Raw genomic sequence first — 236,051 nt, forward strand, 5'->3', positions numbered from 1 at the left:
TCTGTGTGGAGTTTGCATGTTCTCCCTGCGTTCGCGTGGGTTTCCTCCGGGTGCTCTGGTTTCCCCCACAGACCAAAGACATGCAGTACAGGTGAATTAGGTAGGCTAAAATGTCCGTAGAGTATGAGTGTGTGTGTGTGGATGCTTCCCAGAGATGAGTTGCGGCTAAAAACTTGCTGGATAAATTGGCGGTTCATTCCGCTGTGGTGACCCCGGATGAATGAATATAAGATTACTAAAATAATAATCATCATAATAACTAATATTAGAGTGATTTCTGAAGGATCATGGGACTCATCTTTAAAATCACTAGAATAAATTATTACATGAAATTCTAAACTAATTTTGAACAGTTCTTTTATTGTGCAATAACATTTCACAATTTTACAATTTGTACTGTATTTTTGATTAAGTAAATGCAGCTTTGCTAAGCAGGAAAAGCTTAAAACATTTTAAAATCATACTCACCCCAAACTTTTGACCGATAGTGTACATTTAATTACCAGCATAGTCTGATAATTTAAGTAATAATTAAATTGTTTTGGGTAAAGCATGTCCCATTGTGGGACACTGATTAAAATGTCAACTACCTTTCACAAACAGGATGTTCAGGAGAGATAATGGGGAGTCAGGACATAAAGAGGGTTTACTAACTAAGAGGTGGATCAATATTGATCACAGTGTGTTCAACTAAGGGCAACATTTTCCAATCCAACAGTGTTCAAAGTTCCTAGAAAAACAGCTGTGTCTAAAACACAAGCATACTCTAAAAAAATGCTAGGTCATTGTAACACAATGTTAGATCAAACATGGAGACACCCAACATCAGGTAAATTTTTCCAAACATTTAAATTAAATTGGGTATGTCCATTTTTACAACAAATACAGCATATAACCCATACACACCCATCGGGTATCTAAGGACAAACAAAATTGGGTAAAATATGGACAACACACAGACACTGGGTTAAATTTGGTCATTACAGTCAAAATTATGAGCCCTCCTTGAAGTTTTTTCTTTATCATATATTTCCCAAATGATGTTTAACAGAACAAGGAAATTTTCACAGTAGGTCTGATAATATTTTTTTTCTTCTGGAGAAAGTTATTTGTTTTACTTTGGCTATTTTCATTTTTTTTAAACCATTTTAAGGTGAAAATTATTAGCCCCTTTAAGCATTTTTTCCCGATAATCTAAAGAACAAACTATAGTTAAAAAATAACTTAAAAAATAACTTGCCTAATTACTTTAACCTGCCTAGTTACCCAATTAACCTAGTTAAGCCTTTAAAATATCACTAAGCTGTATAGAACTGTCTTGAAAAATATTTAGTAAAATATTATTCACTGTCATCATGGCAAAGATAAAAGAAATCAGTTATTAGAAATGAGTTATTAAAACTATTATTTTTAAAAATGTATTTAAAAGATCTTCTCTCCGTTAAACAGAAACTGGAGAAAAAAATAAACAGGGGGGCTAAAAAATTCAGGGGGCTAATAATTCTGACTTCAACCGTACATAATACATTCAATTAAAAAAAATACCTAAGTGGTTGTTTTTGTCCATATTTTCAACAGGACTGGGTCGATACAACCCAGTATTTTAGGAGTTTACACTCTAATAACTGATGGGACGTTTTAAACCAATTTTGCTTTAAATATTGACACAATCTTTGGATGAAGTTTTTAAACACCTGTTTGGTTTTTCCGTATTTGACCCAAAGTGGGTTAAAACAACTCAGCAATATTTACAGCGTATCTGAACAAGAAAAAGTCTGAATTCTTTAATTAAATCACAGGGCGCTGTGCTTTACAAAGTCACTGGGAGAAAAAAGCCAAAATGTCATTCCACATCATGTCAAAATAACTCGATCTTCATCTCAACCTCCTACAAAACCAACCTACCGTGCGAAGAACAGACCAGAGAAAAATCAATACAAACACTTTAAAGAGATCACGCATAAAGAAAAGCACCTCTAACCTCACTACTCTCATTAAAGAAATCTACGAACACAGACAAACACATTAACCATGTTTTCTGCATCTCAGAGCGGTAAGATCCCAGGACGGCAGCTGTCATCCCTGTTGCTTACCCATATGAATCAAAGTCTACAGCATACTCAAGCACAACAGGCTCTTTCCCAGGACTCCCTAGCCCCTCATCTCCTTCAGTCCCCTCCGCCCGAGGGTCTGGATCCAGATTGGTGACCTCCATCTATCAGCGCTCTCCAGCTCGGAGTCCACGGCAGACTGTCCCACACTATGTTCCACCGCTGCTCCTCTGCCCGAGCAGCACAAAGCCCTGGTTAATATTTCAGCAGGTAGTCAGTCATTCATCCCGTCTCCCTCATGTCAGACTCTGGTGAGGGACGCGGTGTGTCATCGGTGGGATCATAATAGTGGCTCGGTGACTTAGTCCTGCCTCTGCAGCTCCGCAAAGAGCACACACACATACACACATACACTCTGTCTCTGACCAGCCCCCTGGACTGAACCACACTCACAGCGCTCCTCCAGGTCCTCTAGTCATTAGCATGTCCATCACTTTAGTCTCTGATGGGGGTGGAGGTGGAGGTGTTGGTGGTTGGGGGTGTTAGCTGGCACCACCTGACTTGTCAAATGAGAGTAAGGTGGATAATTTGCCCACAGTGCCAGCAGTAAATTATACATAATGGTGTTTGTGCTTTGCACAGCTTTAGGGAATGCAGAGCAAAATGATACAAAAAAAGAGATATTAATGAAAATAAATTGGTAAACAGATATAGCAAATAAAAATACAAAAATTATATAAATAATAGTTTATTATTATTGTTATTATTATTATTATTATTATTATTAAGGGATATAACAATGATAGGAAGGTTATTGTTTTAACCTCATATTATTTACTTAAGATTATTATAAATATGCTTAGTTATTATAAGTTTAAGACTTAAAATGTATATATTTTTGTTATTAACGGTAAAATTTATATTTTCCTACTTTTTTATAAAAGTCTTTCATCATCATCATCATCATCATCATATTATTATTATTATTTTTATTATCATAATTATTATTATTTATTAATATTATCATTATTTATTATTATTTCTTTTTTAGTATTATTATTTATTATTATTAATTTGGACTGTAATTCTATTCTTTAAAATCTACAATAGGGGCATCACGGTGGCGCAGTGAGTAGCACAGTCCTAGCTGGGTCAGTTGGCATTTCTGTGTATAGTTAGCATGTTCTTCCCATGTTCGCGTAAGTTTCCTCCGGGTGTTTCGGTTACCCCGACAAATCCAAAGACATAGGCTGTGGGTGGATTGGGTGAGCTAAATTGACTGTAGTGTATGTGTGTGAATGAGTGTGTATAGATTTTTCCTAGTGATGAGTTGCAGCGGGAAGGGCATCCGCTGCATAAAACATATGCTGGATAAGTTGGTGGTTCATTCAACTGTGGCAACCCCAGATTTATAGAGGGACAAAGGCGAAAAAGAAATTGAATATATAATATTGAATATAATAAATATGTAATATATTATTTCTTTAAAAATATTAATCTTCTTACTATTGCTTAAAAATTATGCTTGAACTCACTGAAATAAAAAGCAATAAATAAATAGAATCAATTATATATATATATATATATATATATATATATATATATATATATATATATATATATATATATATATATAGGTTACATATGTGTGTGTGTTCCTTAAAATAGCCATAAAATATTATTATTATCATTATTATTATTATTATTTGGATAAATAACTATTCACTATATGTAATGTAAACGGCTATGGTATTTATGTATAAAGTCAAAAATAATATTGTATAATATCAATATTATTAAAATTAAACCGTATTAAAATTCATATTTTAAGACATCAAAAAGATTGACTACATAATGCAAGTCATAATCCCGTGTGCAGTTTTATACGACTGTAAATAAATCGTCCGGCTAATCGATCATGAGAGAGAAAAGCCATTAAAACAACAGGTTGCCTAAGTGTAGAAATGCGGGCTACAGTTAATGCAATGACGCTGCCCATCAAAGCCTCCATGCCACACAAACCTACTCCAGACATTTAATGTATAAACTCTCTTTCTCTCTTACCTTTAGTGCTTGATGATGGGCGATCTGTGAAACCGATATCTCAGATCCGAAGGGTTGATGATCCGAGCCACTGCAGGATCCAGATTATCCCGCTGCTAAAATCTGGATCACAGATTGTCGCAGAATTGAGAAGAAATTCTCCAGCTCTCATTCGCGATTAAACACACTATTATTTTTAGCCATCGTGTGCGAATGAACGTGGACACTGGTCCCTTTCCCCGATTGTTATCCGAAAAAAACACGCTTCCGACTTCCAGCCAAAAACAATAAAAACAGTTGGACTTTTCCTCCAACTCCAATCAGCACTAATGATCCCCCGGATTCTTCATTACTTCCATGATCTCAAGCGAATTCCAGCTCACACCTCCAGACCTTAATTGCTTCACATCGCAAAAAGCTTCTCATAGATTTTCAACTGCCATCCACAAACACGAGCCTCATAAAACAATCAATAAACATCGCTGTCAAATCAACAGTCCGGCTGGATTATTATCGTCCACGAGCTGTTGGTGGGCATTAACAGTCACAAAACCAGCAACTAGCAGCTTCTGTGAGAGACAGAAGCAGAGAGATTCCTCACAGATGATGAATTAACCCATTGAACACTCTGACTGACTGACTGACTGAGCGCTCCGGTCATTATTCAGCGGCTGCAGCCTCCAGCTCTCCTGTCACTCAGCCGCAGGTGAACCAGGTGTGATTATTAGACAATCATCTTTTCAGCAGTCTCACCTGTCTGCTATTTTAAGATGACGAGTGCACTTACACAACGACTATCAATCTGCTACAACTCTCTGCCTGTCTGTCCAGCCATCAGCATCCATCCATCATTTAGCCTTTCCAGTTAGCCTTTCTATCTATCTATCTATCTATCTATCTATCTATCTATCTATCTATCTATCTATCTATCTATCTATCTATCTATCTATCTATCTATCTATCTATCTATCTAACACAATTGTTCATCCATCCATACATCCAACAATCCTTCTTTTCACCTATCTGCCAGTCCACTTTTTTATCATCCATCCACAAATCCAACCATCCATCCATCCATCCATCCATTCATCCATCCATCCATCCATCCATCAATCTATCCAATTACTCGTCTTTTCACCTGCCAGTCCATTTTTTATTATCCATCCATTCATTTATCCAACTATCTATTCATTTATCCAACCATCCATCCATTTTTAAACAATTTATCTGCCAGTCCACTTGTTTGACCATCCATCCATCCATCCATCTATCCATCCATCTATGTATTCACTTATCTATTTGCTAGTCCTTTTGTCCATCCGTCCGTCCGTCCATTCGTCTGTCTGTCTGTCTATCTGTCTGTCTGTCACAATTGTTCATCCATCCATCCATCTCTACATCCTATTACCCATCTTTTCACCTAGGCTATCTGCCAGTCCACTTTTTCACCATCCATCCATCCATCTATCCACCTATTCACTTATCTATTTGCTAGTCTTCTTGTCTATCTATCTATCTATCTATCTATCTATCTATCTATCTATCTATCTATCTATCTATCTGTCTATCTGTCTGTCTGTCTGTCTGTCTGTCTGTCTGTCTGTCTGTCTGTCTGTCTATCTATCTATCTATCTATCACAATTGTTCATCCATCCATACATCCAATAATCCTTCTATTCACCTATCTGCCAGTCCACTTTTTTATCATCCATCCATAAATCCAACCATCCATCCATCCATCCATCCATTAATCCAACCATCCATCCATCTATTAATCCAACCATCCATTCATCCAATTTTTCAAACATCCATCCATCCATCCATCAGTTTTTTAGTTATCTGGTTTCCAGTTCTCTTGTCCATCCATCATCTGATCCACCCATCCATCTATATGGCACCTCACATTTGTTCATCCTTCCATGATTATCCATCCTTTCACCTATTTGCCAGTCTACTTCGTCATCATCCATCCATACATCTTTTAACTATCTGCCAGTCTGCTTGTTTGTACATCCATCCATCTTTTTACTAATCTGCTAGTCCTCCTGTTCATCCATTCACCCATCTGATTATCCATCTTTTCACCTGTCTGCCAGTCCACTTCGTCTTCCATCCATCTATCCATCCATACATCCATCCATCCATTCATTTAAAAAAAAAAAAACTATCTGCCAGTCTGCTTGTTTGTCCATCAATATTTTCACTTGTTTATCTGCTTGTCCTCTTTTCCATTCATCTTCTCATAGATCCATCCATCTATATGACAGTTTAAGTTTGTTAATTCATCCACCCATCTGTCAGTTCACTTCTTCATCATTCATACATACGTTTTAAATCTATGCCAGTCCGCTTGTTTGTCCCTCCATCCATCTATCTTTTCACGTATCCATCTGCTAGTCCTCATCTTCTTCATCCATCCATCCATCCATTCATTTTTGAACTATATTTATAAACTATAATCTATATGCAAGTCTGCTTGTTTGTCCATCCACACACCTATCCATCTTTTTACTTTTCTATCTGCTAGTCCTCTTGTCCATCCATCTTTGATCTATCCCTCCATCCATCCATTTATATATTTTTTCACCTGCTAGTCCTCTTGTCCATCCATCTAATCATCCATCCATCCATCCATCCTTACAGTAATCCATCTTCTTAAGTTTCTATTTGTCAATCTGCTTTTAAATCTATCCATTCCTCTCTTCCAATAAGCCTTTCTATCCATCCATCCATCCATCCATCCATCCATCCATCCATCTCGTTATCCCTCCTTTCCACTATATCTGCAATCTAAGTGCCCATTCATCTATTAATTAATTAATTAATCTATCCATCCTTTCACCTACCTATCTGCCAGCCTGCTTCTTTGTCTATGGTTATTCATTTGTCCATGGTCATCCAATTTTCACTGATCTTTTATCCATCTATCTGTTAGTCCAGTTGTCCATCAATCTACATCCACAATGAACCATATAATTCAAATTCTGCATGAGTTTGGTGAGGAGGAACCAAATGTAAGCGTTTTTAGACCTGATCATTGTGACCCCTAACAACTGAGCCAATGCTGTCTATAATACTTTTAATATCTCGATGGGAATTTTGAGCCAATCTTCTGTTTACCAATGCATCACGTGACAGCCACTCTGAAAAGAAAAGAATGTCATGACAATGCTGATGATTGGTCAATGACAGCACAAGGTGAAAGATTGAGCTGTGATGCAGATGGAGGAAAATATAGACTGAATGTCCTTCACAGAGTATTTAAATGCAGAGTCCCAGCAGAGTACTGAAATATCTCTCAATGACAGGTGGAAAGTTACATTTTAACAGTTACATTTTAACATTTTAAGGCAGAAATCATGTTACCTTTGGAGGAAATGCTGACAGTCTTTAGTTGAAGATTGAGCTTATTCTCAATTAAATATTTAATTTAATCCAATTCATCTTTATTTCTATAGCACTTTTACAATGTTGATTGTGTCAAAGCAGCTTAACATAGAAGTTCTAATAAATTGAAACTGTCAGTCCAGTTTTCAGAATTTAGGTTCAGTTTAGTTCAGTTCAGTTTCAAGAGTTCACACTTAGCTGATAATCAATAAAGCGTATTTGGCATGCTGTCCCGGAAGAGAGTCCTGACCTCGTAATATCCTCAAGCCTGGGGCTCCCTCTCGTTAGAAGGGTAAGAGGGGAGTTCGAGCTCAGGTAGGTCTCGAGAACACCCCTGCTTGTCGCCGTGTAAGAAGTGTAAACTAAGGTTGTCTTCGGTGATAATTTGGTTTAGTTGATTGGGTATGGTTTATGTTTTTGGACAGTTGGAGGAAACCGGGGAACCCGGGGGAAACCCACGCGAACACAGTGAGAACATGTAAACTCGCACAGAAACACCAACCAGCCCTATAGGAGGTTGGACCAGCGGTGTTTTTGCTGTGAGGCAACAGTTCTAGCCACTGGGCCACCGGGTCGCCCTATCGAAAAAGGGGGAGGAAGTAGGGGGGGAGGTTCAAGGCGAAGATAACTGGAGTAAAAAACTCTGGTTATTTATAATGCTTCCATAATCATCTAATAGGGCAGATTACGCAGCTAATGAGGAGCCAGCCGTGTTGATCATAAGCTTGGATCCTCTCGAAATTAGTTTATAAACCACACTAATCTTCACTGCTGAAAGTCAAAACACTAAAGAGCAATTCCATCGATGCGCAGCTCTACAAGTCCTAACCAAGCAAGCCAGTGGCAACAGTGATGAGTAAAATACCTTCAGCATTTGATGAAAGTGAAGGACAAAAACACCGCAAGAGAAACCAAGCTCAGTTGTGCACAACCACTACTCTTCTGGCCAAACTTTTTGTGCAGAGCTGCAGTCTAGACGCTGGAGGCTGGAGAACGCTGAACGCCATTGTGGAGAAGCTGCAGGTGTGAAAAGGTCACCGGCGGGTGTTCAGGCTGCCCCACAGGAACAATGCGGAGACTTGAGGTCTTTTAGGAATCAGTCTCATGCTCTCCACTCCTCCATGACTGCCACAGCATCTGCTCAGAATACGGCTTTGTCCAGGATACATGATATACAGTATGAGCTGCTTTGTCAGTTAGAGGTTCAAATGACAAACAAAAAGGCGGGACACAAAGAACTAGGGAGGACAATTCAGAATCGGTTCAGTAATAGATTCAAACCGTTACGTACTTACGTCATTTATCTCAAATGCGCTATATTTAGTTCGCTCAGGGTGGCATCTTGCAAGGGGTGGCATAGAGACCATCACCCTTCATTATTGTCCTAGGAGACTAATTCCCTGTACAATGTACATGACGTAAAATATAAAATTGTATTTGGAAAGCATCATCAATTCATCATGATGCACTGTGATAGTGGATTGAACCAAATCGATGGCATGATAATCGCAAGCAAATCGAACCAGTGACCATTGTAGGTTCACACCTCTGCAAAGAACAATAAACTCCAGCAAAGAAACATTTCAGCAATAAAGGGTTCTTCAAGAGTTCACACTTAGCTGATGATTGATTAAAAAGTTTGTTTGGCATGCTATCCCAGGAGATAAGTTCTCTCATAAGATCCTCGAGTCCAGGGCTCCCTCCCATTTGCAAGGCGAGAGGGGAGTTTGAGCTCAGGTAGATCTCGAGAACTTCCCTGCTGTAGTAGCTAATGAACAGATTCCTCTAGAGAGATAATTACTTACTAAGTGCATGTCTATGGTGCTGATTTGGATTATTCAATTAGCTTAAGTTGCATGTTTTTGGATGGTGGGATGAAACCCAGGAACCCAGTGGAAACCCATGTGAGGACAGGGAGAACGTGTAAACTCTGCACAGAAACGTCGAATAGCTTGGTAAGGACTAGAACCAGTGACGTTCTTGGTGTGTGGCAACAGTGCTAATCACTGGGCCATCGTGCCACCCATCTAGAAAAGGAGGAGAAGTAGGGTTGGAAGGGGGATTCTTCAAATGGCTGTTATATGGAACTTGGGGTATTTATAGTGGCTTAGAAATCGTCTGATTAATGAATAATGAATTGGATAAAGCGGGATCAGTCGCAAACAATCATAAGCATGTGGTCCTCTCGAAATTAGTTTAGAAATAAACTTCACTTCTGGACAACATGATTCTACATAGAACCAACTTAGGAGTGCACCTGCAGAGCGAACGCATCAAAAATCCAGCCATATTCCAGGCCCTTCATAGAGCACTAATTATAATCAACTTGATCATCTATAGTTGTCTATATCCTAAACATGTTAATTAGTTAAAGACTGCTGTAGTAAAATATTACGAGCTATAAGTGAAATACTAGAAGCAAACAAACATATAAAATCACCAGGCTTATTACTCATTTTATAATGGTCCATGAGTAATGAAAAGCCTTCATGTCGGCATATAGAGGCTTCAAGGTAAGAGATGCTTTATAAATAAAAGGGATTATTACTTTTATTATTTAACCAGAAATGATGTCAATTTCTGTGGCTAAAGCAATCTCTCTTTTTAAAGCACAGAGCAGTGCCAGAACAGAACTATGAAGGTGTGTGAGTGGTTGGTGTGTGTGTGTGTGTGTGTGTGTGTACTTGTTTGTGGGGTTTACGAGGACACAATTGTACAATAACATGGGGATGACCTAGTTGTAATCTATTAAGGTTGTTTATGAGGACATTTCTTGTGTCCTTATAATTCAAATGCTTAAAAGTCATACTCAACAGGGTCTTTTGACATTCAAAATTCCTGTGAGGGTTAGGTATAGGATAGGGGTGGGGTAAGGCCATAAAATAAGCTGTTGGTACAGTATTATGTTTGTGGAGAGTTTTCGTAAAGCATATATACAAATTTGTGTTTGTGTGTGTGTGTGTGTGTGTGTGAGAGGGAGGGATGGAGGAAAGCCAGCACACATACCTCAACCCTGAAAACTTAATGAGCGCTGATAAGAAAAAGGAAGAGGAATCGGGCAGAAAACAGCTGCATCACAAACAAACAAGCAAACATTTTAGTAGCAGAAAAGAAATCAGCTGAACATGAACTCCATCGCAGCGCTGGGAAAACTGACAGGAAAGCGAGTCTACTAATTCATCAGAGCACACGGAGATCAGGGACACGACTTGAATTGAAGATTCTGAGTCAGAGACATGGTCAAATGAACGGTCAGAGAATGATGCTTTAAAATAGTCACGCTTGAAAAAAAAACACTTTTGCTTCAGATTTTTACATTTAAACTAAGCAGTTTTCTTTTTCTTGGATAGTCATATAGAGCATCTATTTTACATACTAAGAAAAATTTCTTCAAAGTTGCTTTGGATTGAAAAAAGGATTACAGAAATATAAATGAATGGGTATAGCTTTATATCACACATTTGAAGTGAAAATGCAAGCAAAGTATAGACAGATCTTTTCTTGCATATTGTGATGTACAGCACATCATATTATTGATAATACAATATAAACATGAAGTGCTGTGTTAATTATAGTCTAAATAACTGCAAAAATCTGCCATAAATCATGACACAGAATCATAGGATTTCACTTGCAGACTGTGGTAATTAAGAGTAAAACTAAATTAAACAGTTAGATAATCTATGAATGAATTGTGCGTTAGAAAAAGATTATTTTGTGCAAACAAAAAACATACAGTACATCTGGAAAGTATTCATAGCGCTTCACTTTTTCCACATTTTTTAATGTTACAGCCTTAAGAAATTGATTAAATTAATTTACTTCCTCAAAATTCTACACACAACACCCCATAATGACAATGTGAGAAAAAAGTTTCTGAAATTATTGAAAATATATTCAAAATAAAAAATCTGAAAAATCACATGTACAGAAGTATTCATAGTCTTTGCTCAGCACTTTGTTGATGCACCTTTGGCAGCAACTACAGCCTCAAGTCTTTTTGAATATTATGCCACAAGCTTGGCACACCTGACTAAGGCCCTTCTCCCCGATCACTCAGCTTAAATGGCCAGCCAGCTTTAGGAAGAGTCCTGGTTCAAAACATCTTTAACTTACGAATGATGGAGGCCACTGTGCTCCATCGGAACTTTCAGATCAGTAGAAATTTTTCTGTAACCTTGCTCAGCCTTGTGCCTCGAGACACTCCTGTCTCAGAGGTCTACAGACCTTATATAGACAGGTGTATGCCTTTTCAAATCACTTCCAATCAACTGAATTTACCACAGGTGAACTCTAATTGAGCTGCTGAAACATCTCAAGAATGATCAGTGGAAACGTTCGAGGTTACTTAAGTAACCCTTCGTTCCCCGAGGAGGGGAACGGAAGCACTATAAGTGGATTTGATTGTAAAATCCACGCATTGGGAGGATTCGGATCAGAAGCCGCTTGTCTGGAGAGTATTGAACGGGCCAATGAATGAAATTAATTGGCAGCGTAAGCTTGCGCAGGTGTGCGACATCTGCAATTATCTCAGCATATAAGCACACCTGAAGCCAGCAGACGCCATCCTTTTAAGCTGAAGAGACTTTCAAACAGCTAAGGGACAGTCATTATGGCGACGGAGTATAGTGCTTCCGTTCCCCTCCTCGGGGAACGAAGGGTTACTTTAGTAACCTCGAACGTTCCCCTTCGGGGGGAACTTCAGCACTATAAGTGGATTTGATTGTAAAATCCACGCATTGGGAGCCCATTGAAAGCGCCATAATGACTGCACCTTACCAACACCCCCGATGAGGAGATAGTCAAGCAAGCGTGACGCACCCACATCATGGAGGGCGCGGTCCTCCAACGTGTCCCTGGCCCTAATTTATCCTACTTCAACAGAAGTTTTACGAATTTAGATATATTTTTTGGGAAGTCGTGAGCATCTAGATAATTCTAGGAAATACGACAGTACGTTGGGAAGCGTGCAATCCCGATAGGGAGGACGCTGCGGAGGCCACCCGTTACCCAAGGGGGGGATAGATGGCAGAATTTACATATGGACTAGCCCTAAAAAGGGGGAGTACGCATAGCAAAAGAGTGGTTAGCGGAGAGGGAAGACACGGGTCCGCCCAGGGGGGGGACTTAACCGTGGCGGAATAAGCATATGGGATCGCCTAGTGGGGATCACGCATAGCAGGCACCTATACCCAAAACGCGGGCTGACCAGCGGGCAGACCTACAACGTAGTGGGCCAGCAAGTGACTCCTCCGCTGAGTCAGTGCTGGGGGCCACGGAGGAATCTGCAGGGCTCACCTGACGGGGAACTTTACTGACAGATAAAAAAGGCGCACGTACCTCCGTGTTAGGGAGAATGGCGCAGCAAGCGTGTTTCAACACCCTACCGAGTTGTCTCCTCAATCACCAAAGGGTTACCTAATACCCTTGAGGAAACCGGCTCCACTCGCAGATTGTAAAACCTTGCAAATGTGTTGGGTGTCGCCCAGCCCGCAGCTCTACAGATGTCTGTTAGAGAGGCGCCGCGTGCACGCGCCCAAGAGGATGCAACACTCCGAGTGGAGTGTGCACGAACTCCCGGGGGACACGGCTGACCTCGACTCGAATAAGCGAGTGAAATGGCATCCACAATCCAGTGGGATAATCTTTGTTTCGATACGGCACTTCCCTGCTGCCGACCGCCATAACAGACAAAGAGCTGCTCAGATGATCTAAAATTCTGAGTACGGTCCACATAAATGCGCAGAGCGCGAACTGGACAAAGTAAAGAAAGGGCTGGGTCTGCCTCCTCCGGGGGCAGCGCTTGCAGGTTCACTACCTGATCTCTAAAGGGGGTGGTAGGAACCTTGGGCACATAACCGGGGCGGGGTCTCAGGATGACGTGAGAGTAATCCGGCCCGAATTCCAGGCACGAGTCACTGACCGAAAATGCCTCCAGGTCCCCGACCCTCTTGATGGAGGCCAACGCAACCAGCAGAGCTGTCTTCAGGGACAGAAATCTTAGAGATACTGATTCGAGTGGCTCAAAGGGATCGGATCGCAGACTCGTGAGAACGAGGGCGAGATCCCAAGAGGGCATGAGAGGGGGGCGAGATGGATTAATTCGCCTAGCACCCCTAAGGAACTGGATGACCAGGTTATGCTTTCCCACGGTGCCGCCAGCTACCGCGCTATGATAAGCGGAGATGGCGGCCACGTAAACCTTGAGAGTGGAGGGCGACAGCCTGCTGTCCAACTTCTCTTGAAGGAAAGAGAGCACAACACTAATCTGGCAATTTCGGGGGTCTTCTCTGCGAGAGACGCACCATTCAGTGAATAGACTCCACTTCAGGGCGTAGGCGCGCCTCGTGGAGGGGGCTCTAGCCTGAGTGATGGTATTAACCACCGCAGTCGGTAGGTTACCTAAGTCTTCCTCGCGTCTAGGGACCACACGTGGAGGTTCCAAAGATCGGGGCGAGGGTGCCAGATGGTGCCCTGTCCCTGAGAGAGTAGGTCCTCTCTCAAAGGGATCCGCCAGGGGAGGGCCGTCGCGAGGAGTGAGAGCTCTGATATCCAGGTCCGGTTGGGCCAAAGGGGCGCAACTAGCAGAACCTGTTCCTCGTCCTCCCTGACCTTGCACAGAAACTGCGCGAGCAGGCTCACTGGGGGAAACGCATACTTGCGCATGCCCCGAGGCCAGCTGTGGGCCAGTGCATCCGTGCCGAGAGAGCCCTCGGTCAGGGAAAAAAAACAACTGGCAGTGAGCGTTCTCGGGGGAAGCAAACAGATCGATCTGGGCCTCCCCGAATCGCGCCCATATCAGCTGAACAGACTCGGGGTGGAGTCTCCATTCTCCAGGGCGTAACAGCTGTCGTGAGAGCGCATCGGCTGCACGATTGAGCGTGCCTGGGACGTGAATGGCGCGCAGCGATTTCAGCCGCGGGTGACTCTAGAGGAGCAGACGGCGGGCGAGCTGAGACATGCGGCGAGAGCGCATACCCCCCATGCGGTTGATATACGCCGCCGCCGCCATACTGTCCGTCCTGACCAGCACGTGTTGCCGCTCCAGCACCGGTAAAAAGCGGTGGAGAGCGAGGAACACTGCCAACAGCTCTAGGCGATTGATATGCCAATGCAGCTGGGCACCCTTCCAGAGGCCCGCAGCCGCATGCCCGCGACACACGGCCCCCCAACCCGTGTTGGAAGCGTCTGTTGAAACAACAACATGGCTGGACGCCTGTCCTAGAGGCACACCGGCCTGTAGGAACGAGGGGTCGTTCCAAGGGCTGAGGGCGCGGCGACACAGCGCAGTAACCGAGACCCGGTGTGTGCCCGCGTGCCATGCGCGTCTGGGGACCCGATCGTGAAGCCAGTGCTGAAGTGGTCTCATATGGAGCAACCCGAGCGGCGTGACGGCGGCTGCGGATGCCATATGCCCCAGGAGCCTCTGAAAGAACTTCAGTGGGACCACTAGTTTGCTGTCGAGCTCCCTCAGACAGTTCAGCAACAGGAGAGCGCGTTCCTCGGAGAGGTGCGCTACCATGGTGATCGAGTCCAGCTCCATCCCGAGAAAAGAAATCCTCTGCACGGGGGCGAGTTTGCTCTTTTCTCGGTTGACCTGAAGCCCCAGTAGGCGGAGATGCCGAAGCACCTTGTCCCTGTGCATAATCAACTGCTCCCGCGAGTGGGCTAAAATCAGCCAGTCGTCGAGATAATTGAGTATTGAGCGAGCCGAAGGGGCGCTAGGGCACCCTCCGCGAGTTTGGTGAAGACCCGCGGAGACAGAGAGAGCCCGAAGGGGAGGACCTTGTACTGCCACGCTCGACCCTCGAACGCAAACCGCAGAAATTGGCGGTGGCGTGGAAGAATGGAGACATGGAAATACGCGTCCTTCAGGTCTATGGCTGCAAACCAATCCCGAGGACGAACGCATTGGAGAATGCGCCTCTGCGTGAGCATTCTGAACGGCAGCCTGTGCAGACAGCGGTTCAAAACGCGCAGATCTAGGATTGGCCGTGACCCACCGCTCTTTTTGGGTACGATGAAGTATGGGCTGTAAAACCCACTCTCCATCTCGGCTGGAGGAACCGGCTCGATTGCACCCTTCGCCAGGAGGGCAGCAATCTCCTCTCGCAAGACAGGGGTGGATAGGGGGTTGACCCTGGAGAAATACACGCCCGTAAACTTGGGGGGCCGTTTCGCGAACTGAATCGCGTAACCGAGTCTGATTGTGCGTATGAGCCACCGCGAGGGGCTGGCCCGCGCTAACCAGGCAGGCAGAGCCCTCGCTAATGGAGTCATCGCTACAATCGCTGACGTACCAGCGGTGGGGCAGCGCGGAGTGGGTGTGCTGATCCGGGAAGCACGAGGGTCCCGCGGAAGAGCTGGAGGAGAGCGATTCGCTCTGGCTCCGCACCCTGACTCCGGAGAGGGGGCTGGAGGGCTGAGGGAAGGGAGACCGTCCCCCCAGCGCTCGTGAGCCACTGGCGAAGCACGTAGAGTCTGCGAGCCGGAAGGCAGCGCGTCCCGGACTGGCAGAACTCGTGCAGTCACATCCGGGGAAGGGAAAAAGTGCTCTTTTACTGATGTTTTGGTGGCACTGAAAAGTACCGTTGTTATCGGGGCCCCGCCCTCCGGCGGGGAAAGAGCAAGTTTCCTCTTCTCCGGATGGCCTGTCTCAGGGACGCTTCGCAGTCCGTTTACCGGACTTAACGGCGCCCTGGGCAGGAGGGGCTGCCTGCTTTCGAGGTGTACGCCGCGCCCGCTTGGCCGGAGGCGCAGGCGGGGGCGGGGCAGCACTCGTTGGCGGGCGCCCTCGGCGAGGAACAGCGGAGGTGGATGGCTCGGCGGGCGGAGCGGGCTTACGGCCACGCCGATAGATGACATTGCCCATCGCATCCGACTGCTCTTTCACCGCCTTGAATTCCTGGGTGAATTCACCGACGGTGTCGCCGAACAGGCCAGCCTGGGATATGGGCGAGTCAAGAAAGCGAACTTTGTCAACATCGCGCATATCGGCCAGGTTTAGCCAGAGGTGGCGTTCCTGAACCACAAGTGTGGACATCGTCCTCCCCAGCGCACACGCGGCGGACTTAGTAGTCCGAAGAGCATAGTCGGTCGCGGTGCGCAGCTCATGTAATAAGCTTGGGTTGGACCCGCCCTCGTGCAGCTCGGCCAGCGCCTGCGCTTGGTAGCGCTGGTAGGTGGCCATCGCGTGCAAAGCAGTAGCAGCCTGGCCCGCAGCCTTATAAGCTCTGGCTCCGAGGGAGGCAGACAACCTACAGGCTTTGGACGGGAGGCGGGGCAAACCCCGCCACGTAGAGGCGCCGCGCGGACAAAGATTGACCGCGATAGCGCGCTCCACTGACGGGATCGCCTCATACCCCCTGGCAGCTCCGCCGTCAAGGGCGGTGAGGGCGGAGGCACACGCAGCACGGGCAGAGAAAGGTGCCCTCCAAGACTGCGTGAGCCTACTGTGCACTTCCGGGAAGAAGGGGACGAGAAGCTTCGAAGTCTTCGCCTTCTGGTCCTCTACGTAGCACCCATCTAGTCGGTCCGGCCGCGGAGCTGGGGGATAAACCATCTCCAACCCCACGGCCGAAGCAGCCCGGGAAAGCACGGCTAACATGTCCGCTTCAGGATCCGATTTGACAGCGCTCACCTGCCCGGAGGGGGAGAGCGGGTCCGGATCTTCGTCGGACAGTGAAAGCCCACCCTCCGATGCCGCGGAGGACATCTGATCTCCGGTGTCAGCGAGTGTGAGAGCTACCATCTGGTTAGACGGATCACTCTCACTACCCGAAGCTTGGATGGAGCGCCGTGAGGAGCGAGAGGTCCGCGAGCCCGTGGGCGGCGGATTATCTCCCGCTGAAACCCTCAGATCTGCCCGAGCGCCCGCTGCTTTTTTAGAACAGGAGGCAACTGGGGTGGCTCACTCTCTTGCGAAAGTTAGCCGCGATCTTAGCTGTGCAACGGTCATGGCATCGCAATGACGACATGAACCGCCCGCGAACACCGCATTAACATGCTGGACCCCCAAACATGCAATGCAGTGATCGTGTCCATCATCCGGAGCCAGGAAACCCCCGCATCCAGAAACGCACAGTCGGAGCGCCATCCTGAAAAGAACGTGCTGCACGACTGTGTTGCTCTTTTAGGAAAGTTTGCAACTATACGCACCGCTCTGGAGGACCGGACCCAAAGAATCGCAGGCAAGGGAGTAACCCAGCTCGACCGTCTGCCACCGCGAAGACCCACTCTGGACCGGGAGACACACTCGTTCGCTCTGAAGTGCTGATCAGCAAGAGGAACCCTCATCGACTCACTCAGAAAGGATCTGAAGCGAAAAGGATGGCGTCTGCTGGCTTCAGGTGTGCTTATATGCTGAGATAATTGCAGATGTCGCACACCTGCGCAAGCTTACGCTGCCAATTAATTTCATTCATTGGCCCGTTCAATACTCTCCAGACAAGCGGCTTCTGATCCGAATCCTCCCAATGTGTGGATTTTACAATCAAATCCACTTATAGTGCTGAAGTTCCCCCCGAAGGGGAACAGAATTTACCTGAGCTTAATTTAGATATATAAGTCAGACTACATAGTTACATTTATTTACATCAACACAGACAGAGCAGAAATCAAGGTCCCATAATGCAATTCATAATCATAAATGAACAGAAGACAACTGTGGATCACAACATACAGAAACCAATCAAAAAAGATATTTTTACAGATATTTTTAAAAAATATTTTCTTAAATGCCATGGTACATTTCTCAAGTCATTCTTAATATTTGCACACAAAGTACATTTCTCCAAATGTTGTGAGTGAAGACCTGCTTTTCCTGCAAACACTGGAATCATTACACAGCCATGACTGACATAATGACTGATATTATTTCATCAGAAACATCCCTGACCTCTAGTTATTGTACAGCCTTATGCCTCTCCAGCATGCATTCATCCTCCATCTCCTCCTCTTTTTTTTTCTTCCTGACCTTGTCTATAATATGTTAGACATGAAATTATCTCCAAGCTGTTGAAAAAAAGGTCAAAGAGCTTAAAATATACATATTTAATACAAACATGTGACTTTAAACCAAAATGGGACCTGGTGAACATCAAACATAACAGATTGTATCTTGAGTTATAATTACTACAGTAATTTTTCATCAATAAAAAGCATATTATACCGACGACACGCTGACTCAGTGGTTAGCACTGTCACCTCACAGCAAGAAGGTCGCTGGTTCGAGACCCAGCTGGGCCAGTTGGCATTTCTGTGTGGAGTTTGCAGGTTCTCCCTGTGTTCACGTGGGTTTCCTCCGGGTGCTCCGGTTTCCCCCACAGTCCAAAGACATGCGCTATAGGTGAATAATATATATATATATTCCTTTACTCTGTTAACTATCACTTGAAAAAAAGAGTTTAAAATTTCACAGAATAGCTATTAATGCTATCCTCATCTGTTTATCTAAATACACATTGTAAAATATGACTTAGATTTTACACAATAAAAAGTCAAAATAATTGAATGCCTTTAAAAAATTAAATGTAAAATAAACAAACAATTATTCATTCATTCATTTTTTTTTTTCAGCTTGGTCCCTTTATTAGTGACCACAGCGAAAAACCACCAACTTATCCAGCATATATTTTACGCAGCCGATACCCTTCTAGCTGCAATCCATCACTGGGAAACAACCATTTACTCATTCACACACATACTCTATGGACAATTTAGCTTACCCAATTCACCTATACCACATGTTTTTGGACGTTTTGGGGGAATCCAGAGCACCTGGAGGAAACCCACATGAAGACAGGGAGAACATGCAAACTTCGCACAGAAATGCCATCTGACCCATCCGAGACTTCAACCAGCGACCCTCTTGCTGTGAAGTGATCAAGCTACCCACTGCACCACCATGAGGCCAACAAGTAATTAAATTAATAAATACTTCATAGGTAGCACCACAATTTTTGCTTGTTTCTACCCAACTTAATGAGCTCAAAGGTGTGTCACATCTCTTCTTCCACATACTAGCTGGAAGTGGTGTGAGGCCAGCAGGGGGCGCTCAACCTGCAGTCTGTGTGAGGCCTAATCCCCCAGTAAAGTGAAGGGGACACTATACTGTAAGTGAGCGCCGCCTTTCGGATGAGAAGTTAAATCAAGGTCCTGACTTAAAAATTCCATGGCACTTCTCGTAAAGAGTAGGGGTGTAAAATTAAACCTGGGGCCTCATGTATCAACGCTGCGTACGCACAAAAACTTTGCGTACGCCAGGTTTCACGCTCAGAATCGCTCACGTTTGGATTTACTAACAATGAACTGAACGTGGGAATGTGCGCAGGTTCACGGCAGCTTTATGGCTGGCGTACGCACTTTTTTTGTGCGTGTCTGTTTTATTTCCATTGGCGACATTGGCAGTTGTGTTAAATTCCTCTCTACAAAGTGTCTGAGCCTTGCAATGGCAGCTGTATGAGACGGGTTCAGCAGGTATATAAGGTTTCCATAACATACAGTTGACCAGCCAAACATTAAAGCACAATTTGCAGCGGTCGCCTGTTTTCCCAATGTAATCTGAGCTATCTACTGCGCACACAATGCTATAAAGACACTATCTGAAGATGAATTTGCGTGCGTGAATCAGAAACATTTCCATTCAATAAATTTGCAAATAAAATATGATGCACAAACTTATTAATGATTCCTACTTGTCTTTCTCATGATAAATAGTTGGCAAAATCTGATATGTAGCGAGGAAAAAAGAAGAAAGAGTTCATCAGACGTTGGATTCGAAACGAGTTCATGCTCGAACGTGTCAAAACATGTTGACATACGTCTTACTACGCCACTGAGACTGTTAAGGGCGCTGCAACATTTTACAGCTATAAACCACACTATTTCTTGTTTAATTCACTCAGTGCGATGTTCAGACCCAACTGTGTTAACCGCATCAGCTAAACTCTCACACACTATTTTTTTCTTTTGTTGTTAATTTCGGAGAACAAACTTGCAAATAACACCGCTTTTCTCCGGTCTACCTCCGAAAGCAGCATCTCCAATTCACATTCTGTTTAAAGTTTCTCTTTTTGCTTGCTTTTGCCATTGCTTTTTCGTTGGGTTTTGCCAAAGTAGAGTCATAAGCATATTCATACGGGGGAGGAGGCAGGGAGGGGTTTTGTGCTCGTGCATGTTGCGCTCAGTTTCACGTTCATTCGGATGTACAAAAGAATATGCGTGAGATTCGGCGTACGCAGTGTTTCATACATCTGAATTTTTTTCTGCGTATGCACATTTACAGCTTTGTGCGTACGCAATGTTTTAGTATGATTTCCACGCAAGTCTTCGTACATGAGGCCCCTGGTGTTTTGGCCAAATTCTCTCCATCAGTCCTTACTCATCATGGCCTCCCAATCATCCCCATCCACCAATTTGTCTCTATCCCGGTCTCTCCACTCCACCTATAGCTGGTGTGTGGTGTCCTGTGGCTGCCATCGCATCATCCAAGTGAATGCTGCACACCGGTGGTGGTGTGCAGAGACCCCCTCATGATTATGACTTTGGGTGTATGTCCATCACAATAAAATGCGCTATATAAAGACACATTACATTACATTCATGTTGAATCTCCTTCATATTATTGGTCACAAATTACTATGGAGATTTCCCTGCGCGCTGATTGTTCAAAAGACTGCTCTCTCTTCACAGTGAACATCTTGAGCATGTTATGACCCATCACATCTAAGCACAACTAACACAACACAAACCAGTTCAGTCCATCACACAAACACACACACACACACAGTGACATAATGATGTGATAATTAAAATCCCCCTCATTTCTCGGCCCTAGTGTCCTCTAAATTCTTCCAGCTGACTCACACACACACACACACAGGGCTGAATCCGTGACTCACACACGCTTTGTGGAGCATGCTGGGATTTTTCTCCAGACATCAGAATAAGCTGACCTCAAAGTTGAGCGCGAAATGAACCTGACAAGCGGCTGATATTGATGACATGTTCAAAAAGCACTTCCTCCACAGCAAAGCTTAAACTTTAGCGATATCATAATCATAAACGGAGAGAGCATTTTTAATACTGGATTACCTGTCATATTACGCTGCCGAATTGGAAAAAGGGCGACGGAAGGTAAAGTTTATTGGAGCTGAAAAATGATTCCAGTTATATGAAATAAGGAAATCACAATGTTAGCCCTGTCAGAGAGGCAGGGAAGATTTACCGAAGCATTAGCCTCCCAAACACACTTGCTTTTTACCTGTCTGTGGAAATCTAGTAACAGCAGACTGATGAGGGGCTTTTTATCGGCTTTAACGCTCTTCTCAATTTGTTTCATAAAGTCAGTCGGTGTCAGCGTGTGTGAATACGCTTTGAGATTCATTCATTCTCATTAGCTAAGTAGGGCAACCTGCTACGCTCCAGCTAGTTCATGAAAAGTAGTGTGGTTATTAAATGGAGCTTTTTAACACAGCAGTGACCAGACAGTTTTGGTTTTCAAAATCTTTATTAAGAGCACTGCTTTCTTTCATTAAACCTCATATTTATTAGACTATAGCCTACCGTTTTTCACACTTCAATGTTTCAAAGCAGATTAGATGTTAAAAAAGTCAATTTAGAGAGAAATTATTTATTTTATTTAGCATACTAATATTCATACAGGTTTGAAATGACATGAAGATGAATAAATGATGACAGATTTTCATTTTGGATAAACTATCCCTTTAAAATTTGCATGGAATAACTTTTTATTATAGATTTAAAATTATAAATAATAAATTGTAGACATATAGGCTACTCCAAAGAAACGAAACTGCTCAGAATTTTTGCAAGAGTGGTGGTGTTTTCAGCTGTGCAAATTTATTTTGAACAATTTCATGCTCCCAGCTTAAATAAAATAACAATAAACTGTTCCCACAAAGTTGGGAGCATGAAAGTGTCCCAATGTTTTATTTTATTTTTGCCAAATATATTTATTAACATGTTGTGCAGATACAATATGTCAATATCATATACATACAAAAAAAAATAACACACGGTTCTGCTTTTTCACAAGCGTGAAATAATGACCATAAACACAATGCAGTTATTAAATAACACAGTATATGTAATAATAATAATAATAATAATTAGGAACTAGTAATAATTTTTAAAAGGCTTTATTCCTCTTCTGCTTCAAGATGAATAGTGTCAATATTATTCAGCAAAGTTTTCCATGTTTTGTAAAAAGATTTTAAAGATTTTAATTTCGTCCAGCTTTAAAAGTTTTTTTTTAATCCATCTTTCCATATGAAGGTGGAGATGTTTGTTTCCAGTTCAGGAGAATAAGCCTCATACCCAATAATGTGGTGAAAGCAACAACGTCATGTGTTGTTGAATGCAAATTTGGAATTCTTAACAGTGCTGTTAGAGAGTTTGGAGTGACAGTGTAACATAGGAGTCGGGTGATAGTGGAAATAAAGGTCCAAACCAAGCGGCAACCTCCCACTCCCCCCTTAAGAAGCCAATATGGAAGTAACTAATGGCTCGTTTCCACTGACTGGTACAGTACGGTATGGTTCGGGTCAGTACGGGTTACCTTTATCAGGCTTGCGTTTCCACTATAAAGGGTTCCTTTTTTGGTGGGAGTGGTGTAAGACAGAAAGTTTCAGTCGCATCATTCTCGCTCAAGGAAATGTCTACAGTAGAGCTGCACAGGTCATTCACAAATCATATTAAAAGCACTTCTCACAAAACAGATGCTTTACACATAAATACTTCTGTAGAAATGTTTATTACTAACTTTTATATAAACAGGAGTTGATTATAACATGCAGATCAATGACAGTGCAAAATAGCCTACTGTAACGTCTGTTATTATATAAAATAAATAAATAAATGAACATATATGAACACATACAGCCCCTTACAGTCTCTGATATGTTACCAACTACAGAAAAAACTACACACATCATACATTTTGTTCTTAATTAGGTTCATAACAACACAAAGTATAGCCTACAGTCAGTGAAAACCTCACATCTGTGACTGCAATCTTCAGCAGCACATGTCATGTAACCACTGTTAGAGAGTAATTCATGATTTGTTTCCAGCTGTTTGTCTGTAATCAGAAAGAGAACTGGAACTGGTGTGTGTGTGTGAGGTGCATGATGGGATTTGAAGTCCAGTTCCGTAACAGATCTGTAATTCTCCAGTGTTCTGCAACTGCTAGATCACTGATGATTGTGACAGCTGATATGTTACAGGTTTTTTCAAAAGTATCATATATTTTAGATTCTTTTAGTATATTTTTAAATTATTTTAAATTTAGATTTTATATATTTTATATTTAATGAATTTATAGACCGATAAACAGTAATATAAAATTAATTTAGCTATTTATGGAAATTTTCCAGCCCAATCTCACAAGTAAACAAAACTTTGATTCATTTTTTTTTCTATTTTGCTTAGCCCTTTTTTTTAATCTGGGGTCACCACAGAGGAATGAACCACCAACTTATCCAGCATATGTTTTACGCAGCGGATGCCCTTCCAGCTGCAATTCATCACTGGAAAATATCCAAACACACTCATTTACACGCATACACTACAGACAACTTTAGTCTACCCAATTTGCCTATACTACGTGTTTTTGGACTGTGAGGGAAACCGGAGCACCCAGAGGAAACCCAAGCGAACACGGGGAGAACATGCAAACTCCACACAGAAATGCCAACAGACCTAGCCGAGGCTCAAACCAGTGATTGTGCTACCCACTGCACCACTGTGCTGCCCTAAACAAGACATACATTACAAATTCGAAGAAAAAATATTTAATTCATATGAATGTGTATGATTTTCGAAAGGAGGCATCAACCCAAACCTTACTCCATACCCCTTATTCAGAGTTAAGCAAATCATAATAAAATGTATGAATGAAATTGTACAAATTAATACAATTTCATTTTCAGACAAATCAGTCTTTAGACAATCATCTCTGCTTTTTTTCCACCAAGGTGTGTCTAAATAGCTGACCCAGATACTCATTCTGTCCGTCCACTGCTACGCAAAACTCAATTACAGCACAGCTGAGGTTAACACTGGAACTCAGGCAAAGCTAATAACTTGCAAAATTAAAGGCAACCAGGTGGATCGCGCTGGGTTTTCACAAGGAAATGGTAATATTAAGAAGGATTTGAGGGATAAAAATATTTGCAAGGGAAGAAGTCTAGAGCGTGGACAGTGTGTGTTGGGCTGAAGAGAAGATAAATGACACACAGGTGTCTCTGTGAGCTCTCCATTACACACTTGTTAATAGCTGGAGCTCTGCGCACCAAGGCTGTGCTGGGCTCTCACTGTGTGTCAACACCTGTTAAAGACATGCTAGATCTTTGTTAAAACAAGGCCATCTTAACAGCATGAGGCCATGAACGGAGTTAGGGATGGGGATACTAACTTTTTAAATCCTAAAGTTCTGTATTGCCTTTGACGGTTGCATGGTTTCATCCTACAAAAGTTCATTAATTTTTTTTTTTTTTTAGAATGAAAAACAGATGTTCTCTTTTTAAAAAAATGTTTGATTAAAAATTTTTTGTTTGTGGATTTAAAATTGCTTCCTCTAATGTGTCACAGCATACCCTCTCTTATGAAACCTTTATTTCTGTTAGAGACATTTAAACCACTATCACTATTCCTTCATTCATTCCTATTCATTTTCTTGTCGGCTTAGTCCCTTTATTATTCCAGGGTCGCCACAGCGGAATGAACCGTCAACTTATCACAACAAGTTTTTACGCAGCGGAAGCCCTTCCAGCCGCAACGCATCTCTGGGAAACATCCACACACACATTTACACACACACTCATACACCATGGACAATTTAGCCTACCCAATTCACCTGTACCGCATGTGTTTGGACTGTGGGGGAAACCAGAGCACCCGGAGGAAACCCACGCGAAGGCAGGGAGAACATGCAAACTCCACACAGAAATGCCAACAGAGTAGACAGACATCTAATAGACATTTAAGTGTAAACAGCTAAACTGAGCAATCTAATAGACGTCTAAGAATAGCCCAAAAACTAGACTAGTCATCATATCGACAGATTAGACAGACTTTATTTGTGTAGTCATTCATTTTGGTCTATTTGATGACTAGTCTAGTTTTGGTTTATTCTTAGACATATATTAGATGTTCATTGTCAGCCCAAATTTGGCCTTGTTTTAGTCAAGACGACTATGTTTAGACGGCTATTAGACATCTGTTAGACATCTTTTTAAAACAAAAAATGCTTGCTGGGTATCACGATAAGATCTATGTAAAATTATTTGAATTTAATAAATAAGATTGTGATTCATGGGTGTTTTCTGCTTATTTACACATTCCAATTGCAATTGGAGATCTTAATTTCTGGTTCAACTAACTTTTGAATTAGAGAAGTGTAACAAAGTGGCATTTATTACAACATGTTCAGCAGTTTGAAACAAGTTACTGTCTGTTATAGTTATGCAAATTTTAAACAACCGAAAATGTAAATGCATATAACTTGCATAAAATTTAGACTCCAATGTTAGATATCAATTTGATGTCAGTTTAAAATCAAGGTATAATCAATTGACATCAAATCGATTTGTATTTTTGACAAGTTTTTTGATGTTGGTTTGACATCAGTGTGCCCACTGGAATCAATCCTGAGCTGATCATTTACTAAAAAACACTATTGAAGATACTTGTATCCAGCGGTGTAAAGTAACAAATTACACATACTCAAATTACTGTAATTGAGTAGTTTTTCTCAGGAATTGTAAATTACTTCGTAGTTCTAAAAAAATTTACTTTTACTTTCCCTTGAGTGCTGTATCAGTACTTTTACTCCACTAGTGTCCTTCAACCTGCAGTCACTACTTTATTTTTTCTTGTCTATGGGGATTAGAAAATTCAGTCCTGCGATTCCTGTCAAATCGAATTGCACATAAAAGTAAAGAGGTAAATTACATCATAATGAATTACCTCAAGACATGGGTGATTTATAATTACAGCTAACTGGTTGGAAGCGTCAGTAGTGTCCAAGAAGATGTCTAAAAGTTTTACACGCATTGACCCAGAGACAGTTTAGATGCATGTCACTGATGTAAAAATTATGTATGTTTACTGTATGATTACTGAATGGCCTTAAACATCCAGCAGGCACAAGATGTCAACATGATGTCAAATTAAACATTGTGGGGATGAAGCATTTTGTTTGGAAATGAAAATTGTGTTGACATTAGAACTCAACGCCAGGTCGATGTCAATGTCCAACCTAAAATCAATCAAAAATCAACATCTGATGATGTTACAGTTTGACGTTCTGTGGATGTTACCACTATAACTTCTACAGTATAAGATGTTGGATATTAGTTGACGAATAAATGATGTTGGTCAACATGATGTTGGTTTAAGATGTTGGCTCGACGTTGGGTTTTGGTAACTTCCTAACACAACCTAAAATCAACCAAACATCAATGTAATTTGACATCAAAATAACAATGTCCTTAGACACTGGCTAGACATTGAATTTTGGTCACCTGACATAGCACAAAATCCAACCTAATATTGTTCTGACGTTGTGTGCCTGCTGCTGGGCAATAAATAGATGCGGTACAGAATGTTACGTTTACACACATCCACAAATTAGATGTAAATGCATTAGCTTTTTACAGTGTAATCCTCACTACTCACTACTCTTGAGCACTTTTGAAAGGGCTACTTTTTACTCATACTTTGAGTAATATTTACAACAGATACTTTTACTTGAATATTTCACATTGAGCTAATTTGCTACTCTAGTTCAGATAAACATTGAAGCTAGATCAATGACAGATTGACTGGTGCAGTAGTGTAGATTTCGGTGAGCACAGGCTGTGTGTGAGTCAGCTACAGGACCCTGTGGTGCATGAGGACACATTTAGGTGTGACACTGTGTCAGCTGGCACCAAGCTGTCCCACGCTGCCCGACCAGCAAAAACTGGCCAATTCAGACAGTCTGAAAGACAACAGTACATCAAACAATGTAAACAATTGACAACAAAGCGAAAAAAGTGCCTATTGCTGGAACTTATAAATATTCTAAATCTTGAGAGTTTTAGTTGAATGACCCTTCAATGCACAGTAGGCCATGAGTGTTCTCAGTCGTAAGTGCCCTTTGGAGGTGCATTTATTCTGTTTTTACTGCAGCTAAAACAGCTTTCCTATGAGTAATAGACATACAGATAATTTGCCAATTGCTTGTGATCATTTTCAGGTGAACTGCACAATAATCTCAACAGACAACAATCTTTGTATCAGCCACATCTTGAGAAAAACAATGAAACCATATGTAAAAAGAGTGAGACATTGTCAAACAAAATAACACACAAAAATGTTCTTCAGCAGTTGTTTGTGGTTGTTGAGATTCTATTTAGCAATGCTTAGTGGTTCTTCGGCTCAAAATCATAGGGGAACCAATTTAAGTTCTACATAGCACCAGTAATAGTTCTGTTGGGGGTTTTGGGGGGTGGCTAAGATGCTACTGTACATATGATCTTTAAATATATAGGTACTATGTAACACTAAAAATAGTTCCCCTATGATTTCAAGCTGTAACGGATGATGCTGGACAACACACACGAGGATCCACATGCAGTTTAATAACAACCAAGAGTAGTCAAGTAGGCATCAAGGTGGCGCAGTGAGTAGCACAAAAGCCTCACAGCAAGAAGGTCACTGATTCGAACTGAGCCTCGGCTGGGTCAGTTGATATTTCTGTGTGGAGTTCATGTTCTTATGCATGTTCACGTGGGTTTCCTACTGGTGCTCCGGTTTCCCCCACAGTCCAAAGACATGCGCTATAGGTGAATTGGGTAAGTTAAATTGTCCGTAATGTATGTGTGTGAGTGTGTATGAATGTTTCCCAATGATGGGTTGCACTGGTGGTGTAGTGGTTAGTACGTCGACACATACACTCCGGTGCTCGCGGCGACCCGGGTTCGATTCCGCCTCGTGGTCCTATGCCAATCCTTTCCCTCTCTCTGCTCCCCATGCTTTCCTGTCAATTCTCTACTGTCCTGTCAAAAATAAAGGTGAAAACCCCGAAAAAATAATTCTAAAAAAAAAAAAAAAGTTGGCTGTTCCTTCCGCTGTGATGACCCTTGATTAATAAAGCTGAAAAGAAAATGAATGATTGAATGAATGAGTAGTCAAGTAGGCAATGGTCAACAGGTGCATAAGGGTAATGCAAACAACGAGGTCAAATCAGGCAAAAGTTTAGGACAGGCAGCAAAGAGTCAACAAGAACAATAGGTAATCCAATGGGTCAAAAACACAGCAGGACAAATGGGATAAACTCTTTGTAGTGCTTAAAAAAACAACACTCAGCAACATATGTGTGCAAGAGGTGCCCAGGTAATTAGTCCATGATGAGTAACCAACTGTGTGTGTGTGTAATCAGGGGAATTAGGTGTGTAAGGTGCATGATGGTATTGTAGTCCAGTTTAGTGTCAGAGGTGTAGTTCCCCAGCGATCTGCAAGGATTAGATCAATGATGATCATGACAAGCCAAAGAACCACTATTAACACCATGTTTTAGACTGTACTGCATAGACCAGAAACAAACAAAGTAAAGAACAAAAGAAAAACAAAAAAGAAAAACTAAACATGTCACCACAAAACAAAAACAGAACAGAGCATACTACAAAAAACTGAATAAAAAATAGAACAAACTAAAAATTTTAACAAACAGAAATCTATGTAGTGAACAAAAAATAAATAAAAGAACAACACAAAACAAAACAAAAAGGAATAGAACACTACACTACAGAACTAACCAAAACAAAAAAAAAACAAACATAAAAACTGAAGAGCACAGAACAAAACAAAACAAAAAATAAGCACAACACTTCAGATCCAAATCAAGCAAAAGACCAGAACAAATCAAACCAGATTACAACAGAACAAAGCGAATAAAAAAACATCACAGAACACACTGCAACAAAACAAATAACAGGAAAAAATTAAACAAATAAATAAATATAAACAACAACAGAAGAACATAAAAACAAACACAGAATAGTGTCAGATAAATGCAAAACCGAAACAACAACAAAACAAAACACTGTGCCATAATAGTTGTTTGTTGTTGTTTTCCTTTCATGACTAAGTGCTGTGCGCTGGCCTTGTGCCTGCAGGCCATTCTGACAGCGTACACAAGCAGTGATGTTGTGAATATCCTTCTTAGTCATGCACATATATTATTAGCCCCGTTTCACCGGTCAGGACCTCTATGATGGCAGGAAGATCAAAGATCGCCACATAATTACCCCACAGCCAATAACGAACGCCAGACACTCATTCATGTATTCGCTTGCCATTTTGTTTAGGCATTAAGACGGATTATGTGTAATATGTGGGATACATTGTGATTCAAATTGTGTGATAAATATATTGAGTTGCTTTTAATTAAAATGCAAATCATCCAGCAACAAAACAACACAAAACTGCATATTTCTTGCAGCCGTTCGCTTATTGACTCACATTAGTTAATAAGGAAATCAGCAGACATGATTCTCCAATCACAAAAAGCAAACAATGAAGATTAAAATAAAAAATAACGAATTTAAAAAAAGGGTCTCCACTTGCATTTGAGAGTAAATCTGTAGTAGGTGAGAACTTTGAGAGCTGTTTCTATCATTTTAAGCAACTTCCTTTTTGGCAGAGGACAGTTCACTTTGGCTCCGACTCCAGTGAAATCTGTCTGCTTGACAAGAAGCCCAGAGCTTTGTGCCTCTCGGCCGCAAAACAAAGCTGCCGTTGGCTCCTGAATGCCACAGTTGTTCAGGCAGAGGAAGGTATAAAAAAAAAAGCAGCGGTGATGGCTGTGATTCTGCCAAGTAGGACATGTTCCTGGATCAACATCTTTTGTTGGGCCTGGGTCAACAAACCTGCCAAACACAGCCTGTAAACATAAACTTAGCCACTAGCACTCACTACAAGACACAAGCTCATGTACTCAACAAAGTAACCAATAAAAATGGCTGCAAATGGAGCCATATTCAAAATTCTCAGGTGTCCACATGGAACGGTTTGGGTCAAAATACGTATACAGAACATTCATTATAACAATGTAAATGCCTATATTTTCTGAAGGAAGCAATCATATGCTTTATTGCTAGTCTCTTTAAATGCTAATAATAACTGCTGCTCCTGCCCACTTTCCAGAAAAGGGGTGTGGCTTTTACAGCTTGAACCTCAGTTGGCTCAAGTGGTAAACAAAATAGAGCTTCTGTATGCATTTTAATTCTTTTAAAGTTTAACTCCTGATATGCAGCTTTCTGAACACATAGCAGTTGTCATCAGGGGCAGATTTAGTGATTTTTGGTCCCTAAGCAATTACAGCCATAGGGCCCAAGTCCTAAAATGCACACTCTCTACTTTTCCTTAATTTTTATTTATATTGCGTTTTTTAAATTTGTTTATTTATTTATTTATTTATTTTTTATTACTTCGGCTATGTTCACACTGCAGCCAAATGTGGCGCCAATCTGATTTTTCTCTCCGATAGAAAAAATAGGAGCCCCTTCTGCACATGCCAGCTGTTTATAAAGAAGTAAAATGAATCATCTCTGCTGCTCATTAACACTTGATGAGTTTACTACAACAGTGGTCAGAAAGACGCACACCACAGTTGTCATAAATCACGAATGATCAGTGTTTTTAAATCACAAGTGACTTATTTTAGGTTTCAAACGCTCAAATACACATTAGTAGTAGCAGAACAACCCTTTACAGTTCATGAAATACACTATGGTTGTTTGTGAGAAGGGCAATATTCATATAAGCATGATCTGACAATGTGCTTATTTCATACAGTGTGTGCATAATTAGACATTTTGTGCTGTCTGAACTATAATTTTGCTCTTGTGGGCCAGTTTAGGACCATGATCTGTTCACACTGCAAATCTGATGTTGCCCCCATTTATAAGAGCCATGTGAGCAGCCATGCAAAAAAAAAATCAGACCTGAGAAAAAAATCTGATTTGAGCAATAAGCCTGAACGCAGCCTCAGTCTTCTTTTCGACATTTTAAATGATTAGTTTTATAATTTTATGAAATTATTTACAACTAAAAAATAATAAATATAAATTTAAAAATAATAAATGTATTTTTGTAATATTATTATTATTACATAACATTACGTTATCATAATTATATTATATTCAATTGCATATTAAATAATAAATATTACGTTAAATTTGTATTTGTAACGCTCACCAAACAAAATATGGTCAAAAACAGTGTTACATATTTATACTTAGATATTTAGTGGGGGCCCTCAGATTTCTTGGGGCCCAAAGCGGCCGTTTACCTCACTTATTGGGTAAATCCGCCCCTGGCTGTCATGTAAGATTTATCAATGGAACTACCAGATTTTTGTAACTACTAGAATGGCCAAAGCGTTCATTCTGATCGTTCATTTAGGATTTTAGCATGCTGATTTTTTTTGTTATGTCACATTTATATTTAAAGCTTCTAATTTGATTTAAGAATGTGTCATCATATTTTACGATATTAATACCCTAAAAATATTATCATTTTGTAAAATAGGCTATAATTGTGTACAAGTTACTAGACTGTCCACAAAGGTGTGTAATTCAAGGCAAGTGGGAGAGCAAAATCATCTCAGCGGAGTACAAATGCTGTTTTGAAAGACATCTGAAGTGATGTTTTGGCTGTAGGAAAGCTGTTTTTGTACACAAATATTTAAAAGCCCAGGAAAGTAGTGGAGTGTGAAATGCATCATTTTGATTAAGGCCATTCAGGAAAGAAATACTCAGCCACACTTTATTTCGATGGTCTGTTTGTGGAATGAAGTTACATTGCATCTACATACCAACTAATTCCCATTAGATTATAAGTAGACTGCTAGGTTTGGGTGAGGTTTAGTGTAAGTTGACATGTACTTGCAAAGTTTCCTATAGTAAGTAAATGTCTGTTGAAGAAGCATATCAACAGATATTAAGCAGATAGTCTACTGATACTTAAATGGACCATCAAAATAAAGTGCTACCAAGTACTTTTGTGTTTTGAAATTTTAATAAAATAATTATGTAAATAATTTAAACAATGTTAAAATGAATTATAAACACAATAAAGTTAGGTTATTATAGTTATTTTATAGGTTATATAGTCAAAATGACCAATAACTGATGCTGCGTCCCAATTCGCATACTATCAATCCTAAATAGTATTGGAAAATAGTATGTCCCAAACCATAGTATGTTGAAAAGAGAATGCAAAAGGTTCCCGTATGGTTTACTAATTAACAAGTAACAGAAGTTAACAAGTATTATTTAAATTATTTATTAAAATGACCAATTATTGTATTTTATCAACGTCTACCCCCACCCCAACCCTAAACCCAATCATCACAGTATTGTAAAAACAGTAGCTGTACCGAGTATTATTTATGCTATCTATTAAATTACCCAATAAATAGGGTATATGCAGAGCTACTGTTAACATGGCTAACATTAAATTGTCTTGCTGTGTTCACGCATCTAACGCTGGATTGCAGTAAACCAGTAAATTCAACTGAAAAGCAAAAGCACAAGACAAAATGACATTTCATTTTTATGGCTTTTCATTTAAATATTTATTTTCTTAGCTTTCTATAATCAAATATGCACAGGGGACTAAAATATTGCATGACATGACATTTTGTGTACACAAGCTTTGAGATTCAATCAAAGTTGTGGCAGATGAAACATTTTAAACTTGAGAAATCCTAAAGCCTAGCTGAAATGTTGAAATATGATGCAATAAACCAGCATCTTTGGAAGCCGCAGAGTCCTTGAATTCAGGTTTCAGATCTTCCACGTGCCTTTGATTTGTCAGTTCATCTGCTTGTTAAAACAACATATCAAAAACAATGCTTAGGGCCATTTCCTTTACTCTTCCCAGTCAGACAAAAATACAATGTTCCCCCTTCATTAAGCACAGGGTCTTGGATTTTGGTGCCTTTAAAATGTTCAGAGGACTGTTGGATTTAAGGCTTCAGAAACAGAGGTAATGAGACTAGAGGCTCATGCTGTTCCAGTACAGCTCGTCTCTTATTACTCTTTCTGTCAAAGCCATTCAAAAAAAAGCCAAACCCAATTCAAAACAGGGAAATCCATTAGTAACAGAGGTTGAGTTAGTCACAAGCAGCCGCAGCAGCCTGAACGCTGATATCAGGGCAGGATGAATCCATGCTTTCATGTTGTTTATTCCAAAACTTTGACCCGACCACTTAAATGTTGCAGCAGAAATCGAGACTGATCAGACCAGGCACCTTTATATCTTCTGAGGTCCAGTTTTGTTGAGTCTGTGTGAATTGTGACCTCAGTTTTCTGTTGTTATCTGGCATTGGTGTGCTCTTCTTGCTCTTTATCTTCTTCAGTTGCTCATCTGCACCAAGGTTTGACATCAGAGAGGCTCTTCTGCAAACTTTTATTGTAACAAGTGCTTATTTTGAGTTATTGTTGTCTTAATATCTCCCCAGTCTGACATTCTTCTCTAACCTCTAGAATCAACAACACATCTTCACCCACAGAACTGCTGCTCACTCGGTATTGTAATTTAGACCATTTAAGATATGTTGTGTTTCTGCTTGAACTTCAGCTGACCATCTTGACCACGAAGGTATTCCAGAAAGCGGTTAACCCTATCTTTCAATTCTTAAAACAAAAACTTTCAGGGTATGCAAGTAGCCATAGCAACGTATGCTCTGAATAGGACTCTTTTTCAGGGTAAGTTATATAGTATATGTGTGTGTTTCCTAAAATATTTTGTGTATTCTCTATAAATGGCTATTGAAAAAAAAATGATTAGTATTGATCTATTTAAATTGGTGGGATCTACTTTGGGGTTGGGTCGACAGATGATGGCCAATAGACATCACAATGCTGAGCCTGCATCGTGGTCCTCTGCCCCACCCGTCCCAGCAGCAACCCGCTCACGAAAAACCTGTTTACACTAACATGTCTCAGTTTTAAATAAAAATGATCCACGTCCACACTGGCGTTTCAACTAAGATTTCTGAAAAGCCCTCCTTCCACATTATACCGCTGAAAACACACATCACATGACCCTTCCCCCCCACACACACACACTCTGTCATGCGTTCAAGTATATTTGTACGTCTGAGCTTCAGGCAGTCAGCGGGTGAGAGAGCAGTGCATGTTGGACAGTTTATCAATGATATACCACTGGATGGCGTCTAACTTTAGTTGTTAAACATGATATTTAATTAATCTAGTCCCTATCTAATGACTCTTTGGTCTATTGAATCTTATCAGGTAACGTGTTACAGCATCAGTACCACTGCCTTAATCTTTCACGCTTGTACTTAGTAACTTTAGCGAAAACATCAGATACTGTTGGCTGGTTCCTGTCGACGCCATTATAACTACAAAGATCACTCTGCCTATTTATGCCAGAGTCTCGCGGAAAAATTGTTTTACAGGTGCCAATTTGTGTGTAACTTATCTTTATTTATTTATGATTTGGTTATGGGTAAAACAAAGACCATGCAGGTCAGGTAGCTAAAGCAGTAGGCTACAAATAATTAATTTGCTATGAATTAATTCATTATTTATAAATTATTAATTCACCACCGCCTACGATGACGATGCCATCGTCACGTTTTACAGTAGTCACTGCATCATACATTGGTCATAAATTGGTCAACATCGCCCAACCCTAAACTGCATTCACTTTTGTCCTTCATTTATTTCATTATGTATTTAAAAAGTGTGTTTTATTACATTAGACATACATCTCACTTTAAAACAATGTGCAAGCAACAGTTTAATTACCCTTCTACAGGGTATATTCTTCCCATACTGATAAACTTCCGGTAAACGGTTAATGTGACTTTTTTTCATTTTATACAGTTCCTTTTACAGCATCGATGTTGTAATGTAATGAAAAATATAATCAGTTAAATAGACTTTGGCATTCATTTAGTTGCTCAAGCGTAAAACGAGACAAAAAGCTTTTTACTCACACACGCCATCAGGATCGGCAGGCTAGCGCAGAAGCTCCATTGAATATATGGATGAATATATTAATGCAGTGCTTCTTGTACAATCTGAGACCCACTTTATATCGGATATCACTCAGCCACTGGAGATTGTTGATTTTTACAGAAAACAGACCTTTAATGCGTAATTTTGCAATGGCAAACAATTTACTGCAAGTGCCTAACCCAGGTTACTGACAAATTTAAAGTCCTTCCGTATACACCCTATTCAATGTATAATTAACTTCAAACAAACAGTATAATTCTTTATAACAATGAAAAAAAAATCAAAGATTTAAGATACTGATTTTGAAATAATGTACTAATTGGGGAGCGATAAGAACTGTGAATGTAACCATTCTTAAACATAAAAAGAAGAAAAAAACATTCCATGCTGCTTTTTGGTGTCATATTCCACGGTGACTCAGTTTTGGCGTTCTGCTGAGATTGTCTTTTGTTTATGGTTCAATTGATTAAACATTGATTGAGCAATTTTGTAACTGACATAAATTGATTAATGCTGCGGTCACACTAGTTTGTGCATACGAAATTCTGTCATACGACACTGGAAAAATTAGCGGGATTAAACAAGATGATTAGACATTTAAAAAAGATCCAAAAATTGGTCCACATTTAAAATTTCTGTCCAGAGAGATTATGTATTGATCTTTGATTGATCTCACGCAGTCACGTGATGCAATTTCGCAGGTCAGAGTTCACCAAGCTTAAACTTTCCAACGCATCAAACTGCGAAACTCGTTGCATGAGTTTCCGGTCTGCCGAATTCGCTTGCGGATAAATGGAAGTCTATGGGGCAAAAAGTTCAGTGTGACCAAGGGTTTAGCCGGTTAAGGGTTAATCAACCAAGAGTTCAGAGGTTGGCAGATGGTAAGTTAATTTTCTTTTGTGGAATACACCCCATGTCTATAATCCCTGAGCCTATGTAATGGGCTGATTAGATATTTGCATCAACAAAAATTTAATAAAGAGACTAATGATTGGAAAAAATTTAATTTAAAAATTCCCCAAAAAAACTATTGTTGTCACAACATTGTGAACTAAAAATGCAGTAAAATAAAATATATATATATGTGAAATATATAAACAGTGGCATTACACTCTCAGAAACCGAGATGCAAAAACTGCAACCCAGGCTCATTCTGATTATGTACCCCTATGTACATTTCTAGAAGAGCACAAAATGCGTCCCAGGAGCTACGTTTTTTTTTTTTTGTGCAGTTTTTGTAAATTCACTAGAAGCCACTGTGAATGCTTTTCCAGATCTCAAATTTCTCTCGCAAGTGCCATTCATTCCTGATGTTCTCACGTGTCTTACCTGCTTACTGGAACCGTTCGTCACCAGACACAAACCCCGTTGTCATGGTCTATGCTGTAGCCATACGTACCCTCTGGCTACATAATTCGTGATTTCCAGAAATGGCTACGCTTTCAGAATGAGCCTATGTTGAAAAACTGGCACCCTGGTAAATTTTTGCACCTAAAAGGGCCCATAATTACACCAAAAAAGTACTATTACCTAAAATGTAAACAGAGTAAACTACTTCCCTTTTTCGCTACTAAAGTGTGCTTTTAGGTTATCATTATGGACCATTTATTGAAACAAAAAATTACTGTTTGAAAAGGTCACACCCCAGTGACAGCTTGTGTACATTTATTACTGACAAATATATGTAGCATTCCATATGCTGTTGCAGTAAAGTAAAAAGACAACAAATAAAATGTCTACGCTAGGAGGGGGGGAAATGTGTAATCAGGTTTTCTGTAGGTTTTACAAAGTAAAATTTAAGATATTTTTAAGACTATTATTAAATGAAATTTCAGATCCATACAGAACTAAACACAAGATTAATGTGGACTAGACTAATGTTTTAATGGCCCGATTGGAAAAGATTTTTACTTTTACTTTTAAATCCCTTTTTAAAATTTCTTAGCCACACATTTTAAAAACGTGTTAAGACAAAGAAATCCTACAACCTAAGAATAATAATAATAAAAAACTCTTTAAAAACTATAAGCTAATTGTATACACGCCAGTCTGCCCAGATCAGTGTCCCCACCATACTGTATCTGGTCAATAAATACACAGAGAGCATTAAACCAATGTTATTGTAAGGAAGATAATTAAACCATATCTGTAAGTAGAGTCATAACAAAGTTTTGTTCAATGTTTTTTTGAGATGGATTGTTGGTAATTCTATGGTTATGGGCCGGATTGGGTACCTTTACATGGAACTAAGAAAAATAACACACCTACAAGACAATATTTAAGTGAATTTTTAACTTTTTAAGACCTAAGGTTCAGGTTTTTTTATTTTATTTAAGACTTTAACACTTTTTAAGACCCTAAAAGCACCTTGGTATTTGTGTGGTGAATTCCCTGAAGAGCTAAAACTGACTGAAATGCATGAGGAAGACAGTGTGTCACATTAGCCCAGATCAACATGGCACCTTTTCACAGCAGTGTGAAATAGCTTTTCTGTCACTTGTCACAGACCATTACACATCTCTCTGTTTCTGTTATGTTTAAACAACTTGGAGACAAGGCACTCTAAAAGGGTGGGATCAAAGGTCTACTTTAAACATTCCTATACATCTGGTGAACTTTCAGCTGTAAGTGCTCTCAGAGGACACAGACTTGAGCTAATTTGTCAGAATCCAGAGATGAGAAATCATTGTGGACTTAAAGAATAAGATTGTAACTACAGTACATTTCAGCAAAGTGTCATTAAAATGTAAAACACTACGTAATTTCTACAGTCATGATGGGTATGTATAAATCTGTCAAGTGGCTGGGCAGTCCAGTTAAAATGAAAACTGTTCATTTAAATGAAGTGGGGGGTTTTCTACAGTCCTGAACAGTGGACCACATTTACATTTGAACATTATAGATATAAAGTAAGAATACTCCAACCTGACTTCAGATGAACGCAGCACTAACTGTTGACTCTATTTTGAGCAGAAGGACAGAAGCAGGGACGTATGTGTCTGTCTGATCTGGATATTATTCTCGCCACGCTTTACAGAAAGCCACAGATTTCAGCTTCTTTCAGTCACAGAGCTTAGAAAAAGCTGTGACCTAGTTCACTCAGCAACAAGCTTATTCCTTTCTCCTACAATAACATTCAAACTCCTGTAGAACAGCAGAAAAATAGCTTCAATAATAAGGCAACAAGCAACAAAAACATTTTTGAATAGCGACACACCTGTACGTACGTATATAACATGATAACAATTAGCTTTGTAGACACATTATGGATACAATACTGTAACCCAAAAACGGAGAATAGACAAATTCTCCATAACATTTCTCAAGAAAAATAGGGCAAAAAATATTGTAGGGATATTTGACGTATCAAGATCTGGACAATTACCCTAGATTAGTGGTTCTCAACCATGTTCCTAAAGGACCACAAGCACTGCATGTTTTGGAAGTCTACTTTGTCTGTCACATCCATATTAGGTCTTTCAGTCTTTGCTAATGAGTGATGATTTTAGGTGTGTTTAAGGAGACATGGAAAATGTGCAGAGCTGGTGGTCCTGTAAGGTGGTTGAGAAACACTGCCCTAGATTAATAGGAATGCAAAATACTAAACAGAGAGATGTAAACTGCAATTTTATATTTGAATTTCCTGAGTGGTTGTTACTGTGATATTTATGATGCAGTTCTGATTGCTAACTGCTTTTAGCTATTTCACGGGCTGACCTGTATGAACCGCTCCATTCAAAGTCCCAGCTGACTCATCTGCCCTCTAAATGTCTACAAGAATGTACAAATCACAGTTTGAGGTGACATGTTATTAATGGAGGTAACTACAGTGATATTTTTCTTTTGTGGTTCTTTCCTCTTGTGCTCTCTAAATTTAGGCCCTAAGGTTATATGAGTAAATGAGGTCCTAAATTCAAGTTCCTCGGTTCTGTCATCCTGTTACCAGAGCTATTAGATTAAGAGCTCAAAGTGAACAAGACTTGGAAATTAAATTGTTTATTAGCATGGTTACAACCAAAAACAAAAGTTAACATCCATTAAAACGACATGAAAAAGAGAGTCTGCAAGAGATTACTTTTACATTTGCATGAAATGCATCCCTAAGGCCAGTCTCAGAGCACAAAAGCGAACGTTGGATAAAGTAATAAAAACATAAATCTTAATTGTGGACACTGTCGATCAGCTGATCTATCCCGAACATTAAAAATACACATTCCTATACAGACATAAACTAGGAAGGCAACGGTATTGTCAACACCCTGATATATCTTTGGTCTTGTTCTTTCTCTGGAAGCGTGTGTCTGTGGGGTCAAAACCCCTCTCTCCGGCCCCAAAAACGGCCCAGCTTGGGGTCTTAGCCATATAGTCCATTGCTGAGAAGTTCTTGGTGCCTCCGCTCTCTTCATATTGCTGAATGAGCTCCTGAAAGCGCTCATAGTCAATCCATGTCCACCACTCTCCATCAACTTTGAACTGCAGAAAAACAGGAAAGAAAAGTGATAAGAATAAAAAACATAATTAACACAGCCATGAAAATTGACTGACAAGGTGTTCACATTGACTAATTAGGTTTTTTTCAAACATATTAGCTTCCAGCCAGGTAAATCTCAGGTTAATAGGGACTTTCTTTTGGGCAATGGGTAGTTATAGGAACTAAGTCATAGGAACTAGCCACCAGCTAACAAAGGTTAAAATTCTGTGATGTATTCTCCGAAAAATGATTTCCTTCCCATTCTCCGGTGTACGGAAGAACATGTTATTCACAACTTCACTATGTACTTTAAAGGACTGGTTGACAGCAACATCAAGCTCTGCAGTCAATGAAATCTCCAACTGGAGAATGGAGGACACCATGACTGATGTGGAGTTTACACTGTGTGGTGTGTGCTTTTGTGATCGGTATGTACCTCTATGTATTGTAGAGGTATGCAATTGCAAACCAAAATAAATGACTGGCTTGAAGTGCTACACATTATGAAGGTTGAGAAAAGAACACAACCCTGTAGATAAAGGCAACAGGTAAAGGCCTGAACATTAGCTTTCTGTATTTTTGTGATTTGTAGCACATCAAAATACAGTAGAGTGCCCGTTTCTTATGCCATGCATTTGCACAATCAGTGTACGTTTATGCGTATAGTTTACTATTTTAGAGCTAATTTAGTTCCCCCAAATGGAATTTCTAAAAATAAAATCCTTCCCAGTTCCTATGGTGTTAACGTGTCAAAAAGTGGATGCCTTCACCATTTTTTCTTGAAACTACTGCAGGACTAGAAACTATGTGAAAATCTCTCGTTAGTGACACAGACACAACAAAGAGCTGTCAACTTCTAGTGATTAGAGGACACTGACTCTTAGTGACCGGATGTAAACCTGGCAATCAACATGCAGCAAAAGTTCAGAAATGCTCTACTTTATGCAAATGTAAATCAACTTTTTACAAGCTATTCCCAATGAACATGGTACATGTTCCATAAAGAAAATCAGATTTCATATGGGATATGATGTGAGAAATCTTACAATGGCTTTAAAAAATCTGCAAAGTTGTATTATCTTCTTCCAGCTTGGCACTTGGGCTGTAGTCTGTGATTGAGTATCAATTTCATTTAGTAAGAGTTGTGTTCTTTGACCAGTTCAATCAGTCCGGCTGAACCTCGACTCTCAAGCTTTGTTTCTTTATGAAGGTGTAGACACAGTTTAGCTCTGCTTGTTTTCCCACCCTGTACATTTAATCAATTTCCATCAGTGCCTCTAAACCAATCTTCAACAAAGGCGTAAAGAGTCCTAGTGGGGAGCTGCACTGATTACATTTCACACTGCACTGATGAGATGCTTTACTGTGAACCATGCTCAGCATGGTGATCCAATCAGCTATAGGCATCAGACTCCTGTTTCTTCATCTCTTGACATACCCTTTCTTTCAAGACCTACTCATTGCCACAAAATCAATTTAGGTGTATTGTATTTTTGCTCTGAAAAGGCCGCTTGGGTATCTGATTGGGTTGCTAGAAGCTTGGGTCAAGGGAAGTGAAAGACATGTCTCAAAAGTAACTATAACCTGCTTTCTAGTAAAGACCTGTGGAACTACATCCGTAGAACAGGCATGTTTTTTAGACAGCGGAAGTGGAGGGCTATTTCCAGCAGCTAACAAAGCTGTCAGTAAATAAAGATGAGTATACAAGCTTGTGCACTACAACTGAGGGCGTGCTCACACCATGTACAGTTGCCTTAAACTGTGCCGAAGGATGCTTGTCCCCTATTCCGTCTGCCCCGACGGCCTGCACTCTAAATGCATCTGAGCCGGAGCACACTTACGTCATCGATGATGCACTGGTCAGTTAACAGAAGAGAAGAGCTTTCGCTCAGCACAGTGAAGATTGCTTTAGTTATATCACTTTAGTTGTTTGATATGCAATGACACGCAGTCAATTAATTCACCGAACAGATCAGTTACTTTTGGCTCTCATAAATAATCATAAAAGTCCTCATGCTGCAGGTATTAGGAGATTTGCTGAACGTGCAGCTGTTGTGCAGTGAAGTGTTTGCGTCTTCAATAAACTATGACAGTTTGCGTTCAATGAACAGTAAGAATAATTGATAAATCCATATGAAGCAGTCCTTTAAATGTCACGTCTCGTATTCAGTTTCGGGCTCAGGCGTGCTTTGCACTCACACTACAAGCGTACAGCACCAAAGTCCAAGTGAACCTCGCTCTGGCACACCTCTACTGGCGCCCAACTGAACTGCGCCTGAGCCCAATTCAGAGCACTCACACTTCTCAAACGAACCAGTAAAACGCACCTGGGCATGGTCCGGATAGCATAGTGTGAGTAAGCCCTGAGAAGCAAACCTTCTTCCTTCTACTAAAAAATTACAAGGTTACAGCCTCCTTTTAGTGCATATGATCCTTTCCCTTGTGCCATTTGACCTCAGTTTAGCTGCTTACCTGAAGCTTCCTGAAGGCAGCCTCTAATGCTCTCTGCAGTCAGTCTGTAAAGCCTAAAGCAGTTTGCTTCCTCTGGGAAACGTTCTTCCTCAGCTGCATGCTTTTATTACAGAGTAATTTGCTGAGTTGAATCACTCTGCACCCTTCTTACAGATACTAAGCAGTCAGAAGATGAAGTGTCCCATGAGGCCCAACTCATCTGCCCAGGAAGGCCACTGATACATCCCCTACCACTTTTAAGATTTGTCCCCTGCTTGTCATTACACACAACTGTAGGTTCAGCCCAGCATTCTCCGATCTTACTCGCATAAGGAAACTACTGTTGGGGATTGACTAAAAATATAATTGCTGCTAGCTTGTTTACGCTTGTTACAGCTGAACAAGCTGATTGAGCAATAATCAAAACCACTTATGCCTTCTTAATAGAGATGGGAAGTCAAGTTCATTTTCACCATGAACGATTTGCTTTAAAAGAGCAAAACAAGCTAGGTCTTTTTTTAATCCATTCATTCTAAAATACTCAAGTACCAGAACATTTTAGCATGTATACAATAAAATGCAAAGTTTGAAAAAAGAATATTAAGTTTAAGATGTGATAAAAAGCAAATTAAATACAACACTGGCCAATACCATTTAAAAAGTTTAATTATAATTGCACCAAGCAGCAACATCCCGCTCTTCCTTGTGAAGCCAATACGGATGTAACTAAAACTGCAATTCATCAACTCGCCTTTGGGAGCTGGCTCCAGGAAGTCCTGATGTTCACTGACAGCAATGCTAAATTGACCAATTTTACAGCTGATAAAAACATGTGTGTAGCCTGGTACAAAAGAAGATTTTGGTGTATATAGCTCATATTACCCTTCTTGACAACTGTGAGGGGAGTGATTTTTTTAAGTAATTCATCCATTTAGCTTTATAAAGTTATAATAAGTCTGCATAATTAAGAGCGTGACCACTTGAGTGACAGTTAGGTCTTGCTAGTCACCGTCACATTAGCCCCTGAACTCAGCATATATCTCAAATTTTGTTTTGTTTTATGTGGCTTTACACATTTGATTGTCTTTTGGAATTATTTCTTACAATTATCAGATGATATGGCATGCTGTGCACTTAATTGTGCTCACAAACCGTTCAAGTTGCCTCCATTTCCCAGCTGGTTTCTCTTCTACAATCATTAGTTAGCCAATCAGATAAATCCAAACTCACTATAAGTAGCTTAGCTAAAATTACTCCCTTATCTTCGTTTTCCAAAGAAACCCCCCATCGACCCCTTCTCCCCTTTTCTTTCTTTACCACTGCTTGATGCTCAATCAAGGTTATCAATTATCTCCAAGCTCAGGGTTCTCTCCCGGGACAGCATGCCAAACCTGCTAACATTTGTCAAACAATATCTAAGTGTGAACTCTTGAATATACCATCTCTATAAGTGTATTTGTTTTACTTCAGATAATTTATCATTAATAATTTTCTTTAAAGCTGTAATGCACTGCAAAATCTGACAGATTGATTTGCTGTAGGCTCTAGAACAGTCATCTGTAACGTTGTCATACAGTGTTCTGCTTGGATTTCATCAATAGCCTTGCATTTACTAACACAGACTATATTTGAAGTATTTGGAAGAAATTAGCATTTTCCGCCTGTAGAAAAACATAATAAGAATAATGCTTAATGGCTCAATATATAATAAGTGTTTTTAAAGTCTAAACACTTTATTGATATAGTACACAACCAAGAACATGTGGTCAGAACACAAACGAGTCGCATATAATGAAGTATAAAGTCTGTAGCTCCACCTCATTGCCCTTATTTGGTATCCCTTGGTCGGTGAGATGATGCATGAACAAAATGGCAACAGTTAGCCACACCTACTTGTAGCTTCATTTGTGCTCTTCGGAAACCTATCGGTGACATCACGGATACTACGTCTATAATTTTTAATATCTATGGTTTGCACCAGATAAATAGCCCCAAAAGTTGAACTTTAAATTATAAACTTCTTGCTTGGCAAGCAAATTTCAAATTAAATTCACAACACAGCCCAAGATGGAGAAGACGGATAGCGATAGTGAACTTTAGATGCAGTATTTGTGAGTGGGAAACTGGCAGCATTTGTATTTTTGCAGTGCAAAATTATCCACATTTGCCTCGCCAACAGATGGCCATGCCATTGAGAGAGTGCACTTTAAGGTCCCATTCGTTTGTAAAATTGCTTCTGCACAGCTAACTGGGAGCACTAAGCATATGAAGTCACTATGCCAGTGAGATTTTGGGATGCCACATCACCCAACACAGATTGCAGCCTCTCTTTCATTCCCTAAACGCTATAAACATCCCCCCAAATTAATGATGCTCTGTTCTGTATGGTGCGCTTTGGGGCTTCTACAGTCTGGTGCAGTTACTGTGAGACTGCTGAGACTTAAAAGTTTAAATGGGTAATCTTGTTTACGAATTAATGAATGTTCATAAGGCCAGCTAAGGCTTTTGAAAAATGCAATATGCTTCAAGGCTACATCTCTTATTAGTGGTGTGTGCTAAGGCAAGCATCTCTATTGCCATTGCTCTTTCTCAGGGCTGAAGTAATAAACTTTAGTGCATAATTTGTCCCACACAGCTTGGGTTAAAGCCGGGACATGCTCAAAGAACAAACAAATAGACAGTGTTATCTACTCGTGTCAGATGCGTCTGGGTCTAAAAGCTCCTCTTGAACAAACCAAAAGGATTATAGGCAACTGCAAGCTACCATGCATGTTCTGCACTTTCATGTAAGGCTTTAAATGTCTACATCAGCAGGTATCAACAGCAAACATTTGGCTTTCAAAAAGGGAAATAAGCCAAGCTGGAGTTAATCTGTGTAAGAACTAGCCCAACAGACTTGAGTCATCGGTCATTGTTGAGACCAATAGCAACACTGTTCTGTTGCGGAGATCATTTGTTTCTAACAATCAGGATGTTAAAAGAAAGTTCCAAACACATTTTGAATGAGTGATCCAGACCATATTGACAGAATATCACAGGACTCTATGTAGTTTCTTAAAGGCCCATCTCATTCTCAAAATTACCAAGTGGCAAGCCTGCATCCTCACATTTTAGAAAACTGAGCTTCTTCTTCATATAGAACTCTTGCTAAATTTAAACCCTTGTTTAACCCTGCTTTACATGCTTTATATACTGAAAGTTGAGCTAAAGGGAATTAGAAAATAGTGCATAAAGGAAGACTTTGAGGATGAAGCAGACAAAACTTTGAGAATATAAGCTGCCACCTTTCACACAGAGAAGAGCTGTAAATTCCTTCAGAAGATTTAACCTCTTCACGATCATTGTGAATAAATGGTGAATGTTTGTAACCCTGAAAAAAAAAAAAACGATTGCGACAGCTAAACAAAGTCAATGCAATGAAATGCTGTCAGTGGCCTTCCAAGGTCCAATGTGAAAAATGGTTTCTTATCACAGGAACAATGGGTCTTTTTAGCTCCCTCGTGAGTCATGGTCAAGCTGAAACAAGGGTTAGAGAAAGTCCCTGTGCGGTCAGGGGCAATGTGTTGATGAATGAATTTTCACATCAAATTCAATGTCTTTTCTTATAGATGTCAGTCAGAGGCAATGCAAAGAGAAACCTTTAGCATGCATTAGGCAGGGACAAAAAGCCTTGCAGCAGAAGGCACAGCAGTTCAGAGCAGGAGTGACAAAGAACGGCTTTATCATCATTTGAATTTTGGGAAAATGACAGTGTGATGCCCAATTTGATGCCCAAAATTGAAAAAAACGTATTTTTAAAATTGTTCTGACACGCGGCTGTGCTGATGAAGTAAAGCTGAAGTAAATCGCTGTACTTCATTGAACACGTGCACTGTTTTAAAACATTTTAAACATGTGAAACTTACTCTTATTCACGTTTGATGATGATTGATGATCCACGATGTATAATCATCCACGACATGATTATACACAATTGATTACCGGGACATGTTAATGCGCGCAGCTGTCAATCAATTTGGTGGGTGGAAGGACCGCACTCCTACGTCAAGTTGCTTTCGGTCTGAAAACCGCTCCAAGTGGTCCACCGTTTATTATGTTGTTAAATGGAACAATGGACTGGGTGTGTTTATATTACCCCAATATGATGGTCTATACTCTATATCTACACATATGTCTGTCCAAACAGCTTAAAAAGTAGATTTTTCACTATAGGTGCCCTTTAATAAGAAGTTTATCTTAGTTGTGCAAGCATTTATGTGAATTTTCTAAATGTCTGCATATCTTGATGTTTACAAAAAGCATTTATGTTGCATTATTCTAAAAATGTGCATTAAAACTTGTTTTCATCTAACAAGTTTTATTGCAAATTTTTGGAATATTGCAACATAAATGCTGAATGAGTTTCAATCTTGACTTTCATTCTATGTAACTACACGCCTAATAGGAGCATCACAACGTACTGATAAATCTTCAACAGCCAATCAAGGCATGTAGAGGAATTATGCACAATCTATGAATAATACAATTGGCTCGAAACATCATGAGAGGGCAGAAGGGCTGAAGTGCCCGTATGGCACTAATCTTCATCCAACAAACCACACACCTCAAAGAAGAGAGTTCTTCATTAGTCTTTTGTTGGCATTATCATCGTATTGGCACTCTACTCTCACAGGGCTCACATCCAGCCTCATTGGCTTCCCACCAACAAAACTCTTCACCCTGTTTCCAAACAGCTTAAGATGAGGTGGTGGCGGACTGAGCACCCTCTCACGTAAGTGTGAGCTTGAGTGGAGGTTGCTTAGATGGCTCACATCGACTATGACTTTCCACAACTGCAGCTCATTTATAGCTGTCATGATGTAGATCTTCACCATGAGACAGGAAATGAATGGAACTGCTTTTAAGGTTGTAAAGAGGTGGACATGTGCAATTACAGCCCCTTTTGAATATAACAAAAGCGAAGCTGAATAAATGAACAGGATATTTAGAATATCAAGATGATAAATGAGGAACGTGCTGTTTTTCACGGTAAATTAAGTAAAGTAAGATCCTAAGCCTTCACAATCAGAAACAGTATGAAATTATTCGACAGATGTTAAATGTTTTCATGCACACATGATGCAACATAACAGTCAAGTCACTTAATGGCAAGAAACAATGTGATGTTTGGTGTCAAGTTTAACGATTATTCTATTACTGCCTTATTATTGCGCAATATTTTTAAGAAGAAAAAAAAAGTTAAAGAGTATAAAGGGTTTTTAAGAGTTAAGATTCTTTAAAGTCTGCATGAAATCAAAATTCACAATGTTAATTTTGCGAACGCGCATTCTTTGTCTTAAGGTGAACAATAATCCGTATGTTTTGGGAATCTTTAATCTAAATCTAACCATTTGCTTCAGCAGTTCTTCTCTGATGTCAGATTGAGCAAAATACGCTTAGCCACGCCCATCCAACCATAAGTTTAAAACTCCACCCCCTAATCAATATTACGTTTCAGTAGGAAACACGTCATCATACTAAGGTTGTTAGATTAACTGAAATTAATTGCAATTTGAACAAGCGCAATTTCTAAATCGCCATACAGCACAATTTTCTGTATGCTGTACAGAATTTTCAAGTATGCTGTTTGAATCAATCATAATGCAGTGTGCCTAAACAAAGCGCAAGAAGTAGAGATTGAGCTTAATGACAAATAGCTTGCATAAACAGGGGCGATGAGTTTAGCACAGGAGGACTTGGTGCCAAAAAAAGTTAACATCTGTGGTGTGGGATTACTTTGGATGCAGGAAGGCTGACATATCGCAGAACCAGATAATTTGTAAGACCTTACAGTCACATATTGCAGCTAAAAATATTGCGCGAATAAAGATGCGCGAATAAAGCAGCGTTTTCATCCAACAAGTCAAAGAGAACAAAATCATCACTTCCTGGTGCCAAATATCAACAGTAAAAACTGAATTTACTGCGGTAGGAGAAGCTGCGTCAATCTTTATTTAATAAATGACTTGCACCTCAAAAGCAGTAACGCGTGGTGGTGTTTAAAGCTGTGAGAAGCAGAACGCAGATGCTCTTGACAGTCTTGGGGTAATTAATAATATAATAACACTAATAATCAAAGGGTTAAGGCGTTTTAGAATGACCAAAACAACATTTCAGATGTTTTACAGTGCACTTAGCATGCTGGTTTGTCCATTTACACACATTTCTATCATCACATGATTTCTTATAACAAAATCACATGACCTTTTTATGCACATACTGGAATTTGTTCGGTAAAAGTGTTTCCATCATAGTTTATGCGCATATTTTCTTATCAAATAAAAAGTTCATCCGACTCATTTTATGCACATAAGTTTTTATGCGCATTTTTAAAAGTTATGTGCATCTTGGCTGTAGCAGCATTTTGCTCCAAGCCGGTATTTTTGTAAGGGTAAACAATGATGGGCGAGTTCGTTGCGAAACTTTTTCTCATTGTTTATTTTTATCACATCTTGTGCCGTCAAATCAGTAGCACCCGTCACAACATACAAACTCACGGATACAGGCTCTTCCCTTACACCCCGGCCTACTACCTTAGATGCCTTAAATGCTGATTTGCATCGACAGAATAAGTCTTCATTCACAAAATTAAAAACAATAAAGCCAATACTCAAACATAAATAATATACAAAAAGCAAATACTCAAACATGAATGCAATAATTATTGAAAGTAAACTTAATAATATTCAAATCATCCAATCAACCTATGCATTTCAAACATAAGAATAGAATGGCTCCAACATTGGTGTTTCCATCAACTGTTTTTATGCGCATATCAAAATTGCGCATAAAAATTTGTGTATGGAAACGTAGCTATTGTTAGTCAACCATCAATCATTGTCTCAGAGGATGACAAACTAACAAAACATTGCTGCAGTTCTGATACATTTTATTTATGTAAAAAAAATAAAAAGGACTTGGCATTTGAGTGTTCTGTTTGTCTGTGGTAATTAGTCTACCGAAAAGTGTGTATTCAAAGTATGAAGCTAATCGGTCAGTTCTTGTTACTTTACTCATGGTGCGGCATTCTGAAAAGTTTACGTTTTCAACTTAGGCTGGAATACATGCAAGCATCACCCCCAATATACGCGCACAAGCCGCATGCCTCTATTGGAAATAACAAACTTGTGTGCCCAAAAGATACAATATGTGAACAACCTACTTCACGGCAGCAACACAAAGAGGTTTATAATATATTAATGACAAAAGAAAATCTGTGGACATGTAGAAAAGAACACACAACTAGATACTGTACATGGTCAGGCAGAATATCAAAGCCTTACTTAAGTTTGACGGGGAACACAGGTAGCAGTCTGTTTATTTATTTTGCCATAGGTCTTTTCTAGAGACAATCTGTTACACCTTTACTATGTGATTGTTTTTGCCTTATGTCTGTTTTAGAAACATGTTACATGTCTTTGATAAGGATCTAATTCTTTTCCTTTGGAAATATGTTTCAGATTCACACGTAAAAAGTCTGTATGTGTCAAAATCGTGACTAAAATCGAAATCACAATATTGTTCGAAAAAATCGTGATAAGTTTCTTTTGCCCATATCACACAGCCTAACATCATACTGGAAAAAACTGCCAGCAACTGCAGCTCACATGAACTCATTAACTTTAATGTAATTACGCATTTTAAAATAATTATAAAAATAATAAGTGACAATTGTGGTACTTTAAAACAAGCCAAGTTGTATTCATTTAAGATTGTCTCATAAGCTAAAGCATTGTGGACCCCATTGACTTTCATAAGTATAAAAGCAGTTGAAACATTTTTTAAAATATCTTACTTTGTTCAACAGATGACAGAAGTTTCATTTTTGGACGAGTTCCAGTATTTCCCCCAACCAAAAGACATAATTTTTTAAGCAGAAGAAAAACAGATGGCTTTATGTCTTTAGTAAGGAAAACTAAACCTTGTGAAAGACTCAACATAAAATCCCATGCAGGAATATATGGTTCTTGATTTCCGAATACAAACAGCAAATCATAAAAGGATATTGAAGCGCCATATAACACTTGCACATAAATATGTTTTTTGTTTTGAGAGAAGAGCGCTGGTAAGGGCTCGCTGCCCACGCAAACCATTAGAGAGGCTGTCACAAGAAAACCAATGTAAAACAAGAAAGGCTGTGAGAATGACTAGCGCTGTGTCAGGAGACGGCATAAAAACACAGGAAGCAAGGTTTAACCCTTCTTCACCTGGATGGCAGTTTAATGTAGGAACCCATATCGACACCTGCTTTCAATGACATTAACAGAAATGACAGTGGCATCTTTTATGTAACTGTTTTATAGGGATGTCTGTTAATATACATTGACAAATAAATCTAATAATGTTGATACATTAACTCTTAACCCTCCTCCATTTCACCCATGGTATGCTACACCTATTAGTTAAAGGAATATATAAAAATATATATAAATGCTTATGTATATATTATCAATTAAAAAAACTGGTATATGAATGATAAACAACAAGTTTTGCTGTATAATTAATGAATATTCATTTTAGCATGACAGAACTATCTAACTACAGAACTAACTGAAATAGTACAGCCTTCTTCTTGGCCAGTGTTTTCAATCATGTTGGTCTACAGATCTGTTTCTATGCTCCTGTTTTAAATGCTTGACACAGCATTTTGATAGATGATATCTTGAAGATGACTGCGTTTGTAGAGATGTAACGACTCACCTGACTCACGATTCGATATACGATTCACGATATTAATCTCACGATTAAATCACGATTTAAGGTGAACAAGAGCCCTTTAGTTTTTTCTCAAATGCTGCACTTTTTTTTTTTACTAAAAAACATCTTTTCTGCAATAACTAAATTGACATTTTAAAATAAAATCCCTATAAAAAAATGAATATTACAACTAAATAAGCCTCATGATAATAAACACACTAAAACTCTGAATGCAGCTCCAATACAGTAGTAATGTACATTACTGTACAGCTTTCTCTTTCAGTCTGAAAACATCTTCACACTTTCATACAAAAACACTGAAGCACCGTGTGATCTCCATAATGTTAGCACTCGTCAAAGCAAGCGGAGCTGCCAATCCTCCGGTCAGTGTGGTTTGGCCTTTTAATAGCGTTTTGCATTTAAACGTCTGTGACAGTAGTTTTTCACTGTGCTGCATCATATTAGCTGTTCTTTTAGTGTAAGTAAGTGTCTTTTTGCAGTATTTGCACAGTCTGTGTTTGTCTGACGCACCTCACCGCTGTCAGTTTAGTCTGCCACGCCACACCCCTGCTGATGTGCAGGTAAAGCTAGTTTGTGCCTGTAAACACCCCTGCTGTTCAATATATGTATTGCAATTCATTCAACATTTCTACCAGATTGAATCATCACATATATAAATCAATTTTCAACCGACTCACGGTGAATCACTACATCCCTATGCATTTGTCTTATGTATAAACAAATGCAGGCCCTTAAACAAACTTTTTTTTGCTCTTTTTTGGCTTTATGTTGTGTAATGCAGTGTTGCCAGATATTTCTACAAAAAACGAAATATATAAAAAAGAAATGAATCTTTTTTTTTTTTTACAAATTGGATACAGAATTGGTAAGCAAACATTCATCTTCCCACTTTATGATAATAAGTATCTTATTTCTGAATTAAGTCACATTAAGTATTAAAAACATATACAACAATTTGTATTATTAGGGTATTTGCAGGAACCCTAAAGGTAATTTCAATACCTTTTTAAGACTTTTTAAAGGCCTTCTAAGAATATTGTAAGACATTGTCACCACTTCAACTTCTAATCAGTATCAAATCTTTAACTTCATACAGTGGTTAATAAACAGTTGTAGTTAAATGAATCAATGGAGCACAACCATGCAATGGAACTCAGATAAGCTCAGAAGCAACAAAGCTTAAAAAGAATAAATTAGGCAGTTGATTTCTGCGAAAGGCTACAGCCACAGTTTAAACTTGTCTTTCTCCAACCAGGAGTATGCAAGCTTACATTTTGCCGTCTGTTTCACTCTATGGTTTTGCTACATGTGGAAAACATCAAATTACATTCCCGCGTTTTTCGCAAATTTTGTGGCATCACCCGGATGGAGGAGTTTGGCCGGACGTGCCCTAGCCCGTGGTTAATCACGTGGTCACACAGTTGTTACTATTAGAAGAAAAATAAACATATTTATGCTTTTTTGGAGTCAAACACTTTGGACAACGCTTAAACAAAATGTAAACCTAATAAAAAAACGTGATTAAGACGCTTTAATACCTTTTAAGGGGCTTAATTTTCTCATAATCGATTTATCTACTTTAAATACTTAAGACCCCACGAACACCCTGAATATAACACTTACAATAACTATATCTAGCAACATGGCAGAACAGAAGCTTCTTCCAAGCTTATTCATTCAGCAACATGATTTTTTTATAGATATTTTTTTTTAAAGTAAATGTAGTAAATTATAAAAAATTTAGTGAATTTACAATTTTTTTTTTCTATTAATAATAATACACTTTAATAATAATTTAATTTAAATAATAACAAATTGTAATATTTTTAATAAATGGAACTTAAAGGGATACGGTAGTTCACCCAAAAACAATTGACAAAAATATGACAATTTACTCACTATTTAATATTTATTGTTTTATGGCTTTCTATTGAACACTAATAAAGATACTTTGAGAATGCTGAAAACCTTTAACCACTGACTTCCATAGTAGGAAAAGCAAACACTATGAAAGTCAATGGTTACAGGTTTCCAACATGTTTCACAATATCTTCTTTTGCTATCAACAGAAGAAAGAAACTCTTATAGGATTGAAGTAATAAGTGAGTACATGATGACAGAATTTTCATTTTTGGATGAAATGAATTCTATTTTTGAACATGAAAAATGTTCCTCATAACAGGTTAGGTGCCTGATAACAACTGAAGCATCATTTCTATGAAGAGAAGTAATGGTGTGTGTCAAGTGTGTGTGTTCAGGGTTACCTTGTGGTTTGCGAGTAACAGACAGTTGGAATGCTCGTGTTCGCAGGCAATTTCATAGTCTGGCAGCAGGTTGGCTAGTTGCTGCACGAAGTAGATGACCTCCTCATGCCAGGGTACATTGGCCATGGTCAGGCTACTGGCTGAGCTCTCGCCACAATACGTCACTCCCTAGAGGAAGGGCAAAAAGACAAAAGGGACAAAGACATTAAATGGGATTAAGATGCTCTAGCAAGGAACACCGAATGATAAAATGTCCTTATAAACATTTCATTTAAAGTACAGTCAGTACTTATCAGATTATTCCAAGAAAAACACTTTGTTTTGTTATAAAATATAAACTTGTGACTTATGCAGATTTGTTCTTGCATCTAATTATAGAGGCGCATGAGGTATTGGTTATCTGATATTGAATATTAAAATGGATTAATTAAAAAAAAAAACATAATAATACCAGTCAATAACTAGTATAACAACAGTTAAATTTAAATTATTTCAATATTTTATTGCATGCATATTGGTTAATAACTGATAACAATCATAATGTTATGCATGCCTAAATTTTATAATTACGATAAAACAAATCAACATAAAGCAAAATACACTAATTAGAAACAATTGTTTAATACTGCCAATAACCAGTATACACTCACTGGCCACTTTATTAGGTACACCTGTCCAACTGCTCGTTAACGCAAATTTCTAATCAGCCAATGAGGCAGCAGCTTACAGCATTTAGGCATTTAACGAGATCAAGATGAACTGCTGCAGCTCAAACTGAGCATCAGAACGAGGAAGAAAGCTGATTTAAGTGACTTTGAACATGGCAAATTTGTTGGTGCCAGACAGGCCAGACAGTATTTCAGAAACTGCAGATCTACTGGGTTTTTCACATACAACCATCTTTAGGATTTACAGAGAATGGACTGAAAAAGAGAAATTATGCAGTTAGCGGCAGTTCTGTGGGCTCAAATGCCTTGTTGATGTCAGAAGTCAGAGGAGAATGGCCAGACTCCAGCTGAGAATGGTTTCAGCTCATAGAAAGGCAACAGTAACTCAAATAACCACTTGTTACAACAGAGGTATGCAGAAGAGCATCTCTGAACGCACAAAATGTTCAGCCTTGAGGCGGAGTGGCTACAGCAGCAGAAGACCACATTCGGTGCCACTCCTGTCAGCTAAGGACAGGAAACTGAGGCTACAATTCGCATAGGCTAACCTAAATTGGATTATGGAAGATTAGAAAATCGTTGCCTGGTCTGATAAGTTTCGATTTATGCTACAAAATTCGGATGGTAGCCTTGTATCAATGGTTTAGGCTAATGCTGGTGGTGTAATGGTGTGAGGGATAATTTTTAGGCACACTTTGGGCCCATTAGTACCAGAGCATTGTGTCAACGCCACAGCCTACCGAAGTATTGTCGCTGACCATTTTCATCCCTTTATGACTACAGTGTTCCCATCTTCTGATGGCTACTTTTGGCAGGATAACATGCCATGTCAAAAAGCGCAAATCATCCCAGACTGGTTTCTTGAACATGACAATGAGTTCACTGTCCTCAAATGACCTTCACAGTCACCAGACCTCAATCCAATTCAGCACCTTTGAGATGTGGTGGAACGAGAGATTCACATCATGGATGTGCAGTCGACAATTTTGAAGCAACTGCGTGATGCTATCATGTCAATATGGACCTAAACCTCTTGAGGAATATTCCAGTACCTTGTTAAATCTGTCACAAAGGTTTAAGGCAGTTCTGAAGGTAAAAGGAGATCCAGCTAGTAAGGTGTACCTAATTAAGTGGCCAGTGAGTGCATATCTCATGCAACATTATATTCAAAACTGTAAAAACACACACATATATACATACATATATACACATATATACACAGAGATATAAATATACATACATATACATAAATATACATATATATATATATATATATATATATATATATATATATATATATATATACATATACATATACATATATATATATATATATATATATATATATATATATATATATATATATATATACATACATACATACATACATACATACATAYATATATATATATATATATATATATATATATATAYACACACACACACACACACACACACACACACACAYATATATATATATATATATATATATATATATACATACATACATACATACATACATACATACATACATACATACATACATACATACATATATATATATATATATATATATATATATATATATATATATATATATATAAATATAAAGGCACGAATAGCGTGTTTTTACGAATACTTGATTCGAACAAATACTTGAAAAATTATTTGTATTCTGGAGCAAGAAAAACACTATATCAAAAAGCAGCGTTTCCTCATGAGACCACAGTGCATGCCCGCGTGAGTGAGTGAGTGAGAGAGAGAGAAAGAGAGAGAGAGAGAAAGAGAGAGAGAAAGAGAGAGAGAGAGAGAGAGAGAGAGAGAGAGAGAGAGAGAGAGAGAGAGAGAGAGAGAGAGAGTCGGAGGGCGGGGCGGAGATAAAAGGTGTCTGGCACAAGCTTCTCCACAGCAACAGACAGAAGGCTCGGCTGAGCAAAAAAAAAATACTTCACTGCATCACTATTTTTGTTAAATAGATTTTTGTACCTTAATTGGGTTCCAAAGTACCACTTGTAAACTTGTAGCGGAGCTGAAGCGGAGTTTGATCGGGATTTTCCATTACGCTGCATTATTGAAGTCTGCAACCGGGTGCTCTGTTTACCCAACGTTAGCTCTGTTAGCGCGGTAATTTAGACAATAGACTGTTGACAGAGTAACGTTAACGTTCTTTTATAAAGGTTAAAATGATGCTTGTGCAGTTGTGTCAAATAGTATGCACTTATAGGAGTTATATGGTACGTCTAAATTACTGTCTTTTGCAGACAGCAAGATATATGCTATAGGCTAGTTAACCTTAGCATAGCTTCCCGTCACTTTTTATTAACTTGAAACTCCAAATACATTTGGGCACCCGAATAGAAAAAGAGTGAGACTGCTGCTGAGCCATTTTTTGGTCCTCCACCAGTCAAAAGAAAAAAAAACCCTTCAGGTTCTGTGTGGAAGCATTTTACAGTCAGTGCTGCTGCAGATAAAACAAACTGATACTGTATAATGTTTACAAAAGTGAAATCAGCAGAGGCAGAGATATTAAACATCTGTCAACATCTTCTATGCATAATCATTCATTTATTTCTTTTCGGCTAAATCCCTTTATCAATCTGGGGTTGCCACAGTGGAATGAACCACCAATTTATCCAGCATATGTTTTACGCAGTGGCTGCCCTTCCAGCTGCTACCCAGCACTGGGAAACATCTATACTCTCTCACACACATACAATAGGGACAATTTAGCTTACCCAATTCACCTGTATTGCATGTGTTTGAACTGTGAGGGAAACCGGAGCACCCAGAGGAAACCCACGCCAACATGGGGAGAACCCAGTCGGGGCTCGAACCAGCAACCTTCTTGCTGTCAGGCGACAGTGCTACTCACTGTGCCACCGCGCAACCTTCTATGTAATGTATTATCACATGCACTAAAATCATCCTCTCCTGATACTGTCTGTGAACCCCCACAAGCATCAATCCCCTCAATCAGCACAGCTATGTTCTGCTAAATCCTCCACAAGCACCAAACCATGAACACAGCCACATTCTGCCCCAGCAAGTCAGTTTCAAACATTAAAAAAAAAAAAAAAAAAAAAAAAAACTTTGTGTCTGTTTTGTGGCAGGCAGATGACAATAGCAGGGCTGTATCTTTTAGTATTATATAGAATACTTTTGTTCTGCCAGATCTCCCAGGCAGGGTTTTATTTAGATTTATTTAGCTAATTTTAGTTTTTGGAATTCTGTCCATTGGAAAGAAGTTCTTTCAGAAGAAGAACAGTTTTTTGAAGTATTATTTGTTTTTATTCTGTCTATTCAGTGTCCTTCAACAAGAACGGTTGTGGTGGGGTTCATAATATTCACAATGGTATTTTATTAGTTGTTGGTTTAATCATGGATGAGATAATGCCTTCTATGTTATTTTCTTTTTAAATGACATTTCTTGTCACATGTTCAAAAACAACAGCCAATATTGCATTTCTATAATTTATATAATGGGTATAATTAAACAATACTTTCACTATAACGTAAATTAGAAGTGTAATAGAAAAAAATATATATTTTTGCGCCATTTTGAATTTTACTCGAATACAAATACAAATACTTTTCCCCCCTCAACAAATACAAATATCGGCTGCTCCGCACATCCCATATATATATATATATATATATATATATATATATATATATATATATATATATATATATATATATATATATATATATATATATATAATTACATATATACATACATACATACATACATATATACATACATACATACATACATACATACATACATAGATATACATACATATATATACATACATAGATATACATACATATATATATATATATACACACACACACACACACACACACACACACACACACACACACACACACACACACACACACACACACACACACACACACACACACACACACGCTCAAAAAAGTGTTTAAAAACATCCCATTAATACTAGCAGATAGCAATACTCATTTATCAAGCATACCCTAAATATTGTACCAAAGTACTTGTTTAAAGAATATGACACCAATAAATCATGCACCCTTATTTTAAACATACTGTAAAAATGAACATATATAAATAACAAGGGTGTGTTTATTATTTAGCTAAGGTTAAAAAAAAACACACGGTATCTTCCATCTTCCTTTAAAATATTCACAGGCATGCTATATCCAACACAGCTGATATCGGACTGACTCTTTAGAAGTCTCTTTTAGGTTTAACTGTGCCTCACTGTACAAAAAAGGGCACACAAACACACTGTGAATCATATCAGCACACACAGCCCAAGGACTCAGTGGCGCGTGGAGGCTGATTTGGTTTTTCTAAGGATGATGGAGACTGAGACGTCCAGATCATCTCTTTCAACACCTACACACACACACACAAACATACACACACACACACATGAATGGCAGGACAGCATTCACATCACACCTTATAGATGTAGCTGTGATCAGGACTAGAGCGGCATGTATCTTATACTGGGAGTGCAAATTCAGCTTAGATTAAAGTGGACATATTACGCCCCTTCAAATCATAAAATGCAACACCAGATCATAATAGCGTGTCAAGTATCTTATTTGAGCAAAAACCAAGTTTCAATGTGTGCCCCTTTAAATGCAAATGAGCTGCTGTTTCCAGATGAGGGCGGAGCTTTTACATGCTATTCTGACACTTCAGAAACAACAAAACAAGCAAATTTCATGCAGACGAAATGTCAGAAATTATTGATAGTGATTAAAATGTTGCCTGTTCAGTGTTAGACAATGATTAAGAGAAAATATTTACAACTTCTAGACTGAACCAGGACATTTCTTAAAGGTAGATACATTTATGCAGTTGTTGAGGAGTAAATTTTAATAAATTTACCTACTAACAAAAATTACTGCTCTGTTCTGATTAACGTATTAACGGATTAAGTCAATTTCGGGGTCTATTTCTCCACTTAACCCATACATAGGCGCACTGTATTATGAGATGCATGCTAAAGCACACAGTCTACAAAAAGGGTAACGTCCAGAGAATAAACAATGTTTTAATGTGTGTCCCTTTAAATGCAAATGAGCTGCTGCTTCCAGTTGAGGGCGGAGCCTTTAAATGCTATTCTAACACTGCAAAAACAACAAAACAGGCAAATTTCATGCAGACGAATGTCAGAATTGATCAATAGCGGATAAAAATGTTGCCTGTTCAGTGTTAGACAATGATTAAGAGGAAGATTTTACAACTTTTAGACTGAACTAGGACATTACTGAAAGGGTAGATACATTTATGCAGTTGTTGAGGAGTACATTTATTAAATTTGCCAACTAGCATGAATTACTACTCTGTTCTGATTACCGTATTTTCTGCACCATAAGGCGCACCAGATTATAAGTCTTAATTACGGGTCTATTTCTGTACTTAACCCATAAATAAGGCGCACCATATTATAAGATGCATGCTAAAGCACAGAGTCTACAAAAAAGAGTAACGTTCAGAGAATAACTAAAGTTTTAATGTGTGTCCCTTTAAATGCAAATAAGCTGCTTCCAGATGAGGGCGGAGCCTTTACATGCTATTCTGATGCTATGTTTACACCAGATGTGGCATGCATGGATGAATCGAGCTATTCTCGTGTAAATGGATGTGTAAACATTTTGAGTTTACTTACTTCGTTTGCGTGTCAAATCAGTTTAATTCACGTGTCAAATTTAGTCATGGGAGGGGCTTCTGTCTGCCAGGTGACTCTAACTTTGCTGCTAAATGGCTAACATGGATTTTATTGAGAGAATAGCTGTGTTTATGTGCTTTAGGAAGACTGAAGAACAGCGATGATTCTTTTAGAGCCATGTCTGAGTTCACTAGAGCAGGGCCGGAGTGGGACTCTTTTTCAACCCTGGAGTTTCAAGCCTCAGACCGGCCCACCTCAGTTAACCACTGACTATATTAAAATAAGGTTATTTCCAATTCAGTTTCTAATTACACTATCACGTCTTTTTTTGAGAAAACAGCACTTTTAGAACTTCAAATGTTCAACAAACCTTACAGTATTATGTCTTAACAATAAAAATGAAAAAAAATAAATAAATAAATTGTTACTCAGACGAGGACCGAACCCAGGATGGCCGCGTCATAATCTAACGTACTAACCACTGTACAACAACAGCTGCATGTTGATTGGCGACTTATCTAGTTATATCATCATTATCTTGCATCCTGCTCACGAGGCTACGTGAAAATAGATAAAAAGAGCAGAGCTGCGGTAAAATAATGAATAAGAAGGCTGTGGTCAAGTAAATAAATAAATAATTTTTAAAAAGTGTGACTGCTGAGAGCAACCGATTCTGGAACTAGGGACACCGGCCCTCGCGGCCAAAAAACGGACCGGCCCACCGGGAATTCTCCCGGTCCTCCCGATTAGCCAATCCGGGCCTGCACTAGAGCCATTCTGCGGTGCCCCCAGCTCTGTGAGGTCATAAACTCCACCAGAAACTACACCTGGATTACGGAAGCTTTCAGCGGTGCTTCTGGCTATGCCGAGATCAGTTTGATGAACTGTTGTCAATGTAGGCAGGAGGATTTTCCCACCTGGGCACCAACAACAGACGCTATGTCATAATCACACCCCCACAGGAGCAAGCTACTGATTGGTTATCGCGGCGCAAACGTCTGCTGAAGTTACACTGTTAGTACAAATCTTTGCAAAAAAAATTAAATAAAAACCTCTGCCGTAAGACTATATGGTGCATAATAAATGCATGCTAACGAGATAATAGGATATTGAGGATAAAATAATGACAGCTCTTATCACTGTGAATACAATCAGATGTTATTTTTTTTAGCCACATTAGCCATTCAGCAAGCACATTCAGAAAGGATAATCAGAAGCAATCTTAAAATATGAACTGATAAACTGGTTTTGGATATCAAGTTAAAGTACAAAGCATTGGTATTTATTTACCCCCATCCATCAGAAACAGTGTTGAACCAAAGCAGTTTGGTGTAATATATATTTTGCGCAAATATATAACACTTTACTGATATTCTCAAATATCATTCTCTATATTTATATTTATATGATTTTCTAAACTAATACCATATCCTCAGTGGCTCATGTCAAGAGTCTATTAAGATGCTTAAACAACACCACACCAGAACATTGGTAATGTTTTTTTTTTTTTTTTTTTTTTTTTTGCAACAGACGTTTAAAATTTCCAGCTATTATACATTACCTGACAAAAGTCTTGTCTCCTATACAAGTTTTAGAAACAACAAATAATAACTCAACTTCTACTTGATCATTTAGTATCAGAAGTACCGTATATGAAAGGCAAAGACCCCTAGATTACTCTTATCTTACCTAAATAAAATATGATCATGCCTTGATTTTTTAAATATTTAATTAGGACAGCAAGGTCTTACTTTGCTTAGACAAAACTCTTGTGACTTATCAGAAATAATGTACAGTATCGAATATAAAGTCAGTGGAAAAAGAATTATTATTGTGTATGACTCCCATGAGCTTGGAGGACTGCATTTATACATCTCTGCAATGACGCAAATAACTTCATAAAGTCATCTGGAATGGCAAAGAAAGCGTTCTTGCAGGACTCCTAGAGTTGATCAAGATTCTTTGGATTCATCCTCAATGCCTCCTCCTTCAGCTTACCCCAGACATACTCAATAATGTTCATGTCTGGTGACTGGGCTTGCCTATCCTGAATCACCTTGACCTTCTTTGCTTTCAAGAACTTTGATGTGGAGGCTGAAGTATGAGAAGGAGCGCTATCCTGCTGAAAAATTTGCCCTCTCCTGTGGCTTGTAATGTAATGGGCAGCACAAATGTCTTTATACTCAGGCTGTTGATGTTGCCATCCACTCTGCAGATATCTCGCACACCCCCATACTGAATGTAACCCCAAACCATGATTTTTCCTTCACCAAACTTGACTAATTTCTGTAAGAGTTCCAATAGGTCTTCTGCAGTACTTGTGATGATTGGGATGCAGTTCAATGATTAATTGGAAAAATCTACCTTCTGCCACTTTTTTTTTTTTAAATAATCAACTAGAAGTCGAGGTATTATTTGTTGCTCTTACAACTAGGATCAACGATAAGACTTTTGTCAGGTGAGTAAACTGAAATGTCAGCTGCTGCAATGGTGCTGTGGGTGGAAATGTGTAGATTGAGGTAATAAGATCCACTTCCCAAGTGACTTCCGACAGTTTTTCAAATGCTTACAGATAAACCCTAATCAAAATAAAGTTACTGGGTTGTCCTTTTTCATGTTTTCTGGGTTGGTAGATGCACAAGATAAATAATTATAGCACTTCAAAATCTGATTTCATACTACGCTCTATTTAAATAACACAATCAGTTTTCACTAATAATACGATCATGTCTTAGTGGACAGTGAGACAAAATGGTGTCAAGTCAGGTCGTGTACTCTGTTTCACACATCATGTTAAGTAGTTATTAATAATCCTTGGCAAGCAAACAGGTGACACATCAGCGCTGGATGGAAAGCGGACTCATTTGTGGTGCGGCCACATGGGTTCATGGGTCTGCTGTGTGTAGGAGTAGCTGTGCTGCTGAAAAGACATTACTCATCCTGTGATAGAGCGAAAACCCATTCTGTCAGGCTTTATCTCGTTTCAGTCTTCATCTCGATGAGATGTTAGCACTCTATTACACTGGACAATCAATAGATGAACATCTCTGAGGCGTCAAGAGAATTGAAACAAAGACGCATCATATCAGTTACGTCTATACTGTAAATAAATGGCTGGGAAAAAAAAGAGCAAGTATGAAATGATAGAGAATAAAAGCCAATTAATTCTAAATAATGTGAATGCTGAGTGTGGTGATTCATGAGACACAACAAATGGCATTATGCAAGTGAATGATTCATACAGAATTTCCTACAGCTGTCATGTTTTCTTGTACCTGAAGCCAATGATTTATGAATATGTATTAGTAAGCACAATTATAAAGATAATCTTAACTTAAGACTATGTAAGCTACAATTTTTTGTTTTGTTTTGAAATACACTTAAAACTTAAACTTAAACTCTTGAAATTGAATTCTGATTAAGTTATCTTTGTACATATAATATATATATATATATATATATACACACAAAAAAAATAGATTATTATGTTTGCGGCAGATTTGTCAGCTGCGCATCCATGATGTGACTCTCCCGTTCCACCACATCCCAAAGGTCCTCTTTTGGATTAAGATCTAGGCTTGCCAGGTTTCACACTCACGTTTGGATTTATTAACGTTGGTCCGCGCCAACTTCATGTCTGACGTACGTGTATTTCTAATGTGTTTTATTTCCATTAGTGACTCCTAGAGGATAAGGCTAATGTTAAATTGTACACTACAAAGTATCACACCAACACACGTGAAAAACATTGCTATTAACTTATAATTGATGAAATGGGTTAACACAATATTTTTGTTTTACCAAATATGTGATTTAAAACATATAAAAGCATTTGCAAATGTATACAACACTACATTCAAATTACAACACAATTTAATTTAGTTGAGTTTGTTTATATTTTACCCAAAATTGGGTTGAAATGATAGCCCAACATCTTTTACAGTATAATCATAAATAAAAAATAAATAAATAAATAAATAAATAAAGAGTATGAAGCAATAAAGCAAATGTAATCGCTTGTTTTTCACTAGGAGCAGTATATGATGCATTATAAATATCCTAGTGCATGTTACTGTTCAGTGAGGACAGTGGGAATAAAAGGACAGGATTCTTGGTTTCCTCATCTCAGTCTTTTGGGCTGTGGCTGATGTCCAAAGCTGATATGCCCAGTCTGGCAGTAAAGTAATGAGCCCAGCTCTTATCTGGCTGCTCTGTAGCCACACAGAATAATGATTACCTACAGAAATGACCTGATAAATCAACGAGGCCATGAAAACACAAGCCTGTCTGCACCAACTAACAAAGACACACATTTACTGTCATGGCTTTAATAAGCCACACAAATGCAGATAAGATTAACTTGATAAAGGCGATATGGAAAAGCATTTAATAGCATGTGATATTAATCAAAAGAAATGAGCGGTATATGACCAATGCTCTAATACTGTCGTACTAATTGTGGAATAATGATGATTCAATCAATAACTAAATCAATGACAATCCTCTTCTTGCACTGGAGAGAACAGGACAGACTTTGTGTGCACTGTTCATGAGTCTTAACACAACAAATTAAAACTGTATTGCATTTAATTAGTTATGAACAATAAACTGGCAACATTTATTTTTATTTACACACTAGGTTCCTTTTCTGTCTTATTTTACCAGTGTTGGGGGTAGTGTACTACAAGTAATGCGAGTTAGTTAATAATATTACTTTTCTAAGTAATGCATTACTTTAAAAAAATTATATTTGAGTTACTTTTTAAGTAGCGAGTTACTTCTGAGTTTAATCAAATCGCTTTAAAAATCATTGCTGAATTAAAATAAATGTAGTCACATTGAATAACACACTCAATGAGAGAATTTGCATCACGGTGGAACAGACAGAAACCAAGATGGCAGGCCACAGTCTTTACACGATGGAAATGTATTTTTAAGTGCATTATAATTATCTTGAATTCATCGAAGAAAAAAAATGGGGAATGTCTCAAGGAATAGTGATTTCAATAACTGATAAGACAAAGCTAAAAAATGTAACAAAAAAAGGACAAAACATTGCTTTAAACTTTTAATAATCACATATACAGCATGTGTAGCTCTGGAGGCAAAAAAGTTCAGCCAGGTAAGAAAAAAAAAGTGAAAAAGTAACGTAATGCATGTTTTCTATAAAGTAAGTGATGCAAAAGTAAGCAATGCAACTACTTACTTTTTGGGAGATTACCTCAATATTGTAATTTAAATCTTTCAAAAGTAAGTTTCCCCAACACTGCATTTTACTGCACAAATGTCTATTCTTGAATCAAAACATATTTATCTGAGAAGCTTCTGATATGCCATTTTCCTATTTTAAAAAATATATATAATTTTTAATAAATGTATATAATTTTTAAATGTATCATTTTGTCCATGTCAGTGGGGTGCATAAAATAATTTATAAGTGAAAATCATTTTTCTTTGGCATTTTTATCTTGTTTTGATGAAAAACTAGTTAATGATTTATTTTTTTTTCAGCAAAGCAAAAGTTACTGCTTTTAACCACTGACTGTATGAACCAATGACCCTTTTCCCATTGAACGCCTTGAGGGCAAAACGCCTGCTTGACGGGCACAAACTGTCGCAAAAGACTGCTGAAATTGGAGCCTTGACATGCGCAGAAGGATTGTCTGATGGAGCCAGAGGAGGAGCCGTGAAAATGAGCGGAGTCGAGCTTCCAACCAAAAGCTTTATGTAAAATCAACCATGCCCCCCGAACTTCTCAGCATGCGTTTGCTGTCATATCAACACAAATCGATGTAATAACGTTAACAAATATGAGGGTTTTTTATATTCAATCGCGCCAGCTCCGGGCCGCAGCGCATAACCTACTCGCGGCGTCGCGGGCTGATTCCGGCTCGCATGCGGCAGCGCCGGCTCGCTCGGCCGCTGCATCTGGCTCAATTGACTCGGCTGGAATCGGGCAGTGAGTCCAGGCATCTGGAGTAGGTCCAGCAGAGGTAGTCAAGTCTGAGCTCTGAGGGGTAAGTCTCCAGCAGGCGAGAATCTAGCCGGAACTGGCCCAAGTGTGTTTTGCTATCTGGGTGGTTAGGCGTGTATCAGCAAACTAATAAAGCCCGAAAAAAGCCCTGACCTAAGCGAATAAACAGTGTTCCACCAGGATCATGTATGTCAGAAACTATAGTTTACTGCTGAACTCATTTTATCATGGTAAAATAACACAGAAATCGAATAATAACACTTCAGTCTCCTGCCGAAGCTCAGACGCGCTGCTTTGAGAAACTGTCAATCACAGCTGTCAATCACGATGACACGCCCAGCATTAAATTACTGCTAAAAACAAACTGTTTACAAAAATGAAGATCTGCACCTAATTCAGCACAATAACCAGTGCCTTAATCGACCAGAACCATCTTTCGCGACATTTTATTGCAAGTGTAATAATTTTTTTTATTTGGGCTCAAATCTCCTTCATTAACACGGAGGAGGCGGGCTTTATGATTTGTACTGCAGCCAGCCCCCAGGGGGCGATCTAACGGCCAAGACCTTCACTCAAACGCAGGCTTGTGGCACACTTGGTATGAACAGAGAAGACGTGGTTTTCTGATGTGTATGACATCCAGCCACCAGGGGGCAATCAAAGAGACCTAAGCTTTATTTTTCATGACACATGAGGTGCACATGGATTTAATGAACAATCATTTTAATACATAATATAATTTCATAATGAATTCCTTTTTAGCATTTGATGTTTTACATTTTTCGACTTTTATTTAGATATAATGTTAAGTACACTTTGAATTAACTTTACCAAATTAAGAGCCCTATCATACACCCAGCGCAATAAGGCGCAAGACGTGTTTGGCCCAATGGGTTGCAATTTTCAAACCAGTGCAACTCTAATTTTTCTATATTCCACCACATTGTTTAAATAGCAAATCCATTTGCGTTACTTTGTGGACTCATGGGTGTTCCAATCTAGAAAAGAGGTGTGTTAGGGGGCATTGTTGGCGCGTTGCTATTTTGAAAAACTAAAAAGATACTGTGCAATAGGCCAGCTGAAAGCAGGTCTAAAGTACAGCGCAAAGCTTGCTTTTGTATCAAATTTTTAGTAGTAGTATTATTTAATATATTCATACTTATTTTTGTTTTATTAAAAAAAAAAGCTTAGATTTGTCCACATGTCTGGTTTTGGACCATATGGGGCATAGCATGCGTGTTTGGATATAACTCTTAAGTGTGTTTTTTTTTTACCACACTACGTTATTATTGTTCATTTGCTGGAAATTAGAACTGAATTTAGAAATAGTTTAAAACAAATATTTGCACCTTACAAACAAAATTTAATATGTAGGCTAATAGATGTCTCCAATGGAGTGCGTACGACACCGTTTCCTTATCTCTGAAAGAGAAAGAGAAAGTAAAAGCTGATTGGAGGAGGCTCATTCTTTATTCTCGCACTGCAGATGCTCTGTTTAACTGTTTTCTCGATAATGAGGCGTTCAGTTTTTCCACTTACAAAGTCCTCCACTCTTAAAGGGAATGTGAGATAAAACTCTCATTGGTTTAATGCACGGTTTGCTCAAAACAAACTCGTTACTCATTTAGAGAATAAGCACAACCCTGTTCGACCATGCGTCGCGGCGCAGAGCGTGTTTTTCTGTCCCTAAAATATAGCAAAAGAGGATTCAGACACGCCCTTAATGGTTTTGCGCCCTGCACGTAAACTTTGCGCCTAGATCATTAAAATAGAGCCCTAAAGAGTTAAATTAACACTTAAATTGTTAACTTAACCAAAAGTTCACATGAACTAACAAAGAAATGTTTCAAAAGAATCAATCAGAGCAGTCTATGTTAATGCAAAATTTTCTATCTATAAATATTATTTAATAAATCGAAGAAGTTAAAATGAATGTTTTTTTTATGAACTAGCATTATTTTAGATGATATTAGATGATAATATCTATTACTTTAACATTAACTAGCCATCTCATTGTTAAATATTTCTAAATACTGTAATAATATTAGACTCACAATAAGTAAGTCACAATGCATATTTCTGACTGTAGACCATGGGTTTATTTGTGAAAATAGTCAAAACGATAATGTTTGAAGTCTGTATTTAAAGATCATATTCCATAAAGAAATTTTAATTAATAATATGCATCACTAAACATCTAGACAAATTTGAAGATAATTTTCTCAACATTTAGATTTGTCAATCCACAGATTTTCAAATAACTGTATTTCAAACAAACCATACATCAATGGAAAGCTTAGTTATTCATCTTTCAGGAGACGTACAAATCACTTATAGCTGGTTTCATGGTCCAGGGTCACATTTGTGGTTTTATTGTGCCCATCTCAATCTGCATTATTCCAAACAATAAAATTCACTTTTTCCCCACATCAAACTAAGCAAGTTAAAACAGGCAACAACAACAAAAAAAGCATTTGTTGACTGCCAGTTTGAGTAAACATTTCTCCAGCATTGTGTAGCAGCTCCTGCATGTAGAAAATCAAGAAGAAGGATGCACAAAGGTGCTGTGAAAAGTGAGGTGTTTTGAGCAGCTGTTGGCCGCTGTAATTACTGCAGGGGCGAGAGCTGCACTCGGGTCGAACAGCTGGAGGGGCTGAACGCCTCCATAACTCACGCAAACACATATCAAACTCCACCAAACTTAATTACCCTCCGCATTCATCACCGCTCTGCTCCACATCTATAAAAGTGGCCAAACATACAGAAAACAATGCGGCCGTTGCCAGCAGTTTGATGAGTGGGTCACCGGTGTCCTATAGAAGTAAATGAGATGTCAAGAAATGTGATGTCTGGCTACATATAAACCATGTTTAATCACCAGAGACACTTGTTTTCCTGGCCTTGGCGTGGATTAAGCCTCATTTGTCTAAATAAAGGGCACACTAAATGAAATGGATGAGTTACAAAGGAGCAGCTAGTAACAAGTCAGTGTTGGAGAAGGTGATTTTGGGTTGAGTTACTAATAGTTTAGGTTTATTTTAGTCAAATAAATGCATGGATCAAGAGCCATGTTAACACTTCAGTTTAAGGATGAATTCTCACAATTATCAAGTGGCTTTTTACCTGCCAATGATTAAGATATTAGCTGTTTATTAGCAATTATAAAGTACTCTTATTCTACATCCCTAACCCTACCTAAACCCAACTACTACTTTAATAACTATCATTATGAGGCAAATTATGAGTTTGAGATAAAATATAGCTAATCATAGCTAATTTTTAGGGTTTTATGGGTCTGTTTGTTAATTACTGAGAACTGCGGCACAAAAGGTTTAACGATCAAATAAGACAAGCTAATATTAAAAACATCTATGGAAAAAAAATTAAAAGACCACTTGAAAATCTTCAGTTTATAGCAGGGGTAGGGAACCTATGGCTCGGGAGCCACATGTGGCTCTTTGACCAAAAAATGTGGCTCTACAGCTTTCTCTCAGTTCAATAATATTTTAAAGTTTAAAAAATTAGAAACTGTCACTAGAAATCAGTTTCCTATTAAAAATACAATTACAATTCCATGTTTGATGTATTTTTTACAGCCAAATTAATAAGAACTCAGTTTACAATAAAAGGACGTTTCCACCAAAGCGCGTGTGTGGCACTGTGGATTAACTTGAATCGCAACAATCTCGGCACGCAAATTCAAACAACATTCGTGGCAAAAAGAAAGAAAGAAAGAAAGAAAAAAAAAGTTTTTAAATACACGCACGCACGCACGCACACACACACACACACACACACACACACACACACACACACACACACACACACACACACACACACACACAATTTATAGTAGTTATAATATACCCAATGGCTCTTTAAATAATGTCCTTCAAAAATGGCTATTTGCTGAAAAAAGGTTCCCGACCCTTGGTTCATAGATTAACTGTATTTCTAGGTGTTTGAGTAAAATGCTAATATTTGTTATATTCCTTATAATGTATATTGTGTAAAATGCATAATTTTTATATGCACTATGTCATGCATAAAACAAATGGTCAAATATTTAACTCTTTGGTTAAGTTTTTAGAAAGTCTAATAAGTTCATCGAGGCTGTATTAATTTAAGCAAATATACAGGTAAAAAATATTAAACAAAAACAAAAAACTACAATGTTTTTATTTGAGCAAACTTATTTTCAGAAGGGCCACAATTCAAGTGGTATGCGGGTTTCCTTCTAGTGGTACGGGGAGGAATCAAATATGTTTTATGTAAATGCTACATATATTTAAAAATTATTTATATATTAATATGATGACATATAGCCTATATTTACAGGTGTTAATAAATAGGATACCATATGTTAAAACTTTACATTTAAATACAGTTTTGTTTTGTTTTTTTACTTTTTAAAAATCGGTTTTAACTTTTAAAAGCACAATTTTAATTTAAATATTGACCTTTTTATTTTTTAGCAACTTATTTTTTTTTTTACATACAAGTACAGTACAGTGTTAATGTTCCAATTATTTATAATGTTTAAAGTGGCTGAAAATAATATTCTTAATAACAGGAATGAAACTGCATCGTTTTTTAAACTATACAGAGCAGTAGCTGCTTTACTGTATTTCAATACTGCTCATTATGGTGGTACTTGGAGAGACAATTTGGTCACACTTTATTTTGATGGTCCGTTTGTTTAATTAAGTTACATTGCATTTAGATGCCAACTAATTTTTATTAAATTATAGGTAGAGGATGGGATTAGAGTTAGTGTAAGTTGACATGTACTTGCAAAGTTTCTTATAGTCAGTTAAATGCTGAAGGACTGGTAAATGTCAGTATCAACAGACAGTCTACTAATAGTCTACTAATACTCAAATGGGCCATCAAAATAAAGTTTTAGCGACTTTTTTTTTTTTTCCTCTGAGGTGGTACTTGATGAAAAAAGTTTGATAACCACTGCTCTATACTATACATACTATAGCCTGTTAAGGTGATTTTGCAGTTGCTCTGAAACACAATGACTAAAATAATATAAAGGCCAATAGTGTCGTTTTCTATAACTACAGGGTGTAATATTCTAAAATACACCACAGTTTACTGTACTGAAAACGAAAGTATATCACAGTATTATTACAGTTTATTTGTATTCACTATAGTAAACAAAACAGTATGCAAATACTATAATACATTACTTGACAAAAGTCTTGTCGCCTATCCAAGTTTAGGAACAACAAATTATAACTTCTAGTTGATCATTTGGTATCAGAAGTGGTTTATATGAAAGGCAAAGGCCTCTAGATTACGTTTATTTTACCAAATTAAAATATGATCATGCCTTAATTCTTAATTATTTAATTAGGACAGTAAGGTCTGACTTTACTTAAAAGTCTTGTCACAGAAATAATGTACAGTATAGAATATAAAGTAATGGTGCAGTGGAAAAAGAATTAATATTGTGTATGACTCCCATAAGCTTGGACGACTGCATCCATACATCTCTGCAATGACTCAAATAACTGCATAAAGTCAGCTGGAATGGCAAAGAAAGCGTTTTTGCAGGACTCCCAGAGTTAATCAAGATTCTTTGGATTCATCTTCAATGCCTCTTGCTTTATCTTACCCCAGACATGCTTAATAATGTTCATGCCTGGTGACTGGGCTGGCCAATCCTGGAGCACCTTAACCTTCTTTGCTTTCAAGAACTTTGATGTGGAGGCTGAAGTATGAGAAGGAGCGCTATCCTGCTGAAAAATTCGCCCTCTCCTGTGGTTTGTAATGTTATGGGCAGCACAAATGTCTTAATACCTCAGGCAGTTGATGTTGCCATCCACTCTGCAGATATCTCGCACACCCCCGTACTGAATGTAACCTCAAACCATGATTTTTCCTTCACCAAACTTGACTGATTTCTATGAGAATTTTGGGGCCGTGTGGGTTCCAAAAGGTCTTCTGCAGTATTTGTGATGATTGGGATGCAGTTCACCAGATGATTTATCAGATTCATCAGCCACTTTTTTTTTTCTAAATGACAAACTAGAAGCCAAGTAATTACTTGTTGCTTTTACAACTGGCATAGATGACAAGACTTTTGTCAGATAGTGTATATACAGCATAATACGATTTAATATACAGCATAAAACAATATGGTTTAATACAGTATAATATTGACTATAAATTACACTAGAATTTTTGATGTGATAATTATAGCAGTGTAACCAATTTTGTGAATCAGCAAAAAATATGTTTGCATTGGAATGCTGAAATTAAACGACATATTAGAAACAAATAATCTCTTTAAACAAGTAAGATGAGCATTTATATATCATTTAAATCTTTACATCAGAGCTATATGTGAACAACCAGTTTAAGTTTGCGAAATCAAACACCACCGAATGTCTCAAATAATCAAATAAAAGAAAACATTTTACATTAGCATTTTCTGACAAGTGATTAAAAGATGAATGCAGGCTCAGAGATTCTCACAGGGTAAACTCAGCAATATTTTCCTCTCACTTCTTCATGGCCTTTATTTTATCCGAGTGAAGAAGGCGTAAATCCAGCCTTCTGCGCTCTAGCAAAGTGGGCGATTATTGTTGCTAGGTAACAGCATGTCATAGTTGAAGCTGGCTTTATTTTGAAGTGGCTCTGCTTTGAATGTGAATGCGCTGATGTGGACTTCCTATGGGGCAGGAGCACATGGGTCATATTACTGGATGTTGACTCCTAATGAGATTATGGGCAATTCTCAGGATCTCTTTATAACAGCCCTCCATTCACCACAATAAAAAAAAGAGCTGCTAATGTGAAGATAAGAGTGCAGGAGGGGAAAAAATACCTGGAAGATTTCATGCAAACTGCAGCTGAACACAGGAGAAATGAGAGTGAATAGAACGATAGTTAGCTGATGTGATGTGGACTGGATGGAAAAACAGCAAAGAGTGCTTAGAGACTGTACAAAACATTATGTGATGTTGTGCTGCGTCAGGTCACGAGTGAATCGGTTAGACATTCGGACAATTAAAGTAGTCCGGTGTAATTAAACAGGTCAACAGATTCCAGCTGCATTAAGGCAAATAAAAACAGGCAGCGATTTAATCAGTTCAATTGCATTAATCTTGAGGACACATTGATTAAGTAGGATGAGAGTCTGAATTAAAAACTAGCATTTCATTAAAAGGCCATTTAAGTCACTAGATGACTATTTAAATGCAACAATCCTGGCATTTCACAGGCGGCTGACTCGGGTCTTCATGGTTCATTAGAAAGATGGAATAAATGTAAAGTGCATTCTGAAAATAATGACTGAAGGCTTTTCGTTATTAAAATGAAAGAGACCTGAAATTCTAACTCCATAATTATTTGTTTACACTTAAACTTTTGTGCTGTAGATCCATGACTAATTTTTTTTATAAAAGGGACTGAGCTGAAAAGAAGGAATGAATGGCTAGGAGAGATTTAAAAAACGTACAAGCCAATCTTCCCAAAGTAATAATGAAGTGATGGCGCGGATTTTCTGATGGATTTCCGCTTCAGGAGTAACACATATAATTTCTTATATCTTTATGATGGATCTTTTTCACATTTCCGGGTTTCTCAGTAGTGAAAGGCGTCATAGTTGGGTAAACTTAGAGCGCAGTAAATTGAAGAGGGTAAAACAATTTTTTTTTTTCAACTCCATTTGCTGAACTAATAAAAGAAAAACTCATCGATGGTGTTATCAAGACTTTCAGGAAAAGGAAATAAATTGTGCGAGACTGATGACAGCAGCCAGAGGAGAGAATAATGTCAAATTTACTCTCAGCTCCAAAGACGCTGCATTAGAAACACCTTACATAAGCGGCAATTGGTTTTTTGTAATTTGACGCAAAGATGATATAATACATTCATAAATGCATATACAGTTGAAGTCAGAATTATTAGCACCCCTTTCAATTTTTTTCTATTTTAAATATTTCCCAAATGATGTTTAACAAAGCAAAGAAATTTTCACAGTATGTCTGATATTTTTTTCTTCTGGAGAAAGTCTTATTTGCTTTATTTCGGCTAAAAGTAAAATAAAAGCAGTATTTAATTTTTTATTTAACATTTTAAGGACAGAATTATTAGCCCCTTTATATTCATCTTCGATTGATTACAAAACAATACATTATTATACAATAACTTACCTAATTATTCTTACTTGCCTAAATAACAATGTTAAGCCTTTAAATGTCACTTTAAGCTGTATAGAAGTGTCTTGAAAAATATCTAGTAAAATATTATTTAATGCCATCATGGCAAAGATAAAATAAATCAGTTATTAGAGAGGAGTTATTAAACAACAAGGGGGCTAATAATTCTGACTTCAACTGTAAATGTCCATAGGTTTTAAAAAAAACAGATGTCACACTGCATGACTATCTGAGCTAACATTTTACGTGTAACGCAGTGGAGTCTTGTTGGACACCTCGTTGGAATGAGCTAATTGAGCGATAGTCGAGCGAACATCACCAGCACGAGTGGCATAGCTCAGAGCGCATGGCAACAAGTTTTGACACTATCATTCCTGAACCGGTTTCCTTATTTTTCTTTTTTTTTCCATTAGATATCAGATTTTGCCTACTCTTCATCACGAGTAAGACAAGTAGGAATCATTAATAAGTGTGTGTATTATGTTAAGCACATTTGAGCATCACATACAGTATTACTTGCACATTTATTGAATGGAAAGTTTCCGATTCACGTATGCAAATTCATCTTCAGATGGTACCTGATGCGGCAATTGTTGTGCTTGCCTCTAGGAGTCGTCAATGGAAATAAAACAAACTGCACATACGCCATGAAGTTGGCGTGGACCAACGCACATTCTCATGTTCATTTCATCGTAAATATGAGCTTAAAACCTGACGTACGCAATTTTTTTGTGCGTACGCAGCGTTGATACATGAGGCCCCTGACCTTTTGAAGATTTGAAAACAACTGTTTCCTGATTTATTTGACATTTTATGTGTTAAATATTTTGAAGTTCATTTCTTTGCCAGTTTGGGTGTAGATTGGACCAGTTTTTAACCAGTTTTAATAAAGACGGCTGAGGGTACATTCAGTCTTGAGTAAGAAACAGATTGTACTTTGTGTGTGTTTTTATTCACTTTTGGATCATTTTACAGGTCTGGGGTCAGCTCTGAAGTGGCTGTCTGACATTTGTATACTTAAGATATTTCTGTGAAGTCTATCTGTGTTTTAACCAATCAGGTTAGAACACCTATATGTATAATGCAGCTAATGATGTTATGTGAGAATTTAATTGTTGTTTTGAGATTGTAGACAGAGCGCCCTACAAACTGATGTACGAGTGTGGAAGCTGGTGTTCTGCTGATAAGACTGCAAACTATCTTCAGTAATATATCTTTTACTCCGGCTCTTCTTCATGTGACAGACTGGTCATTTTTGGCTAAAAACTGTGAATATCCCTACAGAAGGAAGAATTAACAACCTTAGGGTGCTCTTATATTTTCGATTGCCGGGTCCAACTTCATGACTAGTTTGTGTTTACACTGTCTTTTCTTCTGAACCCTGGTACGCTTGGGTCTTCAAGCTCCTGTTGGGTGTACAACTGTTACTAGGTGAAAGCACGAAAGCAAAGCACCAAAATGGAAAGACGTACACATTTCAAAGTTGTTCTGCTTTCACTGAATCTTTTGGTTTTGTTATCAAAACCAAAATAGAGAGAGCCACTTGTGTCTATCTGCTGCAAAAATATTAAAAATGTTCAGAACATCAAGTGATGTATGCAGAAATAGGAGGAGACAAGAAAACATTATCATTGTGTTTGCACTGGATCAGTCCCGCATGTTGCTAAGTTATTTTTCAACTCAAAACTACAAGCAAAAGCTGCACAATGTGGCATCAGATCAATATTTTTGCGTTCCCAGTTGTTCTGCATTACAGGAACAGATAGAGCGCCAGAGCCGAAGCAACCAGATGACATAATCTAAAATAATAGTCCATTTAATTAGTCCAAAATATTAAATTGTTTTTACAAATTTCACAAAAAGGCATCATTTACATTATATTAGGGCATACAAGTCTTGATAAAATGGTGTAGCCTTTACAAGGGACACATTTTGTTTGGTGTTTTAGTTCATCTTGGCAACAATTTACACTCTTTCTACAATAAATACTATTGTAGTACAATAATTTCTTTACCAATCAAGCTTTCAAACCAAAACCAGGGCATTTGTGGCATTTCATTGAGTAGCTTGTGCAGCAAACACTACAAATTCATCTTATCTGAGGTCAAAATCAATCCTACCTTGATTCACCAACTCTCGGCACATGCATTAGGAGAATAAATTTAATGAGCTCGTTCATTACCTGCAAAAAGGCTTAGGAGGAAATGCTAGGGATTCCAGCAATGGCTTAATAAAGTTTTACCTATTAAACCCAAAAAGGGTTTGCAGACCCTCATTAAAAGCTGATGGCTGAATTAGGTGGGTGAGAGGCATACCTTGACCTCGATGAAATCTGGCTGGCCAAGGGCGATGAGATCCGCGTAGGCCTTCAGCTCATCCACATTCCAGGCCTTCACCAGGGTCAGTCTGTAGACCGTACGCTGTTGCTGGAGGACCAAACACAAGCAGGAACGATCAAATTAGATTAAAGCACCATACAAAATCTTGGGCAGAAGAGTTGCTCATAACCCATTTTAGCAGTCTGATGCATTTCTTATTGGAATTAGATAATTCAACAGGAAGGGTGAGTTTATTGGTTGAAAAAATAGGATGGCTACACTACTTTAGGTTACAATTTAGAGTATTAACAAACCGTTAACGAACACTGCTAGCTTATTAATCTGCTAATTAGGTGTTTATTATTAGTTAGTAAGGTAGAAGTTGGGTTTAAGTTTTGGTTAGTGATAGATTGCATGCAGGGCTTGACATTAACTTTTTTGATCACCAGCCACAGTGGCTAGTAGATTTCCAACATTACTAGCCACTCGCCATTTTCACTAGCCTCACTTTTTTTGTTGGGAAATATATTTTTTTATGCGTAAATTTGACTTTGACATGCTAAGATGACTTGATTTAGATGTTGTGTTATGTCCACATGCCTCCTCATTGATTTAACTTCTTGTGTGTGTTGTGTATTAGCTTGCTCAGTGTGCATGAGCAAATGGGTTGTTGCAATGCAATCAGTTTTTATTTTACATGACTTTTTACGGCTCAAAATTAAGGATTCACCAAATTTATCTCTGACCACACCAAATAAGTATTTCTTAGCCACAATGTTTTAATGTGTCAAAACAAGGAAAATATAGCTGTATAGGTGCACTTTTTAATTCAACAAAACTTTTATTTAAAAAAATAAATAAATAAATAAATAAAAAGAAGTATGTATCTAAAATATACACAGTAATCTGTCCTGGCTAAAAGTCCCAGATCACCAGTTAACTACACATAAACAGAGAGTAATCTCCCATTAAAGCAATGTTATTGTATAAAAATATAATTAAAACATATTAACAAAAATAACTAAGCAAAAGAAAGCAGGTAAAACATGCCGTGTTTAATAATGAAAGGATAATCATATGCACACAGTTAATATAGGCCTGTTAATCTAACAGTAGGATTAGGGATGTAGAACAAGATCATAATTTATAACTACTAATAAACAGTGAATATCTAAATAATACTCAGGTAATAAGCCAGTAGTTTAATTGTGCATTATTTGTGACCTAAACTAAAGTGTTACCAATAAGATTACAAATAAAGCTTTTTGCTCTTTGGAATAACAATTACTAATTGAATACTAATAATTTAATAAACAATGCTTTAAGATGCTAAATTATTTGCAAAAGATTGAGATAAGATTTGCTGGTGAAATAATATTAGGAGAATAACTGGTTAACCAAAACAAACAGACAAAATAAAAAGATGAATGCGATAAAAAAAAGATGAATTAAAGGGAAATGTGATTTAGTTACAGTAACAGAGACTATTACACAATACATAGTAAATTATTCAGTTGTTTTCATTTAAATACATAAGTTGCAATAACATATACTAGGGCTGAACAATATATCGTTTGAGCATTGATATCGCAATGTGTGTATGCAAGAGTCGCATCGCAGGATTAGATTATTTATTAAAAAATTAAAAGACAAGCATATTACTAATTATACTTTTAAAAAATAATTTATACAATGATGACCATGTTATTTTACGTTTGACTGTTCAATTTCTGTACTTAAATACTGTTACATTTCCAAGAAAATCAGAAAGCACTGTTTATTTCACTTTAATTTGATGCAATGCTATGTCATTTATATAAGTTTGGCCATAGGAGATATGGTCGTGACCAACTGAGCCAGGTTTCTCTCAATGTTTTTTTTTCCTTCACTTTCGTCAATTGGTGGAGTTTGCTTGGTTGGGACTTGTGGAGCCGCTCATCAATGTATTTGTTCTTCAGTGTTTGGACTTTCAGAGGTGAATTTTTACCACGCTTAACTGAACTTCAACTCTAAAAACTGGACTGACACTGTTTCAATTTACTAGAACATCTATGTAAAGCTGCTTTGACACAATCTACATTGTCAAAGTGCTATCGAAATAAACATGGATTGAATATATGCTTGAAATTTATTATATTTTATAGAGATGCACTGCATAGTAAAAGACTTGATCCCCCCACAGGTGATCTAAATTAAAGAAATCTTTCGAATAGAGCTTTTTAAATCACCTGGTAAATTATGTTCCTATCGCAGCAAAACAAAATATCACAAGGGCAGATTTTTCCAATATCGTGCAGCCCTACATCATATAAATGTATTTATGATTATAATTTAACCATAACTAAAAAGATCATGATTATTGGCAAATATCTAAAAAGGACACAAAGTGAATAATTATTTAAAATTGATTTGAAATTACTTTATTATTATAAAATAATGTAACATTAAAGGGGTGGCCCACCACGATATCATATTTTAAACTTTAGCGGATGTGTAATGCATCTGTGTAAACATAAGCAACATCTCTGAATGTAAGATGCTCAAAGTTCAATGCAAAGGGAGACATTGTATTTTACAGAGTTAGCTTCGCAAAGCCTACAGCGAACGAATTTGGGGATTACAAAAAACAACATCCAGGCTAGTGATATCAAAAGCGCTTCAGGCTAAGCACATTCACCACATGCATACATCGCGGGGCATGGCCAAAAGTGCTGTAATGTTATAGCAGAGGAAGCTAAAATGCAGTCCAAACACTGCTTTTTTCACAGACCTTGTTGTTTCTCTATTTGGGCTTCCAAAAAACACGACGAAAAGAAAGAAGTTCTTACAATTTAATTTTAATTATGTTTCACAGGATTATCCAAAATATATAGATAGTATATGACAAAGGAGAGCTTCCAGAATCTCTCCCAGTTCAGTGCTAGATTCTGCTAAAAACTTCTCCAACCATAATAGACGAAGCTGTTGATTGTTAGTTACAACATGTCAGTATTTTTATTTATTGAAATTGATCAACTACAGGCACAGTTTCTAGCATTAATGGTGTGCTGTAGGGAGGACGTAAAACAAGGATGTAAACAACGGGAAATGCTGTTTATCACCACTAACAATTTAGCTTCAAATTCAGATTTATTAGTCAAACCACAGTAAACAGTAACAATCTTCAGCAGCGCTCCAGTGTGTCTCTAGGCGGATGCTTTTCCTGCGTTCTACATCTCAAATAACGAACTCGCAAAAGATATGTGAACGATTCATATTACTTACACATGCGTATTATAATATATATGAAAGACACTTGGCAGATTTTATTTTAGAGAGCAGGCGTGAGGCTCAACTGTGTGCTCTTTGTGTCATTTGCTGTGTCATATCTAAACAGATATGGCTAAAAGCTACACTGACTGTTTACACAGAGCAAAAGTGTGTGCTTGAAGACGTGTCAAGCGTTTCCTGGTGATGTGGAGCTGATTCGCGATTCACAGTACAATATATTTGCTGACCAATCACAGCCTCTTAAGGGTGGGCCTTTCAGAGGAACTAGGAAATTTGACAGTCGTTTTCATGTTAGCTGAGTATCTGTATATAATGAAAGTAAGATGTATGAAAAAAAAAAACTGATTTTCTACAAATGAAGCATGAGTACACATTGCTTGGATTCTTATAAACACAACCAAACCTTAAAAATATGCTCTGGACCACCCCTTTAAAAACTACACTATGTCAGAAGAGATAGGAAAACAAAATAAACTGTACGTTTTGCTATTTTCGAAATACCGGACTTGGTAGGCAAGCTTTAAGTGTTTTTCACACAATGATGGGTTGTAAAACACACGCACACACGCAAACACACACACTGATATTTCTGACTCAGTGTTCAAGGACATTTAATATAATGTGAAGGTGTAGAAATGTCAAATTTTATTGTAATTATTTATCTGAAAATGAGTAATACATATTTGCCAAACTTTTGTATTGTGACAACCCACCTTAAAGACAATTAAAACACACCTAATTCTGAAGTTATGCTGTACTCATGGCAAATTAATTCAGACATACAGTACAGCACATCCGACAACCGACAAAAAAATTTAGAGCTTAAAATGGAACGTTCCATTTCTAGCTATTGCATCAACATAAACTTGCTGACACTGCTTAATACTATTATTGAGAGAGTCAGGTGAACATGGAGAAAACCGGCATCTCTTTTTATTAAGAGGGCTTCTCCAAACTATAGTGTCTGCCCTGGGGTCCTGGAGACCAAGCTCTCCAGCCCAATCATTACTCACAAACTCTCAAGGGGAGAAAAACCTCACAAAACACAGGCAGTGATAATGGACACTTCATGCCTCCCGTTACTTTTATTACACCTTGTCAATCAACCCGTCCGAATGTCACAATCTGACAGCGCTCAGAATAACTGCATCCATCTCTATAGGCTGAATGTCTTGATTGGTTGGTTGGGTCCTGTCGTAGTTGGTTGGTTGGGTCCTGTCGGAGTACAGATATCAGCGCAGTCAGCACTGTTCCTGATCCATGCTAACTAGCGCATCTGCAAGGCAGGGAAATACGTCGAAAGCGAAAGATAGGGAGGATCTGGTCTTCTTGGGCGTGCTCATGTATGTGTGCATGTTCTAGACAGAGGAGGAAGATTGGAGATAATTGGAGTGATGTGGCAGCAGGTGAGTATTTAAAGCAGCAGCCTGTTTTAAAGCTGTCAGGGAGATCTTCACGAGTTCCACACCTGAGGTTGAATGAGGCATCGAGTCAGAGGAAACAGACAGACACATGCCAGACGCTCAACAGCAGCATGCCAACATAGAGTCTGCTAAATGTAGAGTGAAAAAATGCTGACACTGAGCTTTGTCTCGAGTTTACTCTGGCTTTTAGTAAACCTATGATTTAAAGTTCAACAGTGCTGGAAATGCTGATGGAATCTCAGAACCCAGTCATAAAAATCCTACTATAATGAGCAATGGTCATGGAATGTCACATTTTTAAAGGAATAAATGAAACTAAGGGTGTTATAATTGATTTAATAGAGACAAAGACTTGTGTACGTGAATATTAAACCTCTAAAAGGCTGGTGTTTAAATACAAAGCCTAAAAGAACAGTGCTTCATCTGATGTCTATGCATTAAAATAATGGCCATTTCCACTGAGTGGTATGGTATGGCTCAGTTCAGTTTTTGTACCTCAATATAATTTTTTTTATACTTTTCTTTCTTTATAAATATACATCTGGCATTGTTTTTTATGCATCATTCTTGCATTAATAAAAATAAATTAAAAAAAAAGAATTGCCATGTTTAAAAACACAGCCGAGACATTACACCGTAATAATATTTACATATAATAACAAGCCATGGTCGACCTGAGCTTAAACAAACCCTGTCGTCGTCTTGATGAACAGCCACAAAGCCAAAAAGAACAAAATCTGTCGTGTGCTGTTGTTGTCGTCTTATGAGCCCGTCTGAAAGTGTGAGCAGTTTCACTGTCTATATTTGAAATAACGAACTTCTTGAGCTCATATTATTAAACTGCACATGATCACTTAAGCGCTCTGATATCCAATCCTTTCAGAAGGGACAAACGCAAGAGAGAAGCATGAAAAAACAAAGAAGAAGCCGTAAAACAGCAGCAAATGATGCTTCTGCAACCTAAAACATGAATAAACTGCCATGTTTAACTATTATCAACACCGTTTGGACTTTTTTAACTCGGAATGACGGAATTACTCTCTAACAGAGGTAACATATAAGAGCTTTGCTTTGACTGTGGGCTGTATTTGATGTTATTTTTTAATGATTTTTTTTATTTATGATGTGTGTAGTTTTTCTGTAGTTGGTAACATATCGCAGACTGTAAGGGTTTGTATGTGTTCATATATGTTGCATTTATTTATTTATTTATTTATTTATTTCATATAATTGCAGACATTACAGTAGGCTATTTCGCACTGTCAGAGACCTGCAGTTATTATAAAATCTTGTTCATAGAAAGGATAGTAATAAACATTTATTCACAAGAATTTATGTGTATAAAGCATCTGTTTTGTCAGAAGTCCTTCTCATATGATATGTGAGTGACCTGTTAGGCTTTACTGTAGACATTTGTTGAAACGTAAGTTTGATAAAGGTGACTCGTACCGACCCGTACTGTACCGTTCTTTACCTCACATTACCTCACAGTGGAAACGGGCCATAACAAAACAGACAGGAATTATTGTCACATCCATCAGTGACCACCTGAGGGCGCTGTAGTGCACTAGGACTTTGTAGGCACTACAGCGTCCCAGGAAAAGAACTACATTTTCATACATGCCCCGCGCACACACCGGAACACCTACACTGACCTGTCATCACATCTGTTTTGTGTTGCTGTTGATTATCTGGACTATTTATACAACCATTTCACCACAGTTTGTTATCGCGTCGTTTGTCTACCTTGTCTGTCTTGTTCCCAGTGCTGCAGTAAGTTTGATATTCTGAGTTGTTGTTCCTGATCGTGTTTTTTTTTTTTTGTATTATTGCTTAGTCTAGTTTTTCGAGTCTTGTTTCCTGAGCCTTTCTGATTTTGTGGTTTATTTGTACTTTGAACAGCTTGTTTTATGTTTTTGCACTAAATAAATCTGCACTTGAATCCGCAATCTTTTGTTCCCGTTTTGATATTGTTTTGATCACGCAAACGTGACAATATTTCTACTCAGGCATCCAACTAACCATTTGATGAAATCTCCAAAATGTCAGTAAAATATATTGATAAGCCTTTAATTATCAATTAGTTCGAAATTTATAATCTTTTCATTAGGGTTAGGGCTACTAGCAATTTTGCAAAATCTTATTGTACACCAATTTTTTTCAGTATATACCAAAAGTATTTTTTGGAAAAAAAAAATATTTATATATATTTAAATATATATAATTTAATGAGGAATATCCTGTGACTTGCATTGCAATAAAAACTTTAATGCCTTAATACTGTTCATTTTTGCTTGTATGCACAACAGAATTAACTTACTATATGAATATTACTAAGGCATTTCTGATAACCCTATTGCTCTTGTTGATGAAACATGATTTTACCTGTAAAGTTGTTAAAAATAATGTATCTGTCACAATCACCAGTGATCGTAACTCCCTAGATCATTGGATTGCACGCGCAATCACTTATGGACTACAAATCCGCCATTGTTGGACTATATTTTAATCAATGCACTCGGCTCACACACACATGCTTCCTCATTACACATGCACCACCGGAGGATTGTCAAGGACTGATTACACACACTACTAAAGCAGCACACACACTCACTCCAGTTGCCGAGTCTTGTTTGTGTAAGTGACATTACAGTGAGTGTCCTTTGTCTTGTTTTTCCGTGTGTTTACCCTAGCCTTGTTAATCTTGTTATCCCCGCCTGCTGCCTGCCTTTTGACCTCTCGCCTGATACTTTGACTAGGATCCTGGACTTCCTTCACATATCTATTTGCACCCGTGTTGACCATTGCTTGCTTGACATCCTCAATAAACCTGCGTGTGGATTCGAACCCAGTTGTCTGTGTCACTCCCCGTGTTACAGTATCATGATAATAATAAACATGATACAAAGTTTACAACGAATTAAAATGAAATGAGAACTAACTAACAGCAGTGTTGGGAAAGTTGAGCTTTATTGTCATTCTGCTACATGTGTGGACATAAAAAGGAACGAAATGTCGTGTCTCACAGGACAACAGTGCTACATAAATTAATCATAAATACAAACACAACACTGGACATAAGAGCTATTTAAAAAAATGCATAACTAAAGTTTCTTTAAGACAAGTCATTTCCCTTGGCGGCCATCTTTGGAACGCCTCTCGGACAGTAAGCTCAGGAATTCTGTCTGAAGGGGAAACATCAAATTCTCCAAAACTACTTGCCAAGCTTATGATTGAATTTCATTTTAGGAGTCACCAATAAAATTAAACAACTGTCCCATAAGTTTTGAAGAATTCAGATTTCTGCTCTCCAATCCATCTCATCATGGACCAACGTTTATCCTTTACATCATCCTATTTCTCAGTATTTAACTGAATTGATTTTAATTAATGAATAAGTTAACATTGCTTAATATAAGAATGTTCAGTGCATTTGCCTGTCTCTAACTATTTTTTTTGAAGCCATCAAACTAGGTCAGAGGTCACGGAAACCTTGAGTGGAACTGAGGGCTGAGGACTGGAAACAACTGTTTCTATTGTTATTTCGACGAGTTAATACTGTCTAAAATGTCTAAAGTGATTTTGCTATTTTTACGGTTAATTATTTTAAAGTGATTCTACTTTTTATTCAAGATAGACTTGGTGTAGTAAGGATAAAACTGCCTGTATGTAGATTCTACCGCTTTTTAACCAGTTTTGATAAAGACGGCTGAGAGTACACTCAGCCTTGGATAAGAAACAGATTATACTTCATGTGTGTGTGTTCTATTTGATTGTTGATCTGTTTAACAAGTCTGGAGTCAGCTCTAATCAGTCTAAGAGATGTCTGACGTTTATGCTTAAGATAATGTTCAGAATTGTACGCACAAACCCCACGTGGAAATGTTCCTAGTCTATCTGTGTTTTAACCAATCAGGTTAGAACACCTATATGTATGACGCAGTTAATGACGTTATGTGAGAGTGTAATTGTTATTAATTGGTGATAGTGAGCAGAGCGGCCTAGGAACTCATTGCGAGTGTTAAAGCTGGCTTCTGCGAATGAAACTGCAAACTATCTTCAGTAAACTTGATTTATTTATTTAAATCTCTGACTCCGGCTCTTCTTCATCTACCAGACTGGTCATTCTTTGGGTCAAACAGTAAACTATCCCGACAGTTTTTGTTTCTAAATGTTCAATTCACACAAAATCTGCAGAAACTTACGGCTGGTCCAAGCCCATCCCCAGAGTATTGTCAGTCTTACATCTAATGCATTACCCCGAACACTGCTAACTAACTAATTATGTAAATGATTGAATAGTTATGCTACTATTAGTTTAATCTAACATGTAAAAGAAATTAAGTTCTTGCGACTTGAAAAAAAAGAACAGATCGCATTTTGAACTCTAAGAAGTCAGCAGAAGCAGGGTGGAAATAATAAGAAATGGCAGTACAGAGTTATGAAACACATATTGCAACTTTTGTGTCTGACCTCCGCTAACCACTGTGCTTGGTATTTTCAGCTTTGCAAAAGGTCTAACAAGAGCAGGAGCAACTACAAACTCACTCACTCCTGGAAAGAGAAAAAAAAACCTGTCAAACAAACAAACCAAGATTGTCAAATAATTCCAAATAGATCACAAGCAACAGGAAACGAGTTACTTGGTAATTCCAGCACAAACCCTTTCATCTGTCATGTGTTGTATTTGTAAGGTTTCCTTGAGTGCTGAAAAGTGCACTTATAAAACCGAAGTGCTAGAGATCCCAAGGACACACTTAGTATGGAGGGACGGGTTTCTGTCTATGTGCACTTAACTGAACCCTACACTGCTCAACCATGCAAAGGCACACAGATTCTCCTATTTGTTAGAGACACAGAAATCTTGAGACGAATTCCAATAGACTTTCATCAGCCTTACACGCTTCAATATTTAATGAAGAACTTGTTTGCATTTCAATGTTTATGCAACCCCAACTGAACACTTTTGAAGTCTCAAAACTTATCCAAAAATACAATTTTTATTTATAAAATGTGTTTCATAATTTTTTTTTAATTTCCAGGCAGCCACTGGCAAACATTAAATTAATTTAGGATTAAGCCCATTTGATTTTTAACGGTTTTTAATGTGCTTTGGTCATCCCTTTTCATGACATTGGCATTTTGGGGTCATAAAAAAAGTTTTGTTTTTGTAAGATAGTAGGTCTCAATCGCAAACGCTTTCTGGAAAGCCTTTTGAAGGAGCTAGTGCGGGTGTGTATTATGCAAATTAATAATATCATGCATTAAGTCGCTGACTGAAAACAATTAATATACACTAAGAGAAGAATGAGTTCAAGAACGAACTGATGCAACTATGTGCTTGTGAATTAGGCTGAAAGTTTTCGTGAAAAGCTCAAAGGTGTGTATAAATATGAAAAATGCACGTAAATATTACAGAACGAAACTCATTGACTCTAAAATATGTTTACATGTTCAGTATAAAATTATGTATATGTACTAGACAACCAAAACAAGAGTAGTGGACCACAGAGTCAAGGAAAAACCCTTGTGATTTTAGTTTTTAGTACACTGTTGTCATGTAAGGGTACCTGTAGCTTGTTAAAAAAAAGCTGAAGGTTTTATTTTAAACAATTAATTTATGTTAATCCAAATGAAACAAAAACATTTATAAACTAATTGAATTTTGAAAAAATAAAACGGACTTCCATTTTGTTCAAAATTTTGTTCATTGTTGAATATAGTAAAGTTAATTTTGACAGGTATTTCATGATTTGAATATCAAGCAAAAAAGCTTCAATTTAACATATGTAAATGTAAAGCTATATGCAGGGTTTCTGCAGGTTTCTTTAAGTCAAATTTAAGACCCTTTTAAGACCATTATGAATGAAATTTTAGACTTATACAGGATTTTTCTTATGGTCTAGTTATTTCAGTAAATAGTTTTTGTGTTAATGGAAGAACATGTAAAGGGATTTGTTGCTTTAGTTTTCCTTGCCTGCTTAAGGGATATAATTAGGAGAATTTGCTGTAACCATCTCGAACAGCAGGTGTTACTTGTATCTCTTTGTAATAAAAACAAACACACATACATATATACAATATTGGTGATGGAGTATATTTTATTGGTGATAGGGTAGCTTTACTTAAAAATAAGAAATTTAAGACCTGTTTAACATGACTTAAGACCTACAACAATATATTTAAGTGAGTTTAAGACAGTTTAAGGCCCAAAATTTTGTTTTATTTGAAGACCTCGCGGAGACACTGTATATAAAGTCAAATGACCCTATAGTTTTTCATTCGTTGCTTCCTAATCAAACCCACAGCAAATATTGGCACATCTGAATCCCAAGCAAACACTGCTGCTTCAAATTTATCTATATGCCTTTGTGAGAGCAGACAACTTAATAGTGGGATCACCTCTTAGCTTCAATGTATATCATTTTTAAAAGGGCACTTCAACACAAGAGTATTAAATCAATGGCTTACTCTCTCAACTTGGAGTGGCATACTGTAAGGCCCTCAGACCTGAATAATAGGGAATGAAGATGTCATCTGCTATATATGATGTGGAGACAATGTTATCTGTGATGTAAATACTTTGTCCAAAGGTTAATCATTCAAAAAACAAAAAAACAAAAAAAGGCTCTCATAATACAAAGAAAAAAAAACATATCCTTGTTCTTGTTTAAATACAGCATTATTTTTTGGTGCAAAGAAATATATTGAGATGTGTGAACTGCTCAGAAAAGTAAAAACAAGAAAGCGTCTAAGCCAGAATGCAAAGAAGTTTCAGCATCTCCCAAAGGATTCCTTTAGTATCTTAATTACCAAGAGTCAGAGACAATCAAGTGAAGAAAACAAACAGCATTTTTTTTTCTCAATTTTTTTTTCAAATTATTGTTAAACCATATTGGCAGTAAAAGGGATAAACTGGAATGATATACAATAAATGTATAATTTAATCAACTGAATCCATTATTAACATAAAATAAAAAAAATGCTTAAACGTGATACAAACCAGATACCACATGGCATGCTTAAAACAGATTTTGATGTATTTCAATCATATAATCGATAAAATAAATGAATGATAAATGTATTGAAACATCACAATGACAGAGTTGATGTTTAATCTACTATTGGTGTATCTTAAACATTTTTGCAGAAATTAATGAGACACGAACAATGCCATGCCTCAATGTCTTTCAGAGTTTCTTATAAATGGAGGTAAAATCACTTGGAGCAGGTCGCATGCTTTTTCTATCAGTGCTTAAAAAGATTGTTAAGCATTTTTATATTGTAACTGAAGCAACAGTTGACCAGAAAGCAGGGACCGACACAAAGTTCATTTTTCTATAATTAGAAAAATGTAGATTATAATTCTATAATCTGAAATTACAAACAATACAACATATTTCATGTAAATGCAACTTAGTAAAAAAAAAAACCCAGTGAATTAGGCTTAATTATTGTATGACAATTGAAGCTGAATGTATGATTTAGGAGGCAGAGAAGGATAAAAATAAGTTGGAGTCTTAAAATGAATGTTTTCGAATGAAATATATATTTTTTTTAGAAATAACTTATGCAAAACTGTTTCATTAAAGCTGGAAAAAACGCTTTGGGAAAAAAAGACAAAGGTAACCTAGATGCAAAATATAACCACAATTTTAATGTCACGCATGAAATGTTTTGGAAATCAATACTCATTCAGCACTTCAATAGACAAACAGATCAAAATCACAATTCGTTCACATTTTGTATGGTTGTAATATCTGCTACTGCAACAACTTGTTAACACAGATGTTTCTCACAGCAGCTTCACATTAAAACTGCATGTGAAAGGTGATACTCATGAAAAACATGTGTTTTTGGAATAAGAACGTGATCACATGAAGATTTTTCTTACATTAAAATTTTCCAAAGCCATGTTTCATATGCTTTTTACTTGCGATTATAACCTGCAAAGCTTACATGGCACTCGTCAATTTTCTATTAGGGTTTCATTTCATTAAGCAGTATAAATTAACAAAATAACAATAAAGAATTTGACAGATGATATTACTCAACTGTTTTGAGATTTCTATAAATATTAAGATAAACTGCTATAGTAAATGGTGTTGGCTATAAAAATCATGTAATGATGTAATAACTTTACATATGATAGTGCTTAACATATATATGTACACCCCTCACAAATCTATCATTTCAATTCATATTTTTAATAGGAAACTATACAATATTATATAAATGTGGAGCTAATCTAACAAGTTAACTTACGATAACAACCAAAAACTAGTACAAACAAATTTGTTACAGAAGAAATTAAATACAAATTTAAAAAAAGAGGAAAAATCTAAGAGAACCAAAAATATATTTAAAAAATGTAGTTGAAAATTTGTAGGATGTATTTTTGTGCAATATTTAGCTTGAATTGAATTGTATTATCTTTCTATTTCTAAATATGTTTGGTGACTAAAATACTATTTTAATAAAAATATCTCCTTAATAAATCTGTTTTGTTTAAATGCACTAAAATACATTGCCTATATTCACTGAGAAATTGATAAAATATTCATTTTCAAAATGGGTGTACTTAATTATGCTGAGCACTGTATATCAAGGCTGTCTCAATATCAGAGAAGAATTAGGTTTGTGTTTTATACAGACGCTGTGCACTAATTAAGGGGAAACAAATAAATATGAACAAGATTATAATATATAGAGATTGTTGGACAATATCCGAGAATCAATTACCAGAATGCACAATAGCAACAAAATTAATGAGGATGTAATGTTGTAGTTACAGCGAGAAAGGCAGAACATGGAACAGAACTGCTATGGTGATGAATGTTGAGAATTAAACAGCCATTAACAGTTGCGCTCTTAAACATGTGTCTTGTTTATCTCTGACAAATAGAACCAAGAAATGAATGCCTAAGAGAAGCAATGCCTCATTCATTTCTCAATACGCATTACTTAATTAAATCTTTCAGACGTGAGAGAGATGAATAAGTCATGACAAAAAAGTACACAAATATAGCAGGAAACTGCCTAAGAAAACCAAAAGGTTGAGAATTACTGAGTGCTCACAATACGATACTATCGTGATATATTATTTGAATTTTAATTGTATGTTGTGTTGTTCTGTGTTTTATTGAATTTTACTACCCCTTTATGATTAAAAACATTGTCCAAACTTTCCAGCTTAAAGCCGAGCTTTATTGTCATTCCTCTACATGTGTGGACACACAGAGGAACAAAATGTTGTCTCACAGGACAAAGTTCCTACATAAATTAATCATGAATACATTATGATGATGATATTTTTCTGAACAATTCAGAATCTTTACTGTCTATAGAGGATGAGGGAGCTCTTGGATTTCATCTAAAATAACTTAATTTGTGTTCTGAAGACACACTACGTTCTTCTGGGTTTGGAATGGCATAAGGGTTACTTTTATAATTAATTGTTATTAACAAATTATATTTTTAGGTGAACTATCCCTTCAACTAAATGGAAACATGTATCAGTTTGTTGATGGCAGTTCAACTTTATTGCTGCAGTGCAAAATGGCATTGTCAAGTGGACAAAAATATGTTGTATGCACCTTTCTGCATCGCAGCTTTATTTATTTGCTTGTGTATTTGCTTAATTTGCTGCTCACCAGAAAAAAATTCAAGATCACCATCTACTGCACTGTAAAGAAATTGATTTTAATATTAAACCAAATATAAAAATACCATATAATAATAAAATTGACAATATATTGATTTGGCCGTACATATATCTATACATTACCTGACAAAACTCTTTTCACATTAGTCTTATGAACAACAAATAATAACTTGACTTCTAGTTGATCATTTGTTATCAGAAGGGGCTTATATGAAAGGCAAAGGCCTCTAAAATGCCTTATCCTTCATCTTACCTCAGACATGCTCAATAATGTTCATGCCTGGTGACTGGGCTGGCCAATCCTAACGCACCTTGACCTTCTTTGCTGTTATGAACGTTGATGTGGAGGCTGAAGTATGAGAAAGAGCGCTATCCTGCTGAAGAATTAGCCCTCTCCTGGTGTTTGAAATATAATGGGCAGCACAAATGTTGTGATCTCTCGTATGCCCCTATACTCGGTGTAACCCCAAATCATGATTATTTCTTCACTAAACTTGACAGATTTCTGTGAGTATCTTGGGTCAATGCGGGTTCCAACAAGTCTTCTGCAGTATTTGTGATGACTGGGATGCAGTTTGGGAACAGATGATTCATCAGAAAAATCCACCTTCTGCCACTTTTCCAAATGATCAACGAGAAGTCAAAAAATGACTTGTTGCTCTTACAACTGGGATCAACGATAAGACTTTTGTCATGTACTGTATAATACTGCAGCAGAACATATTTCAATATTGTGGTGTATTAATATTTTCCCCAAAAATGTTCCCTTAAAAGAAACAGTGTCAGTCTAGACAGGCGAAGTTCATGTGAAGGAGAAACAGCAGGCATCAGCCACATAAAATTCCCTATCGCCTTAAAAACCCAGACTTTCACACAATCAGCATAAAGTCTGGTAAATCGCCCACTGAATCAACCCAGTTTGAATGACGTGAAACTTGTTTATCTTTTAAAGGTGCTTTGGATAAAAGCACAATCCTGAACGGCTCGCAGTCCTGCTGTCTACCACGGCATCAGTGTCGAGCTGCTCTCTTCAGTCCCGAAGCGACACTGCAGGTGATCTCAACTCATTAGAAAACAGAAGAGCACTTTCCATTCTTGTGTCTTTCCTTTTATGACTCACATATTATGCACATATGCACAGACACACACACATAGACTGAGCGGTCTGTTCAATGGCAAATGCAAGGAAGTCATTACAGAAGTTTAGCACACAGACGCGGTGAATCATCTCTGAATGATAGCACTTAAAATCATTAAGCAGTAATGCCAAGGCCTCCGTGTAACAAACTGCTTTTGTCATCTCAGCATGCCGAACTCGGAGTAAGAGCGGCTGATGGACGGCACCTACGCATCCACTTCATCAAGCTAGCATTTTTAACAGAACTTCACCTTAATAATGAACCCTGAGGCTTTCATGTAATACCTTTTTGCCAAAGTAAAAAAATAGCTTTGTTATAGAGGCCAACGCAGGTTATAAATCAGAGGATTTGGGTTAAGATGAAATCAATCTAGAGCGTTGCGGTCATGATGTGTGGAATTAACAAAATCGACAGGAGAGATTTTCAGAGGGTTTTGCCTGATGAGAATTAAATGAAGAGAAGCAATAGGAAAAATGGCTATTAAACAATCATTTTTAACACTAGTGACAATTGAATTCTACATGCACAACAGAACTATGAACCTTGCAAAACACTTAATATATGGTGAACGTAGAGAGTTGAATAACAGTTGCCTTCCATCTTTATTATAAGGCCTGAGCAAACACACAATAGCCATGTTTCCATTCAAAGATGCCAATTAGACATAAATAAAACTGGAAATACATAAAGCATTTGCGAATAAAGCATTGTTTCTTTCCAATGAGTCAAAGAGAATAAAATTGTCACTTTCTGAGAAACTAGTGCCAAATATCAAAGGCAAATGGAATTAGTTGCGTTAGGAGAAGCGACCGTGGTCCTTTTTTCTTATATAATATTTACTTGCACCAAAGAAGACAAAATCCAATGCACGGTGGCTTTTAGAGGCATAAGACTGTTCTTTAGGAGAGCTGATGCTCAAGACAGTTCTGGAGGTGATAATAATGAACCAATTTGATGATGGACTTTGGCTGAGGGATTTTAGAATGACCAATTTCAAATGTTTTTTTTTTATGTGGTTGGCCTGCTGGATTGTCTTTTACTACTGTCCCAGCAACCTTTTTTGTTATAACGTGATCTGTTAAAAGTTATGCTGGAAGTTATTCGATAAATGTGATTCCAGCATAGTTTATGCACATTTCTTTCTATTGGATAAAAAGTTTATCCTACTGATTTGGGTGAATAAGTTTTTTTATGAGCATTTTTCACATTTATGTACACCGTAGTGCTTACATTAAGCATTTTGTAAGTAATTTTCCAAAACGTGCATAGTTGGATGAAACCATAGCTATTTTTAGTGGTCTTACAATTAGTACATCTACAATTAATTGTGTAATTACAATCACACTTTTTAAAGATTACAAGGACCGCAAAGTCTTGGCCTGCATCTTGTGCTTTTGATAATTGCAGTTCAACTTGGATGTTTTTCAAAACAAAGGCCAACATGGATGATCTACAGAAAACAGTTGGCCCTAAAAAATAATTCTGCTTCTTTAAGGCTAAGGATGCAACAAATGTCTTACTTTTCTGTCTGTAACAGAAGTCTCATCGCTAATATTTGCATTGCAGATTGCATGAGTATAAAGTCAGTTATTACAGTCTCATTGTAATGCAAAATTAATTTCTATTTTGACAAATAGATGGCCAACTCATACGAGTAAATTGTCATACAGAAATGAACAGGGATTTAAGATTAACATTTTGTGAAGTAGTGTAGCAACCTGATGATGTGTAGTTTCACACTGATGAAACTTCTTACCTGATTTTTCCATTATTACCCGTTTGTCTTTGCAAAGCAGTTTTGGCACTTTGTGCATTGTATTAAGTGATATATAAATAAAGGTCACTTTGTGGTAGAGGCTAGGGGGTGACAATAAATGCATTCAGATATTCTAACAAAATCTTAGTGTTTCAGTTCTGAGCTCATACAAAACTGTCAAGTCATAAAAATGTATTTCTGAATAATAAGTTTTACCAGATATTAAGCTGCACCTCCTCAAAACTGAATTGTCGAGAGATCCCAAAAATAATGTAGCTGAGGAGAATCAACATACAACTGCAACATTATATGGTTTGTGTATTCAATATGGTATATATGGTAACTGTATTCTCAACGTCATGCATATGTATAAAGATAGTGTATATTCGTAATGTAATGAGAATCCACATAGACTTTATTACTGTATCGAATACTATATTTAATTTGTATATTAAATATACATTATAAACATGCATTTAACTCAAATATTTATAAATAAAAGTATATCAAACAAACAGCTAGTATACAAAAACAATATTAAATTGCTCTTTTATTAACCACAAACCTAAATGTGCAAGCTTTGCATACAGTATAGTTGTCGTAACTTTAAACTTTTAGCTACACTAAAAGATGATGTGTAATGTAGGAGGAATAAGGGAAAAAATATGATTTATATTCCAGATTATACATTGAAAAAATTTGTAGTTAAGTGTAGTTAGGAAGTAATCATTTAAAAAAAAAATTTTTTGCAAATATTCTTTTAAAATATGCACACATTTATCCTTTTTGTATGCCTATTACTTAAAAAGTCCAACAATTTTTTTCCCCAATTTGTAATGTATAATTGTGGGAGAGGACATTTGTTTGATCTGAACTACAGCACAAAGGATGTACCTTTTCACCGAGAGCTCTGAGACTGTCCAAGAAGCGCTGCCAGAAGTCTTTGAAGAGGGGACGGTCGATTTTCTTCAGACTGTCCTTGGTGCTGGCATCAACGCTGACATAAAGTTGAGTAACAGGCACGAGACTCCTATAAAAAAGAAAAAAAGTTGAAAAAACAGTAAAATTAACAATATGTAAAGAAGGTTTTAAACATATTTCTGTGCATAGGCGTAAAGATCTAGATCATTTTAGCCAGATAGAGCAGCATTCTTTATTTGCTGTGCGTATACTGTATAAAACAAAGCAAACCAAAACAACTGAGTGATTGAATTGGTGAGGTGAAAACTGAAGTCAAGCTAGGAGCAAGAAATGTTAAGATAATGTACCAACAACTGTCGGCTCTGGACTGTCCACCTATACATCACCCTATCACCCTTTTAATAAAAACAGTAGTAATGGTGAAATGAATCTTTCTGAACCAGCTCGACTCGAATTGTATCAGAAAAATGTTTGTTACTCGAAGCTTTACACATCAGATCTCAAAGAGAATTTATGCTGGTTAAATTGTAGGAAAGCACTGTGTTGCAAAAATGTCAAACAATCACAACTCAACAACTCACTGATGTAGTAATACAACAATAGTAATATAAACAAATTACTCAATTACTGTAGTTTTTGTACACATAAGGTATGTTACATTACACCACTGATGACTGTAGTAAAATCCAAGGTATTCAAAAGTATTTACATTTATCGCATTCCAACTGGTTCTTCACCCACCCACTCGTTCCAAGCATGAATCGAACCGGTGATTCCTGCATGGGAGGCGAATGCTTTAAGGAGGAGGCTGTGGGAGTGAGGCTTTCAGGCTGTACTCGCCAGCTGGCCTCAGTTACACAATATGCAGTGGTCTTCTTCGAAAATAGTTGTAAATAATACACTAATACACTTATAATATAATCGACGCCTAATGTCTCGCTATCAACACTACTAACCCACAAGAGTGTTAAAACCAAAGACTGTAAAAGATATGGAGATTGTATCCGTGATGTCACCAATAGGTTTCTGTAGAACACAAAAGAAGCTACACGTAGGTGTGGCCAACCATGGCCATTTTGTTTGAGCGTCATCACACCGACTGGGGGATACCAAATAAGGGCAAAGAGGCTTAGCTACAGACGCCAGCTGGCATTTTGCTTACACAGGCTTTTCCTTGGGAGAAATGCTTAAACATTCATTACCGGTTGTGTTCTGACCACATGTTGGTTGTGTACTATATCAATAAAGTGTTTAGTCTAATTTATTGGCCAATTTACCATTGCAGTCAGAAAACATCTGGATTTCCTGGAGCCAGCCCCCAAAGGTGAGTCAATGAATTGCTGTTTTAGTTACTTCCGTATTGGCTTCCCGAGGTAGTGTGGGAGGTTGCCGCTTGGTCTAAACCTTTGAATCAAAACTCGAAGCAGTCACGTGGGTATACAGGCAAAAATGAAGCTTCGGATGTCACTGATCATGTGATGATGGCAAAACGGATCACGCTCTGGTACACTGCTTTACTTTGAGATGTATAATTTTTTTTATACGTACATACTTCAAAGCCTTGGTGCACAATGACACACCCCTAGAAAACACTGTATTTCTAACAGTTCACTGTTAAGCCTGATTTATACTTCTGCGTCAAGTGACCGGCGCAACTCACGGCGCAGGCAACGCGCGCAGCTGTGCATTTATACTTCTGCGCGCTGTCTCTGTTGGTCTTCATTAACACTTCCGAAACGCTAGTGGGCAGTGAAGTGTAAATGTTCCTCTGTGTCGAGTTTCTTCGCTTCTGTTTTGCTATTCTGAACACTTCCTGGATGTACAAGTGACTCAAACTCGCTCATTTTGAGGCAGGAACCGGCGGACGTGCAACAACTTCAACTATGAGGTAAACACAAAAGAAAACTTTCCATCCGGAGCTCCTTCACGGGACTCCACACTTGTAAACAATCGCTCGCGCCATTCGCGCGGCTCTCGGTCCCGCCCAAACTCGTCAGTGCTACCAAGCCAACCAATCACAGAGCTTACGCTACGCGTCGTTGCGACGTGTAGTTACATTTTTTGAGAGGTGCACGTCAGTGACGGCGATGGCCACGGCGAAGGGCTATGCGTCAGCGTCGTAGCATACGCCGACGTTTGACGCAGAAGTATAAATCAGGCTTTAGAGTCACAAGTAACAGGAAGAAACCTCTACAAGATTTTCCTATGGAAAGAGGACAAGTCAGTCACCTTCACCCACCAATTTTTACATTTGAGAAGCTGACTCGTATCCTTCAAACACAACAGTCTTCTTGAACAGATTCACAAACATACTGGAAAAACCTTAGTAGGTCAACAATAACTTTCATTGATTGTGCTATGAGGCTTTGTAGATTTTAGATTTTAGATTTTGGCTCCATGACACTGCCATCCACTGGTCAATATCCTACATTAATGAAAGAAATCAGTTTCTACAGATAGGCAAATTAAGTCCTGTCCATATTGCTCATGGCATCCCCAGGGCTCAGTTTGTGGCCCTTTCTCTTTTGTAATTAACAAGCTTTCCTTTGAAAATTAAATATATATTTGTTCCTATGGCTGGTCAGGACTTCCTTCTCCTTTACACTTGTGACTTAAATCTGACAAACCCAATGTGTGATGTTTCTTTACACTATAATCATAGACGTTTTATTAAAAAGGTGTGATTTCTATCTTGATTCTCAGTTTTAAGTTACACTTTGTTAACTACTTCACCAAACATATTTCCTCCACCCCCATAAACCTTGCACCACAATATTTAGATGATATGACTCAGCTCCATTTCCTGCTCCACAAATACATCAACAAAATTCAGACTGCCCTCCTTGGGTTCTTAAAAAAATCTTAATTTAAACTGAAGGATATTGAAACGTTTATAAGTTTTCACACTGTATTAACAGCATTTTAAAACAGGCAAGATTTACAAACACACAAACCAACCAGGATGATGAGCAAGAGCAATAAAATTGGTCTCAGCTTCCGTGGTTACTTTGAGTTAGAGGTTTGTACCAGTGCACCACTTCATCCTTTCCCCCTGAAACGAACGCAATAAAACATTAGCATATTGATACGAGTAAAGCAGCAGGTGTAGGATCTCATTATAATTCCATACGAGAAAGCTTTGAGAGGGAACGCTCGGTTCTGGGACCCTCTGTGAATATCATTTTTTGCTTCTTTTGGTTTGTTTATCACACAGTAAAGACCTGCCTCAGCAGAGCAGTGTGACCAAGCTTGCAGCTACGTGATAAACAACGATTGACAAGTGTTTCTCACTTCCTCAGCGCACTGCCAACATGATATTTCAGCAGCTGAGGTAATGTTCCCTCACCCTGAGATAACCTGGCTGATCTGTGAGCAGCTTCTGCGTGCAGGAGTCAGGAGAACGAGGAGAGGATGTATTTTGCATTAAGCAAGGGAGGGAGAGAGAGAGAGAGAGAGAGAGAGAGAGAGAGAGAGAGAGAGAGAGAGAGAGAGAGAGCGCTAAAAGCTTTTGGCTTCTCCTGAAAACTCATAAATTTCAGCACAATCTGCTGGAATTGGAGGAGCTTGGAGCCGAAGACGCTGTGATTTGCAATTCAGTGCCTGATTATGGCTTATCAGTCCAGTTACAGCCCGAATGGGACTTCAAAGACTATGGAAAGACTTCAAACTGGAGGATGTTCAGTAGTTACTAATGCAGATATGCAGAGAACAAACACATTTAAAAAGGGGCTTGTCTGTGGGCACCAAATCAGATTTACTAAATGATGCATGACAAGATGTCCATTTTAATAACCACAACCAGGGCTATAACTATTTAAGATACTGAAGAGACTTTTTTTTCAGCATTTAATACACCAATGCACCAGAAGTTTTAAAATCTCACCTGATCTCTTCAGGAAATTGGGCGTTGGTGACCAAAAAGCTGGATATGTTCTGCTGGTGGAGTAGTTTAAGGAAGGAGTTGATCTCAGGATACATAATCGGTTCACCCACCAGAGACAGAGCACAGTGCTTCACGGTGAGGCCCTCTTCAAAACGCTCAGGACGAACACCTGGAACACCTGTTACATGATCAAATATACTGTTTGGTTAAAATTTAAAATGGTCACAACCTGAGAGCAGTTGTTAAAGCTAAGCTGGGCAATGTTTCGGTTACTCTGCCACTAGCCACAGAGATCAGTGTCAGACTGATATGCATTTCCCATGCAATTCTGTGATGAATTGTTGGAGGGAAAATGTAAAAAAAAAAAAAAAAAAAAAAAAAACAGTTATTGCATTAGGATTATTCGTATAATCAGAGACAAACATTTTTACTTGTCAAGCGCCAAATGAGTGTAATGTGGCAAAAATGTTACTTACCATTTTGACTAAAACTTTCTATTTTAATTCTAACAATGCTATACGCATGTGCTTTTGCATGATTCTTAGATAGAAAAGACTGGATTGTAATTATTTAAAGTGTTGGACTCTCATGCTGTCATGGGTCAAGTTTCTTCAAAATATTACTTCCGGGATGGTAATAACTTTGAGAGGGTGCTCGCTGCAGAGCCATTTGAGGAGAGCTGAGCTCCAGCGAGGGGGAGCATGAGCTGTCGCTCCTCCTCCTGTAAGCTGTTTTAATGCGTACACCAACCCCACCCCTAACCCTACCCCCAGTGACATCACTCGTAGAAGAAGTGCAAAAAAGGTGGAGCTCAAGCTCCCCCTCGCTGGAGCTCAGCTCGCCCAAATGGCTCTGCAGCGAGCACCACTTGATAACTTTTACAAATTAGTTTTTTAAAATCTGGCTCTTGGTTACGTGGCAAGGGCCAAAAATCCTTTTAGGAGCACTTCTACTAGAATAGTATGTGCATCACTGGCGCGAGAGCACTCCTATCACCTCATACCAGTAAATACCCTTGGCTGAGAATTAGTCCTATGAGTGTAAGTGCAAGTTAAAACTGATCTTGTTCAGCCAAAGTTATTTGAACCCTTTCACATGTCATGTTTAAACACTTCATGTGGTGAGTGGTGGCCATTTGGTGCAGTTTTACAACTTCTATGACAATCAAGAAAGTCCATTCCAGATTGCTTTTATATCGTAAACTCTCATGTGGTCGTGTTCAAATAATATGATGTGCTGTGAGAAAGCTAATTTTTTAAATGCTATTGAGTAACAATGTTTATCCTTTAGAGTAAATTGGTAAAATACCTAATAATTTGGTTAAACTGGTTTAATCAATCAATTTTAATTCTAGAACTAGAGAGCAAACATTTTTAAACCAAATAATGAGGAAAAAAAAAACAAATCTCATACCACAGCTATGACACTTACTACTTAGCCATATTGCCTAATGAATACAGCCCCGTTGACACCCTCTGCATTGATTAAATTAACAGTTCCTCTGCCCCTTTTAGGCTATTTTTTTTCTATAGTCTACAGAACAAACCATCATTACACAATAACTTGCTTAATTACCCTATCCTGCCTAGTTAACCTAACTAAGCATTTAAATTTCACTTTAAGCTGTATAGAAGTGTCTTGAAAAATATCTAATCAAATATTATTTACTGTCAACATGGCAAAGATAAAATAAATTAGTTATTAGAAATGAGCTACTAAAACTATTATGTTTAGAAATGTGTTGAAAAAATCTTCTCTCCATTAAACAGAAATTGGAGAAAAAATAAACGGGGCTAATAATTCAGGGGGGCGAATAATACTGATTTAAACTGTATATGGTTTGGGTTAGAATGTTGGTTTAGTTTAAGGTTAGTTGCATGTAATTATGCATTATTCATTGTAATTACTGTAAAAAAAAAAAGTGTATGAAACATGAGTAACAACGATACCCTAAAATAAAGCCTTACCAAAAAGCATTTAATTTATCAAAGAAATATCAAGAGTGCAAGTTCTAGTAAGCACACTACATTTCTCTCCCTATTTCTCGCTATCCAAGGAGTCTGGCTCAGTTTTTTAAGGTCTGTCTGTACCCTCGGCACAGCATGCTTTCTGGCCTTTCATCCGCTCTCTATGTTCACTTGTTGTGCGTTTGTTTACTCAGCCCAGGGTCATCATGGCTTACTTCTTGCTACACACAGCAGTGATGTAATAGCTAAATGTCAACTGCGCCACCAAGCCAGAGACGACGCTGAGACCAAGACGGTGTCACGGAGGTGGTGCAGCACTCACACACACATACACATCTGGCAACAACTCAGACACTGGAACATAACCTACTGGAGACTCCATCAGCAGCCTCGATTTCTCAGACCTGCAACAAAAGCCCAATTTGTGGACCAAAATGTTTAAATCGAAACCCTCCCTGTTCACTTCTCGAAACATGAAGGAACAAAAGCTACTATATGGGAAAGTTGATTTCTAAAAAAAAAATAACTCAACTAGAGCATCGTTCTCTTTACAAAATACAAAAATAGCGTTTGCCATCTGTACTATCAATGGGCGACATCTCAAATTTCGAACAGCAGAAGTCTTAATTTAAGGATGATAAAATCGAATCAAACCGACTTTGTTTGGGACTGTTCCACCCCACCTAATGACATTCCCAGCAGATATCATCAGAAAACTCCCTCTCGTAGCTGCAGATCTGTTTTGTAGCCATCTACGCTAGACATCGCTGATGAATTTTTCAGACTACTGCAGATGAAGGGAAAAAAACATCAAACAGTCTGCAAATCACCCTATATTCTGGAGCAGCGCAGTAAAACAAAACCAAGCGATGTTGCTTCAAATGCTAAGTTAAGGCATTAAGGGATTCAGAGCCCATCTTAATGTCCTTGAAAACCCATCTGGTGCCTCCTCAACCCTAAAAAGTCTGATCCAGATGTCTAGCACAGTACTGAGATGGAGTTTGAACTCTGAATCTGGCACTGAAATCAGAGCTCATTAGGAGTTGACGTCAGCTGATTGTGGAGATGAGGAATGAGGGACAGGAATGTGTTGCGTCCCAACAGGCACATTTTAGAAGGAAAAGAAATTTGCTGGCATTAGACAGTTTTATGACACTGTATTGGTATGCCATTGCAAAAGCATAGGCCTAAAAATGGAGGGTATAACTTTCCGCTGTTATACTAAATTAATATATGAACATTATATGGATGGCGAGGCAGTGGCGCAGTAGGTAGTGCTGTGGCCTCACAGCAAGAAGGTCGCTGGGTCGAACCTCGGCTCAGTTGGCGTTTCTGTGTGGAGTTTGCATGTTCTCCCTGCCTTCGCGTGGGTTTCCTCCGGGTGCTCCGGTTTCCCCCACAGTCCAAAGACATGCGGTACAGGTGAATTGGGTAGGCTAAATTGTCCGCAGTGTATGAGTGTGTGTGAGAGATGGGTTGTGGCTGGAAGGGCATCCGCTGTGTAAAAATTTGCTGGATAAGTTGGCGGTTCATTCTGCTGTGGTGACCCCGGATTAATAAAGGGACTAAGCCGACAAGAAAATGAATGAATGAATGAACACTATAGGCACACATGATTTATTAAATTAAGTAAATTACTGATCTGTCATTTAGTTGATACTTTCATCAAAAGTGACCTAGAGTCGGTCTGCATTAGGGAATGTGCTCACAGTTAATAAGCTTGTAATCATAAATGCACAAGAGTTTTGGTATTAGTATAATTTTTACATTTGAATATACATTTAAATTTTTTAAATCGGTTTGATTGAAATAATCTTGTTTGCTACTTCAATTTAAGATCTAGAAATTGTTAAGGACGCACATGATAACAGGATTCATTTAAAGTGTGAATTGCTGAATTATCAGATTTTATGATATCTTCATACAAGCAATCAAACAGCTTTTACAGTTAAAGAAAAAAAATATTAGCCCTTCTGTGAATTTTTTTTTTTTCTAAATATTTCCAAAGTGATGTTCAAAAGAGAACGTGTATTTTGTAGTTTATTTTGCTATAATATTTTTTTCTTTGTAAGAAAGTTTTATTTCTTTCAGGTTAGCTGGAATAAAAGCACTTTTATTTCTTTTAATTATTTTTAAGGTTAATATTTTTAGCCCCATTAAAAACAAACCATTGCTGTCCAGTGACTTGCCTACTCAAACTAACTTGCCAAGTAAAATGAATTAACCTAGTTAAGCCTTTAAATTGCATTTTAAGCTGAATACTAGTATCAAGTAAAAATAACGTACTGTTACTAAAGCGACAACAAATGAATTTACAGTAGTTATTAGAAATTAAATATTTAAAAGTATTCTGAAAAGGGCGGCGGTCCCACAGTGGGTAGTGATGTCACCTCACAGCAAGAAGGTTGCTGGTTTGAGCCTTGGCTGGGTCAGGTAGCATTTCTGTGTGGAGTTTGTATGTAGTTTCCGTGTTGGCTTGGGTTTCCTCTGGGTGGTCCGGTTTCCCCCACAAGTCCCAAGACATGCGCTATAGGTAAATTTTGTAAGCTAAATTGCCTATACAGTATGTGCGTGAATGAGAGTGTATGGGTGTTTCTTAGTGATTAATTTGTATTTTATTTTAATTTTACTAATATATTTTTATAAAACCTAAATGTATATGTGTGCGACGAGTTTTCTTTGTTTGTTGTCTAAAGAAAGATAAAGTGAAAAGCTCTTTGTACTGCATGTTTCATAACATGTTCAATAAAAAAACTTTTAAAAAAATAATGAAACTATGTGCTCAGAGAGAGACAAATATTCTGCTCTGGCTTTATTTCAAACAGTTTCAGTTTCGTTTTTTTTTTTACAGAAAGTGAATGGCATACTTTTGAAACTGTCAGCTTGACCACTATTAGAACAATTACGCTATTACCATAGACACAATCCACAGACAGAAAATACCTACAAACAAGTATTAACATCCAATTATTAACATTCAAACCACTGCTAATCCAAAGTGATGAAACATGAACCAAATGTTCTTCATGGCTTGTGAACAGTGTATGCATCTGCATGATCTGCATAACTACAGAATCTAAACTAAATAAAATCACAACAGTGGTTTTGCAAATTAAAGTCTCATTTGAGCCTTCCTTTCAATCTAATCTCAGCCCGTCAAACCGATAAAGTCCCCCCACAAAAAATGCTGCCGAAAGCTGATGGATCCAGCACTGATCTGATGCAGCAGATGCTGAAGAAAGTGACAGGGTGCAAATGAATAAATTAGACCCAGTCGAACTGCACTTAGAGCCTGTCCTGTAACTGCCTTCCACAAACCATAGTGACAGCTAAATATACCCCGGTGTCTGGTAGACAATCTCTGAAAGCGGAGGGGTGTTCGCAGACTAGAGACGTCAACACACTGTTATGTCACACCATGTCTGAACAGCTTCCAACTGGATTTGTTCCTTTGAGGAAAAGGGATTTAAATATATTTGGCTATATTTATACCACACGAGACAAACAAAGCAAAAAGTTATTCCTGTACAATTGCAGTGTGAAGGTGTATTAACAGCATGTGTGATTGTTCTGCTGTGTTTTTTTGTTTTTGGCACAACAAGATTTCCACAGTGGACTCCTGTTTTATTTGAACGAGGTAGAAAAAACTTTCCTCATTCATCTGCATCAAACTACAATAGTTGTACATAACAAACTATTTAATAGTTACCAGTTTATTAATTCATAACAAAATACAAAATAAATAAAAAAAAATGCAAAGCAATGATAATAATGAATGATTTAATAAATAAACGAATTGCAAAAATTATTTCAAACAACAATTAATTAGAGATAAAAAGCCGGTCATCCCTTCCCCTCACACACTACTTTAATTATCAATATTAATCATGTGGCCATTGCTTATTTATATTCCCTTTTTTTTCTTAGATTTTTTTTTTTGTTTCTTTTGTAATGTTTTTATTGCTTTCTATTTCTTCTTTCTCTTGTATGTGTGTATATGTGATTGTTACTGATAGCAGTTAATTTGCTAATCTATGCATTTTACTTAAAGAGCCCCTATTATCCACTAAATAAGGTCATATTTTTTGGTTTTGGGGTCTCAAACAACAGACTGATAAGCAAGCAAAGAACAAAAACACTTATATTGTCTTATAATAAGCAGTTATTTTTACCTAATTATCCCATTGACTCCTGTATGATTCGTTCAGGGATTCATTTGTTCCCAAACCCCTTGTTAGCAAGATGCTAATCTGCGCTGATCGGTCGATGTCCCAGTCTGTTGTGATTGGTAGACTGGGTTCAGCGTGAGACAGAAAGAATTGCCCACCACAGCATACCAACATTGTTGAAGTAGTCAGAGTGCAGTGTGCAAGTGTGAGCCCAATGTAGGAGTGCATTAAAGCAATGCAGTTTAACACCAGCATATTGCTTTATTCTTAACCATGACACACATCCAGTATTAATCCACACAGTGGCAAAAGCTGAACTATTTTGAACCTTGACCGCCCACGTGTGTAGGACGAGCTGATGGTGGCCATAGCAATGACAATCAGCAGTGGTACGCAAGCACACAAACACATTTAAATCCGTAAACAAAGAGGCACACTTCCCGTTTTCAACGTGGTTTTAGAGGCAATATGAGAATATAAAGAGTTAACCAGATACACTACAAGCGATTACATGTAACAAAACACAATTAAATACATAATTTGCAAGCTAGAGTAAACAAGGATGCAACCATTTTAATAGCACTTACTTACACTTGTGAAACGGAGGAATAAACTGTACTGTAAAGTTCCTGTCAAGCTCTGAAAAAGTCCTATACATTAATAGTCTTTTCTGATCCTTCCTTTAACAAATGGGCAATGAATCCCACGCTGTAAGCATGTAGATTGCCGAAGCACTCATCAAAAAAATGCTGGGGCTATAATGCTCAGATATTTTTGCAAAACTAAACTTCAACCAAGGCGACGCAGTGGCGCAGTGGGTAGCACGTTCGCCTCACAGCAAGAAGGTCGCTGGGTCGCTGTTTCGAGCCTCGGCTCAGTTGGCGTTTCTGTGTGGAGTTTGCATGTTCTCCCTGCGTTCGCACAAGTTTCCTCCAGGTGCTCCAGTTTCCCCCACATTCCAAAGACATGCGGTACAGGTGAATTGGGTAGGCTAAATTGTCCATAGTGAATGAGTGTGTGTGGATGTTCCCAGAGATGGGTTGCAGCTGGAAGGGCATCTGCTGCGTAAAAACGTGCTGGATAAGTTGGTGGTTCATTCCGCTGTGGCGACCCCGGATTAATAAAGGGACTAAGTCGACAAGAAAATGAATGAATGAATTAACTTCAACCACTGACGCCTCACAGCCTTATCTTTGGGTAGGGAAAGTAACACTAACTTCCCCTCACACTTCAGAGCACAGCGTCTATGCGACTTGCTTCAACCAGGATCTGCTACAGTGTTTGTCTTCCTTTTTTTCCTTGTACAGTGTTTGTGGGCGGGGCCGGGCCGGGGGTTTCAATTTTATTGGTCTGTGTACGCACCAAATGGGAAGGGCTTGAGTTCCGTATCGATGTCACGCCAACACAGCTAAAGACTCTTTACCAAGGTGATTAATTTAAACCACTGTAAGTCGACTTTTTCATAGATGTATCAATACACTGTAAACTATTTCTGTTGTTTTCACGGTATTATACTGCATTTCTCAACAGTTGTTTACTGTATAAGCTGTGCACAGTGTGTTACTGTATATATTGCTGTTTTCACAGCATGATAATGTATTCTCAACATTTCCATACTGTGAACATGATTAACAGTATGCTACTGCAGATTTTACAATGAATTTGGGGGAAAAATCAGTTACTGTGCATCTAAATACAGTACTGCAAATGACCATGAAAAACTCTACACACACTTTATATTATTATTATTATGTTTATTTTATTTTTTTTTAAGTATTTTGTGAAGAAAAATAAACTAACCAGTTTCTTCAGACTGTTCAGTGCATAAAACTGTCCCCTGGTTTTCCATTTTTGGGTGTACTGCACCTTAATTTTATAAGGTTAACATGAAAATATTAAATCATTTTTAATCAACATAACTTTGTGCTTAACCAAAACGTAAACTGGAACAAAAGTAATTGATTCATGAAACCAAAGTCAGCTTAAATGTCAGAATGACCAGCCTGCTTTAGACGGATTCATGAGGATTGGGCACCCGTCACCATGGAGGTCACATCTCCGCATTTTCAAAACAATATTTTAAAATACGCACCATCTCTATAAATAAACCACAGACTTGAGTTTAAAACAACTACATTCCCGCATGAAAAACGGTTAAAACTAAATTTCATAACACATTCATTATAGAGCCATCTAAGACCGGGGCAAGTCTCACATGTCTAGCCGATTATAACCTCGTTTCGCCGGATACATGAGTGATGATGGACACCCTGGAGGTCAGAATCTCCGCTATCGGCAAAGCACGCTTAAAATTTACACATGATATCTATAAATAAACCACAGATTTGAGTTTGTAAGAACTACATTCTCGCATGAAACACTGTTAAAATTTCATTTTGTGACATATTAAACGCAATATTTATAATATTAGCTGGGCTTTCTCATCTGCCATTACCATTTGCTTGTTGATGTGAAATGAATTCTGGGAGAAAAAAAATATTAATTCTCAAAACACTTCAAACGAACTTTATTCTTATTGTCAAGGTCAGATATATGTAATAATTTCGCTGGTAAAGTGAATAAAAAACAATGTTACTATATTGTAATCAATATCACGTTTGCACTGGTTCGGTTCAGCACTCGAGCGACTCTGAATCGTATTGAACCGTTTGCTCGGGAATTATTTGATCACACGTGTTTACAAGCACATTCAGCAATATGCAATTAGTGTATAATTAGTGTATAAATGCGTGTGGCCAAGCAGTATTACGAAATAGTAATGAATCATATACAAAATGGAATCGGTTTTAGGCGGATTCAAATCTTTACTGTTCACTAAGGAGCCGATTCATAGAACCGAACGGACACAACTCGACCTGCAGGCAACGGCTCTTCTAATTAGAAATTCACCTGTCGTCTTTCATCCAGCGAATTCATCCTCGGTAAGTGTTTTAAAGTCAGATTCTGTCCGTTGAAGGATTGTTTTGTATATATTTCTGTGTATTGAGTGTGTAATTTAAAATAATTAACCAAGTGACATTAGTTGTAACGTTAGGTTCTTATGTTATGTCACGCTGTCCGTTAACAAATGGTATTTTAAACAAGAAATAACTGACGCCAGGCGGTAATTGTAGTGTTTGCGAGGTATTAGATACAGTGAGTTTATCTTGAGTGAGTTTTTGACCATACGCTAAGTTACCTGAAAAAACATAACTTTAACTTATTGTAACTGCATTAATAAATTCTCTATTTCAGCACAACACTGAGATGAAGGCGAAGTCACCATGAAAAGTTAAACGTTTACCGTTAAGGTAAGCTCTGGTCTTCACATAGTCATTATGACTAAGCTATCATTATGGTAAAATTTTTCAACTGTAAGTTAGTTATTTAAACTAAACTCATAATGAAATTAGTCTTAACTGTTTTATTAAATGGAGCTGAAAATTAAATGCAGTTGAATTATTTTAAGCTAAAGTTAATATTAACAAAATACATATTAATTGTCTATTTCTCAATAATGTTAACGAGCTTGATGTATAGTGTTTGTACATTTAATTTTTGGTGTTTAGGTGTACCTGAGGTGAGTGTACGTTCTGAGTACACAGATATAAGCCATATATATATATATATATATATATATATATATATATATATATATATATATATATATATATATATATATATATATATATATATCCATCCTATTCTAAGAGAAATTGATGGGGTCAGGGAATGATTTGTGTACAAATGTATTTTAACCCCGTACAGATTGGTATGGTTGTACCATAGATTTAGATTAATTAATGTTAAGTCTTATTTTACTCTAATTATATTTATCTGTTTTTCAGCTACAGTAATTGATGTTGAAAAACTGATGCTACCAATCACTCCTCACTTGATTATTCAAGGTAATGTTGATGTCTTCCTCATTTTGATTAGATTTTTAAATGTCAAGTTGTTCACAGATTTGTTTTGAGAAGTTTCATGTACAACCTCTTTTTCTTCTTCCAGCAGTTCCTAAGATAAAAAAATCTGGTGTTAAAACTATGGCTGTTTGTTGTATTTGCCTACCAAGTGCTGAGTAAATATTAGACAAACATTTTTTTCTATAACTGTTGTCTTTGTGTTTATTAGCAATTTTACTGGGCATATGTGTTTGTTTGTTTTTTCAAACAGCCTGGAAACTGTAAGTTTAGTTCAATATGTTATTTTATGCTATTCATTTTTGTCTTAACATGGATTGCATGTTGAAGCTATCGTTTCATAGTGGGAAAATGTAAAAGAGAATCACTGAATACAATGGCATAATGATTCTGCTTGTTCACAGAAGGTACTTGATTTAGTTTTCCTCAAGCGACACATCAGTTTTTATGACTATTGCTTGACACTTGAATTGAAGGGACAGTTCACCCAAAAATGAAAATAATAGCATATTTGGCATCCTCCACTTGTTTCAAAATAGTTATATATTTATTTTGTTCCGTTGAACACAAACTCGTATTTTTTAAAGATATTTGGTTCAAATATGGATGTCAATAATTACTGGTTACTAACACTCTTAAAAATATCTGCTTTAGTGTTTAACAGAAATTCAAACTAGTTTAAAACACGTGGAGTAAATAGTGGCAAAATAGTAAACTATTCCTTTAAATATTTTATTCTGAGACTTTTATTTATATGTGTCTTGTCTTTTGTCATATTGTCCTTCTAGCCCAGATTGTGATGGACCTGGAATGCGACACCAGTTACTCTTAAAACAAGAACCGAATAAAGCACAGATGTGGAGGGATTTGAAGAAAAAATAACTGGAGGGAAGGAACCTTTAGGTAAAAACACCTGCTTTATTTAGATCTGAAGTATTTTATTTGACATAGAGATTTATTGTTTTAATTCTAATTTAAAGCAAACAAGGTTGAGCACCCCTGGTCTAAAAGCTCAAAAATGCTGTTTCCGTGATAAGGTTAAATGTAGTTGAGAAATAGATTCATTAGGATCAATGCTTAAAGTAAACATTTTCTTCTCTCTGTAGACCAAACATGTTTACTATCCCTCACATTTTAATAAATTGTTTCTGTTTTTGTTTCTTACAGTGTGGGTGAACATACTACCTTAATGTCCAACAAAGGCTGCACCAGAGCTCATTTGATAGCACATATTCTGTCCTGTCTACATCTCTGATGACCTGGAAGTGCTTCGACATCAGTGAGTAATACATCTTTATATTGTCATGCATACAGGATTTCTGTAAGCTTAGCTTTAATGTTAGTTTGTAATCAGCAGTGACTGTTTTAAAAAATTAAGTATTTAAATTATTCTAAACGTTTTACTGATGCTGTGCACAGTAACGTTATGATGATTTAGTTTGAGGAAATGTCACCGGAGAGGTGTTCGTATAAAAAATAAATAAATAAATAAGTTGTATGAAATGACTCGATAAAATGTTTATTAGTCTCGCTGACATGCCATCACTGCTGCATATTGAAATACAGTAATATGAATTGACAGCAGAATATTACCACAAACATTTCATGAAGTAGGCTAGACTGCTCTTTAGTTCTCTGCTCAACTTTAACACATTTCCTCGTGTCGCTGAGCCTCTCTGCAGATTTTGCCAAAAATGAATGCTTAGTAATTACTTTGTTTTATGCAAACCAAATATCAGTAACTTATCATAAGCATTATTTTTTTTAAAAATCACCGACAGCTTTCATGTTCTCTAACGCAATCTTGTCTGTAAGTTAGAAGTGGATTTATACGTGTTAAAAGCCTTAAAGTATTTAATTAACATTAGTCACGGTAAATTAGATTATTTTATTTATTTAATTTTAAATATGTAGCCTTTTAAAGTCAGAATGAACTGTGTTCACCCCTCTTAAATCCGTGGAAGCACTAGTAGTGTGATCATGGAATCAGATATTCAAGCTATACAGAGTCGGACATTAAGTTAAGATGAGACTTTATTTTTTACACACCTGTGTGGACACCTGACTAGCGATCTTCAAGAACAATGCCCACTGATCTTTTCCCCATTAACGTTAGTGTAATTGTGAATTGACAACAAACTGTATTTCACCAACAAAAACAAATAAAAAACTGTTTTATATAACTGATGATATATATATATATATATATATATATATATATATATATATATATATATATATATATATATATTGATATATATATATATATATATATATATATATATATATATATATATATATATATATATATATATTGATATATATATATATATATATATATATATATATATATATATATATATATATATATATATATATATATATATATATATATCAATCAATATATATATATATATATATATATATATATATATATATATATATATATATATATATATATATATATATATATATCAATATATATATATATTAATATATATATATATATATATATATATATATATATATATATATATATATATATATATATATATCAATATTCAATATACAAATATATATTTAAACAGCAGTGCAGTGTTTCGTTTCTGAATGAATTAAATGGTTTAAGGGATGATTAGTTTTACATCAGTGATTGATTTTGCTTGTCATTTTTGCAGGATCATCATCATGTTGCTGCCCTTTTTCACTGTCCCTTTCCACATCATTTGGCCTTCATCATCATTTCCTGTCTTGTAGCAGTATTCTCACCTTTTTAAAAATTGTAATAATTTTTGATGCATTCATTGTTGACTGTGTGGAAATATAAATTTCTATCAACTAATTCCAAATGAACAATAATCTACGTATAACTGAAAAGTTATATTCTCTGGTTTTTAATTATATAATTTCATTAACATCCCAGCTAGGAGGGACATTAACCTTTTGTCTGTCTGATCACAGGCTAAGCCAAAGTAATGCAAATTGTCAGTTTCACAGCATGGGGTGTCTATTGTTTTCTCTTTTCGATCAAATGGTCAGGCGGTTTCTGTCTCCAGAACATGATGAGATTAGACCTGAGAAGCAGTTTACCCTGCCGACCACAACCCTTAATTTGCATACTTTGTTTAGCTATATCCCCTCCTCCTAAGAACACAATATAGCCATGAAATCTTTGTCTTAATTCAGACTAATTCAGACTTTTTGCAGACTTGTGAGAGACTTGTGAAAGAACTTGCAGACTGCGGACCGCTAGTAGGCTCTTGCAGACACATCTTAAAGACGCTGTATGACTGCAGATTAACCAACACGTCTCAATAAAGGAATTCTGCTTGTTTCGAGTCTCCTGGACTGGGTTCTTCCCTCTTTTTCACTCTTTATTTTTTTTTTTTACAACAACTTGGTGCCGTGACCCGGATAGAGACTGAAATCCTCAAATTCTCAACAATTTGCCACAAAAGACTGAAATCCACCTGGAATTCAACTTGAACCTTCAAGATCAAGGAAACTTCTTCAGACGGAATCTTCAGCTCAACGGCAATTTGAAGTCACTCAGCGGACGTCACAAATTCTCAACTATTTGCTGACTGCAACCCTGATGAACATTAAAGCTACCTGAATACAAAGATCAGATCACTCCAGACTGAATCTTTTCAGCTCAACCTCGATTTGGTGAGTTTCACTCTATCAAAAGAACCATACAGACCAGTCTATACACATGGTTATTCTCTGCTTCATCAGAGAAAAGTTAACAAACAGCTGCAGGGTTTGTTTAACAAAAAGTTATTCTCTATTTCAATAGAGAAGTAACAGTTTATCCTCTGTTCAGACAGAGAAGTAAAGCCTTACGTGCTATTTTCTTTTAAAAAGTTATCCTCTCTTCAGAGAAGTTAAGCCTTATGCGCTATTTTCTTTTCTTTTATTTCGTTTTCCCTCTGTTCAACCAGAGAAGTTTAAGTTTAGCTATACAAGCTAACTGATGTTATCTCTTGTTCAGGCAGGAAGTTTTAGCAACATGTGCTAATATTGTTACCCTCTGTTTCGCCAGAGAAGAAATTACTACACTTTCATCTGAAAAGTTTTAGTATTTTTACTTTGTGATAATAAGCTCACAAAATGTTCAGACAGAATACAAGACTGATCACTACAACTGAAAAAGGTAGTTTAAAAACTCCTTTATTGTCAGATCAGGATTTCAAATCGCTGCTACGACAGCACATGGACTCAATAACAGAGTCAGTCAGACTAAATTTGACAAAGAAATTTAGCATTGACCCAGATGATGTTTGGACATTAGATGAATGCAAGAAAGTGCTCGATGCATGCATTCGCAAAAACAATGTAAAAGGCATTATCTGCTGCTACAGAGAATTCAGTTTATCTCGAGCTAAACAACAAGCTCAAGCTAAATCAGAATTAGAAAAACAGATCCAAGAGCTTCATGCTAAGATAACTTCATTAACAAAACAACTGAACCTCAAGAAATCAAAAACTGACATTGAGGAGATTAGTCATCCTGATAACAAACATCCTGCCTTACAAACTGTCTCTGAAACAGACATTTCCATCCAATCAGATAGTGATTTGCTCATAGGTTCAGTGGAGGTTTGTGGTGCCAGAAGATCAAAGAGAACTGAGAGTTCACACAACAACACTTCTGTTGTTCAAATTCAAACAGTTTCCAGAACACTAGGACCTAGAGAAATAGACAGATTATCTCAAAGCTTACCATCAGCACGCACAAATTTTGCAGAGTTTAGCAGAGCACTAATCAGCAAAATGCGTCTTTATGACATGTCATTAACAGAAGTCACCCAGCTAATGTCTCAAATTCTCACTGAATCTGAATTCAACAGTTTTGAGCATACTGTGACCTCTAAATTACAACATGCCAGTAAGGATGATTTGAGAGAGGGTGTTTTGAAAGCTCTAAAGAACATTGTTGGCCCAAAGATTGACTGGTCAAAAGTGACTTGTTGTGTGCAAAGGAAAGATGAATCTGTGAATGAATTCACTGAGAGATTTTGTCAATCCGCCATAACTTACAGTGGATTAGCTGATAATTCGGACAGTGTGCTAGATGATAAGGGACCCCTAGTCCGCATCTGGTCAGATGGCCTTGCAACTGAATACAGACAAGCTTTGCCATTTCTTAATATCACCTGGTCTTCCACCACTCTCAGAAATAATCTGAACAGTTTAGCTTTGTGGGAAAGAGACTCTTACATCAAAGACAGAGTCAGATTTGAAGCAGCCGCCACTAAGGTCAACACAGAAAAGACATCAAATCACAAATGTCTTAGAAAAAATATCTGTTGTCATTACTGTGGAAAAAAAGGACATTGGATGAGGGAGTGTAGAAAGAATAAAAAGAACTTTAAAGAGATGAACAGGGTAAATCAACTTCTGAACAGTTTGCTAAATGCCCTCAACATACCCCTCCCCTCATCACTAAATCCATTGAGCTGTCCACAAAGATGCTAACCATTTTTTGGCTGTAAGTGCTTAATGTCCCAGTTCATTTACAATTAAGATGAAAGACTCTTTGTAAAAAGACACAAAGGAAACTTCTTCCTTTGTATTAGGGAACTCTGCTTAAGTCCACTTACAGCCTTGAATGTGTTTTAACACATATTTTCAATCACTACCCATTCAATGTTATGATGTCTGATAGGACTGATATTTATTGAATGATAGTTTGTGTCACACATTTTAAAGTTTGCCCACCACACTCAGGGACAGAACAGGACACACAAACCAGTGAGGAGCCCAGGGCAGAACTGAAAGCAACAGGCTTCAGGGGCCGCACCCTGTGGTGAAGACTCCCTTTTTCCCCATTCATCCTCACCTCACTGTTTTATAGGTGTCATGACTTTAAGATTAGGAGACAGAAAATACACAACACTATACGATCACCAACTTAACACAACCACTATACGATCACCTGAATAACTAGACACATGAACTGTATGATCATACAAGTCTATGCATGAATACTGCTGGTCTGCTGTTTCCTTGTTTTCTTGTGTGCAGGTAAACACAAACACTGCATCTTCTCAGGAAACACTCTAAACCAGAGCATCACAACGGAGATCCAGGAATGACAGGAAGTCATCAGATCAACTCTGTACTGGAGAAGAACCACAAGAAACACACCTCACAAAAGACTGAACACTATTCACAAGCCATGGACTTTCAGAAGATCTACAGTTTAACTACATGATTTTTTTTTTGTGTCATCATGTAGGATTTATGACATTACAACTGATTGTCATAAACGTGTGAACAGTTTAGAAATCTACACTTACATCTACGTAGATATTGAAATGACACAGAATAAGTTAAATGTGCCTGTAACTTTTCAAGTTACATGACTAGAAGATGGGGCTTCTGTTATCAAACAGAAGCCATTGAATGGATTTAGGAAGGCTTATAAATTTAGATTTTTTTGTGAGAGTTTTTAAATAACTCTCAAAGGGGGAACTGTGGAAATATAAATTTCTATCAACTAATTCCAAATGAACAATAATCTACGTATAACTGAAAAGTTATATTCTCTGGTTTTTAATTATATAATTTCATTAACATCCCAGCTAGGAGGGACATTAACCTTTTGTCTGTCTGATCACAGGCTAAGCCAAAGTAATGCAAATTGTCAGTTTCACAGCATGGGGTGTCTATTGTTTTCTCTTTTCGATCAAATGGTCAGGCGGTTTCTGTCTCCAGAACATGATGAGATTAGACCTGAGAAGCAGTTTACCCTGCCGACCACAACCCTTAATTTGCATACTTTGTTTAGCTATATCCCCTCCTCCTAAGAACACAATATAGCCATGAAATCTTTGTCTTAATTCAGACTAATTCAGACTTTTTGCAGACTTGTGAGAGACTTGTGAAAGAACTTGCAGACTGCGGACCGCTAGTAGGCTCTTGCAGACACATCTTAAAGACGCTGTATGACTGCAGATTAACCAACACGTCTCAATAAAGGAATTCTGCTTGTTTCGAGTCTCCTGGACTGGGTTCTCTCTTCTTTTTCACTCATTCATTGATTTTTTTTACAACAACTGGTTTTAATGATCAATTGTTCATTAGTGTTCTGTTGCTCTGTTATATTGAATTATTGCTACTGTTTTAGCATGGTTTACACAATAAACCTTTATTGTGAAGTTAAAGTTTCAGTTTTTTTATTTTTCTTGTACGTCTTGAACAGTTAAAATAACACTTGTGCAATTTTTGAACATTTTTTACCCATTATAAAGTATAAAGTATAAAATAAAATAACATTTAATAACTGTAAAATACTATACAGTAATAATGAAAGTAACATTAAAATACCGTAGTTCTTCATGGTAAAAATGTACAATAAAATACTGTTTTCAGTTTTGCAGTATGTGCACCACTACTGTAATTAGTGTTACAGTAAAAATCAACAACAGTAAAATGATGTATTACATTTTACAGTACATTTAATACTAATGTAATTAGTATTACAGTAATGTTACTGTTTTATGAAATACAGCAGCTACTGGATAATTGTTGCCAGTAACTTACTGTTAATTTAACAAGAAATCGTTTACAGTGTAGTTTTAAACATGGTGCACTTTCAGATTTAAGCCTTAGCTGTATATTTCACTTCACTTAGAGCCGTGTTACACACTACATGGAAGATCATTTTCTAAAACCCATAATAGGGGCTCTTTAAGAAAATTGTACTTTCATACAACAGAATTAACGAGTTAAACTCTACTGTTATTTTGGGATTTCCGCCTGGATTTTGCCTACCCAAATTTAAAAGCTTACCAAATCCACATGCAGAGGTGTAAATGCAAAAGTTTGGTATCATTTTAAAGAAAACCCTTTGAATTTTCATAAAACACTATTGAAAGTGTTTAAAATAACTTTATATTTTGTCTGTGTTATAATAAACACCTAAAAAAAGAGGTGATTTTTGTATTTTTTTTATAAACTCAAATTTGAAAGTGTACCTTTTAGGTTCTGTGTGGTCTAGGGTGCTGTAATTAATTTTGGTGGTTCCTGCACATGTCTGTAATTATAGGAAAAAAGAAAAATGTCTCTACCATTATTTATGCAAAAGTTATTGTATTCCAACTGATGAGAGGTGTTATACAAGCCACAGGGCTCGATCATTGTTTTCATATTTCACGATTCTTTTGTTTGATTAAACATAATTCACTGTGTTTGGACCACGTCAGACATATAAAAGGATTACTTATGCCTATCACCTCAAAAACAGAGGAGAAATGACCCTGAAGCACACAGCATAAGGTAAGAGATGACAGCTGTCTGTGCTATCTAGGGCTGCTTAGTGTTCATAAATGTATTGTTTTCACTTCTGCACCATGGAAAAACACAGCTATTCATTCAGCAACTGTTTGATATGTGAATATAGTTCAGTAAAAAGAATGCTAGAACCGTATGAGCACCGGCAAGAGCTTTCATTAGAGCTATAACTTGTACATGTGTCATATGAAAAATATGAAAATAAACCAATGTAAAATACCTTGCTCGGGTATCCAAAATACTGTGTATTTCCGTGTAAATAACTTTTGTACAGTAGAAAAAAAAAAAAAAAAGTGCTGCATACAGTATGTGCATAAAATATAGATTCTACACCTTCAAACGAAACCACTTAAGAGGGTCTGGTGCAATGCTAGCTCCTTAAATCTTAAAGTGAACGTCTATGATGTCACGGACGTCCGCGGAGTTTAACTGGTTAAACAAATCTCCTTGTATGTGTGTGTGTCTGTGTGTGTACATGTTTTTGTGACATATTAGAACACAAATCTGTATAATGACATGGGTATGACACATGTATTACAAAAAGGAGGTGAAATATGAGGACATTGGTGATGTCCTCGTTTCTCAAAACGCCTATAAATCCTACAGAATGAGTTTAATCAGAGAGTAAAGCTGCACACAGTCTCCTGTGAGGTTTGGTTTAGGGGTGGGGTGGGGTGAGGGCAATACAATATATGGTTTGGACAGTATAAAATAAATGGAAACCAATGTAATGTCCCCACTTTTCACAAAAACAAACATGTGTGTTTGTGTGTGTGTGTGTGTGTGTGTGTGTGTGTGTGTGTGTGTGTGTGTGTGTGTGTGTGTGTGTGTGTGTGTGTGTGTGTGTGTGTGTGTGTGTGTTAATGCGTAGAGAAGCATCCTGACTATTGGGTTCCTCCAATCATTGGTACGACTGATAAATGCAAGTTATTTTCTTATATTTGCTCGTTTAGAGGAAACATCTGCATGAATGCTCTGTTGCATGTAAATAGGATACAAATTTGCACCTCATTTTGTAGGGGGAGGGACACTTATGATACTAGAGAGAATTCAATTGGGCAACAGATCCTAAGGCAAACTTAAATTCAAAGTGATTTTTTGATGATAGTAATTGTGAAACAAACATTACTACTTTTTAAACACATATACACACAACATACATTACATGCCTATTAGCACATAACAGCTACACATATAACGTTCTATGTATTAATATACCTTTACATATGTTGTGAATTTGAATATGTGCATTCACTGTTAACTCCTTTTTTTAAATGTATAATCTGTTCTTTGTCCTGTCTCTGTCATTCTGTTGCACTGTAGACACAAATTCCTCCTATGTGGGAACATAAATGTTAATTTTGTTGATGGAAAAAATTTCATCATAATTGTCCTGATGAACAAGTTTCTACTAATGAAAACTAAATAAAATTTAAGTGATGATGACAACAACTACATAAAATAATATTGACATTTTCGTAGACTATTACAAGTGAGACGAGAAAGTGATTAGGGAACGTTTTTTTGAAAAATATCCAATCAGAATTAATCTTGTTGTGTGATGTATTAGACACACACATTGAAAAGAACCTGATGCGATTACATCATGATAAGACTACAGTAGTTTTAGTTGACAAAATCTAAAATGATTCAGAACAATGAAATATGACTAAAACTAAAATGGAATTTTAGTCAAAAGTCTAAGACTAAATCAAAATTTGCTGTCAAAACTAACACTGATGAACATAACTGTCAATAAAGCTCTTTCTAATTTTGATTAAAAAAACACTCATTTTTGATTGTTGAACTGAGAAACAGCATGTTTTGAATGCTTAAATCTTCTAAATTGATCTTCTAAATGTGCATTAGCTCATTGACCTTTTTCTGCAATGCGGAAGTGCGCTCATTCTTGCAATTGTTTCAGAACTTCCAATTCAGTTGCCTATGAGAGAAATGACTAGGAATAATAAAACAGAAAACAGTCATACTACAGGACTACATAAAAATCAGTTTGCAACATCAATGTTAAATGTATTTGGTTGTTTATTTTCAGTTTTTGCATTACCTGTTTGTTTTAAAATAAGTATATTTCTTTGAACCTGCAGATCATGACAGCAAGCTTATAAGAACCCACGCTGCAGCACTCCGGAAGCAGAGGCTTGAGCAGCCATCCCGACGTGGAGTTGTGCTCTCTTCAGTGTTCAAGCCGTATTTATTTTTCTTGAGTTCTCCCATGCTTTGTTATCATAATGTTGTATATTTTAAGAAATTCTTCTAGACTGATCCATTTATGTTTTCTCTTAATTGTGTTATGGGTGTGACTGTAACAGTCAAGCAGCATAGTGAGCTCTTTCTAATGTTTAAAAACCAATGGAAGACAAATATCCTGAGCCAAATTTCAATGGCTGTGTCCACATGTATGTGAATAATAAGGTCAATAGGTAACCTTAAAACTAACATATTGAATACACATTTTCAATAAAAGTTTAGGTCACATTTTATTTTGATGGTCTGTTTGTTGAATTTAACTTACACTAACCCCAACCTAACAGTCTCTTTATAATCTAATTTAAGTTGACATGTACTTATTTCATGTCAAGTTTCTTATAGTCAGTTAAATGTCTGTTGAAGGAGCAGTATCAACAGATATTGAGCAGACAGTCTACACAAATATACTCAATATACTCAATACTCAAATAGACCATCTAAATAAAGTGTTACCAAAGTTTAATTTTGACTTCAGGAGAGGTGATTTGAAGGTAATGGACAGTGACCCTCTTACCTCTGAACTGGCGAATCATGTTCCTGTGGTTCTCCATGGCCTCTTGAATAATCTTCTCAGCTGGGTCCATTTTCCAGCGCCACTCAGTGCCCACTGGGTTGGTGTGGTGTCTGTGAATGAGAATGAGAAAGGACAGTTCCTGTCAGAACAACACCTGCACCCCACCGGACACACATTAGCATCCCGCAACCCTTTCAACAGCTCTCACATCACAGCAAAGGGCACAAATGCCAGTCAGTGTGGTTTTACTTCCGTCCCCTGCCATAAATAGCAACTGGAGATGAGAAAACGCTGGATGTGATGTCATACCACTCTATTCCTCTAAGGGTACAGACGAGGATGTGCACAAACTACATTTTCAATATAGATTTGCCAATGTGTCTCCTAAACAACTAGGACACTAGTTTTTAGTTGCAAGATAAAATAGTAGTAAATAGTTGTAAAAAAAAAAAAAAAGAAATTGTTTTAAATAGTTTTAATTAGAAACAGGTTTCAAAAAGCAAATGAAAACAGGAAATAAAATAATAATAACTTGACTCATGGTGAACACTACTTCTACTACTACTACTACTACTACTACTAATAATAATAATAATAATAATAATAATAATAATAATAATAATGTCAACGAACTAGCCCTGTGGTTAGTGTGCCAAAATATGGTGCAAAAGTGCTCCAGGTGTCCCAAGTTCAAGTCCCAGCCTAGCCCCCTCTCTCTCCTACTTCATCTCCTGTCAACCTACTGACCTGTCAAATAAAGGCAAAAAAAGACAAAAAAATAAATAAAATAAAAATAAAATAAAAATATATATATAATTAATATATACATAATATATAATTTTTTTTAAACAAATAATATTAAGAATACTGATAATGATCTTAAATCCAAGTAATTTAAAGTAAATAAGTAAACAAATGTAAACAATTTCATGTTAACCTTACTAATCTGACTTATTCCTACCTTATATTTGTGCTTCAGAAAGCATATAATTTTACCGTAAAAACATTTTTAAAATGTTTACAATAGTATAAAATAATAGATAAAGTAATATGTAAACATCCTAACTAATCAGGTCTGTATTACCCATTTATTTCCAAAGCATGAGATTAAAACGTCTGGCAATAAAAACCTCTATATTTATCTTTTAAAAACTTAAAACCAACATGAGCATGTTTGAGGAGCCAAAGCATGTCTGACTAAAATTATTTAGAAATTATTTTTGAAATTATTATTTTACTCTAACATTTTAAAAATATTTTCAAAAAAAATATGATTGAAATAATAATAAAAATGGTGGTAAACTCAATCCCTGGAGGGCCACAGCTCTGCACAGTTTTGCTCCAACCTTAATAAAACACAGCTGATCCAAATGATCAAGGTGTCCAAAGAAGTCTTAATTAGTTGCATAAGTTGTGTTTGATTAGGGTTGAAGCAAAACTGTGCAGAGCTGCGGCCCTCTAGCAATTGAGTTTGAGGCCTACGATATAGACAGTGATAATGACAATAAAATAGCAAGTCCTGATAAAGCTAAATTAAAAACAACCATTTTTCAAGTTGAGTGAATGAAGAGCTAGTGTTTGAAATTAGTTTAAGAGCTTTTCCTATAATGCCTTTGCTCAGATTCCAGTGATGCTGCCTAAAATAACAAACCCATCCACATGAAGAGGCCTCTTCAGACTCATCATTTCTAGTGCCACTTTAACCAAATTACTCCTCTTATGCAAAGTTCAATATTTCCTTCACTCCCTGAGTGGATGACTGAATGCCTTATGAATTTCGAAACATCCTTACCACATTTATTTGCATTATGTCGTTAACTCTGCAGCATTTAAGGATTCGCACAGCTTGTGGCAACGATGAAAAATGTAATTATCAAAACTTTGAGTCCCAGCGGCACAACACAAAAAAAAACAACCCACAACACCAACAAGTAGATCCTATACGCCGCTCATATAAATAGAGTTCACTAACAGTCTTAAGATGCCGATTTTTCTGCATTATGTTCCACAACACCTCAAAATCAGCTGATTCAATGAGAATTTTGGATTGAAAATGACAGAATTTCTCTACAGCAGGAACAAAGTCTCTGAGACGTGCTCAATCTGCTGTGCTAATCTGACAGTGCTGCGCAAACTACACACAGAAGTTGGATTGTGTGCACTGAAAGCTCTCCCACTCTGTCTGTCCTGTCCAAATGCTTTAGTTTATAACAGTGGTTTATGGACTGATGTGCATGTCACACTTTCAGTGGTGTTCTTAAAAAAAACTCCATATATTTCGGAAATAGGCGCATTTTACAACTCGTTAACCAGTTGAGTTTTACCTATATATTATACATATATACATACACTGGCGATCAAAATTAGAGAACAATTCATAAATAATTGAACAATTCTGAAATAATGTCATCTTCACTGCTCAACAGTTGAAGGATTTTTTTTGTCCCGTCTATACCATGCAACCAGAACACCTTTTCCCCAAAATAACAAAGGCATTTCAACAAAAAACATTATTTTGCAGAAAACACACTGATCAAAATTAGAGAACAACAATGACTGTAGCATGGAAAAAAATTACAGCAAAATTTTCTGAAGGTTACAACAGTCAGCAATTAGTAGGAAGTGTACAGGCCTCTGCTCTGAATGACTTCAGCACATCTGTGGCCACAAGACAGCACTAGTCTCTCACACTGCTCTGGTGTGATTTTGGCCCACTCTTCTTCCAGTCTTCTCAACATTTCAGTGACTGTAATGGGTTTCTTGGCCATAACTTTGTCGCAAAGATTTTCCAGAGGTTCTCTATTGGGTTGAGGTCTGGACTCTGGGCAGACCATGTCATTATTTCAATGTTTTCAGTTTCAAGGAACTGCTTTACCCGTTTTGCTGTGTGACATGGCACATTTTCCTGCATGAACACTGCGGGCTGATTAGGTAATGAACACAGGGAAGCAACCATATGTTGTTGAAGAAGGTTCTGATAAACATTTGCATTCCCTCTGCCATTTACCTGTAGAGGCCCAACTCCTGCTGCAAGAAACATGCCCCAAACCATGACACTTCCTCGTCCACTTTTTACTGACTTTTTTTATACACTTTGGGTTCATTCTTTCTCCAGTTTGTCGCCGAACATAATGTTTCCCATCGGACCCAAATAAATTAAACTTGCTTTCATCGCTGAAGTGAACTTTGGAGCAGTTCTCCTCTGTCCACACAGCATGCTCCTCAGCAAAGCTTATTCTTGCCTTTTTATTCTTTCTGCTAATGAGAGGTTTGGTGACTGCAGAGTGGGCTTTTAGTCCAAATGCTCTTAAACATCGAGACTGTATGACGAGACAGATCTTTACCCTGTACAGTGCTGAACTGGTGAGAAGTTCCAGCTTTAGTGTAAAAACGATTGCCCATTGAGATTCTCCGTAGTATCCTGTCATCTCTTCTGTGGATGAACAGCCTTCTTGAGGGACTTGAATGAGTTGTGATGTTGTAAAGATTTAGTATTCGTGAAATCAGATTTAGAACGACCAATTTGTCTTGCTATGGCTGATAGGGTCATCCCTTTGGCCTTCATCTGGACAACCTGCTGCCGAAGGCTTTCAGTCACTTTAGAACCGCCCACCATCTTGCAGAGTCAGTGAAACTGGAAATTAGGCTGCCAAGTAAATAGGGGTTGACAGATAATCAAGGGAATTAGCACCAGATGCCAGATTAACACCAATAACTGGGAGGTATCTGAAATTTTTCTCTAATTTTGATCAGTGTGTTTTCGGCAAAATAATGTTTTTACTGAAATGCCATTGTTATTTTGAGAAAAAAGATGTTCTGGTAGCATGGTATAAGCGGGACAAAAAAACCTACAACTGCTGAGCAGTAAAAATGACATTTTTTCAGAATTGTTCAATTATTTCTAAATTGTTCTCTATTTTTGATCGCCAGTGTATAAAGCCTATCTCAGGCTTAAGTGGCAGGACCACTTTTAGCTTAGCTTAGCATAAACCATTGATTAAATTCATTTATTTCCTCAAAATTCTGCACACAATACTCCATAATGACAATGTGAAAAAAACATTACTGAAATTGTTGCAAAATTTGTAAAAAATAAAAAAAATCACATAAGTATTTACAGACTTTACTGTGAGGCTCTAAATTGAGCTCAGGTACATTCTGTTTCCACTGATCAATCTTGTACAAACCAAGCATAAAGACAAAGGAATTGTCTGTAGACATCCGAGACAGGATTGTCTCGAGGCACAAGGCTGGGCAAGGTTACAGAAAAATTTCTGCTGCTCTGAAAGTTCCAATGAACACAGTGGCCTCCATCATCCATAAGTGGAAGATGGCTGGAAACACCAGGACTCTTCCTAGAGCTGGCCGGCCATCTAAGCTGAGTGACTGGGGGAGAAGGCCCTTAGTTAGGGAGGTGATGAATAACCCAATGGTCACTCTGTCTGAGAGTGGCTTTTGTTTGTTTGTTGTCTAAAAAAAAAGAAAAAGGTAAAATCTTTGCATTATTCGTACTGCATGGAAGGGCATCCGCTTTGTAAAAACTTGCTGGATAAGTTGGTTGTTCATTCCGCTGTGGCGACCCCGGATTAAAGGGACTAAGCCGACAAGAAAATGAATGCACAGTGCAACAAACTAAACATTATTTACATTACAAACCTGGGAAATCTTTAACAATTAATTCAAGTTAAAAAAAAAAAAAACTGAGAGACTTGTGTGTTTAGTTTAATTATTAAATTAAAATGCAACTCTTTGAAGATTAAGCAAAAAATCTTCTTTAATCCGCTACTGGATAAAAGCCGTATATCTTGGATGGCCTGAGGGTGTGTAAATTAACAGCACATTTTCATTTTTGAGGTGAACCATCTCCTTAAATCATGTCCATCTCAGTGATCTCTCGGATGTGCTGGACTGAAGGGTCACTCGCCGTGCAAATCACACAGGTCTGCTCCTCAGAGGAGAAGCACTGATGCTCTTTGACAGCTCTTTCTTCCCCCTCACATAAAACCTGGCAGGAATATTGAATGCTACCTTCTTTCCACAAGTGTCACTATGAATCGGAACTGATGTACCTTTGCACCTTTGATTCATTCAGATGGACATCACAGCTGTCTTCCCAGGCAGGCATCTCTCTCAAGCCATGAAGTTTTCTGTTCTTTTTGTTTTTATATGTTCTATAGACCTCCATTATATATTGCTGAACATGTATTTATATGTATGTATATGTACATGCATGTTTATGTGCATTCATTTGTACATTATACTCTATATATACTATACTATATATACATTTTCTTATCCTCTATAAACGCTGAATTAATGATGAGTGTTGAGTTGACCTTGTTTAATATATTATTTTAGTATTGTTTAGATATCATGAGACTGTACCATTCAAAAGAAACTCCAGATGTACCTGATGGTGGTTACCCTTATGAAGGCAGTTCTTTGCTGAAACGCATAGGTTTTAAGGATTAGCCATGTGGATAAAGGTTTTTTTTATATTTTTCCAAATTTTTTCCACATTCAAGTGCCTTGGACTGATTTTTCCTGTTAATCCATTAGACTTTAAACAAACCTTCATTAGTTTTAGTTTTTTTTATTAAGAGCAAATCATTGAAAATTATGTACAAAAACTTTTTGTCTTGCAAAAATAAAATGTATTGACAGCAAAAAAACAGTTAATATTGTATTATTGCTGTGACTATACTGGAATTCGGTACCAATTGATACTGAAATTTTAAAAACATCCATTTCCCACTAACATTTGAGCGCTGTTGTTCTTAAACAGCGCTGACTTGCTTGTGACTGTTCACAAAACTCACAGCTGTTTACTGAGTGTAACCACAGATAAACAAGCACTGGAGTGTTTCAAAGTCACGTTAATCAGCTGGTTTGTCTATAAGTTGACATACGAGCGATCCGCTGATGAATCGTGGGTTTTAAATGTTCCAGTGTCCCTGTATCTGTGGTGACGTGAATGTGCACACAATGGCAAATCATCGTTGTTTAAGAACGAGGTCAACGTCCCCCAAATGTTAGCGAGAATAGCAATAATAATAGGGTTTTTTTTTTTTAAAAAAGCATGGTTTAAATTAACAGTAACTAGAATTTTGAGAAGAAAATGCAATTAATGGATTTTCTAGAAATACCATTGTCAAAGACGTAAAATTGTATCGTTGGAACTGCCAATTTTACAATTTCATGATTTTTATTATGTCAATTTAGACTAATCTATTACTAAAATTGAATTTGAACCATTTAAATGTAGAAAACAAAGAAAATGTAATGAAGAAAACAAATAAATACAAAAGTTATATCATAAAAACCCTATGCACCTGCATACTGATAGGTCACATTTAATCTGCTTTAAATAACAGAGTAAACAGAGACAGTAACAGACGCGCTCACACTGTGCTTCCCACACATAGACTTTACTTGAGTGGTCCACCCAGGTATATTAACGGCCGCCCAAGTATATTTGGTGACATTTATTTTGTTATTATTATCATCCTTTTACACTTTTTTGTATCTGCTCAATAGCCAAACAACCGCTTTCGATTAACCAGTGGAATATCTCCTCTCGCTATACACATTTCCTACTTCTCGTTGTGTGTGTGCGAGAACAATCAACACTTCCACAGAGAATCTCATGTGCTCTGCAGAGACACATAGAGGGTCCCTTTTAGGGAAAGGGAAAATGCACCCGTACGAGGTTTGTAAATCTCCTAAAATGTCCGGCATTAGGTTTTTGGTTTTGCTTTCTAAGGCGTCTCCATTTTTATTTTAAACCTGATTTACTTTCACTTGGCTTCACAGCTGACAGCGTGTGCACAGCCACAAGACTGAGGCCCCGTTTACACTAATGCATTTTCGTTTTAAAACGCATACATTTTGCTACGGTTGTACTACGCCGGTGTTTTCGAGTGCCAAAAACCGAGTGTTTTGGAAACGCTGGAGAGGCCGTTTTTATTCTGAAACGCTGCAGCTCCGTCTCAGTGTGGATGGGGGAACACGGAGACATCTGAAAACGGAGGCAGGGCTGCCGACATTCGCCTATCTGATTGGGGCTTTTCCTTAATATTAAGTAGCAAAACGTTACACACAGTTCAATCCTGCATCCTCTTCTTGTAAGTTCAGACTTACAAGTTTGATCAAGGCTGCAGTCTCCCCCTCCTCAGTTTGATAAGGAAAACAGACTACCGAGGACACGGGTAAATCTTCAAAGGAAACAGTGTACTTGATAACTTTATAACACTTATTCATTCACATCACCCTGGCTACGTTGTTTCACTTTCTCCACAATAAAATGAAAACATGATTTAAGGAACTGCCTATTTTCATTTTGATATTAGCAACTTACCAGACAGCAGAAATGTTGAGGCATCTTGCTGCATATACAGTATGAGCATCATCTTCACTGTGTGGATATTTATAACAAAACGGAGCCTATAACAACTGCCTCCTTTCATTTTCAGCGAAAATAAGAAACATACCCTCTTTTGCTGAATATCAGTTTTAATAATCAATCATGGCCATTATAAAAGAATAACATACAATAAGTTTATACATTATAGGAAATAAAGACAAGCAATCAGTCAATATACAGAATGTAGGCTACGTGGTTACATTTATTATTAACTTATCTTTGCACTTAGCTAAAACACGTTACCTGAGAACAAGTAATAGATTTCAATGAGCAAAGTCAGGGAATATGTCGTTAGATATAGACAACAAAATGAATGAAATATCTAGAATAAATATAGTGAGAATAAATATAGTGAGATTAGATACAGCGGGAGATGCTTGATGAGCAGTCCGACTAGCAGAGCTCTCATCTGGGTAGATAGGCTGAAGCGCTTGCCCGAGAGTGTGTTTGTGGTCACGTGATGTGCGTTTTCAGCGTTTTGGTGTGGACGGAAAGCTGTTCAGAAACGCTGGGTGAAACGCTAGTGTGGACACAGATCGTTTTCATTCTAAAAAGCCGTTTTAAAACTTAAACGCACTAGTGTAAACGGGGCCTGAGAGAAACATTATTTAAGTAATTCTTTAAATTAAACAACTCACATAAACTTTTCTATTTTCTCAGAGAGGACGAAATGATATCTAAACTGGCTGAAAAATGTTTGTACACCGTTAGAAATGGTTAATTAACTCTTTTGCCTTATTTAAATGACCCAATTTTATTCTTGTAATGATTATACTTTTTAGAGATTTTTATTCCATAGATGTTTTTATTCCTTTATGCAATTTTTTTCTCATTTGCTGTATTTTTTTAAATTTATGTTCATATATTACATATTTTATATCTAACATACTTTGGCAATACTGTCCAAATGTCAGCAGCAGATTTTACCTGTCAGTGGGTGCGCATGGCTCCAGAATAGAATAAAAGTAAAACAAATAGTGAATTTCTTTTTTTTTCAACAGTCTTAAAAAAATTGTAAAAGAAAGTGTACAATAAAAATATTGTTAAAAATCCCTTTTTTTGTTGCATGTAGTTAACCATGTGCTATGGGTAAAAGATGCGTTTCAATCCGACTAACACCGCAAGTATATTTCAAACCTGTGGGAAGCACTGCTCACATTTAAAAGTTAGGGCTAAGTATTTGAATTATGAATTTATTTAATTAATCAACAATTAATCATTAATGAATAATAAATAATTAATAAAAACATTCATTTCTTTAAAAGTACCAGTAAACAGGTTTAAAAATTATGCTAAATATTTTTATTGCCAATTCATATAATCCTAATTAACAAAGAATCCCATTTTCACAGAAATACAACTGAAAACTGAGCAGCCTATAGTATATCATTTATGAACGATTATGTGACACTGAATGATCAAGTAACCAAAATAAATTACATTTCAAAATAAATTCATGTAGAAAACTCTCATTTTGAATTGTAATCATTTTCTACAACATAATTATAAACTAGTCTTGGTGCGAATGGGAGCCTTCTCAAAAACATTGAAGCAAAATATTTGGCACGTAACTATTCCAAACATTTGAACAGCTGTGTTTGAGTTTGTGTGTGTTTGGAATAATAGTAATAATAATAATAATGTAATAATAATAATTTTATTACATATTTATATATATTTTGTTACATTATACTACATTATATTATATTATATTATATTATATTATATTATATTATATTATATTATATTATATTATATTATATTATATTATATCTGTTATTTATTTTTTATTTATTTATAAAAAAACTCTCCTACCTCCAGCAGAAAACACATTTGTTAGCGCAGGCCAGACTCGGCGTGGTCTCCATACAGCGGTGCGATTCAATCCCATAGAAGGTGTGTTTATAGCAGCCTCCTCTCCCTCTCAGCATCGACTAATAAAAGAAAACCAGCATTTGTTTTGTTTATACAAAGAAAAAAATGCTTCTGTCTGGAAACACAGTGTACCACTTTTGAAAAAGAAACTTGCTAAATAGCCTTGACAACAAATCGATTGGAGGAAACAACCTACCTTAGTCCAACGACACAGCTTCACCCCAGAGTGGCTCCCTATTAGTTTGTACCCTACGGAGCACAAAAAAAAACAAAAAACATTTATGTAGAGATTCCAATGTTTTTGGAGTATTAATAAAGTAGCATAATCTCAAAAGACACAACCCGTTTTGAAATAAAATTCTAAATGCATTGTTTCAATGGGCTAAAATGCTAGAAAGTCAAATTTGAAATGCCAGCAGCTGTTATATTATTTACTAACTACCAATCTTTATATTCTGAACAGGGAAATGTCACTAATATGGCTGAAAAACATTTTCTTAAAAAAAAAAAAAAAGTCATAGAAAAGAATACTTTTTTTTTTTTTTTTTTTACAAATGACATTTACAGTATATGCACAGTTGAAGTCATAATTAGTAGCTTTCCAGTGAAAATATTATAATATATATATATATATATATATATATATATATATATATATATATATATATATATATATATATATATATATATATATATATATATATATACACACACACACACACATTATATGTATATACATATAATGTGTGTGTGTGTGTGTGTGTGTGTGTGTGTATGTATATATATATATATATATATATATATATATATATAAATTATAGATATTATTTCATAGCTCTTTTGCATGTTTAATAGAGCAATGAAATTTTCAAAATATTTAATATAATTATTTTTTCTTGCGGATAAAGTCAAATTTATTTTACATTGGCTGCAATAAAAACAGTTTTCAAGTTCATCATTTTAAACAAATATCAGGTCAAAATTATTAGTCCCTTACATTTTTTTTTATTCCAATTGGCTAAAGAACAAAGCACTGTTGTTCAATAACTTGCCTGGTTATCATAATAACCTAGTTAAGTCTTTTAATTTCACTTTAAGCTAAGTACTATATGCAAGATGAGTAGAACAATGTTATGTCCTGTCACCATGGCAAAGACAAAATAAATTAGTTTTTAGGAATTAGTTATTAAACTAATATGTTGAAAAAAAAATCTGCGTTAAACAGCACATGGGAAATATTTTTTTAAATAATAAAAATTTCTCAAGAGGGCTAATAACTTTGAGTTTAACTGTATACATATATATTATTTACAGATATATTTTATTTACACTTTAAAAGAAATATTATTTTACTGCCATCAATTTCTAATCATTTTATGTACTTAATTTTCTTTTTAACAGTTAAAAGAAATGTATTTATGGTTAAAACGGTTATTAATATTACTAATAAACATATAAGCTACAAATAAATGTACAAAAAAATATGATGTTTAAATTAGAGGGGGGGGAAGTGTTCATAATACTTCATAAGAAACATAAAAAATGTTATTCAGAGGTCTGAGGTCATTGTTATTACATTATAAATATTTACAAATGTCCTCACTGTCAACACAAATTGACAAAGTGCAAAGTTTAACACTGTTAGCATGTTTTAGAATGTTGCCCAGATAGTTAATGGCAGAGTGTTTAGTGTTTCCATCATAGAAGATTAGTCAGGTTTTCCCAAACAATTAGTCCAAATATGCTAAACATATGAGAAATTATGTTCAAAATATATTACCATGAGTCTGGGCAGGTTGCTTTTTAAACATAATTATCCAAGTTTAACATATTGAAATGTGGCTAGCAAAAACCTTATCAACTCTTTGTTTGAAATGTTGGAAATATTTTCTATATTTTTAATATTCCTATGAATCTTACTTTATTTTAATATGAAATTATTGGTTAATTACTTCAAAGGCAATACATTTCCATTGCCGACAGCTAGCTCTTTGCAATTCTGACATGGTCGCCCACTGAATATGAGCAGGGCTGTGCCCGGTCGATACCTGGATGGGAGACCACATGGGAAAGCTAGGCTGCTGCCGGAAGTGGTGTAAGTAAGACCAACAGGGGGCGCTCAACCTGCAGTCTGTGTGGGTCCTAATGCCCCAGTATATTGATGGGGACTCTATACTGCTCAGTGACCGCCGTCTTTAAGATGAGACGTTAAATAGGTCTTGACTCTTTGTGGTCATTAAAAATCCCAGGAAGTCCTTTAAAAAAGGTTGTTGCTAGATTGGATATGGTTGCAGCTGGAAGTTAACGAGAATTATTTTTATTATTCATTAAATTTCCCATTTATTGTGTTTTATTAACGTCTACCCTAAACCCAACCGCCACAGTAATGTAAAAACAGTAGCTTTAACAATATGCTGCTATACTGATGTGCATATCACACTTTGGGCCAGCCACGTATCTGATCTAGAATTTACCTTCGCAAAAAAAGTAGGGGTTTATCCCTGGCATCCTGATTATATTTGCCCGCTGGGCTCTGTATATCATGGCTTTGTAATCATCCCCATATCATAATTGGCTGCCACTGCGTCATACAGGTGGTGGATAAGGAGATTCCCCCATTGTGTAAAGCACTTTAAGAGTCTAAAAAAAGCGCTATATAAATTGTAAAGAATTATTATTATTATTTACCAAAAGAAGTGTCATATTTAACAAATTTAGTGTCTCAGAAAGAGTGCTGAAACATGTATAGTACAACAATAAAAATATATATACTGAATAAGAAAGAAATTGTGCATATATGCTGTACACCATGTACTAGTACAAATATTTCCATTTTACAGTCTGGTCAAGACCTTAAACAGCTAGCAGGAAGAAATGGAGGAAATTTTCCCACTAAGCTCTTTGATACATCAAGCAGACTGGATGGCCAAAAGTGCTTAAGTCCAAGCACTCAAAATTCTGCCTTTAAGTCCAGATTCTCTTTCTTCCACAACTGCGCTGTTTCCCCTTGGAGAATTCCACTGCATTTAGACTTTAATCCACATGTGAGGTCCTTCACTAGGGCAACCATCACTCCCACAGCAGCCTTAAGAAAACAGCAGGATATAAAGCAATCTCTATGTGCTGAAAGAGCTGTTTGAGTTCAAATCACAGATAAACGAGACTTCCTAGGTCTTGGAGGACAACTAAACCTCTCCTGGCTCTGAAGAGTTTGAAATAGGATACACACATTAAATGATCATCATTTATAAGACATACAGAGGCAAAAACAATTAATAAATAATAATTGAGCATGAGAGCAATTTTTGGGTTTACAAAACCAAACTAGTCCAAGCTGGTTAAAATCAAGTTAAGCGGTTTCATGGAGCTTGATAAACTTTAAGCCAGATGTGTTAAAACTAATTTATATGTAAATATATCATATAACAATCAAATAAAGTGTAAATAGTTATGATTTTAGCACATTATATGAGTAAATTATTAGCAATAAAAGACTACTTTGACTTTGATAGTGTAAAAGACAAAAAAAAATTGCATAGAGACAGGGGTAGCTTTATGGACCCTTTTCTCATATAAATGCAACTCAGCAGTGTAGGTTGTCTCAGTTGGGTAAACTTGGAGTGCAGAAAATGGGAGAGTATCACAAATACATTTCTGTACTCTATTTGCTGTAATAATGAAAGAAAAACTTCAAAAAAAACAAAAAAAAATGTTCCCAAACATCAAGCATGCAAATGAAAGATAAGAGAAGTGTTTGTTATAGTGTGTACGTCTATGGTGATGTCCCTGGTCACATAATCTTTCATTTTTATTATTGGTAATTTCACATAACTTCATATAAGATGGAACTGGTGCTTTATTCATAAATTATTATTTGTCCTTTGATTTCTTTTTCCATACAAGATAAATTTCCAACTAACATCAACTCTTGTCTCAGAATTATTCTTTTCTTTTTCTCTTCCACAATATCTTCCTACTGGCATTCAAGCGGTAACAAAAGCTCCAACTAATGATCCCAATCCCATGTTCATTAGCTAAACTCCCCATCAAATACATGTTCTTGTCCTCGATATCTGTAAATAGCTTGCTGGAGCCGAAGAGTGTTTTATTGCAGATAAAACTAATAGGAAAGCTTATAGCCACGAAAGTGGAGAGCTACTCATGAATAAAGTGCTTTTTTGGTGTTTTGATATCGATTCAAACTAAAAATTATTAGAACAAAAAGCTTTAATTATTTCACTAATTAATCATTTCTTATTGTCGATTAATCTCCCGTTACACTACATCCCAAAAGTGCTCTATTGGATTGAGATCTGGTGACTTTCGAGGCCATTGGAGTACAGTGAACTCATTGTCATGTTAAAAAAAACAGTCTGAGATGATTTGCACTTTATGACATGGCGCGTTATCCTGCTGGAAGTAGCCATCAGATGATGTGTACACTGTGATTATAGGGGGGGATGGAAATGGTCGGCAACAATACTCAGGTAGGCTGTGGCATTAACACAATGCTCAATTCGTACTAATGGGCCCAAAGTGTACCAAGAAAATGTTCCCCACACCATTACACCACCATAACCAGACTGAACCATTGATACAAGACAGGATGGATCCATGCTTTCATGTTGTTAATGCCAAATTCTGAACCTAACATTCGAATGTCACAGCAGAAATCTAGACTAATCAGATCCAGTCAACGTTTTTCTAATCTTCTGTCATCCAATTTTTGTAAGCTTGTGCAAACTGTAGCCTCAGTTTCCTGTTCTTAGCTGACAGGAGTGGTCCTTGGTGTGGTTTTCTGCTGCTGTAGCCCATCCGCCTCAAGGTCGGACGCGTTATACGTTTAGAAGTGCTCTTCTGCATACCTCGCTTGTAACGAGTGGGTACTTGAGTTACTGTTGCCTTTCGATCAGCTCCAACCAGTCTGGCCATTCTTCTCTGACCTCTGGCATCAACAAGACATTTGCGCCCACAGAACTGCCACTCACTGCATATTTTCTCTTTTTCTGACCATTCTCTGTAAAGCCTAGAGATGGTTGTGTGTGAAGATCCCAGTAGATCAGCAGTTCCTGAAATACTCAGACCAGCTCATCTGGCACCAACAACCATGCCATGTTCAAAGTCACTTCCTCATTCTAATGCTCGATTTGAACTACAAAAGATCGTCTTGACCACGATTACATGCCTAAATGCATTGACTTGCTGCCATGTGTTTAGCTGATTAGAAATTAGTGTCAGTGGGCAGTTGGACAGGTGTACCTAAAAAAGTGACTGGTGAGAGTATATGTTAACGCAAACATTAAAATATTAATTGATGATATATTTCTGCCTAAAATTTAAATGTAAGGAATAAGATGTTTAATTTTTTTATTAATATCAATTAATTTATATTGGTTCACATCCTAATATCTTCTTAAAATAATCAAAGTAGCCCTGCATCTAGTGTCCATCTCAGATGCAGAAAAGCTAGTTCATGCTTATATGACTTCTATGTTGGAAACGATGCTCTGTTTGCTGGCTGCCTGGCATCATCTATTAATAAACTTCAGCTAAAACAAAATGCAGCGGCCAAAGTTCTTACCAGGTATAAAAAAAATATGATCATATCACCCCAATTTTATCCTCCTTACTTTGGTTGCCTTTTAAGATTCACTGTAATTTTAAAATATTACTTCTTAACCTATAAAGCTTTAAATAATCTAGCCTCTCTTTATCTAACCAACCTTCTGTCTCGCTACAATCCAACACGCTCTTTAAGATCTCAAAACTCAGGGCTTCTCGTAGTACCTAGAATAGCAAAATCGTGTAACGGAGGTCGAGCCTTCTCCTTTAAGGCTCCTAAACTCTGGAATAGCCTTTCTGATAATGTCCGAGGCTCAGACACACTCTCGCAGTTCAAAACTAGATTAAAGACCTATCTGTTTAGTAAAGCATACACTCAGTGCATCACTTAGCAATATGATACATGAATGTGCCACATGCAGGTTTTTGCATCTCGTTTATATACACTATGAACAGCAGCTTTATTATTCTCTTTATTCTCCATTTCCACCTCGAGATACTCTTTCTGAGGCCCTCAGACTTTGCAGCGCCACTGATTCGATCCAAGAACAGCGACGTAATGATCCCAATGTTTTCATAATCCTGGACCAGGCAGTATCCTAAGAAGGTCTTGGAGGAGTGGAAAGCATGAGACTGATTCCTGTGACGCTCCGGGGACAGATGAGTCTTTGCTGAGGTCCAGCATTCTCCAGCCTTCGGCGCCTAGACTGCAGCTCTGCACAAGACGTTAGCCATAGGAGAAATAGTTGTGCCCAACTGAGCCTAGTTTACTTACACTAATTGGTGAAATTTTTTCCTCGCCGCTGTCGCAACTGAATTGCATGGTTTGGGGTCTGTGGAGCTGCACATCGATGGATTTGCCCTTCAATGTTTGGACTCTCAATAGTGATTATTAAACCACATTAAACTGAGCTAAACTGAACCTAAACTCTGAAAACTGAACTACACCGTTTCAATTCACTATGATCTTCTATGTGAAGCTGCTTTGACACAATTTACATTGTAAAAGCGCTATACAAATAAAGGTGAATTGAAACAAAGTCCTGCACTACAAACAATGTTAATGCAGTCCTTTAAGTTAGGTCATGTGAGATTAATTTAACAACAAAAACATTTGTCATCAATGTATTTTTTATCATCAATAATGTTGACCACTTATTTAAGTCTTACAGTATGTAACATGTTCAATAAGACCGGTATTGTGTTTTAAAGTAAATTCTTCGATAATGTAAATCCTGTTTAAATCAAGTCCAGGTCAAGTCACTTTTATTTCTGTAGTGCTTTATTTAATGCATATAGTGTCAAAGCAGCTTAACAAAAGATGCATCAGTGTTGAAGTTACAAACTCATGCTGGTCTTGTTGCAATTAGTTCAATGATAAATCAGTTCAGTTCAATACAAATGTCATTGTTGAAGAATGTGAATCTCAGTGGGACAGCTCTACAGCTTTACCCTTCAAAAAATCCTGTGGACAAATTGGTGATTACTTGTAACAACATATATCCATGAAGACAACCTCTGTCTGTTCTAAATTAGTTTGATCTATCAAGGTTAACCAGGTGTAAACAAAGACACAAGGCACTGGATATGCAGCGTTTCCTCAATTTTAGCTTCCTTGTGGGACAGTATGAAGTCAACAGGAACAAAACAATTCAGAATGTGTATGATAAACAGATCTAAAACTTCTCTGCTGAGAGATGATTTTAGCTTCATTACCTCAAGCTTTACTTTTAAGATATTATTGCGCACTTTAAATCAAGAGGAATTTCAAGGGTTTAAAAAAAAGAACTCAATGACTACGACCGAAAACACTTGCTCTCCTCTTCTGCTCTAGCTGTGTTTTTCTTTTGCTCTTATTTGAAAGAAGTTTTGTTAAATCGTCCCTAATAATGCCAAAAAGAATCATTTCAGTTTATCATTAAAAGACCACAAAATAACAGTGAGTGTCAGTCCCAAAGGAAATGAGTGTTATATAATCTCAGATCAGAACCTTCTGCAGACTGCAGGCAAGATCAGCTAAATTATACACATTTGTTGGAGAGTTCTCAATTCACAACAACACTTGCAGAAGCAAACCACCATGAGGTCACAGTCACTACATATAATCGGGTGAATCTTACAAAGAAATGTACAGCAAAAGTCAGAATTATTAGCCCACCTTTGTTTTCTTTTCTTTTTTAAATATTTCCCAAATTATGTTTCATAGAGCAAGGACATTTTACAGTATGTCTGATCATATTTTTTCTTCTGAAGAAAGTCTTATTTGTTTCATTTTGGCTAGGATAAAAGCAGTTTTGAATTTTTTAAAAGCCATTTTAAAGTCAAAATTATTAGCCCCTTTAAGATATATTTTTCCGATGGTCTACAAAACAAACCATCGCTATACAATAACTTGCCTAATTACCCTTACCTGCCTAGTTAACAAATGCCACTTTAAGCTGTATAGAAGTGTCTTGAAAAATATCTAGAAAAATATTATTTACTGTCATCATGGCGAAGATAAAATAAATCATTTATTAGAAATTAGAAAACTATTATGTTTAGAAATGTGTTGAAAAAAATCTCTGTTAAACAGATATTGGGGGAGAAAATAGACAGGGGGGCTAATAATTCTGACTTCAACTGTGTGTTTTATTTCCCTCCTTAAAAATGTAAACTATGAAAATAAAAAAAACACATACTACCACATATCACAAAATCCCTCCCCTTTTAGTCACATTGCATGCTCTCTTTCAGAATGACAAGAAGATTGTGCATTTACCCTCTGATAAGCCCCTATTTTTACATTATGGCCGGTGACTGAAAAACAGCCAATATTATTTTCCTTTTTTTAAATCAATAATAAATTTGACATATCCTCTTTATATTAAGGCTCGTATTAACACCTAAATTACACTGTAAAAAGCAATTAATTGACTACATGAGTAAAAATTAACATTAACCTATTTACCTATTTTAGGGAGGCAAGTGTGAGTAATTAAAACACTCAAACTACTTAAAATGCAGAAACTGTGCACAACTCACTGCTTGTCCATTTCTCTATATCGCTTTCTCTCACTGTGGATCTTTAACCTGCTGTCGTGAGGTAAAAGTTACTCTCCTCTTGGTTGTCACAATGATACTTCTCGATACAGACACGAGCGTGTGTCTGCAGAGCGAGTTTTCTTCTCGGTGAACAGCACCACAGCCTTAGAGCCAATAGCAGCCCTTTCTGTTGAGCGTATTACAAATCATAGGGGAGTAAGAAAAAACTCGCTAGACAAGGCTCAGAAAGCTAGTGGTATGTTTATATTTGTTAATTTGCTATAAATGTTCATGTTGTTCTGTGCATGTACTTGAGTTTTTAAAGGTAAAGTTCATATATCTGACTTTGTATTAAAGGACAAAAGTGAATTACAAATAATATATAAATGGCGAGGCAGTGGCGCAGTAGGTAGTGCTTTCGCCTTACAGCAAGAAGGTCACTGGGCCGCTGATTCCAACCTCGGCTCAGTTGGCGTTTCTGTGTGGAGTTTGCATGCTCTCCCTGCCTTCGTGTGGGTTTCCTCCGGGTGCTCCAGTTTACTCCACAGTCCAAAGACATGCGGTACAGGTGAATTGGGTAGGTTAAATTGACCGTAGTGTATGAGTGTGTGTATGAATGTGTGCGTGGATTTTTCCCAGAGATGGGTTGAGGTTGGAAGGGCATCCGCTGCGTAAAAACTTGCTGGATAAGTTGGTGGTTCATTCCGCTGTGGTGACCCCGGATTAATAAAGGGACTAAGCCGACAAGAAAATGAATGAATGAATGAATGAATATTATATAAATATACTTTTAAAAGTTTAGTACAAGAATTGCTGTGCTGTGAAGTAAAATATAAAATTGTGTATGGAAAGCATCATCAATGCTCCGTAATGCACCGAGATATCGAATTAAACCAAATCGATGGCATGATAATCGTAATCAAACCAAACCATGAGACCAGTGTAGGTTCACACCTCTAGTCAGAAGTCGATGCTCCTCCACATAAAAAAAAATCAGCAGGGGTTGGTTTCAGATACCTTCTGGACGCCTAAATAAGATGGTGTTTCAGGCAAGTCCCACAGAGAGGAGGACTCAAAAAAGACCTAAGACATGCTGGAGGAACTATGTCTCTCAGCTTGCCTGGGAACACCTTGGGATACCACCAAAAGAGCTGGAAGAAGTGTATGGGAGTGGGAATTGAGCATTTGTCTTTGCAATCCAGCCCCAGATATGCAGTAGACAATGATGGATGGATGGATGGAATGTATGGATGTATGTATGGATGGATGTATGGATGTATGGATGGATGGATGGACGGATGGAATGGATGGAATGGATGGATGGAATGGATGGATGGATGGATATGTCTGAAGTAAAGTTATGTTTTTGCTATCAGAGAGTTGTGCTTGTTAGCATGCATATTCTAAGGCACAGCAAAGCAGAAGTAGCAGACACTGGAATACATGTGGTCAATTTGGTCATTCATGGTAGAAAGAATCTTTTAATAAAAAAATGTTAGAACGAAATATACAGACAAGACAGCATATTACTTTATTTTAACAAAGTTATTAAATTACAATCAAATTGAGTTCTTCTACACTTGAAGAGGTGATAGAGCTTAAATTAAAGTTGGCCTTTGATTACTGTGTTGAGAAAACTACTGTTCAACACAGGTTTGTGTGAGAATTGTACACCAGTATAAATTCTCTTTATAAGGCACTGCATTATCAATAATCCTAAGAGAATATCCAATCAGTACGTGCTTCATTTTTGAAAATCTGTTTATTGGAATTTTGCTATATCAAGCATGTTAAACTAACAACATGCTCAGTGCCGCAAGCACAGTGGACACTGATTGGTAGCACCAATAACCTTAGTGGAAATGTGAGAGCAGGCAGCCTCCGGTGTGCAGTGCGGCTGAAGGCAGGCTGTGCTAATGAAAGGTGTGGAGCGAGAAGCTCAAGGGAACTCCGGCAGCAGGAGAGGAGTAATTGGGCTTTGCTGCATCATTAAGCTCCGTTAGGCACAGTCACACCATCAGAGGCTCCATCACAAACCAGACGACGGGGTGAAATTTGTAGTGCACAATAGGAGAAAACTCGCAGCTCCACAGCCAGTTTATTAATAACAAGTATGAGAGGCCGCTTACGGAAAGCAAAAACTGTCAAAAGTGTGAGAAATGAACATAATTCAAACCAGGTTTAATATCTTGATGGTGACACTGCCAGCTCCAAAGACCTAATTACCATCAGGGCTTTGGTATCCGGTTTTTTGAGAGATGAAAAAAAAAATCTCAGACATATTCAATTAAAGCAGCTGGGAGAGCAGGAAACGACTGTCCATCATCAGGGAAATGGGATATAACAGTAATCAGGGAGTTGCTTGTGTAGCCCGGGCATTTCCACTGATGTAAAAGCTTATTTAACGCTAGATGTCAAACACTGCAGAGCTCATTTTAAATACAGAGAAATGGGATTTTACGGTGGTGCAGCACAATTACTATTCTTACTTTATGTTATGAATCAAACATTTAAAAAAAAAAGTTTTTTTTTTACTTTTAGAATAACTTTTAGATTCTTAAAGATATAAGTTTCTCAAAAGTTATTATTTTAATTTGATTTAAAAAACTGCCTTTTATAATATTAAATTTCACATTATTGTTGCTAAATACAGTTTAAATGTTTCTATTTTAATATATTTTTTTAGACCTGACTCGCACACTTTTCTCTTCAGACGTCTTCAGTGTCACATGAAACATTTCCCATTATCACTGTTGAAATCAGTGCTAATTTTGTTTTTAACATGTTTTCATAATACTACTGTATATCATAGAATTTGATGAGTTTTTTGAGTTTCTGTTTATGATTTTGGATCAATTTGTCTCTGTTAAAAAAAATTTTTTTTTTTCATATTTAAAAAAAACTTTAAACGCTTTCAATCTTTGGTCAGAATGATTTTTAATGTATTACATAAAGAGTGACTTTCAGACCACAATGAATTTTAATGAACACAGTTATATTCTGATCTGTTCAGATCTATTGATATTCAAATCTTTATTCTAATCTTATCATCTGATTGGCTGATAGCTGTGCGATATTTATCAATAACAGCACTCATGCAGCCTTTTCATCCTTGTGTATTACTCCACCCACATAGTGACAGCAGCTTACTACAGTTTGACAAATATTGCAACTGTTGGACAACAATGTACTTTTGAAGCTTTTTTTAAACGAGAATATAGTTGTTTAGATTGCAACTATGCAGTTTATTTATAAATACAGTACCTATTTTTAAATATTTATAATTTTGGAGATTATCATTTTGAGATTACGACTTTGTCCATTACCAGAGATTTTCGATAATCAGTCTGTCCTTAAAGGGACTGTTTTCTTTTCATATTTCAAACTACAGCTGATCAAATCATTATAGACCAGGTGTGTGACATTGTAGGTCAATCTCTCTCTTTTGTATGTTGTAGTGCTGTATTTATACCAAAGTAATCTGGTATTTTTGGGGTTAATTATTGCGATATCCTGATTGCAACAGAGAAATACTGAGAAATCTCTGTAGACTGATGAAATTTCATGCTGTTCAGACTTATATTCTTACAATGTGAGCAAAAATGACCTGTTTTGTCATCACTTTAGACATTACGCAAGAGAATCATTCAAATACAAGCTCTAAAGTGCCATTTGTGAATTAGTAACGGTTTCTGCTGTTCTGGTGTCAGCTACAGATGTGAATTAATGGCAGAAGAAGTTCTTCATACACAAGTATTTTTTTATATTCTCTGTTTTTGATTTTCTTTTTTTATATACACAATTATGCTGTCAAACTGTTGTATAAATGCAATATTACGATAATAGCAGTGTGATATGCCTGTATATCGTCACTGGTAGGGCACTAGGGCATTCGGCCTGCGGCCTTGAGCCAATGCACACCTCTCGTCAGTGCCGATATACAGCCATATCACACTGCTACTCTTATCATAATGCTCATATAATAAACAGTAAACATACATTGTATATCTGTGTATATCACACTGTGATGTTATATATCCTAGCTTTGTTTACCAATCAAGTAGTTGTAATTGAACCTGCAATGTAAAACTCCAATTAAATGTAGAAAGTTTATTTATTATTATTATTGTATTTTAAATGTTAAGTTTCCAGTTCCTATATTCTCAAAACTTCTCTGCATAAACAGCATACAAAAATAGCTGTATTTAACACAAGCATGGAATGTACAAGGGCATTAAATTTTATGTGGAGAAAAAAGAAAAACTATGTATTTGTGCAGATGTAAAATGGTTTACATTTCTGCCATAGACATCTTTGTTCTGCGTGAGTGATTGACCGAGGCGGGTGAAGGCCGTGCTGTACCTTGTTTAGTCAATGAGTCTCTCAAGGCCGGAGTGATCATCTCTCTGCGCTCCTCCTCACACTCGCTCTTCCTCTCCCCATTCTGCTTCACTCTTTGGGAGTCCTCTTCATCTTCCTCCATCCTCTGCTGCAAACACAACCACACAGATAAAGAAAAAAACAAACAAAACCGGTCACATAAAATACATGTTCATTCATTCATTCATTCATACAGTACATACAACCTAGTCATGGTTATACAACCAGTGCGTCAGAGGAAGCAAACCAGGCTAAACCGTATCAAATATTAATGTAAAGTCTAACATGATCAGCAACTGATGACAAAAAGTTTTAATTTGCTCAAGTTACTTAAACTATTTTAGTCCAAATAGTATCTGCTTAGTATTTATTATATTGAATCCTATTTTAAGGATTTCTTTTCATTAAAAAACAACAGCAGCAATGCATATTCTTTAGAGTGGTTAATGGGTTTAATTTAAAGTGTTAAAATATTGGCAGTTTTCATCAGGATTGATAGTAAAGAAATATATTTCTACACTGATATTTTGCCCTCTAAGAACCTGCAACTTTTTTAACTGACACACAATGAAAAGGTTAAAATCTTAAAAATGAACCAAATACTAACAGTTTTCATCTGGATTAAGAGTAAAGATATATATTTCTACAGGTACACTGATATTTTGACCTCTAAGAACTTGAAACTTTTTTTAAACACACAAGGATTAAAATGTTAAAAATAAATAAACTATTAGCGGCTTTCATCAGGATTGATAGTAAAAATATATATTTCTACACTGATATTTTTGACCTATAAGAACCCACAACTGTTTTTAACTGACACACAATGATGAAAAGTTTCAAATCTTTAAAACGAACTTATTATTAACAGTTTTCATCAGGATTAAGAGTAAAGAAATATATTTCTACACTGATATTTTTGACCTCTGAAAACCAGTAACTTTATTTAACTGACACACAACGATGAAAGGATTAAAATCTTAGAAATGAATTATTAATAGTTTTCATCAGGATTAAGAGTAAAGAAATATATTTATACACTTATATTTTGACCTGAGAACTTAAAACTTTTTTAAAACACACACAAGGATTAAAATCTTAAAAACAAACCCATTAGTAGCAGTTTTCATCAGGATTGATAGTAAAAATATATATTTCTACACTAATATTTTTGACCTCTAAGAACCCACAACTTTTTTTTTAACTGACACACAATGATGAAAAGGTTAAAATCTTAAAAATGAACCAATTATTAACAGTTTTCATCAGGATTAAGAGTAAATAAACAATAAAATATATAATAAAATATATATTTCTACACTGATATTTTTGACCTCCGAGAACCAGTAACTTTTTTTAAGTGACACACTAATGTATCAGTTATAATAGTTTTCCTCAGAGATAACAGGGAAGAAATATATTAGCTCTGGACATCTTTGCATTATTGGAATATCCAATAATGTATTCTGATATTCATAATCCCAGACTGAGTTTGATTAATTAATGGAACGTCTGGAAACCACAATACCTTTAAGAACTTTTAACTTTTTAGGTTGACACGGAAGAAATTATTTACATCCTGTAATAATATGATAATACAGCATGGTTATTTTAGTAACTCATTCATTCATTCATTTTCTTGTCGGTTTAATACCTTTATTAATCCGGGGTCACCACAGCGGAATGAACCGCCAACTTATCCAGCAAGTTTTTACGCAGCGGATGCCCTTCCAGCCACAACCCATCTCTGGGAAATATTTTAGTAACTATAAATCTGAAACATACTCTAAATCTAAATGCAAAAGTAACTTGCACTTCTATTATTATATCTAGTGTCAAAAAAACTAATACAATTTGTTTTCACTTAATGTACTAAAACTAATAGAAACCAAATAAAATATAAATACAAATTTACATTAGAACTACATAAAAAAACTTACATAAAAAAAAATACTAACTCGATGAATTAAATCAAAGCATAAAGTCTTTGACAGGAAAACCTACTGTTCCTCAATTAAAGACACAACAATCAGATCGTTCATTAAATATCATATCACACACTTAAAAACTCCACAGAGCGTAATTTCATAATTGATTCCATAAATCAAGGCTAGGAAACAGATGTTGCTTTGAAAACACTGGCACCAATGTGAGGGTTTAAACCGAAACGACACTTTCATCCATATGGTTGTGATGAGTTGCACTGATGAAGCTCTTAAATGACCATCACTGACCTTCAGCACTCAACTGCTCTCCATTAAACTTTACTGCCATTCCAGGCTGCACACGGGCCAATACATACAATCAGCTGGGAAATCAAGTCTGACTTATATCCTGCTTCTTCTTTCCTAAATGTTATCATTCTATATATATTCCTGAGTACATATTATGAGTTATGGGGATACTTTCCATGGTTAAAAGGTCAGAGAGACTCTGGCTTTCAGATTCAAACACTGAGTCGAAGGTACAGTGGTGTACAGTATACAACAGAATATTCAGGCAAACTGGAGTTACACCCAGGGCGTCAGAGAAATCAAACCAGATAAAAATGTTTCAAATATTTATGTAAAACAAATCTAAAGTGATCAGATAAAAAAATAACTGATATTAAACTGATAAAAATATAAGTTCAATTGCTTAGTTAACTATTTAATCCACTAGAATCTGCTTAGTATTTAATACTAAAAACTATTTTATTGATTTCATAAAAACAACAGTAGCATAATATAAACTCTAATTTAAAGGGGTAAAATCTTTAAAAAATGAATCAATTTTTAGTAGTTTCAGGATTGATAGTAAAGATATATATTTCTACACTGATGTGTATGATCTCTAAGAACTTGTAGCTTTTTCTAAACTGACAAGGATTAAAGGGCCAAAATCTTAAAAACGAATCAATTATTAATAGTAAAGAAATATATCTGTATACTATTTTTTGATCTTTATCAATATTCAGGCAATCTAGACTTCACAAAATCACTTTGATCAAGACAGAACATAAAGTGAATGATCTATAAGAAATGTGAAAGATTGATGTATGAAAAGAAATGTAGGAATTACTAAAAACCACACAAGTTTATCAAAGGAAGGCATAATTTGTGCTTTACTAGACTCAATAAATGTAGAACTGCACCTCAAAACCAGTCATAATGGTACAGTTTTTTAGATTGTTGTAATCTGAAAACCAAATAAATAAGCTTTTCTTAATAAGCTTTGTCTAAATAAAATGCTTAGCAAAATTAAGTTTTGATATAATTACACTAGGACATTTACCAAATATTCTTTATAGGTCATGATCTTGAACATGAAATTTTAATGATTTTGGCTTTAAAAAAATAATTAAAAATGTGAATAAATTTGGACCCAATGTATTGCAGGCTATTGCCAAAATATACCTGAAAATATGCCTGTGTAACAAGAATATTTTTGGTCCAGGTTCACATATTTCAAAAACTAATAATACTTTCAAAACAGATATCCTATCAATAAATAGATTTTGTCTTAAGCATTAGCAAATACCAAACATAATTGTTTTCAGTTTCAGTACTTTTGCTTATATAGACTTAATGAAATCAAATTTATAAAATACATAAAAAAGAAATATCATTAAAAACACAACAAAGCAATCAAGTCAAACCAAAAGACAAACATAGTAAACAGATACCATACAAAAAAGTATGAAAAAATACACCAATAACTGTTTTACAGTGCTACATGCACTTGTCTAAAAATAAAGTATAATACAATAACTAAACCTAATCTTAACCCTACAGCCCCACAGTAAGTACAAGTAGATGATTAATTAATATAATAATACCCAGTTCTTACAAGTACAATAAAATAGACACCATATTAAAAGTAAATAAATGATTGTGTCCTATACAAGAATTATGGGAAAATATAATTGAATGTTTTTCTAAAGCCCTACAAAAACATCTTGAACCATGTCCACTTATAGCTGCTCGTGGGATATTTAGTAACCTAAATATTTGGTCATTTGGTATGGTATGGAGACCCACAAGGGACGTGAAGGTGAGGGGAAAAAGTAGGTGGAAGAAAAAAAATGGATAGAAGTAAAAAAAATAAATAAATAAAAAAAATGGGTGGGAGAAAAAAAAAAGGAAATCACAAAGTTTTTACATTCCCTCGCAAAGATGTTTTGTGTTATCTCAAAGACGTTTTGCGTTTTCTCGCACAACTGTTTTTCCACAAACACTTCAGTTAACTTCATGCATGTCAACCCTCCCTTTTTTGCCGGGATTCTCCCGTATTTTACCATTCTATCCCACTATCATCCTATTATTATGTATTTTCCCATATTTCTGATATATTTTTAATCTTGAAAGCATGCTCAAATTAATATAAAAAATGCCTGCATTCACTATCTTGCCATTAAAGCTCTGCCTTGAGCATCTCCCTTTATAAGAAACCTCTGAATCAGCAAATGCATGTATAAGCACTGACTGATAGACGCGATCTGTATGATACAATGATCCCAGATCAGCTTCTGTACAGGCTATTTAAAGAGGAGCTAAAGTGCAGGACACTTTGGGAATTCTGTGGGATTAAATAGACAAATACACTTAATAATAAGTAAATATACCGTCCTGCGTGTTTTATTTCAAACATAAGTAATTTTCTTCTAAATGAGCACAAACAGTTGCTTAAGTTAACGATGATCAACGCACAGCTTTAATTGAAAGAAAGTGAATACAAACAATGAGATAACACAAAACATCTTTGCAAGGGAACGCAAATCATTTTTTTTACCATCACCACGTCCCTTCCGGGTCTCCGTAGTATGGTAATTGCCAAAAGGATGCTTTTGAGAATGTGGAAATCTGAATCTGTGCCTATGGTTGGTATCTGAGTAGGGCTGCATGATTAATCGAAAAAAAGATCACGATTTCGAATCGACCCTACACACGATCTCAATTCAGCTTTTCTACGATTGAGCCAATTATATTTTCAAGGTCAGGAGAGAAGCAAGGCAGTTGCACAAATCTTCACAGTAACATTGACACCTTCAAAGGGTGTTAAAAGTGTCACATACTGTATTTATAAGGTATAATTGACACAAAAATGTCATTTCTGTCTTCATTTAATGATGTATTCATGGCTGCTATACACGTGAGCTGACGCAATGTATGTTTACTACAGAGAACGCGCGCATGCACGCATGATGCCTACTTTAGTGAACAGAACCGGCATAGGCTGTGAATAACAGGTAATAAAGTTGTAAATAACGTTCAGTTTGTTGCACATTGTGATTTTAGACCGCATTTTAGAGTTATGATTATGACAACCACTTGACATGTTTTTCTTATTCTTTTACAGCGAACATAAAGTGTTGTGCATAAAAATAAATGTTTACCATGTCAGTATAACAACCCTAGCCTATATATATTGTTGAATATAATGCAAGAAGTTTGATAATGACAAAATTCTAATTTTACCAGTAAAAACAAATGGTCTAATAATGCTGTCAATAACATTAAACATGATAAATAAATTCTATAATTATGAATAGTTATATTACGGTGTCATCATTTTACTGTGAATTAACAAACAGGACATTTTGAAAGTCTGTTCAAGTCCACCATAATAACTATACAAAATTTAGCATTTTTTTTTATTATATTATTATTATTATTATTATTATTACTATTTTATCATATGTTTGAGAATTAACAATATTAATAATATGCTAATCATATTAACCTTTATTTTACATTTACAGAATTGTAAGAAAACTGTGATCTTGATTTTAAGCAAAAAAAAAAATCCTGATTCACATTTTTGCCAGAAACGTACAGCCCTATATGCGAGGTAAAGATCTTGTAAACATTGGAGAGATTGAAACATATCAATAATAATAAATTAGAGATATTTGATAAAACATCCGGACAGATATTAAAACATCTTAATGCATTGGAAGAAATGCAAGAGTAACCAATAACCCCTGTCAATAACATTGTAATTACAGATTGAATGTAACTAATATTCACTATTTATAACATGTGTTTTAGTAATGTGCCCAAACTATTATTTGACAATAAAACTACAGTCAGGATGATGCATTTTTCTGGTAATATAAGAACAATGTTATTTTATTATTACTTTTATTTATGATTTACCTGACCAGCTATATTTGTTTTCGTGTGCATTTGTCCCTCTGTGTTCTGTTGTTCAGTCGTAGGTTAGTGTTTTTATGTTTTGTATTTTATATGTGTTATTATTGTATTGTATTGTTTTTTCTTTATTTTGTTGTATTTTTGTAAAATGCAAAAAAAACATAAATAAATGTTTTTTTTAAGTCAATAAATCAAATAATTAATATTAAGAACCATTGACACAGAGAACTGCTGTGCTTATGGCTAACCAGGTTCGATTCCCAGTTCTGGCTCTTTTGTTGATCATTCAGTTCTCTTTCTGCGCCCCTCGCATTCCTGTCTACACTCTCCAACAAAAGTGAAAAACCCCTAAAAAAATATTAAAATAAAATACAAATATACAATCTTATGCATAATATGCAAAATATGGCTTCTGTTCCTTCAGCCACATCTTTTTCAAATGAACTTTCTCACAAGATGCACAACTATACATTGATTCATGCTCTTGAATCAAACTTTAAAGGTCCCTTAACATCTATGCTGAGAGACAGCGAACACTCACTGTTTGTGCTTCTGTGACTTTGTTTGCTCGTTCCGGAGAACACAATGTCCCATGAGCAAAATCAAACAAGAAAAGCGAGTGGAAACGGCACCAGGTGGGTTTGGACTGGCAAGCAGACAGTATGCCCCTTCACAGTGAGATCTGTCGTGGAACTGCCACACAAAAACAAGAGTCGACTAGGCTGCAATCTGTCACCCAACATTCATCTGGCCGATTTGGTCCCTACTGCAGAGTCGGCTCTCCATCAGACAGACAGAAGCGGAGCAGCTCTCTTCTGCTAGAAGTGCTCCATTTCCCACAAACCACCCATGCGAGTGACAGCGCTGATGCCAGCAGAGGCTCCTCAGAGTTCAGTCTGAGCTCTTGATGCATTCAGAGTGACAAGCAGCCAAAATGAAGACAAGACCCAAAGCAGCCTATGTGGAATACGAGACAATGCCAGCGCAGGAGTGGATATCTCTGTTTCCACCTTGCGAACACTACGCAGTCAATACAGCCTCAATCCACACATGCACTAAAACTACGTGAGACATTAAAAGTACTTAGAGCTGTGAGTTATAAGCAAGTTGAGGTGCTTTCAGTTTAATCAGCGCTTGGGGTGCTCAAGTTGTTTTTAATCTACAGAGACTTTGAAGACTGCAGGTTCCACACATGGGAATTTCAACACTGGAACAACTTTATAAATTGTCACCTTAGAATTATACAGTTCTACTTCTATCTGACATTTTTGTCAAAATTGAGTTACTCACATATTCTTATTAAATGACAACTTATTTACATTACAGTATGTGATTTTATAAGTGGTCTACATTTTAAGACTTTTTAGTATTAAAAAAAACAAAAAAGGTTGTATCTACAAAGTCGAACTTTAGCTTGGCTCTATAAGATTCTTTCTATGAGCCAATCAGCATTTCGAATGCATGCACGAGGACCAATCAGGATCCACTTTCTTGGTCATTCCACCTGGAAAAAAATTCAAGAAGCATTTTATGACATTGAGATGTTAAATTTTACATTGTTGGAAAAGAAGTTATTTTAAAAATGTAATATATTAAATGTGAAATATTTTATTTGTGTGTGTGTGTGTGTATATATATATATATATATATATATATATATATATATATATATATATATATATATATATATATATATATATATATATATATATATATATATAGTCAGTGAAACATTTTCAGTGTTTATTAAACTCATTTGCTCATTGCCTGTTTTCTTTCAAAGTATTTAAATTTGATATTAAGCATTGAAGGGCAAATACCTAAATTACTACCTTAATTTTATTTGGGGCATATAATTCAATAAATATAATTCAATAAAGCATATAAAGCATTTATTCAATAAATATTACCATATTAATAACTTAAAATTAACATCTGCACTGTACAAAAAAATTAGCACAGCCTTAAATGCCTTATTTGAACAAGAATAAAGATTTACACTAAAACATTAAATATTATATAAATCACAAATGTACTTTCTTAAACTTCCACATATTGTACTATGTACTATGTACAAGTACTATGACCATTTATGTGAAGCTGCTTTGACACAATCTACATTGTAAAAGCGCTATACAAATAAAGCTGAATTGAATTGAATTGTGACACCATTTTTGTATTAAAATTAATAAGCAGACTGATTGTATATCTTGAAATGTAACACTTCAAGTAATGATCTGTTAGATATAACATTATAATTCCAAGCAGAAAATTACTTTTTAGGATTAGAAGGTTCTATCTGCATATGCCGTTTACTTTAGCCCAATTTGCAAATTTAAGATAATTTTGGTCATTTACATTTAAAGTAGGGTCTCTGTCATGTTAATGTATGAAAGAGAACTGTTGCACTAATATTGTTTGCTATATGGAATGCAGATAGAGTCTTATAATTCCAAGGTGACAAAATGTGTATTAATAAAAAATAATAATAAAAAAAATAGAATAGGAAAAAAAACTTCATCACCTTTTACATTTCCATGTCATTCATTTTTAAATATTAATGTTATTATACATAATAATTTAAAAAAGCACTCAATCCGAAACACAATCTAAACACAATACACATTTTTTAAATTCTGGACACGACATGGGAAAAAAAGACAAAATAAAAAAACAGTAACAAGTTTTACTGTGCTACAGGCACTTGTTTAAAAAAGACGATGCATAATTAACCCAATGCAATAACCAAACCTAATTTTAACCCTAACCACACGAAAACAAGTGTAATTAAATAATTTAAATAATACCCAGAACTTGATGTGCAAGAAAAGAACACCATTAACTGAAGCAAAATTAGAAATAAATAAATAAAAAAACAAAATTAAAATTACAAAAAACAACAACAACAACAACAACAACAAAACTATTCAGGCTAACAAATGTGCAAGCAAAAGACAAATTATAAAATATTCAAACGAGGAGGATTTTAGGAAAATCCGCAGTTTTACCACTTACTGTGAGACAGAGTCTAGTGTAATACATTTGAAAATATATATAAATAAATAATTGTTAAATTCTGTAAAAATGTCACAAATATGTTAATAACAAGAAATACCTTACAGTTTACCAGTTATTCTTAGTAATACATGTTTGTATGCTGCAGGATTAAAACTGATGCTTGATTGATCTTTGTTGATTTATTTAAGCATAAAATGTTTTACCATAATTGTGTGTGTGTGTGTGTGTGTGTGTGTGTGTGTGTGAGAGAGAGAGAGAGAGAGAGAGAGAGAGAGAGAGAGAGAGAGAGAGAGAGAGAGAGAGAGAGAGAGAGAGAGAGAGAGAGAGAGAGAGAGAGAGAGAGACTTCTTGGTACCTCTTATGGGGAAAACTACAGATTTTTTCATGCATTTTTATTTTACCACCTGCTTTGCTGTTTTCATTTATTCTCATTTTATTAGCAGTGTGTGGACAGGTCTACATTTAAATTTAACAACATTAATTCTAGAAAGCATTTACCAACAGTAGAGCCAGAGTAACTAACATGGTCAATTCCAACAAGCAATGGTAAAAATACCATATACTACATACTTCAAAATAACCAATGAATGGCACAGCGATTGCCTCTAGACATCTAACTGGGATAAAAAATAAAAAAAAACTATTATTTTAAATTGCACTCAATACATTTATGGTAATTATTAACTACTGAAAGGATACAGTTTCAGAAATGCACACCTAAACACTACAATCATACAGTAAAGCAGCAGGCATCTGCATCAGTAAAGCCAACATACAATACACCTCTGCTGCCATCTGGAGCCAGAGCAGAGCAACTGTCCATTTGAAAACCCACAGCTACACAAACTAGACCAGGCGTGCTCAACCCTGTTCCTGGAGATCGACCTTCCTGCCGATTTCAGTTGCAACCCATATCATACACACCTGCCTGTAATTATCAAGTGCTGTTCAGGTCCTAATTAATTGGTTCAGGTGTGTTTGATCAGGGTTGGAGCTGAACTTTGCAGGAAGGTCAATCTCCAGGAACAGGGTTGAGCATCACTGAACGAGACACTGCATTCCATGATAGCCATGGGTTTTACACTTTCAATTATAATTATGTTATACATCACTATGTTAAACATGTATTATTACATTATAATAATAAATATGACTTATGCATGCACCTTATTAGGTCCTGTAAATTCCCCAACAGAAAGTGGTATGCTTAAAAATGTACATGTATAGTCAAACACTATTCAGTGACCTTACATGACACAAAAAGTAGTAATTGTTGTTAAATGAAGCAGAGTGCAAATGAAAGAGAGCAACTCACAGATGCATCTAGACTATTTTAGAGTCAAAGGTGGAAAATGGGTTGACAGCAAAACAATAATGAAACGCAAACTCAAGGGCTAAACTAACCAGTTGAGCTGGATCAGCAAAAAGCATGTCAGCACTGCGTTTGCTGACTCTAATGGTTATACATGTTTGCCTTAATGCAATAAACGTCAGTCAAAAGTTGAACAGTTTTTTAGCTAAATGTGCAAAATTAAGTATTAAGAGGCACACTTTACAATCAGTAAAGCAAAAAGGACATTGTAATCTTGATCGGTTTCACACACTCACACAAAAATAATTTTTGGGGAGGAGAAAAGACAACTGGATGTTTTGGCGAATACATATGGTGATGTTATTGGCAGAAATTACCTATAAATCTCATGGGTTGACATCAGGGCAGAAAAACTACATTAAATTTGATCAAATATTTAAATGTATCCAGTCACTTCAATCAAGTGGTAAACTTAGAATATTATAATACAAATAATACAGAATCTCTTTATTCTATCATTTCAGCACATTTTGTTTATGATTAAATTATTTTGAAGTTCACAGAATTCAGTGATTGTGTAGTGGCAATTAACAAAACCCCAGCACTTTTAGCAGTAACCAATTTAAACAACTCTGATTGGCTATTAAATTGTTTTGATGAGCCACATTTATTTGTCTACGTTTCAGCTAGTGGTGTAACGAATCACAAATATAATTGTTTAAGATCAAATTTGAGTCATGGATCGGACCATGAAATAATAAAAATAAAATCAAGAAATAACCAGCATAATAAAAACAAATAATACTCTTGCTAATAATGCTAAATGTATAAATTTAACATTAGAATTTGCACAACAAATTTATTTTTAGACTTATTTTCAATTAATGATTTAATAACTCACTCATAAAAACCTTGTTTCATTACTAGATGTATAATTTTTAAAGAATTATTCAGTGACACATTTTTGATGGCTGGTTGTCACCACCTACTGGTTAAACTATGAAATTGCTACAACTTTCAATTTTGAGCATCAAGTTACATTAGGTGGTGATTTATCTGAACAATAAACTGCTATCCCATTGCTTCTGTGTTCGCTGCTTTTTTGTAACTTTAACTAACTCAAAGTGTATAAACTAAATCTCTTTCCCAGTCAAAAGCAGATTTGTAAGCCATCATCATTTATAATTTCAGTTGCGTGAGTGTTTAAAATTGAGAGCCCGATCTTTTAACGGTTAATAGTGAAGCTTTACACTGAATGCATTAATGCAGGCTAAACAACTAGCGACAGAAAACACATTTAATAACCTACCAAAGCATTTAGGGTGCCACCACAACTTCTTTCATTTTTATATTTTACAGGAAAGCCAAAATGCTTTCACACATGCAATTTGAACGATGCAGGAGGAATCTCTCTGTGCTCATTACAAATTTAGGGTCAATCTACAATTTAAAAAATAAAATAAAATAAAAAGTTATTAATCAACGAGTCATGTGCATGCTAAACCGTGGGTTGTGATCCGATCAATCCATCTGATGGGCCAAAATCTGCAATGACCAAAGATTTTTTTAATCATTGCTCAAGTTTTAAGGGCATTAAAGAATTAATCAACTATTATGGCTCCGAACAATGTTTTTGTTTAGAATGTTTATGCTTTGTGGCCAGTATCAATGTAATAAGCAGGATTAAAAGGTCGTTTTGCTGAATAAAGCCCTTCGATCTTATACAACATCCCTCTACTTGGTGTTGGGCTGCCAATAAGCCTGTCAGGCTTTATTCTCCGAACACAACCGCCTAGATGTACTTTATCCCTTACATAACCAGTAGGTATAGATAAAAATTCTTTTGAACACCAAATACAAACATTTCATGATGAATCATTTGTAGAAATGCATCTCTAACATCACAAATACTGCAGAAGACCTATTGGAACCCACATGGACCCAAGATTCTCACAGCTATCGGTCAAGTTTGGTGAAGAAAAAAATCATGGTTTGGGGTTACATTCAGTATGGGGACTTGTGAGATATCTGCAGAGGGGATGGCAACAGACCAAGTTATCAAGACACTTGTGCTGCCCGTTACATTACAAACCACAGGAGAGGGCAAATTCTTTAGCAGGGTAGCACTCTTTCTCATACTTCATTCACCACATCAAAGTTCCTGAAAGCAAAGAAGCTCAAGGTGCTCCAGGATTGGCCAGCCCAGTCACCAGACATGGACATTATTGAGCATGCCTGGGGTAAGTTGGAGGCATTGAAAATGAATCCAAAGAACCTTGATGAACTCTGGGAGTCCTGCAGATGACTTTATTAATAAGTTATTGGAGTCATTGACAAGACTTTTGTCTGGTAGTGTAGGTGTGACTGAGCATTAAAAGCTCAACTCTGTAAAAAAAAGTAGTTCAACTTTGCAAAATGTGTTTTCATACGCCTGCATTTCCTTGTGGTCTCCTTGCACTACATTAATGCAAAGAACTGATAGCCCTTTTAAATAAATCAATAATGCTATTAAATCCATTCTGTTTTTTATAGCCCAATTTGCTCTCTGTCCTGTAATTATCTTTCATTTAATTCATATCTCCAGGGATATCGTCTGATCAAAACATCCCAATCAACTGACTCACCCAATCTTAAAAGCATCCATAAAGGGCTCTTTACTGGATGAAATGGGGTTGTGGATAGGATGCGAGGGAGTGCGTTTGCGTGTGCATAGGAAGATTTGTCTGCTTGTGTCTCATGAATCACTCCTGCGCACAGGCCTGTGGAGTGGGCGTCAGTGATCACAGTTCACGGTTACGCAAGTCCTCGCAGCGCCTGCCGGAGCTGCTGTCTGCTGTAGCAAACCATCTGCCACTCAGTCTTCTTCAATGGAGCCACTGCCGGTATCTCACCAGCACTCTGTCGTCTTAAAGCAATAGTTCACTCAACTCAGTCATTATTTACTCACTATTACGCTGCTCCAAATCCATTCTGTCTTTTTTCTATTTGTCAAACAATGGTAGAATTTTTTCCCCGCAACTTTTGCCATACAAAGACAGCTCAGAGACCACTCTTGCCCAAAAATTGCCATAAAAGTGGTCTGTGGTCCACCCTCATGTCACTCTAACCTTTAAGACTAAGTTTTCGGAATAACAAATAAAACATTTATACAAAACCTAAGATTCACCAAAAGTTTATATTGTCAATGTGGATTAAGCTCTTTAAATATCATAAATTGCTCAGAAAATTTTATTGAAGCTTATTAAGCATCAACAGGACCCAGAGATGCAATGATAAAAACTCAATCTTATATAAAATGCTCAGCATAAAGAAGTACACTCCATATTAACAATGAATAATTTTATCCATTTCTCATTGAATATACACGCACCGACCACTTTATTAGGTACACCTTACTAGTACCGGGTTGGACCCTCTTTTGGCTACAGACCCGACTTAATGCTTTGTTGCATAAATTCAACACGGTAATATTGTTGGAATAATATGGAAATATTCCTCAGAGATTTTGGTTCATATTGACATGTATAGCATCATGCACTTGCTGCAGACGGCTACACATCCATGATGAGAATCTCATGTTCTACCACATCATAAAGGTGCTTCATTGGATTGACGATCTGGTGACTGTTTAGGGCATTTGAGTACAGTGAACTCATTGTCATGTTCAACAAACTAGTCTGAGATGATTCACGTTTTATGACATGGCACGTTATCCTGCTGGAAGAAGCCATTATAAGAAGGGTAAACTGTGTCACAAATCAATAGACATGGTCAGCAACAATGCTCAGGTAGGCTGTGAAGTTGACACAATGCTCATTTGGTACTAATGAGCGCAAAGTGTGCCAAGAAAATATCCCCCACACCGTTACAAATTCTAACCCTACTATAAGAATGTTGCAGCAGAAGACTCATTAGACCAGGCAACGTTTTTCCAATCTTTTATTGTCCATTTTTGGTGAGCCTGTGCAAATTGTAGCCTTAGTTACTTGCTTTTAGCTGACAGGAGTGGCAGCCGGTGTGGTCTTCTGCTGCTGTAGCCCATCTCCAACGAGGTTGAACGTATTGTGCATTTAGAGAAGCTCTTCGGCATGTAAGGAGTGGTTATTTGAGTTACTGTCACCTTTCTATGAACTCGAACAAGTCTAGCTATTCTCCTCTGCCCTCTGGCATCAACAAGGCACTTGCACCCACAGAACTGCCGCTCACTAGATAATTCCTCTTTTTCCGACCATTCTCAATAAACCCTAGAGATGGTTGTGCGTGGAAATCCCAGTAGATCAGCAGTTTATGAAATACTCATACCATCCTGGCTGGCATCAACAATCATGCCACGTTTAAAGTCACTTAACTCACCTTTCTACCCCATTCTGATGCTCATCTTGAACTGCAGATCGTATTGACCATGTCTACATGCCTAAATGCATTAAACTGCAGCCATATGATTGGCTGATTAGAAATTTGCGTTAATGAGCAACTGAACAGGTGTACCTAATAAAGTGGCCAGTAAGTGTAGGTCATCTATTTTAGTGTATTTGATCAAAACAGATTTATTAAACAGTTATCTTCATTAAAATAACAGTTTGGTCACAGAACATTTTTAGGAATAGAAAGAATACTTCAAATAAAATATTGCAAAAAAAAAAAAGATTTTTTCTTGATTTTTCCTTTTTTTATTTAACTTAAAATATCAATTTGGATGTACTAATTCTTTGACAGTTATCATATTTTATTTTGTTGGATTAGCTCCAGATTGCGCAGTAAATACTAATATTAATTAATTAATGGCTTGTTAAAAAATGCAAAGTAATTTTTAAAAGTGAACCAGCTTAATTTTAACTAAGTATTTTAGGTGTTTTCAGATGGGTAGCACAAACAAAATGAATCACAAGAAAAGCTGGGAACATTTATGTTTATCATATAACATCAAATACGATAAACAGAAGATCATCTGCTTTTAGGTTCTGAGTCATCTGCAATTTTGATACTTTTAGACCCAAGTGCTGCTTTCGATACCGTAGATCACAACATTTTATTGAAACGACTTGAGAGTATTGTTGGGGTTCAGGGCCTTGCCTTACAGTGGTTCTCCTCATATCTAAAGGGAAGATCTTTTTCTGTAAATATTAAATCTTTTACTTCATCACCTAAACCCATTCATTGGAGTGTTCCAGATAGATCTACTCCTGGCCCTTTATTATTTTCTCTTTATATGCTCCCTTTAAACTCAATACTCCGCAAACATAACATAAACTATCACTGCTATACCGATGATCTCCAATTATATTTTCCTATCAAACTGGGAAAAGATTTATCATTACAACACCTTTTCTTATGTCTAACCGACATTAAGACCTGGATGACCAAGAAGTCTATGCAACTAAATGTAAATAAAATTGAAGTGCTCTTATTAGGTTCTGCTGCTACACACGATTCAATTAAAACTTAGCTAGGATTCCTAAACAACAATCTGCACAATCACTCCAAGAATCTTTGAGTTATTCTTGATCCACTTTTGCAGTTTTACAAGCATGTAAATGCAGTTGTGAAGAGCAGCTTTTTTCAACTCAAATTAGTGGCAAAAAGTTCTCTCTCAGTTACAATTAATACAGAATGCAGCCGCCAGATTAATAACAGGAACTAAGAAAAGAGATCATATCTCCCCTGTTCTTGCCTCACAGCATTGGCTTCTTATAAAATTCAGAGTTGTTTTTAAAATCCTTTATTTATTTAACATATAAAGCATTGCACAATTCTGCCCCGGTCTATATTAGTTAATTTTTTAGGCCTTATACAGCTAGTAGATGATTAAGGTCCCATGATCACTTTCTTTTGTCTGACCCTTAATCTCGCTGCAAATCAAAAAGTGATCGAGCTTTCTGTGTTGCAGCCCCAGGGCTCTGGAACAGTCTACCTTAGAATGTCAGGATTTCTTCATTATTGGATCCTGTTAAATCTAACTTAAAGACTTATTTTTACTCTCTTGCCTTTGAGTGACGCATTCATGTTCTTTCTTATTTGTATTTTAGTACTACATATTTATTTCCTTTTCTTATATTTTATAGTAATTCTATAAGTTTTTTTATTGTTATTAAATATCTTATTTTATTGTAAAGCACTTTGGACCAGCTATACAGTTGTGTGAAATTGTGCTCTATAAATAAAGTTTGCCTTGCCTTAGGTAATGTGTGAGTACCAATAAGTTTTGTTCCTACTGAGTTGAGCTCCTGTTCAGCATTTTTGATGCATGTGTGTGATGTATTTGTTTTATAATGCATTTTTAAGTTTTCTATGAACAGGGACTGTTAATAGAGGGATAAATTCTTAAAGGGTTTTGTAAAGTTTTATGACAAGATTATTTTTTTTTTTTTTTATCTGATCTTCTGCCAAAGCTAATGTACTTGGCACTGGATGACAATTAACATCTGTAGTAAGGAAAAGACCTTGAATCATGCTACTATATGTTCCACAGAATGAAATTGATGCATGTGTTTTTTAAAACCCAAGTGAACCGCTTCTGAAAGAGAATAGACTGCAAGTACACAAAGTGAAGCTAGATTTGTTTTTTTACCTTGGCTTTCTTCATGTGATTCATAACATTTCCGAGGTCCTCCATGTCGATGACAGAGCCATGAGACTTTTCATCTTCAGAAGAGGACTCCTCATCGCTGCTGGACTCCATCAGCTCCTCCTGAAAACCAAAACAGAAAATAGCATCTTCTCTCACGGCTTATTCTTTAACATGAGCATATTCAGTGCTCTCAGATGAAATCCTGCAAACTCCCCTGAAGTGAACCAAACACAGATTTCATCCATCAGGACTTAGTTTGATCAAAAGTGAGATGTTATATTACATTGCTTAAAAACTTCACAATCACAACGTGTACTCGATGTGTTGGTTTATTGGCATATAAACCAATGATATTCTTTGAAATTCAGTTCTCTGGATATAACTCTAGTGCAAAAAACTGCAAGCCAGATTGCTACTCTTGAAAATGAGACTAAATATTGCTTAAAATGTCAAAGACACAAATAAGATGGTCCTTTTACGTTAAGCTCTTTGTGAATGTAAATGGCAATAGATCAAAGATTAAAAATGATCCCAGAACGAAAAAGCCGATTGCATGTAACAAGTCCTCAGTAATTCTTGCTCTACTTTTTAATTTTAAAACCTATATCGGTGTAGTAATAAATCTGCATAATGCAGCTGTACAGGGGCCTAAAAGATTTAAGCTTATGTCATGTTTGGGAAACATTTGAGTGTCTTGTTGGATGAGGGCTCATGACAGTAAAAACCAACGCCTTCCTTACTGTTCATATCACTGTCATATCACTAGTGCAGAGGAAAATCCAGAGCACTATTTCAGATATATAGTAATAAGCATTCGGTTTTCGACATACTGCATGCTGTAAGCCAATGGTGTCCAAACTCGCCCCCGGAGGGCCAGTGCCCTGCTGAATTCAACTCCAACTTGCTTTAACACACCTGCCAGGAAGTTTCTAGTATATCTAGTATCTTAGGATTGGAGCAAACTCCACAGGACACCAGGCTGTTTCTCAGTAGGTGTTCTTTAGCGATCTTGCATCCTTGTGTAATGTTATCATCAACCACCAAAGTTCAGTTGTAAAATTCAAGACCGCAAGAACGAAGGATGCAAGAAAGTTCTCAGATCTGTTCGTGAAATTGAAGATACATCAATGCAGACTTGAGCACCGAACTTGCTCTAGAAGTCCCAAAAGTCTAAATAAAGGAGGTGGAATAAGCAGCTTTTTATAAATGTTTATTAATAAAGTTCAGAGATGTAACTTATTTATCTCAGGAGTTTCCCTAAATGAGACCGTAAACGTATACGTTACCATGAAAATCTTAATAAAGGCATATATACTTTAAGGTGTTTATTTGCTGGAATTGGTATTAAAATCTGTTTTAAAAATGCGTGATGGTCACGTGATCATCAAGAAGAACGCAGCATCTAATTTTTCACAGTAAGCCTTCTCTGTTCTTGCGGTCCCCCAACTTCCTTTTCCCAAGGTGACCTGGCAAGACCAGTCTTTACAAGAACGCAAGTTCGTTCTCTGGGTTCTAGGAATTGAGAAGCAGCCTGGCTGTGTCCGAAACCGCATACTTCCATACTATACAGTACACTAATATCAGAATGCGAGCTGAGTAGTATATCCGAATTCATAGAATTTGAGAATCAGTATGCGGGAAGTACTCGGATGACTTACTACTTCCAGCGAGATTCTGAAGTGGTATCCCATGCACGCTGCGCTATCCCATGATGCCCAGCAAGAGAATTCATGAATGGGAGTGAAGTGATGCAACAAACGCAGATAGGTCACGTGATCATGACAAAATGGCGAATGTAGTACCTCCAAATTCCATTCAAACTTTCCACATTCATACTGTATAGACCGTACTTTTCTAACGGCCGAGTAGTACGTTTAAATTCAAATGCAGTACCTACTGAGTAGTAGGCGGTTTCGGATGCAGCCCCTGGCTCTCCAGGACTGAGTTTGGACACGCCTGCTGTAAGCAGTAGACCAATCACAACAGATTTGGCCATTTAACCCATCAGAAAAGGAAAGCCTCACAGAAAGGTGGGGTTTAGAGAGAGTAAATATTTGAAAGAACCATTTCAGACACTTATAGAGCTGATGCTGCAGTGTATACTAGGAGCAAATGAAAGTGTTATAACACTGGATGGATGTAGACCCACTGCAGGAGACTTTTAAATAGCATAATAAGAGCACTTTAGATACATATTTTTCTGTCTATACTTGTCTGTCTAAAGTAAAGCATGACCAAATATAATTTGTGAATAGATAGTATAACATTAGAACTCCTGACAGTTGTATAAGACACTTAAAAATAAATTACTTCTGTTTGGATATTAAAATGCAATTTTTATACAAACATGCATGATGGAGATTTGTGACCAAGTTAGGTATTAACAGCCAGTTAGGTCGTCATTTGCCTTTCTAGTTAGTGAAAAGTGGGAAAGTTTTGATTTTATGTGCGTTTAAGGTTATTTAACATGATGATTAAAGGAATTAAAGAATTTAAAGAGATTGTATAACCAAACAGGAATATTTATTAATTTACTCACTCTCAAGTGGTTCCAAACTTTTGAGTTTTACATTTCTGTTGAGCAGAAAAGATGATATTTTTTTTTGAAGAACATAAAAAGCAGATGCCATTGACTTTAATTGAAGAAAAGACAATAAAAGTCAATAGACACCAGCTTCCAGCATTCTTCAAAATGTCTGTATGTACTGTATATACAGTGCTCAACATTATTAAGCACACCCAAAATGATCATTTTTATCCATTTCTTAGTGAATATATGTCATATATTTTGGTGCATTTGAACAAAAGAGATTTTTTAAACAAATATATTTATAAAATAATATTTTAGTCACTGAACATCTTAAGAAATAGTAAGCTTCTGCATTAAAATTCATGCAAAATTTAGGGGGGGATACAAAATACAACATTGTATACATTTTTTGTTTCTCTTCAATTTTGCTCTTTTCTATTTAACTTTTTTCCTTAACATAAATTTGGGTGTACTCATTTCAGACCGTTATAAAAAGTTATTTGTTTGATTAGCTCCAGATTTTTATTTTTGTATTGTTCAACAGTAGAAAGAAACTCAAACATGTCTGAAACAAGTGGAGAGTAAGTAAATGGCAGAAATCTATTTTTTAGAGTACTATCTCTTTAACAACAGCAATGTTTCCTAAAAAAAATTCTGAGTAAAAGATAGGGGCAGAACATCTAAGAGAATAAAACATCCTCTAAAGTCTGTAATGTCACTCCTGCTGTTCAGATCCCATTGACATGAGTGCACCACAGACTGCAGGGGAACGAGCTGCACTTTAGGTGTGCAGTGCTAAAACTGTTTCCATGACTACATGTGTTTCAAAAGACATCAGAGAGCAGGACTGTCTTGCCTCAGAGTTGTTCTTCTCAGCGAGCGAGTGATTGTCCTCTGCCTCCTCCTTATGTTTCTTCTTATTCTTGCAGCTGGCCTTCTTGCAGTTTCCAGAGCAGGCTTTCTTCTCACCCTTGGCCAGGGCCTGCAGTCGGTTCAAGAATTTCCCTTTCCAGGCCTGGAAGTCAGCCTGCACGCTGCCATGACGGCTCTTCACCACATTACAGTCGCCTTCTCCTCTGGTCATGATCCGAGCGGCGCTCAGCATCCACAGCCACTTATCTATGCTCTTACTGACCTGAATACAGAAGTGATTTAACGGGCAACTCATGCAATTGAATAGAATAAAAAAATAATAATAATAATAAGTCTCACTGTGTTGTAATGGCCGACATAAACCGAGTTTCCAAGACCAAAAACAGCATATCTCATTCCCTTCAGGTAGGTTTTCCCATATCGGAAGTCAGTGGATGCTTCCTGGAGCCATTTGCAGAACCATTCAGCGCTCTCGGTGGGCTGTCCATCAGTGTATGTGGCCACCAGAAACACACAGATTATCTTGCTTGTGCACTAGAGAAGGAAAATATGAGACGATGAAAAAATTTTTAATATCATGGTAGCAGCGCTCAAACGAGAGTTAACCCTGCAAAAAATTGTCAGGTCTTATTTCCACAAAAAAAGTTTAAGAAACTCTTATGCCTAGTTCAGACTGCGTAATTTTAGCCCCGATTTTGGCTCGCCGACAGGTTTTGAGAAATCGCCGACAAATGCCTGAAATCACAGGCAAATCGGTGCTCATGCACGTGAGTGACAATCACACAGTATGAACTATCAAAGACGCGATCTGAGAGTCGCCGATGCCTGTGAGATATTTGGCATGCTAAATATCTGGAGCTGTCAGCGATTCAAATCATGCCGTGTGAAATGAGTTTTGACTGAAAATAACATCGGCGATCACCTACAGCCATTGAGAGAGCTGCATTCACTTGTGTGTGCGTGTGTGTATACTAGCTGCAGGCCAGCGGGAGGCTGGGGGAGAAGTTAAAAGCGCTCTTTTTCGGTTTATTTGGACCCATGAAATGGAGGAAAAACTAGTGGAGGATTGACAGGACTTAGGAGCAATCGTGTCTGTTTGACATTTCATACAGAAAGAAATTAGATTATCAACTATGAGGAGAAATGTCTTATTCCCTTTAAACCCAGGTGAGCAAATATGTACATTTTCTACCCCATTAAAGTCTTATGTAGTTAATAACAAAAGATATACTACGTGTTTTTGGCTGTGAGAAGTAGTTTGGACTAAGTTTTCTGCGATTTTTCCAATAGTAAAGTCATGCAATGTGAAAGTCCCTGTCGCGGATTCATCTTGCAGTGTAAACAAAGCAGCGATGAAACGCTAGCCCAGATAGTCATGCAGTGTGAAAACATCTGTGACACGACTACTTTGAAAATCATGCAGTCTGAACTCGGCATTAAGCAATCAGACTGTTTTTGTGATTGTAGATTTTATTTATATATATTAATGGTGTAGTATGCAAGTTTGACATCCAGTGGTCGAACTAGGTATTGCACTCCTGGATCAAAACAAACGCAAGCGCAGGTTGCCAGATTGAGGACAAACAGAAGCGAATCTGACTATTGAGCCCTACTGTGTTCTATATGAAAGCAACGACACACAATAGAAGGAATATTCTTTCTTTTAAGAGGAGTTTTTGTCCTAACCAACACCTCAAATTGATTAGAAATTGCTTCTATTTCTTGTACCTGAACAACAGAAAACTGACAATGATTACCTCAGGTACACTTCATGTGCTTTATTTGGTGTTAAATGTTAATAATGTGAGGTTGAATGCCATTTTACATGACGTTTATTGCCACACTACTGAAAGCAACAGCAGCATGGTTTACCTCAGATCTTGAAAATAAAATCTTTAGAACTGTGACTCAAACAACACAATGATTCAGCATGTTCATTTAATAATGTTAAAGTTTAATCATGTTAAAGGTTTAATATGTATTAATCAGAGTATAAACCCTACCAGTGCATATTCTGTGCTTCTGAACAGCTGTACTTTAGTTTCTGTTGTGTTTCATTTGGTGCAAACAGGCAAATTGCTTATCAGGACAAATCTCGTCACGTAGCCTGTTGTTAGGACACTGGGTTACAATGTAACCTCCTCACTTAATGTTTACAGATGTAATATTTATATTTTTTGCTAATTAATAGCCTCTTGTGGAACTCTAAATCTGCCTTTAATATCCAATGCTTCTACTTTACACTAGAGGCAGTATTTCGGTGACGGCACATGCTTGGAAAGCCTTTCTGTCTGAATTAATGAAATACGTGGTTTTCCACCAAGGCAACCCAGGGTGCTGAAATATAATTGACTAAAGTGGCATTGGGCAGGTAAAAAGAACAAAAACAAAGACAGTAACTCACATTTTCAAAGCAGAATATCTGACTTTTGCATTGTTTTTCAGATAAACAAGAATGTTCACTTAGCATGTTTACTAAATATCTGCAAATATTGTATGGTATTTTTATGCTTTAGAACAGTCAATAAAGTTAATAAAGCAGCACTTTTTTGGTATGTGATTACAGTTATAATCATGTCTTTTATATTTTTGAAATGGGCTGAATACAGAATATATATTTTAGTTATTTTAAATCTTATAAAATAAATAATTTTAGAATAAACTTAAAACAAGTTATGATTTAAATCCATGACTTATCCTGACAGATTTTGTGATGAATCCAATCAGTTGTTGATGTTTAAAACACAGCAAATGGTATATAAAGTGGGCTATTACTACAGTTTGCAAAAAAAACGTGAAATAAGTAACTTAAATTGAAATAAAACATAAAAATGTATTTTACTTCAGCCAGATGACAAGGCATTAGGCATGGGTCGATCACCAAAGTCGAGGTTTATCGTGGTTTGGAAAAGTCAAGGTTTTAAAATATTTTCTGTTATACCATACCTACTGTATATGTAAGGTTTTTTTACGTGTTTTACGACAACTTTATTTAGTTTTTTAGGGCAACAGCATCTCCAGCAGACCCTCCACATCAAAAACTACTGATCACCTATGCACCAACATCCAAGCAATACTTTGGACCTGAACTGTACAGTGGCTTACTGCATATCTTAAGATGTCTTTTCTAGTTGTAAAGAAAGCTGTGTTCTTGAAACTAACGAAGACATAAGTCAATGATTTAATTAGACTGACATGTTTACTTTTCCAATATATTTTTAATGTTTCTTAAAAGAAAATATACAGTGTTCACTGGGGGGGAAAGTTGTTTTTTATCCGGACACTTAAAAAGAACAAATGAAACCGTGTGATTTCTCTCCAAGGTTGTCATACCATCAGAATCTTATACCTGCTAGTGTCTACAAGGTATTTTCCATATTTCAGCTGGATATAATTGAAATTATACTGAGATATTTAAAAATATATAATGTATTCAAAACTTACAAAATAAAGGGGAAGTTAAAAAATTAAACTTAAAAATGTAAAAACTAAATATAATAAGAATAAAAACACATTCTACATATCTGTAAAAGTTATAATAGTATATCAGTACTTAACATATAACTCAACATTTGAGTAAAATGTCTAAAGTGTTTTTTGTTTTTTTTTTGTACTATGTCAAGGTAATATAGACTCAAATATCAGCTTGCAATATTGAAAAAAAGGTGATAACGGTCAGAAATATGGAGCCTATTGGCATTTAAAGTAGAGGACACAACAAGCTTGCTAGACGACCTGTGAAAATTGAGGAAGGTGTGAAGTCATTGGAGCATACCAATTTGGTTAGAATTGATTTTCTTTAAGATTATTTGATTGAAAAAAAGTAAAAATGTTATCAAATTGACAATCCACATGTCAGGGAAGAGTGTTTTTAGTGTTTTTAGAACTGAGTGTCAGTGTAGTTACTGTATTCTGTCTTTTTCAGGCAAATGTGGCATTAAAAAAATGTCCGAAGGTGAAAAATTCTATTACTTTACTCTGTAATACATTGTACAGAATCCTTATGATTAACTGCCAGCCAAAAGATCTATAATTCCTGTAACTGTTAATTGGTAATTAAAAGATTTGAAAGTGCTCATAATTCTTATAATTTCTTAACTCCTTATCAGATATTTTTAAGCATGACACAACCTGAAGTTCAATTAATCCATTCCTATGCCTAAGCTACTGCAGCACAAAACGTATAAGGAAAAATGCAGTCACCATCTCTGAAATGCAGTAATGAAGCCCAAAGCACATTTTAAGCACAGAAATAGCACAATTGAACACATTTACTCACCTCCTCTGCCAATCTGTCTTCCGGGTCAAAATCTTTCATATCAATAACCTCACACTGGATCCCCTGAGCAATAACGTCTTCAGCAAGTTCTTTTGCAAACCCCTAAAATCAAAAATGTTAAAAATTTACAAGGGTCAAAGACAAAACAGGGTTTTGAAAAACATATTTAATTATCAAAATGTGTCCTGTTTAAATACTTCTTTCTTTTAAAGTGTTTAGATAAGCATGCCTTTTGCTAAATGGCAATGGAAAATATTTTCCCAAAAGTTACTTAAACGTTTGTTTACTAAAAATTTTGTTTAGGGTTGCTGTTGTGCTAGGGGACAAAATGTAGTCTGCACAGTAGGGAAGCATGATATTGGAGAAAATAAAATCAGTTAATGGCAACATTACCATATATATGGTGATATGAAATATTTAACAAGATGAATTATGAACTATTTGTGAAGAACTTATTATTTCAGAATGGTTGGGCTGATTTTGTAGTGGAATGCATCTGCACAAATTATTATAAAATAAATACATTTAACTAGCTAGATAAAAAAGAGAAAGATACAAATGAGAAAAAATGTTGCTTTATGTTTTTCTGTTAAGTTTTACAGCAGTCGGACAGAAATATTGAAAAATCAAATGTAAATGACACTTCGAAGTGTCACTATATTTATAAAATGTAATTCACCTTTGTCAAAGCTACAAAAGTTATTGTTTCTTGTGCCATAATGCTTTAAACTCACATATGTTTGATATGTTTAACAGAAAAAAAAAACTGTAATTCCAGAATAGTCAACCTTTGTAATTAATCAACAATCCGCTTGTTAAATGTGACATCATATGAAGCGGCTTTAGGGTCCAAGCACTCTTATCAAACTGTACGTGGATTCTGAAACAATATATTGTGCAGCTCTACTGCACAGTAAAATCATGTAAATGTAGAGTCCTCATAAAACACTAAATCCCATTGTGTGTTTGTGTATTCAAACCTTTGCTGTTCCTGTCTGTGATCCATAAAAGACTTTGACCCCAGAAACATGGATGACTTTTTTAGCTCCAGAAGCTGGTTCCTGCTTCTTCACAGATTTACTTGCCGGAGGACTTACAGGATGGACCATTTTTTTCTATTAAAGAAAAATACTATCAATTAGAGAATTTACCTTCAACTAAAAGGCAAAATCTAACCAATACATTAGTTCAACCTAAAACAGGTGACTTTTTTTCTTCAGTAGAACATAAAACAAAATATTTTACAAAATTGTGGTTCTTTGTGATTCATTCAATGCAAGTCAACTGCTATTAGCACAGCGAGAGTCAAAAGCAAATCAAATAAGAAATACTGCAATTGTGCAATAAATATTATTACATTTACAGAGGCTGTGGTGTCTGGAGTGAGACATATACAGTGTCATAAAAACACATGCAAGTTGAAAAGTCAAGGTTTTAAGGCGGCCAAAATTTTCTGCTATACTGTTCCTATGGTATATGTAGAATACTTTATGTTTGTTTGTTTGTTTGTTTGTTTGTTTGTTTGTTTTTGAGGACAGCTATATCTCCAGCAGAAAAGATATCAAAAGATGGTGTGTTCAATTGTAAAGAAAACTGTGTTTGTGAAACTAATAAGTAGAGGTGTGAACCTATACTGGTCTCACGGTTCAGTTCGGTTACGATTATCATGCTATCGATTCGGTTCAATTCGATATCTCTGTGCATTGACGATGCTTTTCATATACAGTGTTATATATTGGGGGGAGGCTATAACATGCTGTCTGTATAAGCACACAGACACAGCACCACACTGTCTCTCATTCACACACATACACAAACATAGACAGCACCAAACATACACACACACACCAACACACACACACTTAAGCGATGAGCAGAGCGGAACAAAAAAAAAAAAAACGAAGAAAACTTCGCAAAACAAAACACATATTGCGAGGGCTTAAAAGGGGCAGTGGTCGTAATGTCGAGCGAAAAAATAAATAAAAAGACGGCTGTGAAACATAACCAGCTTTGTCTTTTTGTAGGAAACACACTTTAGATCTTTTTAGGGTAGAGGTTTTTGAGTTATTGCCGCTATAACTGAATGTGTCAGGAATATCGAAAACAAAACCAACTTAACCGCGCTCATTTCTGGTGCCCTCCTGGATGTACAGCGCCCTTAGCATTTTCCTATATTGCCTATGCCACGGGCAGGTGTTACACCATATTCTGTGACCATTGAAATCTGTGACCACAGATTTCGATGGTCACAGAATATGGTGTAATACTGGCGTTCACCCCCCTCGCGACAAAGCGCATAGGAGATAAATGACGTCAGTACATAATAACCGGCTATGATTATTACTGAACCGATACCGAATTGTCCGCGTCTGCATCGCGGTGCACCGAAAAAACAATTAATTTTGACACCCCTACTAATAAAACTGCAAAAGTCAATTATTTTAAGGTGCAGAAGGCGATTGTCTTCAGAAACATTTTTGTTGTGCTGGTTGAAATCTCTTCACAGTCCAATAGTAATGATTAAAGTAAATTATCTAAATGTGCTTATATGTATTTTTATATTCTGTGTGAGACATAAGACTAAAAATTGTTCATCCAATGAAATTTTGTCAGGCAGATAATTCTGATAAGTAGCTCAAACTGTCTGTCAACAAATGTAGATTTGTACATCTGCACACCCGTTCACGCAGACAGATGTGGCATTTTCGTGTGCACACGCGCTGCGTTCATGTGCACATTAGAGAGTGACAGTGGTAAAAACAAATGCTAAATCAAAACTTTTTTAAATCCTAAATTAATGTTGGAGTTACTTTTGCATGCTGGAGGAAGGTTGACACCACGGCTAAAGTATTTATTTGAGACAAGTAATGTTCTGTAATAAAACTATTTTCAGTCATGAAAAGCTGATGTAGATTGTGTTGTTATGAATGGGTTATATGTACAGAAGTGTTGTTCAGCCACTGAAACCTTCCGGCGAAAGCTTGATGAGACTAATTTCAGTTTCATAAGGGACATTTTACAGCATCGATAATGTAAATTTTTGTTTAGTCTAACAACAAAACAGAAGTAAATAGTGGTATTCCTCCTAGCCTGCTTTACAGAGGTAAAGGTGGTTTTATATTCACATTATTTAGTTTTTGAACAATAACAACCTGTGATGCACTCCCTATATTGTTTATCATGGTACTACATGCAACATCCCCTACATGTATAGCACATACAGTTGAAGTCAGAATTATTAGCCCCCCTTTGAATCTTTTTTTTTTTTTTTTTTCATTTTTTAAATATTTCCCAAATGATGTTTAACAGAACAAGGAAATTTAACAGTATTTTATTGTAGTTTGAAATTATTTACCAAAAGGTGGCTGACTTGCTAAACTGACGGCAAATTGAGCAAAACATCAGTTAATTCTTTTTGTTGTGTTGTTCCTGTGTAAATGTCTGCTTCCAAGTAGGGCTGCTTGATTACGGGAAAAATCACAATCACAGTTATTTTGGTCATAACTGTAATCACGATTATCCAAAACGATTATCAGTTGAAGTCGAATTTGATGTTGCCGTCAATTCACTGTACTGGTTGTTACAAGGTTACGGGGAAAAATAGCATGCTCAAAACATCAAACCAGATAAGAGAAACTGAAAAGCAATATGGTGTTTACGACATCACAGAGAAGATACATTTAAAGACTTATGCTGTGTTCACACCAGTCGCGGATGAAGTGTCAAGAGCCAGTGATTTACATGTTAAGTCAATGCAAACGCGCGAATAGACATCCTGCGGCATGATTGATGCAAATAAGAAGTCAGTTAGAAACACCGCTGAAAGCCTCCATCATCCAGGTTAAGTTTCTGGAGGAGTTTATGAGACATCGCCTTAAACTTATCTACGCTGTTTTTCAGCCTTCATAAAGCACATAAACACTGTTATTTTCTTAATAATATCCATGTTAGCCATTTAGCAACGAAGCTAGAGTCACCGGGCAGACAGAAGCCCTGCCCATCACATGAATCGACGTCTATTCTGAAGTGAATTTGACACGTGAATGATGCAGGGTTTGACGCGCGCATGAAGCAGGGTTTGACGCGCGCATGAAGCAGGGTTTTACGCGCGCATGATGGAGGGTTTGAGGCGCGCATGAAGCAGGGTTTGACGAGCGCATGAAGCAGGGTTTGACGAGCGCATGAAGCAGGGTTTGACGAGCGCATGAAGCAGGGTTTGACGCGCGCATGAAGCAGGGTTTGACGCGCGCATGAAGCAGGGTTTGACGAGCGCATGAAGCAGGGTTTGACGCGCGCATGAAGCAGGGTTTGACACGCGCATGAAGCAGGGTTTGACGAGCGCATGAAGCAGGGTTTGACGCGCGCATGAAGCAGGGTTTGACGCGCGCATGAAGCAGGGTTTGACGCGCGCATGAAGCAGGGTTTGACGCGCGCATGAAGCAGGGTTTGACGCGCGAATGAAGCAGCGTTTGACGCGCGCATGATGGAGGGTTTGAGGCGCGCATGATGGAGGGTTTGAGGCGCGCATGAAGCAGGGTTTGACGAGCGCATGAAGCAGGGTTTGACGCGCGCATGAAGCAGGGTTTGACGCGCGCATGAAGCAGGGTTTGACGAGCGCATGAAGCAGGGTTTGACGCGCGCATGAAGCAGGGTTTGACGCGCGCATGAAGCAGGGTTTGACGCGCGCATGAAGCAGGGTTTGACGCGCATGAAGCAGGGTTTGACGAGCGCATGAAGCAGGGTTTGACGCGCGCATGAAGCAGGGTTTGACGCGCGCATGAAGCAGGGTTTGACGAGCGCATGAAGCAGGGTTTGACGCGCGCATGAAGCAGGGTTTGAAGAGCGCATGAAGCAGGGTTTGACGCGCGCATGAAGCAGGGTTTGACACGCGCATGAAGCAGGGTTTGACGAGCGCATGAAGCAGGGTTTATAGATAAAGGTTAATAACTCTGCATACAACGCTTTATTTTGCTGGAGTTTACGGTCATTTCACTTTACTTCAGGGTGCATTAATGCCACGGGTCTACTGGAGAAATTCATAAATATTCCTAGCAAATCTAATAAATATTGGAGACATACTCATTACATAAACACACTAAATCGCACTTCAGCAGCATTTATTTGAGAGCGCACAAGAAGATCTGCACTTGAGCAGCGTATATTTGAGCAAGAAGTTTTGTGCAAGAAAAAACAAGTTTTGTTTTCTCTGTGAACAGAGAAAATCGGCATGCAAGCAAAAAGATGCATGCTCTTATTACATAAATGTGATCCTGAGTTGTAATACAGCGCTCACAACATTCGTCAATCAAATAACAACCAATAGGTAATTGGTTGATTTGTGTAAAAAAAATCCGAGAAGAAACACTGGATAAGCATCTGGGCAGATCACCTACTGCACCTTTAATTAGACTGACATGTTTACTGTTTCAAAATATTTTAAATGTCTCTTAAAATGAAATATGTGTTCAAAGGAGAAAAAAAGGTTTTGGTTTTTTTACCCAGGCATTTAAAAAAGAATAGATTTTAGTTCAGTAATCACAATACCGTAAAGCACAATACTGTATTATTGATCAAAATAGTGCTAGTGCTGGATGATGAAACTATAAACAGTTGTAAACAAAGTGTCTGCTCATGTGGCAACACGTGTCAGTAACAGGAAGCTTGTGCAGTGTCATGACTGTTTCAGAGGCTAACATTAACAATGCTGAAAATAATTTTCCGTTTCTTGCACATACATGTTACGTCAGTTTACATGATAAGTCCCCAATGTAACCTCTGGACTTGTAACCTTATTCCCACTTAATGTTACCTTTTTGAAAAGCATGTTCACAGTAAACCAGACTCCAATGAGAACAGCAGCAGTCGAGTACACATATAACCTGTTCTGCCACAGAACCTGCAGGTAACCCTCAGTGTAATCCCTCACATCGTTCAAAACACCTGTGAATACATAGTAAACAGTTTACAAAGAGCTCACAACATTTACCTGTAGGCTAAGAGATGTAAATAAACAATACCTGACAATAATTATTGATGGAAAAGACACTCGATAATGAGGAATTGCTGTCTCAAACCTATCTGGCATTTTTGTAAAACCTGAAACATGGTGCGTTTGTTGTCCAAGACTGCAGTTTAGGTAGATTGCTTAGAATGTTTTAAAGAGAGTTCGGCTGCAGGACTCTTATAAATATAAAGGTAAAGTTGGTTTTATATTCACATGCTCTGACTTATTATTTCACAGAAGTATTCTTGGCAAATTCGACACAGTAAAATCATATTAGCAGCCAATGACTATCAGCGTAGGCTTCAACATTGTTCACACTCAAATAAATAGCGCTAATGTTGTTTTGAAGTCATATTTACATATGATTTGCGATCGAATATTCAAAGTATCATGGTAAACAACATATAAGCGTGTGACAAGTTGTCACTAAACGAATGTGCGAATATAAAACCAACCTCATTATCTCTGACTTATTATTTCACAGAAGTATTCTTGGCAAATTCGACACAGTAAAATCATATTATGACTATCAGCGTAGGCTACAACATGTTCACAGTCAAATAAATAGTGCAAATGTTGTTTTGAAGTTATACTTCATGCTATTTCTGAACGAATATTTAAAGTAACGTACCATAGCAACTAATATAGTGAGCGTGTCACAAGTTGTTACTGGAATGTACGAATATAAAACCGGCGTGTCAATCATTATTGCCGCGTTTTCGTAAAACCTGAAACTCGGAATGTGCGTGTGTTGTCCAAAAATGCAGTCTAGGTAGGGAGCCAAGTAAGTTAGATTTTGAGACAGAGCCCGACCGCAGGATTATTATAATGCAGCAAAATGTGCTCGTGGACACAATTTTGAGCATAACAACGCTGTCTGCTATGATAAGTTATTTAATGTAATATATTGTATGCTGTTATCAGCCACGCTTAGCAAAATAAAAACCTAACGTTACCTGACATCTCAGCGCCGACTGCAGAACACACCAAACCCGACAACACCGATAAAAACAGCATCTCATGTACTCTCTCCATCAACACAGTCTAGTAAATAAATGTTTTACAATAACCAGACAAAGATTTAACTTCATACGTCTCAGATATAAATAACGGGCTAACTTTACGGCTGCATGTCGCAGGACGCCGCCATATTGTTATGACAGGAATTCTGGGAAATTAGGTCATCTCAGGTCATTAAGCTCCACGTGAGTCTTCGAGTGTTCTCTGCTTGAATTCTTATTCATAAAAATAATTAATGTCGGTGCGAAGAAGGCGAGAAGGTTGTACCTTTAGTCAAACATGGCCCCAAAGGTTCTTTAGATTCGTTTATTTTTGACAACACAAACCTTTAGAACTCCTCTCAGTTCTGCGTCAAACAAAGATACTCGCGTGGTTATTAATAGTTCTCTGATCGTTTTACCTGCTTGCATAGGTTTTCAGAATAATATATTTGGTGACATATATTGAGATCAGGTTTGGCTTCTTCGGAAAAAAATATATTTTTATCTAATAAACTGTCTCAATAAAAACTCTCAATTAAAATCATTCATAATTGCTACCCAATAAATACCAAATTAGGTAAATTTAATAACAATATTTCCCCTAAGTGCTCATTTGTAATCAATATGATGAAACACTAAATCATTTATTTTGGGAGTGCACTTACTGCAAAGTATTTTGCGTTGACTTTTCCCTAAAATTGCATTATTTGGTTGCTCTCTGATCCAACTCATTGTAAATTTGTTATTAATTTATTGCTTTTTTGGCTAGATTTTACATCCATAAATGTAGATAATCAAAGAAATACTCTTTTTATATTTTCAGAAAGGACTTTAATTTGTATGTGAACTTTTTAAAAGACTATTAATTATATTGCATGTAAAACTTAGTGTAAATAATTTAAACTTGTTTAATTTGCTGGAATTTTATTTATGTAACCCTTTTTGTCTCTTTGTTCATATTGTATCTTTGTAATTTTCTTTCTTGCATAATAAAAAAATAAGAATAATTTATTAGTTTAAATTATCAAATAGGCAATACAAATTATTGTTGTTGTTGTTGTGAATGGCATGGGCTGTTAACTAAAACTTTAAGCTTAAAGCTACCAATGTGTTATTTTAGATACATTTTTTCTAGATTTAATATGTTAAAGTTATGTTGACTTACTTATAATTCCACCAAAAAAATAAATAAATAAAAATTTAACAAAATAACAAAAATGTGGCATTTCCAAACATGTATATATTTATTTTCAGACAAAAATGCTATGGTTTAACTTCAGAAGATTTAAGAAATTAATATTTGGTGAGATAACAACAAACACAGATAAAATGCTAAAATTTAAATTAAATTGTTAATGAAAACACAAAATTTAACTACTAATGAAACAGCATGCCTATCTCAAGGATATACTAAAACAACAATGCATAACAATTTTTACTATCATTATTCACTTTTATTATGTGTTTAATCAATGATTTTAGAAATTCCAACTAATTACAGACAAGTATTATTACAGATCTTTAATAATAATAATAATAATAATAATAATCAAAAAGGCATATTCTGCATATTTAAAAAACATAATAAAACACATATTACAAAGTTAGATTTCATCAAATGAATCATGGCATAGTCTGTTGTCCTCACTGACAGTTTCACAGGCTCTTGGTTCTTTGGGTTTTGCGCTTGTGTTGGACGACTGCAAGTGTAGTGAAAAAGTTTCCAGCAAACAGAACCATAAAGCAGAAGCCACACATGGACACCTGCAGGAAAAATACATTTAGACACAATACATTCATCACAGTATTAACAGATTTATTCACGGTGTTATATGATCACTTCAGTGTAATGATGTTAGTTCACAGCAACACTGACCTGCCATTCTCTACATTCAGGGAGCCGGGCCAGTCTGAAGAGGGAAAAGCCGTTGCAGAACTGCCAAAACTGTCAACAACACAACATATACAGGTGAAGTCAGAATTAATAAACCCCTTTTTTGATTTTTTTTTTCTTTTTAAAATATTTCCCAAATTATGTTTAACAGAGCAAGGACATTTTCAAAGTATATCTGATAATATTTTTTCTTCTGGAGAAAATATCTAGTCAAATATTATTTACTTTCATCATGGCAAAGATAAAATAAATCAGTTATGATGATGATGATTATTATTGTATTAGTTGCATTTGGTATTATTATTATTATTATTATTATTATTATTATTACTATTATTATTATTATTAATTACTTTAGTATTTGTGTTATTTCTTAATTTTACTGCTGTACATTGAAATAAATCACTATTATAAATAATATTCTCAAATATTTCCCATGTGATAATTACTAGAGAAGATTTGACACATTTTAAAACTTAATGGTTTTAATAACTAATTTAAAAAGCTTGTTTATTTTGTCTTTATTTTGGAAAATTAGGTTAGTTAGGTAAGTCATGTGACAACAATGGTTTGTTCTGTAGCCATATAGGAGATAATAATATAACTTTTAATGCATATTCTTCAGTCAAACTAAAGAAACTTCATCTGAAATTTAAAACCCAACTGTCAACTTTATCAAATGAAATATAGTTACCTCAAAACTGACTGAAAATTAATTTTACTCACTTGAAAAGAGTTTTGAACTCAGTGTAAAAGGTACTGAGTTAATTTAATACCCCAACTTAAATGGCGTTAGTTCACAGTACTTATATAGATTAGTTTTTCAACTTAAATGGGTTGTTGCGATTGGTTTCCTCAAATGGTTTAAGTTACCTTCACTTTTTGGGTTTTACAGTGTGGTAAATACTGTGAAAATCTCCATGCTGTGTTAAAACATTTCACAGTAGTGCTAATAATTATGTTAATAAACTGTACATATTAATATTACTGTACAAATAACTTTTCATCATTCCAATTTACCATTTTCTTTGGCTATTTTAAATACAATAATACACAAACGATTGAAGTCAGAATTATTAGCCCCCCTGAATTATCAGTCCCATGTTTATTTTTTCCCCCAATTTCTTTTTAACGAAGAGAAGATTTTTTTAAACACATTTATAATCATAATAGTTTTAATAACTCATCTCTAATAACTGATTTATTTTATGTTTGTCATGATAACAGTAAATAATATTTGACTAGATATTTTTCAGGACACTTCTATACAGCTCAAAGTGACATTTAAAGGCTTAACTAGGTTAGTTAGGTTAAATAGACAGGATAGGATAATTAGGCAAGTTAATGATCGTTTGTTCTGTAGACAGCCGAAAAATAATATAGCTTAAAGGGGCTAATAATTTTTAATTTGAAATAGCATTTCAAAAATTAAAAACTGCCTTTAATTCTAGCCAAAATAAAAATAAAATTAGACTTTCTCCAGAAGAAAAAATATTATCAGACATACTGTGAAAATCTCTATGATTGTTAAACATTATTTGGGAAATATTTAAAAAAGAGAAAAAAATTAAAAGGGGCTAATTATTCTGACAACTGTACATCTTCATGGGCTGTAAAAAATCTTTATGGCTAATCAATTTTCCCATGTCCCCGTCTTCTTGGCTGGTGTGGCACAATTAAATTCTTAGGCCCTCCAAACACTTACATGACCAAGGAAGAGAAACGGAAGAAGGAAAGTCAGTCCTCGCCACATCCACGACTGAAATCCCTCTGTGCAAACAAAACGTTTCAGTATCATACAGTATTTACTGTGCTTTCCACTGTCAGATATTCAAAAAACAGCATAAAGTCAGTAACACTTACCAACAGTCAAATCCAGGTTGTGTCTTTCTCCTAAAGCTTTGAGTCTGTAGAGGCAACCGCTCTGGTAGTAGTACTGAAGATACTGCACAAAGCCTAAAAGACAACAGGAGACGTTTACCATCGACATCTCTCAATACTGCAGTGCTGCTGTTTTCACCACAACAGATGTTTTACAAGGTTGTGTTTGCATGTAGAGTTTGCTTTTTACTTTGATACAAGCAGTAGGCCAGAAACTGTGTCCTGAAAGACTGGTATGTTTCACCATCCGGCCTGCATTAACAACAGAAATACAGCTTTAGAACAAACTGATGCATTTAAAATCAACATTAGCCCGCCCCACAACCCCAAAAACACTTAAAAACAGCTTGTTTCCTTGTATGCCTTAAGCATCAGATCAGGGTGGGTGTTTAAAGTATAAATAAATTCAAAACTAACCATACTGATTTTATTAGCTTTATTATGAGACAAAAAATTATAAGTTGATCATAGTTCATTTTTACAAGTTGTCTAAATAGGATAGTGCGTTCAGTAACAATCTGTGAGGAGGGTAGGATCAGATTGAATTTGAGAAGCTTATGGTCACTGATCAATACCTCTGTTCCTACGAGTGAATCAATTGCCACTCCTGTAGAACAAAGCAAGTCCAGTGTGTGACCATGTTTGTGTGTCAGAAAAAGAACATGCTGTGTGAAATTAAAACAGTCTAAGATATCCATTATAAACACAGTCCACATTGTCAACATGAAAGGTCAAATCACCAATTAAGAGAAGAGCAGGACAATGAGCACTGGCGAGCATCAAAAATTCGGAGAAGTTTAAGACTGTCAGATTACATCTGCCTGAGCTATTGGGTGTGGCTAACATACTCAACCATGTCCCTCCAACTATCAGTTTTGACAACAAACAGAAATGGTGAGCAGAAGGAGTCTGTTAGGTTGTAATCACTCTCTAAAACCCTTTTCCTGATCTATTCCTGATCTTTTGAATGAAATGCCTACTTTACATCCAATCAGCTCGCAATAGAAATAAACAAGCCACGACTACTGTTTTCTCATTTAATATTCCGTTTTCTAGGAACTGCGTCACAATGCGGGGGGGGGGGGGAAAACTGTCACAGCTTCCGGTTCATGTGGACTTTAATATGCGAAATATAATTCTTCCATGTTGTGCTGCTGACTCTAATTTCCAAAGTCGTACTGCCCATATATGCACATCCTGACCTGACGAGGAAGAGGAAACATGGGTGAACAGCTTTTTTATTTACAGTTTTTGACGCACAAACAGTTTCTTGGAGGGGATTGGAACAACATGGGTAAGGAAGTTATAACATAATTTAAGGAGGGTATGAGGAATTATTAATTCATTCATTCCTTTTAGTTTCGGCTTAGTCCCTTTATTAATCAGTGGCTGCCACAACCGCCAACTTATCCAGCATATGCTTTACGCAGCGGATGCCCTTCCAGCTGCAACCTATCACTGGGAAACATCCACGCACCCTCATTCACATACAGACAATTTACCCCACCCAATTCACCTACAACGGAAATCGGAGCACCCGGAGGAAACCCATGCGAACATGGGGAGATTATGCAAATTCCACACAGAAATGCCAGCTGACGTAGCTGAGGCTCAAACCAGCCATTCTTGCTGTGAGGCATTCTTCCTTCTTGCTTTGAGGCAATTGTGCTACCCACTGCGCCACCGTGACGCTATAAGGAATAAATAATAGAATTTTAATTTTTAGGTAAACAAAGCTTTTATATTATAATATATGGCGATTCATTCTGCTGTGGCGACCGCTGATGAAAAAGGGACTGAGCCGAAAGAAAATGAATGAATTATAATATATAAGTCCATAACATGCCATTACATTTCAGGCGTACCAAGTTCAAGTCCTGGCATGCATACACAGCAAAATCACCAGTTAATTCAACTCTAAGAGAGTTCATTTTAACACTTTACCGGTGTAAATATAATCCACACTGGCCAGAGTTAAATTAACATTTTCAAAAGTGTTAACAAGCTAACACTGTCTCAAGAGTTAAATTTTTTTTTTTCAGTAATTATTCACATACTTCACAAATGCAGTATACTGTTTTAGTCATGCAATATAAAATATTAAGACTTTATTATTATTATTATTATTATTATTAATAAACCAAAACAAAACAACATAGTTTCACATTTCTTTTTTAATCAATCATGGAATCCCAATCACTAAGATATAAGTTCATATTACTGTTATTGTTTCATTTCAATTTTATTTTAGCTTCACTGCTGAACTCAAATAAAACACAAAAAATCTCATTTAAGTTATGCTATGGCAGCATTTCTCCCCCTTTTGTTAATCTAATAATTTATTCTGAAAGATACCTTAATATTTAAGGTTAAAACACATAAGATTTTTTTTATCCCTCCACATACAATACAGTGGACAATAAAAATATGTTCACTCACCCATCAATTGTTCCAAACCCGTTTGACTTTCTTTCTTCTGTTGAACACAGCTGAAGATATTTTGAAGAAAGCTGGAAATTTGTTACCGTTTACTTTTATAGCATTCATCTTTCCCAACTATGGATGGCAGTTTTTCCATATTTCCTCAAAATCTCTTCGTTTGTGCACAACAGAAGAAATAAACTGATAAAGGTTTGAGGGTTTGAGTAAATTGGAATTTTTTTGGAGAACTATACCTTCAACGCAAAGTCATTTTGCTCCACACCCGATGTGAAAATGCAGGAAAGCTTGTTTCCCTCCAATCCTTCATTTATATGTTATCCTTCTCCCCCACTTCTTTCTTTCCCTTCACACATTCTCTTCTCCACTCAACTCACACAGGAATCACACAATGCTCAATACAGTCATGTGTCAAGTGATTTTAACCATTATGTTTGATATCATTTGAAATGTCTTGGTGCTGACATTACCTCTCTAACTCATTCAGAAAAAGTTATAATCATAATAAAGATTTGAAACTTTCTATTCTTTAAACTGTCTTCACAGGGTGTGCCCTTACTGGGGGCTTCCATTCAAATGACCACTTGTCCCCATAAGGCATGCACTCTTCAAATCTCGCATTCCACTCATTTAGATACACCTGGAGCAAATTCTGTCTCGGTCTAAGTATTTAAGCAAAAAAAGGCAAGAGGTTCAGGGCGATTGTGTAGCCAAATCAACCTTTACGCCGCACTGTAAAGAAAATCCATAAATTTGCAGTTTTTCGTATTTTGTGTTTCACTTTTTGCCTGTTTATTTATGGTTTTGAATTGCATCATGGCACCTTGACCTTTTAATGTTAAATCTTTAAAAAAATGACTTTTGTTGACATGTTAATTAGTTTGAAGTTATTAATTGTCTGTATTAGTGTTTTAAATGACATTACAAAACCTGGTCATAAACTGCCAGAACATTTTGCACAGTTGAATATTAACATAAAAAGACAGAGCAGAGATCAAAATAAACCATAAAGAAATGGAAATGCCTGTGGATCCCAAAATACAGAAACTTTCAATTAACGTATATTTTTTTACAAAGTATGTCTTTCTAAATCTCTCTATAAATCAGGTCAGGTATGCACTCTAAACTGTAAAAAAAATATCAGTTAATTAACAGTTTCCTCATTTTGGGATTTAGTGAAGTGTTTTCCATTAATTTAGGCTTGTACATTGCATTACGACAGCTTAATCTCTGCTCTGTTGACTTTTGATGTTGAAAATTCAACTCTACAGTTGAACAAAATGATTTTTATTGACATTTTAGAAGTTTATTTTTTGTAGCCTAATTTACAACACCAACCCAGACAATTTATCATGTTAAACTATTAAAAATGTTGATAACAGTCACAATAAAAAATAAAAACATGATTTATAAAATACAGAAAACTGCAAAAACAGTGTAAACATGGTTTAGTCTCAGGGTGTTTTTATTGTTATATTATTCTAATTACGTAGGTGAATTTTGATTACCACCAGGGATAGTTCACCCAAAAATGAACATTTCCTCACCATTTACTCACACTCAAGTAGTTCTAAACATTTATGAATTTCCCTCTTCTGTTGAACACAAAATAAGACATTCTGAAAAATGTTGGAAAAAAGCAGCCATCGACATCCATAATGGCAGTTAATAGCTCCTGCTATCTAACTTTTTTCAAAATATGTTCCTTTGCGTTCAACAGAAACTCAAACAGTAAAAGAGAGTGTGAGTAAATGATGACAGAATTGTCATTTTTGGATATACCTTTAAATTTACCAGTTAAAGAAGTAAGCTGGTCTGCTTGACTCGGCTATGATGATAATCATGACATGGTAGTAGGTGCAGCTCTATGGTTACTCCATAATATATTCTAGAATCAGCAAATAGTGTACGGCCTACTATAATAATAAAAATTGCTTCTGTCTAGTGACAATTGTACTCTAAACTCGGCCAGTAAATATTATAGGAATCAGAAAAAATGAGTATAATATAGGTGGCTCAGTGGTTAGAACTTTCACCTCACAACAAGAAAGTCGCTTTGTTGAGTCCTAGCTGGACCAGTTGTCATTTCTGTGTGGAGTTAGCATGTTCTTCCCGTGTTGGTGTGAGCTTCCCTCGGATGCTCTGGTTTCCCCCACAGTCCAAAGACATGAGCTATAAGTGAATTGGATGAACTAAATTGACCGTTGTGTGTGTGTGTGTGTGTGTGAGTGTGACAGTATATGGATGTTTCCCAGTACTGGAGGGGCATCCACTGCGTAAAACATACGGAATAGTTGGCGGTTCATTCCGCGGTGATGACCCCTGATAAATAAGGTACTTAGCCGAAATGAAATGAATAACTGAATGAATGAGTATAATATAGAGAACAGTAACGAGTTAAACAGAATAATGAAACATTCACCTAAATCAATTAATATTTTTGGCAAAATTGTCTCATTAAATTGGAGTCATATATGAGTGTAATAGCAACTATATTAGAATTGTGCATTGAAAAGACCGTTGCGTTGAAAAGACAATCAGCCGCCATTGGACACTATCATTGGACCCTTACATTGCAATACAAAAATAGGATGTGAATTGTAATTTATGATGATTAACTGGTCTGAAATAAATAGTCTCACCAGGTTAGCATGACTCCAGACAGAAAGGTGGAAATGTAGTGGTGGAAAACCCACCAACCTTTAATCCTATTAAAAAAAAACAACAACAACTAAAAACTCATCTATATATTAATATAAGCTCAAAAACAAATACATTTAAGTGCATTTATATACATCAAAAAAAGTAATTAATTACTAACTAAAAATTACTTTAAATCAGTGGTCACCAAACTTGTTCCTGGAGGGCCGGTGTCCTGCAGAATTTAGCTCCAACCCTAATCAAACACACCTGAACCAGCTGATCAAGGTCTTACTTGGTAGACTTGAAACATCCAGGCAGGTGTGTTGAGGCAAGTTGGAGCTAAACCCTGAAGGGACACTGGCCCTCCAGGACCGAGATTGGTGACCCCTGCGTTTAAATACTTGAAACAATATCACAAAATCACTAGAAATCTAAATGCATAGACAGATAATAATCCATATTAAAAATGTATATTTTTATATAGAGTCAGACAGGGTCTTTTAGCTTTATTAAAAAATAAAAAGTATATTTTATGTATCAAAGTAATCATACCACATTTCATTCAGACCATTATTGTTATTAATTTCTGCTTATTAAGCATGTTTAATCATCTTAAAAAAAGAAACCTTTAGCTATTCTGCAAATTATATTTCTATAACAAAAATGATTATAGTCTGCTTTTCTGAACTGATTTATACAGAACTGTTGAATATGTACAGTGTTTAAGGCAAGTACATCAAAAGTAACTAAAAAGTGAAAAGTAATCGCTTACTTGTAACTAATTGCACCTAATGACCGACAGCTTTTAAATCCATTATTATATTAAATCCATTATTATTTTCAGAACTGAAAGTCTCTGATATATTCTAACCTGGATCCATTGCTGATGAGGATGCTTTCACGGATGGTCAGTGTGCAGTAATACCAAACCAGCAGGAAGTTGAGAAGAGCGTCCAAGAATCTGCAGACACACAAGAAGGTGTGAAGTGTGATGTGAGGGTAGACTTTCAGACAAAGCCGTGTAAACTCAGTCAGTTTTACCTGTAGTTGACGAAGAAGCAGCAGATGAAGGTGAGCAGGAAGTGAGTCACCGTCACATACAGTTTAAACCGCTCATACTCATCTTTGTATTCAGCTCTGCAATGCAAATATGCTGTATATGAAACTATGCACAAAAAAGATGTTTGTATTTTTCTGCCAGCATAATTCTATACTGATTACATTTATTGAGATTTGAATCCATATACACTAAAAATTATTTATAATTATAATATTTTCTGTTTTCACAATGGTTCAAATGTTATAGCGTTTTATATATATATATATATATATATATATATATATATATATATATATATATATATATATATATATATATATATTTATATTGATTACTTTATTACGTGTTAATCAGTGGTGTAAAGTAACTTATTACAAATACTCAAATTACTGTAATTGAGTAGTTTTTCTCAGGAATAAGTAGTTTTTAAAAAATGTGCACTTTTACTTCCCCTTGAGTACAGTACATTATTAGTGCAGTATCAGTACTTTTACTCCACTACTTTCCTTCAACCTGCAGTCTCTACTTTATTTTTTCTTGTCTATGGGGATTAGAAAGATCAGTCCTGTGATTCTTGTCTAATCAAATTGCATATAGAAGATAAATCACATCATAATGATTTACCTTAAGAAATGGGCAATTTATAATTGCAGCAAACTGTTTGGAAGAATTAAAAATGTCCAAGATGATGTCTAAATTATTTGCACGCAGTGATGTTACAGCTTCACATTGTGTGGACATTACCAATATGACGTCTATCAGATGTAGGATTTTGGTGGTCATACACAAGGAATAAATGTCAGTATTTGACATCAATATGATGTTGGTTTAAGATCTTGGCTCAACGTTGGATTTTGGTCACTTTCACAACCTAAAATCAATCAAATATCAACATCATTTGACATTGTTATTGGACATCAAAATAAAATAGTCCTTAGACGCTGACTAGACATTGAATTTTGGTCACCTGACATCACAACCTAAATCTAACCTAATATTAACGTCTTATAGCGTTGTGTGCCTGCTGGGCAATAACTAAACGCACTACAGAATGTTACGTTTACACACATTCACTAATTAGATGCAAATGCATCAGCTTTTTACAGTGTAATACTCACTACTCTTGAGCACTTTTGAAAGGGCTACTTTTTACTCCTACTTTGAGTAATATTTACAACAGATACTTTTACTCTACTTGCACTACATTGTTTGGCAAGTAACGATACCTAGCATAAGTATGATTTTTCAGTACTCTTTCCATCACTGGTGTTAATCAATTTAACTTTTTTTTGTGTGTTTTTAGTTTAGTTTAGTTCAATTAAAATGAGAAAAATATTTCCTTGGCAGGAACCTGGAATATTATAAATATTGAAATTTTGTATAGATAAAATGGAATTTAATTAACTAAATATTAAAGATATTAAAAACTGGTTGTGAGTGAAACATTTATCATTTTCTTTTAAGTTAACTTATATTAAAATATCTGAAACTAACTAAAATGATTATAAACTAATAAAAAATTTAATTAATGAAAAAATGTTTTACCAAATATATATATATATATATATATATATATATATATATATATATATATATATATATATATATATATATATATATATATATATATATATATAATACCAAATTATATATATATAATAAAAACTTATTTAATTTTGTTATTTGTATAAACATACAAAGTACTGAAGTTTTAAGTATATAATTTTTTTGTGCTTACTTGGCATCTTTGCTAGGAAGGTTAACATTCACGCTCCCAAGGACAAGGCTGAGATAAATCCTTGAAAAAAAAAGCAGAAGTAACAACTTCTAATATTTACTGAACTTGATGTAAATAAGCTGCTGAAATATTCTCATTTGAATAATCATGTACCCATTCTTCTTTGGAAGAAATGCTTCCATTTGAAAGATCTGGCTTGGCATATTTCGGATGTGATCTTTGGCCTCCTTTACTGCATTGCTCTCCTCTTCTGTCAGGCCTTTATTGAGTCTACAATTCAGAGCACAACAACCATCTGTAAACGTCAAAGTTAAATACTTATTAAATGAGACAAAACAAAAACACATTTTATTTACTTAATCAAAGATTTTAAATTCTCCTTTAAATTCTTTTTCTGTCGTGCCAAAGAGGCAGCAAAGCTTTTCTGAAGTTTGGACACTTCCTCTAATTTCTGCAGGTAAAGCCGATGGGTCTCCTGTAAAGGACAATTCATTTTAAAATAAAAGTTGTGTTGCACAAACATCACATGCAGATTTAAAACAGATTTAATAAGATCTTACCTGAAGCTGCTGAAATTCTTTCTCCTGAGTCTTCCATTCTTGAAGAGCTGCTGCGAGTGCCTTCGACATGTAGTTGTTCAGTTTGTAGTGTTGTTCAGTTTAAATTATAAGATTCCTCTTAGTTAAAAGGCAGATCTGATAATAACAAACTGATGTAAGCAGAAATGTTAAATAATTTGCTGGATATTCAGAGATCTTCAGTTTAGAAGCATGTCAGTTGGTAGTCTTCGTCGTATCTCTTATTTCTTAGTGATTGCAATATGGGTTTGAACTTTGTAGTGAACTTTGACAGACCAGCTTGACTGACCTTTAACACACTTGGTTGTCTGCGCTTTATAGGAAGGGCTATGTATTTAGAACAACACTGCGAATTCAGCTATATAATAACGTGAAATTGTGTTTATTAAAGAAGTTCTAGTGAAGATCTGAAAGAATTATTTCTTTAGAATTTGCCATATTCTGTACAACATGAAAGCATTGGATTCATGCTGCCTTGTAACAATGGGTCAGGTTTCTAGTGGTGTGATGATGTGGGTAATATTTTCTTGGCACAACATTGGGTATTTTGGTACACACCAGAGCCTACCTGAGTTTTATATAATCCCTTTACTTCATTACCCATCCTGGACCATCAGGATAACACAGTGTCACAAAAGCGAATCCAAAACTAGTTTCTTGAACACGACAAGGAGTTTACTTTACAAAAATGGCCTCCACAGTCACCAAATGGCAACCCAAAAAGTGCACCTTGGAATGTGTTGTAATGGGAGCTTTTCATCAAGAATGTGCAACAGACAAATCTGCTGCAGCTACATAATATTCTGACCTCAATTTAGGGCAGAATCTCTGAGGAATGTTTCCAGCAGCAAAATGAATTTATGTTATACAAATCTGAGGCAGTTCTCAAGGCATAGAGGGGACCAACCCAGTAGTAGCACCCAATAAAGTGTCCAGTGAGTGTTCAGAGTCCAGTCATTCATGCTCTAAGGTCTCATGCATTAGTTGCATAATCCAATAATCCCTCATAAATTCCACTGGTGTAAAAGAACACTTGCGGAATACAAGAACAGCTGAAACAATGAGATCTTGACCTTTGGTCGACAGATAACATTCAGCTTACTTCATTCAGGTGTAATTTAAAGAGTTTTATTTCAACATCTTCATCTATACTGCCTTATCAGCTAGAAATTTCAATGAATACGACATAGGCTACATTGATTGTCCTAACTGCTAATTTTATAGTATTGACTTTGGTTGGAAAGTTAAGGTTACTAGGTTTTGCTATGGTTAATTTTAGGGCATTAGAGACAATGTGTTGTTTGTTATTAGGCCTTTTAATAAGTATAACAAATAGTATATATATTTGTTACCTGATAATCATTAGCGAATCTCAATCACCTTCAATAAGTGGGCATTTGTCATAAAACAAACAGTTGTTGTTTTTTTTTTATTTGTCCACGAGCGGCCCCTTGCGTTCACTCGTCATTGAATATACGCACCGCGCATGCGCATTCCTTCGACTGTATTATTATTGACCTGAGCAATATGTAAACTGCGCAGGGGGATGGCCTGTCAAGAAACATTGGACTGCAAGCCCATGGGGTGGGTTTTCAAAGAAATGCATGAAGGTGGAACTAAAGCAGGGTCTAATCTTACTGATACTATATGTTCTGTCTTGAAGATTCGCTCGGGTTTCTTCTGATCGCGGATACAGTGCGGCGGCGGCTGGCCAGCGGTGCTGGATGAAACCGGCCGGTGCGGTGACACTTACTTTTCAATGAATTTTTCATCAAACAAGTGATTTTACAGGACTTACTCGCTTGTCCGACTGAATAAAGTGAAAATGAGCGCCGTGGTTTACGTTTTATCCACGGTCACCGGATATGTGCTAACCTCGGCGTTTCTGCTGAAGTGTCCGTCTCTGCTTCACCGGCGAAAGAGAGAAGCCTTCCGGAGCAGACACATCTCTCACCGCGGCGGTGAGTGCACTGACAGCAGACCAGACCGGCCAGACAGTCGTCTGGGACTGTCTCTTCTTACTGTTCATACAGTAACTTTTATTTCGTTGTACTTTTAAGTGTTAGTAACTAAAATCTACTGAATTATGATGTACAAGTGCTGACTAGGTAGGAAGTAAAGGGTTTTGGTTTTGATATGTAGTCAATGAATGAGTGTCACAGCAGCAACAACAAAAAGACCTTTTGCCACAGATTTGTATTATATATATATATATATATATATATATATATATATATATATATATATATATATATATATATATATATATATATATAATGTTCACGTTGGGCCAGTGTTGGTCCATAGGGTTCATTATTGACTAGTACTAGATACTGGTCTTTGAATGGACACTGGAGTGGGTGGACTGTGAACCCTGGAAATACTTTACATACTATACACAGTCATGACTCTTGGTTGTGTGTGTGTGTGTGTGTGTGTGTGTGTGTGTGTGTGTGTGTGTGTGTGTGTGTGTGTGTGTGTTATTTAAATGTATTAATTGATTTGTTTTGCTTCAGGGGCTGGTGAGAACTTGGAGAACACAATGGCAGCCTTCAAGCAGTGAGTTGCTGTTTATTGCTCGGATTTGCATTGATGAGTGTGACTGCTTAATATGCCTAATATACTTTACAAAGTGCACTAAATCCCAATGTACACTTAAGTTTTCACATGTACGTGCAAGTCCACATTATATGAATTTTGCCATCAGAACAGTATGCACAAACTGACCATGTACTGCCTGAGCTCATTTGCACTTTGAATTGTTTTGCATTATTTACTGTACTGTAGTTTGGCCATATGTCAGTACTCAACCCGGGTAGGAAAAGAAATGGTGGAGTCAGATCAAGAACAACTACACATTGTTGAAGAGGGCAAAACAATAGATGGGTGGAATATAAAATGTCTGCAACTCTGTTTTAAACTATTACAAACGTATAAGCTTTGGAGCTTTAAAAGTGCAGACACTAGATGAGGATGAACTTTGAGCACATGCCTGCTTTCAAATAGTATATATTTAGGGAGGCCATGCATTTGAATGTGCATGAATGCTAAAGTACACAAAAAAATCAAGTTTACTTTCCTAACGTAATGCTATATGTTGGCACATAGCTCAGTCTCCTTTTTAATGTTTACTTCATTTGATAAAATGCACAAAAACATCTGCTGGACACATTTGTTGAGCCACAAATATGCCTTTGTAAATAGTGTTCGTCAAAGTGGCATCATCAGCTTATAAAAATACAAGAGAGATCTGAATGAAAATCTTTGTCTATAAAAGGTAAGTGCTTTCATTACTCTGCGTTTTGTTTTTGTTTTTTCCAGTGCTGTTAAACTAGGCACGGACATGTTGGAGCTGGACTGTCATTTGACCAAGGATGAGCAGGTGGTGGTATTGCATGACTCCAGCCTGAAGAGGTCGACTGGCATTAATGCATACGTTGCTGATGTGGCTTATGCTGTAAGTTCTTCTAATTATTTACTATATTCACACCGAAAGTCTAAATATTTATAATAGTGCCTGGCTGCAGACTTGCGCGCTCAGACATGCACTTAACAGATGAAGTGACGTCACTACAAGGGTCTTAGGCAGGGTTGGGTGTAGATGTTCTTGAGAGTGCATGTCTGAGCGTGGATGTGCACTCAATCTGCACTCAGACCCTTCTTCAATATTTGAGACTTTAAAGTTGGTACCATACTATTATGCTGTGATGTTAAATTATGTTTGTCTTCTTAGGATCTTCCTCCTTACCTCTGTAAGCTTGGGGTCAGTTTCAAACGAGGTGAGTGTTCAGTCCAGATAATGTGCAAATAAAAGTTTGATTAAGGGTAATATATAATGAATTGAAAATAAAAATCTGAATAAAATGTATTTATTATATGTAAATGTGAATTCTAAAACTGATTTCTGTCATTAATCAAATGGAATTTCATTTGGAACAGTGATAATGTGCGTCTTTTCCAAATAGAGGAACATTATTATCACATATTATAAAAACCGTGTGGATTTTATGCAGTTTGAGTGATTCTGTAGTTACTGCAAACGGGGATATGCTACCTAAAGACTTGCATGTCTGACTGTGGCATTATTCTTGATGTGTTTCAGACTGCTACTGTGAAGGAGGAGAAGACAAACGCATCCCCCTGCTGAGAGACGTGTTCGAAGCTTTCCCAAGCACCCCGGTAAACATCGACATCAAGGTCAACAATGACACCCTCATCAAGAAGGTGTGTGGGATTTGCTGTTCTACTCAAATTTCATTTCCTCCAATCCTCTTTCTATGCTGCTGTTTGTCACCACTTAAATTAATCAGGTTAGAGAGTTGAATTTGTCTGAAGCAGACTTTTACCTCTTTTTTTTTTGTCAGGTGTCTGAGCTGGTCATTCAGTATAAAAGGCAGGATCTGACCGTCTGGGGAAACTCCAGCAATGAAATTGTTAAGAAATGTCACAAAGAGGTGAGAAATGTATACTTTTTTTTTTTTTTAAAGGAAAATTTGTTTTAATCTGACTAAATGAAATGTACTAAAGATCTAAGCATCTGATGTTTTCTATTGTCTTGCAGAATCCACAAATCCCAATCTTGTTCAGTTTGCCTAGGGTGCTTCTGTTACTAGGTCTATTCTACACTGGCCTTCTGCCCTTCGTCCCAATAAAAGAACAATTCCTGGAGATTCCCATGCCTTCAATTGTTTCCAAGTGAGGACCATATTCATTTTAGTCATATATGTGTCAATGATGTTTAAAAAAAAAAGGTTTTCAAGCAACAGAAATAAGTGTGTCCCTTTTGTCCTGAAAAAAAAACAACAACAATGTCCATCATACATTTTATAATATTTTACAGAAAATATACCAATACAATGTAGGGTTGGGCGATGTTGACCAATTTTGGCATTCATTCATTCATTTTCTTTTCGGCTTAATCCCTTTATTAATCTGGGGTCGCCACAGCGGAATGAACCGCAAACTTATCCAGCATATGTTTTTACACAGCGGATGCCCTTCCAGCTGGAACCCATCTCTGGGAAACACCCATACACACTTATTCACACTCATAAACAAACAATTTAGGCTACCTGATTCACCTGTACCGCATGCCTTTGGACTGTGGGGGAAACCGGAGCACCCGGAGTAAACCCACGCGAACGCAGGGAGAACATGCAAACTCCACACGGAAACGCCAACTGACCCAGCCGAGGCTCGAACCACCGACCTTCTTGCTTTGAGGCGACAGCACTACCTACTGCGCCACTGCGTCAAATTTGGCACTGTACGATGTCTAATGTGAAACATCGCGATGGACGATGACAACGTATTATTTATTTATGAATAATGAATTAATTAATTACTAATTAATTATTTGTAGCCTACCGTTTCAACATCCTGACCCGCATGGTCTTTGTTTTGCCCTAAACCAAATCATAAATAAATAAATAAATAAAGATTAGTTACACTCAAACAACCACCTGTCAATCACTTTTTCCACGGGATTCTGGTTTGAATAGGCAGTGATCTGTGTCGTTATAATGGCATCGACAAACTTGGTTGGTAAAAAATGTAAAAAGTCGTATTTGAGAATTAGCTAAAATTACTAAGTACAAGCATGAAAGCGAAAGATTGAAGCAGTGTACTGAGCTGTGACACGTTACCTGATAGATTCAAAAGACAGAAGAGTCGTTAGATTGAGACAAAATTAATTAAATACCAAGTTTAACAACTATAGTGAGACGCGATCCAGCGGTACCTCCTTGATAAACTGTCCGTCGTGCACTGCTCTCTGAGGGTTTTGTGCTCAAAGCACCCGCTGACTGCTGGAGCTCAGATGCGCACATATGCTGCAGCGCATGCCAGAGTAAAGGTGAAGATATCTGCAGGACCCGACGGGTTTAATTTCTATCATTTTAGACAGGGTCGGCCGGGCTTGGCTTGCGCAGTAAATGAATAGTCATGTGATGCATTTCGATTAGCACGAGAAAGTAATCAAATTGTTTGTTACAACATTAAAATCCCTCCCTGCAAAGGTAAAACAAATGATGACGGAGAAGTTTAAAAGAGTGAATTTTGACTGTGGTCAAGCCAGCCGCCAGTCCAAAAGGAACGGTTATTCTAGCCTCCAAGGTATATCGGCGGTCACTCATACACTGCGTATTACAGTAGAGCGCTAAACAGCAATGTATGTACAGCAAGGTGACAGGGAAGATGACGAGGTCACTCGCTACATTGAAACCGCTGTCATGGAAAATTAAATGGATGTTCTTGGCTGGTTGAAGATGAACAAACAATATACATTCCAAAGTCGAGGCTGAAATGCAGGGGTGACCGGGCTTTCGCAGTAGCTGGTCCTACTTTGTGGAATGCCCTGCCCCTCTGTATTAGGTCTATATTGTTGCTGTCAGTTTTTAAATCTAGGTTGAAAACTTACCTTTTTGATTTGGCATTTTATCAGTGAGAATTGTTTGTTTTTAGCTATAATAACTATTAGTGAGATTTGGTTGTTTTTACCTATATTAACTATTTGTGAGAATAGTTTGTTTTAGCTATAATTTTATACTTGTTCTTTGTGATTTATTGTTCACCACATTGGTCAACCTTTGGTTGTGTTTAATAGTGCTATATAAATAAAATTGACATTGACATTACCCAAAACTTGCAAAATTAGCCAGATCTGCTGGACGCACCATCCTGAGCGCAGGATTGTGCTAAAGCCATTCCTGTTTCTCCACAAAAACATGTAGCTTAATCTTGGTGAATAAAGGGAATAAATAAATATCAATTAAACCATAAAATCATTGTGTAGTCAGAGTATATAGGCTAATGTTGGCATTAGGCTATTCTTTTTATGTTCAGCTTCACCATGGCCTTAAGGCCAGATTGTGAAGAGGTGGCAAAACAAATCCCACAGATCTTAATTTCGTTATTGCCAAATAATTTAGAATTTATTTTAATTTAATTTGTTAATAAAGACTTCTTTTCATTGGTGTTGGCCAATTTAACGGCTGAGTGTTTGTACCTAGGCCAATTTAGAGTGCTGAGATGTTACAATGTTACAGACGACAAATTTTATTTCTTTGTCCCAACTTTCAAGTGGCCTATAACCTATGTTTGCTATGAATAAATTATGTTAAAACACATATAACCGACTCATTCAGGAAAAAAAGGCAAACAAGCTGTGTGCATGTGCACATTTGAATAATGTCGGGGTGTAAACAGGTTCATGCTTTATAAAGCTGTCAATCAAAATGTACTTGTCGGGCTTGGGCCCTATCAGGCCTAATTTTTATAGCCTTTGCTGTCTATAGAGAATGAGAGAGATCTCAGATTTTATCTAAAATACTTTAATTTGTGTTCCAAAGATGAACAAAAGTCTCATGGGAATGAAATGCCATGAGGGTGAATAATAAATGTATTAATATTGGGTGAATTAACCACTTAGCAAACCTTCTTTGTAAAATTAATTTGCATACACAATATTTATGATTTAATTAAAGTCCTCTTGCTTTGGTTGGATTAATTTGATACTACAGATGAACTTTGGATGCTCAGTGCTAGTGTGACAGATTCTCTCTAAAGATGTTGTTGGAGATCTTAAAAGTGATACAGATTTCATCTCTTGCAGGCTCAAAGATCCTCAGCGCCAGACACGGAGTCAGCGCTTCATAACATGGTTGGCTGACAAGTAAGTTTATGTACACGTTGGCCCTCAATGAACCTTTTACCTAAATATTGACTTAACATGGTTTATGGGTTTCTTATGGGAAAGTGGTTAACTGCTTGCTTTTAATGATTTTGCTCAATCTGACCTCAGTGATGATGGTAATTAAAACGATAAAGAAACATAAAACAAAGATAAGGAAACATTTTCCATTGGTCTTAGTACACAATGTAACTACTGAAGTGTCAAGCTTTAAATTGGAAAAATATCTAAACTCTTTTTAAAAATTTGGATTAAGATGCTAATGGTGCTATTAATCTGCTAATGCTAATAACCTGATTCAATGATTTATGCTAAGCTAAGCTAAAAGTGCTCCTGGCAGACCCAGAAATCAGCTGAATGGATTCAGAAACTTGTAAAATGAGCCTACCTCCAAAAAAAATAGTGTTTTATACAGAGAATACTTAGCCAGATGTTTTTAGAAATGTCTCACCAGGAAAAATTTTAAGTTACTTATACTTATTATAAATCCATTAGAAATTCAAAAATTCATATTTAATGTCAAATGTAAAGTTTTTTATATATTCTCTTACTGTTTTATGAAGTTGTTAATACATAATGTGTCCTATATGGATCTTGCCATGAAATAGCTATAAGTTGCTGATAAATAAACAAACAAAAAAAAGTAAAGAATCAAATCAAGAATTGAATGTAAGAAAATCCCAATTTTTGCAAATTGCAATTAATGAGTGACATCTCATCTGATACCATACCTTAAATATGGAGGAATGCTAATTTTGAATGTATTTTCAGGGTCCTCATGAGGAAATCTCTGTTCGATCATCTGACAGGCAGAGGAATACAGGTGAGTGCTAATCTTCAAGTCAGATCTAGGTCATACGCTACATGTGCTGTATGGGTTAGCATTGCTATGATGTGCGTGAGCAGATGTCATGTGCTCTGAATGGAATTTCGCTCTGGCCTGGATTGTTACCATGGGATCTTTCCACTGGTCTTTGTATTATTATTATTATTTTTTCCAACCACAGGTGTACATCTGGGTGTTGAACGACGAGGAGGACTTTCAACGTGCCTTTGACCTTGGAGCTACAGGAGTTATGACAGACTATCCCACCAAGCTAAAGGAGTTTATGGAGAAAAACAACTACACTACCACCATTAAATAGGACTTGCTGGCCAAAGTAAATGATCAATATGGTTTTCCATTGATCTTTGGCCTCTAAATGGGTCTTTTAATTACCCCAAAGTCTGTGATGTTTATGTCTGTGCGTGTAGAAGTGGCTGCTATCAGTTCTGGATTCAACGAAGCCTTCTCAAAGCCAATCATATGTCATGAATCCTTCTAAAGCAATACATGTTATCAATAAGAGACTGAAGATTAATTATCAAATATGTTGAAGTGACGTCATGATTATCATGACATTTCTGTGAGGTTTACTCTACTTCAGGCACCTTCATTGTTTTATTAAAATGTAGTTTAGTTTCATTACATTGTAAGGATGTAAATCCTGCTGGTATATTGTTGTTGTTGTTTTCATCAGTTTCCACAATAACACTGAACTCACTGAAGAAATACTGTCTAAATGGCAAGACCGAAGCTACTGACGTTTTTTTCCAAGGCACTGAGAGTAAAGACTGGTATCAAGGGTTACTTTTGGGATTGTTGAGGGACCAATATTAAGAGTGCATTAGGTATTTAAATGTTTACTGCAGTACTTTGGTGTTTGATTGACATGTAATTTGTACAGTAAGAGATTACAGGGTTATGTGATATTTTATCTGTGACCAGTCAGAAATTTTGACACACCAACTCAGTCTTCGTTATTTTTATTTTTTACTTGTGACAATGTTAACGTGATCAAAGTATCTAAAACTGCAGTCAAAACATTTTATACAAGCAAAAAACTTGTATCTGTGCTACTTAAAAATCTTTTAATATCCACTCCAACGTGGCCATACATACTAATACAATAATTTAAATTATAACAATGCATACAAAAACCAATTTCAAGTATTCACAGAGTAGACTTTAGCATAGAAGGGTTTCTGATCACGAAAAAAATAAAGTCGTTCTAGTGTGTCCAAGCTTTTGACTGGTTGTGTTTGTTTTACTTTTTTGAAAGAAGTTTGTGTGTAATTGGTTCATAAACAAGTGTTACTTTTTCCAGGATAGGTAAAGATTTAAAATGTTGGTCCTTCTACAGTTTTGCTGTATTGCAATGGTGTGGAAATGTTTTGTTTCCCTCTTTTAAGGAACGTCTGTGAAAAGCAAAACCCATTTAGAATCGACATGATAGTAACGCACATCTGAATGGAGATTATCTGAGAACTTGGCATAGCTGAGTATTTGTGGAGTTCAATGCTTTCCCCTTTTTGTGTGGTGTTCATGGGTGTAGTAACTCCTGGATTTGTGTTGTGTTCAGTTTTCTGATTCGCATTTGCTCCAAGCCACTTTCATTGGTTGTGTATATTTAGTGCACTGTTTAATTTACGATAATAATATTGTAATTAAAAAAATAGGTTATTATAAATGGTATTTGGATTTGTAAATATCTGGTCAATAAATATGTTTTATAAATGGGTTTAAAAAGAGTTTTTTGACTTTATGCCTAAATACAACCATAAAAAAAATATTATGAAGCCATAAAATATTTGGATGTTAACTTAACTATGGGTGCTTAGGGGCCTCTGGATTTTCAAACACACCTTTCATTGCTTACTAATTTTGTTAACTAAACCTTAAACTGCAAATTGTTTAAAAATATTGCTTAGAAATCTCGACATATTAAAGAGAAAGTAAAAGTTCCTTGTTCCAAACCTTTATGAGTTTCTTCTGTTGAACACGAAAGAAGATATTTTGAAGAAAGCTAAAAACCTGTAATGTAGACTAACCATGTTCCATAGACGTTTCGCTATTCAGCGCACTCAAACGACCACTCCTCCGCCATTAAAAGCCAAATAAGCATGTTTGTGTGATCATTCTCTTGGTGAATACCTATTGCACAATCCAAATTTTGATGTCTTTTGGACCAGTAGTTTTTGAGAAAAGATGGGAAAAGTACCACCTTCGCATGTGTACGGAAGATGATAGATAATAATAGTGTTCCGTACAGGGCGCATAACTCTAATTCACTGGCAAAAATGGGCATTGTTCGAAGTCTTATTAAAAACTTGTCAGAACATACTATTATCGTGTTTAACTTGAAGTTAATGATATATTTATTAAGTCTTATATGAAAATTTTAAATGAAATAGCTTCACAATAATTTCATTTTATATAATGTTTATTTTATTACAGAATGACAATTTAAAATATAAAAACATTAAATTCATGAAAATTAACGCTAACTGGACTGACCTTTTATGAATATAAACATCGTCACTGGCGAAGTGTTGCGCCATGCAGTCATTACCCACAACTGACGTTTAAATATTCCCATTTTAAAGCATTTATTAAACAAAGGATTATTTATTTAACAATTTGTGATAACATAATGTTCAATTCATAAAGACTGTAATACTGTGTGATGCATAAATTAAATGCAAATGCATATTGTCGTTGCTTTAAATGTCTCCCCTCCCAGGCAACACTCGCACCTTAAGCTTGCACACTGTCTATTTTCATGTGCATTAGGTGGACGTAGCAAATTTATTGAATTTGCTCGGAAACATATAGTAGCAAGGTCTCTGTTGTGCTTGGGGTTGAAAGAGTAAGAAATAAAGATTACACTGATATATTGCTTGCCTATGACCCATAAGTATTTATTCAGAGATTAGCGTTAAAAGTTCATCTGTACAGAACTGTACGGAATATAGTTAGGGTGCTTTCACACCTACACTTTTGTTTCGGAACGTATCTCGTTTGCCCAGTTAGCGCGGTTCGATTGGCATATGTGAACAGGGCAATCGCGCTCTGTTCCGCGCCAAAGTAATCGCTCCGAGATCGCTTGAATGAGGTGGTCTCGGCTCGATTGAAACGAACCCTGGAGCGGTTTGATTGTAGTGAGAAAGCGATCCGATCCGAGCGCGGTTGTATCACTGTGTTTTATGGATATGTAATAGGCATATACGGCTATATGAAGAGAGAATTATGATTGGGGTGGGAAGTTTCGCGAGTCTCCGGATGCCCGCAAACGAGTGATGATCTCCCGGTAATCTCGCGTCTCCCTACAGGTCCTCAAATAGGCATCGTCGCGCACCCTTCTCACCCCTCCCCTCCGCATCTCTCCTCAGACACATCGCGCGCGCGCACCCTGTCAATCACCACCAAACCACCACTTCTCCTGACAGCTTAGCGGGACGCTGCAAAATAAACCCTGACACTGACCAATGTGAGGAGAGTTTACTCGCACGTGACTTGTTTAAGCTCTTTTGGTCCGATTAGAAACTTTGCAGTGTGAAAGCGAACCGCTCCAAGAGCAAAGAGCAACAATGTAACAATTGTAATCTCTGTTTCGGAACAACTGAATCGATTCACAGGTGTGAAAGCACCCTTAGTCTATATTAACTATCGACTTTCTTTGTAGGAAAAAACAATACTATGAAAGTCAATGGTTACGGGTTTCCAGCATTATTCAGAACATTTTCGCTTGTTTTTAACAGTTGAAAGAAACAAGTGAGGTTTGAAACAAGTAAAGGGTGAGTAAATGATGGCAGAATGTTCATTTTTGGGTGAACTATCCCTTTTTAAGGGCCCATACTGGAAACCCACAAGAGGGCGCTATATAACAACTAAAACTTGCCTGTAAAACCTATAATAACTCCCTATGTGTACGAAATAACATAATTTAAATGTATAAAACACGAAAACGAAGTTCAACTACTGATTATTTATTCCTTTCCATCGTGAGTTTACAGTTATAGTACGTCTAATATTGGTTTTAAAAGCGCTAATTCTTGAATATGCTCACACATTTGTATTTGGTAGTCCTTAAAGTAATAATGAATCACAGAATAATCATACAAATAAATAATTTGTGGCGTTACTAACCAAGTAAAACCTGTATCAAGCAAACAAATGAAGCTTGAAGGTAAACACATTCTGCTGAACTCTCACAAGTTAGAGCTGCAGGTAGATTCAATCTAGAATTATGATTGGTTGTTTTTTCACGTTTTGACCAATCAGCGCAACGTTGCTATGCCTTTCCGCCTCTGTAATTGGCGGAAACGCTTGTCATTTACCCTGTAGGTGATGTACAGTGCGCTCGTGGCCAGACAAAACTTGGTTTACATTCACCACGTCCACACACACTGACCGCGAGCGAAGCGGGAGAGGGATTTTGTCGTGACAAGAATGCAGAAGCAAAGTTTGCCGTGAAAACTGATTTACTTTAACAGAGGAGCGCGTGACACCATCTCGCAGCTTCATTTTCTTCTTTTCAAAGGTAAACGCGAGGGATTTTAACCACTTGTCAAATGTGAAAGTTTGTTATCGTAATCTTCATGTGGCAGTGAGCTGTATTCGAGCATCACGTCACGATGACAGTGTTGTGTTTATTATAGCTGTGTGGAAGATGCTGGATAATGGTGTGCTGCGGGTCCGCAGTGATGCTGCTGATGCTTGTTTATCAAACACCTCCACTATCACATCCACCACCAGCAGCAGCAGCATCAGCATCACTGCAGCATCAGCACTGGCACATGTATCATCTCTGGCTGCGAGATGTAAATAAAGACATATCCGGGTAAATAGAAGCACTCTATACAGTCTGCGTCACGTCTCAGTTCTCCAAGAGATAAACACTGCAGTGTTTCCAGACACTCTGGTTTTTCATTATATCACATACAGGCTATATAATGAGTGTAAAGAGTAATATGTTAAATAATATCAGTGCATTAGAAGTAAAAACTACCAAATGTGTAGAATGCTTGATTGAATGTTATATAATGTCTAAATTATAGAACAATTAAGAGTGCTGAATGATTATTAAACACTGATTCCTTTGAGATATTAGCCTACTGCAGGTTTTGACAATAAGGATTTTAATACAACAGTTCTGTGGTAAACAACTTGCTGAAAAAAATGGATGTTTGACTGCACACTGAGGCTGCACAATATATTGTTCCAGCATCGATATCACAATGTGATCGTTCGCATAAGTCACATCCCAGGATTTGCAATGCTGAGTTTGTATCACAATTTATCATTTTCATGTGTTTTTGATGCTTGTGATTGTCTAAAAAGATTCAGGTATATGAAATTGTACCATTTGTAATCTTAACTCTGAATTAATTTTACTGAATTATTTAGCATTCAGTCACTGTACTTGAATACTGTTCGACTCGGGAAATGATATACTTTTTTTATTGTATCTTTTTCTTGATTGTAAGTATGGATTGTTATGCGTGAAAGTACAACACATGCAAATACAGAAATGCACTGCAAATAGCACAGACCACAAAAAAAACATGTCGGGGGATGCAAAAAATTTTAGAGATTGTTTATTTGATTTTTTTGAAGTTGCAAATTGTAAACATTAATTTCTTAATCTTTGACTAAAGAATCTTCTCTAAAATATCTCATTGCAATTTTTTTTACAGATATTGCAATTGTGATTGATTTGCGATTTAATTTTGTAGTCAAGCTTCAGCTCAATAATCTGTATCGTAGCTCAATCTGTATCGTAGCTTCTTACTACTGAAATGCAGTGAGTGTTAGTTAACAAAAGAAACTAAAAATATATTAAATTACTTTTTGCTCTGGGCATGGGAAATAAATAATAAACACACACACACACACAAACACACACACACACACACACATATATATATATATATATATATATATATATATATATATATATATATATATATACCATATCACTGCCTCTTGCGATTAGCTAATAGAAACATTTCAAATCATGATTGCGTTTTGATTTACATAATAATTCAAAAATTCTTACAACACATGCAAATACAGAAATGCACTGCAAATAACACTAACCACAAAGAAAACATGTCGGGGAACCCCAAAAAAGTTTCAAGATTGTTTATTAGATTTTATAGAGATGCAAATAGTAAACATTAATTCATCAATCTCTGACTAAACGAGTGCTGTGCGATTTAGGGAAAATGTGTAATTGCTATTTTTTCACAGATATTGTGATCGTGATTTGATTTGTGATTTAATTTTGTAGTCAAGCTTTAGCTCAATAATCTGTATTTTAGCTTCTTACTAGTAAAATCCAGTGACTGTTAGTTAAAACAGAAACTGAAAATATATTAACTAACTTCAACATTTATTCAATTTTGTTTTTAAATGTTCAGAAATTAAACAAAAAAATTTTTCTGAAGCACACAGTAAACACACATAAAATTGCCTTACCATTCTGTAAACAAGTTAAACTCAAACTAGGGAGATAATGTAGCTCATTACTCAAACTAAAAAATAATAATTATAAAAAAGCACTCCCGCAGAATCATTCCAATTGATCTAACATTATAAATTCTTATAAATAGAGACATTAAGTCATATGGTGAAATTGTATTCATATCACAAAATATGATAATATCAAAATCACAACTTTAGTTTTTTTTATATCATGCAGCCTTACTACTACTACACACACACACACACACACACACACACACACACTGCAAATATACTTATGTTGTAACATAAGCTATTAGAAACTAGGCATGGGTCGGTATAAGGTTGCGACGGTATGATGACTTGGATAAAGATATCACGGTATTGTGAATACTGCTCAAAAATAAAGTTCTTTCTAAACATCTGGGTAAAAAACAACAACTTTTTCCCTCATTGAACACAATATATTTTAAATTTTAAGAAATATTTTAAATATTTTGGACCAGTAGCTTTTGATGTAGAACCTACTTTTCTGCTGAAGATAGTGTTGCCCAAAAAACGAAATAAAATTTGTTCGTAAAAAAACAAACAAACAAAAACCTTACTTATGCCTTAGTAATGGTATAACTAAAAACTTTGTCAGTTTTAAAACCATGAATTATCCAAATTGCTGTATACCTTGAAACTGGTTATTGTTCCATGCCTATTAGAAACATACAAGCCTCAAATTGGAATAACTCCTATTGTTCACTGTCAACAAGACCATAATGCATTCATGCATTTAGAAACCCCATTATAAAAAACAACAGGAAAATCTCAAGAGAACCAGAGGCAAATTAATCTTCTGGGTTTATTACAAAACTGCAGAATATTCATTATTTATACTTTGCAGCTGTTGTGGACTGTTTGGCTGTAAAGGACGAGTATCATACCGGTTATGTTGTAAAACCAAATAAACTAGATACCATCAGTGAATTTTAGTTGATATATTTTGGGATGATCACATTTTCACATTATACTGCCATTTTTATACGGTATTGGGCTGAAAAATTAATTTGTAAATGTTTACGTGTCTGTTGTCATGAGTCAACATTGAAAGCATGCTTGGGCTGCCACAAGGAAACAGTGCCAGTAGTGCAGTGTGGCTAAAATCCAGCCTCACATATACAGTACTGTTCGTACATCAGTACAGCACAGCACTCGAACATAGAGTTATTGCATAAAACAATAATAAGAATTGATTGCTGTTTTATATTCAACAAGCTCTCTCTCTCTCTCTCGCTCTTATGCGATCGAATTTGGGCAGCTTGAATGCTGACAAGTAATTTCTGAAACGCTGTCAAATCCAATCCGGTCTTCAGAGATTACATTTTTTCAATAGTGTTTCCTGCAGGTCTTAAGCTATGGTATTATACACTGTGACACTCGGTGCATGATCAACTGCATTTATGAATGCAAATACAAGCCATCAGTAATGAATAATCATGTGAAGCAGAATATTTTAATTTTCATGACCCACTCAGGATATTACAGGGGGCTGTTTAATCATTGGCTATGACGTAACCCAGTATTACACCATTTGACAAAATTTCATCCTTAAAAATTATCATCTGCAGGCTTGTGGAGGGGGGAACGGCTGCAAAAATCACGTCAGAAATGCAGATTATGAATCCAGTCTCATAGTAATTACACTAAATGCATCACCAGAAAGACTGTTGAATAAGACGCTAGAGGCTGGACAGCTAGTGAAGGATGGGATGCAACACAAGGACACACATTTCCCCCTCTTTTCTGCTGCTTCTGTTATCCTCATCAGCTGTGGTTACATAAGGAAGGTCCTTGCCTTGCACAGGCCTTGAAGAGATGAAAGTTACGGCCCCTCTGTCACAACAAATGAATCAGAGCACTTAGCAGGAGACATAACTAAATGAAAGGTACTGTGCAAAAAAATTCACCATCAGTGTCCTTCCACACATACAGTACTGGAATATATATACACATGTATATTTAATGTTGACATTTTCATTTAATACCGGCGCATATTCTTAAAAAATGTTTAATTTGAGGCTTGCCTATTGAAGAATGTCTGCTAATCGGATACAATGAAGAACCAATGAAATATTCATAACTGGCTTTATTGTAGCCTTTGTTAGCTGTGAGCTCACTGTTGTGCATTTTTTCGCATGGTAAAATAAAACTCAGATTCTGTGATAAACAGTTTTGTTTTGTTTTTTGCAAGGAACTTTGAAAGTTAAACATCTTAACTAAGTTTTTTTGTCCACAATATAACTTATTAAAAGCAAAAATTGTGCAAATGTAATATTTTTTTCCTGGAACTTGTACACCTCATCTATCACACAGAGAGCATAGCTTCAAAACTTTGAAACTAGCTTTATAATTATGTTTTTTTTTTTTTTTTTGGAGCATGACAGACCTGTTCCATAAACGGGTCTAAAATCCAGTCCTTAGTAACAATGATGGCACAAAAAATTTAATTAAAATATTTACACCTACATAAGTAACCCAAACAGTATTATATGTCTTAACACTAAACAAATATATTAATTATTCAGGTAAGGTTTGAACATGGGTCAGCTGCTTCGTTACACAACATACTGACCACTGGACCACAATGGCGCTGTTAAATAGTGCGTCTGGAATAAAAAATAAGTATTGCACTGTCACTGTGTATTCTCCCCTTTTTAGATTTCTGATCAAGTTATGTCAGGTTTATTAATGTAGTGAATCATCAATTTTTTATTGAGCAGGTGTAATATTCATTAATATTCATTATTCAAATTCTTATTTTCACCAAAGTGCCGCTGTTTGGGGTCGAATTACCTGCAGGCTGCATTTTGCTCACGGGGCTGCGAGAAAATGAAAAGAGCAGGGCTCTCGCAAAATAATGAATAAAAAGAGTGAGGCTATGGTCAAATAAATTAATTAATTATTGAAAAAAGTGTGACTGAGACTGTAAGCAGCTAGGGACACTGGCCAAAAAAACGGCAGTTTTTGTTTTTCTTTTTCGAATTCTCCCGGTCCTCCCGATTAGCCAATCCGGACCTGCTTAGAGAGCCTTCATGACTGAATGCTGAAAATATAATTGGCTAAATTGGCATTTGGTGGGTTAAAGAGACCAAAACCAAGACAGCATTCCGGCATGGAAAGCACATTTTCAAAGCAGAATATCTTCTGACTTTAGCATTGTTTTTCAGATAAACAAGAATGTTCACTTAGCATGTTTTTTAAATATCTGCAAACATATTATGGTATTTTTATGCTTTAAAAGAGTCAAAACTTACATATAGCACCTTTAAATGTAAATGTGATATTATCTGAGATGTCTTTGTTATGACAAATTGACATAAACAAAATACATCATAACTGGTCATAAATCAGTCATAAACATGACTGTCATGAGGCAAATATAATAGCATTTGTTATCACAACACACATACCGTACATCTCAAATAATGTCACTTTTGCATTTGAAATAACACAACTGAGCAAATGACATCTAATTACATTTGTCATAAGCATGCATAAAATTTCTTTCGTCTTCATGACGTGTGACAGTCTTCTAAACATCCAAGTGTTACCATGTGTCAAGTTGTCATAGCATAGACATCTCCAACAATGTCATTTATTTAGATATTTATTTTATATATAATAAATGTATTTATATATAATATATTTATTTTATATTAATGACGTGTCATCAGTGGCGTATGATTATAAAGGAATTATGACAGTCTTGATTCTAACACAAACCCACAGTGTTTAGCATATTTTTTGCAAAAGCTTCTGCTTTATATGTTGATTTTCATCTTATTCTTTTGTGATGATAAATAATAATAATTATTGCTTACAGTTATAAAGAGCTTTTCTGGACAGTCAAAGCGCTCTACACATTTTTGGGGGGAATTTCCTCATCCACCACCTGTGTGCAGTGGTGGTGAATGACGCAAGGGCAGCCATATTGTGCCAGACCACATTACACACCAACTGATTGGTAGAGAGGAGACAGAGTGATAAAGTCAATTATCATATAGAGATGGTTAGGAGGCCATGATAGACAGAAATTTGGCCCGGATGCCGGGGTTAAACACCTACTTTTTTTTTAAGGACATCCTGGAATTTTTAATGACCACAGAGAGTCAGGACCTCGATTTAACGTCCCATCTGAAAGACGGCGCTCACTGAGCAGTATAGTGTCCCCTTTTACTATACTGGGGCGTTAGGACCCAAACAGACCACAGGTTGAGCACCCCCTGCTGGTCTCACTAACACCACTTCCGGCAGCAACCTAGCTTTTCCATTTGGTCTCCCATCCAGATATTGACCGGTTGTAAACATGTGAGAGTTGCAGAGAGCTAGCTGCCGCCGTTTAAATATAGATTGTGCAAGCTTTTTTTGCAATATTACATAGAAAGGTGAGGGAAAAGCCTGCCTATTTTCTCAAAGAAATCTGATATGCATAAATGAGACCAAGTGTTAAACAGTAACATGTCTCCTTGTTATGTGAGTGACCAAAATGCTTAACCCTTTATAGAGGGTTGAAAAACACTAGAGTCTTAATAAAGGTAATTACAAGACTTTTGAACTATGACTAGTAAAAATGTAAAATATCGCAATTCAATGTAAACGAAGTTACCATATATGGTTCCTCATATGATAAAGGATTAACACCAAAATTACATGTGACTAGGGTTGCACGGTTTACCGGTACTATGGTAGTATCGTAATACTATGGCTCCAAAATACTGGCGGTACCACTATAGTTTATCAGTGTAGTATCATCATTAACGGTCTGTCTACAGTAGATAATGTTGCATGTGGAAAAGTCACTAAAATGCTCAAATGTTTGTGCAACAATGGACCATTTTATTTGAATAGCATGTGGAGCCTCTTAAGGTTGCAAATCTGTGTAAAATTCACACCTTTTATTGTAGCCTATTGCGCGTTTTCTCAGTTTGAACGCACATCTGAATCAAATCACTTCTGTTTCTGTCACTATGATTTAGTAGCTACAACAACCACAACAATCTCTTAAAAAGAACGACTCACAAAGGGAAATTTTGAATACCCGAGTCTAAAAAAAAGCAATTGATGAAAAACCCAAAAGAGCAACAGAAAGCATTAAAACAACTTTTGACCACTTCATATAGCATAATTTTGTTGGAAAAATACTCTTTTTGTAACGAATTTTGTTCTGTATAATTTGTATCTTTATTTAAATATATTTTATGTCTATTAGTTATCTACAAAGCAGTTTAGGTAAGGTGATGTGCAAATATTTTTTTTAATAATAAGGGAATTATTAATTCAATTCAAGTATGCCTATTATAACATATAAACATGCCATTTCTGACAATTACAGTATCACATGAATTACAGTATCTCAAAACTACTTGGTATCACGGTACTTCAGCTGGTATAGTATCATGACGTGAATTAATGGTATCACGGCAACCCTACATGTGACCATAGCGACTGTGTTTTACTAACTAGTCTGACTAACTGGTCCATTGCATTTATGGCCATTAGTATTGGCTGTTTTGCAAGCTGGTCACCAACATAAGGTATGTTTTGCAGGCAAGGACTAGGACGTTTGTTGCTGGATTTCTGAACTCTTGAATGGAAACTGCATTGTGGTTTGCTAATTAAACAGCTATACATCAGCTCGGCTTTGCTTGAGAACAACATTACAATTCTAGCCCACCAGTGTTATACCAGCTCTAACTCCATTTATTCATTCATTTTCTTTTCTCTTCTTAGTCCCTCAGTTAATCTAGGGTCGCCACAGCGGAATGAACCACCAACTTATCCAGCATATGTTGTACATAGCGGATGCCCTTCCAGCTGCAACCCATCACTGGGAAACATCCATACACACTCATTCACACACATACACCACGGACAATTAAGCTTAACAAATTCACCCATACCACATGTCTTTGGACTGTGGGGGAAACCGGAGCACCCGGAGGAATCCCACGCGAAAATGGGGAGAACATGCAAACTGCACTTAGAAATGCCAACTGACCCAGCCAGGGCTCGAACCAGCGACCTTCTTGCTGTGAGGCGATTGTGCTACCTACTGCGCCACCGTGCAGCCCAGCTCTAACTTTCAATGCATAAACCATCTTGGACTAACATGGAATTGAAGCTGTTTTACGTTGGATTATTAGTCTTACTGTATAATTTGGATTCAGATTTTACACAAATGTTACAGGAAAAAAAGTGATGAAAAGGGTTGCATGCAGTCAGTATTGCTAGTATTTTTTATAAATAATTATGATTAATCATATATTTAATCTCTTTTAATCTCTGGATGACATTCATTTAACCCTGGTTTTTATGTTCTTTAGTTGCATTTGTACTACGTTGAGCTTTACAGACAACAAAAACCACTCAGAACAGTTTCAAAAACCTGATTGAATATTTTGGCCCCAATAGTGTTGATTTTAAGCTCTTAAACTCAAGATAAAAATACTTGAAAGCATCGTATAAAGTGCTGCTTTCCATTTGGTGTCCAGTGTTATGATCTGTGGCACAGTTTACGTGTAAGGTCAGTGATCTGTATTTGAACTGGTTGTGCCTGAAGCTTCATCAGCATTCACGGATCAGAGCTCAGCTGATGCGTTTTTGTCTGCATGATGAAACCATACCGAGACTCCCTTTGCTTTTATTGATCCATCTGTCATGACAATACATAACCCGGATTCAATTTGCTGCTGCGCGAATAAGGAGAAATACAAATCCCAAGAAAACACAAAAAAAAGTGGGATTTGATCGTTTCTTACTCTCTTCAGTGGAGAATCTCAAAGGATAGTTTACATCTCTCTAAAAAAGCATTTAGTTTTCCACTCGTACTGTAACTTATTGATGTTTCTATGTGAAATGTTTCAGTTTAAATATAATAAAACTGGCATTAACTTTTTGAACGAATGAAAGCCACTTAGCTTTTGCAAAAGAAAGAGAAATCCATTATCTCATCCATTATGCAGTTATCATAGCAGTGTCACAAAGTGTATCGGTCGGTTGACAGTAAACTGTAAGAAAACACCAGCATCATGTCCTGAGCAAACTTGCAGAGTCCTTAAAATACCCACACGTGGGTCAGGGTGTGGAACCGGGGCGAGAGCGGGTCACCAGAATGCTGGAGAGTTTATTTGTAGATGTGGCCAGTCGACGGTTGTGTGTTTGTGTGGGAAAGCGCGTCAATTTATCAGTAGACTCTTTATTTCCCGGTCCCACGCTTTGACTGGGAAACAATGGACAGAACATAAGAGCCGCTTTTTGCTCTGGACTCTTTATAAGACGTGCTCACCCCTGCCTCAACAAAGCCTTCTGACTGAAGAAGCAATGTACCAACAATAAAGCGTCAGACTGGTGCATACAAACACACTTGCAGACTACTGCACTGTCTAAAAGGTGAAGTGTGCCATTTCTAAATTTATATTAAAGCATTTAATAGTTTTTGATAGTACAAGTAGTGTGCTATGTGCTTACAAGGTTTAGTGAAGGCTAATGTTAGAAACTTTTTCCGCCTCTTCTTTCTATTAACTATTCCTGCATTTCCCTAATACCAAATTTTTGGGAAGAAAATACAATTGTGACCCTGGAAGTTCAAAAGGGTTACATTTTTAAATAGAGATCACTTGAGGGCTGAATAAATAAGCTTTCCATTGATGATTCCATTTATTGTTAGGATATGACAATATTGGGCTGAGGAAAATAAGTTATCTGAGGGTTCAAAAAAATCTATATGCTGAGGGAATTGACTTTAAATTCGTCTATATAAAGTGCAGCTATATAAAGCATGCTATTAATCAAACATTGAGTTTTGATATATGTATTTATTTTGAGATTATATATAGATAGATAGATAGATAGATAGATAGATAGATAGATAGATAGATAGATAGATAGATAGATAGATAGATAGATAGATAGATAGATAGATAGATAGATAGATAGATAGATAGATAGATAGATAGATAGATATACACACACACACACACACACACACACATACATATATATATATGTGTGTGTGTGTGTGTGTGTGTGTGTGTGTGTGTGTGTGTGTGTGTGTGTGTGTGTGTGTGTGTGTGTGAGAAAGAGATATACAGGTATATATTTTTTTGAGTTTTGGGAAATGCTATCATTATCGTTGCTTTACTTTATTAATAAGTCTTTCTTATAAGATTAATTCATTTAAAAACTATATTATTCACATTGTAGATTCAGCGGAGTTACCTTTTCTCCAAACTCAAGGCACTGTTTGATTCAGATGTCTCTTAAGTAAACAATACAATGCAGTCCCCACAGTTTTGTGTGTGTGTGTGTTTGCACACAGGTGTATACCTCCCACCCCGCCCCACCACGGCCCTCACCTGTGTGTTGCGGTGCTTCCCTTGTGAGCCGACCTGGGCCGGCAGCCCGTTCTTGCACCGCCCGCCGACCCGGCCCATGGTCACCATGACGCGCTCCAAAACCTTCCAGGCATATCTGCCCAACTGCCACCGCACCTACAGCTGCATCCACTGCAGAGCACACCTGGCCAACCATGACGAGCTCATCTCCAAGGTGAGAGATAACCACCTGACGACAAGAGAACAGCGAGATAAAAAAACAAACATGTTTGTTTAGAGTATCACAGACGGCACGCTGTTTAATGCCATATCAGTTCTGCTCTAGATGGTCTTCAACACAGTATAGATCATGTAGTTTAAGTTTAACATGATGTGAGTGATATAAGATTAATTCTAAAAAGAATGTCTCTTTTCTTTTCTTCAGTCCTTTCAAGGAAGTCAGGGCAGAGCATATCTGTTCAACTCTGTGTGAGTAATTTTTGTGCTTTTACTAGGATGATTGATACATACATTTATGCAGCAGGGTAAAATAAATATTGAAAACTTCAGATTATTATTCACAAAACAATTTATAAAGGTGCTGTTGGTCATTCTAAGTTTGGTCAGATGACAGTAATAACTAAAGTAATCCATCAACACACAGAAAAATAACTAATTCGTTTAGAAATTAAGTTATGTGTAATAATAAATGAAAAAACACAGGGAAAAGGTATTGAACACATGAAGAATGAGAGGTTTAAAAAGTCATGGAAAGCCAAGACAGCAGCTGAAATCTCTGTAGTTATTGTCAGTGGAAATGAATATTAGCTTCTTCAGACACAACACTTATATTGCCAGATGATAAAAACAATGATCCCAAACCCAGTCAAGGAAACTCTCAACTGGTTTCAGAGAAAGAAAATAAAGCTGCTAGAATAGCCAGCCAATCACCTGACTTGAATCCAAAAAAAAAAAAAAGTAAAGATCAGAGTTGATACACAAAATCTACAGAACCATCACGATTTTTAGACTCTGTTGAAGTCTGTGTGTCCTGTCATTTTATTTCATTTCAAACAAATTAATTTAGAAGCTAATTAGTTTTGATTTATTTCTGTGTATTGATTACTTTGTTACCAACATCTGGTGAAAATGTCAAGTCAAATCAGACCCCTTATCATTGTTTAAACAGTCACTGATTGATGATTGTATGGCTAAAAAAATGTTACTAGATGATATTGATTATTGTCAAATACTCTGGCCAATCTCTAATCGATACATGTTTTTTAATCTGTTTAATGCATCTCTGGTAAATACAAGTATCAGGCACATCAAAATCTTATTAACCCTAGACTTTTAAACAGTAATGTAGTGGTCATGTTTACCTCACTTCCACCAACCTGCAGCTTCCTGTGCCTGACCGTGTATCTCTGGTCTCTTCAGGGTGAATGTGGGATGTGGTCCCGCAGAGGAGAGGGTTTTGCTTACAGGGCTCCATGCTGTGGCTGATATCTACTGCGAAAACTGCAAAACTACACTGGGCTGGAAATATGTAAGAAAACAATCCATTAATGTTTAAAATTAATGCATCTTACTGTCAATATACTTGAATGTTGTTCTTTATCAATGTACAGTAGCAAAAACAGACTAGGTGGGAGAAAGATAGAAAGAACAAAACTATCAGATATGTTTTTGTAAACTACAACTTAGTTAAACAAAAGAATATAGTTTAAAGATTGTTTGAACCAGTGTTCATTTCATTGACAAAGAAAATTTGTCATAATTTTTGTGATGAACAAGTTTCTACTGACGAAAATGAGATGAAAACGAAATAAAAATTAAATAATGATAACGGCAACTGTATTAAAAAATCTACTGACATTTTTGTTGACTAATAAAAACGATACAAGAATGTGATTGAGGGATGTTTTTTTGGAAAATAATCATAAATAATCAGAATTAATCTTGGTGTGTGATTCATGACACACACACACACACACACACACACACACACACACAAACACACACAAACATTTTGAGTAACTGGTCCACTGGTAGACGTGGGCGATTATCATGTGGATTGATTGCCGACACACAATTTTACATATTACTTATGATATAAATAAACAAGGCATATATAATTTTTGGTCTTATTTCAGCTATATGTTTATATTTATGTTTATTATGTTTATAGTTAATGTTTTATTTAATTTGAAGTTAGAATATTTTATGTAAATAAATGCACACAATATTTAATAAAATTACACTTAAACCAAATATATTTTAGTCAACTAAAACTAGAGTGGATTAAGTTGACAAAAATCTTATGAAATTTAGTAGACTAAAACTAGACCAAAACTAAAATGATTCAGAAGATTAAAATATGACTAAAACTAAAATGGAATTTTAGTCAAAAGATTAAGACTAAAACAAAATTAAAATCCGCTGTCAAAATGAACACTGGTTTAAAAACCTTTTGTCCAAACAGCAAAATCAGTTTGAACCAAAAATGCGGTTGCGTAACCTTCTGTATATTAATTCCCCCCCCCCCCCCCCTTCAATATTACTGTTTTAATAAAAGAATGCAGGTCATACAGCTTCAAAACTACATGAGGGTGTGTAAATTTCCTTTTCTAGGTGAACTATTACTTTAATAACACCCTGCACCAAATAAATAGGCTTCGTGCAGCCTCATTCCCCTGAGGAAACTGAATGTGTTTGCATGTTTATATTGACCTTACAAATCACCAGAGTCATGGACACTTTGAGATAATAGCACATTGTTAATATGCTCGGCTTTGCAGGTTTAAGCTTGTTCATAAAGACTTGTCTAAGCAGGGCACATTCCTTGCATGACGTCCATTTTTAATCAGCAGCTGTGCTGCATGCCAATTGCTTTTTTTTTAGTGCCAGTGGATTTCCGGTCGCCCTTGACAGGGAGTTTTGACCGATGCACACACCAATAAGCACACAAACAAGTATACGTTCCCATAGTGGCTCGGTTATTTATACGCACGTCAGATATTTATGTCAGTGTGAATGCAGACATTTCGGAGCTTGACCCAGTGCCCTTCTCTAGAAATCCGATGAGTCCTCCCTGCTGCTTGCAACCGTCAGCTATAAAAAGCAAAGACAAACAGAATATTAAACGCTGTGGAGAAACAGCATTCGTTTTACATTTTAATTTATTCAAAAATGACTACTCAACAATAATTTCAAAACACGTTGTCACTTTTTTTAAATTACAATACATTTTTTGAATACAAAAATATTGGGTTAGATTTAGGTCCCCTCTTTCTAAGGACAAATGTTATTTTGACATCCAATAACGACATGAATTGCCGTTAATATTTTGTTTATTTTAGGTTGTGTTGGAAAGTGAACTTAAACCAATTCCGTCACATTGACATCAAATACTGACATTTAAACGTCAGGTATGGAAACCAAAATCCAACTTGTGATAACCGTCATAATGGAAACATGCACAAATCTTCAAGCTGTAACATTATTAGACGTTGATATTTTGTTGTTTTTAGGTTGCGTTGGAAAAGTAACCAAAATGCAATGTCTGACCGAAGTTGGTTTTTTGATGTTGGCCTGACGTTGGATTCTGACGTCAACCCGATTTTCATTTCCAAACAAAATCTGATGTCAAGAACAAAGAAAGATTACAGTGGCTAAAAATTCTGAAGGTTACAGCAGTCAAACATTAGTAGGAAGTGTATAGGCCTTTGCCTTGAATGACCTGTGTATCTGTGGCCCAGATTTTGTCACCAAGGTTAACAGAGATTTTCAATAAGGTTTAAATTAGGACTCTAAGTTGTTATTTCATAATTATAGGGTTTTCAGTATCAAAAACTGCTTTATCTGTTTTGCTGTGCGACTGAGTTCATTGTCCTGCATGAAAATTGCTGGCTGACTGAGTCATGAATGCAGAGAAGGAACTGAATGTTGCTGAAGGAGCTTCTAAAAACATTTGTACTCACTTTGCCATGTAGTTCTAGGAAAACTGCTGCAAAAAAAAAACATCAAATCATGACCTTTCATCTCCATCTTTACTGACTTTTACACACACTTTCGGTTCAGTCTTTCCCCAATTAGATTCTCATAATGTTTCCCATCAGATGCAAATAAAATAAACTTGTTTTCATCACTAGCTATTTTTCCATCCACCTATTTTTATGTGCATTTTGGATATGCGCATAAAAAAATGGTTGATGAAAACACCAAGATGTGCATAAAGTTTGACAACTACGATGGAAACACTTTTACCGAACTAATTCCAGTATGCACATTTAAAAAAAAATGTCATGTGATTTTGTTTTTATCATTTAATGATAAAAATGTGTGAATGGGCAAATCAGCAGGCTGAGCGCACTTTAAAACATCTGAAATGTTGGTTTGGTCATTCTAAAATGCTGTAACCATTTCAGTATTAGTGTTATTATATTATTAATTACTTTCAGAACTGTCAAGAGTTTCTGCGCTCTGTGTCTCATGGCTTTAAATACCACCATGCATTCATTGCGTGTCGGCATTTGTCTTCTGAGGTGCAAGACATTTATTAAATAAAAAAAGATCGACGCAGCTTCTCCTACCGCAGCAAATTCCATTTTTACTTTTGATATTTAGGGGTAGTTGATCAGGAAGTGAAGATTTTGTTCTCTTTTACTCGTTGGATGGAAACGCTGCTTTATTCGCACTTGTTGAACGTGATATGTTTTACATTTAGATATGCTTGGCGTTAATAGCAGGTTTGACATGCTGTCCCGGGAGAGAACCCTGAGCCTGAAGATAATTGAGCCCAAGGCTCCCACCTGGTCAATAAGCATATAAAGGGGTCTGAGATCAGGTTGGTCTTGAGAACTCCCCCTGGAAAAGGGAGGAAAAGGAGGAGATGGGGTGGAAGGTGCGATTGTTCCAAAAACGGCGATAGGGCAGTAGAGTGAAATCTGTTTACTTATTGTAAGCTTGAATCAATCTAATTGGATTACTACTGATTACGGATGAGAAGCCAGCCATGACCAATTTTAACACAAGCTCCTCTTGAAACTAGTTTATAAAACTTCACATTGCGCATAAAATTTATTAGCATTTTTGGATATAAACATATCCACTGAAGTGAACTTTAGCTAGTCTGGCCCTTTGATAAAAGGTGGCTATAAGAGTCATTTCTTTGGCCTTCATCTGAACAACCTGCTGCTGATGGGCTTCAGTCGTTTCAGAACAGTTCACTGTCTTGCAAATTCAGTGAAAACTGTAAAGTTAATATGCCAGTTAAGCTGTGGTAACGCTGCACTTTGCCACATTGACTTCCATTCATACGCAAGCACGTGCACTAAGTTTTGCTTGTTCATCATTTTGTTTTACCCCACCAGTTTTCACAGTACCATCTGACATCATTTTGCATACTCAAACTCTAGTGCAACTGTGGCTTTAGAGTTAGCATAGCTTCCAGCAAGTCTAAGCAGTGACCTTAAAGTTGAAGAAATTGTAGGTTGTTCTCTATTTTTGATCTCCAGTATACAAATAAAAATGCAGTTATTAAATAGAATGACTTGAGTTGGTGCTTAATTGGAGTCAGATCTTGACAGATCCTGTTCCGGGAAATTGTGTTTTGCGTTTCTGTATTTATTTTAATTGATCCGGCATGAACTTGTGCGTGGTGAATACCTGCGCACACAACGGTATCATCATGTGCAAGTTAAAGCAGAAGTTTTAACTACTGGCCCTCAACAAAATGTTTGAGCCAAACATCTTACTTACGCATACAATCACTCTCGTTGATTGTTTCTTGCGCAGTGAGCATCGAAAATAAATAATGGCATAGTGGCTTACCTAAGCAAAGAGGCAGTCAAGTATATGTTCATTGTTTTTAAACCCCGAGAAAATCTAATAATGAGCCTGATCAAACGAGATCTCAAAAAGATAGAACTTCGTTCACGGATCAGGATAGCAGGAGACAGAAGCAAAGCGATCTAAAGTCAGCCAGGAAACATGACAGAAGAGCTAACTGTGGGCTCTTCTTGAAGATTAGACTGAGTGAATCATTTAATTATCTTTTTTTCACTTGGAAGTTTTTAGCTACATGTTTGTTTTTTATCCATGACTGGCCCATAACTTTATATGGCACAAATTTAATTGAAATTTGATGAAAATTTTTTGACATTTTATGTTTTTTTTTTGTGCTATCTCCATTTAATGACGTCATGTTCAGTAAAGACTGAAATTGTGTGGTGAACGTTGAGCACGGTAACTTTTCTTTCCCGCTTTTGTTCCGGAAAGTATTCATTTGCAAATTAAGCACTGACTTGAGTACTTATGATGAACAATTTTTCCATCTCAGATTTCAAGTTAACATGGGTTCTTGTTTTCCTCCTGCCTCCAGGAACATGCCTTTGAGAGCAGCCAGAAGTACAAGGAGGGCAAGTTCATTATCGAGCTCGCCCACATGATCAAGGACAATGGCTGGGACTGAGCGAGCGTCCTGGAGAGAGCAAACCTATGACGGGTGGATGGTGAATGTGTGGGTGAATGACTGACTTTGGTTTGCCATTACCCTCTTAAACCTTCTTTTACCCTCCATCTCCTGCTGACACACACACACACACACACACACACACACCCCTTGCCTGACCAGAAACAGGAAAAGGGGACGCCCTAAGGGGCTTTGTGTGTCTGGAGGAGAGCGTGAGCATGTGTGTGTGTGGATGTGTGTGTCCGCCCGGCACATGGGAGCACACTGAGATACATGAATGCATACACAAGGTGTACAGACATACGTGTGTAAAAACAACAGTATACCGCATGTCATGCTCATCTCAGCCAGACTGTTTATACTACAAGCGGCTCTATTCATATGCGTACATGACATAAGGCAGGGCTCAGAGGGAATGTGGTGCTTGGCAGGATCAGGGTCACGAGTTCTCCGAGCTGATGGGGCTTTCTCCACTTTATGTCAGTGAGAAACTACCAGGCTGACCTCTGCCAATTCAGCTGAGGTTAGCACCATCTGCGCCCGTGAGGAGGCCTGGCATGAAGAGATCTCTGAATGGAGCTCTGACAGACCAATAGTGATGGGTTGTTCTTGAATGATTTGTTCATTTTGTATGACTCGTGAACGATGAGTCCTCTGAGGGAGTGATTCGTTCATTGTGCAGGTGGAGTATAAGATTAGTTCCTTCTTTGAGTCTTCTATCGGGTTTGAGTCGTTTGTTCATTATGTGAAAGACAGAAGCCAGTCATGCATTTAGAACCGGAAAAAGATTTGATCTGTTCATCTCTCGAGTCCTTGGTTTGAGTCGTTCGTTCATCGAGTAAAAGACAGAAGCCAAACATACTGTATGCATTTAGAGCAGGAAAAAGATTAATTTCTCGAGTCCTCGGTTTGAGTCGTTCTTTTATCACGTAAAAGACAGAAGCAGTCATGTGCATTTAAAGCTGGAAAAAGATTTGATCTGTTTCTTGAATCCTCAGTTTGAGTTGTTCTTTTATCACATGAAAAGCAGAAGCCAATCTTATCCATTTAAAGCCAGAAAAAGATTTGATCCGTTTATTTCTTGAGTTCTCAGTTTGGGTCATTCATTCATCACGTGAAAGACAGAAGCCAATCATGTGCATTCAGAGCTTTGATCTGTTTTAAAAGATTTGATCGAATTTTGTTTCTCGAATCCTGGCTTCGAGTCATTCGTTCATCAAATAAAAGACAGAAGCCAGTCATATGCGTTTAGAGATGCAAAAAGATTTGATCCGTTTATCTTTCGAGTCCTCGAGTTTAAATCATCGCACTTTACATGAAGTCACGTGATAAATCAACGACTCAAAATCCTGTAGACTCGAAAAGTGAACTAATCACGGCTCCTTTCAGCTAAGACTGTGTGCTTTGGTTAAGCTTATATGGGTCCGTTAGGCTGCATTTACACTGCGTGGTTCAAGTGACTGGATTCCAATTTTTTTTTCCTCCCACATCTGATGTGGCACAGATCGGTTATGGCCCATGGATGTTCAAGCAGGAAAAAATCAGATTGATTCCGATTTACTCAGGCCTTGTTCATATGTGGAAATTTATTTGTTATGAATCGGATCTGTGCTGTCGTGTCTGCAGTGTAAACAGGCAGATTGGATTTTCACCTGCCAATGCGAGTCGAACGTCGTTTAAAACCATATCGAATGACGAACTCTGAAGCTTTAATTTCAGAACAGACTTCAGCAGAGTCCTAAACCTTAAATCTCGTACACGAGGACTAAAAAAGCTTTTATATTGTCATGTAGCACAAGTGTTTAAGCATGTTAAGGAGATAGAGAGAAAGCGAGAGAGTAACATCCGCTACGTAACCAATATAAACTTATAAAACTTTGGCATACGTCACATGCATAAATCGTGCCATGGACATTACATTAAGATGCCTACTGGTTTAAAAATGTCTTATAGATTAATAGAAGATGGCAAATCGAGAAATTTTCTGTCATAATCTAAAGTAAAACAACTAGTCAAAAAGAATAATAAAAATATATGAACAGATTAAAAAAAGGAATGGAAAATAAAGCGCTCTATTATTATCAGCTGTCAGTCAGCGCCCGCTCTTTTTTTTTTTCCTCGTCATTGCGCCTTTTCTGTGTGGTGTGTAAATACAGGCAATCGGATACAAGCGACTTTTAAAAGATGATGCAAGGAAGTCAATCGTATACAGTCACAAAATTGACCATCAAGATCTGCAGTGTAAATGCAGCCTTCGTGTGACATGAACGAACTACTCAAAAATAATCTGACATAATCATAGACAGAAGACCAGGTAAACAATAAATGATTATTTTCTCATTCTTATAGCATTCTAGTTATGACTTGTTTGTAGTGTGAGCAACGTTTGGTGTAGTAGTAGATGAGTTTGTAAGCAACTATTTTGCCAAATTGAAAGAAATGACTCGAAAAAAGATTCATTCTTGATGAACGATCTCAATGAACGAGACTCAAAGGTCCGAGTCAGTAAAATGATCTGAACTTCCCATCACTACAGACCAACATGAGAAGCCTAGAGGAGTAGTTCACTCAAAAATGAAAATTTTGTCCATTTTTATCAATCTGGTGGTGTTATTGTACTGGGTTCAACGCTAAGAATTTTTTCTACTGGTCCGATCGGGCCAATGATTCAGATTTTTACTTGCCCCACCAAAAAAAAAAAAGAGAGTGAGAGAAGTTAGTAGCTATTTTTAGTCACATATATAAAATAATGTGTCAAAATTAATGTCAGTGAATCTAGTGAAATATTTAAAATATCTTAATAAACGTATAATGAGCAAAATTCAAAGTGTTATGCAAACAAAAAGAGCAGTTTGGAAAATGTGCAGGTATTTTATCGCAGTTTGTAATTATTTAACAAAAGGTGGTTGACTTGCCAAACTGACGGCAAATTGAGCAAAACATCAGTTCATTTTTTTTGTTGTGTTGTTACCATGTAAATGTCTGCTTCCAAAATGTTAGAAACACATTTTTTTGTTCACCTTTATAATTTGATGTTGCCGTCACTTCACAGGACTGGTTACCAGGTTACGGGGAAAAAATAGCATGCTCAAAACATTAAATCAGTTTAGAGAAAACGAAAAGCAATATGGTGTTTACGACATCACAGAAAATGTACATTAAAGACTTAAAAGAACAAACTTAAAAAGCATGCAATTGACAAATAGTTGCAGGCAAATGAAACTTTAGTGACAAGGCAGCATTGGCCCGATCAGGCCAGTATTGATCCTGTCTACTGTCCCAAGCGTCTCTCGCGCTGGCCTCGGGCCATTGGCCAGTCCTTATTGTTGAGCCCTGTTGTAGGACAGTTTTTCACACTAGTCCATATAATGGTAATATTCCGCAACCAGTATTAAGGTTTCAAAAAGATGCAAATGTATTGCAGAATGGTCACATGTGACTTAATATATTTCAAGGCCATTCTGCTTAAAATATAAGCCATGTGTGCCAAGAGGCTATTCTTTAATACTGCTACATTCTTTTTTTAAACACATAATGCTGGCTGCTATTCAATGCCATTTACATGAACATTTTTGTGTAGAAAATATAAAGGACATACAGCATTGTGACAATGCCAACATGAGTAAATAATGAGTGAATTTGGGATTTTGACTGAACTATCACTTAAAAGGACTAGCTCACTCAAAAAGTGTCTAAAGGTGGTCACATTTAATGTTATGAGGCAAAATTTCACTGATGAAGTCCGAGTATTTTAGTAGGAATCCTTGTGTTCAGACGGCAGAATTTGTTAGTTGAAGTTTGTTTCATAAATTGACTTAATGACAAACAGAAAGAAGAAGAGAGAGTTACATTCACACTGTCAGTCCAAAACTGTGTTTGTCTGATTGGAACCTAATCTCAATGATTGACTGTTCAAGCTGTATATTGTACTTGGCCAGATCAGATTTGTGTCACTTTGCAGACTTTTGTTTTACAGATTATCTGCATTTGTTTCTAAGCAATTATAGCTAAAAACATGCAAACGGAGGGTTTTAAAATACAGATGTCTTACAACACAAAACAATTGGAAAGTTGGTGTGCATTATTATATTCCATGCTAATGACTGTCCATTGAATTCAAAGAAGAGTGAGGACCAGGTAATCTTTGCTTTGAGTAAATAATGTTGTCCCGGTGGTCTCATTGGGATTTTACTTGGACAATATGTAACTGAGAATGAGAATTACAAACTAGGGGGTTTCCAAGGTCAAAAATCTGAGATGAAATCTGCCTGCCTTGTTTGGGTGGTTTAAAACGTAAACACAGGTTTTCAAGTATCTCAGGGTTCAGATGCGAGGATAGATTGTAGCATCTCGATAGGGAGATCTGTGGGATCGTTGCAGCAGTGCAACATTTGTAGTATCAGACCTTCATGGTGAAAGGGAATCTGAGCCTGAGGCCAAAGCCCCCAAACTTCCATCCAATTTGTGTTCCGACCCTCACCTATGATTATGAGCTTTATTTGCGGCCAAAAGAACAAGATTGAAGAAAGTGGCTCAGTGGATAGCACTCACAACACTCACCTCACAGCAAGAAGGTCCCTGGTTCGAATCCTAACTGAGCCAGGAAGATTTTTTATGTGGAGTTTGCATGTTCTCTCCATGTTTGCATGGGTTTCCTTCACCTGCTCCAGTTTCCCTGACAGGTGATTTGGATCATGTAAACTGACCATAGTGTGTGTGTGAGATTGTTGCACAGGTTAGTGCACTCTCAGAGCTGGGTGCTGCAGGAACGGCATTCCCCAGTAAAACATGCCAGGGTAACTAGCATTTCATTCTGTTGTATCAACCCCTGATAAAGAAGGAAACCAGACAAAAGAAAATGAATGAGTAAGAACAAGATTGCCCATTTAAGCAACTGTTTTCTCTGCATGGGTGTCCGGACTGACCCTGTGAGGCAGGGTACGAAGCTCTGACCTTCTGAAGGAACAGAGTATCACTGCTCCTCTACATTTAAATGAGTCAGTTTAGTGGTACAGAAATCTTGTTAGGACACTTGCCTTCAGAAGAAGGTGTTTTAGCCATTTCCAACAGGAGGCCTAACATGCGAATCCAGCTGTTGCAGTAGGACTCAAGTATTCAGAATTTTGCATGAGGGCAAACAATGTCCCTCTGCTAAATTTGCTTATGTTCAAGTAGGCTGCATAAATTCACTGAACTAGCAAGCCAACTGAGCTACAGTCACACTACAGATGTAATGGTGGGTGCCCCAGTGAAAACCAGGGTCAGCACCTCCAAATCCAAAGCCCTAATTCTTAGCCAGCAAACAGTTGACTGCCTTCTTCAGATTGGCGTGATATGCTTCCCAAAATGTAGGTGTCTTGTTCATAAGTGAACACCTTCAAGAGATTCCTCAACTCCTCATGGGATCAGTTGGTGGATCATAACGACAGAAGCAGTAATGCAGTTTTCATACACTGTGGTGAAGTGTCTTCACATGTGGTCATGAGGGTTGAGTATTGACTGAAACAAAACATTGTCTATTTTAAAAGGTTGTCTGGGCTGACCCTCTGTGACGGCACCAGCTTCGGGCATCTGGAAGAAACTCAAAACTAAAGCCTTTGCTCCTCTGCATTGAAAGAGTAGGCTGAGGAGGTTCCTTGACAGCAACAAGTGGAGATGTTCACTACACTGACACGACCGAAAGCTGAAAGAGTGTTTGAGCAGACCCTGCGAGACGAAGCTCAGACATCCAGAAAGGAATCAGGGCAGAGTCACTGCTCCTCGACGATGACAGGAGCCATTTGAGGTGGTTTAAAGATCTGGATAGGATGCTTCCTAGATGTCTACCAATGGATGTGTTCTCAACATGTCCAGTTTGAAATAGACCCCAGTCTCAGAACTTGCTGGGGGGATTATATCTCCCAGCTGGTCTAGAAATTATTTGGTGTCCCCCAGGAGAAGCTGGAGGAAGTTTGCCTGGGAAGTTTAGATGTTTGATTGGTCTTAAGTAGTCTCCTGCCCCTACAACCTTGTTCTGGATAATTGGAAAATGAATGAGTGACAGGATTTTCAACAACGTACAAATAGCCTGAAACTTACATTGAAAAGAAAAGTCCCTTCACACTTGCTAAATGATTTGACCACTTGATTTGGACTGACAGTCTGAGTAGGGCTTTAGGTAACAGTTCCTGTGTGAGCATTCATTCTTTCATCCCTACACTGTTGACTGTTTTGATAGTGAAATTTGGCTGAAATAATGCTAATGTGCACCTTCAGAGGCTTAAAGTGAAGTTAACCATCAAGCTTTTCACATGAAGCAACCATCTAACTGATTTTGGATGAAACATACGCATAGTTGAATATGTGAATGTAAAGCTTTGTGTATAACCGTTTACAAGGTGTTGTATCTGGACATCTTTGTGTCTGTGTTCCATGTTCCAACAGTTTGTGCTGATCCCAGTCGCACTGTGTTCATTTGTACTGACTGTTCTTGCTCGTTAGCGGACTCTTGGGGGAATAAGTACATAAGATGAGACTGTACACTGCCTATCTGTTAGGTTCTTTAAAGTAAAACACTATTCATCATAGCTCCTCAGTACCCAAGACATGTGGAAAGACACTGCAGTGTCTCTGAAAACAAAATCACCAAAGACCCAAAGGAAAACTGTTTGTTTGAATAAAATAAGGCTTTTTGCTTGGGTGCAGAGAACGGTAGCATGTGGGATTGCGTATAGCAGAAAAACAAGCTTCACGACACAATTTAAATGATGTGGTAATATATATGTGCACTGGCATATTTATTCACCATCACTTGATTTTCATCTGTGTCAGGGATTAAACTGTTGAATTTGTTATCTGGTATCATCGTCACGCTTTATGTCTGGACACCAAAATTTACTACTTTTGTATTCCAGTAAGAACTGTTAGTGTATTTTATAAACGGATGAGGAGAGGATAATGATATTATTGGAACTCCCATCAACATTGATATAAAATGTCAATAAAACTCAAATATTGATGCATTTGCTTGATTTGTTTTCATTTTTTTTCTTCACTCAAAACATTTACGCTACTTTTACTCACCATTACAGTTTTCCAAACACGATGACTTTCTTTTGTGGAGAGGAAAGGAAGATTCCAATTCTCTCTTTTCAGCTACTCTTAGGTGAAACCATGGTCCATGGTGATCCAAAACTGCAATCAATGGCACATTAAGAGTTAAAACAAAAACAGAAAACATAGGAAAAATAAATATCTGTGGCTCCTGGTGGTCTTGTGAAGAGAAATTATCTTCAAGAAACTGAACATATATAATTTATTTACAGAATTTTTACCATTAATTCACAAGCCTTGTCAAAGCCTAGTCCCCATTTCATTATATAGAACTTAGGAGAGGAGCATGAGCATTCTTAAAAACATCTCATTTAGTCTTTTTTGCATTAATATTGATTTAAAGCAGGGATGGTCCTCAGCGATCCTGCAGGTGGGCCGTGAGATAGCTTAAAACTAACTCTCATTAGTATACTACAATTTTTGGATTTCATCATTAATATGCTTTATGAAAATGATGGAAGTAATGCACTTTCTCCAGTTCTGTGATTGATTACTTCAAACTCGGCGCACAGATAGCCTCATGATGGCGTCTGCAGCTGCACGCAAGCCTGTTCATACACAAACCAAGCGTGAAGTGAAAGTGAAAGTCTCTCTTTGTGTATTTATTGCGTGAACTATTTAATCCTGATAGTTGTGCAAATTAATGTTCTGTGGGGAGGATACAGGAGGATCTAGCGAGGCTCAGTGGTGTTTCTGCCATAGAAAGTAAAATAAACTTGCATATGAGCTTTAGACGGGCTCTGGTGGAGCTGTTTACTGTTCCTGTCAGAGATCTCCCAATAAAATCCAGCTGCAAATTCATCCGCCATTAGATCCACACGTTTCAACAGATTTAGATTTTACTGTATTTTACATTTGTCTGTATAATTATGAATAGTAGATTCTTATTAATAAATTCAGTCAGTCTAGTTTAAATCAGAAGCTGTTCTTCTCGCTGTTGACCTGTGGTTCTCTTTGAATCAGTGTATGTTTAAAAAATTATGTATATGTATAGTTCTATTTTATATATAATAAATTTAATAAAAAATTATATATATTTTAAATTTTTTCTTCTATTACTTTCTATTACCAACATTTTATAAGAAAAAAAAAAAAATATATATATATATATATATATATATATATATATATATATATATATATATATATATATATATATAACATTTTATTTAAATATATAAAAATAAATATTAGTAATAATAGTAAAAATCTATATGTTAATAAATAAAGGTTTAAATGAGCATTTCATACAAACACTTCAAAGAAAATATCAGACAGGGCCTTCAAAAATGGATCAGCGTAAGTGGGCCCCGAAGTGAAAAAGGTTGAGAACCCCTGATTTAAAGTAATATAAAAGTGCAATGAATGAACGTTTAGTTTGTTTTTTTTGAATATGTATCCATTGTACAGAAAAGAAGAGGAAAGTCCTTACCCCAGGTGGAGGAGTTCAAGTATCTTGAGGTTTTGTTCACGAGTGAGGGAAGGATGGAGTTGTGCTAAAGAAGGAGCTGAGCTGAAAGGCAAAGCTCTCGATTTACCGGTCAATCTAAATTCCTACTTTCACCTATGGTCATGAGCTTTGGGTCATGATCGAAAGGACAATATCAGATACAAGCGGCCAAAATGAGTTTCCTTTAAAGGGTGGCAGCATCCTTATGGATAGGGTGAGGAGCTCTGTCACCCGGGAGGAGCTAGGTAGTAGAGCCACTGCTCCTCCACATTGAGAGAAGTCAGCTGAGGTGGCTTGGGCATCTGTTTCAGATGCCTCCTGGATACCTTTGTAGGGAGGTGTTCCAAGCATGTCCCACTGGGAGGAAGCCTCAGAGTAGACCCAGGACCTGAAATCGCATACTTCCATACTAAATAGTACGCTAAAATCAGCATGTAGAATGTTCAAATTCCGGCGAGATTCTAAAGTGCACATCGGATGGACGCTAAGCTATCCCATGATTCCCCACAAGAGAATTTATGAATGCGAGTGATGCGATGCAACTGATGTGGGTAGATCACGTGATCTTGACAAAATGGTGGATGTAGTACGTCCGAGTTTCATTCATACTATAGAATGTACTTTCCTAACGTCCAAGTGGTACGTTTAAATTCAAATGCAGCACCTACTGTGTAGTAGGCGATTTCAGACGCAGCCATGAATTTATACATGCTACTCGGCTCACATACTGTTTTTAGCATGCTATATAGTATGGAAGTATGTGATTTTGGACGCAGCCTATGTCTTGTGGCTAGCCTGGGAACACCTCAGGATCTCCCTGGAGGAGCTGGAGGAAGTGTCTGGGGAGAGGGAAGTCTGGGGTTCTCTCTTAAGACTGCTTCTCCCGCGACCCGGCCCCATAAAAGCAGATGAAAATGAATGGATGTATAGAAAAGAGCAGCTTGAACATTTTGCAAAATGTCTCCTTTTTCATTTCACTGAAACAATGATTGTTTTAAAATGACACTCCTAAAAATAAAATGTCTGCATATTAGTTCTGCATATAGAAACTTTGATTTAAACTTTAATAAAAGGTTCTTATAGGTTATACGTTTTTTTTTTTTTTTTTATGTTCATAAATGGTCCTTTAAAGAACTATTCACTAAAAATTGTATAAAAATTCTTCTTCTGTAATCTTAAGTATAATGTAGTGCAAGTAATTGAAGTGAATAATTTTCATTTCGGGTGAAATAAGGTCATGTTTTGTCTATAAAATTGAAAGATTACTTAAAAACTCAACCTCTGCCTGATCACCATCTCCACTCCAGTCCTGCATCCAGCACCACAGATAGGGTAAAAAATCCAGATGTGGTCTCGCTCCAGCAACAAGAGCATTATTTCAATATGGAGGAGTCTAAAATACAAGATGGTGGCTGTTGTTGCAGGGAGTGTGCCAGGCTTTCAGCTGCCCTCCGTCTCCTCTTCACACACACACAGATGGTTCAGTGTCTGCACTTGGGGCCGCGTCTCCTAGCAACCGTCTCTCCCTCTCTCTCTCTCCTGAAGTTGCGGAGGAGGCTGTGCAAGGCCTGGTGTCATTCAGTGTCTGGACCCGCCGTTTATCTCACACTGGGGTTGTTTAAGGTCTATCAGGGGTCTGGGTGCTGCTCTGGTGAGTGTGTGGGCGAATAATATCACCTACAGTTGATTACACAGCTCTCTGCTCCTCCATGGGTGAGCTGTAGACAGAAGCTGCACAGAAAAGCACATACAGAGCGGTTATGTACACTGGTTGCTCTGTTCCGAGTCCTCACGCGACCTTCTGCTTGAGTGAGATTAGACTTAACACGCATCGTGTTTTGCTGTTAATGATTATATAAAGCAAGGAAGTTATGATATGGCAAGCGATGTCAGTCATGTAAAACCCAACAGTCCACTTTATCAAATGAAATGAGTGTAGTTAACTTAAAATTGACTGAAAGTTCATTCTACTCATTTGAAGAGTTTTGAACTCAGTGTTGAAGGTAATGAGTTAATTAAATAGCTCATTACTTCAACGTAAATGGATTAAGTTCACAGTACTCATATGGATTAGTTTAACTCAAATGGTTTGTAGCAATTGGTTTCCTCAAGTGGTTTGAGATACCTTAATCTTTTGGGTTTTACAGTGTGGTGATTGTGGATTTTTTTTAATGAATGGCAAGCAACAGAACTATTTACACTGAAACAAAAAAAGATTACTGAAAGAGACTGAATTTAAGCAAACAAATTCAGTTGAACGTTACTAAATTAATTTAGTTTGTTTAAGCCCATATAAATTGTTTGAGTTACCTCAAAACACTTAGTAAATCTAAATAATCTTTTTTGTTTCAGTGTAAAAAAAACAAAAACAAAGGCTGCGTCTGAAATCACATGATTCCATACTATAGTATGCTACAAACAGTATGCGAGCTGAGTAGCATGTACAAACTCATGGCTGCGTCCAAAGTCACCTACTACTACTTAGTAGGTAGTGGATTTGAATTTAAATGTATTTCTTGGCTGATAGGAATGTGTGTTCTATATAGTATGGATGTCAGTCGCATGAATGAAACTCAGACATGCTACATCTGCCATTTTGTCTTGATCACGTGACCTACCCGCATCAGTTGCGCCGCTTCACTTCCATTCATGAATTCTCTTGCGGGGCATCATGGGTTAGCGTGGCGTCCATCTGATGCACTTCATAATCTCGCCGGAAGTAGTACAGTATGTCATCCGGGTACTTCTCGCATACTGATTTTCGAATTTTATGATTTCAGACTTGGCTCGCATACTATTTTTTGTGTACTATATAGTATGAAAGTATTCGATTTCGGACGGAGTCATAAAATTCGCAAAACAGTATGCGAGAAGTGTACTCAGATGACCTACTACTTCCAGTGAGATTCTGAAGTGTGTTTCCAATAGACGCTACAGTATCCCATGATGCTTTGCAAGATAATTCATGAATGGGAGTGAAGCTACATAGGGTCAGTCACGAGGGTCAGTCACGTGAGATCATGACAAAATGGAGAATGTACTGTAGTATGTCCACGCTCCATTCATACTACTCACATTCATACTATACAGAATTGACTTTTTTAACAGTCAAGTAGTAAATTCAAATGCATTACCTATTTAGTAGGCGATTTCGGACGCAGCCGAAGTTCTTGAGCACTGGATTTTTTAAAAAGTCTGTTATTTCGATGACGTTGTAAATGAGCAAGTGCAAAAGAAAAAACAGTACACTCACAGTTGCTTTGGCACAATTTATGATGTGTTCCAAATGAGATACATCGCTCTCTGAATTGCACTTTGAAGTCAAATTGCCACTATATTGAAACGCCGTTCCAAACTGAAACTGAAGTCCTCAAATCTGTCCACTTCTGGAATGAAGAACTTCGAAGTGTTCAACCGATGGACACTTTGAGCCAAATGATCCTTTGCACAGGGAAGTTGTGTGGTGTTGAAGAGCATGTTTCCTTAAGGGATTAGTTAATAGGGATGAGCCCTTTCAAATAGAATGCACCAAGACAAAACTAAGCTTCGGTTTCAGAATTTGAAAGCTAAACAAAAACAAATGGAACAATTTCAGACGGATGCAAAACAAGAAATTCAATAAACGCACACATGCAAAGTACACTTCATTTGATAGTAAACGCACTAAAAAGATTGCTTATTACTCTGCAAAAAAATGCTTTTCTTATTCTAACTTCGATTTTTTTTGTCTCGTTTCTAGTTTAAATATCTAAAAATTCTAGACAAGCTAAACAAATTGTCGTTTTAAAAAAATAATATAAACCTTGTTGTACATATTATCATACTGATTAATTAGCTTGTTTTAAGGAAAAACTCACTTAGTATTGTCCTATTATTTCTGAAAACAAGACTATGTTTTGCTTGCCTAGAAAATGCTTTTTGATTTAAGAATGTTTAGATATTTGGACTAAAAACAAGACAAAAAAAATCCAAGTAAGAAACACATCTGCAGTGTATCCAGTGTCTGCGCTTTTCTCTCCAATAGTCATGACTGATAAGAATGTCTTAAATAACAGAGTGGAATAGAGATGTTGATACCTTTTAAACTCCTCACAAGTGCATTCTTCAGTGTGGACTTCTGTTGTTTTTTTCCTCCCTTGAAACAATGGCCAGTTCAGTGGACACCTTATGGGCAAACTAGGTAGTACACAAATAATTCAAACCACATTTTTGAACTGCTTGTACAATTTTTTTTTTTTTTTTGTACGATATTAAAAATACACCCTTAATGTACGTTTCTGGTCATGAGATTTGTGTCATGCTTACTCTATGCTTTCAGTAAGCATAAAAAGTGAAGTAGAGGACTTTCAGATTTAGTGTAATACTCTACAATGGAAATGAATGATTCTGTCTTTTTCTATTCTCAAAATAAATAAATAAATAAATAAACTCAACAGTTAAAACAGAAAATATGTTGTCTGCCTATCATGATTTCTTGATTTTAAAGTCAGTATGTCAATGTATTTTGAACTGAAAGAATATTGAGTTGGGGGCAGAGCTTTATTTTTGCGAATCATTCCCAGTAGCAAACTAACTGTAAGAGGAGTGTGGTTACAAATATTGCAACTAAAGCTGTCAAACTAGGTTGTTGTTAGATCAGATAAGGCTGCGACCAAAAGTTAATATTAACGAGAATTATTTATATTATTTATTAAATTTCTCATTAATTGTATTTTATTAACATCTACCGCTAGCCCAACCCTAAACCCAACTGTCACAGTACTGTAAAAATAGTTGTTCCGAGTAATGATTGTTTTTTATTAAATTACCCAATACATTTTTTTTACGTCTACCCCCACCCCAACCATAATATACTGTAAAAACATTAATTATTCTTATACAGTGTCACAAAAATAATGCTATATTGACATACATTTCCGCAGCTGTATCATATCTAGACTGTCAAACTGACAGCAACAGGGAATAACCGATTTTGATTGAAGATTGTTCTTCACATTTGTTTTTTCAGAGGATTTACACAGATAAATTTGTTCACCTAAAGACAAACAATATGCAAAAGCCATTAAAAATGTTGATTTAACTTGGACTTTAACTAGGATTAATTTAAATATTTGGCTATTTTAACCAGCTTTCTAAGAAATATAGTAATTCAAGACATTCCAATCAAATTCTCCCTTTTGTTAAGCAGAAATCAATCACTATACTGTAAGCACCAAGTAAATAATACCCCACACTTATTCTTAAGTGAACCATTCATTGAATAAATGCAAGAGTACGAGCAGCGCACAGAAGCAGAGGTACCGTATCCAGCCGTAGGATGAAGTGTCTGGGGATGTTATGACTCAGCAGAAAATCAAACAAAGAACATCTAGTGCTCATGTTCCTGGAGCACCAGACTGCAGTAAGGAATGATGGCGCTCTGAGCGGATCGGGTTCTGTTTATTGGCTGGTGAAAGTGCAGTCCTCTGGGAGAACCATCTTTTTTTGGCCAATGACCTCACATCTGCATCTGCCTCCTCGTCCGGCAGCAGCACTTTTATGTAACGTTTACTCAGAATGGAAGACTGTGGGCAAAAGCAAATGGTTAAAGGGACACTTTACCTAAATACATGAATATATATATCTTATTTAGAGTACAAATAAAGACTGTATAAGCTGATAATAAAATGAAAATGTACTCACCCTCAAGCCATGTAAGATGTAGAGTTTCTTCTTCTTCAGTAGAACATTAAAAAGATTTTTAGCCAAAACTCTGGTCTTTGTTGATTCATAAAATGTGAGTCAATACTGGCACTTTGATAATCAAAAAAATAAGATGAAAAATAAATAACGTGCAGGAAAACAAAATTAATACCTGTGGCAACTGATGATACATTAAGGTCTATGAGGATATAGTTATCTGGATCCTTAAAGTGATAGCTCACCCACCCAGCTCACATCAGCCTTAACTTACCACAAACCATTTTAAGTTTCGTTTTACCTTGAACACAACAGAAGATATTTTGAGGATCGTTGGAAACCAGTAACCATTGACTTTCATTGCATCTGTTGATCTTGGTATGGAACTCAGTGGTTATCAGTTTCTTACATTCTTCAAAATATCTTCTTTTGTGTTTAACAGAAGAAATAAACACAATGGTTTAGAATTCATTAAAATGAGTTGAAACAACACAATTGTTAAAGAGTTTTTTTGGGGAGGACAACTTAATTGTTTTATGTTCAGTGCACTTAAATATATAAAAATTATTTAAGTTAACCTAACTTGTGTAGGGACAACATGAAGAAATTGTGTGAAACCCTGCATTTTTAGTGTAAACGGAGTACATTTTCATTTCTGGGCGAAACCTTGGATAAAAGCAAATGCCAAAATGTGGATGTTAGTCCAAAACCTTAACAAATCCTATTCCCCAGTCACTTTCATTAAACAGAAATGTGCAGCATGAACATTCTTCAAAATATCTAATGTTGTCAACGTTGTTCATATGCGTTCAAAGCAACCTAAAAGAGCATGAACAATGTTTCTGGCTGAACTATTCATCTAAAATGCCAGTACGTTGGCACAGTGTAGTGTTTTACAGTAGGTTGACTGTATTGAATTGACCACCCATCCCCACCCTTCCTATTTAAACAGAGACTACATTCACCAGCATCTTTCCATAAGCGATCTTTTCTTCTCGGTTTGGTGTTCAGCCCTCGCGGTGAAGGCAAGGCTCGCTGTAACCTGATGGAGTGTTCGACGCAGTGGCTAAAAATAGCAGAGCTGTTCAGTGAGTCAAAACTCTGCAGCAGAGACTGACTCAGACAGACTCGCACAGACTGCTGCATTGACACCGTGAACGGGATTCAAAGAGTGACAACAGACACAAGCATGTGACATATTGCACTTATATACTAATGCACTCGGATACGACTGTGGGCTTTCAACAGGATTTTATCTTGACCCTAAGAGATAAGCTAGTATTAAGTTTCATTTCAATAACATACACCAGTGAATCTCAGATTTCACTCAAGGTAAAAGCTGAGTCCTGAAGCCAAAGCAGTGCTCACTATACAACATGGAGTGTTCTTTACTGAAGTCTGTTGTAAACAAGCTCACTGGCAGGCGTAGAATTAAACAGGGCCCAGCTATATTTTCCCTGTGGATTAAGGATTGTGTTAATCTCTGCATTTGTTTAAGATTATAAAGATTGATTGTTTCCTGTGATCTACATTGATGCTCAGGCTACGGTTCTGTAATTTTATAATGCCAGAAGCTTTTTTTTTTTTTTTAACATTTTGCGTGAATTATTATTAAACATTAATGAATTCAGATTGAGGGTTTATGCACAGACTAAAGTAAACTTTGTAAAATAATGTATTGTGCGTATGGAACACTATACTGTATGTATGTTAATAAAATTAGATAGACAATGGATGGACAAAGATGGATAGATGGATGGATGGATGGATGGATGGATGGATGGATGGATGGGTGGGTGGATGGATGGATGAATGGATGGACAGACGCATGGATAAAGACAGATATATTAGCTGGAGGGATTGATGGATGGACGGATAAAGAAAGATGGATGGATGGATGGATGGACAAAGACAGACAAATTTACTGGATGAACTGATGGATGGACGGATGGACAAAGGCAGACAGATTTACTGGATGAACTGATGGATGGATAAGAAAGATGGATGGATGGATGGATAAGAAAGATGGATGGATGGATGGATGGATGGATGTAGAAAGAGACAAATTTATTGGATGGAAAGACGTACAAAGACAATCCGATTCACTAGATGGATGGATGGATGGATGGATGGACAAAGACAGACAGATTCACTGGATAGATGAATGGACAAAGATGGACGGATGGATGGATAGATGAATGGATGGACAAAGACACAGATTCACTGGATGGATGGATGGATGGATGGATGGATGGATAGACAAAGACAGACAGATTCACTGGATGGATGAATGAATGGACAAAGATAGATGGATGGATGGATGGATGGATGGACAAAGAGACATTCATTGGATGGATAAATGTACAAAGACAAACCGATTCACTAGATGAAAAAATGGATGGACAAAGATGGATGGATGGATGGACAAAGACACACAGATTCACTGGATGGATGGATAGATGTACAAAGACAAACTGATTCACTAGATGAATAAATGGATGGACAAAGATAGATGGATGGATGGATGGATGGATGGATGGATGGATGGACAAAGACAGACAGATTCACTGGATGGATGGATAGATGTACAAAGACAAACTGATTCACTAGATGAATAAATGGATGGACAAAGATAGATGGATGGATGGATGGATGGATGGATGGAAAAGGCCAGACAGATTCACTGGATAGATGAATGGACAAAGATGGACGGATGGATGGATGGATGGATGAATGGATGGACAAAGACACAGATTCATTGGATGGATGGATGGATGGATAGATGGATGGATGGATGGATGGATGGATGGATGGATGGATGGATGGATGGATGGATGGACAAAGACAGACAGATTCACTGGATAGATGAATGGACAAAGATGGACGGATGGATGGATGGATGGATGAATGGATGGACAATGACACAGATTCATTGGATGGATGGATGGATGGATAGACAAAGACAGACAGATTCACTGGATGGATGAATGAATAGACAAAGACTGGATGGATGGATGGATGGATGGATGGATGGATAAAGAGACAAATTCATTGGATGGATAAATGGACGGACAAAGACAGACAGATTAACTGAATGGATAAATGAATGGACAAAGACGGATGGATGGATGGATGGATAAAGACAGACAGATGGATTGATGGATGGGTGGATGGATGGTTAAGGACAGACAGATATATGTGTATGACAGAGACAGACACAGAGAGAGACAGATTAACAAGGACAGAGATATGTAAACGGACAAACATAAAGCCAGACAGACAAATAGAAAGACAACCAAACAAAGACAAAGAGAGATATACAGTGCCAAACTAAGACAGATAGACAAATAGATAGAGACAGACAGACAGACAGACAGACAGACAGACAGACAGACAGAAAAATACAAAGACAGAGTCAAACAAGGACAAATATAAAGACAAAGATACAAACAGACAGACACAAAGACAGAGTCAGTCAGGCAGACATGAAAAAGACAGACAGAAAGAATGATCTACAAATAGATAAAAAAGACAAATGGATTGGTTGACAAGACATACTCATCACTTAAACATTACTCATTTTTTTCAGTTATCAGTCTTTCACAATATATTGAACACTTTCCAAGTTACACTGTAAAAAATGATGGGTTCCACACAATTCCTTCATGTTGTTGTACCCCCCACCCCCCACCGGAAAAAAACAAACATTAAGAATCGTGTTGCTCATTTTAAATAAGTAATTTTAACAAGCAGCAAAAGTATTTTTGAGTGCAGGAAATTTCACTTTTATAAATGCATCACGGCACAAAATGCATTAATGACACTGTCCAATAGACGGCACCATTTCCTTTCTTCCCAATAAGTCACATCAGCATATGTAGGCCTATAACGAATGTATATATAGACATACCTGAGAAACAACTTGACTGTTTTTCTCTCCTCTGATACCTACATATCAGGCCCGTGGCCAGCCTATTGAAAGGGGTGGTTCTTTATTCTGAAAAACAGCACCTTTTTTGCAGTTATTCGCCTCATGTGAGGTTTCAAGAGTTCCCACTTAGATATGCTTGGCATTTATAGCAGGTTTGGCATGCTGTCCGGGGAGAGAACCCTGAGCTCGGAAATATTTGAGCCCAGGGCTCCCGCCCGGTCTAGAAACATATCAGGAGAACCGAGATCAGGTAGGTCTTGATCGCTCCCCCTTAAGAGGGGGAGAAAAAGGAGGAGATGGGGTGGAAGGGGGAATTCTTCCAAAAAGAAGATAGAGCAATAAGGAGAAAGTGATCCATTTATATTAAGCTAGGATCATTCCGATTACGGATGAGTGGCCAGCGGTGCACAATCATATCACGTGCTCTTTTCGAAATTAGTTTATGAAACTTCACTTAAATACTGTATTTTAGAAACATTCAAGCACTAATCTTTAGTCAGATGGTGATCATAATCACACTTTTTGATGTACTAAAATATTTCCTACAATTTTGTCAAAGTGCTCACCATACTACTTTATAACAAAGTATTTATTTACAAATTTGCATTTAAATTGTAAATTATTACAGGTTTATTAATAATGTTGTGAGATTAGCATTTTAAATAAAAAACAATAAAGAAATATGAAAATATAACTATTTTAAAACACAAATTTATCATCATCCATCATTTAAAAAAAAAGTAATCTGGTAAAACTTATTTTAAACTAAAAAAAAGTGTAGCCTAAATAGGCAAATAAATAACTGGCCTCTCATTCAACTTTCCTCAGTCAGAATTTGGTCACTTAAATAATTACAAATTAAATTTGTCTTAAAGCCTTCTTCTATCGGTAATTTTTTTCAATTTGTGTTGGCATAGCAGTCAAAAATAGTACAAACAAGCACATGTAAAGCCAAATTTTGAACTTTGTCAGTGGGGGGTGTCTTTTAAACCACCCGAACCACTCCTGGCTACAGGCCTGCATATAGACGGTAATTTTTTTTACATAGTGAGTAGAAATGGAATGAACAGCTACTTTTAGTGCAACCTGGAAAGTTTTAATAGCGCTTCACTTTTTCCACATTTTTTATGTTACAGCCTTATTCCAAAATGAATTTAATTTATTTATTTCCTCAAAATTCTACACACAATACTGCATAATGACAATGTGAAAAAAGAGTTTTTGAAATTGTTGCAAATTTATTTATTTAAAAAAAAAAAAAAAAAAATCACATGTACAGAAGTATTCACAGCCTTTGCCGTGAAGCTCTAAACTGAGATGTTTCAGCTGCTTAATTGGAATTCACCTGTGGTAAATTCAGTTGATTGCAAAAAAATAAAAATAAACAAATGTGCGCACATCTACAAAATCTTGAAGGCAGGTGCTCGATCAAAAAACAAACATTTGTAGCAAAAACTCAAAAGAAAATTGGCACACTGTCACTTTAGCACTCAAAAAGTCTTTAATGTCAATCCACCAATCAGGCCTGTATGGTAGAATGGCCAGACGGAAGCCACTCCCTGCCTGGAATTTGCCGAAGGGCATCTGAAGAACTCTCAGACCAAAAGAAACAAAATTCTCTGGTCTGATAAGACTAAAATTGAACTCTTTGGACTGAATGCCAGGCTTTACGTTTGGAGAAAACCAGGCATCGCTCATCACCAGGCTAATGCTTTCCCTAAAGTGAAGCATGGTGGTGGCAGCATCATGCTGTGGGGATGTTTTTCAGCAGCAGGAACTGGAAGACTAGGATAGAGGGAAAGATAAATGCAGCAATGTACAGAGACATCCTGAATAAAAACCTGCTTCAGGGTGCTCTTGACCTCTAGGGCCATCTTCCAGCAGGACAATGACCCAAAGCACACTGTCAAAATATCAATGGAGTGGCTTCAAAATAACTCAGTGAATGTCCTTAAGTGGTCCAGTCAGAACCCAGACCTAAATCCTAATGAACATCTCTGGAGAGATCTGAAAATGGTTGTATACTGTTGCTTCCCATCCGACCTGTTAGAGCTTGAGAGGTGCTGCAAAGAGGAATGGGCAAATATTTCCAAAGACAGGTGTGCCAAGCTTGTGGCATCATATTCAAATAGACTTGAGACTGTAATCGCTGCCAAAGTGCATCAACAAAGTATTGAGCAAAGGCTGTGAATACTTCTGTACATGTGATTTTTCAGTTTTTTTTTTTTATTTTGAATAAATTTGCAACAATTTCAAAAACTTTTTTCACATTGTCATTATGGGGTATTGTGTGTAGAATTTTGAGGAAATAAATAAATGTAATAATTTCATGAATAAGGCTGTAACATTAAAAAAAGTGGAAAAAGAATGCTAT

At 36.7% G+C, this 236,051-nt stretch overlaps 6 protein-coding genes and 3 long non-coding RNA genes across 17 annotated transcripts in view; 5 read left to right on the forward strand and 4 right to left on the reverse strand.

Annotated features, from left to right (window-relative positions):
* Positions 1-4,728, reverse strand: part of caln1 (calneuron 1) — a 141,378-nt gene extending 136,650 nt beyond the window's left edge. The window contains exon 1 of one of the 2 annotated variants that reach the window (XM_685807.8): positions 4,116-4,728. Coding sequence is in view for 1 of the 2 variants with exons in the window: in XM_021466346.3 (XP_021322021.1) it covers positions 2,094-2,215 (122 nt within the window). In the remaining variant the exon portion in view is untranslated. Of the gene's footprint in view, positions 1-2,093; positions 2,492-4,115 lie in introns of those variants that run through there. The other variant, XM_021466346.3, reaches the window with a different exon arrangement.
* The window catches only part of LOC141377977 (uncharacterized), a 146,763-nt gene extending 124,941 nt beyond the window's left edge, over positions 1-21,822 (reverse strand). The window contains exons 1-2 of the mRNA XM_073924212.1: positions 21,745-21,822; positions 12,864-14,409 (exon numbers count right to left, since the gene is read on the reverse strand). Coding sequence (XP_073780313.1) covers positions 12,865-14,409; positions 21,745-21,822 — 1,623 coding nt within the window. The 3' untranslated portion in view covers position 12,864. The remainder of the gene's footprint in view (positions 1-12,863; positions 14,410-21,744) is intronic.
* Positions 21,823-39,525: 17,703 nt separating this feature from the next.
* Positions 39,526-173,648, reverse strand: tyw1 (tRNA-yW synthesizing protein 1 homolog (S. cerevisiae)). Of its 4 annotated transcripts, none has more exons than XM_073923137.1 (16): positions 173,435-173,648; positions 172,284-172,414; positions 167,455-167,589; positions 166,475-166,576; positions 162,535-162,729; positions 162,179-162,457; positions 158,793-158,912; positions 141,743-141,866; positions 128,991-129,043; positions 128,735-128,853; positions 119,497-119,606; positions 98,355-98,532; positions 94,445-94,580; positions 76,295-76,405; positions 53,489-53,656; positions 39,526-40,018 (listed from the first exon to the last, which is right to left on the reverse strand). In XM_073923137.1, exons 1-16 carry the CDS (start codon positions 173,511-173,513, stop codon positions 39,797-39,799), a joined length of 2,262 nt encoding a protein of 753 aa, XP_073779238.1. In that variant the 5' UTR covers positions 173,514-173,648; the 3' UTR covers positions 39,526-39,796. The 4 variants fall into 4 exon arrangements, 2 of the variants coding, with proteins under 2 accessions (XP_073779238.1, NP_001070624.2); NM_001077156.2 differs by having other exon boundaries at positions 141,743-141,869; XR_012390533.1 differs by lacking the exons at positions 39,526-40,018; positions 53,489-53,656; positions 76,295-76,405; positions 94,445-94,580; positions 98,355-98,532 and adding an exon at positions 117,848-118,050 and having other exon boundaries at positions 118,593-119,606; positions 141,743-141,869.
* LOC141377808 (uncharacterized) lies at positions 104,270-116,482 on the forward strand. Its single transcript, XR_012390727.1, has 2 exons — positions 104,270-105,971; positions 115,998-116,482. It is a non-coding gene; the product is annotated as an uncharacterized lncRNA (long non-coding RNA).
* On the forward strand, positions 106,301-108,514 carry LOC137487736 (uncharacterized). The gene is made up of 3 exons (XR_012390726.1): positions 106,301-107,432; positions 107,746-107,801; positions 108,339-108,514. It is a non-coding gene; the product is annotated as an uncharacterized lncRNA (long non-coding RNA).
* On the forward strand, positions 109,130-115,585 carry LOC141377807 (uncharacterized). Its single transcript, XR_012390725.1, has 3 exons — positions 109,130-109,316; positions 109,581-109,692; positions 111,092-115,585. It is a non-coding gene; the product is annotated as an uncharacterized lncRNA (long non-coding RNA).
* A 1,051-nt stretch (positions 173,649-174,699) lies between the features above and the next one.
* tmem120ab (transmembrane protein 120Ab) lies at positions 174,700-187,116 on the reverse strand. 4 transcript variants are annotated; one of them, XM_073922980.1, is made up of 13 exons: positions 187,065-187,116; positions 185,695-185,829; positions 185,491-185,609; positions 185,288-185,404; positions 185,135-185,194; positions 183,378-183,473; positions 183,208-183,297; positions 182,336-182,401; positions 177,445-177,506; positions 177,237-177,329; positions 177,079-177,143; positions 175,356-175,424; positions 174,700-175,243 (listed from the first exon to the last, which is right to left on the reverse strand). In XM_073922980.1, the coding sequence occupies exons 2-13, from the start codon at positions 185,761-185,763 to the stop codon at positions 175,136-175,138; spliced, it is 1,014 nt and encodes a 337-aa protein (XP_073779081.1). In that variant the 5' UTR covers positions 185,764-185,829; positions 187,065-187,116; the 3' UTR covers positions 174,700-175,135.
* Positions 187,117-187,212: 96 nt separating this feature from the next.
* Positions 187,213-195,963, forward strand: gdpd1 (glycerophosphodiester phosphodiesterase domain containing 1). 2 transcript variants are annotated; one of them, XM_073922975.1, is made up of 11 exons: positions 187,213-187,296; positions 187,376-187,673; positions 188,229-188,271; positions 189,034-189,169; positions 189,446-189,491; positions 189,815-189,936; positions 190,077-190,166; positions 190,274-190,407; positions 193,325-193,384; positions 194,174-194,225; positions 194,410-195,963. In XM_073922975.1, exons 2-11 carry the CDS (start codon positions 187,538-187,540, stop codon positions 194,545-194,547), a joined length of 957 nt encoding a protein of 318 aa, XP_073779076.1. In that variant the 5' UTR covers positions 187,213-187,296; positions 187,376-187,537; the 3' UTR covers positions 194,548-195,963. The 2 variants fall into 2 exon arrangements, with proteins under 2 accessions (XP_073779076.1, NP_001004118.1); NM_001004118.1 differs by lacking the exon at positions 187,213-187,296 and having other exon boundaries at positions 187,425-187,673; positions 194,410-195,959.
* A 2,641-nt stretch (positions 195,964-198,604) lies between these two features.
* Positions 198,605-222,526, forward strand: ypel2b (yippee-like 2b). Its single transcript, XM_021472927.3, has 5 exons — positions 198,605-198,765; positions 209,056-209,285; positions 209,496-209,539; positions 210,491-210,599; positions 215,436-222,526. Exons 2-5 carry the CDS (start codon positions 209,169-209,171, stop codon positions 215,523-215,525), a joined length of 360 nt encoding a protein of 119 aa, XP_021328602.1. The 5' UTR covers positions 198,605-198,765; positions 209,056-209,168; the 3' UTR covers positions 215,526-222,526.
* The last annotated feature ends 13,525 nt before the right edge of the window (positions 222,527-236,051 follow it).

Source organism: Danio rerio, chromosome 15 (genome assembly GCF_049306965.1).
Source record: "Danio rerio strain Tuebingen ecotype United States chromosome 15, GRCz12tu, whole genome shotgun sequence".
NCBI lineage: Eukaryota > Metazoa > Chordata > Actinopteri > Cypriniformes > Danionidae > Danio > Danio rerio.

Coding starts and splice junctions, on each gene's coding strand:
- tyw1 (XM_073923137.1), bottom strand. CDS start 173,513: ATGGAGAGAGTACATGAGATGCTGTTTTTATCGGTGTTGTCGGGTTTG. Junction 167,590..172,283: donor TGAACATGCTTTTCAAAAAG/GTAACATTAAGT, acceptor TTTCTTTAATAG/AAAAAAATGGTCCATCCTGT. Junction 76,406..94,444: donor TCAGAGCTCTCGGTGAAAAG/GTACATCCTTTG, acceptor TTGGTCCTCCAG/CAACAGCGTACGGTCTACAG.
- tmem120ab (XM_073922980.1), bottom strand. CDS start 185,763: ATGTCGAAGGCACTCGCAGCAGCTCTTCAAGAATGGAAGACTCAGGAG. Junction 177,330..177,444: donor GGCCTACTGCTTGTATCAAA/GTAAAAAGCAAA, acceptor GTTGTCTTTTAG/GCTTTGTGCAGTATCTTCAG. Junction 175,425..177,078: donor CGTTTCTCTTCCTTGGTCAT/GTAAGTGTTTGG, acceptor TGTTGTTGACAG/TTTTGGCAGTTCTGCAACGG.
- gdpd1 (XM_073922975.1), top strand. CDS start 187,538: ATGAGCGCCGTGGTTTACGTTTTATCCACGGTCACCGGATATGTGCTA. Junction 189,170..189,445: donor TTGCTGATGTGGCTTATGCT/GTAAGTTCTTCT, acceptor TTGTCTTCTTAG/GATCTTCCTCCTTACCTCTG. Junction 193,385..194,173: donor ATAACATGGTTGGCTGACAA/GTAAGTTTATGT, acceptor ATGTATTTTCAG/GGTCCTCATGAGGAAATCTC.
- ypel2b (XM_021472927.3), top strand. CDS start 209,169: ATGGTCACCATGACGCGCTCCAAAACCTTCCAGGCATATCTGCCCAAC. Junction 209,286..209,495: donor ATGACGAGCTCATCTCCAAG/GTGAGAGATAAC, acceptor TCTTTTCTTCAG/TCCTTTCAAGGAAGTCAGGG. Junction 210,600..215,435: donor CTACACTGGGCTGGAAATAT/GTAAGAAAACAA, acceptor TCCTGCCTCCAG/GAACATGCCTTTGAGAGCAG.